Genomic DNA, 245,594 nt, shown 5'->3' with positions numbered 1-245,594 from the left:
CAGACGTGTCCGGAGTTTCCTCTCTCTGGTGGGTGCACGGTCTCGTTGACTCCCGGAGTGAAGCTGCAGATTTTCACTGCGAGTGTTACAGTTCATAAAAGCAGTGCATCCAGAGTTGTTTGTTTCTCCTGGTGGGCTCGTGGTCTTGCTGACTTCAGGATTGAAGCTGCAGACCTGCTTGGTAAGTGCTACAGCTCCTAAAAGTGGTGTGAACCCAAAAAGTGAGCAGCAGCAAGATTTATTGGGAAGAGCAAAAGAACAAACTCCCCACATTGCAGAAGATGACCCAAGCAGGTTGCCGCTGCTGGCTCGAGTTGCCTGGTTTTATTCCCTTATTTGGCCCCACCCACATCCTACTGATTGGTCCATTTTACAGAGAGCTGATTGGTCCATTTTACCGCGTGCCGATTGGTCCATTTTACAGAGAGCTGACTGGTCCATTTTATCGAGTGCTGATTGGTCCGTATTACAGAGTGCTGATTGGTGCATTTACAAACCTTTAGCTAGACACAGAGTACTGATTGGTGCATTTACAATCCTTTAGCTAGACAGAAAAGTTCTCCAAGTCCCCTACCTGATTAGCTAGACACAGAGCCCTGATTCATGTGTTTACAAATCTTTAGCTAGACACAGAGCACTGATTGGTGCATTTACAATCCTTTAGCTAGACAGAAAAGTTCTCCAAGTTCCCACCCAACCCAGAAGCCCAGCCGGCTTCACCTCTCAATGCGACCTACACTTCTAAAATCCAGTGAAAATCTAGTTGAAAAGGGATAATAACTCCTTGCCTTTCACTCTAGAATAAAAGTCCTGTCTGGGTGTTGCTAAAATAGTTTAGTGATATGCTGCTAATACAGAGCGATTGAAATGTTCTCATTTAAAAATATCTAACCTCGAGTAATCCATTAGTGGAAAAATCTATTTTTTTCATTCATCAAAAACTGATACTCTGGAAAGAAGGAAAAAGAAACAAAGGATGAGGATAGTCACTGCATGAATTTCTTTCCAGATTTTTAAACTTGATTTCTGGTCTTTAATTAGTCTCTCATCCTCTTTTCTGAACTTGTAGACATCTGTTTACTGGTATACACTGATAATAATAAGAGAAAATTTATGTAAGTAAAATTTATATAAGCTCCTGAAGGTTCTGCTTTAGATGTATAGATGGTGAGAGGTCTAGAATCTTATGGAATATAGAAGATTGGCCTTGATGAGAAAATGCTGGAAGTCAGAGAAGCACCTGCCCAGAGAACAGCAAATGGATCTAGGTACAGGGGACATCAGGAAGCTTGAAGCAGAGAAACCTAATGAATCCCAAGACAGACATACTGAGACAATTACAGTTAATCCATATCTTGAAGGCATTCCTTTGACATACAATCTGCAATCTGCCCTACTAACAACTATTTTCCCACATCTGCTAAGTTTATACAGTTATGCATGGGTTATCCCTAAGAGAGCATGATAAATGATATAGATAAATAATTATAACAGCAGTTTACTTTATTGTTTTATAACAAGGAGACATATTGGGAATAATTTGTTAATTCCTGGTTATCAATTGCTCAAGCTGTTTATGATTATTTTAGGGTTTTGAAATAAACTATGAATTCTTCTCTATTTGAAAATTGATAAGAAATGGAGTTTGAAAAGAAAGAGTATTTTAATTTTTCCTCCCACACTGATCACTTTCTAGTTTACCATGGTTTCTGAATTCTGTTTATTAGCCATTCTGTTGACTACATTAACTAACCTAGTAAATTTAGTAGATTAAGAAACTGAAATATAAATTAATGAGTATAATCCATCAATGTCTGCAGTTTCAATCATAATATTTATACAGTGTGAAAAAGATGTCAGATGACTGCAAGGATTATCTTCTTTGAAGAGATTTATTAAATTTGCAATTATTTTGCCTGGAATGCCAACATTAAATTAATGTATTCCAAAATGTTAGACACACTTGTGAAGATATCATGTTACCATTTTTGTTTCTAGGCATGCATAATAGATACCCATTCCACCAAAGGAAAAGTACTTCAGGCAAATAATTAGTTCAAGCTGTAATACAGTATTTCCACCTGATTTTCATTTGTTTATTCATTCATTTACTCAACAAATGGTAAATTTTGTGAGATCCAACTATGTGTCACTCACTGTTCTAGACACCGGTGATATAGGAGACAACACAAACCCTACACTAACACTAGAGCTCACATTTCAGTTGGGGGAAGGGAGGGAAACAGGCAATATACAACAACAAAAAATAATTAACATCTCGGTGCGGTGGCTCAGGCCTGTCATCCCAGCACTTTCGGAGGCCAAGGCGGGTGGAATCACCTGAGGTCAGGAGTATGAGACCAGCCTGGCCAACATGGTGAAACCCTGTCCCTACTAAAAATATAAAAATTAGCCAGGCATGGTGGCATGCACCTGTAATCCCAGCTACCCAGCAGGCTGAGGCAGGAGAATCGCTGGAGCCCGGGTGGTGGACACTGCAGTGAGCTGAGATTGCGCCACTGCACTCCAGCCTGGGTGACAGAGCAAGACTCCATCTCAAAAAAAAAAAAAGGAAAAAAAGAAAAATAAAACAACTTAACATCTCAGGTGCTGTCAAAATGTAAAATGCCATGAAAAAGTGTGAAGCAGGGTAAGAGGATGGTGAAATAGGATGGTAGCTTTGCTTCAGAGACTTGGAAGAGTAAGGGAGCCATGGGCAGAAGTGGACTCATTGTGAAACAAATGAAGCTTAAAATTCAGGAACTTTCACTTGCTTGGGTCTCTGTGAGTGGTGGGACTTGCGGGACACTGCAGAGCATTCTTAGTGGGGAGTGGAGGCCAGGTTGCTTTCAGGAAATATTTCTCTGTAAGTGCATTCGTCATAACACTGAAACTCCAAAGAAAATGAAAGATGACTTCAAAGACATCTCCAGAGCTCCAGTAATTTGCTGTAATTTCTGTTCTCATTCTACATAAATATTAACCTAATTTTGTGTTTGTGATCTTATTTCTTTTTCTAAAACAGCATCCTTGACTATAATTATATATACTTCAGGTCAGTATATGTCATTTCTAGGTATTGCAATTATACATATGAGTAAGATATGACCCCAGCCTTCAGCTCACTTCATGATCTTAATAACTTTTGATATATTAAGGTGTAGAAGAAACAGAACTCAGCCAAGTTGATATCAAGTTGATAACTTGATATTTCCTTGAGTCTAACCATCAGTTGTAAAAAACAGAATTCATAATAACTTTATGAGAAAAAAGAAAATGCTACTAAAATTAACATTTTCAGTTTTAAGACTGGTTGATTTTTAGATACAGAATATAAAGAAATATATATTAGAATTTTAAAAATTAACATTAATTAAAATTTATTGGGCTCTGATTTTCTAACGTCTTGGTATGCTTAACTCATTTAATCATCAAAACAAAACTTTGGGATAGCTACTAATAGTATTCTAATTTTTCAGATGAGGAAACAGGCATACAAAGGTTAAGGGAAGTGGTAAAGCTAGAGACCAAACTGAAGCTATCTGACTAAAAGCTGGCATTTAATCGTTTTGCTAAACTTACTTCAAAAGTCATGGGATTCCATTTTTGAATTTCTAGTCCAGATTCTACTTCTAAATTTTGGGGTATCTGTCCTTAGATTTTAGCATCATCATCAGTAAAGTTGGATTAAAAAATCTTGACATTTTTCACAATCTATTAAGGTTGTAACAACAGTCAATACATTTTTTTATTATGAGATATAGCTCTCAATTTTTTTTTAGACAGAGTCTCTGTCATCCAGGCTGGAGTGCAGTGGTGTGATCTGGGCTCACTGCAACCTCCACCTCCTGGGTTCTGGGGATTCTCCTGCCTCAGTCTCCCGAGTAGCTAGGACTACAGGCATGCGCCACCACCCCTGGCTAATTTTTGTATTTTTTAGTAGAGACCGGGTTTCACCATATTGGCCAGGCTGGTCTCGAACTCCTGACCTCGTGATCTGCCCGTCTCGACCTCCCAAAGTGCTGAGATTACAAGCATGAGCCACCACGCCCGGCCACAGTTCTCAATTTTAAAGTGGCTTAGATTATAAATATATTATTTGTTTGATACCCACAATGTGCAATGTGCTTTATATGGGTTATGTAATTGAATAGTCACAATAGCTCTGCAGGATCAGGATTAGTATTACTGTGTTATTGTTGAAGAAACAAATTAGTCAATTTGCTGAAGGTCAAACAGTTGTAAAGTTTGGAACTGGATCTGACCCAGTTCTGAATCCAAATTCCACGTTCTTTCCACCAGGTTAGTGATTCTCCAGAAAAGTAGAGCTTATTCTAAGGCAAAACTCCTAAAAAAAGTCAACTCTCAGGAAAAAAAAAACAAGACATTTTTGGGTATACCAGACTAGTTAGCAGAAGAGGGTGTTAGAATGCTGAAGCTGTTTGCTACAACTTCAGCCTAGTCAGTGAATTTCAAATAATGCTTCAGTTTGGCAAGCTTTTTCTAGAGAAGAACCTGCCAAGATCTACCCATTAGTAGACATTTAAGATTTCCTTAGGAAGCTCTGCTGTCATTAATATCATATTATGTAAAGTATCCTATAGACATTGAAATGTTTAGGAAAATAGAACCATTCTGAGCCTTCTTGGAAGTCTACATTACAATGACGATTATTTATATGGCTGCTTTGGGCATGAAGTATACTGATAATTGTGTTTATTGGAATCCTTAATTTAATTTAATTAATTATTTTTTTTTGTTTTTTGAGACAGAGTCTTGGGTCTGTCACCCAGGCTGGAATGCAGTGGCACGATCTCGGCTCACTGCAACCTCCACCTCCCGGGTTCAAGCAATTCTCCTGCTTCAGCCTCAAGAGTAGTTGAGACTATAGGAATGTGCCACCACACCCAGCTAATTTTTGTATTTTTAATAGAGACGGGGTTTCACCATGTTGCCCGGGCTGGTCTCAAACTCCTGACTTCAGGTGATCCTCCTGCTTCAGCCTTCCAAAGTGCTAGGATTACAGGCGTGAACCACCAGCCTGGCCAGTATCCTTAACTTTAAACATAAACAAATGTAGAAGGAATAGAATAAGATCCCCATAATCCATTACCCAGCTTCAACAATTATCAATATTTTGCCAATATTATTTCACCTATAACTCCTCTACTGCCTACTCCTTGCTGTTGTTTTCCCTTGTAGCTTTATTGAGGCACAATTTACATTCCACAAATTAATCCATTTTAAGTATACAATTCAATGATTTGTAGTAAATTTACAAAGTTGTGCAACCATCACAACAATCCTGTTTTAGAAGTTTCATTACTCCAGAATATTCTCTCATGTCCATGTGCAGTTATCCCTCTCATACCCAGGCCCAGGAAACTATTTGCTTTCTGAATTTATAGATTTGCTTTTTCTGGACATTTTATATAAATATAATCATACAATAGTTTTTCTTTTGCGTCTGGTTTCTTTCACTTAGCAAAAAGCTGTTAAGGTTCATTCATGTTTTAACATGTATCAGTAGTTTGATGATTTTTATTGCCGAATAGTATGCATTGTATGTATATACCACATTTTGTTTATTCACAACTTAATGAACATTTGGATTGTTTTTGGCTTTACTGTATAATGCTGCTATAAATATTCACATACAAGTCTTTGTGTAGACATATGATATTTACTCTTTGGAAGATTTCTATGCATGAATTGCCAGGTTTATGTTTATGTTTAGTGAGTTTAACTTTTTAAGTAACTGCCAAGCTCTTTTCAAAAAGGCTTCACTATTTCCCATTTTTACCAGCAGTGAATAGGATTATAGGTTTTCCACATCCACACCAAAACTTATCTGTTCTTTAAAATTATAGCCATCCTAGTGGGTGCATAATGGTATCACGTGGTGGTATTGATTCCCTAATTGTTACTGAAATGCCAGGGGTTTGATCTAGGTCCCATTGTTCTTTGCATAGAAAGCCAATCAGTAAGGCAACAATTATTGCCAGGGAAGAAGGCTTTAATCAGGTGCTGCAGCCAAGGAGAACAGAAAGTCAGTCTCAAATTCATCTCCCTCACCAACTAAAATCAGGCATTGATATAGCAGGGAAGAAACTAAAACAGGAATTAGAGAAGGTTAAGGAAGAGCTGTTGGTCAACAGAAAGCAGGCAGCTAGATAGGCAATCATGATGGGTGAGGGGTCTTATGTCTTACTGTCCAGATGCAATGATCTGGTAAGTTTTAGTTCCTTAATACTGTCTGGGAGAACTGATAGTTGGTTTCCTCAGAAAGGAACTCAGATAAGACATTTTTAACTTTCATAACTTATAAGACTAGGAGGGTCCATTTCTATGTTTATTTAAAAGAAACCATAAACATCAGTTCTATGGGACAATTGGGCTGGCTTCATAATGACTAATGATGTTGAACATTTTGCATGCACTTATGAGCCTTTTATAAATCTTCAGTGAAATGTTGATTGAAATATTTTGCTTATTTTAAATTTGGGTTGTTTGTCTTTCTGTTCTTGAGTTTTAATGTTTCTTCATGTACATTAGATACAAGGTCTTTATTAATTATATAATTTGCAGTATTTTCTCCCAGTCTCTGTTTTTCATTTTCTTAGTGATGACTTTTGACATGAGAAAGTTTTTAATCGTGATGAAGCCCAATACATCATTTTTTCTCTCTCATGGGTTATATATTTGTTATAATATCTAAGAATTCTTTGCTTGAACCAGGGACACAAAGATTTTTCTCCTTGTTTCTTTCTAGAAGTTTTCTAGCTTTAGCTCTTACATTTAGGTCTATGATACATTTTGAGTTAATTTTTGTACAGTACACTGTGAGGTAATAACTGAAACCAGTGATTCTCATCTGGAGGCAGTTTTGTTCCTGAGAGCACATGTAACAATGTCAGGAAACAGTTTTGGTTCTCACAACTTCATAAGAGTTGCTGCTGGTATCTAGTGGGTAGAGGTCAGAGATATTACAGAATATCATCCTATTAATACAATGCACAGAACAACCCCTTGCCACAAAGAATTAATTACTGGCCTCAAATCAATAGTGCCAAGGCTGAGAAATCCTGGAGTAGTAAAATAAGAAGGTAGCATTAATAATACATCAGATAGGCTGGGCGCGGTGACTCATGTCTGTAATCCTAGCACTTTGGGAGGCTGAGGTGGGCAGATCACAAGGTCAGGAGTTCAAGACCAGTCTGGCCAGCATTTTGAAATCCTGTCTCTACTAAAAATACAAAAATTTGCCGGGCATGGTGGGGGGCCTGTAGCCCTAGCCACTTGGGAGGCTGAGGCAGGAGAATCACTTGAACCCCAGAAGTGGAGGTTGCAGTGAGCCAACATTGTGCCATTGCACTCCAGCCTGGCTACAGAGCAAGACTCTGTCTTAAGGAAAAAAATAAAAATAAAAATAAAAATAATACATGGGATATAGACCCAGACATACCCCTCTGAAAGTGAAACTGTTGATTTTTTGCTGCTTTCCCTGCCCTGGTAGAGTGACCATGGAGCAGCTCCAGGCCAGAACACCAGAGACATCCACTGTTCTTACTTAAAGTTGAGTGGTTTTTCCATCAATAACCACTTCTTAATTTTTTGTATGCCTTTCATCAATTTCCAGAACCCTGAAATGATTGCTTTTGAAAATTTTGCCCTGTTTGTCATTGGTTTTCAGGAGTATTTGCTGCCATATGGAAGTTCCCCAAGTTTTGAAAGAAACAAAAAAGTCTGTGAACAAAGAAAACATTAAGTGTATATTTGAAAATATAGTTATTTATTGATTCAGCAAATATTTATTCAACATTTATAATATAGCAGCTAGTGATGTGGCAAGGGTATACAAAATACCATCCTGACTCTTAAGATGCTTATGATTAAGTGGAGGAGATGGAAAAGTAAATGAGCATGATGCCTAGAGGCTCAGGGGGTGGGTCTGCCTTCAACTCTTGATGTTCTTACTTACTGCTGTGTGATGTTGGGCAAGTTGTTCAAGCTGTCTAAGCCTCAGTTCCCTCATCTGGGAAGTAGGGTAATTAAGAGCATCTACCTCATGTGATTTCTGTGAAGCTGTTTTCATATATGTAAACAGTTTAGCACAGTGCCTAGCATCTAGTAAACACTAAAAAAGGTTCACTTTTCATTTTATAATGTGGTCAATGTTATGCTAAGAGTAAGCATGTGATACTGATACAAAGAGGAGACAGGGTAATACTGGGTAGAAGAGGGCAATTCCCTGTTAAAGGCCCCACCCACAAGCCTGGAAACCCACAGCCCTAAATGAGAACAGGCATTCCTGTTTTCAAGCCCAGCTGTTTTCAAGCCCAAAAGTTGTCTTTGGCCCACCAAGCCCCCCCCATCCTGTACCCATATAAACCTCAGATCTCAGGGTCCAGAAGCTAGATGACAAGGAGATGAGCAGACGAACGGCAGAGTGGCTCAGTGGAGAAGGAGCATCTGAATGCCCAGAGGAGTTCAGCTGGGGACGACTGTAGAGGAGATCAGCTGCTGGATGGCCAAACTCCAGCAGGAAGATCATCCTCCCATTCCATTCCCCCTTCCGGATCCTCATCCATCCCACTGAGAGCCACCTCCACCACTCAGTAAAATCCCTGCATTCATCCTTCAAGTCCATGTGTGACCTGATTCTTCCTGGATGCTGAACAAGGACTTGGGTCCCAAGGGGGTCCACTGAGCTGTTTAACACTTAAGCTATCTGCGAATGGCAGAGCTAAAAAAGCACAGTAACACTGGGGCTTCGGGAGTCACAGGCAACCACCCCTAGATGCTGCCGTGGGGCCGGAGCCCAAAAGTGCTCACCTTGGTTCCCCACACTTGCCCATCTCTGTGCTCCCCCATCTCGTAAGGGATTTGAGCTTGTGGTGGCCCAGCCCAAACAGAGAGCCACACCCCTGTCCCATATCCTGTGAGGAGGGCCAGGGAACTCTCCCATCTCAATACTATTATCCAGAAGAAATGATTTTAAAACCGAGATTGGAAGGACAATTAGGAATTATCAGTGAGTAAGTGGAGAAAATATGCAGGGAAGAGATTTCCAGAAGAGGCCCAGAAGGAAGAGGAACATGACCCAATATGAAGACAGATAAGTGAACAGATTGCACAGGCACTGGAAGCCTTAGAACGATATGCAAAATAGTTCTTACATTTCATTAGAGCTCAGTCTTTATGATGTATATAAGGGTGAGAAATTGAGTTTGCTCGTTTGTTTTTTGTTCTTACTCCCTTTTATATTCCCAGTTGCCATATCAAACCTGGACCACCCAGAAGCCACAGTTATACACTCTATATTTAATTCCCTCCCTGCATATCTTAACTAATTGCAGTACAAATTAAGAAAGATGTAATCTCAGCACTTTGGGAGGCCAAGGCTAGAGGATCACTTTAGTCCAGGAGTTTGAGACCAGCCTGGGCAATATATCAAGACTCTATCTCAACAAAAAATAAAAAGTTAGCTGGGCATGGTGGTAGATGCCTGTAGTCCCAGCTACTTGGAAAGTTGAGGTGAGAGGATCGCTTGAGCCTGGGAGATTGAGGCTACATCAAGCTATGATGGTGCCACTGTACTCAGCCTGGGTGACAGAGCAAGACCCTGTCTCAAAAAAAAATTAAGAAAGAAATTGTGTCATATAGATTAGAAATATTGATTACAACCATTCTGCTTTCTCAAAGTAAGATTTTTGTGCCCTTTTCAGTGTGCAGTCCAACAATCACCTCTCATTAGAAACTCATACATATAAGCTTATAAACAACAGAAATTTATTTCTCACAGTTCTGAAGCTTGGGAAATCTATAATCAAGGTGGATTTGGTGTCTGGTGAGGGCCTGCTTTTTGGTTCACAGATGGCCCCTCCTAATGGTTTCACATGGTAGAAGGGGGAGAAAGTTAATTTTGGAAGATGATGTGTGTCCCTCAAAATAAGGGAACTCCAAAATGCATCTATTGAGGAAAGTAATAGAGAAATAAAGCCACAATAGGAAGCGTGTGGCTTTGTTTTTGGCAGCAGCTTTGTTGTGATATCATTCATATACCATATAATTTACTCATTGAAAGTGTACAGTTCCATGGTTTTTAGTATATTCACAGGGTTATGCAACAATTTTAGAACATTTTCATCATCCCACAGAGAAATCCTTTATCCCTTAGCAGTCATCCTCATTTTCTCCATCCTCCCCAGCCCTAGGCAACTACTAATCTACTTTGTGTCTCTCTAGGTTTGCCTATTCTGGACATTTCCTATAAATGGCATTATATAATATGTGGTCTTTTGTGACTGCTTTCTTTCACTTAGCTTGTTTTCAAAGGTCTTCCATGTTGCAGCACCTAACATTCCATTATATGGATATACTACATTTTATTCATTCATTCATCAGTTGATTGACATTTAGATTGTTTTCATTTACCAGTTATTATAAATAATGCTGCTGTGAACAGTTATGTACAAGCTTTTTTTGTGGACATATTCCTTCATTTCTTTTTGGTGTATAGGAGCGGAATTGCTGGGTCATATTCTAACTCTATGTTTAACCTTTTGAGGAACTGTCAGACAAGATTGGCATATGCGTGTTGTTTTCCAAAGCGGCTGCACCATTTTGTATTCCCACCAGAAAGGTAGAGTTCCAATTTCTCTACATCCTTGATAACACTTGTTATTATCTATCTTTTTGACCATGGCCATCCTAGTGGGTGTGAAGTGGTATCTCATGGGTGTATGTTTTTGTAAATTGTATGATTCCATTTATAGGAAACATCTAGAGTCAGCATCTGTAGAGACAGGAAGTAAATGAATGGTTTCCTAAGTGTTTCCCCTTCCCCCCTTTCCTAGGGAAACCTAGGAAACCATTCATCATCCTGGGGGAACTGGGGAGCCATGACCAGAGACTGCTAATGTGGCATTTCCTTTTGAGGTGATGAAACGTTCTAAGATTGATTATCACATCTGCGAATATACTAAAAGTTACTGAATTGCATGCTTTATGTGGGTGAATTGCCATATTTGTGTGGGTTTATTTCTGGGCTCTCTTTTTTTCTGTTGATCTGTGTGCATATCTCCTTACCAATACAAACTGTCTTAGATGAGTGTCACTCTTCCACCTTTTTTCTTATTTTTCAAAATGATTTTCGCTATTCTACTTTTTTCCATTTCCATATAATCTTAGAATCAGCTTGTATATATCTACAAAATTTCCTGCATGGATTTTTGATTGAAATCCGTTAAATCTGTGGGTCATTTTGGGAAGAATTGACATGTTAACTATGTTGAATCTTCTACTTCCTGAACACATTATGTCTCTCCATTTATTTTAGTCTTTTTTGATTTCTTTTTTATCAGTTTTACGATTTTTTGATTTCTTTTATCAACATTTTACAGTACAGATTCTTTACATGTCTTGTTAGACTTATACCGAAGTATTTCACTTTAGGGGGCAGCTATCGTAGATAGCATCACTTTTAGAATTCTTGTTTTCAATTGTTTATTGCTAGTATATAGAAACAGTATTGAATTTTTAGTTTTGACTTTGTATCCTATAACCTTAGTTAACTCACTTACTGGTACTTGGACATTTATTTTTGTGGAATTATTGGGATTTTCTGCATGAACTTTCATGTCATCCATGAGTAGGGTCAGTTTTCTTTTTTTCTTTTTAATGTGCACATCTTTTATTTTATTTTATATTGTTATTGCCTTGGCTAAGACTGCCAGAATTATGTTGAATAGGAGTGAATGGAATGAAAACCTTTGCCTTCTTGCTGATCTTAGAGCAAAGCACTCAGTGCTTCATTATTATTATTATAGCCTTTTTGATTTTGTCGATTTTTTTATTAGATTGAGTAAATTACCTTTTACTTCTGGTTTGTTGAGAGTGTTTTTCGTAGATGGATTTTGACTGGGGCTGCGATCGCATTGCCTAGGGACTGGTGAAGCAGAACCAGGGACCATGCAAGATTGGCATATGCATCGTTGTGCTGGGGGTTGATGTGTGTTTCCTGCTGGTGCAGTGCTGTGTGGCCATGTGGGTGGGTTATTAGGTGTGCTCAACCAAGCTTGGCTATGGCATCATCCTCTCTTAGGTCATTTTGACTTTAATTTCCCTAATGACTAATTATATTGGGCATCTTTTTATGTGCTTATAGGCTATTTGCATATCTTCTTTGGAGAAATCTCTACTTAGATCTCTTACCCATTTTTAAATTGGGTTGTCACTTTATTATTGCATTATAAGTGTGCTTTATATGGTCTGCAGTAAGTTTTTTAACAGATATTTGATTTATACATATTTTCCCATTTTGTAGGTTTTATTTTTACCTTCTTGATGGTGTCTTTTGAATCACCATTTAAAATTTTCATTATAGTTCAATTTATTTTTTCTTTTTTTGTTTGGGTTTTTGGTGTCCTATTAAAGAAACCACTGCATCATCCAAGGTCATAAAGATTTACCCATTTTTTTTAATAAGACAGTTTCATAGTTTTATATTTTAGTTGAAGACCCATTTTGAGTTAATTTTTGCTTATGGTGTTATGTAGGGGTCCAACTTCATTTTTTTTGCATGTGAAAATCCAGTTGTCCTAGAATCATTTGTTGAAAAGACTATTCTTCCTCCCACTGAATTATCTTGGCACCCTTGTCAAAAATCAACAGGTTATAAATGTGAAGGTTTATTTCTTGACTCTCAATCTGATTCCATTGATCTCCATGTTTACCACCCTTCCAGTACCACAGTCTTGATTATTGTAGCTTTGTAGTAAGTCTTAAAATGGAAAAATGTGAGTCCTCTAACTCTGTTCTCTTTCAAAATCATTTTGGGGGGGAAAGTGTTTTTACTGTATGATAGTGCATGTTTAAGAGGCACTTTAAGGTTAAAGAAATGGCAGGCCTAAATATTTTAATCGTACATTCTTTTTTCTATCCTGGGGCCTTCCAATCAAACAAATCTGACTCAAATGCTGCTCATGCTGTTAAAGATGTGTTCTTCCAGGCCCGGCGCTGTAGCTCACGCCTGTAATCCCAGCACTCTGGGAGGCCGAGGAGGGTGGATCACGAGGTCAGGAGATCGAGACCATCCTGGCTATCACAGTGAAACCCCGTCTCTACTACATAAAATACAAAAATTAGCCAGGCATGGTGGCGGGCGCCTGTAGTCCCAGCTACTCGGGAGGCGGAGGCATGAGAATGGCGGGAACCCGGGAGGCGGAGCTTGCAGTGAGCCGAGATCACGCCACTGCACTCCGGCCTGGGCGACAGAGGGAGACTCCATCTCAAACAAACAAACAAACAAACAAACAAACAAAAAAAAAGTCTGTTCGTCCAGTTGCATGTGCTGTAGCAATTTTGCGTTCACCTAGCTTATTCTCATCTGCTAATCTTCATTATTAAACCTGCCCAACACTTCATCTTTGGATTTATGTTCTATTCCGGCCAGCCCCAGATTAACTTTTGAGCTTGAGATTTTCTGTATCCATATTTTCCAGTTGAGTTTGCTGAAACACTTGCACTCTATATTCTTCTTTGTGCTCTGTGTATACTTCTTTTGGAATAAGATCATGCTCCACCTTGAGACATGCCCTGGCATCACAGTATTGGACAGTATTCTAAGCTATGTATTGGTATTTTTCTTGTGGCTTGGTTCCTAAGTACATTTCTGATATTAATTGGAAGTTTAACTCTTTTCAACCAGCGGAGAAGAGTTCTGATGTTGAGATAGCACAACCGTGTATTTGTCTATGCAGAAATGCTGCATCTAGTGTTTCTTTTTGGTTTAAATGGATAGGTTAATGTAGTGCAACAGGCCTGCCAGTTCTTTAACCTTCAAGTGTCTCTTAAACATGTACTATCCTACAGTAAAAACATTTTCCCCCCAAAATGATTTTGAAAGAGAACAGAGTTAGAGGACTCTGGTTTAAACTCAACAGTTATGTCCTTTACATGAAGCAGTCAATATGCCTTTCAATTCTCTGGATCTTTATTTTGACTTTGGTTTTGAGGTTAACAATGTTCAATCAAGTTTTATCCCATTTTTAACGAATTTTTTTCTGAAATGGTAAAAAATGATGGAAAACAGGTAATGTATGTCAGTACACTCAGAACCTTATGTGTAGACTTGGGCTAAATGATGGCCCCTTACTCTGAAAACAAAAAGGCAATTGGTTCCCTCTACTGATATAACATATTTGTAGGAGGCAGTCTAACCACTGGAGAGAATACGAGTGTTTATAGAGCCACAGCAATTGGAACTTACTGCTTTGTAGATAAGAGCCTGTGGGACTTGGAGGGATTTAATCAACATTCCAACTATAAACATTCTCTGTGCCAATTCCAGGTTATATTTAAGTTTCAGGTTCATTTCCCAAGAAGCAAGAGGTTCAGCACTTGTACCAGGATGTTTCGATGTTTCTTTTTAAACCTGGAATCCCAGTTGTTTATTGTTTATAGAAATCAATGGCATTGTTTTGGAAATGGGAATGGAAAATTCTCCAGAGTCCTGATAAGGTCGAGTCAGGCTCTCCCTGAAGGTTGTTTGAGAGCCCAAGTTTGAATCAGTTGCATGAATAACAATTTTTACTGTGCCAGGGTCAGGATGATTTTTATTCAGCCCAATGCCTCATCAATCGGCTAGCCTGGCTAAATATAATGAATCTTTTTAAAGGGGCTTACCTACTTGCCCTTGAATTCTTGACTGGGCTGATAAATGGCCCCAGCTGAGGCTCAGTTACCCTGTTTCCAATATTTATGGAGAGAGAAACGTTACAGTTTAGCAAGGCTGTCTTTAGAGGTTAACACGCCTGGCTCTTTCTTCTTTCATTTGATTGAGTTCTGTAGATTTTTCAGTGCTTTCTGGAGTGAGCCTCTTTGCAGGCTGTACTAGCTATTCTTTGCCTCCTTCTCCCTTTATCATTCTTGTACATAAAAGAAATGAGGTTTTATCCTTTGAATAGAATAATCCACACAGTTTCTGGAACTCTGGTCCCTTAATTTCCACTCTGATTCTTGTTTGACAAATGGCAATCTGTTTTTTACTCCTTCACATCTTTCCTGGCCATTTTAGAAACACTGAAGTGATTACAAACACAGAGGAAGCCTCCTTAGGAGAAATGACTCAGCAGCCCTCTGCTGAGAGACAAGCCTATCTCCTTTTCATCCTTCTTTGTGACCAGGGCCACTCAAATTATCTGTCTTCAGGAAATGCCTTGGCTTGCTGGGAGCACTAATGGGCATGACAATCAATATTGCTTCTACCGATACATCACACTCTTGGTAAGGGATTTCACCAGTAAATTTTCTTTCTCTGGGGATTCAGTCAACAATATTTATACAACACTCACAGCATGTAAAGCATGCATGGTACTAGACAGGACAAAGAAGCAAGAGAATCACAACGAATGGTTCCTGCTCTTTAGGGCCATCTTAAATAGTTAAGAGATTGATAAGTATATTAGACAGGGTTCTCCAGAGAAAGAGAGGAAGCAAGTGAGAGAGAGAGAGAGAGAGAGAGAGAGAGATGAGAGAGGCAGATGAGAGAAAGAGACGAGAAAGAGACAGGGAGAGAGAGGGAGAGAGAGAGAGAGAGAGAAACTGATGGATTTATTACGAGGAATTGTCTCGCGTGACTGTGCAGGCTAAGTACCAAGATCAGCAGTCAGCAAGCTAGGGACCCAGGAGAGCCAACGGAATCAATTCCAGTCTGTGAGCAGAAAAAGACCAGTGTCCCAAGCAGTCAGGTCAGAGACGTTCCCTCTTGTCCTGTCTTTTGTTCTATTTAGGCCTTCAACTGATTAGAGTGGGCCACCCACATCAGGGAGGACAATCTGCTTTACTCAGTCTACTGATTCGAATATTAATCTCATTCAAAAACATCCTCACCGAGACACCCAGAATACTGTTTAAATAATATTTGGGTCCTTTGTGGCCCAATTAACCAGACACATAAAATTAACCGATACAATAAGTACATGCAGACAAGAACATGAAAAACACCAAGTAACTTATATACAGTTGGCCCTTTGTATCTGTGGATTCTGTATATGTAGATTTAACCAACCTCAGATCAAAAATAATTGAAAAAAAAAGAAAGAGTCTGTATTGAAGATGTACAGACTTTTTTTTCTTGTCACTGTCTGCTGAACAATACATATAACAATTATTTACATAGGATTTACATTGTGTTAGGTATTATAAGTAATCTAGAGATGATTAAAAATATACAGGAAGATGTGAATGGGTTATATGCAAATACTATGGCATTTTATATAAAGGAGTTAAGCAGTCACGGATTTTGGTATCTGAGGGGAGTCTGGAATCAATCCCCCATGGATACCAAGGGACAACGCTTTTGATGTGCATTGTTTGAGCTTGTGTTTAAATGCTGAGTGAGATTAAGCAGCTCTGTGCCCCTTCTCAGGGATATGATGGAGCTCAAAGAGGACAGGACAACATGGCAGCAAGAGCCACTTCCAGTTGAATCATGTAGGCATGAGTGGGGACCACCAGTGAATTCGCCCGGTTGTGGGGATCTAAGGGAGACCTGAGGCCCGGTACTAAGCTGATTTGGAGAATAAAGGGAACAAAGATGTGATCAGCCCACATATCTGACGTTCAGGAGAATCAGAGGGAAGAGGCTACAGCTGCACTGGGGCCTTTGGTAATAGGATGGCACCGAAGGACAGTTGTATCCAACCAAAGCCTTTATTTACAAAACTGTCCAGGTCTGTCAAGGTTTATGTATCTGGTAACCAAGGCCAAGTGTCTGCTTCCCCTTTAAGAATCTTCTGAATTTTCTGCCGGTTGCAGTGGCTCACGTCTGTAATCCCAGCACTTTGGGAGTCCAAGGCAGGCGGATCACGAGGTCAGGAGATCGAGACCATCCTGGCTAACAAGGTGAAACCCCGTCTCTATTAAAAATACAAAAAATTATCCAGGCATGGTGGTGGGCACCTGTAGTTCCAGCTACTCGGGAGGCTGAAGCAGGAGAATGGCGTGAACCCAGGAGGTGGAGCTTGCAGTGAGCCAAGATCACGCCACTGCACTCCAGGCTGGGCGACAGAGCGAGAATCCATCTCAAAGAAAAAAAAAAGAATCCTCTGAATTTTCTATGCCAGGCATGGTGGCTCACACCTGTAATCCCAGCACTTTGGGAGGCCGAGGCAGGTGGATCACCTGAGGTCAGAAGTTCGAGACCAGCCTGGCCAACGTGGTGAAACCCTGTCTCTACTAAAAATACAAAAATTAGGCAGGTGTGGTGGTGGCTGCCTGTAATCCCAGCTACTCAGGGGACTGAGGCAGGAGAATAGCTTGAACCTGGAAGGCAGAGATTACAGTGAGTGGAGATCACGCCAACTGTACTCCCTCCTGGGCGATAACAGCAAAACTCTGTCTCAAAATAAAGTAAAATAAAATAATCCTCTGAATTTTCCTCAAAGAGATAATTATGATTTCAAGGAAAAAGGAGAACTCAATGACAGCCAGATGCAAATTGGCCCCAGTGAAGACTTGGTCTTTTGCCCTGTGATTCTGTACTTGATTGAGCCTGAGATGAGGCATAGTTTGGATTTGAATACTTTGCACAGGGTTGTGGATAGGGTCTTCAGGGGACAGAGATACAGGTGGCAGGGCAGGGGTGTCATAAGGCAGCTATTGAGAGAAACAGTGTTGTGCTGAGAGTGTATAGACTGAAGAGGGAGGAGCCGAGGGAAGCTCACAGAAAGCAGACATGTGCAGGTTCCAGAATCGGGAATCCATACAAGCTGAGTATGAGTTACTAACATGCAGTTTCTCGAGGCTAAGATTATAAAGAAATCAAGACTCCAGGTAGTCGAGATCTAATCAGAGAAGTTAAGATGGCGAAAGAAAAAAGGTCTTGGCAAGTCAGCAAGAGGAGACAAAGTTTGCATTCCTTTTTTGTTCTGTGTAACAACTAACCACACATTTCGTAGCTTAAAACAATACACATTTATTATCTCACAGTTTCTGTGGGTTGGAGGTCTGGGAACAGTTTAGTTGGGTCCTCTTTTCAGGTTATCACAGGCTGTGGTCAAGGTATTGGCTAGACATACAATTTCATCTGAGGTTCACAGTCCTATTCCTAGGTCAATGGTTGCTGGTAGAATTTAATTTTTTGGCCCTGTAGGGCTGAAGTCCTCTGCTCCTACAGACTGCCTACCATTCCTTGCCCCCTGCGCAGCATACTGCTTTCCTTCTTCAAGGCCAGTGGAAGAGCATTTGCTGATGCTTCCTGTCTCTTACCTCTAGATGCTCTTTTAAAGGGCTGACCTAATTAGATCAAGCCCACCTAGGATAATGTACATTTTGATTAACTCACAGTCAATTTATTAGGGACATAAATGACACCTGGAAAGTCCTTTCACCTTTGCCACATAAAGTAATCTAATCACAGAGTGATACTGGTCATATTCACAGATCCCAGCCACACTCGAGGGGATGGGATTACACAGGGCATGTATACCATGGGCTGATAATCTTGGGGGCCATCTTGGAATTCTGCCTACCACAAAGAGTAATCAATCAAACTAATGTAATCATCTTGACCTTGAGTTTAAGAAACAATTTGGCTCTTCAAGTGCCTTGTATATATATTTCCTGTGAGGTCAATGCTAATTCCAATCACTAGAGTCTGCAGAAAGAGTAGATAACAGACTATACCTATGGGGCCAGAGTGCGTTCAGAGAATGGGAATGCAATAAGTAGGTCTGTTTTTGGGAGGTTGGGAGTGATGTGATGAAAACTGATCTGTTGAAGATGATTTCATCTTCTCTAAGATCAATTTTGGGGATGGAACAGGGGGTCTGAAATGTAATTTAGAAGTTGTTAGAACAGCCTAGCTCAGAAGATAATTATGTCTATACTTTGTAAAAAATCTCTGGGAAGAGAAGTATAAGTTGAAACATACAATATATATTTTTGAATTAAATTTATACACATTGGGTATGGATTGCGTTTTGGGGGGTGTGTGGAAAGGAAAGGAGAAATTGGAAAGGCCTCTGAGGCTTAAAATTAAAGTACTAGGATGGAGATATCAATTTTTTTTCATTTAACATATCTTTTGAGGCCTCTTATGAGCAAAATAATATTAGAAGGAATATAAGGATATTTAGGATATAGTTTCCCTCTTCATGAGCTTGGAGTGTTGTAAAAAAAGAGAGGGTAGGTAAGGAGTCCCTGGTATCAAATGCAATAGAAAGATGGAGAAGATATAGGTCATGAACAGCAGTATTCTCAACGAAGTGGGTAGAAGTGCAAGTCACATCTCAAAAGACAGTAAAAAGAACTACAGGATATCCATTTGAAAAGCAGGACTGAAAAATGAATTGAAAGGAAAGCAGCATTATATACAGGGCAGTAAAGCAAATGATTTCCTTTGGAGTTTGGAAAGAGTACAACAGTACTTAAATGACACTTATTATTATTTTTAATAATAAGGCTCCAGAGTAATTTGAACTTGTATTTGTCAAAAGAAAAACTTTAGACAAATTAAATTTAACAGAGTTCAATTGAGCAAAGAACGATTTGAGAATCAGGTAGCCCCCGACCAGAATAAGTTCAGAGAGACTCCAGTGCTACCAAGTGGTTAAAGGAGATTTATGAACAGAAAAAGGAAAATCATGGACAGAAAACAGAAACAAGGTATGGGAACAGCCAGAATGGTTGCACTTGGGTGTTTGTCTTATGTGATGGTAAAATTAAGTGTTAACTTGATTGGATTGAATAATGCCTATATGGCTTTGGTAAAGTATCCTTTCTGGTGTGTCTGTGGGGGTGTTGCCGGAGGAGACTGACATTTGAGTCAGTGGACTGGGAGAGGAAGACCCACCCTCAATGTGGGTGAGCACCATCCAATCAGCTGCCAGCGCAGCTAGAACAAAGCAGGTGGAGGAAGGTGGGATCAGCTGGCTTGCTGAGTCTTCCTGCTTTCGTCTTTCTCCCGTGCTGGATGCTTCCTTCTGTTCCTCCTGCCCTTGACATAAAACTTAAGGTTCTTCAGCCTTTGGACTTACAGTGGTTTGCTGGAGGCTCTCAGGCCTTCAGCCACAGACTGAAGGCAACACTGCTGGCTTTCCTACTTTTGAGGCTTTGGACTCAGACTGAGCCACTACGGGCTTCCTTGCTCCCCAGCTTGCAGATGGCCTATCATGGGACTTCGCCTTGTGATCATGTGAGCCAATTGTCCTTAATAAACTCTTTCATATACACATATATCCTATGAGTTCTGTCCCTCTGGAGAACCCTAATACACCTTATTTGAACCCAGTTTGAACAGTTTTAATTGTTTGAAACTTGGTGAGTCTGGTCAAACATCCAGTTTGGTTACAGTTCATGATGTATGAAGAAACCTTTAAAATATGTAAATAGGCAGCTTTAGGCTAAACTTTTAACAGATTCAAACAGATACCCACAGTAGGACTCTTATCACTGTAAAGAGTGCAGATATTCATCCATATTCTCGAAATGGCTGTTTGGGATGCCATTCTAAGCTAGTCCATCACTCATGTAGGACTCCATTTTAAGCATCTGAATAGTCAAATGCCTCTAGAGAAAGGAAGCTCACAATTTTCTATTTAGATAATTTTGTTGTTGAACGGTTTTATTAAGTTTTCATTTCCCACTTAAGAGACTTACTTTTACAATAAAAAAATTTCTTGTTGAGCATACCTGCACTAAACTAGAAAAAAGGCTCCCAGGTACTTGTCTTCGGGAAAAATGCCCATCAGAGCACTCTTCACTGGGAGAAAAAAACTGAAGGTCACTTTTTCCAAGGATAGTGGCTCCTCCAAACCGAGGATTGTATAGTAAATGCACCTGTTAGCAGTAACATACACTTATGCTGAGAATTACCCTGTATGGCAGATGTACCTGAATGTGAGTTCTGAGCTAGGTAATCTGGGACTGGCTAACCAAGAGATTTGTTCTTTGTCTATGAGGAACATCTGAGCCCTCATCCCATAATGGAGGTTCTGAGTTTTGGGTTGAAGATTGCCAGGTAGAGGTTATTAGGGAAAGGGTGCTAAGTGAAAATGACACACAAACTACATGCCTTTTGCAAGTGGCTGTGGTTCTCCTGTGCAGCCTGCTGCCACTGGACTGTATGTAAGGTGGTTCTCTTGTCCAGCCTGCCACCACTGGACTCTCTCCCCTCCATATAAGCCTTCAGTAAAATGCCATGTCTTGTTTTGTGGCTCTGGGTCTCTTCCTTGGCCTCTTGAACCTGGTGCCATCCCCACTGGAGTTGATAGGAATTTGGCATAACCAGGATTTCTGCTCCCTCCGATATGGTGTAATCAAGCAAGGATCTTCTTCAGGATGCTGATCTCTTTGCTTTTATCCCTAGCCTGTTGCACTGTGATATGATTTGGCTCTGTGTCCCCACCCAAATCTTATCTCAAATTGTAATCCCCAGGTGTTGAGGGAGGGAAGTAATTGGATCATGAAGGCGGTTTTCCCCATGCTGTTCTCGTGATAGTGAGTGAGTTCTCATGAGATCTGATGGTTGTAAAGTGTCTTGGCATTTCCCCTGCTTGCACTCACTCCCTTCTGCCACCTTGTGAAGAAAGTGCCTGCTTCCATTTTGCCTTCTGCCATGCAGAAGGCAACACTATAAAATAGTGTTAGTCACAAAGCCTCAAAGGAGGAGGGAACTGGGTAGTATATAATGGGGTGTGGGTGCCTGTGTGTGTGTGTGTGTGTGTGTGTGTGTGTGCGTGTGTAAGTTTCCTGAGGCCTCCCCAGGCATGCAGAACTGTGACCTAATTAAACCTCTTTCCTTTATAAATTACTCAGTCTCGGTTATTTCTTTATAGCAATGCAAAAATGGACTAATAAAGACACCATCTCTCAATGGCCACCATTGGTGACATTTTCTAAATGTAGACTATAACTACAGGAATTATATAGTCTATATTCCCTCACAGTCTAACCCTCTCTTTCTCTCTCCATATAACCCACATGTAATATTAGCCTTATCTTTTTTTTTTGAAATGGAGTCTTGCTCTGTTCCCCAGGCTGGAGTGCAGTGGCACGATCTCGGTCCACTGCAAGCTCTGCCTCCTGGGTTCACGCCGTTCTCCTGCCTCAGCCTCCCGAGTAGCTGGGACTGTAGGTGCCTGCCACCACGCCTGGGTAATTTTTTTGTATTTTTAAGTAGAGACGGGGTTTCACCGTGTTAGCCAGGATGGTCTCGATATCCTGACCTCATGATCCTCCTGCCTCGGCCTCCCAGTGTGCTGGGATTACAGGCGTGAGCCACCACTCCTGGCCCAATATTAGCCTTATCTTGAACAATACAAACTCGGCCGGGTGTGGTGGCTCATGCCTGTAATCCCAGCACTTTGGGAGGCTGAGGTGGGTGGATCACCTGAGGTCGGGATTTCAAGACTAGCCTGACCAACATGGAGAAACGACCTGTATACTAAAAATACAAAATTAGCCAGATGTGGTGGCACATGTCTGTAATCCCAGCTACTCGGGAGGCTGAGGCAGGAGAATCACTTGAACCCAGGAGGCAGAGGTTGCAGTGAGCCGAGATCATGCCATTGCACTCCAGCTTGGGCAACAAGAGTGAAACTCCATTTCAAAAAAAGAAAAAAACCTCATTTTAGATGTCTGTTTTAATTGTAGTCTTGCTTGAAAAATAATGTTGTGTTAGCTAGTTAATTCAGTCTCATCTGATATCAAAAATTTGAAATTAGTCTGAGAAATCTGCTTTCAAACTACAAGTGCCCTATTTTATTTTGTAGATGTTTCCAGATTTACTGAGTAGTTTATCTTTAATTAATGTCAGTAATGAATTTAAAATTGGGAAAAATCAAGCAAAAATGACAGGCAATAAAAATATAACTCTGAAGTATCATTTATTATAACTATTATGGAGAGATATTTTGACAAAGTTTGCATGCAATAAAATGTGAATCTTGTATAGCAGATACCAGAACACCAGTGAAATTTTGGGATTTCAAGAGGGGATTAATTAATGATGACTTGAAAATGTATTCTAGCAAGTACCAATGTGCCTTATGACAAACTGATTAGTATGAAGTAGTGATTATTATGTTCCACAACTCCGGAGCCTACTAAACTAACAAATGTAACTTTCTCCCACAGAACCCAGAACAGCAAGATTTTAGGAATTATTGAAAAAGCATTTCTTGAACTGTGTGTTCATCTTAAAAGCCAAATTCTCCCTCCCTTCAAAGGACAGCATGAGGTAAACTATTATATCAGGCTGGAAGAAGACATAATGCTTTTCTCAAAGTGTAAAGTGGGTCTACTGAGGTCTGGTGAACCAAAGCAATATAAAAACTTTCCTGCTTCAACTCAGAGAAATCTAACTCAGGTATTCTTTGCCAAAAGGTAATAAAATAGTGTTAGTCACCAAGCCTCAAAGGAGGAGGGAACTGGGTAGTATATAATGGGGTGTAGGTGCCTGTGTGTGTGTGTGTGTGTGTGTGTACGTGCATATATGGTGTTATAACTAAATGAAAATAGGTAACTCTTGGTCTAGAGAGTAGGAATTTCCTAAATAGTAGTGCTATCTTGTAACTTTTTTTTTTTTTTTGAGACAGAATCTCACTCTGTTGCCCAGACTGGAGTGCAGTGGTGTGATCTTGGCTCACTGCAACCTCTACCTCCTGGGTTCATGCCATTGTCCTGCCTCAGCCTCTCCAGTAGGTGGGACTACAATCGCCCGCCACCACGCCCAGCTAATGTTTTGTATTTTTAGTAGAGACGGGGTTTCACCGTGTTGGCCAGGATGGTCTCAATCTCCTGACCTCGTGATCCGCCTGCCTTGGCTTCCCAAAGTGCTGGGATTACAGACGTGAGCCACTGCAACCGGCAGAAAAGTACCTATTTTTGTAATGATTCTTTATATTTTGTAACTCAGAGATTTCACTAAGTTAGAGTATCTTTCCTCTTTAGTCAAGGTTTATTAATGAGAATGTTGTTAAACTATAAGATTAGTTCAACAGGAATGGCTTTTAACTTGGTCAGACACATACTCATTGTATTTCATATGTAGTATTCAGATAAGAACGAGTGTACAGATATTTGTATGTGCCACAAAATTAGATTATGAGTTATCTGCTATATGAAACAGAAGTGTATATCAGTGATTACTGGCTTTATCTGGACAAATTAATCCTGCCTGGAGTTTTTCTAACAATAAGATCTGTTAATTAGCTCAGCTCCACACAGCTTGGTTAAGCTTGCAAATAATAGACTTATTGCCCATTGACTCCGTCCTGTTCTAATTCAGAAAGAGAGCTGTCTCAGACCCTAGAATCAGAAAATCATTACCTAAAGAGACTTATTTTGACTTTCAATCCAAAGAGTTTGATGGATTCCAAACATTTTTGCCAGTGTTCTTAACTTACCTGGCCAGAATGGAAAAGGGTTTGGATGATGCAGGCAGCCCATCATCACCCTTGAGAAAATCTTTGGAGTCCTTCTGGTTAAGAGGAGAAAGCCAAGATTTTTCAGGCTGTGGATGAGTTAAGAAGCATTATCCCATGGTCTCCTGTGGTCATCTCCCAAATCCTATTTTGTGTCTCACAGAGCCCTTGGAAAGATTTCTGTGCTGGCTCTCCCCCTTCCACATTTGTGTGCTGTAGTCATCCTACCTTCCCTGGTTGCAAGCAGTTGGAATTTTGTTCTCCCTACTGTATGGGGACTGGCATAGCTCTGCTTCCATGAGGAAGAGGCCCAGGGTCTCTCCTGCAGCTACTGCATGCCTGGAACATAGACTCCAGCCCAGGCTCACTGACCTCCTAAGTGTGTGTGTGTCTGTGTCTGTGGTAATTCTCTACCTCTATTCTATAGGGATATGACATCAGTGCTTAGGACCTAACACAGTGTCTTAGGCTGAAGGAAAACATCTACAATTCATTATTATGTGGAATGGTAGATCATCTGAAATCCACATGCAGCCATTGCTCCTATAGCTCCAGCTTTCATAATGCAAATTGATTATAACAGGATTGAATCATCAAAGGGCACAATTTGTATTCTGAGGACCAGCATATGTTATAACTTGAACATACCTGGAAATGAACATTATTGCTGGAGGAAGGGGATATGGTAGAGGTGTCAAGTGCTTCCTTTGAATAGGTCTTTGCTTTGTTTTTCACAATGACTGGACAATGAGAAAATGAGAAAGTAGAGAAAGCTTGTGCTGATGGGTAGCTCACAGTTGGGAAAAGGAATGACTTTCATGTGGCCCTCAGCTAGATGTAGTCAAGGGCAGCAACATGCACTCAGCTATTTGGATTATATAAGCTGTGAAAAAACACTCCTGCTAGAAAAGTGAAGCTTATATTAATAGCTTGAAGCCCTCTATCCCCTAGTCTTGCTGATGTTCATTTAAAAACAGAATGCACTCAGGCCAGGTGCAGTGGCTCACACCTGTAATCCTAGCACTTTGGGAGGCTGAGGTGGGTGGTTTGCCTGAGCTCAGGAGTTCAAGACCAGCCTGGGCAACACAGTGAAAAACCCCATCTCTACTAAAATACAAAAACTTATCCAGACGTGGTGGTGTGCACCTGTAGTCCCAGCTACTGGGGAGGCTGAGGCACAATAATCACTTGACCCAGGGAGACAGAGGTTGCAGTGAGCCAAGATTGTACCACTGCACTCCAGCATGGGCAACAGAGTGAGACTTGGTCTCCACAAAAACAAACAAACAAACAAAACAAAAACCAAAAACAAAACCAGAATGCATTTACTTCCTACTATGTGCCACGCCCCAGGGACATACTGTTGAGCAAAATTAATTGTATTCAAATACAATTTTTGTTAATGCATGCCATTTTAGGAATTTAAGTATATTTAGGAACAGGAGGTTGTTTGGAGGTCACCATTCTCTCACAAGAGCAAAACAGACTATGTTTCGAATTTGGAAACTCCCCAAATGCACTTTGGATCTCCTGTATTTTCTTTTTTTTCCCTTTCTCTACTTTTAATGGACGCAGCTTGACAAGCATTAACTGAGTACTCACCATGGTCTGGAACCCTTAAAAAATCTGGGGAGAAGGAGATAAAGATGGTCCAGTTCTTAGTTTTATGGAGCTCACAGTCTATCAGGCATTATTTAATGAAGAAATAATGAATTGGGCTGGGAGCAGTAGGGTCACAATCTATCAGACTTTAATTGATAAATAAATAATGATGGGCTCACACTTGTAATCCCAGCACTTTGGGAGGCTGAGGCAGGTGGATCATGAGGTCAGGAGTTCAAGACAAGCCTGGCCAACATGATGAAACCCCATCTCTACTAAAAATACAAAAATTATCCAGGCATGGTGGCATGCACCTGTAATCCCAGCTGCTTGGGAGGCTGAGGCAGGAGAATCGCTTGAAACCGGATGGTGGAGGTTGCAGTGAGCTGAGATCGTGCCACTGTACTCCAGCCTGGGCGAAAGAATAAAACTCTGTCACAAAAAAAAGAAAAGAAAAAAAAGAAATAATGAATTGCACCATGATGAGATAAAGGCAGGAACAGAGATCTCCATAAAGCCCTTCAGAGAGTAAGCTACATGTTACAGAGCCAGGAAAGTTTGAAGAAGTCTCACCAAAGCAAATGAGACAATAATATCTAACTTACGGGTTTGTTTTCGGAATCGAGTGAGATACTCTATAACACTCAGCCCATGATAATCCTACATTTATGCTAGTTACTACGATGATGACAGGTTAACCTTGTTTCTTGTTATTCTTGGACTAAATACATTTTATCTTAAAACTATTTCAATACTCTTAGACTATTGAACTACTGTCTAATTTCTTCTTAATCTCTCTCTAAAACTTCCTCCTTCTCTATTTTTTTCTCCCACTCTAGAATACTTCTCTATCAACTTGACTAAATTAAAGCAAAAGACTCAAGGCAGGGCTGAAGTGGAAAGTGGAATTGGGAAAACGAAGGCAAATGGAAATTAGAATATTACAATTCTACATGCATCTTTGATTATCCACAGAAATTGGAAATCATATAAGGAAATTGAGATGTTTCTCTTCTGCTGTATCTGACAATAATATCTGCCACTGGGGACTGGACTGCGTTTTCCAGTCCACAAATGGAACACTTGGGACACATGATTCTCAGCATGTTCATAGTATTTGAGTGGGAAGGCTACAGCTAGATTTAGAATAATAGAATTAATTTGTACTTAAAAGAGTTTTGTAGAAAGGTACTTAGTATAATTTCCAAATGTAATACATAAAATATATTTTTCTGGAGGTAAACAATCTAGGGATAGTGATGCACTGTGTGCATGTAAGTAAATACCATCTTTGGAAAGTATTTAGGGCATTAATAAACTGCATGAAAATAAGCAAATATAGTTACAGTCTTACTCTATGACATTTAGTATCATTTTTCTAAAACATTGAAAATAAGTAAGAGGCAATGTTGTATAAATGTTAAGAGAACAAAGTCTATCACTAGTTATGTGACCTTGAAGCATCAGATTCTTAAACCCTAAAAGTGAGAGGTCAAGCCAGCTGGACTTCCTGGGTTGAGTGGGGACTTGGAGAACTTTTCTCTTACAAGAGGATTGTAAAATGCACCAGTCAGCACTCTGCAAAATGCATCAATCAGCGCTCTGTAAAACGTACCAATCAACACTCTGCAAAACGCACCAATCGGGGCTCTGTAAAACGCACCAATCAGCGCTCTGTAAAACGCACCAATCAGCACTCTGTAAAATGCACCAATCAGCAGGAGTCTAAAGGTAGCCAATTGTGGGAAGGATTGAATAAAGGGCACTCTGATAGGACAGAAACAGAACATGGGGGGGGGCCAAATAAGGGAATAAAACTGGCCACCCCAGCCGGCAGTGGCAACCCACTTGGGTGCCGTGAAAGCTTTGTTCTTTCGGTCTTCACAGTAGATCTTGCTGCTGCTCACTCTTTGGGTCTGTGCCATCTTTAAGAGTTGTAACACTCACCTCAAAGGTCTGCAGCTCCATCCTTGAAGTCAACGAGACCACGGACCCCCCAGAAGGAACCAACTCCAGACACAAAAGGAAAGGAATAGCAGTTATGTCTCAGGGTTTTTTGAGGATCAAACTGGAAAATGCTCTCAACTATAGTTATTAGTATACAGTAAGTGCTCAGCAGATTTTAGTTGTCATCAAATTATGTAGCATCTATCATTATCAAGTAACATCTGAACATGATGATGTGGACCATTCATATCCTAAAGACATAGGTGTTACCTTGTTATAATAATGCTCTGTTTCACTTTTCAGTGTTTTTGAGAGTAAGGAAAATAACTATGGTAATGTTTCTGTATGACTTTTTAGTTTAAGAAACCCTTTGCTTTATGGATTTCTGGATGTGTTCCAGGACCTGGGGACTGGGGACGTGGCTTTTCCCATTACTTCTGCCACAAAAGTCTTACCTGGCACTCAACCTAATTTAAATGTACTAAGTGGGTCCCGGCCCTGTAGCTCATTTGGGTCTGTTATAAAATCAACACTCCCTCTGCAACTCAGGCAGTCTGCCTCAGAGGAGACGAAGCCAGCAGAAATGCATGCTGCCTGCCAATGTGGGGCTTGTCTTGGAGTCTGAACAGAAGGAAACTTCTCTATGTTTGTACCAGGTTTTAGTGGTAGCATGTTGGGTCATGTTGTACAAACGTGACACTTAGGATCTGAGTTGGAAATCCATGCTCTTAGACTCTGCCACACCTGCCTGCCTTCCCAGGTGGTTGGAGGAGTTGAGAGACCTGGTTAGTCTTATTCTTTATATATGAGTTTGTATTCTACAGGAAAGAAGCTTCTAGAAGTGCCACTTTCAGAAGTAAGCAGCCAGAAGCGTAGGAGGAAAAGGAATAAATCTTGCTCAATGTATTGAAAATTATTGATCTCTGAGGACTTTGTTGTTATTGTTTCAGATTGGCCTGGCGAAATGTGCAGAATGCCTTAAAGCTTCTGTTCATCTTTCATCTGTTAATTAGCTGTTACCCTGCCTGCATGTATTATGATCAGTGCTATCATCCTCTGTTTCACAAGGACATGGAGTGACTAATGTTAGCGGCCCTAAGTGCTCATAAGAGTGGAGCTCTAGCCTATACTGTGTGATGAGATGGAGCAGCTGGTGAGATGTGGTGAAAGTTTAAGCAGCATTTTTCCAACACAGGCCCTCTGACATTTTAATTTGTCTACGTGCAGATTCTGAATCAGTAATTTTGACTAAATTGACTTATCAAGTCATTAAAAAATCAGTTACACATAGTTTTTGTTTATTTTCATGGCTCTCTGAATCAGCTAAGTCGATTGTCTTATTACAAAAGTAAATGGGCTGGGCGCGGTGGCTCACACATGTAATCCCAACACTTTGGGAGGCCGAGGCGGGTGGATCACAAGGTCAGGAGATCAAGACCATCCTGGCTAACACGGTGAAACCCCATCTCTACTAAAAATACAAAAAAATTAGCCGGGCGTGGTGGCGGGCGCCTGTAGTCCCAGCTACTTGGGAGGCTAAGGCAGGAGAATGGCGTGAACCTGGGAGGCGGAGCTTGCAGTGAGCCAGGATGGCACCACTGCACTCCAGCCTGGGCGACAGAGTGAGACTCCATCTCAAAACAAAGGAAAACAAAACAAAAAAAGGCAAAATGGCAGTTTTTTTTTTTTTTTACAACAGTCAAATGGAAAGAGAACAGAACAGAATCCAAGCCTCAGTTTCTTCATTAGTCAAATATGGGATTTATGCTTGAATCCGGGAGGCGGAGGTTTCAGTGAGCTGAGATTGCGCCACTGCGCTCCAGCCTGGGTGACAGAGTGAGACTCCATTTCAAAAAAAAAAAAAAAAAAAAGAAAGAAAAAAGAAAATAAAAGGGATTTAATACGAATGTCACAGGTCTTAATAAGATAATGTTAACAAGGAAATAAGTGAAAGTGCTTTATAAACTATACAGCCCAGTATGAAAGTAAGGTGTTAGATTTAACAATACGTCATTAGGCTCATTAGGTTATTTTCTTGAGGCTTTTCCTGCTTCATTTCCATTAAATATTCCAATTCATTTGGAGCTTTCAGCACATGCATATGTTACATTTATTACTAAAGCTATGTTTTCTTTTTTTTCTTTTTTTTGAGTCAGGGTCTTGTTCTATCACTCAGGCTGGAGTACAGTGGTTGACCACAGCTCACTGCAGCCTTGAACTCCTGGGCTCAAGTGATCTACGATCTACCTGCCTTAGCCTCTTGAGTAGCTGGGACCACAGGTACGTGCCAACACATGTGACTAATTTATTTTTCATTTGTGGAGATGAGTTCTCACTATGTTACCCAGGCTGCTTCTGGACTCTTCAGATATATATCCACAATTACAATTTAACAAAAGAGAGTGAGACAGTAAGACACTTTTTATGTTGTGGGATGGAACCCAGCTGCCAGTTACCTTGACCATCAAATTCTCATTCTCATCCCCATCTCCATCCCTATCTCCAAAGCGAAGCTATGTCTCCTTAAAGCTGATATTTTTGGAGCTTTCTTATTCCCCATCCCTATGAATGTGATTTTAAAAAACATTTAGAAAAATTATATGAGCTGTAGTGCCAAAAAGAAGTCCAGAAATGTAAGACTACTGAACCGACACTATGAATATGTTTATTTCCTTGTGATAATTTTGCTTCATGTTCATAGCTGATAGCAACAGATACGTGCAAGTAAGGGTGTGGGACTTGTTTTCAGCTGGCATTCATTCTTAGTGGTTGGTGCCAATGGTACCAATTGTTACAATGTTACACATGTCATTTGTATCTATATTTAGACTAATAACCTCCCACTCCCCTTGCCTTCCCTGTCATCTAAACAAGCCACCTTCTCTTAGCTTCTCCCAGGCCCCTTCTAATAATACCAGGTCCCCATCACCAAGGGTGACACGAATGTGTCAAAGACATCTTTATGCCCTAAAATAAATTCTGAGAAGTTCAAGTTTATTGTTTCACTAAAGAATGCAAACCCAGACAACTTCCATGGGAAAATAAACTTTTTTTTCTGCTTTTCAAAATAAACCTTCAAGTTGAAAAATCAAACCCTGCCTGTGAGTTAATGTTGAAAATTTATAAAGACAATTATTTTGCAATTAGTGTCTGTAGAACTTGTTGGAATTACAAAGGACAATGACAACTGACTTCTTTATTTTGCAAAACTAAGGAGGCTAGCGTTTACCAACATTTTTTATGTGTACATCTTGTCTAACTGAAGTCTTTTAGTTAATTTTGTCTTAGAGTTCTTTGGTGTCCTTTGTAGTTACTGAGAAGCTTGGCTTTAAGCTGCATCCTACTCTTCTGTTCTGCATGTGAATGGCCAGATCCAGAAATATACCTATGTTCAGATCCAGAAAATATACCTGTGTCAGAGGTGTATTAACCAGAGCAACTCCATCTTAAATAGGGGCTGGGTAAAATGAGGCTGAGACCTACTGGGCTGCATTCCCAGATAGTTAAAGCATTCTAAGTCAGGAAGAGACAGGAGGTCGGCACAAGGTACAGGTCATAAAGAACTTGCTGATGAAACAGGTTGCAATAGGCTGGGTGCAGTGGCTCACGCCTGTAATTTCAGCACTTCGGGAGGCCGAGGTGGGTGGATCACCTGAGGTCAGGAGTTCAAGACCAGCTGGCCAACATGGTGAAACCTTGTCTCTACTAAAAATACAAAAATTAGCTGGGCATGGTGGGCGTCTGTAATCCCAGCTACTCAGGAGGCTGAGACAGGAGAAATCACTTGAACCCAGGAGGCAAAGGTTGCAGTGAGCCAAGATTGCGCCATTGCACTCCAGCGTGGGTAAGAAGAGTGAAACTCCATCTCAAACAAAACAAAACAAAACAAAACAGGTTGCAGTAAAGAAGCCAGCCAAAACCCACCAAAACCAAGATGGCGATGAGAGTGACCTCTGGTTGTCCTCACTGCTACACTCCCACTAGCACCATGACAGTTTACAAATACCTTGGCAATGTCAGGAAGTTACCCTATAGGGTCTAAAAGGGGAGGCATGAATAATCCACCCCTTATTTAGCATATAATCAAGAAATACCCATAAAAATGGGCAACCAGCTGGGCGCGGTGGCTCACACCTATAATCCGAGCACTTTGGGAGGCTGAGGTGGGCGGATCACGAGGTCAGGAGATCGAGACCATCCTGGCTAAAGCAGTGAAACACCGTCTCTACTAAAAATACAAAAAATTAGCCAGGCGTAGTGGCAGGCACCTGTAGTCCCAGCTACTTGGGAGGCTGAGGCAGGAGAATGGCGTGAACCCCGGAGGCAGAGCTTGCAGTGAGCCGAGATTGTGCCACTGCACTCCAGCCTGGGCGACAGAGCAAGACTCCATCTCAAAAAAAAAAAAAAAAAAAAAAGCAAGCAGCAGCCCTCGGGGCTGCTCTGTCATTGGAGTAGTCATTCTTTTATTCCTCTACTTTCTTAATAAACTTGCTTTCACTTTATTGACTCACACTGAATTTGTTCTTGTGCAAGATCCGAGAACCCTCTCTTCCAGTCTGGATCCAGAACCCTTTCCAGTAATACCTGTGGTCATTTTGTTTTTCCTGAAAAGGTTACTGTAAAGGGCTGAATAATGGCTCCCAAAGATGTCCAGATACTAATTTCTGGAACCTGTCAATGTTTTTGATACCAAAGGGACCTTCAAGATATAATTTAGTTCAGGATCTCAAGATGGAGGAATTATCCTGGAGCATTTGAGTGGCTCTAAAGGTAATCATATGTGTCCTTATAAGAGGATAATGGAAGGAGATGTTACTCAGAAGAAAAGTAGGAGATGTGACAATGGAAGCGAGAGATTGGAGTGACTCATGGAAAGGGACATGAGTCAAGGAATGTAGGAGGCCCCCAAAAGCTAGAAAAGCAAGTAAATAAATTCTCCTCTAGAGTCTACAGAAGGAACCAGCCCTGCCAGCCGTTAGACTTCTGACTTCCAGATCTGTGAGAGAATGCATTTGTATTATTCTAAGCCACCAAAAGTGTGATAATTTGTTACAACAGCCATGGGACACTGATACAGGCAACTTTTCCCTGCCCTTTGGAATCAGTTTCACCACCAGGACCAAGAGATTTATGTGGGAAATTACGGCACACAGGTAGGCCATTTCCTTGGAGAATGGAGCCTGCCTAGGGAGAGAAAAGAGTCCACATTTGTTATTTTCCTTATGTTCTTTTCTTTCCTCTCATGCAAATTGAGTGCTCAAGGTTTTAGGGTTCCATCGTGGACAGTGCTTTTACCCTTGGAGGACCAAATAGGATCAGAGTGGTGTCTGGAACAATGCCAGAACTGAAGGCCTGCTTGGGGTTTCTTACCTGTAGCATTTGAGCATCTGGTAAGATGAAGGCTAAAAAGGCTGGGTGCCTGACTCATGCCTGTAATCCCAGCACTTTGGGAAGCCGAGGTGGGAGGATTGCTTGAGCTTGAGTTCGAGACCAGCCTGGGCAACATAGTGAGACCCCCATCTCTACAAAAAATTAAAAAAGGTAGCTGGGCCTGGTGACACATGCCTATAGTCCTAGCTACTAGGGAAGAGGGAGGATTGCTTCAACCCAGACAGGGGAGGATGCAGTGATCTGTGTTTGGAGCACTGCACTCCAACCTGAGCAAAAGAGCGAGAACCTGTCCCAAAAAACAAAAGACAAAAAGATGAAGGCTAAAAACCTGTGAGGATATTAAGAAGTGAAAAAGCCACTTACAGGAACAGCTGACAATTGACAAAAGTTGGAAATGCTGTGTTTGAGGGGAAGCTCTCTTCTGCCTTGCCCCTGCTGGGCACAATTTTATTAGGACAAAAGCCACAAAGAAAACCAAATCAACATAAAACTCATTAAATCAGTTTTTTTGACCTTAATCTTTGTAGTGGACTGATTAGTGTCCCCTAAATTCATGTCCACAGGAATCTATAAGAGTTGAACTCACAGAATCCGAGAGTAGAATGGTGTTACTAGGGACCTAGGGACAGGGGAAAGGTAGTGGAGGAGATGTTGGTCTAAGGATACAAAATTTCAGCTAAACAAGAATCAGTTCAAGAGATCTATTGTGCATCACGGTGACTATAGTTAATAACAGTGTATTCTTAAAAATCACTGAGAGTTGATTTTTGTTTTTTTTGAGACAGAGTCTCACTCTGTTGCCCAGGCTGGAGTGCAGTGGCGCGATCTCGGCTCACTGCAAGCTCTGCCTCCCCCGGGTTCACGCCATTCTCCTGCCTCAGCCTCCCGAGTAGCTGGGACTACAGGCACCCGCCACCACGCTTGGCTAATTTTTTGTATTTTTAGTAGAAACAGGGTTTCACTGTGTTAGCCAGTATGGTCTCCGTCTCCTGAACTCGTGATCCGCCCACGTTGGCCTCCCAAAGTGCTGGGGTTACAGGTGTGAGCCACTGCGCCCGGCCAAAGTAACTTTTTTTTCTTTGAATTTCATAGATCTGTGGTTTGCCATCTGTCATTAATTTTGAGAAGTTGTTTCTCATTGTTACATAAAATATTCCTTCTGCCCTATTACCTTTTTCTTCTCCTGATATTCTAATTACATGTACATTACTCTTTTTAATGTTGTCTCACAGTTCTTGGATGTTCTGTTCCTTTTTTTTTCTTCATTCCTTTTTCTTTTGTAATTTCAGTTTGGGAAGTTTCAGAGGACATGTCTTCAAGTTCACTGATTGTTTCCTCAGCAGTATTGAGTCTAATGAAGGACCCATTGAAGACATTCTTTACTTTTCTTACTCTGTTTTGATTTCTAGCGTTTCCTTTTGGTTTGTTTTTAAAATTTCTCTCTCTCTGCAGACAGTACCAATCTAGCCAGTTATCTATCTTTTCCCTTGTAGCCTTTAACATATTAATTTTAGCTATTTTTTTTTTTTTGAGACAGAGTCTCGCTCTGTCACCCAGGCTGGAGTACAGTGGTATGATCTTGGTCCACTGCAACTTCCACCTGCCAGGTTCAAGCAATTCTCCTGCCTCAGCCTCCTGAGTAGCTGGGACTACAGGCATGCACCACCATGCCTGGCTAATTTTTTTTTTTTTTGTATTTTTACTAGAGATGGGGTTTCACCATGCTGGCCAGGCTGGTCTGGAACTCCTGACTTAATGATATGCCTGCCTCAGCCTCCCAAAGTGCTGGGATTACAGGCGTGAGCCATTGCGCCCAGCCCCAATTTTAGCTATTTTTAATTCCTTGTTTGATAATTCTAACATTTGTGTCATAGTTGAGTTTGGTTCTGATGATTGCTTTGTGTCTTCAGAGTGTGTCTTGTCTTTGGCATAGTTTGTATTTTTTCTGAAAGCTGGATGTGTTTTATGGGTAACAGATACTGAGAGAAATAGGTATTTATTACAAGAATTTGTGTTAAAATATGGTGAGGAGATAGAAAGTTATTTAATGTTTGTTGTAGTGACAGCTATCAGAGGCATCAAATTCCAGTAATACCTTGTTTCTTTTCATTTCTTGGCTTTGGGACTTTTCTCTGTATTGCTCTCAAGGAAGAGTATGTCTTGCAGTTCTTTTAACTTTAATCCACCATTATTATACTGGGACTTGCTAGTGTCATGGTGGATGTTGGGAAGAAAGAGCATGCTTTAATTTTCTGATTAAGTCTCAGTCTATCACTAGGCCTGTGTCTTGGGGTATGTCTTTTACAAGTGTTTCTGTCCCTCCTCTAGGGCTATAGCATTTCTCCCTTCCTCCCTGCCCCCTACAGCATTCTTTGCTACAGCATTCCAGATCTGTTTTTACTTTTGTGGCCCTGTCTCTGGTTGAATATGGCTCCCCATCCTCCTCTTGGGGTGAGAAAGGAGGGTTGGCATGGGCTGCAGTGGGCAAGAGCCATCTTCTCCCAGGAAGAATAAAATTGCAATATTTCCCCCCCGGTGAAGTCTTTTCCTCTGGAGTGTTGGCTTTTGTTTTGAGCTGGTGAGGTTATGGTGGGGTGGAACTTTGGGGGCTGGGGAAGGAGAGAATGATCCATAACTTGAGTGCCTGCAAAGGAGAACTGGAAGAGAGGCAGTATGAGGAAAGAAAGTCAGCAAGGTCTACTGGCTTGTCTCAATCCAAGGAATTGGGAAATGTGGTAGAACCAGGAAAGGGAACTTTAAAAAGAGGAAGTCACCAAAGTTGACAAACCTTGCCCACTGTCTTCAAAGAGGAAATGCCTGGGAATGGTATTGTGTCCAGAATTGGTGGGTTCTTGCTCTCAGTGACTTCAAGAATGAAGCCGCGGACCCTCGCAGTGAGTGTTACGGTTCTTAAAGGCGGCGTGTCGGGAGTTTGTTCCTTCTGATGTTGGGATGTGTTTGGCCTTCTGGTGGTTCGTGGTCTCGTGAGTGAAGCTCACAGTGGCGTGGGGAGGCTCAGGCATGGGGGGCTGCAGGACCCAAGCCCTGCCCTGCAGGGAGGCAGCTAAGGCCTGGCGAGAAATCGAGCACAGCAGCTGCTGGCCCAGGTGCTAAGCCCCTCACTGCCCTGGGCTTGCGGGCCGGCCGCTCCGAGTGTGGGGCCCACCGAGCCCATGCCCACCTGGAACTCGTGCTGGCCCACAAGCGCCGTGTGCAGCCCCAGTTCCCGCCCACGCCTCTTCCTCCACACCTCCCCACAAGCCCAGGAAGCTGGCTCCGGCCTTTGCCAGCCCAGGAAGGGGCTCCCACAGTGCAGCGGCAGGCTGAAGGGCTCCTCAAGTGCCACCAGAGTGGGCACCCAGGCAGAGGAGGCGCCGAGAGCGAGCGAGGGCTGTGAGGGCTGCCAGCATGCTGTCACCTCTCAATCCCTCCTCTAAACAGGACACCCCAACTGCTGTTGGGAATTTGGCTGATGACCACTCTAGCTACTTCCTGCTGGATAGGGGCAAAGAAGGGGCCCTGCAGTTGTAGTGTCCTCCAGAGGGGAACTCTCTAGGCCAGTGGAAGTGCCAGCAGGTCAGTCCAGGGGTCCTCGGTAGAAGTTGTTAGTTGAACTCATTTGGGGTTCCGTTTGTAAGACCATCTGTAGCTTAATGGCCTCGATTCTAGAGGAAACAAATTTGGCAAGAAGGTTAAAAATACAGGTTCCAAAGGTGAGTAACAGTAAGATGGCTGCCACAGGACCTAGAAGGGGAGAAGGCATGTTGCCCAACTCCAGAGGTTGGTATAAGAATTTGAAAGGTGTTGTCTGATTTCAGAAGCCTTTTCCTGTAAATGCCGGGTGGCATCTCATACTATCCCTGACTGGTTAGTGTAAAAACAACACTCTTCCCCTAAGAAGGTGCAGAGTCCTCCTTTCTCGACAGTGAGGAGGTTTAGGCCTTGGCGGTTTTGGAGAGTCACTGCTGCCAAAGAGTCTATTTGGGATTGTAGAGTAAGGATAGATTTCGTTATTTCTTGCAAACTGTCTGAGAGGCAGATATGGGTTGAAGATCCACATAAGTAGAATATGCCTTGGCTGGGTAGACAGAAATTTACCCTGGCTTTTAAAGGAATAGGGTACACTGCTTTTTTCTTTACTATTTCTTTCTCTCTCTTTCTCTCTTCGACTTCTTCTTTGTCTCTTCCTCTCTTCCTAACTCTCTCTTTGACTTTCTGTGTCTGTCCCTCTTTCTCTCTGACTCCTTCTCTGTCTCTCTGTTTCTTCCTCTCTCTGTCTTTCTCTGACTGTATGGCATAACTTGCTTATAAAATAACTTTCATTTTTGGAATTTGTTTAATAAATTGCTATGTGGGCAAAAATTCTTTTTTCTTCACCGGTATACTAGCAAATAGTTTATTTTGTCTTCTCATATTTTTCCAGAAAATATATTTTTTATTTATCATTTGTTCCCAAAGTTACAAATCTAACAAAAAGGTATATGAATGAACATTGTTGGCTCTGCAATCCTGCATTGACCACAAATCGTTTGATCGTGAACAAATTATTTAACTTCTTTAATTTTCAGTTATTTATCTGTAAAATCTGAATAACACATCTCTCATGGAGTTATTGTAAGTTTTCAGTGAGATAATATAGGTAATGTGCTTGTTTAGTGCTAGGCACTGCCCTGGTAAAGAGTAAATACTAAATAATGAATAGTTATCATTCTTATAACTTCTATTGCTAAACATATATAATATATATTAAATGTTATGTAAATATGAAATAATATATAATATAATATACGTGATATAAATATGTTTAATATAAATATACATATAATTAATGAAGAATTACAATATACTTATAATTATATATAATTAGTATGATATATTTATATAGTAAATTTAGATATAGATAATATAAATATTAGATATGTTTAGCATACATAATATATGTTCAGCAATAGAATACACACACACACACAATTTTTTTTGAGATGGAGTTTCGCTCGTCGCCCAGGCTGGAGTGCAATGGCGCAATCTTAGCTCACTGCAACCTCCACCTCCTGGGGTTCAAGCAATTCTTCTCCCTCAGACTCCTGAGTAGCTGGGATTACAGGTGCCCGCCACTAAATCTGGCTAATTTTTTTGTGTTTTTAGTAGAGACGGGGTTTCACCATGTTGTCCAGTCTGGTCTCGAAGTCCTGACCTCAGGTGATCCATCTGTCATGGCCACCCAAAGTGCTGGGATTACAGGCATGAGCCATAGTGCCCAGCCACATATTTTTTTCCTATGGGAAAATACAGCTATGTAAAATGGCAAGATTTTATTTCTGAGTTCCCTGCCAAAAATCTGGTTTATATGATTGGCTTCTAGCATAATTATCAGCACCAGTTAATAAAGAAAGATATATGTAGTATATATACCTAAACACACACAGGGGCTGTGTGTGTATGTGTGTATATATGCATGCTTATATATACACATATATTTTTATACACACGCACTTGTTTTCTTGGAAAAAAATTCTGGAAGGAAAAAACTTTTTGTTATTTCTGGAGAGTTAAAATGGAAAATGGGGAGAAGAATAAAAAAGTTAAAGTTTTACATTTTATTGTATATTTTTCTATGTGATTTAATGTTTTATATTGATTTGTTTTATTTATTTATTTTTATTTTATTTCTATTTTTTTGAGACAGAGTCATTTATTTATTTTTATTTTATTTATTTATTTTTTTTGAGACAGTCTTGCTCTGTTGCCCAGGCTGGAGTGCAGTGGTGCCATCTTAGCTCACTGCAAGCTCCATCTCCCAGGTTCAAGCCATTTCCCTGCCTCAGCCTCCAGAGTAGCTGGGACTACAGGTGCCCGCCACCACGCCTGGCTAATTTTTTGTATTTTTAGTGGAGATGGGGTTTCATCGTGTTTAGCCAGGGTGGTCTCTATCTCCTGACCTCATGATCCATCTGCCTTGGCCTCCCAAAATGCTGGGATTACAGGCATGAGCCACCGCTCTCGGCCTTTATTTATTTATTTATTTATTTATTTATTTATTTATTTATGAGATGGAGTCTCGCTGTCACCCAGGCTGGAGTGCAGTGGCGTGAACTTGGTTCACTGCAAGCTCCACCTCCCAGGTTCGTGCCATTCTTCTGCCTCAGCCTCCCAAATAGCTGGGATTACATGCACCCGCCACCATGCCCAGGTAATTTTTTTGTATTTTTAGTAGAGACTGGGTTTCACCGTGTTAGCCAGGATGGTCTCAATCTCCTGAGCTCGTGATCCACCCACCTTGGCTTCCCAAAGTGTTAGGATTACAGGCGTGAGCCACTGCGCCAGGCCTTAATGTTTTATTTTATGATTTATATTATGAACAATATTATTTTCTATAATGAAAATCACTTAGATGCGTGACAGATATCTATGTATAGATATCTCTAACTGTAGACTCTCTTTAGATATCTCTAGACTTATATGTATATACAGAGAGAGACAGTTTTCATCCCAATGAATTTTTTTCTTGCTTTACAGTCGTTCAAAAGCACGAGTCCATTAAATGGTATTAATTTCTTAAAAGCAGAGATAAAACCTCCGTGTTTATAATTAATAACTGTTGAAGCATACAAATATATGGAAAACAATTACACAAATATTTCAGTATTTAAATTAAATGTTGTTTCTATAATTGTGGTATAAAATGGGTTTTATTTCATGGTAAGATGAGTGGGAAAACATTCTTCACATCAGAGTGATTTTTTTAAAAGTACACAAGAGAGATTGGAGAGATATTAGTTAAAGGATATAAAATTTTACTCAGACGGGAGGAATAAGTTCAAAGATGTACATTATGGTGACTATAGTTAATGACAATATATTTTATTCTTGAAAATTCTAAGAAAGTAGATTTTAAATGTTTTTACCACAAAAAAAGTATGAGGTAGTACATATGCTAAGTACCTCAAGTTTGCCATTTCATGATGTATACACATTCAAAACATCATGTACACCATAAATATTTATAATTTTTATTTGTCAGTTAACAAAGAAAAAGTGCACAAAATAAATATTAAGAATTGTTTTGGACATGCTATTGGAAGCTTCAGCAATAGGAAGGTGTTAGGGACCCAAATGTGCTTTTTCATGTTGTCAGACTCTTGACTGGAAATCACATCAAGAGAATACTGTGGAGATTTCTGCAGGGCGTAGAACACAATTCTGGGTTTTATCAGAAGGACACATATCCTTGCGGTTGTCTGACCAAATGCTTCATATGCAAGTTCAAACCTTTCAAGAAAAAAAATTACCCACTTAACACCCTCATCTTTTAAAAAGAGAAAAACACATCCTTCAGGCTATTTTAGTGAACATGCACAGCAAATCCAGCCCTTCTCTTTTGTTGTGCACTCAGGATCCAGATGTAAGCACCCATAAAGCCTCTGTAAGCCTTTCCCAGGAACTGAGGCTCTTTGCATGCTCCGCTGGGACCAGACACAATATAAATCTCGAATAGTACTTGGAATTTAGCTCATATAGGGGTGGGCTAAGTTATTTCAAACAGGTTTTCTGGTGCAATGATGATGATCTGAGCCATGAAAAATGTGTTATTAGCACTGTCAGTTTACATTCCCCACCAGAGAATGAACACAAGCCCCAGAGTTATATGCTAATATTACCCTTCAATCCCTAGCTTTAGAAGAGGTTGAATTACTGAGATATTAAAGTACTGGGGGTGTTTTGAAGACATAAACTTTGTCTGATTTCATTGATCCAGACTGTACTGCTAACTGTAGGTGGCTGACCTGTAAGCGTGTGCAACTGATCAAAAGGCAGGGGCAGTGGGGGTCAGGTAGGAGAGAGGATTCTTACTAGACCCTGAGAGCTAGAAATGCCTTTACGATAAGGTATGTCAGCTTCCCCTTTTTACACGTGAGGGACCTGAGGCATAGACATATGATGTGAGTTACCTAAAGGAACAACATTTACTTAAAAATAAATTACGTTATTTGGTATTCAGATGATTACTAAATATTTATTACCAGATAATTTATTTAGTTTTTTAAATATTCCACATTCATAAATGCCACATCTATAAAGACAAATCTATTGGCCAGAGTTGAAAAGCCTCCTTCTAATTTATTTGTGTGATAGTTGATTTAGTCTTGCCACTAAATTGTATGTTCTACATGGTGCTGACAAACCATTTTGGCTTCTTAATTGGTTATTCAGTTGCCTTCATATTGACAAATACATTCAGTGATCAGTGGGATGCAAACAGGTGATTCGCTGAGGCGCTGATCATAGTAGGTTTTAGTAGGTTTCACAATGACCTTTGGGCACCTTCTGTGATACTCTGCATAAAAAGAGAGAGAAAGAGAGATCAAGATCAATGATCTCTGGCATTATCTTCCTCTTTACTTTGGAAGTCACTAGTCCTGCTTGATTAGGGCCATACTGTATAGGTTTCATTTAACCTTAATTACCTCCTTAAAGGACTTATCTCAAAATCCAGTCACATTAGGGGTTAGGGTTTCAACATATGATTTTTTTTGGGGGGGGGGGGTCGCAATTCAGTCAGTAACAGAGATGGAAGACCTGATGTGACTCTGAGTCTGACTTAGAAACTCATCCTTATTCTTTGGTGCCTGTTGCTTCTTAGTGTATGACGTGGCAATAGTGGTATTTTTCCCTATCAAATTAATGTATATTTTTGTACCATAGCTCAGAATTAACTGTATTGCACTCCCCTCCAATCCCCATCTTGTGGTAGGTAGGAATGGCCAACGATTCTAACTAAATGATACAAAATAAAATACTTTGATGTTACTGGTATACTTTATCTCCAGAAAGGAGATTCCTTCTGCAACTGTGAGTGTTTGTGTGCTGACCTCTGATGTCAGATTCAAGCTCCAACTATCAGAGCTTGGAAAATGGGTTACACCCTTAACTCATTCCAAGCCAGGATAGTCATTTAACATTTACTTGATCCACACAAATATATATTGAGTGCTATGTGCTAGGAGCCCTAATGGCTGGGAGTATGGCTGTGGAAAAGGCTGATAAAGTTCTTGCTGTCATGGAGAAGACGGGAAGGTAAGCAAAGAATAAGAATTCCATACAAGATTGCTACTCTGAAGAAATGAAGTAAGATAGTGAAATGGATGGGATCAGGACGTGGAGTAGTATAGTTTGGTGGTCAAGAAACCCTCTTTGCTATAGTGGCATTTGAGCTAAAACGTAAATGGCAAGAAAGGGTTAGTCATGGAAAGATTTGGGAATTAAATGGTCCAGGCCAAGGAATAAGAAGAGAAAAGGCTCTGAATGGGAAAATATGATTTTCTTGAGCAACAAAGAAAGAGGCCAGTGATTGATGTTGGGTGGGGTTGGCCCAAGATGAGACGGAGAAGTCGACTGTAGCCAGGTCAGAAAGGGAAACTATGGAAAGGAGGTTGGCCTTTATTCCCAGTGCAATGTGACTCTCTTGCAGGGTGTTGTGCAAGAGAGTGACATGGTCTGATTGGCATTTGTAAATAATCATGTTGGCAGCAACACATACCGCTTTCAACAGTTGGGATTCTGTGTCTCTCTCTGACTTGAGTATCTTCCTGAGGCAGAAGGAAACAACGTATTCTGTAGAAGGGTCAATTTAAAATTTGTTTTGGAAGAGCTGCTCTGTCAGATAATCAGAATAGAATGGCAATACAAATTTAAGCTTTGCTTGTAGCTAACCCGTGTCTAGTCAGTGAAGAAACTCAGCCACTTGTTGGTGATTGCCCATCTTTTTTCTCTGTTGTTCAGATAATATTGATGATGTCTTAATGAGAAGTGACTTGCAGCTTCCTTTCTTCCTTCCTCTCTCCCTTCCTTCCTTGTAACAACCCTTCTAATGAGGGAGGAATTCTGTTGTCTGTGAGTACGTGCTCTTTTCGCTATGCAGATTCATCCTGTTCTAGGTTTATTTTCTGGGCACTGATTTCTTTTCTTTTGGCACTGATTTTATTGTCTGCTTATGAAGTCCTCCAGCTGTCAGAGACCAGCCTGGCCAACATGGCGAAACCCTGTCTCTACTAAAAGTACAAAAATTAGCCAGGTGTTTGTGACACATGCCTGTAATCCCAGCTACTTGGGAGGCCAAGGCAGGAGAATCGCTTGAATCCAGGAGGTGGAGGTAGCAGTGAGCTGAGATCACACCATTGCACTCCAGCTGGGCAACAGAGCAAGACCCTATCTCAAAATAAAATAAAATAAAATTTAATTTCTTCCAGTTAGCAGAATTCGAAGACTATAATGGGAGGAGATCTGAATCTGAACCTGGGAAATACTTGTTGCGGGCTTGCGTAGTAGCTGTGAGCCAGACTTACTCACCAGGGAATTCCCAGACGGGAAGCTGTGCTGCCTCCACCTATGGGCACTCCTCCTCTCTGTGCTCTGATGGTACCTGTTATAGGACAGCTGGTGTGGTTTGGGGACATCTGAAACTGTTAAAGTCACATGCTCCCAGAGAGCAGCTGGTGGCTATAAGAGTCATCCATGGTGGAGGCAGGGAGCATAATAAATATATATATATAGTAAAAAATATATATATAGTAAATATATATATATTATACATTATATATAGTAATATATATAATATATATTATATATAGTAATATATATAATATATATTATATATAGTAATATATATAATATATATTATATATAGTAATATATATAATATATATTAATATATATTAATATATATTATTATATGTATTATATATATATATATCAGAGGTACAAGGAAGGAAGCCTAGCAGATCAACATTGAGAAATAGGGATAGGACGGGGAAAAATGAAATTGAGAGGACACAGAAGAGATCATTCTAATTTCATGTGAAGAAATAGGAAATGAATGATGGAGTAGGGACTGGGGAGAGGGACAGGATATGCACATCTGTGCCCGTTCACTGTGTCTGTAACACTTAGAGTCCAAGTCTTTGCCACAGCCCTCTCAGGAAGTGGGCTTGTGCATGTGGAGGCACAGCTTTCAAACAGGGCTGTCCTCTGGTGGTTCCTGATTAGCAGTGTAACATTAATCAAGTGCAATGTTATGTGGCCTTATTTCTCCTGCAGGGCCATATACTATCCTGTGCAAACAACCCCCACATCAGCCCTGAATAATGCCTCTGAACTTCTCTCTCTTTCTTTTTTTTCTTCCAGTTTTTTGGTACCCTGTACCCCCTTGTACCATGTTTACCTTGGAGGCCAGGTGAAGTAAAAATTAAAATAACTAGGGCTACAAAGGAACCCAATTATATTACAAATTCTCTCTCTCTATATATAATTATATTGAAATATATCATCATATTAAAAAACAAACATGTGATATAGCAATACATATGCATTTTGTTAACATGTTAAATAACAAGATCTGATGTGCCTAGTAACTTCCATTATATTGCAACAGGATGAGCATATTTTGAGATATCTGGACCAGTAGTAATATGGTATAAAAATATCTGTGATTTCCATTGGTGACAAAGTAACAGGTACCATTGATTCCACTATAGTTTTTTTTGCTTATTCATAGTTAAATAACATGCTAAACTTCAGCTAGTTGTTAGTAAAAATAAAATAAAAATATATATAACCTCCCATCAAATTCATAGACCCCCTGTATTTATCCATGGACCTTGGGTTAAGAGTTAAGAATCTCTGCCCTAGGAGGTCTCTGAGGTAGAAAAATTAGGTGGCCAGCCTATCCATCCTTAAATTGGTAGAATGTACTCTGGTTCTGGGTTCTTTCTCTAGGGTTAAAGGATCCCTGAGAATATGGAAGAATTTTGATAATACCTGGAAGCTTAATGTTTTCTGAGCATGTGCTGGGTAATCAATGCTGAAGGATATCACCAGAATCAGCTGGACTAAAGTTTACAATCCACAGACTTTTCCAACTGACCTGCTTCCCCAGTGACCCATAATCTTGGCCCTAGAAGAGGCCCCTAGGGGATAACTGTGGGCTGACGTAATTCCTACATGTACATCAAAATGGCCCCATGGTGGCTACAATCACAGCCTCCAAGCCACAGAAATATTTGTTCACATATCAAAGTGTTTCCTTCAAGAAGAAATGAAATTGATTTTCTTCGCTACCTATTGAGATGATTACCTCTACACCAGTTTTGATTTGTAAATATCAGGACAAGGTAACCCACATGATATTAGACATGAAGCCACAAATTCTCATGGTTGGGGAAATGATTAATGATGATTCTTTCACCTGAAGTGCAGAGGTATTGCCAGAACCAGTGACCTGCCTCCTGCCCAGGACATCAGACACTTCCTACTGGTGGAGTACAAACTTTTGTAGTCTTCTCTTGTTTTCCTGTTCTCTTGTCTTACCAACTTACTGCTCTGCCCAATATATAATTTTGCTATGTGCTTCATTGCAAAGAAAATGATAAGTATGAATATTCTGGACGCTGCTCGTATGGATCTCACATGGTGCACTCAGGAGAAAATAAGATTATTGGAGGGTTCACATAGATTGTGTGACTGTGTGTGTGGGATGTTGTATAGGAGACAGAAGGTTTGGACACATGTTTGGACATGATCATCTTTTTGGCCGCTATCAACTATAAAAGTCATGATTCAGTGATTCTGTGAAATGCTCTGAACTGCTATGATAAAAGATGCCATGGACACAAAGAGCATTATTATTAGCTCCATTTTTTGAAGTGATGTTATAATCTTTGTTCATTTTCAGTTTTATTATTCATTTGAGCTCACTGAATTTTCTCACCAGCTCTTCTTTTGTATTATCACAATATCTAACAGCTTTAATCAGCCAATTTGTCTTGACAAAAATTGCATGCATGGCTGTCCCTATTCATAGCACTGTTTTGTTTTTTAAATCTCCATTCAGCCATAGCTTCCCTCTCAAAGGATACCCCATATGTATATTCAGTCCTAGTGTTTTGATTTTGCCAAAAGGCCCCTTATCTGTTTTCCACAAGCAGAACCTGCTTTAATACTCATTGTCTGAGAGTATTGTTTTTAATCACTCCATATTCATGTGGAACTCATAGGTAGCTCCAATATCAGATTCAAAGTGAACCAGTATTACTTAATAGAGTCTTTAAATAGATTATATTAGAAGCAATTTTATTCCCTTGTGCTATTTAGTTCCATGCTCCTATTTTATCAAGAATATTTCCTTTTACCTGGCCTTGTCAGACTTTATTAGAGAGGGAGTGCATTAATAAGTTAAAAGTCTTAGTCAATATGAGAATCTTACATGAAGCTTCATGTTTTGCCTACCTTGGAATTATCTGGAATACTGGGCATGTATTCAGTTTTAAATTCGTTACATTGCTTTTTTGTTGGTCAAACCTTCAGCTCTTTTGCTACAAAGCTCAAATTCTCTGGACTTCTAATGAATCATCTTAAGAGAATTTATAGTACGTATTTGTCACCTTGAACTGGTATTTTAGACTTTGATTTGGGAGATGATAATGCTTGCACAAATTTCGAAGCCACTTTGACCATTGCCGAGACCAGCTCAGTTGGGGAGACCCTAACCCAGCAGTGCTAGAGGAACTGAAGACACACACACACAGAAATACAGAGGTGTGAAGTGGGAAATCAGGGGTCTCACAGCCTTCAGAGCTGAGAGCCTCGAACAGAGGTTTGCCCACGTATTTATTAACAGCAAGCCAGTGATAAGCATTGTTTCTATAGATTATAGATGAACTAAAAGCATTCCTTATGGGAAACGGAGGGATGGGCCAAAATAAAAGGATGGGTTTGGCTAGTTATCTGCAGCAGGAGCATGTCCTTAAGGCACAGATTGCTCATGCTATTGTTTGTGGTTTAAGAATGCCTTTAAGCATTCTTTTCTGCCCTGGGTGGGCCAGGTGTTCCTTGCCCTCATTCCGGTAAACCCACAACCTTCCAGTGTGGGTGTTATGGCCATCATGAACATGTCACAGTGCTGCAGAGATTTTGTTTATGGCCAGTTTTGGGGCCAATTTATGGCTAGATTTGGGGGAGGGGGTTGTTCCCAACATGTCCCCCTTCTTTGATTTGCAAATCGATAAAAGGAAAGGCAGCTTTGTCATGGTGAGCTACTTCTCGCAGGAGTCAGGATCTGCATCTGCAGACTATACAGTGACAAACAACACAGATTAAAAGCACAGTCATCGTTTAAATCACAGAGCTTCCAAGTATTTTTATTCGTTTTAATGGGTTACTAGCTGCTAATCTGTTTGCAGCTCCTTCAGGCACTCCATTTCCTGGCATTAAGGTCAGGTGTGCCTGGGATGCTTCAAATATTGGTTCTTTTAATTTTGCAACATCCAAAAACAAGTTTGTAGAATGTGCTTCTAGTTGCTTTTTTATTCTTTCCCAAATTTTGATCTTACTAAGAGCTATTAATAGTTTCCATAAATCCTTATGTTTAGCTCCTACAGCGGGCCATATCATTTGAGGTTGAGGTGCCACTATACCACCATGGTTCCAGATAATAGGAACTCTGGCCGTACTTCTTGCCATTTCTACCATCTGACCGTTTTGTTTGGATCAGCTGAACATAGTGTGGCCATGGCATGCAGGCTGAGAGGTGCAACTTAAGCTAAACATCCCCTTAGGGGACCAATTAATAATGATTCCATAGGAATCGTTGTGCAGCTCCTCTGCCTGTTCTGCAATGCAATCTTCCTAAACAAGTTTGTTCATTTTTTCTGACTGGGTCCAATCCTGTTTACAAAAAGGTTTTTGAGGGTGATATACTTCAATTATAGGAGCAGATTTATTATGGTAAATACTGAGATCAGAAAGCATGTGTAACTGTGTTATAGAGTGATTACATCCAGGCACTATTGCCAGCCAAGATTGATAAATATGCCCAATGAGTATAATTGTTCTCTGTGTCAGCCCTTATTGAAGGAATACTCACGGCAGTGGTGATCACCGTTATCATAGCTACCGTTAAATTACTTATTGTGACTGGTTGTCCCGCCTTCCTTAGGTTTTCTTTTGCCATCTGTGACAGCTTTTTGATCTGTCCCCAGGTGGGTGTCTGTGTTCAATGGGTGTTGCTCGTGACAGTTGGGGTCCTCCTCAGTGTCAGTATCAACATGGCTGCAACTGGGGGGTCCTCGGGATCCTCCCCAGAATCTCTTCCTTGGCATCTGGCTTGTGATAACTTTTCAGATGTCTTGATGGTATCCAAATTGGCTGTTGATTTTGGCCTGGAGAAACACAAGCATAATCTCTACCCCAAGTTTATTATTTTACATATTTTCCAACTTTTTGTTATCGGATATCTCCACCAAACCAATTGTTTTGCTTCTGTCTTTGCAGCTGGTTTTTGTAGATGCTGTTCAGCTGCTGATAACATCTGGCCTTTGGGCAGGCTCAAAAAATTTAAAGTTAATAATGCTAGATTCAATTGTGTATGGGCTGTCCCGTAATCCCTATTTCTCCCCCTTTTTTGTTTTTGTCATCAGTTGTTTATCTGTATGAAATCATAACTGAGCATTTTTAATTAACTGTGTGGAATGAACCACATATGAAGAATCAGAAATTATATTAATAGGCATATCAAAAGCAGTCAATACCTCAATTACAGCTACAAGCTCCGCTTTTTGAGCTGAAGTGTAGGGCATCTGTAAAACTTTACTTTTTGAGCCAGAATAGGAAGCTTTACCATTATTAGACCTATCTGTAAAACAATGAAAACACTTAGCAGGCTGCAGGTTGTTTACCGCAGGAATTGTAAATGCAAACCATTCAGTCTTGCTCAGCTAAGGGGATAATAAAGAAACAGTCTTTTAAATCTATGACTATTAAAGACCAGTTTTTTGGAATTATAGCAGGAGAAGGCAATCCTGGCTGTAACGCTCTGATAGGTTGTATAACTGAATTGATGGCTCTTAAGTCAGTTAAGATTCTCCATTTACCTGATTTTTTCTTAATTATGAAAACTAGAGAATTCCAAGGGGAAAATGCTGGAGCTATGTGCCCATTTTTTAATTGTTCAGTAACTAATTTCTCTAAAGCCTCCAGTTTCTCTTTACTTAGTGGCCATTGTTCTATCCAAATGGGCTTATCTGTTAACCATTTTAAAGGTATAGCTTCTGGAGGCTTAACAATGGCCACCATCAAAAATGATATACTAATCTTTGGCAGGAACTTTGTCCTTCTGCTTGAAGTGGTTCTTTGAAAACTTGCACATTTTTTCCCAGTCCCATACTAGGGATGTACCCCATTTCATGCATCATATGTTGACTTTGAGGGCTGTATAATTGTTCTGGAATTAAAACTTGTGCTCCCCATTGCTGTAATAAATCTCTCCCCTATAAATTTATAGGTACAGAAGTTATACTTGGTTGAATAGTCCCAGGTTGTCCATTGGGCCCTTCACAATACAAAATGTAACTACTTTGATATACTTCAGGGGCATTACCAACTCCAACTATGTTAAGTTGAGCTGGTTGAATTGGCCACGTGGATGGCCAGTGCTGTAGAGAAATGATTGAAATGTCCACTCCTGTATCTACCAAACCTTTAAATTTCTTTCCCTGAATAGTTATTTCACAGGTAGGACGTTTATCAGTAATTTGATTTACCCAATAAGCTGCTTTGCCTTGTTTATTTGTGCTTCCAAATCCTCCTGTTCATTTAATTTTACTTTTCCCCATTCCCACATATGGCACAATAAGGAGCTGTGCTATGAACTCTCCTGGCTCTGATTTCCAGGGAACAGAAGTAGATAAAACAATTTGAATTTCCCCACTGTAATCTGAATCAATGACTCCTGTATGTATTTGTACCCCTTTTAAATTTAAACCAAACCTGCCTAGAAGTAATCCTATTGTCTCCGCTGGCAAGGGTCCACAGACTCCTGTTGGGACCTTTTGTGGGGGTTCCCCAGGCAGAAGGCTCACAGCTCTTGTGCAGCATAAATCTACTGTGGCACAACCAGCTGTGGCAGGGGACAGACATTGTACAGGGGTGAGGGAATGGCCTGAGCTGGAAATGCCCCTGTTTGGAATGGGGCCTGGGGCGGGCCCCTCATGTTGTTTCCTGAAATCGGGTTCCTGTCTTTATCAAACTTAGAGTGACACTGATTAGCCCAACGTTTTCCTTTTTTACATTTTGGACATATTTCAGACTCAGCAGTTTTCTTTTTTCCCCTATCTGGTGGCCTGACTCGCTGAGTTTTTCTACATTCTTTTTTAGTATAACCGTGCTTCCCACGGTTAAAACAAGCTCCAGGAAACGGAGTATTTCCTTTATCCATTCTCAGTCCTGCCATTCCCTGTGCTAGCAGAATAGCCTTATGCAAATTACCTCCAATACCATCACAGGCCTTGAAAGAATCAACTAAATGTGCTTTCCCTCTGATAGGTCACAGAGCAGCCTGGCAATCAGGATTAGCATTGTCAAAAGCTAATAACTGCAACACTATATCCTGAGCAGCTGAATCTGCAATCACCTTTTTAAGAGACTCCTGTAAACGAGCTATAAAATCCACATATGGTTCTTTTGGTCCCTGTTTCATAGCAATAAAGGAAGGATATTGTTCTCCACTTGAAGTGATTTTTTCCCAAGCTCTAATACACACTCCTCTAAGCTGTTCTATGGCATCATCCTGCATGACCACTTGTGCATCTCAACCAGCCCAGCTGCCAATCCCCAAAAGTTGGTCTGCAGTTATATTAATTTGAGGTTGGGCCTGGGCGTTGCAAGCAGCCTGAATGGAAGCTTCATCTGCCCACCAAGTTTTAAATTGTAAGAACTGAGCAGGAGTTAGACAAGCTAGAGTAAGAGCATCCCAGTCAGTAGGAATCATCCGACTGGAAACAGCAACATTCTTTAACAGTCCCATTACAAAAGGAGAACCTGGTCCATACTGATTAATAGCTTCTTTAAATCCTTTGACTAATTTAAAAGGAAAAGGCTCAAATGTAGCTATAATATTTCCCTGTTGATCTGGGGGGTATATTCTAACAGGGAACTGCCAAGCCTCTAAATCACCGTCTCATCTAGCTTGCTGAATTCCTGCTTGAATAGAACTAAGAGCGGTCACTTGAGGTGCTGCTCAAATAGTCACTGGGGCAACTACTTTTTGCCCAGTGTCCTCCAGAAAAGAAAGATCTGGAGGGTCAGGCCACTCTTTTTCTTCAAAATAATAACAAGGGGGGTGCAGAAGGGAAGGGATGAACCTCTCTCTCCTTTGCTGCTTTAGCTTTAGCTGGCAAATAAACCTGCTCTGTAACCTCTTCTGCTACTTTGTTATACTCTCCTTCCTCCTCATTATCAGTGTGAACAAGTTCCAAGGTAGAATGAACCAGAGCCCATACTTGTCCCATTGTTACCCTGACGCTTCTGAGCTCCCCTTCTTACTCACCACGGGGATTGCTTTAAGAGTACTCAGGTGTCCTCCAGCTAGTTCCACATTCTCCAACCATCATTCCGGTGACCCTTCAACCTGGATTCGAGCCCCCACGATGGACGCCACTTGCTGAGACCAGCTCGGTCAGGGAGACCCTAACCCAGTAGTGCTAGAGAAATTAAAGACACACACACAGAAATATAGAGGTATGAAGTGGGAAATCAGGGGTCTCACAGCCTTCAGAGCTGAAAGCCTCGAACAGAGATTTACCCACATATTTATTAACAGCAAGCCAGTGATAAGCATTATTTCTATAGATTATAGATTATCTAAAAGTATTCCTTATGGGAAATGAAGGGATGGGCCAAAATAAAAGGATGGGTTTGACTAGTTATCTGCAGCAGGAGCATGTCCTTAAGGCACAGATCGCTCATTCTATTGTTCGTGGTTTAAGAATGCCTTTAAGTGGTTTTCTGCCCTGGGTGGTGGGCCAGGTGTTTCTTGCCCTCATTCCGGTAAACCCACAACCTTCCAGTGTGGGCATTATGGCCATCATAAACATGCCACAGTGCTGCAGAGATTTTGTTTATGGCCAGTTTTGGGGCCAGTTTATGGCCAGATTTTGGGGAGCCTGTTCCCAAAAGACTGTGGTCTCTAGAGTGTTACAGAGTACTTGGCTGGGGCCTTATACTTTAGAGAGAGCAGGTCTGTTGCCATGTTTTGCTTCCAAAAGTAAAAATGCAAGCTGGCCAATGAATTCATCTTTTGTCTTTTAAAAAGTCAGTCCCAGGTTGGTCAAAGGAATGCTGAAGGTACAGATATTTTGAAGGGGTTTCACTTTTAAATGCAATTTGTTTGAAAAGCATCAGTATGTAATACTCTGCCCCTGAAATCTTTTACTTTGCTTTTATTCTTTGATCAGTTAAAATCAGAGGACTTGCCGTTTGTCACACTCGATGATATTTTATTAAGAACTACCCTCAAATTACAGCACTTGTTGGGATTCTATTCCTGGGTCTACTTCTCATAGAAATTCTGCTTAGTATTATTCAACTTCAATTCATGCACATGGAAAATTGTATTTCAAATGCCAATCTTTGGATTATTGAATTATTTTGGGTACACATCTAAAGCAAATAAGAAATATAGCCAAAAGTTAAAATGAAATTATTTTGTTGCTACTCACTATTTAATGTCATGTTTCTCTGCTCTTTCCATGATCATGAATAATTTTTTTCTCTTTTGTTTTTTTGAGACAGGGTCTTACTGTGTCACCCAGGCTGGAGTGCAGTGGTGCCATCTTGGCTTACTGCAAGCTCCGCCTCCCGGGTTCACGCTATTCTCCTGCCTCAGCCTCCTGAGTAGCTGGGACTACAGGTGCCCGCCACCATGCCTGGCTAATTTTTTTGTATTTTTAGTAGAGACAGGGTTTCACAGTGTTAGCCAGGATGGTCTCGATCTCCTGACCTTGTGATCCGCCCGCCTGGGCCTCCCAAAGTGCTGGGATTACAGGCGTGAGCCACTGCGCCTGGCCGATCATGAATAATTTATGTCTATTTGTGTATCAGTATTACAGAAGATAGATATTTTATAGATAAGAGAGTAGGAGAATTTAATTATAAATATTAATCTGAGAGTGACTACTGAATTCCTGAGATCTTCAATTTTCCTATTTACCCACAGGAACAAAGACACAAAGACAGGCATATTCAGTTCTAACAGTAGCTTGTGTTTCCCTGAATTTGTATTTAATTAATTGCTAGCAAATCAAATGATATTTTTAGTACCTGGAGGTGGGATGTTGCGTTGGCATGCTATTTAAAGAAATATTTTAATGAATTTAACAAATAACCCCCTAATACATCTGTTTTTATAAGTTTGGATTTTTAAATAATGGGTTTTGGTAGAAGAATGATTCAAGTTTCATAAATGATGTCATATTTTACATGCTCTAGGGGTGCACTCTTATTAAAATTCAACCTTATATTGAACACTTCTATAAATAATGTTTTCTGATTCATTTCATAATTTATATTTTTGATAAATTCTATTTTTATAAATCAGTTTTTCTTAAAGTAGAGCACAGCTGGACTACTCTTCTTTTTCCTACAGATGCATAGTGTAGGGTAATTAGTTAATCTCTACAGTGTCCTGAAAAGATGAATAAAACATGGAGTGCTATTCCTACCAATCTCCTCTCTCACCTTTTCTCCTCCTCACCCTCAGGTGGGTTTGTAGTGGTTGAATAGATGTCAAAGAAATGGTTACTGGCTAATTTACTCTACCTCAAGGCTTGCCAGTGCTCTCTTGGAGAAACATTTTTATTTTATGAAAAGAAAAATAAATAAAAATAATCTAGAAGTAAAAGAAAACAAGGAAAATAGGAGCTTGAAAATTGCAGGTGTATTACAGATAAAAGAACGAACAGAGGACAAAATAATTCTTGAATTTTATGTAATTATTGAATTTGTTTTAAAGCCTAGAGTGCAGTAGGGAGAACAAAGATGTAACTTACAGTCTTCCATCTCGTGTACGCCTCCTCTTCAGGCGTAAGGAAATTCTGTATCATCTCTGCTGTGTTCTAGAAAACTCTTAAAATACTCTAGGTTATGATGTTCAGCCTTAGCTCTCCCAGAAACCTTTGCACCCAAGCTACCAGCACACATAGGCCACACACACACACACACGCGCGCGCACACACGTTTGCTGTTTTTTCTTACTTGGGCTTTTTTTTCGGGTAGGTGGTGTTCACTTTCTCCATTGTACAAATGAGGATACCATTGGTGTCTGAGGCATTTTGTCTCTTCTGATTTTAAAATAAGATGCTTGAAGGTTCTGGAAATATTGCAGCTGAGATGAGGCTCTTTCTTTCCTTTCTGGCTTCTCAAAGCTTTGTGTGGGCTTAAAAGTGGCTCTTGAAGGAAATGGATGTTCTCTATTGGGAAAAGGCATTAACTTTAAGAGCAGAAGTCAAAGAACTGACCCTCTGTACCCTGGTTTCTGTCCTGCTTAACCTGTAGGCGTTATTAAAGACTGGGAAATATGGATTTGGGGTCCTTACTTCTATAGACAGATCATCACCTGTTTCTATAATTTTCTCAGGCCTAAAAACCATGCATGTTTCCATCTAATACTCTTTTCAGGGAACTATTTAGACCATACCCAGGTTTTGTAACTTACTATTGTCCAGGGAAATAGACTTCTGTAGGTTGATATTGCCTACTTCCTTTAGGTTATCATGTCTTCCGTTTATATCATCTTAAAGAAATGTTTCTGGGCAAATATGTCAGTAAGACTACCATCACTGAGGGAAAAAGACACCAACAGAAAAATAAAAAATAAATTTGAATCATAAAGGGTTAAGAAATTTGCCAGTGTTACTGGAGTCTAGGGAATCACCTGGAAGCAGAAATCTTAGGGATCTTGTTTCATTACTGGCTCAAAGTGGGGCCTAGGACAAGTTGCTTCTCCCCTTTTGGACCCGTATTCTGAGAATACAGTAATTTTTGTCCCTAGGGAAGCACCCAATATCCAATGCTGTTTTTATTTGTGTTTGATTTTTTCAAAAAGAGCTTTGAATTTATTGACAGAGAATTCACATCATACAACTCATCCATTTAAAGTGTACAATTGTATGTTTTCTTAGCATATTTGCAGGGTTGCACAACCATCATCATAATCTAGTTTTAGCACATTTTCATCCCCCTTCAAGGAAACCCTGTACCCATTATCAATCAATCCCCATTTCTCTCCTGTGTCCTTCCCTCAGCCCTAAACAACCCCTAACCTAGTGTCTGTCTCTGTAAATTAGTTTATTCTGGACATGTACCCTAAATAGAATCATACAATATGTGGCCTTTTGTGACTGGATTCCTTCACTTTTCATAATGTTTTCAAGAGTCAAACACGTAGTGAGTGTCAGTACTTCATTCCTTTTTATGGCTGATTAATACTTTACTGGATGGATATACCACATTTTCTTTATCCACTTATCAGTTGACCAGCATTTGGGTTCTTTTTATTTTTTGGCTATTTCTATTGAGATACAAATCCTTTATCACTTATATGATTCGCAAATATTTTCTTGTGTTTCGTGGGTCATCTTTTAGCTTTCTTGATGATCTCATTTGCAACACAAAAGTTTTTAATTTTCATGTAGTCCAATGTCCAATATATATATATTTTTTGAGATGAGGTCTCACTCTGTCACCAGACTGGAGTGCAGTGGTGCAATCTTGGCTCACTGCAATTTTCACGTGTGGTGTTCAAGTGATTCCCCTGCCTCAGCCTCCCGAGTAGCTGGGACTATAAACATGTGCCACCAGGCCCGGCTAATTTTTAGTTTTTTTTTTTTTTTTTTTTTTTTTTGAGATGGAGACTCACTCTGTCACCCAGGCTGGAGAGAAGTGGCGTGATCTCGGCTCACTGCAAGCTCCGCCCCCCGGGTTCACGCCATTCTCCTGCCTCAGCCTCCCGAGTAGCTGGGACTACAGGCGCCCGCCACCACGCCCAGCTAATTTTTTGTGTGTTTAGTAGAGACGGGGTTTCACTGTAGCCAGGATGGTCTTGATTTCCTGACCTCTTGATCCGCCCACCTCGGCCTCCCAAAGTGCTGGGATTACAGGTGTAAGCCACCACGCCTGGCCAATTTTTTGGATTTTTAGTAGAGACGGGGTTTCACCATGTTGGCGAGGATGGTCTCCTGACCTCATGATCCGCCCAGCTCGGCCTCCCAAAGTGCTGGGATTATAAGCATGAGCCACCACGCCCAGCCTAAGTGTTTTCTTTTGTCACCTATCTTTTGGTGCCAGATCCAGGAAACCATTGTGTAACCCAAGGTTACAAAGACTTATTCCTTATGTTTTCTTATGAGAGTTTTATAGTTTTAGCTCTATGATTGTTTATCTCTTTTCATTGTAGAGTTCATCCAAACACTGAATACTTTAAAAAAAAAATGGTCAAAATGATCCAACTCCTGGTAGCTTCAAATAATGGAAAAGCTGGCAAGAATTGAGGCTTGTGTTGAATATTTCATTTCAGGCAGTTGTATCACGATTCCATGCTCCCATCCATATTTCCTTTGCTATAATAAGTTTTAACTTTAATTTGTTCTGCCCACATTGCTGGGCAATTTAAGAAATAGTTTCCTTAGTAAAGTCTGAAACTGATAGCTATTATATTTTTCTGTGAAATGTTTTGCTCTTTATGTGTTGCCTATACTGCGGTCTATCCTCTAAAATCACTTTTAGTTTTTCCTTTTCACGTGCTTTTTTTTCAATCTCTTTTTAATTTCTCACTTTTATTATTATGTCCTGGGAGATTTTTAAAAACCCTTCATTTTTTGACAAGGCTTTTTTTTTAAGATAATAATGTTTTGCCTAATTATCTTGCAGTATCTACAGCCCTTAATATGTGGTGAGAATTTAATACACATTAAACAGCAAAAGATTTATGCTTGACCTTTTCAGATGGATATCAGTTGTATTAGATTTCCTAATTAGCCATTGGTCTAACCTCACTGGTGCTTCAGAATTTAGATGGTGGCCCCTCAACATGTAAAGCTCTAGTGTTAATCTCAGTAAGAGAATAACAAGAATGTAAACTTGTGAAGACTTTTAGTGATGGTAGTGGCCAGGCTTCATAGCATTAGCCATCACTTGCAAAACCTTGACCTCCATGTTTCTTACTAGATATGGTCACACACTATTACGGGAGCCCTTGGCTTCTCCCCTTCACCTCTAGGGAAGCAATTATTTCTATTCTACTTAGAAAAACTGTATCCTATATAGTGGTTGTCTTCCTGCTCCCCAGGAAATAATCTGCTGGAATTCAAAATACAATTACCACGCTTGACCACTTTCCTATATCCTGGAGCTGACCATTATTAATGGCATCCAATTATTCATAGCAATCAAGCAGCTGACCTTGCTAAACAGATCACAGCAGTGGGCATCTGACAGTCAGTCTGCTGGCTGGGCATAATAGAAGGAGACAATGTCATATCCTGGTCCATCTTTGGTGAAAACAACATGTCACTTGCAGACTTACTGGAATGCTATAATGACTTGATTGCTAGATTTAGCCTGTCATTATTTTAAAAGCGTGTGTTTATATATGCTGGCAGGAGCAGGAAAAAGAAGTTGGTTTAGGTAAGCTTCGTGTCTGAGAATGTCTTTGGCTTGCTCTGTATCACTGCAAATTAACAGAGTGACCTTTGATTAATCATTTAGGTTTCCAAGCTTGAATTTTTTCTCAATTCTAAAATGAGGGCATTTTGCCTACTTTCAAGGGTGGACATGAGAGTTAAATGATATAATCATGATGAAACAATCAGGTAAGCAGCAGTTGCTCCATCACTGTCAGTTTCCTGTCCATTGAGTCAATCTGCGCCTTGGCTCCAACAGAGATAAAAGGAATAACATACAGGCTTTTTTATTCCTCCCTAAGGTGCAGGATAGGTTTCGACTCCCACATGAATGCTGCTTTTTCATTTTTCTTTTTCCACAAGCCCACAAGTCAAAGGTTTTTCTTTATTGTGCTGTGGCATTAGAGTGCGATATTTGTTTGCAGTGAAGGATCTTAAGCTTAAAAACTGACATAAATTTCCAGGTGGTTGGCTTTTGACCCTTCCATTTCCTTGACTCTATTTTCCCTTTGAGTTGGCATGATCTATAACAGCTCTGCTCCAACTGCAGAAAGGAGCAAATTGTTTACCTTTGAAAGTACATTAATTCTCTCATGCCACCAGGAGGGGGGTTTTCACAAGGAACCAACTTTATTTGAATTTTAAGCCAAGCAGTTTGAAGGGGGATGGAAAAATGCACACAGTTAATATTCACTAGAGTGTCACTGACAGGTCTAATTCAAAGTGACCACATAAAAACTCCTTTATTAGTCCTTTCTCCTTGTTACTATGAGTTATGCTCTAGTGTCATTTGCATCCCATTTAAAAATCCATACTTTTATAAGTTTGCTAGATTGAAATGAAGATGAAATATTCTCTTTAGAATTTCTTATCTACATTGCTTACCAGTGGTGAATATGCAATGCATTTAACTTGCCATGAACCTTATGAAGCATCAAGCAGAACTTACTAAGAGAAATGGGAACTTAATTTTAAAGAAGGTGGCTGAGAGTGTCTGATTAGCCCTGAGGGCAATTGGGAATTTCCTGCTGACCTGTGAAATAGCCTGTATTTCTGCACTCCTGGTGGGCCATATGGCTATACAAATAGGTGAAGGAGGGCGCACAGAGGGACCTTGTGGTGGCTTAGGGCTCTGGTATATTCAGCCTGTAGGCTGGGCAATTTAGAAAGTGGCCCTGTCTGCTTTGTTGGTAGTAAAATGCCATAGCGGCTAAAGGAATAGACTTAAATCCTGACAGATCGAGGTTTTTTTAAATTTTTTTTTTGAGATGGAGTCTCGCTCTGTCGCCCAGGCTGGAGTGCAGTGGCGCAATCTTGGCTCACTGAAAGCTCTGCCTCCCCATTTCATGCCATTCTCCTGCCTCAGCCTCCCAAGTAGATGGGACTACAGGCGCCCACCACCACGCCCAGCTAATTTTTTGTATTTTTAGTAGAGACGGGGTTTCACTGTGTTAGCCAGGATGTTCTCGATATCCTGACCTCGTGATCCGCCTGTCTTGGCCTCCCAAAGCGCTGGGATTACAGGCGTGAGCCACTGCACCCGGCTGACAGACAGAGTTTTAAATGTTAGGTTTTCACTTTTATCACTACGGTTTTCTTATGTGAGAAATAACAGTAACTGTCAAGGCTCTTGAAGACTTGGATGAGATGATACATGCGCTAGTATTCTCTTGCTACATGCAGTATATTGAATAGTGCCCCCTAAAAGATATGTCCAGGTATAAATTCCCAGAACCGTGAATATGATCTCATTTGCAAAAATGGTCTTTGCAGGTATAATGAAGAATCTTGAGGTCATCCTGGATTACCAAAGTGGGCCCTAAATCCAGTGGCAGAAGACACAGACACAGAGAGGAGACCAGGTGAAGACAAAAGAAGAGGCTGGAGTGATTCAACCATCAGGTAAGGAAAACCAACAACTATCAGGAGCCGGAAGAGGCAAGAAACGGAATCTCTTCTAGAGGATCTGGAGGAGTGTGGTTCTGTGAACACCTTGATTTCAGACTTCTGACCTGCAATTCTGTGCAATAAAATGCTGATGCTTAAAATCACTTTTGGCCGGGTGCGGTAGCTCACGCCTGTAATCCCAGCACTCTGGGAGGCCAAGGTGGGCAGATGACGAGGTCAAGAGATCGAGACCATCCTGGCCAACATGGTGAGACCCCGTCTCTACTAAAAATACAAAAATTAGCTGGGCATGGTGGCCCGCGCCTGTAATCCCAGCTACTCGGGAGGCTGAGGCAGGAGAAACTCTTGAACCCGGGAGGCAGAGATTGCAGTGAGCCGAGATCGTGCCATTGCACTCCAGCCTGGCGACAGAGCAAGACGCCGTCTCAAAAAAAAAAAAAAAATTGGGATTCAAATGACACTTGAACATCTCTCATAGTGACAAGGAAATAGGACTAATAAAGGACTTTTTATGTGGTCACTTTGAGTCAGATGTGTCAATGACAGACTAGTAAATATAAACTGTGTGTGTTTCCCCATCCTCCCTCAAATTGCTTGGCTTAAAATTCAAATGTTAGTTCCTTGTGAAACTCTCCTTCCTACTGGCATGAGAGAATTAATGTATTTCTGAAAGTAAACAATTTGCTTCTTTCTGCAGACACAGACAAATAGAAAACAAATCTTCACTGCAGGATTAAATGCTATGACGAAATCTAGTTGGGTTTGGGACAAAGAACAGAAGGATTACTTAAATGGTAGAATCAGTGTGGTGGGCTCCTGGCAAAGATGGGAACAGGGACAGAAGTAGAGACATTGGTTTTAAGCAAATGACTAAGCATGGATAACAGGCAGAAGTCTTAGGGAAAAATAAGTATTTTTGTAGAGGACTTCTGTTATTAAAGCAAAGTGTTGACTTCAAAATTTGACATTGCCATCAGGCATGAGAAGCAGAAGACTTTTGCTGGGTCGAATATTGTTGTTCTGTGTACGGCACAGCAAGGGAACTTCCTGGATGTTCTAGGGAAGGGATGGGCAATCTTTGACCCTAAAGAGCCAGGTGGTAAAGAGCTTATGGGCTATATGGTCTCTTACAACTTGCTGACTTTACATTATAGCATGAAAGCATTGATAGACAATATGTAAACAAACGAGTCTGAGACAGTTCCAAACTTTATTTATTGGACACTGAAATCTGGGTTTCATATAGTTTCCACATGTCTTGATACATATTTTTTGTCAACCATTTAAAAATGTAATAACCATTCTTAGCTTGAAAGTTGTACCAGAACAGGCAGTGAGCTATATGTGGCCCTTTCACTGTTTGCCAAGCCCTGTTATATAGAGTGCAGCTTCTGTTCCTACAAGGAAAGGAGCAAGCTTTTATGTCTAGATATTCTTCTGCAAGCAGCAACAAGCAGGCAGAGTGGAGAGTTATATGGGGAAGAGAAGTTTCCTTGGGGGAAGCCGTGTGATCTCTGCAGAATTCTCAGCTCCCGCTGGCCCAATAATCATGGGCCTGAGCTTGACTAAAAAATATTATTTTTTGCTTCATGAATCAACATTTAATGATAATGTTTCTACTTGATGTTTCAGTGACAAAAGTGCAAATTGTGCGTGAAATCGATGTACATTATTCCATAATGAAGTAATCTGAATAGAAAAACACATTAGGTATTTATGTTGACAACAAGCCATTTAAAACTATTAGGACATTTTGAAAAGGAGAACCATATCCCTGAAAACATGAATGACTGGAAATTGGAGCTATTTAGTTGTGACCAGGGAGATGGATCATTCTGTTCCAGCACTGCCCAGTTGCCTTTATGGTCATAGATTTTAAAATGATGAAAGACAGTTTGTATCTCTTGTTCTGTGACATCATTTTCTCAATGATAATAAATAGTGCATTCCTCTATAACTTCATTTACAACCTTCACCACACTTTGGGGCTCTGGAAATATGCTGATAAACAAATGGTTATGAATTTGAATGTGAATTTGTCAAATACTCTGTGGATTTAAGTTTCTTATTATTCAGACCTTGTGGGTACTCCACAAATTATTAAGCTTAAGTTATGCCATGTCAATTCTGAAGTATCTGCCTTCCACCTTCTTTTAAAACTTTGCATTTTATACTCACCGATTCCATATCAGTTTCCACAAAAGTACATCCTCTTGTCAATAAGCTTTTTTAGGTTTAACATTAAATGTCAGTGTAAGTGGCGCTACTCTGTACAGATAATAGATTTTTAGAGCTTAAGGTGGCCTCAGAGATGACCTAACCCAACTTCCTGATTTTACACCTGAAGGAAATGACAGCGAAGTGACCTTGTAATTCATTAGTTTCACCATTGGCCATAGGTGGTTTCTATTTCACCTTATACTGAAACTTGGTCCTCCACTATACAGTCTGAAATACTTGGTCAGCGGTTTGTAAGAGAGACAAATTATTCTCAGCGTCTTTTCTATAGCCTCTATTTTTCTCATAAATATATCTGAAAGATCAGGAAATCACAAGCGGGTTGGATTAGGAACTTTCTTTTCACTTAGCCCATGGCTTTGGATCTTGATGCTAGAAACTATTCCATTAATATTGTTACTTTTTAAAAAAAATTAAAATTTGATTTTTAGATTTGGAGGTACATGTATGTGTTTATTCCATAGGTATATTGCATACTGGTGGGGATTGGGATGTTACCTTTACTAAGAGAGTAAATTGGGCCTGGCGCAGTGGCTCACGCCCGTAATCCCAACACTTTGGGAGGCCAAGGTGGGAGGATCATGAGGTCAGGAGATGGAGACCATCCTGGCTAACACGGTGAAACCCCATCTCTACTAAAAATACAAAAATTAGCCTGGCGTGGTGGCAGGTGCCTGTAGTCGCAGCTACTCGGGATGCTGAGGTAGGAAAATGGTGTGAACCTGGGAGGCGGAGCTTGCGGTGAGCTGAGATCGTGCCACTGCACTCCAGCCTGGGTGACAGAGCGAGACTCTGTCTCAAACAAACAAACAAACAAATAATCAAACAAAAAGACTAGTGATGGGGTAGAGGTCAATGGGTACAGGAAGCAACAGTTAGTATAAAGGCATCTAGTTGGGGCAACTGTGTCACAGAGAGAATGGTCAGTTAGTATAAAGGCATCTAGTTGGGGCAACTGTGTCACAGAGAGAATGGTCAATATTTGTCTTTGGGCAGGCAGCAAAACTGTGCGAAACTGCAGAACTAATCCCTGGATTTGGGGCAGGATCCAACTTTTGGGAAGAACTCTGGCAAGACATATCCACATCCTCAGCTGGGGTTTAGAGGGCTAGGAATGAGAATTTTCTAGAACTCATTCTAGGGGAGAGGAACCTAGAGAGAAGCCCAGAAACCTTGTAATGGAAAAAAGGCAATGAGAAAGGGGAGGAAAAGAAGCTGAGTAATTAAACATTTAAGCTCATATTTCCTCTGTTTGGCCTTAGGGAGTGAGTTCTCAATGAAGTCACTCAAACAGATATGCAGAGGTAGCAAAGGCAGGGTTGAGGGCAGTGGCCTGGTCTGCCCCTGTCACTCCAATGTAGATTATCCTTAATCATTGTGTATGAGCCCTGTCTGTTTTTTACATGGTCTGTTGAGTCTAGCAATGCTTACTTTCTCTGCAGAGATTTTCAATTTGGAAAGTTTTGTGATTCTGTGAAAACCAATTCTTCATGAAATCTGGAGACAACATTTTTTAACTGCTTTTATTGCAGAGGAAAGAATAGACAATAGCATTCCATATCATAAATTCCTATTACTAATATGGTAGAGCTATAGAAAATGAAATGGCCTTTTATGTATTTAAGTTTGCACTCATAGGGTTATCAGAGTATCAGCCAGTGGGTTTTGCTTCAGCAATTCTTGTGTCGGCATTTGATTATTAGCACTATTGCTATGTATAAATACCTAAATCATAAAAAGTATTTAAAAAATGTAACGTTTCCTTAAAACTCATTGAAAAACCCAGTCTCGGAGGTGGAAGTGATCTGGTCCTTTCTTGACTCACCTTTGCTCCCAGTAGATGAGCCTGCTTACCAGAGTGCTTTCTTTTGCTTGGTCTCAGTTCTGCTTTTGGGCAGTTCCACAAGATCATGAGCAGGATCTTGGGTAAGCTTCATGCCCATCTTGCTGCTCTTTTTCCTGTTAACCAGGATGTCCATATGTGGATCTGGGTGAAGCTTCACATGCCTAACAATGGCATATCCTTATCGGTGCAATGATTATATTTACATCCCCAAGGTGGGAACTCAATAATTCCATTCTATAGGATCTCAGCTGATCTAATTTCTGGGAGTGCTGCTTGCTGAGATGTAGTTACTTTGGGTGGGTTTTTGAACCCTGACTCATGTATAACTCTGGGCCTTTCTGAGCTGTCATCCGAGGTTCCTTCCTGAATACCTGAAACCTACATTCTATGTTTTGATCTCTAGTTCTATGCAAATTATGGGTGTGGAGCTTGATCTGCACAACTTATTTTCTTCACCTGTTTTCTACTTCTTTGCATTCTGTCGTGATCATTAAACTTCTCTTACTTGTTATACGAGTAAGAAGCCTCTTCTAGGATCTGATTCAGTCTTAGCGTACTTACTGCTCCCAAATCATTTCCTAGCCTCTATACAGATGCCAGTGTCTTGATTCCTTCACCCCTCCTGGCTTTTCTCTGGTTCTCTGGGTCCCTTAACAATCTCATCTCAATTATCTTGCTAACCAATACCTTTTCAATACCTCTTGAACATCTAAAACTATCCTCATTCTTTCCTATCTCAATCCAAGACTAAATGTCAATGCCAGAAGCCTTCTACATTCAAATAAAAACAAGAACCAAACCAAACCAAACCATACATACTTAAGAAACATTTAGAAGCACCCTACCATCATTGGATTAGTGAAAAAACAGGGTCGTATACGTAGATAGCCTTATATGCATTTATGTCACAGCCTGACCAGGTTTATTTTGATAGATTGCTGTCTACCTTAAACGGAAATACTTTCTGCAGAGCTCCATGTACAACATGAAAAACTACCTTGAGTTGTATTCATAAATAATATTTGAAGTAGAAAACAGTTTGCCTTACCAGAACCCTTCTTTACTTTGAAATGACTGATAAAATTTCCTTAAAATATTTCAATGATATGAAAAATATGTTAGGACATTTTATTATTTATTGCTTTTGATATAACATGAACACAATGCCTGCAACTGGTTTTCAGAGAATTTGAGTTTTGATCATTTATCTTTTGATTTATTGGTTGGAAACATTTCCCTCACTGAGAGGCTTCTTTCATAAATTGTGGGATATCACACAGTTTGTAAAATAACCTGTAAAAGGAAAAGAAAGTAATAATTTTAAAAATCCATTTGATAATTTTAGCTGGATTTCGTCTTCTGATGTAAGCTTTCTTAAGCCTATTGAGAGAGGCTTCTTTCAAAACTATTTTCTTTTTAATAAGAAGGAAAATTAACATAAACTTTATTTTTTAAATACATTTTTAATTTAAGGCCCAGCATATGGACTGTCTTGGTTAATATGCCATCTGTGTTTTAAAAGAATGGTATGCTACTGTTGGGGTATTCTTTGAATGTCAAATTATAGTTTTGTCAAATTATATTTATTTGTACTCCATAAAATCTGTAGTTTTTAATTTATTTTTAAGTTCTATTTTTAGGTGCGCTCACATTTAGGGTTTTTATGCCTTCTTGATGAACTCCTTTATCATTATGATTCTTTTATCTTTATCCTTGGTAATATATCTTCATTTAAAATCTACTTTATCTAGTATTAATGTAACCACACCAGCTTTATGATTAATATTTGCCTGGCACATATATTTCCACAAACTTATTTTCAACATGTCTATATATGTCTTTATATTTGTAGCCTGCCTGCCTTCTTCCCTTCTTTCTCACCTCCCCTTCCCTCCCCTCCCCTCCCTCCCTGCCTCCCTCAGTTCTGCTTTTGGGCAATTCCACAAGATCATGAGCAGGATCTTGGGTCAGCTTCATGCCCATCTTGCTGCTCTTTTGCCTGTTAACAAGGATGCCCTATGTGTATCTGGGTGAAGTTTGCATTTACAACCTTCACCACACTTTGGGGCTCTGGAAATATGCTGGAAATATCCCTCCCTCCCTCCCTCCCTCCCTTTCTTCCTTCCTTCCTTCCTTCTGACAGTATATAGTTGGGTCTTATATTTTATACAGTCTGACATGTCTACCTTTTAATTGGAATGTTTGGACTATTTATATTTTAGGAAAACATTTATTTAAGATTGGAGGATTGTAGTTACTTCTTCCTCAAATGTTTGATGATATTTACCAGTGAATTTCAGTTTCATTGATTTTTCTCTTTTGTTTGTCCACTTTATATTTCATTGATTTCCACATTTAGTTTTTTATTTTCTGCTTTCTACTTACTTTGGGCTTATTTTGCTCTTATTTTACTAGCTTCTTTTTTTAAATTTTATTATTATTATACTTTAAGTTTTTGGGTACATGTGCACAACATGCAGGTTTGTTACATATGTATACGTGTGCCATTTTGGTGTGCTGCACCCATTAACTCGTCATTTAGCATTAGCTATATCTCCTAATGCTATCCCTCCCCCCTCCCCCCACCCCATTATTTTACTAGTTTCTTAAAATGAACCTGGATTATTAATTTTAACTTTGCTTTTTCTCTAATGTAAGCATCTCAAGATATATATTTTCCTTTAAGGATTGCTTTAGTTGTAACACACAAAGTTTATTTTAAAAATTAATTTATATTTTATGGTATTTTTCTTTATATTAAAATTAACATAATTGTACATATTTATAGGGTACATAGTGGTGTTTTGATATATATATATAATGTATAGCAATCAGATCAGGGTAATTGGCATATTCATTATCTCGATCATTTATGATTTCTTCATGTTGGGAACATGCAATATCTTCCTTCTAGCTATTTGAATTTATGAATTATTAACTTTGGTCGTCCTACAGTGCTATAGAACACTATAACTTATTCTTTCTATCTAGCTGTAATTTTGTATCCTCTAACAAATCTCTCCCTATAACCCCCTTACCTCTACTCTTCCCAGCCTCTGGTATCTTCTGTTCTACTTTTCACTTCTATGACATGAACATTTTTTAGCTTTCACATATGAGTGAGAATATGCGGTGTTTAACCTTCTGTTCCTGGCTCATTTCACTGAACATAATGTCCTCCAGTTTCAACCATGTTCCGTGAATGACAGGATTTATTTTTTTTTAATGTCCAAATAGTATTCCATTGTGTGTATATACCACATTTAAAAAACTCATTCATCTGTTGTTAGACACCTAAGTTGATTTCACATATTGGCTGTTGTGAACAGTGCTGCAACAAACATGGGAATGCAGATGTGTCATCTAGATACTGATTTTCCTATTCTTTGGATAAATGGCCAGCAGTGGTACTGCTGGATCTTATGGAAGTTCTATTGGCAGTATTTTGATGAGCCTCTGTACTGTTCTCCATTGTAACCATACTACTTTACATTCCTACCGAGAGTGTATGAGTTCCCTTTTCAGCATTTGTTATTTTTTGTCTTTTTGATAATAGCCATCCTAACTGGGGTGAGATGATACCTCATTGTGGTTTTGATTTGCATTTCCCTGGTGATTAATGATATTGAGCATTTTTTTTCATATATTTGTTGGCTATTTTTATGTCTTTTTTTTTGGAGAAATGTCTATTCATATTATTTACCCGTTTAAAAATCAGATTGTTTTTTGCTGTTGAGATGTTTGAATTTCTTATATATTCTGGATATTAATCACCTATTTGATGGAGAGTTTGCAAATATTTTCTCCCATTCTGTAGGTTGCCTCTTCACTCTGATTGTTTCTTTTGTTGTGCAAAAGCTTTTTAGTTTGATATAATCTCATTTGTTTGTTGTTGCTTTTGTTGCCTGTGACTTTGTGGTCTTCTTTATAAAATCTTTTCTCAGACCAATGTCCTGAAGCATTTCCCCTATGTTTTCTTCTGGTAGTTTATAGTATGGGGTCTTAAGTTCAGGTCTTTGATCCATTTTGAGTTGATTTTTCTATAGGGGAAGAGGTGGGGAGTCTAGTTTCATTCTTTTGCATGTATATATTTAGTTTTTTCAGAACCATTTATTGAAGAGACTGTCCTTTCCCCATTGTGTGTTCTTGATTCTTTTGGCAAAAATCAGTTGGCTATAGTTATAGGGACTAATTTCTGGCCACCCACGAAGTTTAATTTGTTGTATTTCCATTATTCAGGTAAAAATATTTCTATTTGCTTTGGTAATGTTTTCCTTTTACTCATGTTTTACTTAGAATTATGTTGTTTAATTTTCAAATATTTGGGGATATTCCAGATATAATTTTGTTACTGATTTCTAATATAATTCTATTTTAGTTAGAAAATGTATTCTGTATGTTTTCAATCATTTGAAATTAAGGTATGTTTTCTGACCCAACATATGGTCTATCTTGTGCACATCAAAAGAATGCAATTGCTTTGAGTAGTGGTCTATATAATTTCAATTAATTTCATTTAGTATTTTAAAATTGTTTAACAGTGCATTTCACATCATCAAGATCCTTTGATTTTTTAAAACATTGTGATATGCTCCTCTTTGTTTTTACTATTATTCCTTTTCTTGAAGCACTTTTTGTCTAATTTTTAAATATAATCAGTCTGTTTATAAAAAGATGTCCATCTGCAAGTTAGAAAGAGAGCCCTCCCTAGAGACTGAGTTGGCCAGCACATTTTTCTTGGACTTTCCAGACTCCAGAATTGTGAGAAATAAATGTCTGTTATCTTAGTTACCCAGTGTATGGTATCTGTAATAGCAGCCTTAAGTGACTAAGACGTACCTCTTTGTGTACGATGTAAGACTCTTTGATATGGTGTGCCTGTGTCTCCACCCAAATCTCTTCTGGAACCGTAGTTCCCATAATCCCACTGTGTTGTGAGAGCGACCCAGTGGGAGGTAACTGAGTCATGGGTGGTTACTTCCATGCTGTTCTTGTGATAGTGAGTGAGTTCTCATGAGACCTGATAGTTTTATAAGTGGTATCCCTCTACCCCCGGCCTCTGCATTTCTCCTTGCTGCCACCATGTGAAGAAGGACATGCTTGCTTCCCCTTCTGCCATGATTGTGAGTTTCCTGAGGCCTCACCAGCCATGCTGAACTGTGAGTCAATTAAGCCTCTTTCCTTTATGAATTACACAGTCTCGGGTATGTCTTTATTAGCAGCATGAGAACAGACTAATACACCCTTACACTGCAGTGATTCCATTTACTTCTTTCCTATAATTGCTCCTGTAGTTGTCACATATTTACTTCTACGTATGTTTAAAACCCACAATTCACTGCCATTATTTTTGTTTTAAACAGTCTTTCAAACAAATTTTAAAAATGAGAAAAGATTTTTAAAATGTTTTCTCATATATTCACCATTTTCAGTGCTCTTTATTCTACCCACTTTTTTTTTTTTTAATACCAGTTAATAAGTATTTTAGGCTTTGCGGGCAGTACAATCTGTGTCATAATGACTCATCTATGCTCATGTGAGTAAAATAAGCCATAGATAATTTATAAACAATTGAGCATGGCTGAGTTCCAATAAAACTTTATTTGTAGATACCAAACTTTAAATTTCATATATTTTCACTAAACTTTGAAATTTACATAATTTTCAAAATATTATTCTTTTGATTTTTCTAATTATTTCAATATGTTAAAACTATCTTACCTTATGGACCACATAAAAGATGGCTGGATTTGGCTTATAGTTTATAATTTGCTAACTTCTGCTATAGATCCATGTTTATTTCTGGTACTATTAAGCCTCAACTTAAAGGCTTAATAGTAATATTCTGTAATATTCTTTAGTAATCTGTAATATTCTTTAGTGCAGATTTACTAATGACAGTTTTTTGGTTGTTATTTGTCTGAAAATCAACTTATTTCTTCCTCAGTTTTGAACAATATTTTCATGGGCTATAGGATTCTAGGTTGACAGATTTTTGTTTGTCAGCACTTAAAAGATGTTGTTCTGTTGTTTCCTGGTTAGTCATATCTCTATGCTCTGTTTCCTCTGCCACAAAGTGAAGTCTTTGGTTTCCACAGCTGCATCTTGGAAAGGTAGAATACTTTTTGCAAATGCAAAAATCACCTCATATGTTTCTCTTCTCCTATGAGCAGCCTACATTGCCTATTTTCTAGTATCTAAAAACAGTTACTTTACATAGTTTGTTTAGTTATCTATTTATTTTTACCATGAGAATACATCCTATACCTGTGATTTTTGTCATGGACAGATCCAGAAATCTTTTGTATGTGTTTAAAATAGAAGTGGTGATTAGCTTACATTGTATTCATACAAAATCATATTTGAATCCCAAGAAATGTTTAATATTTAAATTTCACTTTGTCTTTTCAAAACCTTTAAAAATGTAAGTCCTAGACCATTGGATTATGAGGCTGTAGCAAAGGGTTACCTTAGGCCATGAAACTTGAGTGTTATAACATCAACCAATCAACATTTATTGAGCATCACCTATGTACCAGATGCTGGTGGATCTCAGAATTGTTGCTCTTGCAAGTTCAATATTATATAATAAATCTTGATATTCTAATACCACTTTTTGAAGAAAAGTTGAATAATGTCACAAAAACAAACAAGATTCCATAATTCTAAAGCATTGGGAGCTGGGCTCTCTGCAAAAAATGAATTAAATAATTACTGAGAATTACTGAGAAAAAAATAATTACTGAGAATTAAATAATTACTGAGAATTTTAGTCCTAACTCTGTTGGAATGATACTACGAAGTTCACATAATCCTTTTAAGCATTACTTTCCTTTTCCATAGCATGAAGCTGTTATGCTCAATGATCTTTAAAGTTCCCTTTCATATCTAAAATTTGTGATTTTCTGTATGTCCTTGTGTGACTTGTACTTTCTTCTGCCTTATTCAATTAGGACATAAATAGAAAAGCATAATATTTTTGAGATTCTGCATTCTGAAGGCGGTCTTGATTATTTAAAATAGGAAATGTTAGAGTGCATTTAAGTTGCAAAAAAAGATTTTCTAAACATAATAGCTAGTTACTTACATATATGCTTTTATGTGTCTTCTGAGTCATATCCACTCTCAGTAGCTGCTGACAAAACAAGATTTTACTGCTGAAAGAGCAGCAGATCTCATATTGCTGCAAAACAGCAGGCTGAATTTTATTTTGCCTTGGGTCATCAATAAAATTCTAGTCATTCTCTGATCCTACACTCTTTATTGTTCCCCATGACACATCATAGGTAAAAGAAAGCTTCGCTTTTGCAGGAATTGCAAAACTTTAAATGAATAACTGGAAAACACCTAAAATGTCACATGTAAGTCTTAGAGAGCTTGGAAAACATTCTCCTGGACTTAGGGGCACATGCAAATGGGTGTGTCTTTCTTGGGTAATGCTGACAGCTGTAACATATAGACCTACATATAAGATGGCTTGCAGTAATAGGAATTTGTTTCTTGTGCTTGTAGCTCTCTCTGACAGGTGAGCATGTCACCAGCGAGGTTTCCTTCTTGTGGTCATTCAGGAATGCCCATCGATGGAGGCTCTGCCATTATTCAGGGCCTTCAGCAGATCAGGACTGTGCCAATATAACACCTCGTTTCCATGGCTGCTGCAGGTATATCCATCCCACTGAATTAGAAGGGGAAAAGAGCATGGATACATTTTTGAGATATTTTTATGAGCCGGTCTTTAACCCTGTTGACTTCATCTATCTGAAAGCAAAATGGAGACATCTTAGAACCAGGAAAAAAGCCAAGTCTGTATGACTCCAGAACTCATGTTCTTAGCTATTTTTTTACCTTTTTTTGTGTGATCTTGAAGTATTTGTCCAACTCTGGAACTCTACAAAATAATCTCTTATTATAACTCAATCTTGAAATGAACTTGAACTGATGGAGAGCAATAAAATTTTATTTGTATGTTTCCTATAATTTTCCTGATTTTTCCACAGAGACCCCATTTCTGTCTTTCCACTCAGCTCTAGAAACCAGATGTGAGAGCAGAGTTCCTCATTTTGCTGACTTGGAGATCTATGCTTGCCCTGGGAAATGAAAGGAACATGGATGGGCACGCAATCCAATATCAGCAGCTGCTTCTTTCTTGGGGCCACAAGTTTCATATATGTCAAGGAAGATGGGTTTTAAAACTCTCTAAGTTAATCCATAGCCCTTTTATATGAAAGGGGTCTTTCACCTCTTTTTCTTCTGGATCAAAGAGGCTGAAAAGATTTCTTTATTTACAATAGTATTTACTAGCCAATAACCTTAAGTTTTATCTAAAAATTCACTTTGCACAGGTGTCTGCTTTAAGGTAAAAAAAAAATCTCAATAATTGTTAGTGTTCAATTTTTAAGTCCCCAGAAGTATTTCTGTATTCTTCAATGCATGCAACTCAATTTCCAGATGTGCCCCTTGAGGCTCTTCTGCTTTTTGTTATTTTTCTGGGCAGCCATCTCATAAGTCTCATCAAGAGAACACATAATTTCAACTGTCCAGAGACTATACTACATTTATATGGTATTGCTAAGATGAAAGACACTTTCCATCTGTCCAAAAATTGAGGCAGACTTGCCAAATGTCTTGCTTCTTTTAAAAACATATTCATCTGATATTGTTTGGATATTTGTCCCCTCAGAATATCATGTTGAAATTTGATTCCCAATGTTGGAGGTTGGGGGTCTAATGGAAGGAGTTTGGGTTATGGGGGTGGATCCGTCATGAATGTCTTGGTGCCATCCTCGTGGTAATGAGTAAGTTCTTGCTATATTAGTTCCCTAGAAAAATGATTGTTAAAAAGGGTCTAGAACTACCCGCCCCCTGCTTCTGCTGTCTCATCGTGTGACTTCTGAACATGCCAGCTCCCCTTTGCCTTCCACCAGGAATGGCAGCAGTCTGAAATCCTTCCCAGAAGCAGCTGCCGGTACTGTGCTTCTTGCACAGCCTGCAGAACTGTAAACGAAATAAACTCCTTTTCTTTATAAATTACCCAGCCTCAGATATATACATATATACATATATACATATATATATGTATATGTATGTATGTGTGTGTATATATATATATATATATATATATATTGAGATGGAGTCTCACTCTCTCATCCAGGCTGCAGTGCAATGGTGCAATCTCAGCTCACTGCCACCTCTGCCTCCTGCGTTCAAGCAATCCTCCTGCCTCCAAGCAATCCTCCTGCCTCAGCCTCCTGAGTAGCTGGGATTACAGGCGCCCACCACCACGCCTGGCTACTTTTTTGTATTTTTAGTAGAGATGGGGCTTCATCATGTTCTCCAGGATAGTCTTGAACTCCTGACCTCAAGTGATCCGCCTGCCCTGGCCTCCCAAAGTGCTGGGATTACAGGTGTGAGCCACCGCACCCTGCCTAGATATTTCTTCATAGCAACACGAATGGACTAACACAGAAAATTGGTACTGAGGAGTAGAGTGCAGCTATAATCCCAGCACTTTGGGAGGCCAAGGCAACTGAATTGCTTGAGCCCAGGAGTTCAAGACCAGCCTGGGCAACATGGTGAAACCCTGTCTCCACCAAAAAAACAAAAATTAGCTGGGCGTGGTGGTGCATGTGCCTGTAGTCCCATCTGCTCAGGAGGCTGAGGTGGGAGGATTGCTTGAGCCTAGGTCCGAAGGTCAAGGCTGTAGTAAGCCATGATTGCACCACTGCACTCCAGCCTGGGCAACAGAGTGAGACTCTGCTTCAAAACAAACAAACAAAACAACAACAACAACAACAAAAACTCACTAGTTTTGTTTGTGATGAATCATATTTATTCATTTGTATATGTTGAATCAACCTTGTATTCCAGGGATAAAGCCTACTTGATTGTGATGGATAAGCTTTTTTTTTTTTTTTTTTTTTTTTTTTTTGAGACGGAGTCTCACTCTGTCGCCAGGCTGGAGTGTAGTGGCATGATCTCAGCTCACTGCAACCCCTGCCTCCCAGGTTGAAGCAATTTTCCTGTCTCAGCCTCCTAACTGGGACTACAGGTGCGTGCCACCACACTCAGCTAATTTTTGTATTTTTAGTAGAGACGGGGTGTCACCATGTTGGCCAGAATGGTCTCAATCTCTTTACCTTGTGATAAGCCCGCCTCAGCCTCCCAGAGTGCTGGGATTACAGGTGAGATCCACTGCACCTGGCCTAGATAAGCTTTTTGATGTGCTGCTGGATTTCCTTAAGACAGAAATACCATTTGACCCAGCAATCCCATTATTGTGTATATATTCAAAGGAATAGAAATTGTTCCATTATGAAGACACATGCACGCATATATTCATTGCAGCACTATTCACACTAGCAAAGACATGGAATCAACCTAAGTGCCCATTTATGATAGACTGGATAAAGAAAATGTGGTACATATACCCCATGGAATACTATGCAGCCATAAAAAAGAACTAGATCCTGTTCTTTGTAGGGACATGGATGGAGCAGGAAGCAAACTAATGCAGGAACAGAAAACCAAATACCACATGTTCTCACTTATAACTGAGAGCTAAATGATGAGAACACATGGACATATAGAGGGGAACAATAGACACTGGGGCCTGTCAGAGGGTGGAGGGTGGGAGAGAACAGAGAGGATCAGGAAAAATAACTGATGGGTACTAGGCTTAATACCTGGGTGATGAAATAATCTGTACAACAAACTCCCATGACACAAGTTTACCTCTGTAACAAATCTGCATATGTACCCCTGAACTTAAAATAAAAGTTAAAAAAAACACATCCTTTCTCCTGATTCTGCACACATATGCATACAAGTGCACACGTGTAAACACCCTATGCACACACACTTTGTAATTGAGCAAATATTTCTCTATAAGGCTTACCATTTGTGATACCCACAGAGTTTCAGTAAAAGTTAATGTCTATGATAATAATCTCATGGAAATGAGCTCCATTTTATATCATTAGCATAGGAATATCAACAGAAAAATCTTGTCTTTGTACAGGTGTACTTGTTAGCCAGAAGTGTGCTATGCCACAATTTATTCCTTCTGAGGACAATATATAAGGCTCAGGGAGTTGTATACAGCCACTAAATTTTACTTAGATGAATCCAAGGGGCCCTGTTACTTAACATCTTTGTAAACCAGTGTGAGTTCCTAATGACTCTGAGCTTTAATTGCTACTTTACAAAATTGGGAGAATAGGATTAAATAACATCTAGGTGCTTTTGCAGACTCTGAAATCTCTGATTTTAGGATCTGTAAAATCAGATCAGATTAGACCAACCATAGAGTTGGTCTGATTGTAAACTCATGTCAGTGCCCTTGAAATTAGGTAATAGATTACGTCCAAAACAACCCACTGCAAGAATAAATTAACAGAACTAGAAATAATTTCTACCAATCTGAGTGAATTTTTAAAACTGCAATAAGAAGATGACTGTGATTGTATGAGATCTGAAAAAGTTTGTAGTCTTTCAAGGAAAAAATATATAAAAAGCGAAATGTCATGCTTATTAGTGTATGATTAATACAAATAAAGTAGTGCTTAGAGCACCTCTGTCCAGTAGAATATCTGCAGTGGAAATAAGGAAATGTTGTATAACTGCACCATCCAGTGTGGCAGCAGTAGCCGGTATGAGGTCATTAAGAACTTGCAATGTGACTAGTGGGACAAAATAACTGAGAGTTTTTAATGTTATTTGTTTACTAAAATAGCCACATGTGGGTGGTGGCTACCTTTCTAGACAGCACAGTTGTGGAGAATGTGGTATGTTCATTGAATTATAATCTTCTTTAGTGCAGGAAATCTGTCTTATTTATCTTCGTATGCACTTAGGAAAATCAACAGAGGACATGTAGTAGTAGCTCAAGAAATAATTGTTGTGACAATAAAGAACATTCCTTGAAAAAAATGATCCGTGCTCAAGTATATTTGGAAAACACTACCTCCTGTATCACTTTTTTGGAGATTCATAATGCATATTAACATATATGCTTTGAGATATCATCTAATAAATAGAACTATTTTAAGTCTACATCTTTCAAGCTTATTTCATTATAAACTCCTTTGTGTGTGTGTGTGTGTTTGTATAAAAGAGAGGAAGAGAGAAAAGAAGGAAGTGGGGAGACAGATAGGGAGACTAGAGGGAGAGAAAACATCCCATAGAATACAAGTCTGTAGAACACAATATGGAAAACAGCTTATTTATTGAGAGACTGGTTTGGTTGGTAGACGACATGACCACCTATTAGATGTATGAGCTCATCCCTGTCAGGAGCCTGGATTCTGCTCTCAAATTTAATACAGATGAAAAATATTGATGGAATGAAGGGCTTTGGAGCAGAAACCAGAAGGTAAGCATCCAGGTAACTTGGATGTATGATACTTAAAGACTGAGAACCCTCTGTGGAATTGAGAAAGGAGGCTTGTAATCTGGGACTCCACATGAGGACTCTTCATGAGGTGAGTGATTCTCCCTTGAGAAATACTCACTGTTTCTGGATATTGAATGCAATGTTTGTCGATATTTTTAAAAGTCTTTTAGGGATCATTTATTTAGAAGTCCTCTGTGTTTCTTTTTGGAAGGACATCAACTTTGAATCTGAATTTGCTGTTTAAGGTACTAGGACTTCCCCCCATAAAGACTTGAAATTTACATTAAAACAAAATTTAAAAAAGCTTCAAGCCTTTACCCCTAGGTTATCCATGATTGAAATTTTGGTTGGAGCTGAATAACGTTTAACAAGAAATTAGAAATGGTTAATGTCTAATTCAAGGAGCAAGAAGAAAAAGATCAACGCTTCTTGTTTATCTAGCTTTGTGTCTTCTTGCAAGTCAATGCATAAAAGTGTGAGTGAGAAGTGGAGCTGTTGGAAACTACCTAGTATAACACATTTTTTTTTTTTTTCCCAGAGAGTGAAAATACTCAGTTACCTCTTGGTTTATGAGGCAATGAAGTATTCCAGCACATAAATATTGACGGTGAGACCCATGGGATGCAGGGGTGCTGAGCACATTTGCAAGACATAAAGACCGAAGGTAAATGAAGTTACATCTCTTCCTATAAAATGCAATCTGTCCCTCAATGGATTTTACCATCCTGTTGTTTTTATTTCCTCTGTCTTTATAATTGGAGACATCCTGCCGGCCTGTTGAAAACACCACTAGTATTTCTTTCTGAAAGTTAGCCAACCTACTAATTCTCCTTAAAATTCTGATTAGGTGTTTGCAGCTAAAATGAACACATCAGAGAAATGACAGAATTTTTGAGCGAAAAACTGAGAACAAGAAAATAACTAAATAAAGGCATTTAAAAAATAATCTGTAGGAAGAATATTCTGAAATGAAATACATTTTTTTAAAATGGAAAATATTTTGTTGCTTTTTACTTGCCTTGGAGCAGGAATAATCATAATTTTGCATATTGAATACAGCTGCTCTAACAGTTACTTAGTTTTTATTTAGATGGATTGGGGTGGGGGAGAGATATCATATTCAATATTCTGTTATAATTTTCTTTTCTTTTCTTTTTTGAGATGGAGTCTCGCTCTGTCGCCCAGACTGGAGTGTAGTGGCGCAATCTTGGCTCACTGCAAGCCCTGCCTCCCGGGTTCACGCCATTCTCCTGCCTCAGCCTCCCGAGTAGCCAGGACTACAGGCGCTTGCCACTACGCCTGGCTAATTTTTTGTATTTTTTAGTAGAGATGGTGTTTCACTGTGTTAGTCAGGATGGTCTCGATCTCCTGACCTCGTGATCTGCCCGCCTCGGCCTCCCAAAGTGCTGCAATTACAGGCGTGAGCCACCACGCCTAGCCTATAATTTTCTTTAGAAAGTTGCATAAAACAAGTTCTGGACACAATGCATTGAATCTCTAGGATTCCTGGGGTAAACATGCATTTCCTGATTAGACCCTGCTTTTCAACACAAGAATTCCCTGGTGAGCTATGAAGCTTTAGAAATCTTATTTTACAGCTGGGTGCAGTGGCTCATGCCTGTAATCCCAGCACTTTGGGAGTCCAAGGTGGGCAGATCACGAGGTCAGGAGATCGAGACCATCCTGGCTAACATAGTGAAACCCCGTCTCCACTAAAAAATAAAAAAAATTAGATGGTTGTGGTGGTGGGCACCTGTAGTCCCAGCTACTCGGGAGGTTGAGGCAGGAGAATAGCATGAACCCAGGCGGTGGAGGTTGCAGTGAGCAGAGATTGTGCCACTGCACTCCAGCCTGGGCAACAGAGTAAGACTCCATCTCAAAAAAAAAAAAAAAAGAAATTTTATTTTACTTGCATGTATCTCTAATTCCCCAGCCAGATCATAATATCTTTAAGAAAAAAAATCATAATTAATATATTCAGTTAAGAAACAGTTATCTTTGTCCTGATCCATCCCAGGTGTTGTTCTAGGCATTGAATCCACCAATGAACATTACAGTTGTAGTCTTTGCTCTGAGAGCTTACATTCTACTATTAGGGAAGAGACAGATAGTGAGCAAATGAAGGGCTGAGTATGTTTTAGATACTCATGAGTGCTAAAAATAAATGAAGAAGGTGATATGATAAGAACGAAGGTAGTCTAGGAAGGTGCTTCTGGGAATAGAACTTTAGAGCTGAGACCCAGGATTAGGAAAGATTCTGAGTCAGAGGAAGACAGATTGAAGTAAGAGAAATAATAAGCACAAAGGCCTTAGAGTGGGAGAGTGTGTGCTTTTGAGAACAGAAAGATGACCAGTCCAATGTGGCTGGAGTGGAGTAGATAATCCACTCGGAGAGTTGATCCAGATCACTTAGGACCTCACAGACCAGGTAAACACTGCCATGACCTCACCGACCTTGTTCTACTTGGCGAAACCACAACTCTGACTTAAATTCCAACTCTGTTTACTCAACCATACCAGCTGACCTCAAATCAAATTCATGACATGGATCCTAAACTGGCTTTTAATGCTGCCTGGCAGTCATGGCAGTCATGCTACATTTCTTTAGTCCAATTACTCTCTCATTCCTTTAGATAAGGGTTTCACTTCTATCACCCAGGCTGGAGTGCATGCAGTAACATGATCTCAGCTCACTGCAACCTCCGCCTCCTGGGCTCAAGCTATTCTCTTGCTTCAGCCCCCCATCAGCTGGAATTACAGCTGTGTGCCACCATGCCCAGCTAATTTTTGTATTTTTAGTAGCGACAATGTTTCGCTATGTTATCCAGGCTGGTCTCAAACTCCTGGCCTCAGGTGATCCACCTGCCTCGGCCTCCCAAAGTGCTGGGATTACAGGCATGAGCCACCATGCCTGGCCCCTTTAGATACTATTTCATACCTTTCCTTCTCTTCTCAAACCTAGCACATCTTCATTCTGATTAAGACCTTGCTCTTACTTTACTGGGAAAATTGAACTGAAGCAATCAGAAGAGAACATCTCACACTCCATAACTACATCTACTCATCTACCAGCATCTACATGGACATATACTAATTTCTGCATCGTTACTGTGAATGTAGTGTCCACACTCTTATAGAAAACCACTCCTGGCTGGGCGTGGTGGCTCATGCCTGTAATCCCAACACTTTGGGAGGCCAAGGCAGGTGGATCACGAGGTCAGGAGATCGAGACCATCCTGGCTAACATGGTGAAACCCCGTCTCTACTAAAAAATACAAAAAAAAAATTAGCCGGGCATGTTGGCAGGTGCCTGTAGTCCCAGCTATTTGGGAGGGTGAGGCAGGAGAATGGTGTGAACCCGGGAGGTGGAGCTTGCAGTGAGCCAAATTCACACCACTGCACTCCAGCCTGGGCGAAAGAGCGAGACTCTGCCTCAAAAAAAAAAAAAAAAAAGAAGAAAACCACTCTTTCCATATGTACACTAGATGTCAGCTTCTCCCACCTTCTCAAGGACTCTCCTATAATTTTTTCTTTCTTAATTTATAATTATTTCCTCTTTACCAGATCATTTCCAATAGTATACAAAAATGCAGATTTTTTCTCACTTAAAAAAAGCAGGCTGAGCATGGTGGCTCACGCCTGTAATCCCAGCACCGTGGGAGGCCAAAGTGGGCAGATCACCTGAGGCCAGGAGTTCAAGACCAGCCTGGTCAATATGGTGAAACCCTGTCTCTACAAAAATACAAAAATCAGCTGGGCATGATGGCAGGTGCCTGTAATCCCAGCTACTTGGGAGGCTGAGGCAGGAGAATCGCTTGAACCCAGGAGGTGGAGGTTGCAGTGAGCCAAGATTGCGCCATTGCACTCCAGCCTGGGAGACAGAACAAGATTCTGTCTCAAAAAAAAAAAAAAAAAAAAAGAAAAAGAAAATGCAACAACACTTCCTTCACCCTATTTCTTTGGCTTACCTTTTCAACAAAATTCTAAAAGACTCATCTATCTGCCTTTGTTGACTCAATTCCTTTATTTGTAATCTAAAAACCTATACCAATCAAGCTTTTGTGCTCACCACTCTACCAAACTACTCTTATGAAAGTTGCTAATGACCTACGCTGCTAAATCCAATGGCTATTTGTCAGCCTTCATGTTAATCCACAACATCTGGCAGTAGATGACTCCCTTATCTTTATTCCACTTTCTTTTCTTGGCTTATAGTGTACAAGAATCTTGTTTTTTTCTCTCACCTTATTGATAACTCTTTTTAGTTTTGTTTGCTGAGCCATCCTTTTCTGATTCTTGTTTGTTTTCTTGAGGGATTACTTACATACAGCAGAGTGTATATATCTTTCTTTTTTTTTTTTTTTTGAGACGGAGTCTCACTCTGTCGCCCAGGCTGGAGTGCAGTGGTGCAATCTCGGCTCACTGCAAGCTCCGCCTCCCGGGTTCATGCCATTCTCCTGCCTCAGCCTCCTGAGTAGCTGGGACTACAGGCGCCCGTCACCACGCCAGGCTAATTTTTTTGTATTTTTAGTAGAGACGGGATTTCACCGTGTTAGCCAGGATGGTCTCGATCTCCTGACCTCGTGATCCACCCGTCTCAGCCTCCCAAAGTGCTGGGATTACAGGCGTGAGCCACCGCGCCTGGCCATAGCAGAGTGTATATAGCTTAAGTATTAAGATGCTACTTATGTAATCACCACCTACATTAAGATGTAGAACATTTACAACATTCCGGGCGTCTCTCTCGTGTTCCTTCCTAGGCAGTACAAAGTTTACCTGCTATTCTTACCACTGTCATTATGGCCTAATTTTGCCTGTTCTTGAACACAATACTAAGAGAACAATATAGCATGTGTTCCGGTTTGTCTGATTTCCTTCACTCAACATTATGTCTGTGAGATTTATACTTGTTGTTTCATGCATCAATAGTTCTTCCTTGTTCATTGCTGGGTAGTATTCCATTGTATGAATATACTGTGATTCACATATCCATTCTACTGTTGATAGATATTTGTGGATTTTTCTTTTCAATTTTTGGATAATGCAAATAAAAATGCTATAAACATTCTTATAGATGTCTTTTGTTGAATACAGCATTTATTAATGTTGGATTTTTTTACCTAGGAGTGGAATAGTGGGGTCATAAATTAAATATATATTCAGGTTTTATAGTTGCTGTCTAACATTTTTCCAAAGTGGCTGTACTAATGTGTTCTCCTATCAACAATTTAAGAGAGTTCCAATTGTTCCATATGCTCACAAATGTTTGATATTTCTATTCATTTAAATTATAGATATTTTGATTTTTAATTCCCAAGTACTCCTAGGCTCCTGTCCTATTCTCTATCTAAACTTACTGTTGTGATGATCTCATCTGCCTCATGACTTAAAAACTGTGCATGAACGTGTAGTTAACTCACAGATTAACATTGAAATCAGTCTGAACTCCAGATGACTGTCTACCTGACATCTCTGCTTGGATGTTAAATAAATGTCAAACTTAACATACTCAAAACTCCTAATGTTCCTTCCCACATGTGTTCTGTCTTCAGCCTTCCTCATTTCAGTTGATTGCCACTCCATTCATCCACTTGCTTGAGCCAAAAGCTTTGGGAGTATTCTCAATGTTTGTCTTTGGTACTGTGCAAACAATTGCTTAGGAAATAATTTGGATTTACCTTCAAAATATATCCAGATTGTGTGTATTTCTCAATACCTGCACCTGCTACCACCCCAAACACAGCAGCCAGAGTTATCCTCTTTATTCACAAGTCAGATCATATCATTCCTGTTCTCAACATTTTCCTCAAAGTAAAAGCCAAAGTTCTTACAGTGAGGTGGGTGTGGTGGCTAGTGCCTATAGTCCCAGCTTCTCAGGAGGCTCAGGCAGGAGGATCACTGGAGCCCACGAGTTAGAAGCCGTAGTAAGCTATGATTGAGCGTCACTGCACTTCAACCTGGGTGACAGAGCAAGACCCCATCTCCAAATACCACCACCACCAACAAAAAACAAAGTTGTTATGATGATTTGCAAGGTCCTACATCATCTATTTCTCATTCTCCTTCCCGATTACCTTTCTGCTCTCATGTCGTATGTTGTTCATGCTCACTCTCATGCCAATCAAGTGACCTTATTGTTTCTTGAACATGCCAAGTATATTCCTCATTAGAGGATTTGCCCTGCTTGGAATGCTTTCTCTGCATAGCTAACTCCCTCAGTTCCTTCAAATATCAACTTTCCAGTGAGGTGTACTCTAACCATCTTATTTCAAATTTTAACCCCCTCACACACCCACCAAGATTCCCAATCTCTCTCATTTTGCTTTTTTTTTTTTTTTTTGCTCATAGAATTTATCGCCTTCTAATATAAATTATATTATAGGCTGGGCGCGGTGGCTCACGCCTGTAATCCCAGCACTTTGGGAGGCCGAGGCGAGTAGACCACGAGGTCAGTAGATGGAGACCATCCTGGCTAACACGGTGAAATCCCGTCTCTACTAAAAATACAAAAAATTAGCCGGGCATGGTGGTGAGCACCTGTAGTCCCAGCTACTGGGAGGCTGAGGCAGGAGAATGGTGCGAACCTGGGAGGCAGAGCAAGACATATATATATATATATCGATATATAAATAAATAATAAAATATATATATTTATCTTGATTACTGAGTGTTTTGTTATCCCTTTATTCTTGATCCTGGAATCATATTATTTGTTTTATGGGTGAAGAACCTGAATTTTGGAGAGGGTGGATCACTAGCACAGGTTTACATCATTAATAAGATTAGAAACCCAGAGAATGGCTTAGTTCCAAAGGTTTTGTTCTTAGCCACTATGCTATATTACCTAGATTCTTGTTAACTTTTGTGTCTTGTTTAAGTTTCAACCTGACATTCAATCCAGAGCTCCTTTGATCTATACACTTAAGGAGCACTTGTTAAATTTGCCTGAATTTTTATTCCAGATAACACTTTGTTATTCTCCTGGAGATATTGTTTAGCATATGAGAGATTTGCACCCATCATTCACACAACAACACGTTTCTGATTAGTCAGAATTATATGTCCATGATAACCATTATTTTGAACTATAATGGGATCACTCATTCTTATCTAACAGCTTTCTGATACCCACAGTCTACAGGTAATAGTCTTTTAAGATTATTTTTGAACTTTCCTGGTAAATCAATATTTGTCCCATCCTGCAACTTCCATTTTTCCAAAAGGAGTGAACAAGCTTTGGATAGCTGTTTCTAATCTGGCCATGTTCTACGTGGTTTTCATTTTCTTATCACATTTCCCACCCACATCCAAATTCATAAGACATACTCCTTTTGCTTGGCTGAGGCTAGAAGGCCAGTGTATTAGTCTGTTTTCATGCTACTGATAAAGACATATCTGAGACTGGGTAATTTATAAAGAAAAAGAGATTTAATGGACTTACAGTTCCACATGGCTGGGGAGGCCTCACAGTCATGGCAGAGGACGAAAAGCACATCTTACATGGTGGCAGGCAAGAGAAAATGAGAGCCGAGAGAAAATGAGAGCCAAATGAAAAGGGAAACCCTTTATAAAACCATCAGACTTATTCATAAGCATGAGAACAGTATGGGGGAAACCACCTCCATAATTCAATTATCTCCCGCCAGGTCCTTCCCACAACGCATGGTAATTATGGGAGCTACAGTTCAACATGAGATTAGGGTGGGGACACAGCCAAACTATATCAGCCAGTCTCCTTCAGTGGTATTGAAGTAGCTTGGCATTTGCCTCCAAGTGGATCCAGTGGCTTCATTGTGGCTGGTTAGTGCTAAGACCAAGCGTGACTAGCTGATGCATTACACTGTGACTTTAGACAATGTAGTGCTTATTTTAGTTTTAAAATCTTAATAATATCAATTGTCACAAAAATTTAGTCACCAAACTTAGGACAGTCACCAATTTTGGTCACACTATTCTCAGACAGCAAATGATATATCTTTCTTTTTTTGAGACAGAGTCTCGCTCTATCACCAGGCTGGAGTGCAGTGGTGTGATCTCGGCTCGCTGCAACCTCCACCTCCTGGGTTCAAGCAATTATCCTGCCTCAGCCTCCCAGGTAGCTGGGACAACAGGCGTGTAACACCATGCCCAGCTAATTTTTTGTGTTTTTAATAGAGATCGGGTTTCACCATGTTGGCCAAGATGGTCTCTATCTCTTGACCTCGTGATCCGCCCACCTCAGCCTCCCAAAGTGCTGGGCTTACAGGCGTGAGCCACTGTGCCCGGCCGTCATTTTATTTTATATATAACTTACCTGATTCTTCACAAGTCCATATGTGTAAGTCAGAAATTAAAAGAGAACTGATAATTTAATTTGGTAGTATGGTATATTTTTAATTTACTTCAGAAGTAGGTTGATTATATTCTGTAATTCATGATACATTTAAATGATTAGTTAGTATAGATCCTTATTTATTTTGTTATTATTATTTCTCCTTCTCACTCTCCAACCTATAGGCACTCTCTCCTGAATTTAAAGTTTATACTCCCAGTCCAACTTCCACAATTTGTAATCTCTTAAAAATGTAGAGTAATGTTGACAAAAGGCTCCTGGCCTCACTGTTCTATTGAGTTTATTTAATATCATTTCCACCAAGGGTCAAGGCCCAGGAAGAGAGGTCAAGGCACGCTGCCTCCCTCCCCATCTCTTCCACCAGTCTCTCTTTTCTTCTTCCCACAGGCCATTGGTTCAGGAAAAGGTAGCTTTTCTCCCTTCTTCCTCCTGTCTTCAATAGACTTCTCTACAGGAAACCTCTGTGCTCCAGTTGGCCAATTCTACCTATTGATGTGTTTAAGAATGAGCAGCACTCAGTGGGGGCAGGGTGTGGAGAGTGGTGTTGGATTATTATTATTATTATTATTATTTTCTGTATTTATTTATTTTTGAAATGGAGACTCGCTCTGTCACCCAGGCTGGAGTGCACTGGCGCGATCTCGGCTCACTGCAACCTCCGCCGCCCAGGTTCAACCGATTCTCCTGCCTCAGCTTCCTGAGTAGCTGGGACTACAGGTGCGCGCCACCATGCCCAGCTAATTTTTGTATTTTTAGTAGAGACGGGGTTTCACCATGTTGGCCAGGATGGTCTTGATCTCTTGACCTCGTGATCTGCCTGCCTCGGCCTCCCAAAGTGGGAGTTGGATTATTTTATTAAGACATTTTCCCTCCCTTCATAAGCCCTCTTTTTCATGAGATTATTTGTGGTAAAGTATATGTGGCATAAAGTTTAGTATTTCAAATGTTTTCTCATGTACACTTTGGTGGTATTAAGTGCATTCACATTGTTGTGCAACCGTTACCACTGTCCATCTTGAGAACCATTTCATTATCCCAAACTGAAATTGTGTATTGATGAAAACACTAGCTCTCTATGGCCTTTTCCCCCAGCCCCTGATAACCACCATTCTACTTTCTATTTCTATGAATTTGACTATTCCAGGTACCTTGTACAAGTGGAATCATTACAATATTTGTGCTTCTGTGTCTGGCTTAATAGCCGCATTTTTTCACAACAGCTGAAAGATATTCATCAACAGATGAATGGAGAAACAAAAATGTGGAATATGCACACAATGGGATATTATTCAAAGGGAATTAATTCTGATACATGCTGCGCATGAATGAAACTAGAACACAAAGCCTCTATTTTCAAGACCATTGTCTCACCAAAGGGGTCAAGAAAACCAACTTTGAGACTCAAAGGAGATCAGTGGCCTCATTGTTTACTCTTTCTTTCACTGGGACAAATAAAACTTAATGACTTAAATTCAGAGAGAGAAGAAAATCAATATGGTGCATTTTAATATTTATAAAATATTATTTTTATTGCCTCAATTTAATTCATTAGATAAGCAGAGTTTTAAAATGGATGTTAATGAAACCTCTTACAGAGCACATTAAAAAGTGTGTGTGTTGGCCAGGCATGGTGGCTCATGCTTGTAATACCAGCACTTTGGGAGGCTGAGGCAGGAGGATCGCTCAAGTCCAGGAGTTTAAGACCAGCCTGAGCAACAAAGTGAGACCCCATCTCTACTTTAAAAATAAAGTGTGTGTGCCAAGAAAAATATTTTCCTTGTTTAATCATCTGACCACTATTTGAAGATTTTTGCATCTGGTTTATTAGATCCATACTCCTGGTGGACATTTCACCATTTAGTCCTATGGTCACACCCTAGATCTGGCCATTACCAGTGGTGGCACCACCAGGCTCCAAGGGCATGTCATATTTTTGCCACTTACTCCTTCTGATCCCCTGCTCCCTCACTCCATAACTCTTTGATCCTGTCCATTTTTAAAAATCACATATCATCCACTACCTGGTCCCATTTATCTCCCCACCCCAGGTTAGGGTCAATGACTTGTCATTATAGTTATGTCTTTTATACATCTTTAATTCCTTTGCTCATCTCTATTCTATAGTCCTGTAAGATTTCAGACTCTATGAAAACAAACTGTGTACCAACTCTAGGCCCAAAGTAGAGCAGCTGGACCTGGCTGGAGAAAAACATACAACTGTTTGGATTGCTCTTATTTTAAATTCATATTTGCACATCTTAAGAGATTGGAAGCAACCTAAGTGCCTATCAACAGATATCCATTGATAAAGAAAATGTGGTACTTATATACATGATAAAGCACTATTCAGCCATGAAGAATGAGATTCAGTCATTTGCAACAACATGGGTGGAACTGGAGGTCATTACGTTAAGTGAAATAAGCCAGCCACAGAACAACAAACATGGTATGTCCTCACTTATTTGTGGGATCTAAAAATCAAAACAATTGAACCCATGTACATAGAGAGAAGAAGGATGGTTATCAGAGAGATGGGAAAGGTAGTGGAAGGGAGCTGAGGATGGTTAATGGGTATAAAAAGTGGTTTGAATGAATGAATAAGGGCTAATATTTGATAGCACTACAGAATGACTATAGTCAATAATTTAACTGTATGTTTAAAAATAAAAGATTATAATTGGATAGTTTGTAACACAAAGGATAAATGCTTGAGGGGACGAATATCCACTTTTCCATGATGGAATTATTACAAAAATAAAAAAAATAATAATAAAGAGAGCCCTCAGCAGTGCCTGGCAACCCTTCCTCATCAAAGTGCATCCACTCTCCTGCTCTTCAAGTTATTGTTTCATACCTTCTCGCTCCTCACATTCGAATCCTCGTCTCCTACTTATGTCGGCTGATGCTGTCAGGTCTTTCCTCTGATGATACAATCAGAGGAAACAGAAAAGGACCTCCTCATGCTCTCGCCTTCTTCCCTTTGTCTGCTCCTGCCTTCCCTGCGGTTGTGGTGCCAGGACCTTTGTCAGTACTTATCTCAAGCAAGTCCATCCCTCTCACCTGCTGAAGGACGTTCCTTCTCCAATCCCATCTATAGCATAATTTGTCTTTCTACTCTGCCCACTAGATTACTCCATTCAGGATATAAACATAATATTCATTTTTTTCTATTAAAGTTCTTGGACCTTGTGCCCCTTTTTAGCTCCTGCTTTAATATCTGCTTCTTTTCTGGCAAAACTCCCCAAAATAATGATCCTGTTTGCTGTCTCCCTTTCCTCATATCTATTTCCCCTTTAGCCTACTCTGATTAAGCTCTTAGCTTACCGCTTTACTCAAACTGGACTAAAATGACCACCACCTTGACAAATCTAATGGTTAACCTTAATCTTCATATTTGATTTGACATGATCAGTCCCTTTTTCTTCTAGTACATTTTTTTTTTCTGATTGGCATGTAGGACATTAGCCTCTGATTTTTCTCTTTCCTTGCCTTCTCTTTCCTCCCTGGAAATATTGAGCTGCCTTGGGATTCAGTCCTTGGCCTCTTTATCTACACTCTCACCCAGTACCTCAGCTTTTATTACAGATTTATGTCCTCTCTGCCACATATATCTGACCACAGCTTGATATTTCTACTTGTAATTCTAATGTGAATCTAGGAATTTACACAACTAAAACACATATCTGGATTTTCCTCATCCCCAAATATCCAAACTTGCTTCTCCCCAACCCATCCCCATTTCAGTAAGGGCATCCTCATTCACCCAAGGGCTCAGGCTGCAAATCAAGGCGCTGGCAGTGCCTCTGTGTTTCTTCACTTCTCATCTAATACCTCAATACATCTCATCAGTTCTACCTTGGTAACATATCCTAGATCAGGTCCTCCTTTATAGAATTCCAGTGCAAGCCATCATTACCCCTCAACTGGAAAACCGCAGTCACCTCCTGCTTCCATTGCTGCTCCCTGTTGCTTATTCTCTACACAACAACCATATCAATTATTTTAAGGTCACACATTTAGTTGTTGGAGGCATTCTTTCAGAAACCTCCAACCTCTTGCTGTTGTCTGGACCAGTTCATCCCTAAGCCTGTTGTACAAGTGTCACCTTAAGACTTCCTTATACCATAATCCTTTGAATTCTTTTGATTCCTATATTGAATCCCACGTTTTGGGATTATCCCATGTCTTTTCCTTATTTCTGTCCTCTATTTTTGCCAAAGCAATTCTTTAGTCACTAGCTGAGAAAAACAGCATGGGAGAGAAATCATGAGACCTTGCATGCCTGATTATGTCTATATTCTACCTTCTCATATAATTGATATTTGGTTATATATAAATTCTAGGTTTCTCCCCTAATGTAGAAGGCATTCCTTTATTGTCTTCTAGCTTCCAGTATTTTTTTCTTGATAAATTTGATCATTCTAACCCCAGATTCTTTGAATGTATCTAGCTTTATTCTCTTTGAAAACCTTTAGGATCTTTTCATAATTGATTGTACTTCAGACTTCCACTATAATGTGCCTTATATGACTCTTCTTACATTCACAGTGCAGAGCACTCAGTGGAGTCTTTCAATTCGGAAAATTGCAACTTTATGCTCTAGAAAATTTTTTGAATGTTTTCTTCCTTAGTTATATTTTTCTCCCATTTCTTTGTCCTTTTTTTTTTCTGAAAAGCCTTCTTAATGTGATATTCGACTTTCTGTGTTGAATTCCTAGATTCTGTATTCTTTCTCGCCTATTTTCTCTTTCTCTTTATATTTTCTGTAAGATTTCCTCAATGTTATCTTTCCATACTTCTATTGATATTTTTGTTATCTTACTTTTAATATCCAAGGGCTCTTTCTCTTTCTCCAGTTGTTTTCTTAGGATAGCAATTATCATTGTCCTATTTCATGAATACAATAACTTTTCTTGTCGTTTTGAGAATATTAATAGTCTTTACATCATTTGTATTTTTTTATGTTTTCTTGCCAGAGCGGGCCTTCTCATATTTGAGACTAATATACTAATGAAGCTTATTGGAAGCTCTGTGTTCATGGATGAAGTTTGTAGTTGGCACGGTGGCTCACGCCTGTAATCCCAGCACTTTGGGAGGCTGAGGCGGGTGGATCACGAGGTCAGGAGATCGAGACCATCCTGGCTAACACAGTGAAACCCCGTCTCTACTAAAAATACAAAAAATTAGCCGGGTGCAGTGGCGGGCACCTGTAGTCCCAGCTACTCGGGAGGCTGAGGCAGGAGAATGGCATGAACCCGGGAGATGGAGTTTGCAGTGAGCCAATATAGCACCACTGCACTCCAGCCTGGGCGATAGAGCGAGACTCCATCTCAAAAAAAAAAAAAAAAAAAAAAAAAAGGTTTGTAGTTAATGGATTTAACAGGTGAAAATTGAGTTTCATTCATCTTTCTCTCTTTTGGTGTACTCCTTTTCAATTGAGGATTCTTTCCTCTACAGCTCAATTCTTTTATTTTATTTTTGAGACGGAATCTCGCACTGTCACCCAGGCTGGAGTGCAGTGGTGCAATCTCGGCTCACTGCAACTTCCGCCTCCTGGCTTTAAGGAGCCTGTAATCCCAGCCACCTGGGAGGCTGAGGCAGGAGAATCCTAGCTTCCCAGATTCTCCTGCCTCAGCCTCCCAGGTAGCTGGGATTACAGGCGCCTGCCACCATGCCCAGCTAATTTTTAGTAGAGATGGGGTTTCACGATGTTGCCAAGCTGGTCTCAAACTCAGGACCTCGTGATCTGCCTGTCTCAGCCTCCCAAAGTGCTGGGATTACAGGTGTAAGCCACTGTGCCCGGCCTCAATTCTTTTATTCACATAAGACTCATATGTAAAAGGCTAGGAGTTGCAGTCTTTGTTGAGACCTTGCCTCCTACCATGTGGACATTATTTTCCTATATGCTAATGGAAGACACACACACACACACACACACACACACACACACACACACACTCACTTCTCTGGAGAACCCTGAACCCTAATACAAAATCTGATGAGTGGAATGGGCAGGATTCAAATTAAGATTTGTTTGACTCCAAAGCCTCTCCTCTGTCCTTAGTCCTCCTACTGTAAGTAGTGAATCTTTATCAACAATATCCCAAAGAAGTTGACGTTTTCCAATAAGTATGTGTTATTGAGTACCCTGAGAGTGGGTCAGTTATGTAGTTCTACATTGAATGTTTCTATGCTTTAATTAGCTTAAACAATTAATTTTCTTTGTGTTTTTCTACATTCAGTGTTGAGAGAGAGAGAGAGTGTGTGTGTGTGTGAGAGAGAGAGAGAGAAAGAAAGAGAAGATTCAAACTCAATAAATGGCATCTTGGGGCAAGTTCACTAGACACAAACCTTGAGAGGATTCGTGTGCAGGCAATCTATTAAGGAAGTGTTCCCAAGAGTAACCAGTAAGGGAATGAGAAAAGTAGGACAAAGGAGAAGCAGTGCTGCAAATGTGTGATTTCAGATGAAGTCCCAGCCTGCTGGAGCAGGAAGCTCTGAGGTGTAAATTATACTTTACAGTCTGTTCCAACTGGAGGCAAAGGAGCTAGGCTTTAATCAGTCATTGGCTAAGGGCCACTCCAGAGGGATGTAAATTTCCAGGCACTTCCAGTTCTGTGTGAGCTGTCAAAACGGCTCTCGTAACCGAAGAGCAATTCTTCGAGAGTCTGTGATACAAACCATTAGAAGAAAAAGTCCACACACCTGGGAGAGGGCAGTAGAAGGATTTGAGATGATTTGGGCAGAGCACAAATAAATGATGAAAGGATCATGGGAATTATGGTCATAAAGCTAAAAAGCCCAAAGAATAGAGCTGTGAAATTCTTACTACAGGAATAAGAAAACGTTTATTACCATTGCAGATGGCTTGATTTTTAAGCATATGTTAGTTTACAAATGCTGTTTATCTGTCTGAGAAGAACTTGAGAGTGCTGCTAAAAAAGACATATAAAATATGTGTGTTAAAATAGAAATAAAATTCAGACCATATAGCTATTTGGAAACACAAATTTAACAAAAGCCTAGGCTCCTATAGTTACTTTTTGTTGTTGTTGTTGTTTGTTTGAAACAGTGTCTTACTCCTCCCAAAGTTCTGGGATTACAGGCATGAGCCACCGCACCTGGTCATTATTGAATTTTTTAAAAACAAATTTATACTTGAGTTTTCTGAGAGTCATTGCAAAAAAGGTGGGTGAAGAAGAAGTAGAGGAGGAAGAAAAAAGAAGAGGAAGAAGCCACGGCTAAGTTTTCAGAGGAGATACATTTTTATAAATCCCAATTTATTAATACTAGTTTTCCCATGGAGATTTATACTAGGAAAGGTGAACAATCAAATAGACAATATTATTTAATAGTCATCTATTGATAGAAACAGAAATGTTCATTACATGACCAGTCCTCATTTTGATCCTCCAATCATTAAAAAGATAATCCATGAACACGTATTTCTTTGGAGGGGGTTAAAGTAATGCAGCTGAGAAACACAGCTTTCTGCTTTCAGCATTAATGAGGACAAGGGAGCTAAGTCTCATCCCTTCTTTCTGAGACGGTTTAATTCAGTCACAAAAAACATATTGAAAATGGCACCAAGGTCATCGATTGATCCAGACTGCCTGAGTGTTTGTGCTATCTGCTTTGTGTTACTGAACATAAGCACATTCTTCCCAGTCCTTTTCAAACTAATTCTCTAAAACAAACACTTTAAACATCTTAATTTGTGAATACAAGACATTAACAGGCAGCCTGGTTATGACTGGTTGACATATAAAGAAGTATAGGCAAATAAACTTCTAGGCAAGCCTGCCTGCTGCTACCAGTTTTGTTAAGAGCCTATGTTATCTTTTAAGTAGGGTAGGAATATACAGCTCTCCTTAAGACACTGTTTTCATGTGGCATTTTACAACTGCATTATTACATCTCATTTCAGTGACACTGCAAATGGTGATAACCTGCAATTGGCAGTAGCGATGAAAAAAAGGGAAAAACCAGAGCGATTAAGGATTTTCTTCCCTCAGAATCCCTTCTCAAAATCCATCCCCATGTTTTGACCTCCTTATCAAATTAGGAAATCCAAGTAGATATCTCATTCAGCACAAATTTATATCATCTGGTTCTGAAGCCCACTCATCAGTGGCTATCTGTCTGTCTCTGTATTATACACAGTATAAGATATATAGTATATATATATGTGTGTGTTTGTGTGCATGTGTGGGGATATATATGGCCTACCCTGCAGACTTTGAACTTGAACTTGCCATGTATGGGAAGACCCAGAGAAGAGTTGCAGTTTGAGTCCATAGGCAATTTGCTGGCAGAATTGCCTGTTTTAAATATATAACCTACCCTGCAGATTTTAATCATGCTTAAGTTAGCTTCCTAGCAAATTTTAGATAGCTCTTATTCCACATATGGATTCAGTCATTTCTAAACAACAACAAAACTTTTAGCGCTTTTATAATTTATTACACATATAAAGTCTTAAAAATATCAGTTTGATTAGCTATGTGTGGGCTGTGAGATCCTTCGCAGATCACTAAAGTCAATATCCTGTAGTCTGAAATAGGTACATCAAGTAACCAGCAACTTACAAGAACATGATCTCAGCCAGGCCAACTTATGTCTGGACATGCCACTAGTTATAAAATAACTCTAAAAATGAGTGCTTAGGTCGATTTAGCTGTTTCAAACAATAGAACATTTATTGCTTTAAATCAGGTTGAAGAAAAGGTACTAAATTTTTAAAAAAATGTTGCCAAAGGAATCTGAAATGTCCAAGTTTTCTCATTTATTTATAAGTGGAGTGATTGTTGAAAAGGAGAATGGGCATTAGTTATAAAACTAAAAAGTCCAGGCCGGGCGTGGTGGCTGGCGCCTGTAATCCCAGCACTTTGGGAGGCCGAGGCGGGCGGATCACGATGTCAGGAGATGGAGACCATCCTGGTTAACACGGTGAAACCTCATCTCTGCTAAAAATAAAGAAAATCAGCGCGGCATGGTGGCTGGGGCCTGTAGTCCCAGCTACTCCGGAGGCTGAGGCAGGAAAATGGAGTGAACCTGCGATGAACTTGCAGTGAGCCGAGATCGCCCCACTGCACTCCAGCCTGGGCAACAGAGTGAGACTCCATCTCAAGACAAAACAAAACGGAAAAACTAAGAAGTCCAGTGAGTGAAGCCGTGAAATTATCACTACAGGGGAAAAAAAGCTTTGTTAGAAACACTTCTGAGGACAGTTTAGCTACGGAGGTGGAGTAAAATAATGGTGAATCAGGCTCTGGACATAGTTAATAGGAAAGATATTGACACCCCACCCCCCTCCTAAGGGAAAGAGATGATTCTACAGGGAAGTTATAGTTCTGGAAAAAAATAATGGGAAGACATCATTTAAGACAGAGACTGGAGAAGGAGACCACGATCAAATTTCTGTCCCATCATTTCATTTAGTTCATGGGTTATAGCAACATCCTTTGACTGTGTGGTTGCTGTGAAATTTTAGAAAAGGCTTATGGTAATGTGTCCAGTCGAAAAGAATGGTCATTCATTTCTTCTTATACATTTTGTAAAAATTAACAGATCAAAACGTATTTATGTGATTCAGTTCTTATAGTTAAAGAATAGCAAAGAGACAGCCTCTGCATATTTGTGTGGATTAAGCACCAGTTGTAGTTTGACTAAGCCAGCCAAGGATTGCACTCCTGCATGACGCGATCATTCTATTGGGAGATGTTTTCTTGAATCTTTGCTAATTGCACTAAAAATTAATATAATAACCACAGTTCCCTTTGGAACACGTTTATCCAAAGTTTTCTTTAAGGAGAAGGAAGAGAAAGATCATACCCAGAGTAGGAAAGAATAAAAATAATAATGAGTGATGGTTTAGTACACCTCATTTTTGAACTAATTATGACACCGAAGGTATCAAAGTATGTTTTGGAAATCACGCATTAGAATGTCAACATGGACAACTAGGGGTAAATAGTTTAAAGTTGTCCTAGTTGAGAACAGATTCAGTTAAAGAAAGGGAAAGGTCTCTGGATCTCATTATTTCCGTAAGAAGGAAGAGCATTTACTTCTTTTTTTTTTTTTTGAGATGGAGTTTCCCTCTTGTCACCCAGGCTGGAGTTCAGTGGTGCGATCTCAGCTCACTGCAACCTCTGCCTCCCAGGTTCAAGTGATTCTCCTGTCTCAGCCTCCCAGGTAGCTGGGATTACAGGTGCCCGCCACCATACCCAGCTAATTTTTTTTTTTTTTTGTATTTTTAGCAGAGATGGGGTTTCACCATTTTGGCTAGGCTGGTCTCGAACTCCTGGCCTCAGGTGATCCACTCACCTCGGCCCCCCAAAGTGCTGGGATTACAGGCATAAGCCACCGTACCTGGCTGAGCATTTACTTCTAATATGCAATATGAGATTAGCCATCATGCATATAATTGTGGGTATCATATGAAATTAACTTTCTTTAATTATGTGTATTTCAGTTCTCATTAAGAATAAGAATTCTATGTTTCTCCATGCAAATGTATTTATAATTTCATATCAGTTAATGTAAAAAGTGATCCCCTAATTGGATTTCAGAATATTGAGTATTATTACTAGGGAACTTGACCTGAGTTTGAATGAATATAAAGAAACTGCTTTTAAATTAAACATGTGAAAACTTTTAGTTTTTTGCTTTCCTTTTGGAAATGCTTATACTGTGGAATGCAAACATTCACCTAGTTAGAGAGAAAGCATCCCTAATCCCCATAAATTCTGTTTTGAAGCACATCAGCTTATATTGTACATCCTTTCCAGAGTAAAACTATTAATATTGTACCACCGTGAACTCATGTGTGTGCTGAAATGGAGTTTCTGTAAGAGCTAGTAGTTTTGTAGTTGTACTGTAAAAAATATTGATTATACCTTACAAAGAATCAGCAATAAAACAAATAAACATATTCTGATTGAGATAAAAAGAGATTGAAATCCTTAATTTGACACTAGATTTGTGAGCACGAAGCAAATGGAAGTTGGGCCATATTTGGCATTTCTTCAATAAATAATGATCAATGTTTAATATCCTTGTGATGAAACTAATTCATCTTCTGGTTATTGACCTGTTCAGATTTTCTGTTCATATAGTATCTTCCAGGGTAAGACACTTCTTCACTTTAAACTGGCACTTAAAAAAAATCAGGTGAAGGTTTCTCTGTGGACAGAGGCAGATCAGTGATTAAATTTTCTCAAGTCAGTAGAGAAATTACAAAAAATAAAGTCAATGTTGTAAGTTTTTCATAAAGGTAAACTCATTCCATTAAAAAGGTCTTTATGATTGCCTTCTATTTACTTACCTGGTTTTAAATTTGTCTTTTATGAAATGATGGTAACAGAAGGCAGTACTTACATTTTTGCCTTTTTAAATATTCTCACTTGACAAAAGAAAAGTTGATACCATATATTGTAAAAAAAAATCACTAATTAAAAAAAAAATCACCCAGTTAAAAAAAATCACTAATTGGTATATTCTAGGACTTGTAAATGCTAAGCATCTACAGCTGTACTGGCCATGAAACTACTGAAATAAAGTTATTATTAAATAACTATGCCTTAATTGCCTGCCTTCACACCCACTCTGGCCACCCAATCCCCTTTCTTGGGACCCTAGACCTCCTCAAAATTAAGTATCTACAGGGTTAGTCCCTGTCATAGCTGGGGTCACCAGGATACTTTCTGACTGCTCATACTTTACCAGCTGGTAAATATATATATATATATATATATATATATATATATATTTTTTTTTTTTTTTTTTTTTTTCTGAGACAGAGTCTGTCTGTGACACCAGCCAGGCTGAAGTGCTGTGGCACCATCTCGGCTCACTGCAACCTTCAGCTCCCTGGTTCAAGTGGTTCTCCTGCCTCAGCCTCCTGAGTAGCTGGGATTACAGGCACGTGCCACCATGCCCAGCTAATTTTTGTATGTTTAGTAGAGATGGGGGTTTCACCATGTTGACCAGGATGGTCTCGATCTCCTGACCTCGTGATCTGCCTGCTTCGGCCTCCCAAAGTGCTGGGATTACAGGCGTAAGCCACCGCACCTGGCCTGTTAAATATTTTAAATAGGGTCCATGGTAAATTCCCAATGCTTGGGAACCACTGGTGTCATATGAGTGTTGTTATCTGTTTCTTTAAAAAAGTCAAAAACACTACAGGCTGTCAGGCCATGTAATTAAAATAAAAAATACGATTAAGTTACTATTGACAATAGTCACCCTGTTGTACCATCAAATAGTAGGTCTTGTTCATTCTTTCTATTTTTTGTACCCATTAGCCATCCTCACCTCCCTCCAGCCCCCCACTACCCTTCCCAGCCTCTGGTAACCATCTTCTACTTTCTATGTCCATAGGCCATGTAATCTTTTAAAAACCACATACAAGATAATTTGGCAACTCCTACTTTGATAAATGTAAGGATAGGGTTGTTTTCGTCCCTTCCTAGAGAATTGATACTGTTAGGCTTTGTGTCCCCAGCTAAATCTCATCTTGAATTGTAATCCCCACAATCCCCACGTGTCAAGGGAGAGACCAGGTGGAGGTAATGGCCTAAATGCAGCCACCAATTAAGAAGGCATTTCAGTTCTTTAATTGAATCATGGAGCTGATTTCCCCCATGCTGTTATCGTGATAGTGAGTTCGTTCTTACGTTATCACGGGATCTGATGGTTTTATAAAGGGCTCTTCCTCCTTTGCTTAGCACGTCTTCCTGTTTCCTTGTGAGGAAGGTGTCTTGCTTTCCCCTTCACCTTCCACCATGATTGTAAGTTTCCTGGGTGCTCCCAACCACGCTGAACTGTGAGTGAACTAAATGTCTTTCTTTTATAAATTCCCCAGTCTGGGGCAGTTCTTTATAGCAGTATGAAAATGGACTAATACAGTAAATTGGTTATATAGGGAGTGGTGTTCTTCTTTAAAGATACCCGAAAATGTGAAAGCAACTTTGGAACTTGGTAACAGGCAGAGGATGGAAAAAGAATACAGTGTAAAAGGTTCATAAATAAAAACACAGGGCTTTATGCTTCCTAGGAATAATAGTTCTATGATGAGAAAGAGTAAGTAGCAGGACAGAGATGGACATCCTGTGTCTTTTTCTCTCCTCAGAATTTGTCCTTCAGTGAGAGAAATTTGATCTGTACAACTAGGAAGAAAAAAAATATATTGCTAAAAAACCCTTGCAGATTTGACAGCACATTTCTGACCCCCCAAAAGAGGAAAAATACCTAAAAAGACTTTAAAATGCATTAAAGAGAGTAAAAGAAGTTTAGAATCTTGTCTGAAATCTGTTAAAGCACATTAAAAAAATAGTTCGTATATACTTGTCTTCAAAGCAAAAGATAGGAGCAGAAGAATGTGTGGTCAACTTGGCTTGACCTTTGAGCAGGTGCTGTATTAAACTTCAGAGCACATCCCATTGCTGCAATCAAGTGGCTACAGCTGGTACTGCCCCTGAGCATTTAAGGTGCAGAAATGCTTTAAAGAGGTAGCTAACCTCCTTTAGCATCTGAATCGCCAAAATGTATGACGCTTTCACGTGAATGATATTGCCATTTACAATGGCAATATTTGAAAAAAATAAAGGTAGTCACTTTGATTTTGCTTTAATTTCTTGAAGGTCTGATATTTCTGCAGAGAGTTGTGTTGAAGGTTCTCTATTATAAGATACATGAACAAAACATTTTGATGCCACATAGAGGTTTGAAAGTATTGAAAATATTATTTGGTTATGATTTAAGGTTTCACATTACTTGTCCTTAGAAGGAGTTTGGGATAGAAAGAGTTCATGGGTACACTAAAAATGAGCAGAGGTAATGTCTCCACAGGTGTTTGCTTTAATGGGGCTTTGATGGAAAGACAGGGGCATATAAATGGGGAAATATGTGAAAGAAGGTATTGAAATAGCTATTATAAAACAGGAGTCTGTGACAATGTAAAACTTTAATTCTTAAAATTGCTTTGGCTTTTCTTGAGAATGCTGCTTTTTTTTTTTTGCCAGCTTCTTAATAATCTCAATTAGCTTCTTGTTATCCAGAGAGAACAGGACAATTCGAGTAAAATTTTCAGAAAAAGAATTATTTAATCACACATAAGAAGCTACAGATTCCTCACGTTCATTGCCCAAACTTAAGTAAAATGAGTTACTTATCTAGGTTTTCTTTATTTATAAAGACTTTATATATTAGGAAATTTACAACATATACATTAGTAGAAAGAACAGTATAATGAACTATTTATCCAGCCTCAACAATTATTAACTTCCCCTGCAAGTTCCTGGCTTCTAACCCCCAGGTTATTTTGTAGCAAGTCCCAGAGATTCTATCAATATATATTGACTATTACTAATATTGCAATATAATCTAAATAACAAATATTCATTACAAACATACCTTCAAGATTATCACAGCAAAGAAGCCCCGCGTTATATTTATTGTGCCATAAATAATATAACAATAAAATACCCAGTGTTCAAATTTTTGTCTCTGTTTATTTTTGGTTTATGTGACATAGGACATAAGTAACGTCTATACTTTGCAATTGGTTAATATGTCTCAGGTCTCTCTCTCAGGGGTGTGTGTGTCTGTCTGTCTGTCTTCTAGTGGGAACCTTACCTCCCTCTTTATTATTTTTTTAAAAATTGATGGCCAGGCACTGTGGCTCACACCCATAATCCCAGCATTTTGGGAGGCCGAGGTGGGTGGATCGCCTGAGGTCAGGAGTTCAAGACCAGACTGGCCAACATGGTGAAACCCCGTCTCTACTAAAAATACAAAAATTAGCAGGGCATGGTGGCGGGTGCCTGTAATCCTAGCTACTCGGGAAGCTGAAGCAGGAGAATGGCTTGAGCCCGGGAGGCAGAGTTTGCAGTGAGCCAGCCTGGGCGACTGAGCGTGACTCTGTCACAAAAAAAAAGAAACAAAACTTCACAAAATTTGCACATATTTATGGTATACAACACGATGTTGTATACATCGTGCAATGTATGTACAATATATGTGTATTGTGCAATATATGTATACATTGCACAATAGCTAAATAAAGCTAATTAGCATATGCTCAAGCCTGCTAAAGGATTCCTTTTTCTGTGTGATTTTTATCTTTCTTTCTTTTCTTTCTTTTTTCTTCTTTCTTTTTTTTCTTTTTGGAGATGGAGTCTTGCTCTGTCACCCAGGCTAGAGTGCAGTGGTGTGATCTCGTCTCACTGCAAGCTCCGCCTCCCAGGTTCACACCATTCTCCCGCCTCGCCTCCTGAGTACCTGGGACTACAGGCACCCGCTACCACGCCTGGCTAATTTTTTGTATTTTCAGTAGAGAGGAGGTCTCACCGTGTTAGCCAGGGTGGTCTCAATCTCCTGGCCTTGTGATCCACCCGCCTTGGCCTCCCAAAGTGCTGGGATTACAGGCGTGAGCCACTGTGCCCGGCCTTGCATTTCTTTCTTTTTGGGTTGTTTTTGAAGCAACTGGGCAGTTTGTATATAGAGTGGGTTTTGTTGATTGCATCCCTAAGGTGGTGGTTACATGTTGCTCTGATTCCTGAATCTTTTGTAAATTGTTGGTTAGATCTAGAGACTTAATTAAATTTAGGTTTGATGTTTTTTAGTAACACTACTTCATAGGTGGTGTTTTAGTCTTTTATTGCTGCTGTAACAAAATACCCAAGGTGGGGTAATTTATAAAGTACAGAAATTTAATGCTCATGGTTCTGGAGGTTAGAAGTCCAAGATAGAGGCTCTGTCAGGATTGGTGTTCAATAGGAACCCAGCCTCCTCTTCCAAGATAGTACCTTGTTGCTGCATCCTCCAGTGGGGATAAATGTTGCATCTTCATATGGCAGAAGGGATTGAAGGGTGAGAAGGGTCTACCTAGTTTCCTTTAGTCCTTTTATAGCATTACTAACCCCATTTATGCAGGCTCTGCCTTCTTGACTTAATCATCCTCTAAAGGCCCTGCCTCCTTTTACTATCACAATGGGATTTAAGTTCTAAAAAATGAGTTTGGGGGAACACATTCAGCCCATAGCAGGTACTGTTGTTTACTTTCTTCAGATGTACAAAATATGTCTTTTTACTTCTTTTTTTTATGTGTAGGATATTAGCAGCCATTGAAGATCTTTACCTAGATCTTTTTCTGTCATTTCTTCTTATCAAATATTTGGCTACTCTGAAATACAGTCATCAAGTCAAGGCAGAATAATTGCTTGATTTCCTCTTTCTAGTTACCAGTGTTCCAAATAATGAACCAGTTCATAGCTTCCTCTAAAGAAGAAAAGTGATATTTTAAAGTTATATTTTTGTATCATTATAAACTCATTGATTTAAATACACTTGATCCATTTTGATCACAGGTACTTTGTTTTCTTTTTTCCCCTGTGATTGGAAATGGAATCCTCCATTGTATCCTTCACCTATTTTTGAAAGTATAGACAGATACTATTTTTTGTAAATTAATTTAATTACCTGCTACCTTATTAATTTTTAAAATTGTTTATTGTAGTTTTTGTTGATTCTGTAGGGTTTTCTAAATGTATATTATACTATCTGCACAGAAATAGTTTTACTATTTTAATTTTTATCTCCTCAATATTTTTCTTGTCAATGTTCATTGGCTAATACTTGCAACATAATACTAAATAGCAATGGAAATATCAGTGCTCCTTGGCTTATGATGGGGTTACATCTCAGTAAACCCATTGTGAGTTGAGAATGCATTTAATTCATCTGCTCTACTGAATATCATAACTTAGTCTAGCCTACCTTAAGTGTGCTCACAACATTTACATTAGCCTACAGTTAGGCAAAATCACCAAACACAAAGCCTGTTTTATAATAAAGTGTTGAACATCTCTTGTAATTTATTGAATACCATACAGGCATACCTCATAAATATTGTGGGTTCAGTTCTGGACCATTGCAATAAAGCGAATATCACAATAAAATGAGACTCACACAGTTTTTGATTTACCAGCACATATAAAAGTTATGTGTACATGGTACTGTAGTGTAGTAAGTGTACAATAACATGTCTAAAAAAAGTACGTACCTTAATTCTGAAAGAGCGTGAAGCGAGCACCTGCTGTTGGGGAAATGGCACTGATAGACTTGCTCAACTCAGGTTACCACAAACCTTGGATTTATAAAAACTTGCAATATCTGTAAGCACAATACAGTGAGGCACAATAAACTAAGGTATGCCTATACTGTAGCCTATACTGGAAATGAGAAACAGAATGGATGTATGGGGACTCAAAGTACGGTTTCTACTGAGTGCATATCACTTTTGCATCATCAAAAAGTTGAAAAATGATAAGTGCAACCGTTGCAAGTTGAGGATTGTCTGTAGTGGGCTTTCTTTTCTTGTTTCTGATTTTATTGTGAAAATCTCTAACGCTTCTCCATGAAGAAAAATCACTGGCTTTGGGCTAGGAATTATATATCCTATTTTATTGAGCATTCTTTTAATATGGGTAAATGTTGAATTTTGTTAAATATCTAATTTTTGATATGTATGGAGATTTAATATGATTTTTCTCATTAGCTCTATTAATGTTATGAATCAGCAGTGTATTTCCTAATATAAACTGCCTTGCACTCTGGGACTAAATTATACTTCATGATGTATTAATTTTTAATATGCTCTTGGATTCTGCTGACCAATTTAAGATTTTTTTGCATGGATATTCACAAATGAAATTCTTCTGCAGTTGTATTTTGGGATGAATTTTTTTTCAGATTTGTGGGTTGATGTTATATTTACTCTATAAAGCCAATATTTTAAGTATTTTTTGAGTCCTGCTTTCATTTGCTTTACTTTTCTGGGTTTTCTTTCACTAGCTTTCTGAACTGATTATGCAATACATTTTCTTTCCATTTTTATTTTTTGTCAAATAGACATTTAATGCTAGAAAATTTCTTTCATTGCCTGTCTTAGTTGTTTTCATAATTTCTCACATGCATTGCTTTCATTGTTATTTTGAAGAAATTCTGCAATTTTATTTTGTATTTCTCCTGGGATCCGAGTTACGGTGTTTTTGTTTAGTTTTATTTTTTAACATCAGGTGGAAGGGCCTTTAAAAGTTTTTGTTATTTGCCTGCAGGTCCACTGCATTATGGACAGAGAATTTTATTTGTATTATTTCTATTCTTTGTGACTTATTCTCTTGAGACTGTCTTTGTAGCCTATGTATAATAATAAACTCTCTTAAAGATTTTGGGAGCGCTTGAAAACATATCAGGTCTACACAGACAATGGATTCAGGTGCTTTATTCAGGTATGACATAGATTGCATCCAAGAAGCTGAGGGAAAAGACAGACCTCTTATTGGGCAAAGCAAAATTATTTACTATACACTGTCATTTAATAGCAAAAGGTAATCAGTGAGTTTCTTCTATTTTTCGTGTGTTTTTTTCTCACTAATTTCTCATAGTATATGACATCCACACTTATGTCAGTTTTATATTCCAGAAATAAAATAGATAATGCAGTGTATATACTACTTTAGTTGCTTTCATGTACTTGCTATATCATCTGTGTATCTCTGTCTACATCCACACCTGTCTATTTATATGTTTAAATTGGGCTTTATAATTTTGTTATACTCCTTTCCGTCTCTCGGGAGGAGATAGGTTATGGACTGAATATTTATGCACCACCTGCCCCTTCCCCCCAAATTCATGTTGAAATCCTAACTCCCAATGTGATATTAGAAAGTGGGACCTTTTGGAGATGATTAGGTCATGAGGGCAGAGCCCATTTAAAAGGGACTCCAGAGAGCTCACTCACCTCTTCCATCATGTAAGGACATAGCGAGAAGTTAGCTGTCTATGGACCAGAAAGGAGGCTCTTACCAGACACCAAGTCTGCTAGTGCCTTGATCTTGGAATTCCCAGTATCCAGAACTGTTAGAAACAAATGTTTGATGTTTAAGACATGCAATCCCTGGTATTTCTATTACAGCAGCCTGAACGGATTAGGACAAAGCCTATTGTCTTTTGGTTATATACTATACCATTTGGTTATACATATACCATATATATAGTATATACCATGTTTGTATATACTATACAAAATATTGAAATTAGCTTGTCAGCTTGTGCATTGTGCATTAATAAATGTTGTAACTTATAAAACTTATACAATGATCAAATTAAAGTAGCATTAAATAAAACATACAAATAAACATTCAAATTCGTTAGCGTATCATCCTTGCAGACTCATTCAAATATGCGTACCTTGCTTTAGATAATGGAAGTTCAGAAACAATTTTTTTTTTTTTTTTGAGAGGGAGTCTAGCTCTGTCTCCAGGCTGGAGTGCAGTGGTGCAATCTTGGCTCACTACAATCTCCGCCTCCCAGATTCAAGATATTTTCCTCCCTCAGCCTCCCGAGGAGTTGGGATTACAGGCATGTGTTGCTATGCTCAGCTAATTTTTGTGTTTTTAGTAGAGATGGGGTTTCACCGTGTTCGCCAGTATGGTCTCAATCTCCTGACCTCGTGATCCACCTACCTCAGCCTCCCAAAGTGCTGGGATAACAGGGATGAACCACTGTGCCCGGCCCAGAAATGATTTTTTAGCAAAGAAATGTTGTTGCGGGAGGTCAGGGACCCCCAACGGAGGGACCAGCTGAAGCCATGGCAGAAGAACGTAAATTGTGAAGATTTCATGGACATTTATTAGTTCCCCAAATCAATACTTTTATAATTTCTTATGCCTGTCTTTACTGCAGTCTCTGAACATAAATCGTGAAGATTTCATGGACACTTATCATTTCCCAAATCAATACCCTGTGATTTCCTATGCCTGTCTTTACTTTAATCTCTTAATCCGTCATCTTTGTAAGCTGAGGATGAATGTCGCCTTAGGACCCTGTGATGATTGCGTTAACTGGACAAATTGTTTAAACAATATGAAATCTGGGCACCTTGAAAAAAGAATAGGATAACAGCAATGTTCAGGGAACAAGGGAGATAACCTTAAAGTCTGGCTGCCTGTGGGCTGGGTGGAGCAGAGCCATATTTCTCTTCTTTCAAAAGCAAATAGGGGAAATATCGCTGAATTCTTTTTCTCAGCAAGGAACATCCCTGAGAAAGAGAATGCATCCCTAAGGGGAAACCTCTGAAATGGCCGCTTTGGGGACATCTGTCTTTTACGGCTGTAGATAAGGGATGAAATAAGCCCCGGTGTCCCGTAGTGCTCCCAGGCTTATTAGGACGAGGAAATTCCTGCGTAATAAATTTTGGTCAGATCAGTTGTCTGCTCTCAAACTCTGTCTCCTGATAAGACGTTATCAATGACAATGCGTGGCTGAAACTTCATTGGCAATTTTAATTTCACCCCGGTCCTGTGGTCCTGTGATCTTGCTCTGCCTCCATTTGCCTTGTGATATTTTATTACCTTGTGAAGCACGTGATCTCTGTGATCCATGCCCTATTCATACACTCCCTCCCCTTTTGAAAATCGCTAATAAAAACTTGCTGGTTTTATGGCTCGGGGCATCACAGAACCTGCTGACGTGTGCTGTCTCCCCTGGACACCCAGCTTTAAAATTTCTCTCTTTTGTACTCTTTCCCTTTATTTCTTAGACCAGCTGACACTTAGGGAAAATAGAAAAGAACCTACGTGAAATATTGGGGGCTGAATTTCCCCTGATAGAATGTTGTGATGAAATCAGTGCTTCAGTGAGATCATTCTGGGTGTGGCGAGAAGAGGTTGGATTACAGCAGAATTTCTCACCCTTAACTGCCCATTAAGATTAGGATTGCATTGAAAGCTTTAATAAAATGTTGATCCTGGAAAGATTTAATTTAATACTTAAAAAAAAAAAAAAACAATTCCAGGAGATCCTGTTGTCAAGACAGTGTTCAGAACCACTTAGCCAAGGCAGTTTAAATGGGGGTGAATATTTACATTTAAGAGATAATTGCAAAATAGAGTTGCATGACCTGATGGCCACAGCTGGACATGGGATAGTGAAAAATAAAAGACAACTCTGAGAATTATAACTTAGATGGCTGAACAAATGTATGATAGGCCAACAGTTGTGTCACTATGTATCAGGCTAAGTGGCAGCTATCTGGCAAATATCTGTTAATTTAATCTTACCTGTTTACCAAACTCATTTTCCTTTCCTCCTGTGCACAGAGGTAGGCTATATTTTCCAGCATGTTTTGCAATCAGGCCATGTGACCAATTTTTTTTTTCCCCGGAAGAAATGTTGGCTGAAGTAATATAAACTATGACCAGGTCTAGCACATAAAAACAAGAGCTTTTAGGAAATCCTCTTTCTTTTAATTTTTTGTCTGACATTTGAGACTGATGCCTAGATGTGTTATAGACAGCATATTTTTCTTCTTTCCTGAGTCCCTGAATAAATGGATAAAGAAGGGCAGAGCATTACATTTTTTCCCTCCTGCCATTGAAATTAAAGGGAGTGAGAGATAAATTCTTGTTTTGTGAAGTCACTGAGATTTCTGGGTTTATCTGTTATAGCAGCTAGTATTGCCTTAATAATTCTACAAAATAAGTACAGGTATTAGCCTTATTTTGAAGATTAATATAGCAGAGAGAATAGTTTTTGGTGGAAAGATATTAAGCTGCCTGTATTACTTTTAGGTAGAGGGACTTATAAATATAGGTCTGAAGCTCAGGATGAGGCCAGTGTGATAATCACTTTGTGAGTCATCAGTGTACAGGTGATTGTTGAAGTCATGGGAGTGAAAGTGATCCCTTGAGGAGACAAAGCAGGGAATAAAGGAAGTGGACTCATTATAGAATTTTAGTACAAGCAGTATTTCAGAAGAGGATACCATGTTGGAGACCAAGAAAAAAAGTCAGCGAGGTTTAAAAAAAACAAACAAACCCAGGATGGAGGATTGTCAAGAAAAGCAAGAGAAGAGATACTTTTAAATGGAAGGCCTATCAGTAGTGCCAAAAGCGACAGAGTTATGTGAACTAAAGACCAAAGCAAAGGCCACTTATCCAATTAGGTGGTGAATGCTGACCTTTCAGAAAGCCCTTGCAGAAAGTTGGTAAGATTGCAAGCCACGCTGAAGTGGTTTGACATGTGACTGAGACTGAAATGTGTGGGCAGTTCATGCAGAGCACCTTTTCAAAAGAATTGGCAGCAAGAAAGAAAAGGTGTTCTATAAAATAAGCACTGCGATCCCTCTATCAGCTGAACACTAGAATAAGTGAGATTTGGGACATTAGGGAATGTGTCAGACCATTTCCTATCCCTTGAAAAATGTCTGTGTTTATGGGAAAATATATGAATAGTAATTATGATTTACTTCATAATATTTCCAAGTTAATAGTTGATGTAAATGGGACTATGTTTGAAAAAGTTAGTACCTTGTAAGGCAGGATGGTGATTTAAAAGTTATTTTGTAAAGTTGCAGAGTTAGGCTGAAACAAAGTGACATTGTAAGCATCGAGTTTTGAAATTAAAAGAATAAGGACCATATTGTGTGATCAGAAAATGGAGAATAAGTATGTTCCAGGAAAACAGGAAAGAAATGATCCTGGAGATGGATTAGGCATGATGATGAGTTGCTAATGTAGTACTAGTATTGTACAAATGTTATTAATAGTTAATGGACAGGGAGGGAAATCCATGTTCCTTTTTGTATTTAACTCTTCTCAGGCAGGAACACTGTATTCATATTGAAGTGTCACAAAGTAAGGATACTGCAGAGACACTGAAGAGGCTCATGAGGAATAATATACTTAGAGAATTGTTCATATACGGTATGGAAAGGGAATGGAGATATTTAACATAAGATCAAGTTATGATGAGTAATTTCAATTTCAACTTTTCAGTAAAGTTTTGCAATTAGATGTGGCTTAAAAAAAGAAAACACAGGAGCACAATATTGGAAGTGGAATAGGATACAGGAAGATATTAGAGGGGCCAGTGTGATAACATGGTATCTGTATGCCAGATGGGACCAACGTGGGATCCACTAACAGGAAAGCCATCATGAGACTGGGGGAGAGAAGCACAAATATCAGGGGGCACATGTAGCATGCTGAGTTATTACAAGGCTAACTCGGAGGAGAACAAGGCACAGGCGAAAGCTAGGCAATTATTCTAGGTCCAGAAGGATGGAGTGTTGAGAGGTTAAGTAGACTGGGCTCCATTGTACAGGGGGAGGTGGGTTAGTCACAGACTAAACAGCAAATGCAGTATCTGAGCCAGAGGAGAATTTGCCTTGAGCTGAAGGAAGCTGAACCTTCAGAGCATCTTCTCAAGCTCTGGGGTAGGGTGGGGGTGGGGTCCTAGCAATGTGTTCTTGTGATTGTATATATCTGTAAAGTTTGCAAAAGTAAGATTGTTCTGAAATTTTTTTGGTAAAATCCCCATTTCTTCTAAAATTATGTGTTGAGCCTCACTAAATCTGTGCTCGTCTAAACATCAGTTCTGGGGCACAAATATCAAGAAAAATAGTTGTCCCTTTGCTTCAGACTTGGGGCTTCCGTGTTTCCTTCACTGACAAAATAATTAGAGATAAACTTAGCCAGATAATAATTGAAAGCAGCTGAAGGGAGCAGCTATGAAGGTCAGTTTCTAGGAGCGGGCTGGAATTACGGGGTTAAGGAGAGATCAGGCCATGGCCATCTTTAAGCAGATGTGTCTGTCTTTCAGATTTAGTTTTTGTGAAATTATCTATTGTTATTCTCTTTTTTTATTGAGTTATTTCTCTGTTTCTCTTAAAATATTTATATTTTCTGAATATGCTATTTGGTCCTACGGATATGAACTCAGTTTTGTACCTCCCTTCCTAGATTAGGAGCTCCTTCAGGGAAGGATTATTTCTTATTAGAATCTGGCTACCTTACTGAAGCCTAGTTGGTGCACAATACATGAAATTCCTAGGCTTTCTAATTGTTCTTCACTGAATTGGGAATGGTGTAGGTAAGAAAATGTTTCCTGGAAAACTGAGGCACATGCTTGCAAAAATGTAAAATTTTAAATAATCTGAGCAAATTTTATACAACCCCTCTATGTCCTCATCCCACATTGTGCATATATATATATATATATACACACACACACACACATACATTTTTTTTTTTTTTTTGAGATGGAGTCTCACTCTGTCGCCCAGGCTGGAATGCAGTGGTGCGATCTTGACTCACTGCAACCTCTGCCTTCCGGGTTTGAACGATTCTCCTGCCTCACCCTCCTGAGTAGCTGGGACTACAGGCACATGCCATCACGCCCAGCTAATTTTTGTATTTTTAGTAGAGACAGGGTTTCACCATGTTGGCCAAGACAGTCTCGATCTCTCGACCTCGTGATCTGCTAGCCTTGGCCTCCCAAAGTGCTGGGATTATTGGCGTGAGCCACTGCGCCTGGCCATCGCTTATATTTTAAACTCAGTTCTAAGCTTATTGAAATAATTCTGAATGTATTCTATTCTTACAGGATAATTGATCAAGAATAAAAAGAGACATCACCTAAATCAATCTTCTTAAATTCCCATGATGTGGGAAAAATTGTTTGAAAATAAATATTTGATTTTAATATGTTGTTTGTAGGTCTCGTTCATTCATTTATTCATTCATCCAACAGATATTTTTAAGTATCAAATACATATCCAGTTATTTAATAATGTCTAGGACGACACTGGTAAGCAAGGACAAGATCTGTGCTCTATTTGACTTATAGTCCAAGTGTGGATTAATCAAAGGCACATGCCATTTGAAATGATATAGAGTAAGATAGAAATAAATGTATCTGGAAGCCATACAACAATAGAAGCTGATCAACACCTATGGTTGCATGTATTTGGGTAGAGGGGATATTCAGAAAAGGCTTCCTAGAGGATACGATACTAGAAGTGAGGTTTGAAGGATGTCGAGGAGATCCTGGTGGAAAGGGAGTATGGAAGGTGATGAAGGGGCTGGTGATAAATGTTCCATGTAGAGGAAACACAGTAGCCAAAGAGTCTGTTGCCAGAAGGTGCAAAGACTGATAGAAAACTGTGCTTAAAGTGAGAAGAAAGATAAGATTGATGCAAGGTGAAGATGGAGATGGAGGCAGAGGTCTGTGTCCTACATGGTCTATGTAGGACATTCCGAACCATGATAAGGATTTGGCTTTTTCATAAGAACAGGGAAAAGCCATCAGATAATTTAATGTAGGACTTGATGTGATCACATTTGTGTTTTTGCAAAGATCACTCTGGCTCCATTGTATGGAAAATATTAGAGGGGCCTAGTGTGTATGCAGGAAGTACAGTTAGGAAGTTACTGCATTGGTCAAGGTAGAGATGGCAGCTCGAGCTGTCGTGATGGAGACAGAAAGAAGTGGAAAAATGTGTAAGATATTTAGAAGTTAAGTGGACAATATTTTGTAATGGGTTACACCTAGGTAGGGTGAGGGAGAAAGTGGTGTCAAGATGACTTCTAGATTCCAGCTTATGCAACTGGCTGGATGATAAAGTATTCACAGAAGCTGCAGCTAGTGGTAGAAGATGGGGTTTGGTGTGAGAGATCACAAGTTTGATTATGGATATGTTAGATATGCGGTGCCTATAACATAACCAAGTGCTATATTAAGTAGGTGGTTGGATATGTGAGTCTGGAACTCAAAGGATAGGTTGACCCTACAGATGTGAATTTGTCTCAGAATATTTGGTTGTTTATGATATTTCTTATAAGAGTAGAGAAGGGACCGGGTGCGGTGGCTCACGCCTGTAATCCCAGCACTTTGGGAGGCTGAGGCGGGTGGATCATGAGGCCAGGAGATTGAGACCATCCTGGCTAACATGGTGAAACCCCGTCTCTACTAAAAATACAAAAAAAATTAGCCAGGTGTGGTTGCAGGCACCTGTAGTTCCGGCTACTCGGGAGGCTGAGGCGGGAGAATGGTGTGAACCCGGGAGGCGAAGCTTGCAGTGAGCTGAGATCGCGCCACTGCACTCCGGCCTGGGCGACAGAGCGAGACTCCGTCTCAAAAAAAAAAAAAAAAAAAAAGCATGAGAAGGGAAGAACATCTAGGAGTGAACCTTAAGAATGACAGTCTTTAATGGTGGTTAAAAAAGGATGAATCTGCAGAGGAAGCCTACGATGTAGAGAGAAAACACCAGGTGAGTGTTTCCCTTGGGAGCCAAGGAAAAGTAGTGCTTCTAGGCTGATGTAATAACTGACATTGCCAAATGCTGTTAGCAGGCGAGGTAATATGAACAATACAAACATTAATGGATTTTAGGTTTTAGCAATATGGAGGTCATTGGTGATTCAACAGAAAGCTGTTTTAGGGAGGTAACTATTTAGAGAGAAGTAAACCAGGAAGTTCGTGGGAAAAGCGGGGAGTCAAGTCAGTTGTTTGAAGATAGTTGGCTACAGAAGGAAGGAGAGAACTAAGATAGCAGAAGGTAAACACAATAGAATATAATGCTGGGAAGCCTTTTGGATGACTGTCCATTGAAATCTCTTGTGTAATCAATGGTTCAGAAGTTTATGCTCTTTAGGTAGGACTTGAATAATTTTGGTACTTAGAAATGTATAGTCATGGCTTATATGATACATTGTTGGTAATAGCTGTTATTTGTTTATGGAAATGTCTTTCCATTAGAATATTTCTTTACCATGAAAATATATGATCTACTTAACAATGAAGCCATTGACTTTATGAGACCATTTCAAGTAAACAGAGGGTGGTGAAAACCAGGGGCTATTCCTTCCTGTTTTCTTGCACTGTAATAAAATTTTGTGTACTGGAACTGGCTGGGTTTATACCCCATGGAAATGGACAGTGCTGGAGCATGCACATATATAAGAGGAATAAATATAAAATACCATAAAATACAGGGGGATGTCTGGCGAAGAATGCTCTATTATAGTTTTGTGCTTTGAGATGGTAGCTAAGATGTGATAGAAGGGGAAATATTTTGAGAACTGCTTTATGGAAGTACCTGTTTGTTGCAGAAATTCACCTTTTCTACTAGTTGCAAGATCCTAGGAAAACTGGTCAATCACTTTTGGTCTGCTTTGTTATTTGCAAAATTGGGTTACTAATCCCTTTTATCCCACTTTTTTCTGAGCCCTCTAGTGCATTTCAGCAGTGAAATACCATATACATTTTATTTATCATGATGGCCAATGAGTACTATAGTATTTATACAGTGGGGGCATAAAACTCATGGCAGATATTTATTCACATCAATATTTTGTATGTGTTGCTGGCTAAAATATACCCTCAAAAACTAAAATGTACACTTTGAATTGAAACTATAAGCCATACCCATGAGAAAGACAGTGAGATATTAAAAGGTGTGAAGACCATAGACTTTGGAATAAGACTTGGTGACTTTGCCACTAGTGGTTACTTTGGGCAAGTTGTTCTACATTTTCAGCCTCAGTTTCTTTATTATAGGATGGTATTAAAAATAGTAAATAATAGTACCTTCTTCATAAGGTAGTTGTGAGAATTAAGAGGTGATGGTTTTAATGTAGGAAGCACTGTTCGATGGTAATGATTATTATGAGGGCTTTGAAATCTCTTTATCATCTAAAGCACTGCTTCTCAAATGAGTACAACTGGGATTAGGTGGAGGTGGCTGGAGAGGTTACTGGAAGTCACAAGAGAAATGGGTATCTCCCAGAAGTGTTCATTTTGTTGATATTTGCTACATTTTTATAGTTTTACATGGAATATTTTTAAAATGCTTTTTTAATTTTTTAGAGAAAGAGCAGGCTTCAGAGCAATATGCTGTTCTTGGAAGAGAGGGGGTGAAGGTTCAGACTACAGTTCTGGAGGCTGGGGATGTGTATCCATTCATTCCTCAGTGACAATGGCTAAGAATTACTGGTCAGAAGGCTGAGCTATTGTTGAAAGACATAGAAGTAAAGACACTTCCCCTTCTACCACTGATTTGGGCAGATTAAATGTCAAGAGGATTATATGGATTTGCTTGTGCAAATCCTAAAGTGATTTTCTGGATCTGGGAAAAATCTTGGCATGTTTTAACTTAGCACTTTAACTGAGAAATGTTCCCAGCATCTTGCTGTTTTAAGTAATTGAAAACACTGCCAACTCAGATTGCTTCCGAAAAAGGCAAACTAAGATGTTTTCAGAGACACTGCATAATATGCCTTGCATTTATTTTGGTAAATATCTTGATTTCCTTATTTACTGTGTCTAAAAGAATTTGGCAAATTATCAATTCTGGAATACATAATTGGAGAACACACTGTTTTTTTTTTTTCCAATTCGATAGATTTGCTAAATATATACTTCCTTATTAACATTTGGGTGTTTTTTTTTAAGTCTACATTTAATTAAAACATAGGCACAAGGACAAAATAGATACATACAAACAGCAGATTTTATGTCAGATTTTTCACATGTGTAGCTTTTGTATTTGGAGTTTTGAGTTTAACTTTTTAATTCTTTTGAGAGGAAATTTGGGGCCGTAAGTGAAGAGGCTGGAAGAGGAGTTTGATTCTCGTTTTCTTAGGGAAAACATTCCTTTTTCTTATTTGGAAGGATCTCTTCCTTTATCTTCTAGGCTAATACAAAGCCCACTGTGGATATTGTTTCTCCTGTGAAGTCTATCAGATCGTCTTACCCATGAGAATTGATTATGTCTTCATCTGTGTAACTTTCTGTACTCACTAAAATAGGGAGCAATTATTTTCTTGCATATCTGTATTTCCCATAATTTGAGCATCGTTGCTTATATTACAGGGACAGGTATTTATTTAGTAAGTGCTTAATACCTGTCAATTAATTGGAGTTGACTCTAGTGGCAGGTGGAATTAAAAGTAGAGAGGAGGTTCACAGAGACCTTAAGGAGGTATCAAAAGAGCCACTCATTAACAGAGTGTCTCACAGAAGTACTCCTGAAGCAAAAACAGGCCTTCAGGTGGTAGAAGAGTACAGACTTATTCCAGAATATATTGGGTGTTTCTCAACAACTCAGTAAGGAAAGGATTGGTGTCTGGGAGTATAGGCAGGGCAACTTGGGAATGAATTTAGTCAACTTTCATTAACTTTCAAGTTACGAATCTATACTATGGAAGGTAATTACATATTTATTACTCAAGAAATTTGTTAATCAGGTAATTTATTAATCAAGTAACCTATAAGCCCTACAACCTGTGAAAATAATATGACAAGTAATTACATATTTATTAATCAAGTAATTTGCACCCAGCTTTGTGGTAGTTGCTCAGAGTAGATTGGGGATGCAGAAGAGTTAGAAAGCCTGTCCTCTGACATGAAGCAGCTTACATTCAGTGGGAAGCAAGCAAAGCTAGAGTTCATGGAATAAGAGGACATGACAGAAACTCGTATAACAATGCAGAAGGGGAGGTATCCTGTTGGTAGGAATTGATCAGTTCTCAAAGCTGAGGATATCAGGTGATAAGTGTGCTCAGGTTCTAAACGAGAACTGCTAAACAAATTTCCATAGATTTAAAAAGATGCAGCCAAAGTGGACAATCAACTTTCTACTCCTGTCTCTCACTTGGGTCCACAAGAGCAAGCTGACAGGAGATGCTCTGCAGAAATACCACAGTATTGGGAAGCTTTGTAACCCTTCACCAGATGTGTAGAATCAACTAGGGGGAGATAATTTCTAAAAAAAAAAAAAAGTCAGTGAGATGCGGGAGAACACTTGGAAAGATTAAGGGGTATTTTCTAGAAGTGGAATGTGGCATACAAACATTGCCAGATGTTTGCTGAATTGCTGAAGTGCAATAAGGATTTTTTTTTTTTTTTTGCCATAAAACTGACTGGGTTTATATCCCACCGAAGACAGTTTGGGGAAGGGACACATGGAAGAGAAATGACAAATGGAAGAGGCCCTGAAATGCAGGGGAATGTCTGAAGAAGGGAAAGTGATACATTTTTTTTTTGGGAGAACTGGAGATTGACCCCTTTAGTTTGCAGGGAGATCAACTGGTGCTGGACTCTGGCCTGAGGACATCTGAAGTCAGGAAATGGCTGGAGCTTCCCCTTTCTGCAGGCAAGAAGGAAGGGATGATTCCTGAGCCCATAAGCTATATTCAGAAAATACCCTGGACAAGAGTGGGTAAGTTTCCATGGGAGGAGTAGATGCTAGGGATAGTAGTTATGTTAGGTCCTGCCCAAAAGGCTGTCTGAAAAAGGGAGACCCAAGCAGAAAGAGAGTATGTAGGGAATACTACTGAAGGTTGCAGCTGAGTGGCTGCCAAGAAATGTTAGGCAGAGAGTACATAAGACATGTCAAGGTTCTTAGCAGAATTAGCTTCACAGAAGGCACAAAACTGTGCCCCTGAAGAAAGAATGAGCATTACACACCTGTGTCACTGTGTTAGACCATTCTTGCATTGTTGTAAATAAATGCTTGAGGCTGGGTAATTTATAAAGAAAAGAGATTTAATCGGCTCATGCTTCTGCAGGCTTTACAGGAAGCGTGGTGCCAGCATATGCTTCTGATGAGGCCTCAGGAAGCTTGTAATCATGGTGTAAGGTGATGGGGAGCCAGCATGTCAATTGATGACAGTGGGAGAAAGAGTGGGAGGTGTCACAACTTTTTAAACAACCAGATCTCATGAGGCTCAACTATCATGAGGACAGCATCAAGACATTCATGAGGAATCCACTCCCATGACCCAAACACCTCCTATCAGGCCCCACCTCCAACACTGGGGATTACATTTCACTATGAGATTTTGTGGGGACAGACAATCAAACTATATCATGCTGCCTCTGGCCCCTCAAATTGAATGCCCTTCTCACATTGCAAAATATAATTATCCTCTGCCAATAGTCCCCAAAATTCTTAACTCATTTTAGTCTCAAGTCCAAAGTCCTAAGTCTCATCTGAGACTCATCTCCTTCCACCTATGAGCCTGTAAAATCAGAACAAGTTATTTATTCCCAAGATAAAATGGTAGTACAGGCATTGGGTAAACATTACTATTCAGAAAGGGAGAAATTGGCCAAAAGAAAAGGTCATTAGTCCCCACACAAGTCTGAAACTCAGCACGGCAGTCATTAAATCTTAAAGCTCCAAAATAATCTCCTTCAACTCCATGTCCCACATCTAGGGGACACTGGTGCAAAGTGTGGGCTCCTAAGGCCTTGAGCAGCTCTGCCTCTCTGGCTTTGCTTGGTATTCTGATGGTCTAGAGTTGAGTGTCTGTTTTCCAGGTGTAGGGTTCAAGCTGCTGATGAATCTACCATTCTGGGGTCTGGAGGGTGGCACTCACCTTCTTCAGCTCCATTAGGCAGTTCCCCAGTGGTGACTGTGTGGCAGCCCCGACACCATACTTCCTCTTGTCATTGCCCTAGTAGAGATTATCTGTGAGGGCTCTATCTTTGCAGCAGGCTTCTACTTGGGCACCCAGGCTTTCTCATACAGCCTCTGAAATCTAGATGGAAGCCACCAAACCTCCTTCACCCTTGCATTCTGTGTGTTTTACACCATGTGGAAGCCACCAAAGGCTTATGGCTTGTGCCTTCTGGAGGGGTGACCTGAGCTGTACCTGGGGCTCTTTAAGCCACAGCTGTAGCTAGAGCAGCCAGGATGTGGGGAGCAATGTCCCAAGGCTGAGCAGGACAGGGGTTTCCTAGTCCTGTTCCCCAAAACCATTCTTTCCTTCTAGCCTTCTGGGCCTGTGATGGGAGGGGCTGTCTCTAAGATCTCTGAAATGCTTTTGAGGGCTTTTTCCCATTGTTTTGGACATTAGCACTTTGTTCCCTTTTTAGTAATGCTAATCTCTCTAGCAATTGGTAATTCTGCAGCCTGCTTGGATTCTGTCTGTGCCACATGGCCAGGCTGCAAATTTTCCAAATTTTTATGCTCTGCTTTGCCGTTAATTATAAGTTTCAAATTTCAGTCATTTCTTTGCTTCTCTGATTCTATGCTGTTAGAAGTAGCCAAGCCACATCATGAATGCTTTGCTGCTTAGGAATTTCTTCCATCAGATACCATAAGTGATTACCTTTAAGTTCAAACTTCTCTGATCCCTAGGGCATGAACACAATGCAGCCAAGTTCTTTGCTAGGGCATAACATGGGTGACCCTTATTCCAGTTCTCAATGACTTCTTCGTTTCTATCTGAGACCTGGTCAACCAGGCTTTTACTATCTGTATTTCTATCAGTATTTTGGTCACAATCATTTAACCAGTCTCTAAGAAGTTCCAAACTTTCCCTCATCTTCCTGTCTTCTTCTGAGCCCTCCAAACTCTTCCAACCTTTTCCTCTTACCCATTTCCAAGGTCACTTCCACATTTTCAGGTATCTTTAGAGGAACACCCCACTCCTCAGTACCAATTTTCTGTATTAGACCATTCTTGTATTGCTATGAAGAAATACCTAAGGCTGAATAATTTATAAAAGATGTTTAATTGACATGGGCAAAGACTTCATGACTAAAACAACAAAAGCAATGGCAACAAAAGCCAAAATAGACAAAAAGAGTCTAATTAAACTAAAGAGCTTCTGCACAGCAAAAAAAAACTATCATCAGAGTGAACAGGCAACCTACAGAATGGGAGAAAATCTTTGTAATCTACCCATCTGACAAAGGGCTAATATCCAGAATCTACAAAGAACTTAAACAAATTCACAAGAAAACATCAAAAAGCGTGCAAAGGATATGAACAGACACATCTCAAAAGAAGACATTTATGCAGTCAACAGATGTACGGAAAAAATGCTGATTATCAGTGGTCATTAGAGAAATGCAAATCAAAACCACAATGAGATACCATCTCACGCCAGTTAGAATGATGATCATTAAAAAGTCAGGAAACAACAGATCTTGGAGAGGATGTGCAGAAATAGGAACGCTTTTACACTGTTGGTGGGGGTGTAAATTACTTCAACCAAGGTGGAAGACAGTGTGGCAATTCCTCAGATCTAGAACTAGAAATACCATTTGACCCAGCAATCCTATTACTGGGTATATACCCAAAGGATTATAAATCATGCTGCTATAAAGACACATGCACACGTTTATTGTGGCACTATTCACAATAGCAAAGACTTGGAACCAACCCAAATGTCCATCAGTGATAGACTGGATTAAGAAAATGTGGCACATATACACCATGGAATACTATGCAGCCATAAAAAAGGATGAGTTCATGTCCTTTACAGGGACATGGATGAAGCTAGAAACCATCATTCTAAGCAAACTGTCACAAGGACAGAAAACCAAACACCACATGTTCTCATTCATAGGTAGGAGTTGAACGATGAGAACACATGGACACAAGGTGGGGAACATCACACACCAAGGCCTGTTGGGGGCTGGGGGGCTGGGGGTGGGATAGCATTAGGAGAAATACCTAATGTAAATGATGGGTTGATGGGTGCAGCAAACCACCATGGCACATGTATACCTATGTAACAAACCTGCATGTTGTGCACATGTACCCTAGAACTTAGGGTATAATAATAATAATAAAGATGTTTAATTGCCTCGTGGTTCTTCAGGCTGTGCAGGAAGCATGGTGCTGGCATCTGCTTCTAGTGAGGCCTAGGAAGCTTACAATCATGGCAGAATATGATAGAGCACCAGTATGTCACATGAGATGAGCAGCAAGAGAGAGGGGAGGAGGTGTCACACATTTTTAAACAACCAGATCTCATGAGAACGCACTCGCTATCTTGAAGACAGCACCAAGATGTTCATGAGGGATCCACTCCATTACCCAAACACCTCCCACCAGGCTCCACCCTCAACATTGAGGATTACATTTCAACATGAGATTTGGAGCTGACAAATACACCCAAACTGTAACAACCACAGAGGACTCTAAAGAACAACAGTATTTATCAAAGAAGTGGTTGACTTAATCATCTTCTTCCTGCCCCTGCCTCTGAGTGGTAAGAAACAGCAGAATAATTGAGGATGATGTGGGGCAATGTGGGGAAAAGGAAGAAACCCAGTGTTTGAAAGTGGCCTGGGGAGCTGTAGGATTTCCCAGGGTACTGTATAAGAGCATAGCAGGGACAGCCAGAAAAGAATGTTAGAAATCAATGGTAGGAAAATAAGGTATTTTCTTGATTTTATCATATTGAATTGAGCCCACTCAAAGAAGTGTTGTATACCTTTAATTAAATTGTGAGTAGTTTTGGAATGACTTAAGTATCATAGATGAAATTCATCCCAGGTGAATGGCAGGGAAAGCCTCAGGGAGGGGCTGCATCTTTACCTAGCTCCTTAAGTGATGACTGAGAGGAGCAAGAAAAGCATTTTATTAATACTTTCTCCATATAAACATTTTTCCTACTTTTACACAAATAGCATATTGGATACACTGTTCTAGGTTTGCTTTTTTTTTTTTGCACTTAACAATGAATGTCAAAGTTTATTTCTTATCAGTATTTTTAAAACCTTTACCATTTTGTTGTGACAGGGTCTCACTCTGTCCTCCAGCCTGTAGTTCAGTAACATGATCATGGCTCACCACAGCCTTGGCCTCCTTGACTCAAGCAACCCTCCTGCCTCAGCTTGCTGAATGGCTGGGACTATAGGGGTACGCTACCATGCCTGGCTAATTTAAAATATATATATTTTTTTGTAGAGATGGGGTCTTGGTATGTTGTTAAGGCTTGTCTTGAACTCCTGGGTTCAAGAGATCTTCCCTCCTTGGCCTCCTAAAGTGCTGGGATTACAGGTGTGAGCCACAACACCTGGCTATTCTTGTTTTTTGGCGGGGGTGGGGGTGGGGTGGCGGGCGGGCGGTAGGAGGGAGTCTCACTCTGTCACCCAGGCTGGAGTGCAGTGGTGCAATCTCGGCTCACTGCAACCTCTGCCTCCTAGGTTCAAGGGATTCTTTTGCCTCAGCCTCCTGAGTAGTTGGGACTACAGGCGTGTACCACCACGCCTGGCTAATTTTTGTATTTTTAGTAAAGACGGGATTTCACCATATTGGCCAGGCCGGTCTCCAACTCCTGACCTCGTGATCCATCCGCCTCGGCCTCCCAAAGTGCTGGGATTACAGGCATGAGCCACCACACTTGGCTGCTGCTATTCTTTTTTATGCCTACATCTTATTCCGTGGTAGGACTATATTAAAATTTATTTAACCAATAAACTTTGAGTGTTTTGGTTATTTCCTTTTTTTTTTTTTTGCTGTCACTAACAGTGCTGCAAAGGATAACCTGTGCACGTGTATCAGTGTAGAATAAATTATTTAACATGGAATTGCTGCATTTTAAAAATAGATATTGCCAGATTACCCCATATGAAGAATGCATTGGATTTCCGCTTGTACCAGCAATGTGTGAGAGTCACTGTTCCCCTTTCCCTTAAAAGCATGGAGTGTTATCAAACATTTTAATCTTTATCAATCTGATAGTTGCAAAATAGTATACCAGTACAGTTATCTTTAATTATAACTAAGAGATATTGGTATTTCCTTTGCTGAGTATTGTCTATTCATATTCATTTTTTTTTTTTTGAGATAGTCTCACTCCATCACCCAGGCTGGAATGCAGTGGCATGATCTTGGCTCACTGCAATCCCCGCCTCCCGGGTTCAAGTGATTCTTGTCCCTCAGTCTCCTGAGCAGCTGAAATTACAGGTGTACGTCACCACACCCAGCTAATCTTTGTATTTTTAATAGAGATGAGGTTTTGCCATGTTGACCAGGCTGGTTTCAAAGTTGATCTCAAGTGATCCACCTGCCTCAGCCTCCTGAAGTGCTGGGATTACAGGTGTGAGCAACCATGCCTGGCCTATCTGTTCATATTCTTGGCACGTGTTTCTATTGGCCTTTTTTTTTCTGATTGGTTTCTAGAAACTCTTTGTATACTGAGGAATTTAGCTACTTTTTTGTGGCATATGTTGCAATTTCCCTTAAATGTTTTGCTTGCTTTTAGACTTTACTAATGGTATTTTTGGCATGCTGAAATTGTTGTTTGGATTTATTAATCTCCTGTTTTAAAATATATGTGTTTTGTAAAAAGGACAGGCTCTTCAATAAAGATCAACTGAAAATAGATTAAACACTTAAATGTAAGACCCCAAACTGTAAAGCTACTAGAAGAAAACTTAGGGAAAAAGCCTCATGACATTGGTCTGAACAATTATTCTTTTGGATATGACCCTAAAAGCACAGGCAACCAAAGCAAAAGTAGACAAACAGAATTATATCAAATAAAATGCTTCTGCACAGCAAAGGAAACAACAGAATGAAGAGACAGCATATAGAATGAGAGAAAATGTTTACAAACTTTAATAAGGGGTTAATACCCAAATGTAAGAAACTCAAACAACTCCATAGCAAGAAAACAACCAGATTTTAAAATGAGCAAAGGACCTGAATAGACATTCCTCAAAAGAAGACATACAAATGGCCAATCAGTATATCAAAAAATGCTCAACATTACTAATCATCAGGAAAATGCAAATTAAAACCACAGTGAGACATGACCTCACACCTGTTGATTGACAATTATCAAAAAGCCACAATAAATGTTAGTAAGAATGTAGAGAATAGGGAACACTTGAACTCTGTTGGTAGCAATATAATTTAGTTCAGCCATTATGGAAAACAATATGGAGATTCTTCAAATATTAAGAATAGAATTCCCTACAGCTAACAAGGGAAAGAAAATATCTCTGCAAGAACTAAAAACCACTAAGATATCAGAGATGACGCAAACAAATGGAAGAATATTCGTTGCTCATGGATGGGAAGAATCAATACCATTAAAATGTCCATACTGCCCAAAGCAATTTACAGATTCAAAGCTATTCCCTTAAACTACCACTGACATTCTTCACAGAACTAGAAAAATCCATTTTAAAATTCATATAGAACTAAAAGAGAGCCTGCATAGCCAAGGCAACCCTGAGCAAAAAGAACAAAGCTGGAGGCATCATGTTACCTGACTTCAAACTATACTACAAGGCTACAGTAACCAAAACAGCACGGTACTGGTACAAGAACAGGCACATAGACAATGTAATAGAACAAAGAACCAAGGAATAAGACCACACACCAACAAGTATCTGATCTTTGACAAACCTGACAAAAACAAGCAATAAGGAAAGGGTTTCATATTCAATAAATATTGCTGGGATGACTGGCTAGCCCTATGCAGAAGATTGAAACTGGACCCCTTCCTTATACCATATACAAAAATTAAGATGGATTAAAGAGTTAAATGTAAAACCTAAAACTATAAAAACCCCAGAAGACACCATAGGCAATACCATTCAGGGCATAGGCACAGGCAGAGTTTCCATGAAGAAAACACCAAAAGCAGTCTCAACAAATGCACAAATTGACAAATATGACATAAGTAAATGATAGAGCTTCTGCAAAGCAAAAGAAACTATCAACAGAGTAAACAACTGACAGAATAGGAGAAAATTTTTGCAATCTGTCCATCTGGCAAAGGTCTAATATCTAGCATTTATAACGAACTTTACAAGAAAAAAAAAAACCCCATTTAAAAAGTGAGCAAAGGACATGAACAGATACTTCTCCAAAGAAGACATGCATGTGGCCAACAATCGTATAAAAAATTCAACATCACTGATCATAGAGAAATGCAAATCGAAACTACAATGAGATACCACCTCACACCAGCCAGAATGACTATAATTAAAAAGTCAAAAAATAACAGATGCTGGTGAGGTTGTAGAGAAAAAGGAACACTTTTATATCATTTGTGGGAGTGTAAATTAGTTCACCCATAGTGGGAAACACTGTGGCAATTCCTCAAAGACCTAAAGACAGAAACCATTCAACTCTGCAATCTCATTACTGGGTATATACCCAAAGGAATATAAATCATTCTATTACAAAGACGTATGCATGCATATGTTCATTGCAGCACTATTCACAGTAGTAAAGACATAGAATCAACCCAAATCCCCATCAATGATAGATTGGATGAAGAAAATATAGTACATATACAGCATGGAATACCATGTAGCCTTGAAATTAGATCATGTCCTTTGCAGGGGCAGGATAGAGATGGAAGTCGTTGTCTTCAGGAATCTAATGCAAGAAAACCAAATACCACGTTTCCACTTATAAGTGGGAGCTAAATGATGAGAAAATATGTACACGCAGAGGGGAACAACACACACTGGGGCCTGTTGGAGGGTGGAGGTTGGAAGGAGGGAGAAAAGCAGGAAAAATAACCAATGGATACTAGGATTAACACCTGGGTGATGAAATAATCTGTACAGCCAACTCCCTTTTTTACCTATGTAACAAATCCGCACGTCCTGCACATGTATCCCTGATCTTAAAATAAAAATTAAAAAAAAATTACCATATGATCTAGCAATTTGTTGAAAAGCCTGTCTTTTTCCTATTTTGTGTTTTTGGTACCTTTGTTTAAAATCAGTTGATTGTAAATGCATAGATTTATTTCTGAGCTCTCTATTCTGTTTCATTGGTCTGTGTCTGTGCTGCTTTGATTACTATACCGTTGTAGCATATTTTGAAGTCAAGTAATGTAATGCCTCCGGTTGTGTTCTTTTTAATCAAGATTGTTTTGGCTAATTGGAGTCTTTTGTGGTTTCATACATATTTTAGGATGGTTATTTCTATTTCTGTGGAAAATATTGATATTTTGATAGGAATTATATTGAATCTGTAGACAATTTCAGGTAGTATGAAGTTTAATGATATTCTTCTAATTCATGAACATAGGATGTCTTTGTTTTCATTTGTATCTTGTTCAATTTTGCAATCAATGTTTTATAGTTTTCAGTGTAGAGATCTTTTACTTTTTCGGTTGAATTTATTTCTAAGTATTTTTCTTAGCCATTGTAAATAGGATTGCTTTATTGATTTCTTTTTCACATAGTTCACTGTTATATAGAAACATGCTTTTTTTTGTATGTTGATTTTGTATCCTGCAACTTTTCTGAATGGATTTATTGGTTTTAACAGATGTTTTGGTAGAGTCTGTAGTGTTTTCTATATGTTATTTGCAAACAAGGATAATCTAACTTCTTCCTTTCCAATTTGTGTGTATTTTCTTTTATTTAATTACTCTGGCTTGGACTTCGAGTACTATGTTGAATAAACATGGCAAGGGTAAAAATTCTTGTCTTAATCTTAGATGAAAGCTTTTAATTTTCTTCATTGAGTATTAGCTGTGGGTTTCTCATGCATGACCTTTTTATGTTAAGGTACATTTCCATACCTAATTTGTTGAGAGTTTTTATCATGAAACAATGTTGAATTTTGTCAAATGCTTTTTCTGCTTCTGTTGAAATGATTACATGACTTTTACCCTTCATTCTGTTAATATGGTGTATCATATTTATTGATTTGAGTATGTTGAGTCATGCATGCATCCCTGGAATGAATCCAACATGGATCATAGTGAACGAACTTTCTAATGTGTGGCTGAGTTTAATTTACTAGTACTTTATTGAGGATTTTTGTGTCTGTGCTTATCAGGGATACTGGCTTGTATTTTTCCTTTCTCGTTTTTGGTAGTATTCTTGTCTGGTTTTGGTATTGGATTAATGCTGGCCTCATAAAATGAGTTTGTAAATAGTCCCTCTTCAATTTTGTGGAAGAGTTATAGAAAGACTGAATTAGTTCCTTAAATGTTCGGTAGAATTTAGTATGAAGCCATTGGGATCTGCACTTTTCTTTAATTGGAGACTTTTTTTATTACTAATTAAATCTCCTTATTTGTTGGTACATTCAGATTTTTTTTCTTCGTAATTCAGTCTTTGTAGGTTGTGTGTGTATAGGAATGTATCAGTATTGTCTAGATTATAGATTTTTTTTTGTCTGGGCATGGTGTCTCATGCCTGTAATCCTAGCACTTTGGGAGGCCAAGGCGCGTGGATCATCTGAGGTCAGGAGTTCAAGATTAGGCTGGACAACATCTGTACTAAAAATACAAATATTAGTATTTTTACTATCGGTACTAAAAATACAGATAGTAAAATATTAGCTGGGCACGGTGGCAGGTACCTATAATCCCAGCTACTCGGGAGGCTGAGGCAGAATCGCTTGAACCCGGGGGGTGGAGGTTGCAGTGAGCCAAATTGCACCTCTGCACTCCAGCCTGGGTGAAAGAGTGAAACTCCATCTCAAAAAAAAAAAAAAAAAAAAAAAGAAAAGAAAAGAAAATTTGTCATGTAATTGCTCATAACGGTCTCTGATGATTCTTTGTATTTTTCTTGTATCGGATGTAATGCCTCTTTTTCATTTCTGATTTTGTCTTCTCTCCTTTTTTCTTAGTCTAACTAAAGGTTTGTTAATTTTGTTTATCTCTCAAAAAACAAACTTGTCATTTTGTTCATCTTTTCTCTTATTTTTCTATTTTCTATTGCATTAATTTTTGTAATCTTATTTCTTCTTCCAACATTGGACTTTGTTCTTTCTCTAATTCCTTGAGATGCAATTTTAAATTGCTTATTTAAGATTTTTCTTTCCTGTCTTGAAGTGGTCTTGTTTAGATTGAATCTTATTGAAGTCCCTTGCCCTTTCTCTACCTGGATATTTATAATTCTCCAGGTTTATAAAGATTTCTGCCATTTTTTCTATAAATACATTTTCTACTCCTTTATCATTCTCTTCCCTTTCTTATATTCATATGGCTCAAAAATTTGCTTTTTTTTTGATGCTTTCCCATAAATCCTGTAAGCTTTCTTCATTTTTATTCTTTTTTTCTTGACTGTATATTTTCAAATAACCTTTCTTCAAGTTCACAGATTCCTTCTTCCACTTAATTATGCTGTTAATACTCTCTATTATATTTTTCACTTTATTTACTGTATTTTTCAACTCCAGAATTTCCATTTATGTTTTTAATAATAATTTCCATTATTAAAATTAATTTCTATTAATTTAATTTTGGTCATTGTTTTTCTCATTTTATTGAATTGTTTATTTTCTCAGTTTGCTGAGCTTCATTAAAACAGTTATTTTGAATTATTTGTCATACTGTTCATACATCTCTATATCTTTAGGGCTATTCACTGGCACTTTGTTTTTTCCCTTTGGTCAGGTCTTGTTTCTCATTGTTTTTAATCCTTGTAGCTGTGGATTGGTATCTGTACATTTGAAGGCATAGGTACCTATTTCAGTCCTCACAGACTGGCTTAATCTGGGAAAGCCCTTCAACAGTTAGCTTGTCAAGAGATTCTGAAAAGGTCATTTGGCATGGTCCACAGATGGACTTCTTGCTACTGGAGTCCTTGGCCTGGATAATCTGGTGCCTGGGTCAGCAGGAGGGTGAGCCTGGACGTATTGGGTGGACATATTGATTGCATCTGCTGAGGTGGGCCTGGAGCCTGTATCCATGGGGATTGGCCTAAAACCTGTGTCCTCGTGGGCTGGCCTGGTGTTGGAGTGGGCCTAATCCCCAGGGCTGCTGGGGCTGGCCTGGCATTGGGGAAGTCCTGAAGCCTAGTGTCATTGGGCCAGCCTGCTTCTGAGGGATATTTGTAGCCTGGAAACAGTGAATTTGATCTGGTGGCAGTGTGGACTGGAGATCAAGTCTGCCATGTAGGTCTGAAGCCTGAGGCTGTGGAGTCCACCTTACTGCCAGGTTAGGCTTACAGGCTCAGTGTGAGGATATTGGGCTGGAATCTGTTGCTGTGGGGGCCTCTACAATGCTGGGTTTTACTGTGGCAGGTCTGTTGCTGGGATCCAGGACAATGTCTTGTGTTCGCTTCTTCTGTTTTTCCAAGTGGAGGGTTATCTATCTCTCTCTATGATGTGCTGCCTAGGTATGGGGGAGGGGTGATGCAGGTAACATAAAGCTGTTCTTCCTACCCTCTTCAGTGCATATGTTTTCTGTGTTACACTCAGGTACTGTGATCTCTCACCTAGCTTACTTATCTCTTGTGAAGGTATTTTTATGCGTGGATAGTTGCTGTCTTCATGGTTTCTCATCTTGTCCATTGTCACTTATGAATTGAGAAATGACTTGAGGTAGACAGTATAGAATTTTTGGTTTGCTGAAATCATTTTTTCCTTTGATCACAAATCTTGTTACCTCTTCAATGGCTTAAAGCAGATTTTATTAAAAAATATTTTATCTTTATATTCCAGTTGTTCTCATTAAGAAGTAGAATTCTCCCAGTCTTTATTTGTTTTTTGTGCACTTGTTTTGTTGTGCTCTCTCTTTTGTCACTGAATTATTTTTGTTCTTAATTTTGTTGTTTTTCTCTAAAAAAACTAGCTCTGTAATTTTTAATTAGTACTCATTTTTCTAATTTACCCAATGCAGCGTTTTTAAATTAATCTTTTCTTTTGCTCTACTTAGATTTATTTTGTTGTTCATCTTGTTTTGTTTCTGGAGTTAGATGTGTATATATGCGTATATATCTATATATTGTATTTGTAGTAAGATAATATGTATATATCATTTATGTATAGCAAATTGATATATATTTAGGACTATAAATATTTCTCTAAGAATGAATTTAGACATAGCCTACAAATTTTGGTATGATGTATTTTTATTATAATGTATAAAGGTAATATGCAATTTCAATTTTGACTTTCTTGACAAAATTTAATTAAAAGGGTTTTTTTTCATTTTCAGATTTGATGCACTTTTTGATTTTGGTTTTGTTTATAATTTTACTACATTATGATCAGAGAGTTTGTCTGGACCATTTCTTTTTTTTTGAGTTTACTGACTTTTTTTGTGGCCTAATAATTTTAATTTTTTAATGGACTCTTGAAAGAAAGCCTACTCTATATTTTCATGGTAGATTTTAAAATGTATGTCCTTTAGATGTACTTCATTATGTTGTATAGATTGCTTCTAATATGCTTCTATTTTTTTCTTTGAATATTCTCAGGTTTATTTATGAATATTGATACCATTTTTCATAATATATAGATATTTCTACTATTACAGTTTCACTGATATTGTGCCCATTATTTTTTATGTTTTATTTTTATTTTTTGAGGTGGAGTCTCACTCTGTCACCCAGGCTGGAGTGCAATGGTATGGTCTCGGCTCACTGCAACCTCTGCCTCCTGGGTTCAAGCGATTCTCCCGCCTCAGCCTCCTGAATAGCTGAGACTACAGGTGTGTGTCACCACACCTGGCTAATTTTTGTATTTTTAGTAGAGATGAGGTTTCACTATGTTGGCCAGGCTGGTCTCAAACTCCTTACCTCGTGATCCACCCGCCTCGGCCTCCCAAAGTGCTGGATTACAGGCGTGAGCCACTGTGCCTGGCCTGTGCCCATTATTATTATTGTTTTAGAGAAACAGATTTTGCTCTGTCATCCAGGCTAGAGTGCAGTGGTGTGGTCATTAACTTGCTGTAACCTCAAACTCCTGAGCTCGAGTTCCTCTCACCTCAGCCTCCTAAATAGCTAGGGCTACAGGCTCGTACCACCATGCCTAGCTAATTTTTTAAACATTTTTTTCCAGAGATGGTGGTCTTTCTGTGTTGCTTAGGTTGGTGTCGAGTTCCTGACTTCAAGTGATTCTCCTGCCTCAGCCTCTCAGAGGTATGATATGTATGATAGCTGGGATTAAAGTGTGAGCCAGTGTCTGGGTGGTACCCTTTATTATTTTACAGATTTTTTTTTTACTTTATTTTTTTGTTATTAATCATGTGATACTATGATTTCTCCCTCTCTGTCTCTTTAATAAGCAAATAATTTAACTTGCTTAAATTCGTTTTCAAGTTTTCTGAGTTAATGTTTTAGGTTTTACTTATATTTATAGTATTTATTTGGTTTTGCTTTGTAATTGAATGTGGAAGACTTTTAATGGACAAGTTTAATCTTCTATTCTTATGGAAATGGCAAATGTGTTTGGTCTTAGTTTTGTCATATTGTTGTATTTCATGCTTATGTTTTTATAGCTTTACAAATATTTCATGGCCTGCTCTGCTTTCTCTGATTTATGCTTGTGCTGCTTTTGATAATTAGAAAGGTTTATACTTTTGTTGTAGTTGTTTCCTGTAATTTTATATGATATCCTTCTTTCCTTGGACAGTATTTATTAATTGTCTACTCTGATTAATGATGAAAACAGTACACTTTCTTCTTTTTTCCTTTCCTTGCTTCTCTTCCTTCCTTGCCTGTACCTCCTAAGTTTAGTTAATTACAGTTTAGTCTTCCCTTGGCATTACGGGTTCTTAGAAACTGCAACTTAAGGTAAAACAATACATAACAAAACCAATTTCTTTTATTTTAAAAAATATCTTCTTTTTTTTCCAATTTTGTTAATACTTTTAAGTTCAGGGGTCCATGTGCAGGTTTGTTACAGAGGTAAACATGTGTCATGGGGGTTGGTTGTACAGATTATTTCATCACCCAGTTACTAAGCCTAGTAGTTGTTATTTGTCCTGATCCTCCCTCTCCTCTCACCCTCCAACCTCTGATAGGTCCCAGTGTATGTTGTTCTCCTCTGTGTTCATGTGTTCTCAATCATTTAGCTCTCACTTATAAGTGAGAACGTGGTATTTGGCTGTTTCTACATTAGTTTGCTAAGGATAATGGCCTTCAGCCCCATCTATAGCCCTACAAACAACATGATTTTGTTCTTTTTTATAGCTGCATAATATTCCATGGTGTGTAAGTACTACATTTTCTTTATCCAGTCTGTCATTGACAGGCATTTGGGTTGATTCTGTGTCTTTGCTATTGTGAATAGTGTTGCAGTGAACATATGCATGCATGCGTCTTTATAATAGAACAATTTATATTCCTTTGGGTATATACCCAGTAATGGTTCTGCCTTTAGGTTTTTGAGGAATCACCACACTGTCTCCCACTATGGTTGAACTATGATAATCTACAATTCCATCAATAGTGTATAAGCATCCTTTTTTCTCCACAACTTCACCAGCATCTGTTATTTTTTATTTTGTGGCTTTTCGTAATAGCCTTTCTGACTGGTGTGAGATGGCATCTCACTGTGGTTTTGATATGGACAGGAGACAGGGAAATACTGGGTAGAAGAGGGCAGTTCCCCCGCAAAGACCCCACCCTCAAGCCTGGAAACCTGGGGCCTTAAATGAGAACAGGCATTCCTGTTTTCACAACCAAAAGTTGCCTTTCAGCCTGCCACGTCCCCTTTTGCTGTACCCATATAAACCCTAAACCCTCAGATCCACCAGAAAATGAGCATACAAGCAGACAAATAGAAGAACGGTGCAGCAGAGAAGGATAGAAGAGATGGAGCATCTGAACGTTGGGAGGAGTTTGGCTGGGGATATTTGGAGAATTGGTCACTGGATAGCAAAACTCCAGGGGAAGATCATCTTCCAACTCTGTCCTGTGTCTAGCTCCTTGTCCATCCTGCTGAGAGCCACCTCCACCACCCAATAAAACCCGCATTTACCATCCTTCAAGTACCCATGTGACCTGATTCTTCTGGGACGCTGAACAAGAGCTTGGGATACAGAAAGCTGTCAAACTGCCCTCTGCCCTTGCAAAAAGGCAGAGGGTCCATTGAGCTGGTTAACACTTAAGCCATCAGCAGATGGCAAGGCTAAAAGAGTACACTGTAGCCTATGCCCCCTTAGGCTCCTGCACCTGTTTGTCTGCATGCTCCACCTTCCATAAGGGGGTTGAGCAGCAGCAGTGACCAAACAGATGAGCCACACCCCTGTCAGATGCCCTGAGAGTGGGGTCAGGAAACTCTCCTTTTTCAGTTTTGATTTGCATTTTTCTATGATCAGTGACACTGAACTTTTAAAAATATGATTCTTGGCCACATGTATGTCTTCTTTTGAGAAGTGTCTGTTCATGTCCTTTGCCCACCTTTTTAATGGGGTTGTTTGTTTTTTTCTTGTAAATTTGCATATGTTCCTTATATATGCTGGATATTAGACCTTTGTCAGATGGACAGATTGCAAAATTTTTCTCTCATTCTGTAGGTTGTCTGTTTACTCTGCTGATGGTTTCCTTTTCTGTGCAGAAGCTCTTTAGTTTACTTAGATACCATGTGTCAATTTTTGCTTTTATTCCAATTACTTTTGGCATTTTCATCATAAAATCTTTGCCTGTGCCTACATCCTGAATGGTATTGCCTAGCTTGTCTTCCAGGGTTTTTATAGTTTTGAGTTTTACATTTAAGTCTTTAATCCATCTTGAGTTAACTTTTATATATAGCGTAAGAAAGGAGTCCAGTTTCAATCTTCTGCATATGGCTAGCCAATTATCCCAGCACCATTTATTAAATAGGGAATCCTTTCCCCGTTGCTTGTGTTTGTGGGGTTTGTTGAAGATCAGATAGTTGAAGGTGTGTAGTCTTATTTCTGGGTTCTCTATGCTGTTCCATTGGTCTATGTGTCTGTTGTTGTATCAGCACCATGCTGTTTTGCAAAACCAATTTTATTTTTCTAATCAATGTTATAACAGAACTACTTGAAAGAAACAATGTTATTTGAGGCCTGCCATATGTCATTTCACTTAAAGTCACAGTTTCCAAGAATCTATTGATGAAGTTAAGTGAGGACTTGCTGTTAAATAATATTTCTTAGTATTTGCTTTTGTTATATCAAGTAAGTTTTTTTCTCTGGTACTGATTTTTCAGATTTGACTATTTTAACCCCCAACTACGAAAAGCGATGAAGTTGGGGCACACATTACTTGTCATCCTTATGTCACCTTCCCTCCTAACATTTTGGTTATGTACATTAAGAGTTACAACATCTGTTGCCAGCCAAACTCCCCAAAGTTGTTTAGTCTTAGTACCACAGTTACAAAGATGCAACGCTCACTGATATTTCTGCCATTCTCTCTCCAGTCATCCTTTGGTGGGTATACAGGAGATTCATACAGAAACCTTCATGGGAGCAATATTCTTCATGTTTTTGCTGTTCTCCATATATTATCAGGTTTAATTTTTATGTTTTTGAATAGAGACATGTTAAAATATCAGTGAGGATAGATAAATGCTTTTTGGATAGTGAATACTTTTTGTCCTTCTGTCCTTTTGTCCTTCTGTTCTTGCTCCTCCCTGCCTCTTGCTGTCTACCTGGTTATAGAGGCAGGGATCTCAGCAGGTTTGCTTTTACGAGATGACTGTATATCCTTTGGCCACAGTTGATTGGTCTAAGGTAGGCACCAGATCTAAGTTTTGACAATGAGAGTCCCAACTGTGGAGACTTGAGGGGAGGAGTGAGAGCAAAAGAAAGAAAGAAAGAAGAAAGAGAAATTGAGAGAAAGACCAGTCATTCTGTGGGTGGCTGGACCTGTAAATAAGGCTGTTTATGGCCATGTTTTTAGACAGTAATTAGGAAAAGCAGAGAGAAAAAAATAAATAGGGCAGAGGCACAGAGAGATGCAGAACTAAATAAGAAAGAAGATCTTGTACGTTTCCTCTAGCTTCCAGTTTATTCCAGAGGCCTGGCTGTTTCTCTTGTTTCCGTGTGACATTCTTGTAACTGTATAATAAATTCACTTATTTTACTTAAATAGGTTTCTGCTATTTGCAACTATAGGAAACCAACTTATACGCTGTATGATAGCATAGGATAGGAGTCTTCTTAATGAAAAAGAGTGAGAAAAATCAGATTAGATTGATCTTTCTTATCCTATAGGATTTTTTCAACTACAGAGTTACCAAGTGAATTCAAACACAGACTCTTTATTAGCTGGCTTAATTAGCAGATTAGATCTGGTTTCAGTATCGGACACACTGGCTGTGTCAATATAATACAACAGTGCAAAATTAAAAGCAACTGAGGGATTCAGTCATTTCGATTTGCAGTGGCTCATTAAGTCAGCCCAGGAGCTGCAGGCAGGTACATTTGGATTGCCACAGCTGGCTAATCTTTCCCTCCAGTTCTCTTGTGGTTGTCTATACTTGTAGCCCAGCCATTGGCTGCCCTTCTTAAAAGCCTTCTGATCAAAAAGCACACTTCCCCAAATAGTGCTGTTTCAAAAGTGCTCACACCCTAAAAGCCAATGCTTACCAACAGGGTCAAAGTGTCTCCAGACAACTGAATATTATCTTGGTACCTTGAAGAAGAACCTGAATTTCTCAAACTTCTGTTTTTTGTCGTTGCTGTTGTTATTTTGTTTTGTTTTATTGCGGGAAGGTATTGGGTGGCTGAAGGGAGAAACTGTAGTGCTGGGAATCAATACCCAGTGTCAGGCATCTTGGGAGCTTTTCAGGCCAGCCCAAATACAGCTTATATATATACAATAATGTAAAGTTTAATTAGTCTTTAGCTTACAACTTGCCTTAAAACTCGATTAAAATTGTATTTTTCATTAAAAATGAGATGTTTTATAAAACATTTAAAAGTAAAATAGAACAAAGAAATAAAGTCACTCTCCCACCAACCAAAGAAACACTGTTACATTCTAACATTTTCAGATTTTGTTTTTAACTTGACAATGTCTTTGCTTATTTCATTTATGTGGTACATGTTGTATACCACATGTATCATATATATGGTCAATATACATGTATATTGACCATTCTGTATCTCCTTTTTAATCCAAGAATTTTCTATATAGTTATAAACTAAATGTTATCAAAGTCTTCATGCGACAGATATCAGTTTATTAGTCATAATTTGGGGGCATTCATGTTTCTAATTTTTTGATATTTTATTGTTGCAATAAGTATCTTTTGCATAAAACTTGTGTGTGTAGGATCCCTTGTAGGTTAGATCCTCATAAGTCTCTGCTTCCATTTTGAATGTTTTCATTCTGGCAGTACAAGTTCACCTGCCACTTCTTCCCAGTTTCCGTTTAGATTTGCAGGCACTAGTCCTGGGTCTGTGGAGTGATGAGGAGGCCCAAGATAGGTTTGGGAACACTCAATGTGAACTGCAAATTTGAAAGAATCTGAAATCCGTGTTAATCCCTTTGTTTTCATCTCACTGAGCCCCAAAGATGAAAACTGGCTGAGAATGTGCCAGGATTTGCTTGGCCAGCTGGCGAGGCATCCCCGAATAATGGGAGATTATTAGAATCCTGCCCTTTTCCAGCAAGCCTTTATCCACATTCATTTTTGTGTTGTGCCAATTAGGGATGGCACAGTGGTTTGCTTTGTGTGCATTCTGGCAGCCCCACCCACACATATTTGGGAGGAAAATCTCACAGAACGTGTATGTCACTTTGGCTTTCTGTAACAAGGCATGACAGGGATCTCGGGTCCCTCATCCTAAGTGCATAAGTAGCTGTATGCCTGAAGAGATTATCTGTGAACCTTTTAGTGCTCTGGCATCTTAAGGCACGAAATGTCTCTTATAGAGGACTAGTAATCACACTGAGTATGGAGTGGAAATCGTTCTCTGAAGTTTATTTTTCAGTGATGACATTATATCAATCCAAACTGGAGCCACAGTGGGACACAGCAATAAAATATAATTTGATGCAAGGTGGAGTTCGTTGACCCCATTCAATTGTATTTAGTGATTAAAATATTTAAAGTAACTCACTATAAGCGTTTTTATCTATGTTCCACAGCTCAGCCCCATGGTCAGTACTATAATGAATCTTCAGCATATAAAGAGCCAGACTCCAGTGTACTGACCCAGGGCCCTTAAGGGGATCCGTATTCAAACCCAAGTTCTTCTTCATATCCAACTGCTAGGGTTTATCCTCTTTTCACTTCTTAGGCACCTGCTTTCCTCTTTATGGGTTTTATAGATGCAAAAGTAATACCCCAGCTACCTCTTACTAATGCATAACGGACTTTGTTAATTTTAGCCAAAAGATACTTGTTATGGCAGCGCAGCTGTGTCAGCTGCAAGTAAGAGCCCAACTGCTACGATGCCTGCGTGGAACTCCACAGATACCCATTTCTCTCATAGCCATACAGTCTTGTTGAGGTTAGCAATTGATGTAAAACCAGAAGAACCAGAGATGGGGCTTCTCTGTGGGATGACCTGATGGATTCAGTTCTTTCTTTAGGTGTCTTTGTGTGGCTCTGCTTAAATCCTTTGTGCAGAACTAGGGGGGGTGCACCTCCTCTGTTAGTGAACTCAACACTTCCAGTATTAGCAATTAACGAGGGATTGATGGAGCCCAGACAGGGGTTAACTGCTTTCCTTCTGGTTACGGTCATCAGTGGGCATGGGGACATACTCAGGTGGTGTGTAGGAGCTGTGATTCCATATAAGAAGCAACCCCTTCATCTCGACAGTATCTCTCCCTTTGTTCCTGGGCCTAGGATGTGGGGTTATTTCTCTTCTGATATTCAGAAGAGAAATGCCAATATATTCCCATGGGGTGTGTGTGTGTGTGTGTGTGTGTGTAATGAATGAACTTTACTGCCAGAGGGGAGCTTATAGTATTTCATTGAATACTATAATTTGAGCACTAGAAGACACCATACAGATCCTTTAATCCAACCACCATAATTTACACATCAGGAGAGAGATATAGAGTGATTTTAGGGATTTTCTCAAAGTAGGAGAGGATTGACACAGCCAGGTCTACAACCTGGGTGTCCTGATCTCAGCCAAATGACTTTTAATCACACAATGTCTAATTTTAAAAGACAAGAGAACACTTATTTCTGTAAAAATACTTTGCTGAGGCAGAAGAGAAACACCAAAGTGTTTATCATTATTGTTCTTATTACTATTACTAATTAGCATAGTACTTTGTGCTTTTTCTTTTTTTAACCACTTTAAGTATGATTGACCTACAAAAAGCTGTACATGTATAATGTATACAACTTGATGAGTTTGAAGATAAATATATACCTGTGAAACCATCACTACAATCAATGCCATAGATGTATCCATCACCTTCAAAAGTTTCCACCCATCCTCTGTTTGTTTATTTGTTTGTTAGGAATATTTAACGTAAGATCTACCCTCTTAGCAGATTTTAAAGTATGAAATACAGTATTGTTAACTTTAGGCACTATGCTGTACAGTAGATCTGTTGGACTTACTCATCTTGTATAACTGAAACTTTGTACCCTTTAACCAATACCTGCCCCATTTTCTTCTTCTCCTAGCACTTGGCAACCACCATTGTACTCTCTACTTCTGTAGGTTTGACTATTTTAGATTCCTCATATAAATGGAATTATGTAGTATTTGTCCATCAATGTCTGGCTTATTTCTCTTATTTCTGAACCTCTAGGTTCATTCACGATGTCACAGTAACAGAATTTCTTTTTTTTTTAAGGCTGAATTCCATTTATTCCATTGTATTTCATTCCGTTGTGCATATAGAGGAAATTTAGAAATGTGTTAGTTTCCAAATACTTGGGGATTTTCTAGAGATATTTCTGTTATTCATTTCTAATTTAACTCCATTGTGATTAATGAACATACTGTGTCTGACTGGAATCTTTTTACATTTATTAAGACTTGTTAGTGGCCTAGAATATAATCCATATGGGTAAATGTCTCGTGTGCATTTGAATATGTATTCTGCCTTTGGTGGAGTTTTGTTTTTCCATAATTCGGAGTGTTCTATTAATGTCAGTTAGGTCAAGTTGGCTGATGGCATTATTCAAATCTAAATCCTTACCAATTTTGTGTTTACTTTTTCTGGAAACAATTGGAAGAGAGGTGTTAAATTTTCTAACTGTAATTGTGGATTTTTCTGTTTCTCTTGGCAGTTCTATCAGTTTCTGCACCATATATTTTGAAGCTCTCTCATTAGGGGCGTAAACATTTATTAATACTATGCTTATTGTTCAATTGACCCCCTTACAATTATAAAATGATCTTCTTCATTCCTACTAATCATCTTTATTCTGAAATATACTTTGTATGATAGTAATACTATCATTCCAACTTTCTTTTCATTCATGTTAGCATGGCTTATATTTTTCAGTACTTTTTCTTTTCACTTATTTGTTTCTTTATATTTAATATATATTTCTTGTATTAGTATAGGATTGTGCTTTAAAAGAAAAATCTGTCTGACAGAGCTGGGTGTACTGGCTCATTCTTGTAATCCCAGCACTTAGGGAGGCTGAGGCAGGAGGATCACTTAAGCCCAGAAGTTTGAGACAGCCTAGGCAACATAGTGAGACCCATCTCTACAATTTTTATTTTTATTTTTAATTAGCCAGATGTAGTGACACGCATTTATGATCCCATTTACTTCGGAGGCTGAGGTGGAAGAACTGCTTGAGCCCAGAAGGTTGAGGCTGGAGTAAGCCATGATCATGCCATTATACTTCAGCCTGGGCAACAGAGCAAGACCATGCCTCAAAAAAATAAAATTTATTTGACGATCTCTGCTTTTTCAGATGTTTAAAATATTTACATTTAATGTGATTACTGACATGGTTGCATTTCAATTGATCATCTTTCTATTTGCTATTTGTCCTATCTCTTTTTGTTCAAGCTTTTCCTCTTTATTCTTTTTCAGATTAATATTTTTTATAATTCCATTTTATCTATATTGTTGGTTTATAAGTTATAACTATTTTAGTCACTGCTTTATGCTTTGTATTATACGTATTTAACTTACCACATTCTACCTTCAGATAAAATTACACCACTTCATGAGAATTACAAGAAATGTTCAACAGTATATTTTTTTCTCCCCTCCCCACTTTTGTAGTATTGTTATGTATTTTATTTTGACATATGTTATAAACCATGCACCCTTATTTTTGCTTAGATAGTTAATTATCTTTTAAAAGAGACTTTGATAGGCCGGGTGCAGTGGCTCATGCCTGTAATCCCAGCACTTTGGGAGGCCGAGGCGGGCGGATCACAAGGTTAGGAGATCGAGACCATCCTGGCTAACACGGTGAAACCCCTTCTGTACTAAAAATACAAAAAATTAGTGGGGCGTGGTGGCGGGCGCCTGTAGTCCCAGCTACTCGGGAGGCTGAGGCAGGAGAATGGCGTGAACCCAGGAGGCGGAGCTTGCAGTGAGCTGAGATCCCGCCACCGCACTTGAGCCTGGGCGACAGAGTGAGACTCTGTCTCTAAAAAAAAAAAAAAACAAAAAAAAACCACAAAACAAAAAAAAGAGAGACTTTGATAATAGGATATATATTTTCCCATGTTGTTACCATTTTTGGCGTTCTTTTTATCTTCCATAGATCTTTATTTCCATTTGCTGTTGTTTTCTTTCTGCCTGAAGGACTTTCTTGACATTTATTGTATAGATCTGGTGATAAGTTCTTTCAGTTTTTGTATATCTACCGAAGCCTTTGTTTCATCTTCATCGTTGTTTATTTATATTTTTAGAGACAGGTCTTGCTATGTTGCTCAGGCTGGGCTCAAGCTCCTGTCCTCAAGTGATTATCCCGCCTCAAGTCTCTCAAGTAGCTGCGATTACAGGTGCAGCCAGCTTGCTTGGCTCATCTTCATTTTCGAAAGGTGTTTTTCCAGGGCACAGAATTTTATATTGATAGATGTTGTTCTGTCTTTTAGTTTGCATTGTTTCTGACAAGAAATAAGCCGTAATCCTCATTTTTGTTTCTTTGTATGTGATATGACTTTTTTCCTCTGGCTACTTTTAATACGTTCTCTTTATCATTGATTTTGAGCCATTTGAAAAGATGTGCCATGGCCTATTTTCTTCAGTTGCTAGTGTTTGGGGTTTGTTTGGCTTCTTGCATATACAAGTTTAGTTTTGATCAAATTTTGAAAAATTTTGACTATGATTTTTTCAGATATTCTTTTATGCCACCTCCATTCTCTCCCAACCCAGTGATTGCAGTTACACATAATTGGGCTGCTTGATATTGTTCCACATTTTATGATGTTCTGTTCATTTTTTAAAAAAAACTCTTTTTGATCTTTTCATTTTGGAGAGTTCTATTGCTATGTATTCAAGTTCATTAATTTTTTTTGAAGTGTCTAAACTGCTCTTTATCAGGTCTTTTTCCAACTCACACATTGTACTTTCATCTCTAAAAGTTTGATTTAGGTCTCTCAAAAAATGTATCCTCCTCTCTATACTTTAATTTTTGAAGGTATGATTATATAGTGGTAATGTCCTTGTCCTCTACTTCTGACATCTGCTTTTATTCCGAGTCAATTTTGATTGATTGTATTCTTTCTTTATTATAAGTTGTATTTTCCTTCTCATCTGTTTGTCTAGTAATTTGCTATTGGATTTTAAATGTTGTGAATTTTAACTTCTTTGCTTTTGTGTACTTTTTTATTTAGATAACTATTGGCCTTTGTTCTGGAATGCATTTAAGTTATTCAGAAAAATTTGGCTTCTTTAGATTTTTACCTTTAAGATTTGCTAGGTGGAAGTATAGAAGTGCTCAGTCTAAGGAGAATTATTTCTCTCTACTGAGGCAAGATCCTTCTGTATAATCTACCCAATGCTAAGTGGTTCATGAGGATTTCTATTTTCCCCAGTGGGAACAGGCATTATTCTATGCCTGTCTTGCATGAATGTTGGGCGCAGTTAACCGCTAATCATTTTGGGGGCTTCTTTCCTTAGCCTCAATGCATTTGCTGATCATTACTCAGCTGAACACTGAGGAGGTCTCTTTCCAAATGTTAGGAGTTCTTCCTCTGTCCAGTTTTCTCCTTTCTTGTGCGTTGTCTTAAGAACTGTAGTCACCTTCACAGACTTTTATCTCCATCTCCTCAAGTCAGATAGTTCATTGTGCTTTGCTTAGCTTTCTCCTACCTGCACCATAATTTAAAACCTTTTAAGGACATAAGCTGAGTAATTATAGGGATCACCTTATTTGCTTTCTGTTTTTTCAGGGATCACTTTCCTTCATTTCCTGACATATGACATTGTGAAAATAATTTTTAAAGAATATTTTGCCTTTTGTTGTTCAGACTAGAGCATGAATTTGGCCAGATTAGAAGTCCTCAAGTGAACTGAAGTCAGATTTCAATATTGTATACATTTTTCAACTTCTTTGTTTATATCTAATCACCTCTCAGGAAGGGGATTCATCTTAAACTTGTGCATATTCCCTGTGATACTGTATTTGCTGTAAATTTAGAAATGTCCTGATATAAGAAATAATGATAGCATAGGAATGACTTGCGATTAAAAAATGTGTGTCTATCATATGATGTTTAGTACTGTTCTCTTGGGTTTACTGTATTTTTATCTAGATTCCTGTAATATAAGAAGAAGGGCTGGACCAGTCTGACTTTGAGTGGAAGGTGGGAGTCCGAGGGCCTGGAATCCTGGGGTTTAAACTAAGTCAATAATCAGGTAGAAAAGTTAAAGTCCAAATGGTAAAAGGAAAGTCATGAGAAAGAGATAGAAGAGAGTTCAGTGACTGGGATTCAAATCTCGGTGAGAAATCGAGTGTGGAAGCTGGGAACAAGGAGAGAGTGGAGAAAAGCAATACTGTGAATATCCTGAGAGATATACTGGGTGTAGATGGCCCTCCCCTTGAAACTTAAAAAAAAAAAATCTGCACTTTGGGAGGCTGAGGCAGGTGGATCACTAGGTCAGGAGTTCGAGACCAGCCTGGCCAATATGGTGAAACCCCATCTCTACTAAAAATACAAAAGTTAGCTGGGCATGGTGGGCCTGTAGTTCCAGCTACTCGGGAGGCTGAGGCAGGAGAAATAGCTTGAACCTGGGAGGCAGAGGTTGCAGTGAGCCGAGATGGCACCACTGTATTCTGTCTCAAAGCAAGACTCTGTCTCAAAAAAAAAAAAAAAAATCATCTGGCATGGATATGGTGAAAGGATGAGTGAACCTGACATAAAGAGATAGAAGTATGATGGAAAATCATTTACAGCACATAACTACAACAAATTCCTCTCTCAAATCTGTTAGTGTGGCTCTAATTACTACATTAGGTCTATAAACTCCGCCATCCTGCTTATTCACAGTGGTTTCCTGGCTTTGTTGCTTTATAACTAAGATATATGTAAACATAATAAACACTCACACAAAACATCTGTCTCAAATTGGTTCTGTTTCTTTGTAAAGAAGCCAGAAACTTTGATATGATCACAGTAAAAAGATCATACTGTTTGTTATACTTAGGGCTTTTAATTACCTTAGCAAGTGTTTTAAATGAATAATAAGTTTACAATTCAAACAGAATACATGAGGTTGTAATTTCTTAAAACATATTTCATGTTGATTTGCTCTTTGTACAGATACAGCTTCTAAATATAGTAGCATCTTGATAGGCCTTAATATAATTATAAATTTTTATTATTTCTGCCATCTGTCACATTCCATAAAAGCCAGATAAAAACTTCTGAAAACCGTTTAAAGTAATGATAGTGCTATGTTCTGGCACTTTACTGAAGGTCATGCAATGCATAATCTAATTTAATACTCACAATAATGCTATGAGCTAGTTATTACCATTTTCTAGAAGAAACTCCAGTTTGGAGAGTGTAAATATCTTGTCCAAAGTTGCAGTTATCAGGGAGAGCAAAGTCAGGTCTGTTTGACTTCAAAATTCTTAATCACTACTTTGCTCTTATTTCTCCCTCTCATTTTCTCTTTCTATTTTGTTTGTAGAGGACTGAGCTGCAAACTCAACAGGCTTCTCAGTGTCCCACCTTACTATCATCTTACTTAGTCACAACACCATCCTAGAATCTGTTGTTGGAATTCATCAAACGGGCTTGCCAGCTTTGTAAAGAGTTTGGATGAATTAGGAGGTTCTCTGTCACTCCCTGTAATGCCTTAGAAACATACTTCAGGATAATATTGCACAGGCAACCCATAAAAATTAACATAACACAATATGTTTTCTTTATCTCTGCTATTGTAAAGTTCAGATTAAATTTCCTTTTAATACAACCCAGTAGAAACCAAATTTTCATTGTTTATTGGACAGGAGAGAAGCTTGAGTCTGTGGGCGCTGCCTCACCATGACTGATGGGGGCAGCAGAGGGCTTTCCAAGTGAGCTTGCACAAGGCCAAGTGAGAGAAGCATCCCTTGGCTATGTTGGAAGTAGCGGCGGGGAGAAGGGTGAGTTGTGGCAGGAAAGGTTATCAGGAGTCATGGAAAGAAAGAGAAAGAGAGATCAAGTCATGATTGTAGCTAGGCCAGGTATGAGAGACTTGGAGAAATTGGTAAGATTAGAGTTGAGGATAATAACCAGTTGAATAGACAAAAACCCCATTTGTAGATACAAGGCTATCTGGCCCTATCCAGCTTCAAGCTCTAAAGTGCCATATTTATGGCTTTTCAAAATCCTTCATGGTGTCTCTTAGGATGTTATAAATTTTGTGTTTATTATGGTTATTATGTTCATTTAATATATCTGTTTATATTATTTAATTTTCATACATTCTAGTAAAAATCTCACAAATTCTCATAAAAATCCTATGGTGGATATTTATCCAAATGTTACATAGAAAGAAACTGAATAAGGTCAGAACATTTGGGGTTAGATCTCAGGTCGAATCCAATCTCAGATCCCAAATTCTCCCTCAATTTCTCATACCTTGACAATTTTCTTCTACCTAAAGATTATTTTTGTAACTAGAAAATGTGAAGAAAATCAATGCAGTGATATTTCAAAAGCCCAAATTCTCTAAATCTATTTTCGTTTACTCAGTGTTCTTTAGAATGCATTTATTGGAATGAAAATCTTTTCCTTGAAGATTGAGTTCTTTGATGCACAATTTAAATCATTTTATTATTGAATTATCTGAGGGTAATATGAGAATAGTAGATGTTATAAGACTAGGGATTCCCTAATAGTCTCATTTGCAGAAATGTAAATGACCCTGAGAGCTTCAATTACTCATGGAATTGTCACCTCATTTTAGGAGCTGATGCGTGTTACCATATAAACATGACATATTAAACCGAGATGAAAAATTGAAACAGCCATTTATACATGCTCAAAGTGTTTATGAAGTTGCATAATATATTGGTTGGTATATACAAATTTTAAAACAGTTTGAACATATTTAAAAGTTTATTTTCCAGTACAATTCTAGAGGAAGGGCTGGCATTTGTGGAACCCTGATTTTCTCAGGGTTTGATTGAAATATTGAATTCAGCAAAACTTGAAAAGGTTAAAAGTCAAAAGTGGTTTTAGTGCTGGGGTAGCCATAGACCACACATTAGGATGCTCTGCCTAATCTCAACATAGCCTTTAGGAAAATAAAAATATATAAATAAAAAGAATGTGTGTGTGTGAAACAACTAGTTTTCAAATGGTTTAATTGTATACGGGGAAACCAACAATAGAATTTTCCCTCAAGTTACCCAGATATGGCAGTTTTATGCATATACTGTAGGACTCTGCTTAGATTGATACATTTTGCTTAGATTAAGCCTATGTAAAATTAATGGATGGAATCTTTAAACGTAATCCTTGGGTTAATTCTGTTAATTTTAAAATGTTAAATTAGGCAAATGCTTTGCATGTCTGTATGTGTATCTGTGTGTGTATGAGCACATGAGTTTAATGTGTCCTGTTCACCTTTGCACCCCTTGCCTAGCAAAACTCTCAGCGGGCTGCTTTCACTTAATGTTTCTGAACAAAACTACAGTTGTAGGAAAATTACATCGATTTTTGCTTTGTAACAATGACAACATCAGCTGATAAAATTGAAGAGTCAGATGAAGATCAGCAAATCCAAATTCTAGTGTACCATTTATTAACCATGTGACTTTGGGAGAGCCATGCAACTTCTGCTTTTTCATTTCTACAGTGGAATAATTATAATTCTTTACTCTAAGGATGGTTTAGTGCAGCAGTACCCAACCTTTTTGGTACCAGGAACCAGTTTGTGGAAGACAGTTTTTCCATGGACCAGGGTAGATTGGGGTGTGGTTTCAGGATGATTGAAGTGCATTACATTTATTGTGTACTTTATATTATTATTACATTATAATATATAATGAAATAGTTGTATAACTCAACATAATGTAGAATCAGTGGAAGCCCTGAGCTTGTTTTCTGGCAACTAGATGGTCCCTTCTGGGAATGATGGGAGACAGTGACAGATCATCAGACATTATAAGAGATACATCTTAAGGTATTAAAAGCCATCTATGACAAATCCACAGCCAACATTATACTGGGGAAAAGTTGAAAGCATTTCTCTTGAGAACTGGAACAAGACAAGGATGCCCACTTTAATCACTTCTATTCAACATAGTACTGGAAGTCCTAGCCAGAGCAATCAGGCAAGATAAATAAATACAGGGCATCCAAATTAGTAAACGGGAAGTCAAACTGTCACTTTTTGCTGATGATATGATTGTATACCTAGAAAACCCTAAAGACTTAGCCAAAAAGCTCCTAGATCTGATAAATGAATTCAGTAAAGTTTCAGGATACAAAATCAATGTACACAAATCAGTAGCTCTGCTATACACCAACAGCGACCAATCTGAGAATCAAATAACACAACCCCTTTTACAATAGTTGCCAAAAAATGTAAATACTTAGGAAGATACCTAACCAAGGGAGTAAAAGACCTCTACAAGGAATACTACAAAACACTGCTGAAAGAAATTATAGATGACACAAACAAATGGAAACATATCCCATGTCTATGGATGGGTAGAATCAACATTGTGAAAATGACCATACTCCCAAAAGCAATCTACAAATTCAGTGCAATTCCCATCAAAATACCATCATTCTTGACAGAACTAGAAAAACAATCCTAAAATTCATATGGAACCCTAAAAGAGGCCACATAGCCAAAGCAAGACTAAGCAACAAGATCAAATCTGGAGGCATCATATTAACTGACTTCAAACTATACCACAAAGCTATAGTTACCAAAACAGCATGGTACCGGTATAAAAATACGCATGTAGACCAATGGAACAGCATAGAGAATCTAGAAATAAAGCCAAATATTTACAGCCAACTGATCTTCGACAAAGCAAACAAAAACAAAGTCGGGGAAAGGACACCCTATTCAACAAGTGGTGCTGGGATAATTGGCAAGCCACATATACAAGAATGAAACTGGATCCTCATCTCTCACCTTATACAAAAATCAATTTGAGATGGATCAAAGACTTAAATTTAAGGCCTGAAACCATAAAAATTCTAGAAGACAACATTGGAAAAACTCCTCTGGACATTGGCTTAGGCAAAGAGTTTATGATCAAGAACCCAAAAACAAATGCAACAAAAATGAAGTTAAATACATGAGACTAATTAAACTGAAAAGCTTCTGCACAGCAAAATAAATAATCAGCAGAGTTAACAGACAACCCACAGAGTAGAAGAAAATACTCACAAACTATGCAGTCAACAAAGGACTAATACCCAGAATCTATAAGGTACTCAAACAAATCAGCAAGGAAAAAACAAATAATACCATCAAAAAGTGGGCAAAGGACATGAATAGACAATTTTTTTTTTTTTTTTGAGATGGAGTTTCACTCTTGTCGCCCAGGCTGGATGGAGTGCAATGGCATGATCTCGGCTCATCACAGCCTCTGCCTACCGGGTTCAAGCAATTCTCCTGCCTCAGCCTCTTGAGTAGCTGGGATTACTGGTTCCCACCATCATGCCTGACTAATTTTTGTATTTTTAGTAGAGACAGGCTTTCACCACATTGGCCAGGCTGGTCTTGAACTCCTGACCTCAGGTAATCGGCCTGCCTTGGCCTGCCAAAGTGCTGGGATTACAGGCATGAGCCACCGTGCCTGGCCATGAATAGGCAATTTTCAAAAGATATACAAATGGCCAATAAGCATATTTAAAAATGTTCAATATCACTAATTATCAGGGAAATGCAAAGCAAAACCATAATGTGATACCACTGTACCCCTACAAGAATGGCCATGATTAAAAAATCATAAATAGATGTTGGGTGTGGTGAAAAGGGAACACTTTTACATTGCCAGTGGGAATGTAAACTAGTACAACTACTATGGAAAACAGTATGGAGATTCCTTACAGAACTAAAAGTGGATCTACTATTTAATCTAGCAATCCCACTACTGGGTTCCCAGAGGAAAAGAAGTCATTATATGAAAAAGACACTTGCACATGCATGTTTATAGCAGTATAATTCACAATTGCAAAAATATGGAACCAGCCCGAATGCCCATTAATCAATGAGAGGATAAAGAAAATATACTATTATATGTACATATATATGCTATTATATATATGAGATATATATACAATATATATATAATATTATATATATATCTCATATGTATGGAGTTGTAGATCATTATTCTAAGTGAAGTAACTCAGGAATGGAAAACCAAACATCCTGTGTTCTCACTTATAAGTGAGAGCTAAGCTATGAGCATGCAAAGACATAAGAATGATACAATGGACTTTGGGATGCAGGGAAAACACTGGATCAGGAGTGAGGGATAAAAAACTACACATTGGGTAGCGTGTACACAGTTCAGGTGATGGGTGCACCAAAATGTCAGAAATCTCTAAAAAACTTATCCATGTAACAAAACATCACCTGTTCCCCAAAAACTATTGAAATTTTAAAAGATTTTCATAAGGAATGAGCAACCTAGATCCCTTGCATGTGCATTTCACAATAGGGTTTGCACTCCTATGAGAATCTAATGCTGCCACTGATCTGACAGGAGATGGAGCTCAGGCGATAATGTGAGTGATGGGGAGTGGCTATAAATACAGATAAAGCTTCACTGGGTTGCAGCTGCTCACCTTTTGCTGTGTGGCCCAGTTCCTAACAGGCCACGGACTGGTACTAGATTGGCCTGAGGGTTGGGGGTCTCTGGTTTAGTGGAACTGAATTAATGTGTAACTAACATGTGTATAAGCTGTAAATTCTATGTAGATCGAAGTATCTATTTTGTTGCTTTGAGATCAGATTTTTATTTCCAGACTTCATAATGGACACCAGCTCTGTTTTATATAGGCTTGGTACTGTTCCCACATGCCCACATTCTGGGGAGAAGGTCACACTGCTCTTTGGGCTGAATGTGGATTTCTCCTACTGCTAATGACTAACTCACAAACTCTTGTGCCTCTTACAGGACATAGGCACAAAGAATGACTAGGAAAGTCTGGCCGAGTTCAGTGGCTCACGCCTGTAATCCCGGCACTTTGGGAGGCTGAGGTGGGCAGATCACGAGGTCAGGAGTTTGAGACCATCCTGGCTAACACGGTGAAACCCCATGTCTACTAAAAATACAAAAATTAGCTAGTTGTGGTAGTGGGCACCTGTAGTCCCAGCTACTCAGGAGGCTGAGGCAGGAGAATGGCGTGAACCCGGGAGGCAGAGCTTGCAGTGAGTAGAGATCAAGCCACTGTACTCCAGCCTGGGCAACAGAGCGAGACTCTGTGAAAACAAAAACAAAAACAAAAAAAAACCTACTAGGAAAGTCTTGGAGTGAGCTTTCCTTTCTATTGTTAATACGATAGCAAAATGCTGAAGTGTTTTTAATCTGATAAAGAAAAGACATTACCGGAATGTTCATATTACAGCCCATTTAAAAGCATCTTGGAAGTGCATCCGGTGGTGATTGAGAGACAGATTAGATGGAGAGAAACTAATGAAGTGAGTGAGAAAATGATGTTGGGGAAGATTCTTGTCTCTATTCTTTCTTGAGATACTAGAGCCACCTGAAACCCTGATAAATATGGGTTTTTTTATTTTTAAGGCCTCACAGATATCAGGAAGGTAGCAAAGCAGAATTAAATTGCATGATTTTCATTTTCACTGGGCTTCAATGTTTTACGTGGATGTTGTTTATGGCTCTCCTGGTTTTACCACTTAGACACATCATTCTTGCCTAGGGTCAACATAGAAGCAACAGAAGGTGTTTTATCTGAATTTATTTTTGTAGATTTCATGGCCAGAAAGTAATAAAAAAAAATAACATTAGATTTTCATTCAACATGAAGCACAGTGCCTGGCCATAGTGGGCAACATAATACGTGTTGGCTGAATGAAAGAATCAAAATAAGCTTAGAATGAAATGTCAGCTGATCACTGGGAAGTTGTGGTGCTTACTTATGTGTGATCTGGCTCCTGCTCAATTCTCTAATCTTTTCGTGATGAACTTGCACTGTTTCCCACCTGCTCCCCACCTGCTCTTCTGTATTCCAGCCATCCAGGCCTCCTTTCCATTGCCCTACCTGTCTGAGCTCTTTCCCACTTCAGGGGCTTTGCATGTGCAGTTCCCTCCATCTATCACACCCTCCCTTGGGTCTTTCCATCTCTGGCTTCTTCAAGCCACTGCTCTCACCTCCTTTAAAGTCCTCTGTGACACGCTCTGGTGTGCAGACTCTACGGTGACCTCCATGATCCCCGCCTGCAGTGTTCATGCCTTTGGATAATCCCCTTCTTTGAGTGTTGATGGATCTGTGACTTGTTTCTAACCAAAAGAATATGGTAAAGGCAATCAGATATGCCCGTGATTATGTTACATTATGTAAGACTGTCTTGCTAGAGACTTTCTTTGCTGACTCGATGAAGTAATCAGCAATGTTGGGAAAGCCCCTGTGTCAAAGAACTATGGACAGCTACTAGGAGCTGAGGGCCACTTTCCACCAATGGCGAGCAAGAAGCCCAACCCTCATTTTTATAGCTGCAAATACATACGTACATACATACATACATACATACATACATACATACATACTTCTGCCAGTAACTTGAGTGAGTTTGAAAGTAGATTTTTTCCCCATTCAAGCCTACAGGTGAAAATACAGCCAAGTTGACACCTTGATTGCTGTCTTTTAAGACCCTAAAGAGGACCCAGCTAAGCTGTGCCTAGACTCTTGGCCTGTAGAAAACATGAGATAATGTGTGTTGTTTTAAGCTGCTAAGTTTGTGGTAATTTGTTGTGCACTAATATATAACTAATAGACACTGCATCTAGCTAATATTACTCCCAATTACTCCCTAATATCACCTTGTTTAAATTTTAAAATCTAGTGGCATATTCGTTTACTTTTAGTTATTTAATATCCCTTCTCCTGAATATATTACTAATTTTATAACCTCTGAAACATCACTTGAATTCTCTGAAGTTGTTTCCTCATCTATAAACTGGGGTTTTGGAAGGTTATGGAAGTAACTAAGCTTGTGTTTGGGAGGATCCCTTGTGATCTTTTAATTCCTGCCTTTTCTGACTTCTGCATAGCTTTAACTGGATGATTCATCCTTTATGCCCTAGATTTTGATGTATACAGGGCCCTAAAATCTTGTGTTACTCCCTGGATTCTTGACTTTTCTACCTGGCTTTCCAGGTGGAAAACAACACTGTTTATCTCTGTCCGCTTTATTACAATCCATGGGCTGAGCTTATTAAACAAGAAGGATAGTGATGGCTACCAGCCTGTAGCAAATGAGAATTTTGAGTCTGGTATTTTTCTAAGTACTGTGATGGTCATGGAAAAGAGTGGTCTCACCAGGCCAATTCCGTGGCCCTTTTCCCACTAGATAAACAGAATGTGTAGATTATCCTTCTAGTAGCATTGACTGGGAACTTCATGAACAGATTGTGCTCCCAATTAGCTGGCGAATGAGTACTGAGCCTGGACTATTTAAAAGAGTTAGGAGCAGATCCTCAAGACCTGAAAAATGGTAACAGAGTTCTTGGATAATTGTCATACTTCATCTGAACTTGTGTTTCGTAGGGTCCCAAAGATCTACCTCTGCCTTCATGGCCTCCACAAATAATCACCCAGCTTATTTGTATCTTTTGATATAAATCTTATTATATGTTACCCTAGCCCTTTAACAAAATGTATGTGGATGAAATGCCACAGAATTATAGAAAGTTGATGTAGAAAGGGACTTAGCAACAGTAAAATACTAATGATGGGTAGCATTTTTTAATACTCCGTGTCATGGACTGTGCAGAGTGCTTAATACGCAGTGTCTCATTTAATGTGATCCAACTCACTCATTTTACAGATGGAAAAATCTAGCCATTTGGTTTATTGGTAACTTTCACTTATAGTGTGGACTCTACTTCATCATAGTGCTTAAATATGAACAATTGAGTGTATAAACTGCATTTGTATGACAGCTTAAAAGTGGACAATGTAGCACAGTAGTTAGCAGCTCTAGTCTTTGGGTAATACAAATCTTGATTTGAATCCTGGCTCTGCTAGTTACCAGCTGTGTAACATTGAGTCAGTTACTTAACCTCTATGAAACACTATTTCTCCATTGGTATCATGGAGATTATAATGCTACACTGGGTTGTGGTAAGAATGAAATAACATCTAGAATGTAAAATTAATACTACCAAGTGATTGTGCATAGATGATAGCTATTATTATAAAGTGATTTCATATCAATTAAACTTCATGTAATATCTTTACTGTTGTAACCCATATTTTATTTTAATATCTTATTTTACACATTTCACAGATGAGGAAATGAAGTCACAGAAGGAAGGGTCATTTCCTTAGTAATATTAGGCAAGAGCTAGGCCGGGCGCAGTGGCTCACGCCTGTAATCCCAGCACTTTGGAGGCCGAGGCAGGCAGATCATGAGGTCAGAAGATAGAGACCATCCTGGCTAACACAGTGAAACCCCGTCTCCACTAAAAATACAAAAAATTAGCCGGGTGTGGTGGTGGGCGCCTGTAGTCCCAGCTACTCAGGAGGCTGAGGCAGGAGAATGGCGTTGAACCTAAGAGGCAGAGCTTGCAGTGAGCTGAGATCGTGCCACTGCACTCCAGCCTGGGCCACATAGCGAGACTCCGTCTCAAAAAAAAAAAAAAAAAAATTAGGCAAGAGTTGAAACTCAAATTGAGATGATCAGGTTTCTCTATTTGCTGGAAACTTAGCTCTTTGCCTTAGGCTTTAACTCCTTGAGTAGGGGAACTTTGCTTCTCCAGGGAAACCAGCACATTAGGTCTTCGATAGATATGTATTTATTTTTTAACAACAAGTTAACACATAATTCGAAAGACATATGTCAAGTCACTTATCCCTTAAACCAAATCTTTTTTTTTTTTTTTTTTTTTTTTTTTTTTTTGAGGCGAAGTCTCGCTCTGTGGCCCAGGCGGGAGTGCAGTGGCGCAATCTCGGCTCACTGCAAGCTCCGCCTCCCGGGTTCACGCCATTCTCCTGCCTCAGCCTCCCGAGTAGCTGGGACTACAGGCGCCCGCCATCACGCCCGGCTAATTTTTTTGTATTTTTAGTAGAGACGGGGTTTCACCGTGTTAGCCAGGATGGTCTCGAGCTCCTGACCTCGTGATCCGCCCGCCTCGGCCTCCCAAAGTGCTGGGATTACAAGCGTGAGCCACCGCGCCCGGCCTAAACCAAATCTTAAATGTAACAGAGGTATCACAGGAGGGCAAGTGTAGCATGACATATCCAGGGACCTGGTAAAGGACACCACAGCAGTTACTTGGACCTGTTCTGGAGGAGTTAATTATATAAGCCAATTATACATATATTAGTCTGAGGATCAATACATGTATATATGCCATACTTTTCCTCCATGCTTTCTGTCTGCCTGAGCACAGTTCCAGAATTTTATTCTCATAGGAAAATTGGGCTTAACTAATTAATTCACTTAATGGGTATTTATTGAGATCCTCACATGTGTCAGGCACTGTATTAGACCCTGAGTCTACAATAATGAGTGAAAGCTATTTCCTTATGAAATTCATAGGAGGGAAGAAAAATGAAATGTTGACTAGAAAAACATAATTGTAATAAGTACTATTGAGATTGAGATAAGCTTAAATTGCTCTTAGAACACATAGTGGGGATACCTGATCAGGATTAGGAGGATCAGAGGAGACTTCTTGAAAGAAATGATAGTGAATTAAGTCCAAAGGAGTTAACCAGGCAGATAATAGAAAACAGAGGTATTAAGTGCTACATGCTCAAAGACATGGAAATTTGAATTATCAGAGACCATTCTGGAACCTATAGGTAATGCAATATAGCTGAAATTCACAGAGGAAGAGGGTCAGGGCAATGAATATAAGTGGTGAAGCAATCATGGGCAGATCTTGAAGACCTTATAATCCACAAGAAGGATATTGGACTAAAACCTATGAGAAACGTTGAAGGGTTTTAAGCAAGAGGATGGCATAGTTATGTTTACAAAGATGACTGATCATCTGTGAAGAATAAGACTCAAGGGTTAGTGCTGGTGGCAGAGGAAACTTCAAGAGGCTGGTGTCATAAACCAAGTAGAAATTGTAACAATGACTTTGTAATCAAAAACAAAGGATTGAAGATAAAGAAGAAGCTGAAGATGATTCCTAGATATTTGACTTGGGTGACTAGGAAATGGTGGTATAATTCACTGAACTAAGAAATAAGGAGAAGCAGATTTTAATGGAAAATGTGATTCTGTTTTGGAGCTATTACATGTGAAGAACTTAAAGGGCTCTCGTATGGAGATTTCTAGCAGGCAGTTTTTCAGGTTGGAAGAGGAATCAAAGGTAGGGATGTAGATTTGGGAGTCATTGAGGTACAAATAATTAGTGAAGCCAAGTGAAAGGATAACTTAAGGAGAGCTTTCATGGGTGCATGTAGTGAGAAGAAGGGAGAGGAGAAAGAATGGATCAGGATTTTGGAGGGAAGCAATGGTGTCACTGAAATTAAAGTTGGAGAAAAGGATGAGGTTAGGGAATAATTTATAGTAGCAAATGTTGTAGAGAGAGACGGAGCAGGAAGAATAAGGACTGAAAAGTGTTAATTGAATTTAACCACACATAGGTCACTAGTGACCATGGTAAGAGCAGTTTCAAAGAAGAGCCAGAAACCAAGATGGTTATATGAAGGATAAAGTAATGGCAGCAAATGGAGACAATTCTTTTAAGAAGCCTGCATATGAAAAGGATAGAAAAGAGGGACAGAGCTTTGAAGGAGTTTTTTGGGGCTCTTTGTGTATTTGTTTGTGTTTGTGTGCACATGCATAGGTTTTAAAGATGGAAAAAAAACTTGTATATATTTATATTTGGAAGGTAAAGAACCGATGGGTGGTGTGGGATTCATACTCAATTTTTCTACCCTCTGGGCACATAGCAGATAAGATTTCACTTTCTCACACCCTTTGAAGTTAGAGCTATGTGACTTGGTATTGCTAGTGAAGTGTAAGCAGATGTGACATTGTCAGTTGGGGTGGAAACTAGAGCCAGTGTACAATTTTCTACCTTTCCTTTTCCTGTTTCCGTGTTCTAGAAACCATGTGTCAAGATAAATCTCCCACTAGCCTGAGTCCCTGAAAGAATGCAGTGAAATGAACACAGCTTCCCAGGTGACCTGAATTGAGTATGTAACATGAGCTAAAAGTCAGGAACTTAGTTAATGCTGATTTCTCTTATCTCGCATTCTGCATTGCATCTCGGCTCTGTGTCTACCATTTCCTTTTTTTCTCTTCAGAATTATTTATTCTGTGCAATGTACAACATTTCCTATATGACCACCCCATTCATTTCAGGCCTTTGGACTCAAACCTGGATTTACACCATTGTACCCCTGTACCCCATCCTTTCCCTGGCCTTTGGACTTAGACTGAATGACAACCCTGGCTTTCTCGGGTCTCCAGCTTGCAGGTAGCAGATTGTAGAACTCTCAGTCTTCATAATTATATGAGCCTTTTCCTACGGTAAATGTCTCTCTCTTTCCTCTCCTTTCTTCTCATCTCCTATTGATCCTGTTTCTCTGGAGAGCCCTGACTAATACACTATTCACGTGGTCTTTCTAGACATACAATATTTAGGTGATTAAGATAATTTCTTATTAAAACTTCATTTTACAGATAAGAAAATTAAGACCCAGAGTGGAGTGAAATGAAAACCCAGGTTTCTTTCTCATCTCAGTCTTCTTTTTCCCATGCCCTGACTTCCAGTTTCTTTATGATGCCTGGTCACATATCTAGCTTTGATTCATGACTTACATTTGGCCCAGGGTAGAATCCCTGACTTTCTCTGACTTACTCTTTTCCTTTGAACCTGGCCTTTACCTTACTTCACCTGCTCCAATTTTTAGCTATTTTCTTCTCTGCTGTGCCCTGAGTTTAGTGTGACACTGGGGACTTGCCTATATCCAAAAGCTGTTATTTTAGAGCACGCACATTGTGAGGCCTTAAAACACAAAGAATCAGAAGGGCTGCTGAGCGAGGTCAGAAGTGTCTTGCACCTGCTCGGGGTTGAGCAGGTGGAATAGTGGCCAGTAAGGCCGCAAGGCTCAGGGGTGCACCAGGCCCTGAGGCTTCCTGTGAAGAGTTACAACTTAAAAAAGCATTAGAGGCCCTGAGGCCAGCTCTGTGTTCTTAAAGTACTCCAGGGATGCTTTTAGTATTTTAGAAGAAAGAGAGCTTTCTAGAAGGAAATAAGTTTGCCACTCAGAGATGGAAGCAATTCTCTAAACCAAACGTTGAGAAAAATTCTGATGATTTATAAGCTTAATACTAGCTTCTATCTATCAGCAAAATTTTGAAAAGCTAGATGAGACTTTACTAGTTTACAGAATATGTACAATGACTATTTTTGGTTAAATAAAAAAAGCTATACATTATTATTATTCATTGAAAAGTATTTGAAGAATAGTTGTGAGTTGTACAAGACTAACATTTCAAAGCAAGAGGGACCAAGTAATTTGAATTCAAAACTGACCTTATTTTATCCCTGGGTTGCCTTTAGTATCCATTTTCCAAAATGCAAAGCAGCAACTTCCCTAAAAAGCATTCATCTCTGTCAGATTTGTTTATCAGATTAGCTAGCAGAGAGCTAGTTTGGCCTACTTCCTGCTGCTCAGGGCTGCCTGGAGGCAAAACTGAGACAGGGAGAAGACTAGATGGGCTTGATTAAAGGTAGAGTTTATTGAAGTTTCTTTGGTTGGGAAGGAGGAAAGGAAGCCTTCTCTAAAAGAAAAAAGGCAGTGGGCCCTGCTTGACCCAGGGCCTGAACTAACTTGACCAGTTTGGGCGATTCAATTAAAATAAATATTCAAATGCATCAAACAGGTTTTAAATAATTAGGAAATAGATGCAAAATAGTTTAAAATTTGTGTTTTTTGTGGTTATCTGAAACAACTGATCTTGAAGCCTAATTCTATCAAAATAACAAAATGTAATTCATAGAATTAGGAATAGAACTCATCTATCTGCATGTGTTGGTGTCCTTTTTCATTCTGGCGGTTACCATTTCTTGTTTACATTGAGGTGGTCGTCGGTCGTGGTGAGGAGGGAGGAAGCATCAACTTGCAATTGCAAAATGCATACTGGAATGCCAAAAAGCCATGCCTATTAAATTCTCTCCATCTTCTCTCCCTATTCAATAACTTTTTATCTTAATCTCATGGGTCAGATATTAGGATGAGCCAGAATTGCAGGTTCTGCCAAGAAGGAAATGGCTAAGAGAAAAATATTTTTTACTGCTTAATATTTATTGAATCCATCTATACCTAATTACAATATTGTGTTTCATCTCCTACAAGATTGCTTTTGTGCATGGAGTGAGATGACCTGTAACGTATGCTACCATTATTATCTGGGCCTCCTTATAGTTATCATTGTTGATTTAAAATCTTAGCCAACCACAGTGTGCAGAAATCTGAAGCAAAATGAGCATCCTGTGACTGTACATTTCTACTCGATTAAAAAAGGTCCTTATGAAACCCAGTATAATTCCTTCCTGCACATACCTTCATTTGCTGCTAAGTGGGCTGATACACACAAAAATACAATATAGAACATTTTGAATGGTGGGAGTGTGAACTTTTTTAGCATGTACTTTTTTGCATATGTTTGTGCACATAATATATTCAAAACTACTACTCTATTCATTAAGCAGATTTTTACTGCTAAATTAGGAAGGAAGAGTGGGAAGGATAGTGCACATACTACATGTAGTGGGCACTCAGTATAGGTTTGCTGAATTGGATCAGATGCTCTGTATGCCTGAGACAGTGTTGGAGTGATGGTGAGACAACAGAGGCTACGCGTTCCTTGGGAGAAGTCTCAGAGGTTGGTTGACTCCTCAGTTCTCACATTCCCAGTCTTTAACAATGGGGGTACTTTTGTTCTTCTTAAGTTCTCTAAGTCCTTATTTATTTTTTGATAAAGACAGTCTCACTGTGTTGCCCAGGTGGGTCTTAAACTCTTGGGCTCAAGTGATCCTCCCGCTTCAGCCTCTCAAAGTGCTGAAATTACAGGCATGAGCCATGGTCCCTGGCCTAAGTCTTTAATTTTGTTCCTTCTTGTCTGTTGACTTGAGAAGGCCACCTGCAAAGGGAGGGTGAACCATGAATTGGTACAGAGATACATTTCTCAAAAAGAAAATTAGGGAAGAGAAGAAAAGGGACTAAATAAGATACATATTTTTCTTTAATTTAACTCACAAACACAGAGAAAAATTTATCTGGAAAGGTTTTCTTTTTTAACTTAAAAATCTGAGCTTTCTAAACCAATAAAAACACATAACAAATTCTTTTTTGTCTTCCTTTATGGAAAACTACCTGAATCCTTATAAAGGAGACATAATGACTGAAAATGAATTTTTTATTTTGGAAAAATACACTAACTGTATGTATCTGATGATGTGTAACCCACTCATTTATTGAAATAAAAATGGTAAAAAGTAATGTAATGCTTATATCTTTGGTTGACCTTTTAACTTCTGTTTTCCTATTTTTGTGCGACTGATTTCTTTGAGACCAGAAGACATTCATTTTAGTCCTTACACACACACACACACACACACACACACACACACACAAACTCTTTCATTATTATCTGAAAGGTAAGTTATTTTTTGTGTGAAATGATTGGAATCCAGGAAGGCTAATCTAGTCATTTTGTACCTTCTAGAATAAATTAAAGAAATTGAAATTGAGCTTTCTAAATGAAAGGTCAAAGTGACCCAGTATTCCTTTTGCATCCATTAAAGTATTAAAAAAAAGACCCAATATTACTTTTAGAGTTAATGTCAATGATATCTAACATGAAAAATATTGCCCTAGCCACTTGTGTGTTGTGATTCCATGGTAAAAGATATTGTGGAATCAGTAGTATTGTATTCGCTTGTAAGTTTGTATTTTGTTAATCTATCACCTAAAATGTGATGGAACCCAAATTTAAATTTCTAGTCCTAACATTTTTCTAAGTTCAAGGGAGTTACTTTCAAATGCCAACTGTACATTTCTAACTGCTATAGGTAGACTTTTAGGATGGCCCCACGACTTTTGCCCTGGGTGTTGCTCTGGTGATATACTAAATTACATGGCAAAGATTAGTCCTCAGTTGGCTTTAAGATAGGGATATTATCTGGGTTGGTCTAATCAAATCATGTGAGTACTTTAAAAACAGAAAGTTTTCTCTGGTTGGTAGCAGATAGGAAAATCAGATAAATTTGAAGCATGGGGAAGATTTGATGCTCTGTTGCTGAATTGAAGATGGAGAAAGCCAAGAAGCAGGAACCTAAGAGTGACAACCTGGATGAACTTGGATGTGGATTCTTCCTTCTGGCTTCAGATAAGAAAAAGCCCAGCCTTGACAGACACTTTGATTTTTCTCAGCAGAAAACCCAGTTAATCCTGCCTGGACTTCTGATCTACAGAACTGTTGCTCTCTGCCCCAGGTCAGGGACTGGCTGTGGGTGTGGCAGGGCTCAATTCAGCCCCTGGGCCCACCAAACCTTGGATGGAGCAAGGCAGTACTTATCCATCTAGACGTGGAACATCACAGCACATTTAAGTGACTCAGCAGAGTCTGCTTGCCAACCCCTGATCCAGGTAGTGAGAGAGTATCCTGGCATGGAGGTGCCAACACCTTGGGGGTCTCCTATCCACCATTTTTTGTGGCAGTGGGCCATAGAAGATATTAACTACATTCATAATTTTTTGCTAAACAGGCTTCCTTCTATTCAACTACTTTTACAACTGAAATTCAAATCAATCCTTTGGTATACAGTACCAGTCACCAAGAAAAAAGTGTCAGTCATCATTTGCGTATCCATAAATCACTACTGTTTGCCTATAATTCATTTTTGTCACGTAGTCTTCATGACCTTTGCATTTGGGTACTCAACTATCCTTTCATGGATTGTATTGTGTTGTGTTTGAGTAGGTTTCAACTCAGTAATTCCTGGATTGGCTCTATGTTCAGTGCCCATCCTTGTGTTCCGTCATGTGGTCATGAAAGGAAACAAAGGGATTGTGCAAGGGTCTTGGAGCTTCAGTTTGCATTGAGAAGCAAGATGACATGTAGCATAAAAGAGTAGGTAATATTGGCTGGGCATGGTGGCTCATGCCTGTAATCCCAGCACTTTGGAAGGCTGAGGCAGGCGGATCACCTAAGGTCAGGAGTTCAAGACCAGCCTGACCAATGTGGAGAAACCTTGTCTCTACTAAAAATAAAAAATTAGCCGGGTGTGGTGGCGCATGCCTGTAATCCCAATTACTTGGGAGGCTGAGGCAGGAGAATCGCTTCAACCTGGGAGGTGGAGGTTGCAGTGAGCCGAGATCTCACCATTGCACTCCAGCCTGGGTAACAAGAGTGAAACTCCATTTCCAAAAAAAAAAAAAAAAAAAGTAGGTAATATCTGCAAATATGTATTCTGTAGTAAGAAGGCTAGAAAAACGACTAACCTCATGGGTGGGGTACTTGAGTATACCTCCATCTCCACCATGAATATGCTGTGTTGGCTTTTTTGGAGCCAGCTTCCTGGAGTCTCAGTTTTTCCATCTGTAAAATGTTTGTTCTGAATAGGTCAGTAGGTGTGGGAATGGAAATAAGGTCATCCCTCAAGAGCTCCATCCATATACCCTCATACTTCTCATGCAAATACCTTAGAATGGAAATCGGAGCTTTTAAATCAACAAGCAAATATGGAAGGCCTAATTATGTGATACACAGAGAACAGCCAATTTAAGGATGCCCTCCCCTCTTTGGGGGTAATTTAACGATCCCACAGCTATATATTTGATTGTGCTTTCACACTTGATAGCAGATTAAATATTTTTGAACTGGAGAAGTATAACACTTATGTGTTTGTGCTTAACAGTAGTGCAAACTCCATTAAGTTACCCTAAGCATTGGATTTTCTTAAAAAAAAAAAAAAATCCAGAGATGGTTTTGGCTAGATAATCTTACTTTAGCAGCTCATCCTTAGATAATCATAGTTTGACAATTATCTATACACCAAGACTTGTTTATCAATATTGTACAGTGTGGGATTATACTATAGTAGTCCTGACAGTATCATTGCCTTATATAAAAAATTTCTGTCTTATTTATGGAGAATAAATAATAAACTGGCCAGTTTCTGCATCTGACCAATTAGTGAGTTTGGAAGTAGAATTTTTAGGACAATAATACAGAATTTCAAAGGCAGGGCCTTTTAACAGGGCAGTGGCCCTTTGAACAGTCATGTGGTTGCGTTCATTGCAAGGGCATCTACATCGAGGAGGCAAGGACACATGTCCCCAGCCTTTATACAAATGTGTTCTTTTTTTCTTTTCATTTAACATGACATTTCTGCCTTGATTCCTTCTGACCTGAATTTTGAACTCTTGCCCACAAAAAAGATGTAAAGTCTTCAAAACACACAAAAAACCTACTGCATTAGGCTATTTCATATTGCACCCAGTTTTAGACTTGATTTGCAGAAGGTTGTTCCTTTAAAATCCTTTTTGTTCTTTTTGAAATTAATATACTGCAACACCTGTTAATATGGCTGGACCATTCACAGTTCTAATTTGAATCATTTAGCTGTTTAAAAAATGATAGGGAGTAGCTTTCATCCCTTTGGTGGTATGCTAAGATTAAATGCTGACTTTCTCAAGCCTTAGCAGGCAGTCTAAGTGAGGACACTTCAGAAGAGATGCTGAACAGACCTGAGAAGCTGCAAACATCTATGACACTCTCAAGGTGAAATTCAGCAGGCTCCTGCTGTTACAGTTTCTAAAAGTGAATACAGGATTTGGCATTGCTGAGACTTACCTCTACCCAAAGAACTCAAAGATTTGAGGGAGAGGAGAAGGCAGAGAGTTGGAACAGATGCCAAGGCAGCTGGAGACAGCCCCTGAAATACATAATTGTAATCAATTTAGTTACTAAACATGGGGTGCTTCCATGCACCATGTTTTTAAAGAAGTAATAGACTTTTTATTGCTACTAAGCCTGAAATAAACAAGTGATTTGATCATTTTGTCTAGATTGATTGGTAATGAATCAATTAGCAGCCATTAAATTCAGTCAATAGCCTAGTTACTGATTGGTTTACAAATCTACCACTCCAGTAAAATGGGTCAAATGTCTACATAAAGGCTTGGAAACTCAGTGTCCTGGAGAAAAGAGTATTTAAACATGTATTTATCATATGCTTAAGTCAAGTGTATGAAACCTTTTATATCTTGATCCATATTGGGACAAATTGATTGAGTAACTGAAGGCCAGTTTTTGCAGAAAAGACTACCTGAAAAGGAAGGATTGTTATGTCTAGCCAAAAGGAAATGCCATGTTCCTACAATTCTCAAGGCTATAATAGTATAAGCACTTTTAAAGTTCTAATTTACACTTTTTTTTTTTTTCCCAAATACAATGTACCAAGCCTTGTAGTTTACTTCTGGATATGTGAAGAATGGTGTATGTAACAGCCCATGTTTGGTACCTTATGCAGTGCCACAAACTGCCTGGAGGCCACGACCAGAGATCTAAATATAGGTTGGAAATTTGGCTGGGAAATTCCTCTGCAGCCCAGGAATGAGACATGAGGCCTAGAGCATAAGCACAGCAGCTTATACATCTTTTCTGCAGCCTCTAGGCTATGATTGTTAAGTAGCCAGCACAAAAGAGGCTATCTTCTCCCCTCGTTAAATTTAACAAATACTGAAACATTCTGTATAAAAACACAAGCCCAGGTGCTTTTGGTAATGCCAGCAAACATATTTTAAAAGTGGACTATTAAAAGCTTCCAATTAAATTCAAGTCAACTTTAAAAAATGCTACAGGAACAAATAAATCTTGCTATTTCAGTGGCTTAACATATAAAAATGTATTCCTTGTCCAAGCAAAATCTTCTGCAGGCTCAGTGGGTCTCACCTTTACCTACCTTCCAAGTGGTGATTCAGGGCTCCCGATTGCTTCCGTCTTGTAGCCCCTCCACTTTTCCACACAGGAGTCCTGGGTTGCTGCAGCTGAAAAAGAGAATTTAAAGGGTTATTTGCAGACTTTTCACTGTTTCAGCTCTCAGGTGATAGATATCATGTCCCAGCCATGGATGAAGCTGGAAACCATCATTCTCAGCAAACTATCGCAAGGACAAAAAACCAAACACTGCATGTTCTCACTCATAGGTGGGAATTGAACAATGAGAACACTTGGTCACAGGAAGGGGAACATCACACACCGGGGCCTGTTGTGGGGTGGGGGAAGTGGGGAGGGATAGCATTAGGAGATATACCTAATGTAAATGACGAGTTAATGGGTGCAGCACACCAACATGGCACATATATACATATGTAACAAACCTGCACATTGTATACATGTACCCTAGAACTTAAAGTATAATAAAAAATATATATAAAAAAATCATGTCCCAGCATAGTTTACTGGCCTGAACTAATCACTTGGCCCACCTAACTGCAAGGTCTCTGAGAAGGAGGATCTGTCTTAGGTCTCAGGTACTCAGCAAATCCAGCTATCAGTGTTTCAAATCCACCTACAATGTGCTGCTTGTTTTACTAGGTGGTGAGGGTAACAAAGATGAATGTGATAGAGTTTTTCCATATAAGAAACTTAAAATCCATTGGCTCAAGATCAGTCATTCAAAAATGTGAATATTACAGTATAAATAATGGCCTTCAAAATTCAAAGCTTAATGCCAAATTCGACATTTATTGAGACTTTAAATTGTACATTGGCTACCTGTACAACTTTGGCTTCCTGTAATTTAGTCGTATTGGAAATGTAAAATTTAAATAACCCCATTTGTTAGTATGCACTGCTTCTAATTATAAGGAAGAAGTAAGTCAACATATAGAAGAATTGTGCAGGATTTGAGACCAAAATTCAGAACTGTTCCTAAAGGAGGGTGGGCAGATAGGGATCCCCAAGAAGAAATTAGAACTCCTTAGAATTAGAGAACTTTCACCAACTGGAAAGAGGCCAATTATCATCTCACTTTGTCAGCTGAATACATTATAAAAAGGAAAGACCTTTGCCCCTTTTGAGTCACGTGGTGTTCAGAATTCCAAGTCCCTCAGGAACTGTTTTCTTTCTTACCATTTTTAGAGTTGTTTTTTTCTAGAATGTAAGAGCAAAATATGATCATTGAAGAACATTTAGGAAGTACAAGAAAGGTTTTAAAAAAAGAAATCACTCTTAATGCCTTTACTCAAAGACAACTTCCATTAACATCTTGGTATACTTTATTTTGAACGTTTTATATACATTTTATTTTATGTAATTAAAACCAAGTCTTACAGACAATTTTATATTTACTTTGTTTATATAGATATCACCTCATTCTTAAGTTTCATAAGCATATTTTTAAAAATGTGGGAAAACAGTTTATGAAAATTCCAAATGTTACTTAGCTATTCCCTAATATTAGTCACATAGGTTGGTTCTAAGCTTAAGCTATTTAAATAACACTATGATGAAATTAGCAATTAGTAGATAAGGCATTGAAAGGATGCAATAGCCTTCCTCATGTAGACTTCAGTCCTTTTTGTTGATACAAGTGTTTCATAGAACATCCTCCAAAAGATAAAACTTAATACCGTATTAGCTTCAAGGGACCGTGAGGAAATGAGATAATACATTCACCTCCCACATGTTACAAGGCTTCTTAAAAGAGTAGATTTTGATTTAATTTGGAAAAAGATGTCAAGGATGAAAGCACAACCTTGTGTGAAAAGCAAGTGTATTAGTTATCCTTGGCCATAATAAGGCTAAATGAAAACCAACTGAAAAATTACAGCAGCATAAAAAATAAACATTTATCTAGCTTATTCATCTGCAGATTGGCCAGACTCATCTGCCCTAGGACGGGCTTCCCCAGGCAGTTCTGCCTTAGGTTGCAGGAGGTGAGAGGCTCTGCTTCTCACTTCAGGTCTGACAGTTGGCTGAGGCAACTCTGAAGTGTCATGTATCCTCCTCAGACCAGCAAGAAATTGAGACATGAACTTCTCATATCCATGGCAGAGCCATTTCAGTCTCTTAAGTCTTGTCAAGCCCTTTGTCATGTCTTATCTGCCGACATTTCACTGGTCAAAATAAAATAGATAGCTAAGCCTGAAGTCAAGACAGAGAGAAGTAAACTCGGGCTGTGGAGGTGCTAGAGAGAAAGAGTGGATATCTCCTAAGAATCGACCACAGCAGACAGAAAAATCACAGTGTCCTATGATGCTTCGTCTTTATTAAGGAACCTCTACCTTGCAGAAATAGGTAAAGGACCTCTTGAGGTCTGGGATAGTTAATTTTACATGTTAACTTGACTGGATTAAGGGACACCCAGATAATTGGTAAAACAATATTTCTGGTGTATCTGAGGATGTTTCTGGAAGAGATTACCATTGGAATCGTTAGACTGAGTAGAGAAGATCTGCCCTTACCAATGTGCATAAGCATCATCCTATCCATTGAGGGCCTGTATAGAACATAAAGGAAGAAGAAGGGTGATTTTCTTTCTCTTTCCTTGAGATGGAACATTCGTCTTCTCCTGCCCTTGGATATTGGAGCTCCTGGTTTCTGGGCCTTTGAACTGGACTTATACCAGTGTCCAACTTCCCCGTCCCCTGGTTTGCAGGCCTTTGGCTTCTGAGTGGACGCTATACCATCAGGTCTGCTGGTTCTCAGGCCTTCAGACTTAGACTGAATTATACTACCAAACTTTTCTGGTTCTTCAGCTTGCACGCAGCATATCGTGGGACTTCTAGGCTTCTGTAATTGTGTGAGCCAATTCCTATATTAATCTCCTCCTCCTCCTCTCTCTCTGTTTCTCTGGAGAACCCTAATACAAAGTCTCCTTGTTTTTTTCTTTTTCATACATGCACCTAATTATGAACAGGATGCTTCTGTGGGCAGCCTAGACAACCTGTGAGCAAATTGAGATAATGGGGCCCTGACTTGAACACGAAATCCCTTAAACTAACAACATTCTGTTGGACACAACCTCCTCATTCTCTGTTCTTTAAGGAATTAGCATTCATAGAAGAATCTGTTTCATTTGACAACCCAGTGTCAGGCAACACTCACCTTATTTTTTCTCTAGGGCAGGGATTCGCAATCTAGCTGTGCATTAGAGTCAGCCAGGGAGCTTTTTAAAACTACATGATGCCCTAGTCCTACACAAACCAATTAACTCATAATCTGTGGGAGTGGAGGCCCTCGCATAGATATATTTTAGGTGCCCAATGATACCACTGTGTATTCAGCATTGAGAACCACTGCTCTGGCACAGTCATTTTTTTCTTTTCTCTTCTTTCAATCTACTTTCTGTTTTCCAAGACCCCACATTTGATTCATAGTCATATTTAATTCCACTCTTATCTGTCATAGAATACTAAAAACCTGCACAACCAGTTGAATTTTTATCAAAATTTCTCAGAAGAGCCAACTTAGCCAACCTATCCATTCTTCTACATTAAGAAATTGATTACCTGTGCTGTATCTTACCCATTATAGACTCAGTCTTGGCTGCACTTTGGAATTACTTGGGGAGCTTAAAACCAAAACCCAAACCCCGAGAGAACACTTGCCTAGCAGCAAACCCCTGAGACTCTGGTTCAACTATTATGGGGTGCAGCCCTAGCCAGTGTTTTTAAAGCCCCTTGGATAATTATAATATGTAGTCAGTTTTGAGAACCACTGAGCCCCAGTAGGGCTAGGAAATCGGCCATGAAAACATAACCCTAAGGCACAACCAATGAGTGACTGTATCTTCCCTGGTCCTGAGGATTCTTTGAATAGTGAGAAGTATTTGTTTGGATGTGGCAGAATGGAAAATTGAATACAACTAATGACAGTGATACAAGTAGTTTGCTTGGCTGTGCCAAAGGCTGTGCATGTGGGAATGATGGGAAATAGACTTGTCAGGGACAGATGTGGACACAAGGGGTCATGTAGTAAAATCTCAAATACAAGGCCAAGGGGTAGAAACATAACTTACTAGACAGTGAGAAGCTCTCATAAGTCCCCAAGCAATACAAAGCTTAGACATCAAGTGTTTCTTAAATTGTCTTCTGCTTTGAAATCACAATGTTTAATTCTATTTTGACTATTTGTGTGGGTGAACCTTTCCATTCTTGCTTCTGCATATATGTTGCATATTTGATATATTGAATAAGCGTGCCACTTGAAATAGAATCATTAATTTTTCTTCTGTCCCTTTAAAAATATTCATTGGAACTAGTTCCCTTGCCTCTGGGCAAGAATCTGGGTGGTCTATAACTTCTCTAGCAAGTTCCCCATAATTGGCATATCAAAAGCTGGCTTTTCCCTCTGGCCATGGCAGGTGTTTAAGGCTGACTCTTCTCATGAGACATTCAAGTGTTCTTTGGAGGAAAACTTCGCTCATACCTCCAAATTTTGAGGGATCTCTAACTTGTAGCTCCATTGATAATAGAAAATATTTATCTATTCTGTCTGGCAACTTAGTCTTTCCACAGCCACTAGAAATAAGGTATTGCCTACAACTTTCCTCTTCTCAAGTCTGTTCTTCCTTTGGATAGATCTAATAGCACTCTCTTTATCCTGCCTAACCCACATCTGGTCCATGGGAAATGCTTATGCATCTTTTGTGCCAAAGATGCCAGTAAACTCTGGGAGTACTGTCTGAACCCAACTCAGTCACCATTCCTTTGACTTGTCAGTAGTGGCTAGTCACCTTGTCTCTGGACCATTAAGTTTGCAGGAGGTAGTTAGATACCAGGCTCCAAAGGTCTTGTAACTAGGAGGGACAAGCTCTTGGAGTGGTCTGTTGAATCCTCTTTTACCGGTATGAAGCGAGGGCTAGCATTTCCCTACTCTGACTTGGAATTGGGAGTTAGACTCGTTGCACATTAAAGACTTTCTCCAAAAATGCCTCTCCAGAGCTGATGAATTTAAAAAAAATATTAATTACCGTTAATTACATAAGTCATTGATGCTACTTAACCTGAACAGTTTTACCTATAGTTATCCAGGCAAGGAGTGGCTAGATTGCAAACCATACCTGTGTTTTTAATGATCAGTTTGGGACTCATATTTAAAACTACCAATTGTTTTCTCTGTCCTTGGCATGTTAATGCAAAATCCTCATACTTATGGCTCATTACTCCCTTTGGCAGTCTTATGGGCCTCTTATTTCACCTCCGATTCTGCTTCTCTAGTAAATGACTGCCTGCTTCCCCCCAAGAGGACCCCAAAGCAAATTTTAGGTATGCCACATAGCCTATATTTAAAACCATGTTGCTCAAAACACACTCTCCAAATTTGATAAAAATCTATCAGGTTGATTTTGCTTGATGTAGTAACAGAGACATATAAAAACATATACAAACATTTTTGTTTAGCTATACATAGATGCAGTTAAAAAGAAATAAATACTAGGCAGTAAATTCAACTGGCTAAGGAAAAGAGTATTTTGATTGTGTTGTTAGAATAGATGGGAATTTGAGTGGCATTGTTTCTCAGGCCTGCTGGAGGCTGGGGGATAGTAAATTTTCTCAAATACCATTTAAGTCTTTGTGCCCTTGCTATTTGTCTTGCCAGGGCTATCATAGGTCTTGATGGATTTGGTATGTGCAGTCATGCTTGGCTGATGGTTTCACCTCTCTAATTGTCCCACTAGGAATTCCGTTATGGCGCCATCCATTGAACTCTGCTGTTTGCTAGAGCCTGTTGCGTTGCCGTGTTCCCTGTGGCTTTAGTCTGGTAAACAGTTCTCCCTGTTTGTTTACTCTATAGATGTGAGTTAGAATAAAATACTTAATTTTGACCTTCTCAAATTTCTAAATATAATTGCATCTTATTATGCATCTTTGCTACACTGGAGATATTGCTGGACACAGCTAATCCTTTCAGAAGAGAGAAATAAGTTCTTTGACTTCATGGAAGGTATACATTCATCTTCATTTTTGCTCTTGTAGCTGTCATCTGAAAATAAATGATAAATGAGCTCCCTCTGCATTTTACTGGAGAACTTAGCTCCTCCCAACACAAACGACTGGGAATTTGAATTTTCATTTATTTTATTTATTTATTTTTATTTTAAAAATACTTAATCACCAGCAGATTTGGGAGCTCACCAGGAGGTCCTAGAGTTTGTTATGCAGAAGTAACAGCTTATAAACAAGCTGTGATTTCTAAAATTAAGATGACTTGTCTAGTGATGTTGAGGGCTGTCTTACATTTAGTGACTGTGTTGGGGGAGATCAGAGGGGAGTTAGCTTAACGTTTACCTTTTGTAAATACCTTTTGTCACTCACTCCTCCATCATTTGGACTCCTTAGAAGGACCTCTTGCTCTTGGTGGCAAATATTTATTCTTTACAAAGAGGTTTTCAGGGAATGAGGAATGCTCAATCCTTACTGAAGTCCTGGCCTCTGAATATTTTCTGGTAACAAATGGTTGGAAGTTTTTGTACTTAATGCAGAGAAGTGTTGCTTAACTCTAAATTTTTTAAATTAAGTGTTCTTAAAGAAAAAGGTACAAACCATATGATTGTTTAGTATATTGCAAGCAAGATATTTCTTTCTTTCTTTTTTTTTTTTTTGAGGCAGAGTGTCGGTCTGTCGCCAGGCTGAAGTGCAGTGGCACGATCTCGGCTCACTGCAACCTCCACCTCCTGTGTTCAAGCGATTCTCCTGCCTCAACCTCCCGAGTAGTTGGGACTACAGGCGCGTGCCACCATGCCCAGCTAATTTTTGTATTTTTAACAGAGATGGGGTTTCACCATGTTGGCCAGGATGGTCTCGATCTCTTGACATTGTGATTCACACACCTTGCCCTCCAAAAGTGCTGGGATTACAGGCGTGAGCCACAACGCCTGGCCAAGATACTTCTTTGATATCTTTATTTTTGAAAGTCCTATAATGTTGACATTCAAATCTATGTTATATTTGTAACATTTATCTATGTTTAATGTAAACAATTTACATTTAAAATTAAATATTTTTTCTCATAGTCAATATTTGAGTAAAATTAATAACTAATTATTCTTACTGTAGGTAGAAATTAAATGTAGTCTGGTTTCTTGATTCCTCCCATTTTACTCTTTCCTGGGTAATTATTCTCCTCTTGGCTTTCCTTTCAGTGCATGTTCTATATGATGAAGGGTATTGTCTCTCTCCTCCACTGCAGTAAGCTTCAAGCTGTACTTGCCCATGCTATCTATGACTCTATATATCCCTCAAGTTAGCCCTCTTTAAATTAGGAGCTGCCTAATTTATTGCATGTATAGCTGCTGCCCCTGGCCAATGTAAAATTCTGCAGTAAAGGACAATACCCTGCATGGTCATCATTTGTTTATTTTTTTTTAATACAACCTCCTTCCCCCTCCTTCTTCCCTCTCTTCCAGCGCATTTTAAGTTCACTTCGAAGGCTATTTGCTACAAATTCCTTTCAACAATTTTATCTTATTCCCCACCTACTTCTTCTAGAAATACATTGTTCATTTCTTAAAGATCTGCATATTTTTCTCAGATAAAGTATTCAAATCACAGAAAATGTATCCCTGGGTTCCTTTCTGAGTGAACTATTAATGCTCCTAATAGAGCTACGCATGTGTGTGCACACAGTGGATAGCAGTCAAAATATTACTGTCACTAATAATTCTGATAATTGGGGATTCCACAGGTGGTGTGTCAGTTCTCCTTTTGCTAAGCAGTCCTTCATGGTTCTTCCCCAACACCCATTTTTTTGTGTGTTTGTTGTACTAGCTTGGAATCTCTTTAAAAAAGCAAAGATGGGCCAGGCACGGTGGCTCACACCTGTTATCCCAACACTTTGGGAGGCCGAGGCCGACAGATCATGAGGTCAGGTGTTCGAGACCAGCCTGATCAACATGGTGAAGCCCCATCTGTACTAAAAATACAAAAATTAGCCAGGTGTGGTGGCATGTGCCTGTAGTCCCAACTACTCGGGAGGCTGAGGTGGGAGAATTGCTTGAACCTGAGAAGCGGAGGTTGCAGTGAGCCAAGACTGCGCCGTTGCACTCCAGCCTGGGCTACAGAACAAAAAACAAACAAACAAAAAAACAAAACAAAAAAGAAAAAGAAAAGAAAAAGCAAAGATGATGCCAAGATGCCAATAGGAACAGGGCCCTTTTTTCTTCCTGGATATTCTACTTCCTCTCTTATCTTTTATTCTGCCTATTTCTGGACTACGCATATCTTCTAATAGTTCTCTGTTAAAAATCAACAGTAACACATTAATATTTGTGAAGGTGGTATGCAAAAGAAAATTTAATTGCATTATTTATACTTGGAAACTGAGAACAGAAATGGGTTAAATTGTTCTAGATGAGAAACCAGGGTTTGAACTTACTGCCATTGACTCACGGCTATTTCTCCCTCCCTCCCTTGCAATAGCACTTCAAAGTAGACCATAGCATAGATTTCCAGACATAAATAGAATCCTTAAATTAGAGCTGTGACCTACCTTTAATAATTAACCAATAATGAGGCACTAGAAATTCATCTAATTACCTAACATATGTAAAATTTCTGCTAAGCTGCTTTGATTTGAAGGGACAAATTAATTTAGGTTAGAATCAAATCCATTTAGTTGAAATTGTGCCTTAGCTGTAGATGATCCTGAAGCAATACATACATAAGTAACTGTGTATCTCAGAATGCTGGTTAGTACTTGGAACTTCCAATTCAGAAATTTCTAGTCAGATTTTACAGAATGTAGTTGGAGTTATTATAATAGTTTTTGGTTCTCACTGTTAAGCTGTAGTTTTCTTGCATTCATACATTCAAGCGATACATACTGACGGCCTAATAAGTGTCAGGTACTGTTCTCGGTGATGCGAGAATTATTCCCTGAGTGACAATGTTTACAATTTAACAAATCAACCATCATTGCAAGGTGGATCTAGAAGCAAAGACAAATAAGGATAGTATGAAGACATAGATTCAGTATCTCTTGACTGCAAATTACAGTCTCCCCTCTCCATTGGTTGTTTAAATGTGGAATCATAGAATGTTTGGGCTGCGTGAAATCTATTCCATTCTTCTCCATGTAGAGAAAACTGAATCTGAGCAGATGAAGTGATATGCTCAGGATCACAAAGCAAATTATTGGCAGGTGGGTTCAACTCAAGATTGCTGAGTATTAGGCCAATGTTTGTTACAAGAGAATGTTAGGAATGACAGGTGCATCTTAGCAAGACCAAAGAAGCCCCTTAGGCTTTGTGAAGTCTCTGATGACCCTTGATGGGAAATGCAAAATAGGTATTTTACGTTGTGGTCAGGGTCCTCACATTCAGGTTGGATGGTACAGTCATTGGTGCTGATTAATGTATTAAATATAATCAAATAAATAAATGTTTTTATACAGAAAAGAAGCAGCTGGCATCTCTGAGGATTGCTCCAACTTAGGTGAAGCTGATTTCTCCCTGCATGGCCTTTGTACTGATCTCATTACTATTGAACACAGGTTCATGGACATCATAGAAACTTAGAGTTGGATGGAACATTAGAGTCTATAACACATTCTTTTCACTTACCAGTTGGGATAACAGACTGATTAAAGAAAGTGACTTGCCTAGTGATGTGCTAATAGCTAGAGACAGAGCAAAGCATCTTGATTCTTAATTCAGTGTTCTCCTGTCTCCCTATCTCGTGTTCTGATGTAATTTGGTAGAATATCAGAGCCTTGTTTCACAGGTGGTAATCAAAGGATTTACCCTTCTTTGGCAAGCAAACTCTCTGATAGCATTATAAGATGATTCTGGGTCTGTTTGCATCTGCTCTTGGATTTCTGCCATCTTTTCTTCCAGTGTGCTAAGGTATAATAATCTCTTGTTTCACAGAACATGACCACATTTCAGGAAAGGTTGTTTTGGATGGACCTTGGCCTTATTCCTTTAAGAATAAAAAAGTCATGTACATTACAGTGACTATAGTTAATTATACCATATTGTATACTTGAAATTTGCTAAGAGAGTAGAGCTTAAGTGTTCTAATCACACACAAAACAAAAGGTAACTATGTGAGGTGATGGATGTGTTTATTAAACTGTGGTGATCACTTCACTATATATATAGATATATATATCAATTTATCACATCGTATACCTTTAATATATATAATTTTTATTTGTCAATTATGCCTCAATAAATCCGGGAAGAGAACCAGTGCCCAGAAAATACATGTTTGATAAATAATACAAAAAAGAAAAGGAAAGGTGATAATTGGAGTAGAGATGAAAATTTTCTATACCCCAAAAAGAAGTTATTTAAGAAAAATCCCTACTCCCTTTATGGTTACTTCTGTCTCTAGATATAGTTCATTCTCTCAAGCATCTTATTTTACAATGATATGAGAGATGTATGCATATGTATCTGGAAAGCTATACAGATGTTTAAGCAGAAGAAGCATGAAAATTATGTTGATTCCCAACACCTCTAATAATCATGCTTTAAAAAACTAAATTGTGGCTGAAGAATAACCATGACTTTCACTGTAAACGATGGAAGTCCATTAGAAATCTGAGGCACAAGGTTGGTGGACCATTGCCGGCAAGCAGCAATGCTTACATGTTAGTGGTGATTTGAAAGCCTTCAAAAGTTCAATCTGGAACAAGGGGTTTGCATAAAGCCCTTTCTATATAAGCTGATGAAAGTTCAGAGATTGGCTACTGCTGTTTGCTGGGGATGATCACAACAGAATTGCTTATGGTCTCCACACCTTCACTCTGTTGCTCTCACATTCTTTCTTCTCAGACCACATTTCCAAAATTGGCCATGTCCTGGTTACGCAGAAGTCATTATACAACTTCACAGAAAAAGGGATGCATTCCTGTTGGTCTATATGAGCTAACAAATCCCTGATCTCAATCAGGGAAAAGTTCAACCTCATTAAATTTTCTTATTTTCTAAGCTCCTTCTATATATCCACAAATATGCTAGCTATTTATATAATTTTATGGCATGACCTGCCATGTCATATAATGTGTGCTTGTATTCTGACCTCTGACCTTCACCCTTTTTCTTTTCTTTCTTTCTTTTTTTTTTTTTTTAAAGGAGTCTCCTCTGTCACCCAGGCTGGAGTGCAGTGGCGAGATCTCGGCTCACTGCAAGCTCCGCCTCCTGGGTTCACGCCATTCTCCTGCCTCAGCCTCCCGAGTAGCTGGGACTACAGGCGCCCGCCACCATGCCTGGCTAATTTTTTGCATTTTTAGTAGAGATGAGGTTTCACCGTGTTAGCCAGAATGGTCTTGATCTCCTGACCTCATGATCCGCCTGCCTTGGCCTCCCAAAGTGATTGGATTACAGGCGTGAGCCACCACTCCCGGCCCTTTTTTTTTTTTTTGAGACGGAGTCTCGCTCTGTCACCAAGGCTGGAGTGCAGTGGCACAATCTTGGCTCACTGCAAGTTCCGCCTCCCAGGTTCATGTCATTCTCCTGCCTCAGCCTCCCAAGTAGCTGAGACTACAGGCATCTGCCACCACGCCCAGCTAATTTTTTGTATATTTAATAGAGATGGGGTTTCACCATATTAGCCAGGATGGTCTCGATCTTCTGACCTTGTGATCAGCCCACCTCGGCCTCCCAAAGTGCTGGGATTACAAGCGTGGGCCACCGTGCCTGGCCCACCCTTTTTCTTAGTACTCTCTTGTACCTGTTGTACTAAGATCTAACTCCTTCCCTCTTACTGCTTCCCTGGTCTCGCTCTACTTTTCCACTTTGACGTCTTCATTCTCATCATGAGAAAAACCTCAGAGTCACCAATGATATGCCTAGAAAATCTTCTCTCTCTCTTTTTTTTTTTTTAACGTGTTTACTGATAAAACAATTGCACAGAGTAGCAGGAAGATTTCTGTGGTCCTACTACTCTCACTACCTTATAATTGTGAAGAGTTCCAGATTTCTATATTTTACTGGATTTTTATAACACTGTGAGTTAACAAACGTTTCAATCATGTTGTTTAGGTAGGAAATTGAGTCTCAAAAGATAAAGTAACAGTAAAAGTCATAGAGCCAGTTGGTAATAAAAGCAAGACTGGAGAAAGGATCTCATTTTTGTTTTAGAACATTTCCCTAAAGTATCCCAGTTTTTCATATTTTCTTATCTGTAAATTCACAGTTTGTTTCCACATAAGTAGCAGAGTCCTCAGCCTATGAACCAAGTCAATACATGATACAAGCCTGATCTACCTGACCTATGAATGTTGCTGCTGGTAAAGCTGACAGTGATTGCCATTGAAAAGGTAGAAGATTCAGTGAAGTCCAGAAAGTCTCTATGCAATATAAGTGTAATCTATTCATAACTTCAGGTTGTAGAGGGAAGGAAAAGGAATGCAATGAGCACTTGTTGTCTATTGGGTACGAATGCTGTGCAGGTGCTTTACTTGTGAGTGCAGCAATCCTGTGACAGTGTTGAGTATTTTCTGCATTTTCAAAATGAGGAATGTGATGCTTTGAGAGGTTAAAGAACCAAGATTATGGCCGGGCGTGGTGGCTCACGCCTGTAATCCCAGCACTTTGGAAGGCCGAGGTGGGCAGCTCATGAGGTCAGGAGATAGAGACCATCCTGGCTAAAATGGTGAAACCCCGTCTCTAGTAAAAGAAATACAAAAAATTAGCTGGGCGTGGTGGTGGCCATCTTTAGTCCCAGCTACTCGGGAGGCTGAGGCAGGAGAATGGTGTGAACCCGGGAGGCGGGGCTTGCAGTGAGCCGAGATTGCACCACTGCACTCCAGCCTGGGTGACAGAGAGAGACTCCATCTCAAAAACAAACAAACAAACAAACAAACAAAAACCCAAGATTATGCAGCCAGAGAGTAGCACATTTGTGTCAATGCGTTGCTGTGGACCATAGACTTCTTCCTTAAGTAAAATTTGACTTCTCTGTCAGAGCAAATGCATTCACTTTCTCACTAAAGAGAATTAGATGCTCTCCTATACTGCAGCAGTTGAGGTATGACAGTGAAAGACATGACTTTCACTGTCTACGATGGAAGTCCATTAGAAATCTGAGGCACAAGGTCGGTGGACCAACAGTGGAGAACTGTTGAGGTAGTGAGTTAACAAAAGAAACAGGCCATGATTGGAATTTTAATTCAATAAATTATACTATATTATTATCATTGTCAGACTCAATAAACTTCCATGTTTCTTATCTTCTTTATTCTTTTCCTAAGAAAAAATAACAATCTTTCTTCCACTTAAACTGGTGTTTTCTTTCAGTCATGCAGTCTTCAACTGTGTATTTGTGAGGTGTCATACTCATAAATTTGCATATTCTAGTACCCAAAGGAGTCCTGGGAATTTCAAGTTTAATGTAAAATAAATTTTGGAATAGAGACTATCTAGTACTTATGCTTCCAGACATTCTCTGGAGACTTCTAATTAAAAAATAAATAAAAAGCTTTTCCAAAGCTACCAAACACATCTAAGAAGTAAAATCCCATTGACAAATATTTTGGCTGAATGCCATCAACTAAAACTTCTGCTAACAAATTTCATTGAGGCTTTATTGGGGAAAAAAGCAATTCCATTAAAACAACAACTGAATCAACTCCAGGTTGTTGCTAAAGACTGTGCTTCGGAGAGATGGTTCGGATCATTTAATTTTTTTTAATGGAAATGTGTGCATAATGAAATTTCCTCACATTCAGCCTCTTTTCTTGGCAGCAAAACATCTCTGTGGATACACTTGTCAACATAACAACTAACACAGTTTTTCTTTCATCCAAGAGATAGCATTTGCAATTACTGATGAGATCTGGAAAGATCTACTAGATGGGTGGTTAGCCAAACAACGTCGTAACAGTAGAAGCTTTTCCGGAGATGCTGGTGGAACACTGTCACCAAATGTTGGTTTATTCAGCCCTCTAATGAACATTTATTGAGTTTCTGGGCGAAGTGATTGAAAGAAAGGAATTCATCTAAAGTAGTTTTGCAATTATAAAGCTCTATCTAGCTTAAGGGATAATAATCCATTTCCTGATTTTTTTCTTGTTACCTAAGACTGTGCTTAAGATAGTATCCTGTTTGGGGTTGGGTTAAAGGATGGTTGGAGAAAGGATGGCACTAACATTTCAAAAATCTTTCTGGTAATGAATCGAATTCACAGACTCCAAAGAGTAAATGAAAATCTGTTGGTGTAAATTAAGTGTACCCTAAGATACCTGTCAGTTGCTTCTCTAGTTTATTTTAAAAATGGAATAAGCAGGCTTAAGTACTAAAATTTGAGGAATTTTTTACAAGGTGAGTTGTGGGATTCTCTTACACACAGTATATGGTTATTTTCTCTAACATTATTTCTTGATTGAACCACGTTGGATATTTCTTTTTTTGTTGTTTTGAGACGGTGTTTCACTCTGTCGCTCAGGCTGGAGTGCAGTGGTGCAATCTCGGCTCACTGCAACCTCTCCCTCCTGGGTTCAAGCAGTTCTCTGCCTCAGCCTCCCGAGTAGCTGGGATTACAGGCACCCACCATCACACCCAGCTAATTTTTGTATTTTTAGTAGAGATGGGGTTTCACCATCTTGGCCAGGCTGGTCTTGAACTCCTGACCTCGTGATCCACCTGCCTCGGCCTCCCAAAGTGCTGGGATTACAGGTGTGAGCCACTGCGCCTGGCCCACATTGGATATTTCTAATGATCTTCAAAATGCTTGAGCTTGTAGGAATATATCAATACAAGACCCAGAAATTGAAGGAGCACCTTTAGAGATAAATTCTGGCTGTAATACAGAGGCTGAGTGATGCATTTTCTAAACGGTATAAGGAGACAGAGGAAACCAGCACTTCTGTATCTGTATGTTGGGCTCAGGCATGAAGTGTTACACTCATGGTCTGCTTATAGGTTTAAAAATTCATTATAGCTGGGCGCGGTGGCTCACGCCTGTAATCCTAGCACTTTGGGAGGCCAACATGGTCGGATCACCTGAGGTCAGGAGTTCAAGACCAGCCTGGTCAACATGGTGAAACCACGTCTCTACTAAAATACAAAAAAATTTAGCCACGCATGATGGCGGGTGCCTGTAATCCCAGCTACTCAGGAGGCTGAGAGAGAAGAATCACTTGAACTGGGAAGACGGTGGTTGCAGCGAGCCGAGATCGCGCCACTGCACTCCAGCCTGGGCAGCTGAGCGAGACTCCATCTCAAAAAAAAAAAAAATTTCATTATAAAGGTACCAAAGGAAAGTCCTGCTTGAGAGACAACATTAGGCTGATCACTCACCTGGCATGGAGTGATCTCCATCATCTACATGGCAGGGAAGTGTGGGAGCTGCCTCTATTCAACATCTGTCCCAAGATGCCTCAGCATGCTCTACCATGTCTTAATGTATGTATTAATGAGAGAGAGCAAAAACTGGAAGGAGATTATGCTTTTAAGTTATAAAGACGCTTTCTACAATTTTCTCACTGGGCCCTTTGAATCTTCCCCAGAATGTTCTGGAATCTCATTAATAGACTTCCCTATCACCTCTAATTCCATCCCACGCCAACATCTGTCAGTTAATAAACATGGGCCTCTATAGCAGAGTTTCTCAGACTTTAATATGCATAAAAATAGGTATACAGATTCCCTCAAGGTCTTGATAAAATGCAGATTTTGATTCAATAGGTTTGGGGTGGGGCTGGAAGCTTTGTATTTTGAACAAGAACCTGGGAGATGCAGATGCTTCTGGTCCATGAACCATCCTTTGAGTAGCAAAGCTCTGGATCTGCTTTCAAGGGAATAAAATTGAATTAACATTTGTGAGTCAAAACTCAAAAAAGCTATAGGCTACATACAAGGCAATGTACAGGTAATGTTTCATCTCTTTTTCTCAAGTACGTGCAAGGTGCATATTATGTCTGTTTAACAGATGAGAAAACTGGGGCTTGGAAATGTTAACTTTCCCCCAAATCATAGCAAAGCTAACACTAGATCCTAGTTTCTCTGACCTGAAAGCTCAATATCCTTTTGCCAGACTAGTGCTTCCCAGTGTTGATGCTTCTCAGAGTATGCTGACCTGCCAGCGTTTTCTAGTTTGTCAAAGAACATTCCAGGGAATAAGGAGACTGGCTTTCCACCCAAACACCGCTAATATAATTGCAGTGTGCTTTTTTTTTTTCTTCCAAAAGCCATAAATGCAGAGGAGCAATAAGAATAGAATAAAAAAATCTTTGGCATGCAAAAGAGCAGATAGGCAAGTGGCGCCTGTACTAAGAAGCCCGGAGAATGCTGAGCCGAGGTAGGTGGTGGGAGGAGAGGGAAGTCAGCTGACAGCACATTAGTAATCCTCTGCCTCAAAGGCCATCTTGAGAGTTTGCATCGTCCACCAGTAGAATAAAGTTCTAGAACTTTTAGAGTAGCTCAGGATAGAGCTTAACCTTAAGCTCTACATATGGAGGACAGTAGTGAAGCCCTGAGAAGGAAAAGGCAGAAATAATGAAAAGGACAAAGAAAGCAAGGATGATCAACATTATTGCCACCAATGCTTATTGTAAATGTCATAAAAATACAGGCCCAAGGGAATCCCTGCCTTTAAGAGACATTAGCATAAAGCAATGTCTGATGGAGCTGAGTAAAAGTGACTTTTTGTCTATTTATTAAAAAGCAGAAGGGGGTCTTGTTGAAGAGGTGGCACTCTAACTGGGCTGGGGAAAAATGTTGAACGTATATGGAAGAGAAAGAGCTCTTTCTAATCCGTGTGGATCTGGAGAAGAAAAGAAACTAATACTAAATTCTTTTTAGTTCTGTAATAGAAATCAGCAACCTAAAGTACTAAAACTTGAGGACTTCTTACAAGGTGAGTTGTGGGATCCCCTTTTATACAGTGCATCGTTTTTTTCTCTAACATTGACCTGTTTAAAACTAACCTTAAAACTAACCTGTTTATAGTATATAATTCAGTAGTTTTTTGTATGCTCATAGAGTGTGCAACCATCACCACTGTCTAATTCCAGAATATTTTCATCACCTCCCACGGAAACAAAAAACACATGCCCGGCTGGGTGCAGTGGTTCACGCCTGTAATCCCAGCACTTTGGAAGGCTGAGGCGGGAGGATCACAAGGTCAGGAGATTGAGACCATCCTGGCTAACATGGTGAAACCCCATCTCTACAAAAAATAAAAAAAATTAGCCGGGCGTGGTGGTGGGCACCTGTAGTCCCAGCTACTCGGGAGGCTGAGGCAGGAGAGTGGCATGAACCGGGGAGACGGAGCTTACAGTGAGCCGAGATTGCCCGCTGCACTCCAGCCTGGGTGACAGAGCGAGAGTTTTGTCTCAAAAAATAAAACAAAACAAAACAAAAAATGCCCATTAGGTGTTACTTCCCACTGTATTTCATTCTTTTTTATAGCAAATAATAGTCCATTGTTTAGCCATGCCATATCTTCATCAGTTTATAGAGTCTCGGATTGTTTCCATGTTTCCTCTATTATGAATAATGCTTCCATGGACATTTGTGTACAAATTTTTGTGTGAACATAGGTTTGCAGTTCTTGTGGGTGTATACCTAGGAGCAGCCTATGGTAAGTCTATATTTGACTTTTTGAGAAACTGTCAAACTGTTTTCCAAAGTGACTGTTCCATTTTGCATTCCTACTAACAATTGTATGAGGGTTTTAATTTCTCCATATCGTCTCTGACATTTATTATTGTGTGTGTTTTTCATTTTAGTCATCCTAGTGAAAGAGAAGTTGTAGCTCAGTGTAGATTTTATTTGCATTTCTCTAACAATTAATGAAGTTCTAGAATGATGTTGAGCATCTTTCCATGTGCTTATGTTCATTCAAATCCTTTGCCTATTTCCCCTCAGGTTTTTCACTTTATTTGGCATTATGGTGGGCAGTTTACCTGGGTCTGGAGGCTACGTTCTTTTTTTTTTTTTTTTTTTTAGACAGAGTCTTGCTCTGTCACCCAGACTGGAGTGCGATGGCACAGTCTTGGCTCACTGCAACCTCCGCCTTCCAGGTTCAAGCGATTCTCCTGCCTTAGCCTCCCGAGTAGCTGGGACTACAGGCGTGCACCACCATGCCCGGCTAATTTGTTTGTATTTTTAGTACAGATGGGGTTTCACTGTGACCTCATGATCCGTCTGCCTTGGCCTCCCAAAGTGCTGGGATTACAGGCATGAGCCACTGTGCCTGGCCATGGAGGCTACATTCTTGACCCAATTGTCTGCAACCATCTCGAGAGCACATTCTGCTGCAAACCACAATGACAAAACTGTTTCTTGGCTCACTGGAGAATAAAGTGTGAGTTACTGAATCATTGACAGCATTGTGCTCTACTTCTAACAGGCTTCTTTTAGGAGGTTTGGCTAAGGAGATGTATGAACCCTGTGGTTACGGGGCACCCAAATGCATAGTTGTTCTATCTGCAAGATGACCAACAATCGTATTAGTTGTTTCTTTTTATTTTAATCCCCATAAGAAGAGTCATTAAAATAATGATTTGTGTATATTTTCTGCAGTATCTTTGCATAATGTTTATTATATTCCAATGCTTTATAAATATTGTCACATTTGCTTGGAAGAAGGGTATTGAGTAGGTCATTTAAAAGGTCAAGAGATAAGAAAAGATCATTATAACCTAACAACATGATTATTATTCTTTTATTATTTTTGATCATATGATACTAATATTTCTCAAACTGATACGTAAAGAAGAGCTTTTTTGCTCAAATTAATTTGAGGTATGCTATATAAAGTATATCTCTCAGACGTTCACAGTGCATATCAGTCTCTGGGAAGTTTAAATGGAAACTTTGATTTTATTTATGTTTTCATGTATTATTTGACCACAGAATTCTTATCACACAATACATTTTAATCCTTGGCAGAGCTAGTGTCCCTTAAGAAGTGCTTTGGGAAATCATGGTGTCATACTCTAGATAAGATATTACAGCTCTGGGAATTTGAAGGCCAGAACAATTATTTTTAACTGTGTAGGTGGGAAGGGAATCAAAAAATCTTCATGCAACGGTGACAGCTAATGAAATATGAAAATATTGTGAATCTTACTTAGAGCATAGAGCTGCTATGGTCATCATAGGAGAGGGTCCTACAAAGTACAGCTGATCTTTGAACAGCATGAGTTTGAACTGCATGGGTCCATTTAGATGCCAATTTTCTTTTCTTTTCTTTTTTTTGGGGGGGGGGTAGGGGGACGGAGTCTCACGCTGTGGCCCAGGCTGGAGTGCAATGGCGCAATCTCAGCTCACTGCAAGCTCTGCCTCCCAGATTCACGCCATTTTCCTGCCTCAGCCTCCCGAGTAGCTGGGACCACAGGCGCCCACCACCACGCCCCGCTAATTTTTTGTATTTTTAGTAGAGACGGGGTTTCACCATGTTAGCCAGGATGGTCTTGATCTCCTGACCACCTGATCCACCCGCCTCAGCCTCCCAAAGTGCTGGGATTACAGGTGTGAGCCACTGCACCCGGCCTAGATGCCAATTTTCTTCCATCTCTGCCACCTTTGAGACAGCAAGACCAACTCCCCCTCCTCCTCAGCCTACCCAACATGAAACCAACAAGGATGAAGACTTTTATGATGATCCACTTTCACTTAATGAATACTAAATATATTTTGTCTTCCATGTGATTTCTTAGTATTTTCTTTTCTCTAGCTTATTTCAAAGAATGTAGTATATAATACATATATCATGCAAATTATGTGTTAATAGACTGTTTATGTTATTGGTAAGGCTTCTGGTCAATAGTAGTTTATTAGTCATTAAGTTTTGGGGGAGTCAAAAGTTACACATAAATTTTCAACTGCACAGAGGATCAGAGTCCTTAGCCCCCACATTGTTCAAGGGTCAACTGGACTCGAAAAATTTTAGTAATTTTGGCCTTAAAAAAATGAATATTATTTCAGCAGTAAGAGACGCAGAGCTATTAGGATCCAGACCTCTCAATTTTACATCTTATCTCTGTCACTTGTTAGGTGTTTCTCGACCTCTTTTGCAAGTTGCTTAACTTCTCTATGACTTGTATAACTCCCCAGTTAAATGAGAGTAACCTAGGGTTAAATTATCTAATATACATAGAATGTGTATAATAATGTCTTCGGAGAGTTTTTCAACTTTGACATGATTGACTTTTTTGGCCAGTTAATTCTTTGTTTTAGGGGGTTGTCCTAGGACCCATGGCATCTGCCTACTTGATGCCACTAGCAGCTGCCAACTCCCCAAGTTGTGACAATCAAAAATGTCTTCAGACATTGCCAAATGTCCCATAGGGGGCAAAATTGCCTCTGGTTGAGAACTGCTGCCATAGAATAGTAATAATAATATAAAGGATGTAGTAAGACTTTAATATTCTTTTTGTTTACAGGAGAATTAATTGAATATCCATTTTTCCCTGAGCTAAGTATCAGTTCCACATATTTGACATCTTTGGTCCATCCCCTATTCTCTGTTAGCCTTTAATCCTGTGTTGAACAGGAATTAATTGGCACAAATTGAAAGATAGACTGATGATAAAGGGAAATTGTCCCTGCTGGAGAGAGCAGGAAAAGATAGTTATACAGTTTTTATGGAAGATGAATAGAGAATAAATTAGGCACATCTATGTGTATATATTTTACTAAGACAATAAAATAACTTAATGATTCCAGAGAGGAAAATTACGTAGGTATAAATGAGAGGGAAGCATTAAAAAATTGATACTCAGGCTTCATGACTGAGTTCAAGTTGTGACGAATGGATAGAGTCTCAGTGTCTTGTATAGAACTCCCATCTTTTGCTTAGTCTGGCTAAAGATTTGTCAGTTTTTATCTTTTCAAAAAACCAACTTTTATTTTCATTGATATTTTTTATTGTTTGCCTTGTTTCAATTTCATTTATTTCTGCTCTGATCTTTACTATTTATATTCCTCTACTAATTTTGGGTTTGGTTTGCGCTTTTCTTGTTTCAGAAGATGCATCACTATGTTGTTTATTTGAAGTTTTTTTTTTTTTTACTTTTTTGATGTAGGCACTTATAGCTATAAACTTTCCTCTTTGTATTGCTTTCACTGTATCCTACAGGCTTGGGTATGTTGTGTTTCCATTTGTTTAAAGGAATTTTTCAATTTCCTTCTTAATTTCTTCATTGACCCACTGGTCATTCAGGAGCATATTGTTTAATTTCCATGTGTTTGCATAGTTCCTAAAATTCATCTTGTTATCGAATTATAGCTTTATTCCATTATGGTCAGAAAAAAATGCTTGGTATTATTTCAGTTTTTTAAAATATTTGAAGACTTATTTTGTGTCCTAACACATGGTCTATCCTTGAGAATAATCCATTAATGAGGAGTTGACTGTATTTTTCAGCCATAGGATGAAATATTCTGTAAATATGCGTAGGTAATTTAGTCTATAGTGCAAAGTCCAATGTTTCCATGTTGATTTTCTGCCTGGAAGATCTGTTCAATGCCGAAAGTGGGGTGTTGAAGTCTCCATCTGTTATTGTATTGGTGTCTATCTCTTTAATTCTATTATTTGTTTTGTATATCTGGGTGCTTCAGTTTTGGGTGCATATGTATTTACAATTGTTGTATTCTCTTGCTGAATTGACCCCTTTATCATTACATAATGACCTTCTTTGTCTTTTTTCAATAGTTATGTCTTGAAATCTATTTTGTCGGTATAGGTGAAGTGTGTTTCTTGTAGGCAGTAGTTCACTGGGTCTTGTTTTTAATGTATTCAGTCATACTCTATGTATTTTGATCAGAGAGTTAGTCTGTTTGCATTCAATGTTATTATTGATAAGTAAGGACTTACTTTTGCCATTTTGTTATTTGTTTTCTTGTTGTCTTGTGGTCTTCGCTTCCTTCTTTCCTTCCTTTCTATTTTCATTTTAGTGAAGGTGATTTTCTCTGGTGGTCTGTTTTAATTTCTTGCTTTTTATATTTTTGTGTGTATCCATTGTATGATTTTCGATTGAGGTTACCATGAGGATTGTACATACTATGTTCTTGCCCATATTATAAATTGATGACAGTTTAACACTACATAAACTAACAAGCAAAGATAAAACTAATAAAAACGCTACACTTTTACTTTTTCCCCTTGCTTTTTAACATTTTGTTGTTCCAATTATATTTTATTGTACTATGTCTTGAAAAGTTTTCATTATTACATCACTATTTTGGATTGGGTCATTATTTAATCTTTCTACTCTATATATGAATAGTTTACACACCACAATTACAGTGTTATAACATTCTGTGTTTTTCTGTGTATTTACTGTTACCAGTGAGTTTTGTGCCTTCCGATAATTTTTTATTGCTCATTAACATCCTTTTCTTTCAGAGTGAAGAATTCCCTTTAGTATTTCATGTGGGGCAGGTCTGGTGTTGATGAAATTCCTCAGATTTTGTCTGAGAAAGTCTTCATTTCTTCTTCATATTTAAAGGATATTTTTGCCAAATCTACTATTCTAGGGTAAATTTTATTTTCCTTCAGCCTTTAAATATGCCATGCCAGTGTCCCCTGACTTGTAAGGTTTCCACTGAAAAGTCTGCTGCCAGACATATTGGAGATCCATTGTATGTTGTTATTTGTTTCTTTTCTCTTGCTTCTTTTAGAATTCTTTCTTCATCCTGGGCATTTGAGAGTTTGATTATTAAATAGATTGAGGTAGACTTATTTGGGTTAAATCTGCTTGCTGTTCTATAACCTTGTACTTGAATATTGATACTTTCTCTAGGTTTCAGAAGCTCTGTGTTGTTATTCTTTGAATACGCTTTCTACCCAGATCTATCTCTTTCTACATCCTCTTTAGGGCCTCCTTAGATTTGCCTATTTGAGTCTATTTTCTAGGTCTTGTAGGTCTGCTTTAATTCTTTTTTATTATTTTTTCTTTTGTCCCCTCTGTGTGTTTTCAAATAGCCTGTCTTGAAGCTCACTAATTCTTTCTTTTGTTTGATCAATTCTGTTATTAAGAGACTCCAAAGCATTTTTCAGTATATCACTTGCATTTTTCAACTCCAGAGTTTCTACTTGATTCTTTTTAACTATTTCAATCTATTTGTTAAGTTTATCAGATAGAATTCTGAATTTCTTCTCTGTGCTATCTTGGATTTTGTTGTGTTTCCTCAAAACAGCTATTTTGAATTCTCCATCTAAAAGGTTACATGTCTCAGTTTCTGCAGGATTGGTTCCAGGTGCCTTATTTAGTTTGCATAGCAAGGCCATGTTTTCCTGGAAGCTGTTGATGCTTGTGGATGTTTGTTGGTTTCTGGGCACTGAAGAGTTAGGTACTTATTGTAGTCTTCACAGTTTAGTTTGTTTGTACGCATCCTTCTTGGGTATGATTTCCAGGTATTCGAAGGGACTTGGGTGTTGTGATCTGTCTTTGGTCACTGTAGCCATATCTGCATTAGGAGGCACCCCAAGCCTCAGACTCATGGATATACCATCTTGGTGGTCTTGGGTAAGATTTGGAATTCCCTGGATTACCAGTCAGAGACTCTTGTTCTCTTCCTTTACTTTTTCCCAATCAGCGAAAGTACCTGTCTGTGCTGAGCTGCCTGGAGCTTGGGAAGGGGTGACACAGGCACCCCTGTGACTACCACCCTTAGGACTGTGCTAGATCAGAGCTGAAGCCAGCACAGCACTGGGGTCTTACCCATGGCCTGTGGTAACCACTGCCTGGCTACTGCTTATGTTTTGCTCAAGGCCCTCGAGCTCCTTAATCAGTAGGTGGTGAAGCCAGCCAGGCTTGTGTCCTTCCCTTTAGGGTGGTAAAATTTCCACAGGCCTGGGGTGTCTAAAGATGCCATCCACAGGCAGGGCCTGGAGTCAGAAACCTTAGGAATCTATTTTGTGCTCTATTCTACTGCAGCTGATTGGCATCCCAGGCACAAGACAAAGTCCTTTCCACTCTTCCCTCTCCTTTCCTCAAGCAGAGAAGTCTTTCCCTGTGGCCACCGCCACCCCAGGCCTGCCGTAAGTACTGCCTGGCTACCACTGATATTTATTCAAGGCCCAAGGGCTCTTCAGTCAGCTTGTGGTAAACGCTGCTAGGCCTGGGACTCACTCTTCAGGGTAGTGGGCTCCCCTCCAGCCTAGGGCATGTCAAGAAATGCCATCCAAGAGCCAAGGCCTAGAACTGGGAGCCCAAGAGTTTGCTTGGTGCTCTTCTTTACTATGGCTGAGCTGGTACCTAAGCTGCAAGACAACATCCCCTTACTCTTCCCTCTCTTTTTCTCAAGCAGGAAAAGGCCCTCCTCTTAGCCAACACAGCTGAGAATGTGTGGGTTCACTCCTGATGCAGACATGTCTGTGAATTTTATCTAAGGTCCTTGGCAAGTATTGTCCGGGCACCACTGCTGATTATTCAGGGCCCAAGGGCTCTTTATTTAGCAAGTGATGAATCCTGCCAGAATTTGGTCCTTCTCTTCAAGGCAGTGTGTTCCTTTCTGGCCCAGATTGTGTCTAGAAATTTCATCTGGAAACTAGGATCTGGAATGGGGACCTCAGAATTCTGCCTGGTGCCCTATCCTACGGTGACTGAGCTGACAAGTTGCAAGACAAAGTCCTCTTTACTCTTCCTCTCCTCTCTTTAAGCAGAGGGAAGGACCCTCTCCCAGATCCGTGAGCTTTACTGCTTGAGGTTGTGGGAGTGGTGGCCTAAGGACCCCCTTGGCCACCCTAGCTGGTATCTTCTTAGGTCACGTGCTCCCCAAGTCCACCGGCTCTGAGCCGAGCATAACACTGGGACTTGCCCAGGAATTTCAGTCTTTGTGGCCTAGACTGCTTTTCAAGTTTATTTAGGACCCCAGAGCACTTTAGTCGACGGTGGCAAGGCTTGGTGGAACTCAGGTTCCAACCACTGAAATGGGCAGTTTCTCTCTGGCTAGGGCTGGTCTAAATGCTTTCTCTGTGTGTGCTGGCTGAGTTCTGCCCTCTGTTGCTTTCCACTGTAACAGGGCAACACTGAGTTTCAGTGCAAAGTCCCACAATCATGGCACTCTTCCTCCCCCAAGGGCACAGATTCTGTCTCAGCACCATGCAGCCACTGCTGGGGGATGGCAGAGGGGTAGCATCAGCAATTCAAGAGTGTCTTTCCTACCTTCTTCAGTGCCTCTTTCCTTGATATGAAATTAAAACCAGGTACTGTGATAACCTGCCTGGTTTTTGCCTCGCAGGAAGGTGCTTTTATATATGGACAGCTGTTCAATTTGGCATTCCTGCAGGGAGGGCTGTCAGTGGAGGCTTCTATTCAGTCGTCTTGCTCTGCCTCCGTTTGTATAGAACTCAGATAGGTTATAACTAAAGCTGTTGGGACATTAAAAACATAATTGACATATTTTAGCCCTGGATATTCATCCTTCAGTTTTAGGTGTTGGCAAGTGGCTGGAGAATATTGGCGATTAGTCCTTCTTCAACTGTCATAATAAAAAATACTTATGAGAGCTCTAGGAAGTTTACTTCCCAGGAATAAATAGTGTGTTTAATTATATCTAATATTTACTTTGTTTTTCATGATTTATTTTAATTTAGTTTCAAAACTTTCCCAGAGTCAATACCTTAGCTTTTTATTTTTTGTAGAGAATAAGATGCTTTGTGTAACAAACAAAAATGAGCAAGCAAAAATGACTTCAGTGTAGCTTGGCTAAATAGCATGGGGAAAAATGGCTTAAATTTTTGGATTTGAAACACTGTAATTTCCATTTTCTGTTTCAAACTGTGCAGCAGAGGAATAAACAGGGTCCCAAATTTCTTATGATGTGGCTGCCAATAACCTGGATGATCTTGGGTATGTCATTATCTTTCTGAGTCTCAACGACTTGAAATATAAAAGGAAAAGGCTAAATTAAGTCATCTCTGTGGTCCTGCGAGTTCAAACATTCTGTGATTCTGAAGATGAAATCTCTCTTTTATAGATCTACATTTATGTCAAGGAAAATGTCATTGTGAATTTTTCATCATCACAGCAAAAAATGTGAAGTAGATGATTGAGCAATACATGTGTGTATCATGATGCAACCAGTCATCCCTTATTTATACAAATCTTGCAAGATACACGACAGTCAAAAGCCTTTCTATATTCAAGTATAAAAAAATCTATAAAATTATATTCGACTGGTTAGCAGCTTGTGCCTGGGGTTTTTATAGAGTTATATTTCTTTTCTGTGTTCAGAGAAGGGTTTTCTAAATGAACATAAGATATGGGACACTTTACTTGGCAGTATCTTTTAAACTGAGGGCTAAAATTATTAAAATATAGCTCATGATTTATTCCCTTTATTTGTTTCATTAAGCCTGGTTTTTATTTTCTCAGAAAATAATATATATTTTGTCATCATAGAAATGAGTTTCAAATAGGAACAAGGAATGAGATTACAGATTTAGCCCACATGCAACAAATCTGACGTATGAAAACCTAAATTATTCATTTTTGCCCAAATATTTATAAATATGAATTTATTCCTCAAGAATCATATTACTATAGACCATTTAACCTGATATGCATTCATTCATTTATAATTAAAACAAATTCAATTTATACACAATTTTTAGGATTTCATTTATTGCTTAAAGTCAACTTAATGTATTTAAGCAACTTTTGATTTTTTAAATGAAACTGCAAGTAAAATTTCCATTTGATGAGGTGAGAGAATTGCTTCAGCCCAGGAGATCAAAGTTGCAGTGAGCTATGATCGTGCTGCACTCCAGCCATATGTGACAGAGCAAAACCTTGTCTTAAATATATGTGTATATTTAAGACAAAAACCTTAAATATATATATATATTTAAGACAAAAACCTATATGTAAGACAAAACCTTGTCTCAAATATATATATTTGAGAGTTGTAATTGCATTGAACTTGAAAAATAATGCAAAATGAGGGGACAAATAAAAGTTAAAAAAATTAGGTTAATATGAAACAATAAAAGAACTACTGTTTCCATCTAAAACTTTGAAGCTGAATAGACTAAGAAAAAATAAATACAAAATCAAAATGGTGGCCTGATTTTGGAATTTAAGGATTAAGAAAGGGATCCCCTTGCTCAACGTGCCCCTCTTTTTCTGTCTCCTACCCACCACACGTTTATAATTGGGAGCAATAGGTTTATTTACATTTTGTTTCCCACATGGGAGAAACTGAAATCTGGAAGTTCTGTGAAGATTTTGCTACACTAGGGATTCAGATAGGATTGCTCAGCTGATAATGCTGAGTTTCCAGAATGGTAAACTTCATATTGGCCTACATCTCCATAAAAATGTATTTAAGAAATTGAACATTCTTTGTGTTTGGGGTCATGAGGGTTCTAAAGATGAAAAAGAAGAACTGATTCATTTTACACCTACCTTGAGCTTAACACTGTGTTAGTCACTTTATGTGTAAGGCTGATAATATTTTCTGTATTTCACTGAATCAGACATTAAAACCCCTTTATATGCCTAGTGTTCCATTATAGGAACGCTAAGCATGTGGGAGTTATTTATATCCAACTGCTCAAAGTCATCAGCAAGGTCTGATTGCAAAAATTCAAAAAATTGCAACCTCAGGCATAAACGGGTTAATGCCTGGCAAGTATAGCAACCTGGCCTCAAACCCAACCATCAGATTTAATACATCATCTCTTGTCATATACTAACTCCCTAAAATATAGTCATAGTCTACAGGTTGCTTATCTGCTGGTGTTTTCTTATGATTGCAGAAAAATTAACACTTGTGGGTGTGGTAATTAACATTAGGGAAATATAAAATGGTGTTGGAGGAGATCAGGGTAGGAAATGATTGTATTTAATGGAGCAACTGAAAAGTCTTCGTGGGAAAAATAGTATTTGAGACCAGTTCTCAAGAAATGAGAGAATTTTAACAAGTGGAGATAGGCTCGGGGGGATTCTAGAAGAAAGGAAGGACTCAGCTAAAATTACATAGGCAAGAAAGTACAAAAGTAATCAAGAAAAAGAAATCAGAGTTTTATGGAGGTTTTAAAGTAAAAAAAAACCCAAGGAGTTATTAAATACTAAGAAAGTGTTTAGTTTAAAAGACATTTAAAGAGGATATCGGATTGAAGTATTATTTTAAAGGACTTTGAGGAAAGTTGTGACTAGTGAAGAAAGATTAATGTTGCCTCACAAAGAGACCAAAAGTACAGAGCTCAATTAGGAAATAATTATAATAGACCAAATAGATGTGGGTCTTGGCAACTGATTGTATGTGACAGCATAAGAGAGGTGTTAGAGACACTTTTCTTGTGTTGTTTTCTGTTCTTTTCTTTTTAACTACTAAAATACTACTTCCTTTTCTACTAGTTAGTAGTTTCTTATATTAAAGTTTCCCTGATCAAATTACTGGTGTGGTTTCTGTCTCTGACAGGATTCTCGCAGACACATTATTGTTCTACATATAATAGATATCACATAGATGTAGCATTGGGTAAATTCAGAGTGTGCCTTCTAAATGTTGGTATATTTTCTTTTCCAAGCACTAGCAATTTATCGTCATGCAGCAGAATCTACCTCCAAATTTAGTCCAAGAACCCGTTACCCAAGTATATGCTGAAATAAAAACAAACACCATAAAATTCCTCTAGTGAAATGAATTTGAAAAATGTATAAAAATATTTTTTCTCTCCTGCAACAGGCATATTAAAGAAACAAATATTTGAATAAGAACAAGATAGAATAAAAAGAACTTAAGATTTAACTGTGATTTGTTGAAATTGTATGATCTAAGATAGATAAATCATCAGATGAAGAAATCAAACAGAAAATATGTTTTGTCAATCCTCTATGTCCACACTAGTGAAGAGAAATAAAAATATTGGTTAGTTCTTGGAGAAATTATTGTTTTTTTCTAGAGACATCGCCCAGGGACATTCTAAGATCTAGACCAGAGGTAAGAAATTATGGCTACAGGTTAACCTCCTGTTTTGTAAATAGAACTCTAAAGACAATTTACATGTTGTTTATACCTGCTTTTGCTTCACAGTGCAGAACAGAGTAGTTGTGACAGGGACCACATTATCCCCAAAGTCTCAAATATTTACTCTCTGTTCCTTCAGGGAAGTTTACCAACCCTGGAGAACATCAGCTCTCCCTTTCTTCCCTCTTTGCAATTGAAGCTTGAAAGAAGCTAAACAAATGGACATGGATGTGTTTCAATAAAACTTTATTTACAAAAACCAGCTGCAGGCTAGATTCGGCTTAGAGGCTTTAGTTTGCTGACTCTTCTAGAGCAGAGTATGTAGGTAATAAATATTTACTGAACAAATGAAAAAAATGGATTGTTTTTACATTCTAAAATTGCCTGCACGTTCTCTTCTTTTTTCAGTGTGTGTGGTATCTAGACGAGATGCATGGTGATGACTGGAGACTGGGAATGATGAATGACTTAGGAAACCTCTGGAGGGTGCCTGCTTTGTGGCCATAAACCACTGTGCCCATGTGGAAAACATTGCAGTCCTGGGGCAGAAGATAAACTTCATGCTTGATAAAAAAAAACAACCAGAAGGTAAGGTTTTCTTCTGGTGTGCTGTAGTCTTTAGTCTTCTTCTGTTTTCCATTCCCATTGGCAGTTCAAAGATGTCCTTAATCCATCATATGCCTCTTGAATGTGTGCCGTGGGTTTACTGTCATGATGAAAAACTACTTCATGAACTTAGTGAAGGAACTCGGGATTGAGTCCGAGCTGCTTACATAGCTTCTGGGGAAAATTCACCCAAATGTGGGGGAAGCAATCCAAGAGGCACTTCAAGTATTTGTTTTGAAATAAAAATATTGACAGTGGTACATATTTTTTTTTCCAAAGGTGTTTGTTATTCCATAAATCCAGATAGGTGAATTTCATTAGCGAACTTCAGATCACTAATTTGATGATGCTACCTCTGTTATGTCTCAAATCTGCCCCTGCACCTCTATCCTACTGCTGCTAGTATAATTCAGACCCTCTCCCCTGAACTGTTACCTTAGACTCCTCATGTCTCTAATTGTTTTACCTTTCTCAGCTAGATTAATCTTCCTGAAGCACAAATCCAATCATGTCAATATTTTTCTCAGAAACAAAATAATATCCCTTTGCCTGGAGAATAAAGTCTAATCTTAGCCGGTTAACTCACCTCCGGCTCCATTTATCTCCACCATTCATTACCTCTCCTGCTTATAACCAATTACTGTCATACCTCAGAGACATGATGGGTTCAGTTCCAAACCACCACAATAAGGTGAATATCTCAATAAAGCAAGTCACACAATTGTTTTGGTTTCTCAGTGCATATAAAAGTTATATGTACATTGTAGCTTATTAGGGTACAATTGAATTATGTCTAAAAAAATCTATATACCTTAATTTAATAAAAACTAGCATATTACTAAAAAATGCTAACAATCATTTGAACCTTCAGCAAAGTATAAACTTTTTGCCAGTCTTGCCTTAATGTTGATGGCTGCTGACTAGTCAGAGAAAATGATTGCTGAGGGTTGGAGTGGCTGTGGCAATTTCTTAAAATAAAACAATGAAATTTGCTGCATCAATTGACTCTTCCTTTCACAAAAGATTTCCCTGTAGCACGTGATGCTGTGTGATAGCATTTTACCCACAGAAGAACTTCTTTGAAAATTGGAGTCAGTCTTCTCAAACCCTTATGCTTCAACTTAAAGTCACTAGCTGCATTAACCCTTGCTAATAAGAGAGTCAGCCTGTCTTTGAAGTTTGAAGCCAGGCATTGACTTCGCTCTAGCTATCAAAGTCATAGACGGCATGTTCTTCCATTTTAAGGTGGTTTCAGTTGCATGAAAAAACTTGTTTAGTGTAGCCAGCTTCATCAATGATCTTAGCGAGATCTGGATAACTTGCTGTAGCTTCTACATCTGCATCGTCTGCCTCATCTTGAATTTTTATGTTATGAACAGGGCTTCTTTTCTTAAACCTCATAAACCAACTTCTGTTAGTGTCGGACTTTTTTTCTGCAGCTTTCTTCCCTCTTTCAATCTTCAGAGAACTGAAGAGAGTTAGGGTCTTGCTTTTGATTAGGCTTTGGCTTAAGGGAATGTTGTGGCTGGTTTGAACTTCTATCGACATGGCGAGTGACCATGGCCCGTGACACAGACCTCAGGAAGTCCTCAGAACATGTGCCCAGGGTGGTCGGGGTGCAGCTTAGTTTTATACATTTTAGAGAGGCATGAGACACCAATCAAATACATTTAAGAAACACATTGGTTTGGTCCAGAAAGGCAGGACACCTCAAAGTAGGGAGGGGTGGGAGGAAGGGGGTGGCTTCCAGGCTATCGGTAAATTTAAACATTTTCTGGTTGGCAATTGGTTGCGTTTGTCTAAAGACCTGGAATCCATAGAAAGGGAAAGTTCAGGTTAAGATAAAAGATTTGGAGACCAAAGTTCTTTCGAAGTCTTATAATGGCTGCCCTTAGAGACAATAGATGACAAAGTTTCCTATTCAGATCTTAGTTAATCTCTTTAGGATTGGGAGAGTCTGGAAGAAAAAGAACTAGCTATGTTAATAGAGATTCTTTATAGATGCAAATTTTCCCCCCAAAGAACACCTTTGCAGGGCCATTTCAAAATAAGGCAAATAAACATGTTTTGGGGTGAACTATTTTGATTTTTTTCCTTGTCTCATAATGTTATGCCAGAGTCGGGTTGGAAAGTAAGTCACGATATATAAGGTTCAATAAAACCTATCTGATGAGAATTTATGATTTGTAGGGCATGATTCCCCAGACCCCTTAGACAGGCATTTGGGCAAGATAAAAAAAAAAATCAGAGTTGGCTGGGCATGGTGGCTCACACCTGTAATCCCAGCACTTTGGGAGGTCTAGTTGGGTGGATCACAAGGTCAGGAGTTGGAGACCAGCCTGGCCCACATAGTGAAACCCTGTCTCTACTAAAAATACAAAAATTAGCCGGGCGTGGTGTCTTGCACTTGTAGTGCCAGCTACGTGGGAGGCTGAGGCAGGAGAATTGCTTGAACGCAGGAGGCGGAGGTTGCAGTGAGCTGAGATCGTGCCACTACACTCCAGCTTGGGCAACAGAGTGAGACTTCATCTCAAAAAAAAAAAAAAAAAAAAAAAAATCAGAGTTTAGTCCTCACAGACCACTAAAACTTCTTTCATATCAGCAAGAAGGCTGTTTTACTTTCTTACCATGTATATTCATTGGAATAGCGCTTTTAATTTCCTTCAAGAACTTTACCTTTGCATTTACAACTTGGCTGTTTGGCACAAAAGGCCAACCTTTGGGCCTACTATGGCTTTAGAAATGCCTTCCTCACTAAGATTAATTATTTCTAGCTTTTGATTTAAAGTGAGAGACCTGCGACTTTTCTTTTCACTTGAGAACTTAGAGACCATGTAGTTATTAATTGGCCTAATTTAAATATTTTTATGACTCAGGGAACAGGGAGGTCCAAAAGAGAAAGAGAGATGGGGGAGCAGCCTGTTGGTGGAGCAGTCAGAACACACACAACATTTACTACATTTACCATGTTGCTTGGGCATGGTTTGTATCACCCCAAACCAATTATTATAATAACTTCAAAAATCATTGATCACAGAGCACCATAAAGGACATAAAACAATGAAAAAGTTTAAAATTTTGCAAGAATTAGCAAAATGTGATGCAGAGACACAAAGTGAACATATGCTGTTGTAAAAATGGTGCCGATAGACTTTCTTGATGCAAGGTTGGCACAAACCCTTAATTTGTTAAAAAAACAAAACAAGAAACTATTATCGAAAGTGCAGTAAAGTGAAGCACAATAAAAGGAGATGCTCCTGTACTTCCTTTCATGGAAGGTGGCCAGATAAAATACAGGAAATCCACTTAATTTGAATTTTATGTAATAAATGGGTAATTTTTTAGGATAAATATATCTCAAATATTGTGTGAGAAATATTCAGAGGAAAAAAGTATTCATTATTTATCTGAAATTTAAACTCAGCTGGGTGTCCTGTATATTTATTTGCTAAATCTGACAACCCTACTTTCATGTCTACCATGTTTACCGGATTAAAATAATCTTTGTTCTTGGCTGGGCATGTTGGATCACACCTGTAATCCTAACATTTTGGGAGGCTGAGGCAGGTGGATCACTTGAGGTCAGGAGTTGGAGACCAGCCCGGCCAACATGGTGAAACCTCTTCTCTACTAAAAATACAAAAAATTATCTTGGTGGAGTGGTGCCCATCTGTAATCCCAGCTACTGGGGAGGCTGAGGCAGGAGAATCGCTTGAGCAATTGAGGTAGCAGTGAACGGAGATGACGCCACTGCCTTCCAGCCTGGGTGAAAGGGTGAGACTACCTCTCAACCAACAACAAAAAAAAAATTCTTTGTTCTCTTGTTCTCTATATGTACCTCATGATTTTCAGCTGTTCTGATTTGGCCAGAATTACCCCCTAACTACCTAGATGCCATAAATAAAAGTATAGGGCATAGTGCATCAACACCCCTTTTGCAAAGTTGACGTGATGTAGAGGAAAGGATATAGATGGGAGAGCAGGAGATATACTTTGATTATCGTCATGACTTCAAGTTGGCCAGCTCGGTGACTTTAGAACAAATGACTTAGTTCATCTAGCCTTCAGTTTCTTCATCTGCACAGTGAGGATAATAACACCAACTTCACATGATTGTTTTTAGAATTAAGCGTGAAACTTTAAAAAATCTTTATAAAAACATATAGCTCAATGAAGCACTTCAATAAATGACAGCACGTTATTGATTTTATCCTCATATCAGCGCTTCACAAACTTGAGAACCCTCAATGTACCCACCCCCAAAACATATCTGTGGATTCCAATGTAAGAAGTACTTCATTAAATAGTTCAATATAAAAGTGGTTACTGTAGATGATCATTTCATATCTTATAACCGTAAATGCTAATCAGACTTAAGCAATGAAACTCGGTGGCAAAACAAGGTCACTAGGTATTTATCTAGATAATCCAGAATAGAATTTTATTTTTAGATTCTCAACAAAAACAAAATATTTTAAAACTGTCATAAAAAAACTTTATGGAGTCACAAGAATATACCAACAGATCCTCATTACAGAAACACTGTAGTGTATCATACTTGTACACGTGCTTTATTCTCTACTAGACAGATTGTCTTTGGAAAGGCTACATTTTTGGGGTCTCTGTTTCTTCTCCATGGATTCTTCTGCAGAGTGGAATGTTATACTGAGGACAGGAGGGCTAATTAACTAAACAGATAAATACTGACCTTTTGATGAATTCAGAAGTATAGGCTTTAAGTGGTGACTTATGTGTATGTTCAGCCAATTTACCACTGCATTAAAAGCCCCTTCTTGATATTTTATTCATTTCATCTCTGCTAGGTAGGAAACGTGTTATGTGGCTTTGGTCGTGGTATACTGGACATCTCACCTGGCTGGCGCGTACTGAGTCAACCACATTTTCTCTCGCAGGATACAGAAATTGTTGTTAGTCTCTGGTGGGTGCTTAAAATGAAAGTTGTTCTCTGGCTCCCACAGGGCATCTGAATTCTGCTGGGAAAAGCAGAGAAAACTGTCTGCAGAGGGTGATAGTAATGCAGTAGTTACTGAATATAAGTATGGAGAAATTGCAAAGTAACATTATGACCTGGCTTTCTGCTTTTTGATAGAGTCCCTTATGGGAATAAAGTGGTCATAACTTCTATTTTTGTTTAAGGGAATTTGAAGCAATTTTTTATTACAACCAAATAATCAAATGAAGACACCTGGGTCAAAATTGGAACTGGACTATACCTGTCAAGAGAGTTGCATGGAATAGTGAGGAACACCTGTGGGCAGTGTAAATTTTAGAGCAGGTGGTATGCATAGTGCTGCATCTTCACGGAGGAAGCTAATGGAGAGTGAGTGGGAATGGTAGATGGGTAAGAGAAAGGACCACTGATTGGCTGAGTGGCCATCAAAACACTTGGAGAAATTGTCTAATGAAATTTTTACTCGGTCGTAGTATACAGTCTGTACCCTCACTTTCCTTTTCCCATGAAATGCTTGGAAAAGTTATAATATTTACTAAATTTTGAAATGTCTTATATTTTTAAAATAATGAATATGCAGGACAAATAAGTTAGAGGGTGAGGTTGAAGCCTGGTTTGACTAAATGTAGCAATGGGGCCCAGAGTTGGGTTTCAAATATCGTAGGCTGTTGCTTCAGTTTTCATTTGAAGAAAGGGTTTTGCTGATGACATTTTTTTCATGAAACCAGTATAGAAAGAGCCTTGGATGAGGAATTAAAAGATATGGATTAACATCCACGATCCCTCACTTTTTTGTTGCATCTCAGGTTATGTTACTGATAGAGTAATCCTGAAAAATATTAGAGGGTTTTTATAAAGCCTGAATATTATTTTTAAAAAGATGAAAGCAGTTTGTAAACTGTAAAAGACTAAAGAGGGAAATGATGACATTATTTCATTATTGCCTCATTGTTTATTTCATCATTACCTCTTATTGTTTAAGAAGTAAAAGATAACATCAGCAGTTTATTTCCATTAGGGATTCAATCAAAAAGTAGAAAGCCAGGGCACAATGTTACTTTGCAATTTCTCTACATTCAAAGACTAAAGAGGTAAAAGATGACAATGTTTAGGCTTACAATTTAGATTTGAGCTGTTTTGTTTATTTTTACAATGCATATCTCAGTAACATAGGAGGAGTCTATAAGTTGTTGAATGAGTGAATCTAGGCTTCAAGGTCACATATATGTTATTACATACAGTCTGCCCTCTATATCTGTGGGTTCTGCATCTGTAGATTTAACCAAGATTGAAAATACTTGGAAAAAAAGAACAGTAAAAAATAACAATACAATAATAAAGTATAACAACTACTTACGTCGCATTTAGATTGTATTAGGTATTATAAGTAATATAGATGTAATTTAAAGAGTACAGGATACAATAAATTAGCCAGGTGTGGTGGTGTGTGCCTGTAATCCCAGCTACTTGGGAGGCTGGGGCAGGAGAATCATGTGAACCCGGGAGATGGAGGTTGCAGTGAGCCAATTTGGTGTCATTGCACTTCAGCCCAGGCAACAGTGCAAGACTCCATCTCAAAAAAAAAAAAAAAAAAGTACACAAAAATGTGTGTAGGTTCCATGCAAATCCTATGCCATTTTATACAAGGTACCTAGCATCTGTGAGTTTTGGTATCCATAGTGGTCCTGGAGCCAGTTCCCAGGGGATACAGAGGGACAACTAGACATATAAGTCAATCTCAAGGTATTCATTGACAAAGAGTATACAAACTGTCCTTGTCTACTGTGGAACAAAGGACAGAAAATAGCAACAGAAATGATATAGGTTAGAGTCACATCTGAGAGTTCAAATGATACTCGACAGTAGAATGGTAGCAGAGAAACAAGGGATATCCTTTCTCTAGAAGAGATTCTGTTCTCCTTGGAGCAATTTAAGGCTAATCTTGATGTGCTTGAAAATCTCTCAACATGTTTTTTTCTATCCCTTTAATTTTAGGATTGAAAGGAACCCAAAATCTTTTTTACTGCTGGGATAGACATTGATGTCTTCTGTATGGGTTTAGATAACACTGATGCAGTAGAAAGTGTCCAACAAACACAGTGCAGTATATGGGTAGTTTGGTTGGTTTCTCAATGGGCTACTGTAAGTAAATTTATTGAAGCATTTTTGATGTATAATTCTATAAGGTGTAAAACAATTTATGGGCTTTTTTACCTCCAATGAATCACCCTGAGGGCATATGGCAGGGTTCCTCTGGGCCTTTTGATGTGAGTAACAAAGGGAGATTGTGACTTACTGCCCTTGTGACTGATTTCATGTAGGTTGCTTATGTTTATGGACCAACATAAATGAATCACCACATACATTTCAATGGCTTTACTGAAATATATAAACAATACATTTCAGTTTCTGACTGTGACAGCTTCCAAAATGATGATAACATACAGACTGGAAGATATGGCAACTCTACAACTTTCTTTCATAGTCTTCCTGGCCAGACGATTCTTACTCTTAGAATTACCTTTAGACTGGGGCAAGGCAGACCCCTGTTCCAGGTCCTGCACTTTATGAGGCCTCATGTATCACACAAAAACACAGAGATTACATTTGTTAAATAACGTGATATTATATCACCTTGTACCTGTTAGACTATTACAATGAAGATGAAAGATAACAAATGTTGGAGAGGATGTGAAGAGAACCCTTGGATACTGTTGATGGAAATGCAAATTAGTAGAGTCATTATGGAAAATGATATTGAGGTTCCTAAAATTATTAAAAATAGAATTACCATATGATCTGGCAATTCCACTACTGGGTATATATCCAAAAGATGTGACATAAGTGTGTCAAAGATATATCTACACTCCTGTGTTTATTGCAGCATTATTCACAATTGCCAAGATACGGAATCAACCTAAGAGTGCATCAGTGAATGAATGCATAAAGAAAATGTGATATGCATACACAATGGAATACTATTCAGCCTTAAAAAAGAAGACAATCCTGTTATTTGCAACAATGTGGAGGAACCTGGAAAACATCACATTAAGCACAGAAAGACAACTACTGTATGATCTCACTTACCTGTGGAGTCTCAAAAGGTTTATCTCATAGAAGTAGAGAATAGAATGGTGGTTACCAGGAACTATGGGTTAGGGAGCTTGAAGAGATATTTGTCAAAAGAGACAAAATTTCAGTTAGATAGGAGGAAGAGTTTCAAGATACCTGTTGTATAGCGTGGTCACTATACCTAATAACAGCATGTTATATTCTTGAGAATGACTAAGAGTAGATTTCATATTCTCACCACAAAAAATAAGTATGTGAAGTAATGCATTAATTAATTAGCTTGACTTCATTATTCCACTATGTACGTTTCAAAACATGTTGGACATGATAAATATATACAATTTTTATTAACGTTTTTAAAGAACGTGTGTTTACTTCTGTCACTTGGGATCCAGAACTTAGCACTGGCACGGTATAATCTGAAACCATGAACATTCTTTCTCATGATTAACACTGTTCAGGCCTCAGAGAAAGCACTTCTCTATGTCTTGCCCTGTGTTTTCAAAACAAAAGGCAATTATGTCCAAATGCTATAAAAGTTTGTGAGTTGTGCTGCTGCCAATGTCACAGATGGATAGTGCTTTGAAATGAGAGAGGATCTGAGTGGCAAAAGCACATAGATTTTTTAAGAGGCAAATAATTTTTATCAATGTAGGTTTGGTTAGAACCACTTTAGGTATTATGAAAAAAGGACATTTATTAAAGGAATTAGAGTTATCACAATAGGGGGAAGAGCTGAGATAGTGAACACTGGAAAATCTTCCACTGGAGGGTCAGGGAAATGGTCACTAATAGTTACCCTGAAGCATTAAAACACATGATTTCTAAAAGGTTATTAGGAAACTTCTGCAGTATCAGTATCTCTGGGAATCTTCCTACCAACTGTCAGGCTACCGCAGAAATGTGAGTGCCTCTGAATTGCCTGGGAAGCCACAGTGCATCCTCATCTGCCCATAATTCTAGACACCATGAACTCCTAAGAATAATGATCTCCCCTCCATTCTGCCTGCAAAGTACCACAGGAGTTTTTCTATTTGAAAAACTATAACTCAGAACTATACAAAGTTGTGGATCCTGGAAAATGTAGTTCCTGACTACTCTGCAAGATGAGGAAGAGAGAAGGGGTGATGGTGAGTTGACAGCAGAGAACTGAACACAATGCACTCCTTTGTCAACTCAGCAACCGTGCTTGACACTTCTCCCTATATTTAATTTTGGAATAAAGGCAAATACAACATCTTGCTTCCAACTAATACTATGCAATTAACCTTAATTCAAGTGTACACATTCTTTTTCCCAAAAGGGAAAATGCCAAAGCTCAGATGTCACTTTATTCATCTCAGATAGTTCATGATTTCAATATTAAAATATAGAGTTGACTACTTTGAGCATATTTTATACTTGGTGGTATGAGGATGGAGGTGGAGGTTAATTTATGCAAATATGTACCTATCAAAGAATAAAGAAAATTACTAGCTTTTTTTTTTTTTTACTAGCAATTTGTCACATGGCCATTGTTGGTATTTATGGTATGAAAATACCAAATTGTCTTCCATGAAATGGGTCCTTGGTGCCAAAAAGGTTGGGGACCGTTGGCCTAGGGCAAAAAGATTCTGGATACCCTCTCCCATTACCCAGTGCATAATTTTTCTTTGCCCTAAACCAGTGGTCCTCAACCTTTTTGGCACCAAGGACGGGTTTTGTGGAAAACATTTTTTCCATGAACTTGTGGGGCAGGGGAAGGGATGGTTTCTGGATGGAACTGTTCCACCTCAGATCATCAGGCATTAGATTCTCATTAGGAGCACACAACCTAGTTCCCTCACGTGCAGTTCACAATAGGGTTCCCACTTCTATGAGAATCTAATGCTACTGCAGATTTGACAGGAGACAGAACTCAGGTAGTAAAGCTTGCCCAGCTTCCACTTACCTCCTGCTGTGCACCCCAGCTCCTAACAGCCACTGACTCAATACTGGTCTATGGCCTGGGGATTGGGGATCCCCGCCCTCTGCAAGTACATCAGATAGTCATAGTTTGCCTAGTGGGAACTCAGACTTGGTGCCTATATTGCTAACAAGTTGCTCTCTCAGCAATGCTTGTAGCCATATCAGCCATGGTGAATGAAAATGCATGTTTCTGAGCCTACACTTACTGTCCACAACTCTGGCCATGGTTGATACACACAGAATAGAATATTTTGTCCATCTCATTGAGGAGCCTGTTCTGCTGTGTTTACCCTGCTAGAGTTACATGAGACACAAATATCTCTCACATTTTGTGCTCATTCTGATTCATCCACATCTTTTCACAGTTTTTCCAATTTTTCGATGTAGCTTTTTAAAAATCCCCAGCCATTCAGCTAAGTTGTTAACAACTGCCCACAAATAAGTGGAGATTCATCGCTCATCTTCACTCTTCTTTCAGACAAAGCAGATAGCTGCTCAAAGGTCTACCGGCAAGAAGGATATCCTTTAAAAAGTTCCCCTTCAAGACTCCTGCTACCATCCATTTGAGTGGTTTTACATTACCTTCTAGAACCGTTTATAAGCCATGCCCAACTGTTTTTCCCCTTCCAGTGAAGAGAAGATTCCCTGAAGCCATAATTTGAGGTGAGGAAGAAGAGGTATTGCAATAGGAGTAGACAACAGAGGAGTTTAAGTCACTTGCTCATGCAACTGAGGTTATCTTCAGGACCCAGTCTCAAATACAGCACTTCTGCTTGCTAATCTATTGCTGTCACCCACTTCAATCTTTATGGCTTTGTAGTTCAGAGAGTGCTCAACTTATGATGAGCAGTTCAGGTTACACAGTAACTCTGTGGCTTATGCCATGTATTCTGGGCCCAGTGTATAGCAGAAGCTGTAATTCAAAAGGAGAATGGGTTTTTGCAGAAAAAGGTATGATTTACTCCAGAATCCCAGGGGTCTGCATGGTAATTTATCTTTAGGGTCTTGCCAAAGGCTCATACACATCTCTATCAGATACCTCTTGTACTGGAGCACTGTATCATATGGCACAAATGGCTGAGCAGCTTGCAGAGCAATGTGGACCTGTCACAGAGCCTTTTCTTTCCTTACTCTGGATTAAAAACTAGAAATCTTACAAGTTGTTTGATAAATGTATCCCAGAAGCCTTCATGCCCAACTCTGACATATGTTGCCTTCAAAACTGAAAGAGGCCACAGGCATTGTGCTTCTTTCTTGGTGGTGGTGGGTACCAGATGTCTCTTCACCTCTGAGCTGATACATTGACATGCCTAAAACACTAAAAGGATGGAAACTTTATCGAAGCTACAGTATCCTGATTTATTGAGGGGTTTATTTCATATGCTTTGTCATACATGTGTGCAATCAAAGTGTCTAGCAAGGGGTTGGATAAATTTTTCTGTAAAGGGCCATTTAGTAAATATTTTAGGCTTTATAGATCACTAACAATCTCTGTCTCTTCTTTTTCACCTTCCTCCTCCTCTTGTGCCCTCTCTCCTTCTCCTTTTCCTCCCTTTCTTCTTCCAACCCTTTAAAAATGTAAAAATCATTCTTAGCTAATGAGCTGTGCAAAATTAGGGTAGTTTGTAGAGCTTTACTTTGGGGCAATATTTTTCAAATTATCTGTGGTATATAATTTTTAAAAAATTTTAAAATTTTCAACCCATCCAGACTGCCACTTTTGTAAAATACAATGAAAATGAGGAAAAATAAAATTATAAAGATGTACAAAATACAAGTTTAAATTTTAGAATATTAACAAGTGGGGCAGGGTGGCTTATGCCTGTAATCCCAGCACTTTGGAAGGCCAAAGTGGGCAGATCATGAGGTCAGGAGATCAAGACCATCCTGGCTAACACGGTGAAACCTCGTCTACTAAAAATACAAAAAATTAGCTGGGCGTGGTGGTGGGCGCCTGTGGTCCCAACTGCTTGGGAGGCTGAGGCAGGAGAATGGTGTGAACCCAGGAGGCAGAGCTTGCAGTGAGCTGAGATTGCGCCACTGCACTCCAGCCTGGGCGACAGAGCGAGACTCTGTCTCAAAAAAAAAAAAAAATTATTTATATATATGTATATATAAACAAAATTTTAACAGACAAAGTTATGCTGTCAAATTGCTGTAAAATTTCTAAATGCTTAGTCTGAATTTCAGTACTTAATTCATTGCAGATTAGTGACAAATAATCTTTAAATCCCCACCAGTATGCAGATTACACTTTGCCTAATACTGATCTAGAGTATTTGTTACTTTCTGCTCACCAAGGCAATCAACATTTAATGGACTGCTGTCATGGTCAGTGGAATGGCCAGATTATTGAGATCCTTATACCCTAGTTAAAACAATAGTCTGGAAAGTTAATATATTCCTGAAAGAAGGGAGAAGAGGCGTATTGCTGCCCCTTCCTTTGTTTAAAAAAAGAAAAGATACAGAGGTGGAAAGGGAGAAGGGAGAAAGATAATTCACAGATCAGCAGTTGCGTATCAGGTACTAGAGTTTTTGTTGATTTTCTGGAGTAGCAGCTGTTAATTGGAGTCACTCCTCAGTTAATTTATGGCATTTTCCTGTAATTCTCCAAGATTTGTCTGGCTGAATAGGTGAGTTCAATGGGTATGTGAAACAAATTTAACTGTTGCCCTGTCTTGTAAATCCTTGTTGGTGGCCATAATCTCTATGGTCCCTTTGGCAACACAGTTTTCCTTTTTGTTTTGCCACTGCTTGTCATGGACTGTGAGTGCCAATGGGGTCTTTGTAAGATAGAGTTACCATTATCTTACAGCTGTACTGGGACACATCTGTTCTTATCTCTGGGAAATCTGGAAGTCTTGTATTGACACCTAAGCAAGATAATGATAGGTAGAGTAGTAATGTTGAAAGTGCTATTAAAAGTTCAAAATTTCCTTGATGGAAGCCAGAACCGACTTTTTTACATTTTTAAGGGTGTGCAAATTAATGAGTTACACCTGATTTAGCCAGTTACACAGGCTTGTTTTGGCTATGTGGTGAGTGGGGCACAGAAGACCCCAGGGGAAGCCTTTGCCCGAGCTCTCCTGAAACTAAGAATCCTCACACATATCTTGATGGCTTATAAGCCTGAAGTAAGGCTCGTCCTGTGCAATTGAGGAAGGAACCTGGAGAGCTCTGCCTGGAAGTCCTTCGAGCCTCTGGATCTTCCTGTGCTGGCTTTCTTCCCATCTACCATTCACTTTGCTTATATATACATTTGTGTGAATGTATTCAGAGGAATTTTGTGAGACCTTTCAATTCTCTGACCATGTGTAATCATTGTAAGGTTCTTATTTATTTATTTATTTAGAGGTGGAGTCTCGCTCTGTTGCCCAGGCTGGAGTGCAATGGCCTGATCTTGGCTCACTGCAACCTCCGCCTCCCAGGTTCAAGCAATTCTCCCACCTTGGCCACCTGAGTAGCTGAGATTACAGGCACCTGCCATCATGCCCGGCTAATTTTTTTTGTATTTTTGTAGAGACGGGATTTCACCATGTTGGCCAGGTGGTGTTGAACTCCTGACCTCAGGTGATCTGCCTGCCTCTGCCTCCCAAAGTGCTGGGATTATAGGCGTGAGTCAGGACGCCCAGCTGGTCATTACTCTCTTCAAATTTAATCAATCAGAGAACCAATTCCAGATTCTTATTCTTAAGACTGTTATCCCTAGAACACTTTCCATACCAACAAGGCATATCAGTTTGAGTTTTGTCAGGAATATGGGAATAAAAGGGTTTAATAGGAGTTAGGGCTTCATAAATGCAGAAAGATTTTTGGGAATGAGGGTTGGAGAGGCTGTAGGCAGGAGGTCACAGTCACTGACCACCATTGATGTGGGTGATATTAAAAATGACTGCCATTTTCAGCATTTGTTGTGAAAATTCCCACTAGTAAGGAAAAAAGTAGCTATTTTTAATAATTTTGACTTAAGATGTTAATTGTTAACTCTTAAATATTCAGACATGAAGTATATGGGCCTGCAATCATATTCTTGCCTGGTCCCTGTAAGTACAAGGGGCAAGCCTGAGTTTTCTCATGTTTCCTTGACAGAGCCTTTGCTTTGCGGAAATCTTGGGTTCATTTACTATGTATCCCCTGATGATCATATTTGACCAACTCAGATTTTTCCTTCACTATTGTGGCGATCGACTTTTGTGCTTGTAGATGGTCTCCAGGGCTTTATGTCACCTCTAACATTGAGTCTTGAAGCCAGTATTATTAAGTTTGTAAGACCTTAATAGACTGTCATGTAGTAAGTTTATTGTAGTATATTTGCAATTAGTGAAATAATTTCTTGGTAAATATGGAGAAGATTTTAGAGCTTATTTACCCCTATGGTTAAAATAAGAATAATATATAATAATAAATGTTGTATGGCATTTTCTGGGGGTAGATGTTGAGCATTGTTAGACAAAGGGAGTGATTTGGGGCTCTCCCCTTTTACCCGTACTGTTTAACCAAAACCAAAGATGATTTGCTTTTATTTTATTTGTTTATATTTCTTGGTAATATTTTGTTTTAAAGTAGCTGTTTGGAAGTTAAAAAATGTTTAAAATACACTAAACTAATGCAAGTCCTTATTTTATATTTGAGGAGATTGAGGTCCGGAAAAATAAATGAACTTCCTTAAGTTTACATAATGAAATAATGATCGATCTGGGAGTAACGCCTAGGTGCCTGCAACCTGACTATGCCCTTTCCAGTTTTCTTACAAGTGCTCAGATTGCAGAGATCAAAGAACTCTTGGGGCTCTTTAAAAAGAAACATGAAATGCCCTGATAACTTGCTTTACTTAAATGCAAATAAAATTTCATGTCAATTAAATAATTTGTTACATTCTAGAATGTATGAACATAAGCTGATGTTAGAAACACACACACACACACACACACACAGAGAAAAATAACTTGAAATTTAAAACATCAATATTTTCCCACATGCTTGTTTCCTTCAAGTTGGGAAAATGCTGTGTTAATGGTAGAGTACCTAAGTGTAACTGGAGAAGTACCACTATTATCTGAATGCAGATGCAGAATTTGAGAACCTTATCCCACTTCATGCCATTTTTCACCCACAATTCCTAAGGCTCTGATTAAACAAAATTATAGCTAGTGTTTTATATATTTAAAATTGGCATTTATTTCGTGCAATTGAAAAACAATTTCCTTAATCTCTCTCAGAAAGCTTAAGGAAATTAAATTCTGGTCTCTGGTAAGAGATTTAAAATGCATTCCAAAAACGTGTTCTTTAATGTCTCTGAGTTTGGTCTTCGGTTGAAAGGTGTAAAGATTCAGAGAACAGTATTCAAGTGATCTGAAAACGTCTTATGATTTTTTAAGCATGTTCTAATATAAGTCTAAATTTTCTCTTTGATAAATCACTTTTTGCTAATCTAAAAAGATTAATGCATCACAAATAGTTCAATTATATGTTATGGAGTTGAGTGTCATAAACATTAATAGAAAATTATCCAAAGTATGAAGATAAAAAATGAACTCTTAGGTAAGCTGAATCAGGTGCTCTTAGATCAAATTGGACTCTAAAAAATCTTATTTAACCCCTCAAGGGCTGTTTACCAGATATTTCCTTTACAGTTGGGATGTTATATGACAAATACATCCAATAGGGTGACAATCCATGAGGCGATTTGAAAGTTTGAGCATGTCTTTTCATTCTGCCTCTATAGTTGCTGAAATCTGTCTTTTGAATATTTCTGCTTTGAGGTTAAACAGTTTTAAAATATGGCAAAGCTGGTGAATAAAAATGTGGTTTGTGATCATTGAGTATGGTGACAGTGTAGTCAGTCACCAATAAATGTTGAATATATTTATTCTATGTGCCAGATATCCAGGTGGTGATTCTGGAGGTGGAGATGTGAAAGGATATGGTTTTAGCTTGGGGTCCTCAGAATATGTGATGCAATGGATGAGGATGTGGGAGGTAATACTCATGATTATAGAGTTGCCCTAGGTGTTGCCAGACTAGAAATTGTTAATTGACTGGAATACAGTAGGTGGCTAAGAAAGATTTTAAAGTGACCGGCAGCTAAAAAGGAACCTTTCCAGGCAGAGAAAAGCAATGCATTAAGAGACAGTGAAGAAAGTGGTTCTTAGAAGAATCTTTAGAGGTCTTTAAATCGGGACTTGAGATACTGTGGAGAGTAATTAAGTAGAACTGTTTGGACCTGGGATTGGGACAAAAAGAACTTCATTTTCTTAGGGACCAAGGATCCTGAGGAAACTAATTCTGGTTTCAACAATGGGGAGGGTTAACTGTGGAGAATGAGAATGAAGAGTAATGCTAGATGTTGATCTACTGGAAGATAAAATGCAAACAACCCCTAAGATTTAGATTAATTTCCTAAAATAAAGAAGATGAACATTTGGCCTAGACACTCAGAATTTCTCACCTAACTGTTTACAATTCTATTCTGAGTACATACTATGCCTTTTCTTACTATGACTGTTACATTTTTTGACACTCTCAATATGTCTCTCTCCCTTCCCTAAATCTTTATTCTAAGTAAATTCTTATACAGCTTTACTGAGTATAAATAGGTCATAAAAATGAACTCAAAAGTTTATATAAACATATAAAAAAGAGACTGAATATGGTAGTGAAGGAAAAGATAAATTGTAGTAACACATAGAATTGTCAGATTAAGCGAGTAAAAATATAGGAAACCAGTTACATTTGAATTTTAAATAAACTAAATATATTTTAATCTAGGTATTTCCCATGCAGCATTTGGAAGATACTTATACTAAAAATGTATTTGTTCTTCATCTCAAATTTCTAATTAACTAGGTGTCTCATATTTTATCTGACAACCTAGTCCCAACTTCTTTCTGCAACTAAATTTCTTTCCATATCTTAATCCATTAGCTCCTTTATTCTTATTTCTTGGAAGATGTATAATTTTTTTGTAGAACTGATCCATTTGTCTGTACTCTTGATTCCACTCTTTCCTATCTTTTCTGGGACCTTACTGTATCAGTCATTTTTTCCATTTTAAATTTTGTCTCCTCTCTCATGATACCCTCTTGTTTCCCTCCTACTGTCTTCATTAGCTCCTTTCTTGCTATAAAGTGTCTTCATTCAACACAATTTTCCTTCAAGGTTTTTCTTTCTCAAGCTACTTCCCTTACCTGCTAAGCAGTGGATCTCTACCTACTGATTTTTCTTCTTCACAATACTCTTGTATTTTAATTTTGTATTAATGTCTCAGTGTCTAAGCAGTAATAAGTCTCAAGAGTGGAAAAAAGGTAGTCAGGAGTCAGGGTGGGGCGTGAGGATCAGTGTGTTATCTAGAAGCTTACTTCTAAGAATGGCAATTTGAGAAAAGGCTAAATGACAGCCAAAGGAAGAAGTAAAATTTAAAGTGAAAAACAATCATCCAAATAATAAAAACAGGTTTCAATAACATTTCTTAACATTTACTGAAACCTTCTTTGGTCCAGGTGCTCTGCTAAGTATTTATATTCATAGTCCATTTAATCCTTTCAACAGCTATATGCAATTTTATCACTGGTTCTTAGATTAAACAACTGAGGTTTTGTGGGGTTAAAAAAGAATACTTGCTCAAGATCACACAACTACTGAGTGATGAAGCAGGCATTTGAATATATAGGTTTTCTCTAAAACCAGTGAGGTGGGTTCATAAATAACCATCACTTAAGCAGTTGAAATAAAAAAATGCCTACCCAATTGCTTATATCAGTTTTAGTTAGCTCTTGAACTCTATGTTGTGTCAATATTTTAATTAATATTTACTCAGTTATTGGATGAAACATAAGTACTTAATTTTTAATGATATGATTGTTTTATTGTTTGGGGAAAGGCAGTCTGGATCGATGAAGACTAAAATTTCCATGTTACTCATTTTCCAGATGACATTTTTAATTGATACTAAAACAGTAACTTGGCCTACTGCAAATACTTACGAGTCTCCTTTAATTAACCAAGTTTCTGATATACCTTGAAATTTAACATATCTCAGGCATTAAGTGATGGAAACATAGGTTGTAAAATGTGGACCTGAGTCTTAGTGACTATACAGTGTATTGTTTACGTTTTCAGTATTTTTATTTTCAAATTTAGTTTGATTAATTTCAAAACCTCTCTCACTCCAATTCAGTAAACACTTACTCAACGCTTGCTATGTGCATAGACTATATGGGTCTACAGTTAATAAAATAACAGCAAAGTCTTTGATTTTATGGAGGTCATTGGGGAAATGAAACTCACACATGTTATACAGGATGATTAAAGTGATGCTGAGATCCTGGGCTGTGATGGCAACAGTAAGGCTCAAATGGAAGGCACCCATGTGGGGGGCATCATTAAAAATCGGTGACTGACGGAATATGTCAGTCAAGAGAGAGCTAAAATGGCAATTTGGAAAGCAAAAAAGAGAAGGAAAAGAATGAAACAACATCAGCTATATCAAGAAGTTTGGACAAGCAATTATTGACCAAGTTCAAAATTGTATTTCCTTGAAGTATTTCAACTTTAAAGGCTTCTTGTTCCAAAACTAAAATTTAAAATAGAATTTATCCTCTCTAATCCTCCTCCCATTCCGGTTTTATCATCATCTCCTGTTCTGATTCTTCTCCATCATTTTCACATCAGTTTGACTATAAGAGAAAAATATTCAATATTGACATAACAATTATAGAATTTAGGTAGGATATCCTTATTTTATTTTAAAATGCAATGGGAAGTTGGTACTTTGACCTTATTTAAAGCAAATACACAATTTTTGGAAAAGAAATAATAGAATTTTTACTTGCATGTAAGGGGACCAGAATTTTCAATGCAAGGGGCCCATGATTAAATACAACACAGGGTATTTAGAACTCAAAATAATTACATGGCAGTTCCAATTCCAGATGCGTAATGTTTAGTCCTGACTTGACAGAAGACAGTGAGTTTTGATAAACAAGTATAAAAATTTCCTTGTTTTTAATTGGTTTTTACAATCTCATTCTTTTCCAGTTGAGCAAATACTCATTAAGCACCTTCTATGTGTATAGCCTAATTGGTCCTGCGGCAGATAAAATAATAGCAATAATCCCAGTGTTTGTGAGACTTCCCTGTCACCCAATTACAAACGCATCTGTTCTTTGGATGCCTTTGTAATTCATAGCTAGTATTAGGAAGGTCATTTTACTCATACTCATCTTGGAAACCAATCTCTTTAATTAAGAAATGCAAAGCTTTTCCAGGCTGAGGAAACATAGGACAAAATTTTATTTTTTCCCCTTTAAGTTCCTTATTCATTCCTTTGAGATACAGAGTTGACTAAATAAGTTTGCTTTGTGATTTTCTCGCTCAAGGTTATTAATTTGATTTCCAGATGGGTTACAGACACATATGATTTGCCCAATTGTAGTTTCAGTGCACAAACATAGACACTGACTCATGCAAATTTTGCAGTTAGCTTCACAATTCTCTAACTAGCCAATCTTTAACTTGTAATTATAGGGCAGAGATGATAGGTAACGTCTGATTATCGTGTAGTTACATGAACAGTGGTTTGTTTAAGGGTATGGTAAGGACAGTGCTCAGACCAACAGGGCTATTATTAGATTTCTCTCCATGTACAGCATAGGTTCCTCCTTGAGAGATCAGAGTATTTCTAGCCCTGTGCATTTTCCTTTCTTTTCTGTCTTTCTTTCTGGTAACAGTTTTATTGAGGTGTAGTTCATACATCATGTATACAATTTACCCATTTAAAATATAGAATTCAATAGTTTTTAGTATATTCACAGAGTTGTGCATCTATAACCAGGATCAATTTTATGACATTTTCAACACCCGCCAAAAAGAAACCCTGCACCCTTCAGCCATCAACTCCTAATTCCTCCATCCATTTCAGCTTTAGGCAACCACTAAGTTACTCTGTCTCTATAGATGTTTCTATTCTGGACATTTTATATGAACGGAATCTTACGTAGTCTTTTGTAACTGTCATCTTTCACTTTGCGTGATATTTTCAGGGTTCATCAACGTTGCTGTATATATCAGTACTTTATCACTTTTTGTGGCCAAATAACATTCCATTGTATAGATATGTCACGTTTTGTTTATCTATTAGTTGATTTTTATCACTTTATATGTACATTGTTTCCATCTTTTGGCAATCATGAACAATGCTGCTATAGATACTAATTTACAAGTTTTCATATGGACATGTGTTTTCATTTCTCTTAGTTATATACCTAGGAGTGGAGTTGCTAAGTCAAATGGAACCTTTATGTTTAATTTTATGAGGAACGGCCCAGATGTTTTCCAAAGTGGCAGCACTTTACATTCTCATCAGCAGTGTATGAGGATTCTGATTTCTCCACATCCTCACCAACATTTGTTGTTATTTGTCTTTTCAGTTACAACCACCTTAGTGGGTAGAAAATAGTATCTCATGCTGTATGTGTGTATGTGTGTGTGTGTGTGTTTGCATTTTCCTGATAACTAATGATGATGAGCACCTTTTCATGTGATTATTGACCATTTGTATATATTCTTTGGAGAAGTGTCTATTCATATCCTTTGCTAATTTTTAAATAGTTGTTAGTCTTTTTATTATTTAGTTATAATTGTTCTTATATTTTAGATACAAGACCTTATTAGATATATAATTCTAAATGATAGTATCTCCCATTTTGAGGGTTGTGTTTTCACTTTCTTAATAGTTGCCTTTGAAGTACAAGAGTTTTTAATGTTGATGAAGTCTGAATTATCTTTTTTTTTTTGTTACTTGTGCTTTTGGTATCATATTTAAGAAAATATTGCCAAATCCATGGTTCTGAATATTTATGCCTATGTTTTCTTAAAATTTATAGTTTTATCTTTTACATTTAGATCAGTAATCCATTTTAAGTTAAGTTTTTCATATGGTATAAGGTGAGGGTTTAACTTTATTCACTAGCAGTGGGGATATCCTGATTGCTGGTCCTGACACCATTTTAATATGATAAGTTTTTATTGTGGTTACCTCTCAGAATTTCATTAACTTCCTTATTGTCAATGTAACTGAATAATTGACCAGATGAATTGGTCTAGAATATATTTGGCAGATATTCTATGATTCAGCCAGTTTTTCTAATTTCCCATAGGACAAAATTTGAGGATAGAAGAATATTCAGAAATTTTCTTCAAATATCAGATGTGGGTGATCTATTCTGAAACGTTTTACTCACTCTCTATTATTTAGGGCATGTATTTTCTGGGGTGGTTTCTTAGTCTATTTGGGCTGCTTTTACCAAATACCTTAGAATGAGTAATTTATAAGTAAGAAGAATTTATTGCTTATGGTTCTGGAGGATGAGAAGTTTATTTTATTATACTTTAAGTTTTAGGGTACATGTGCACAACGTGCAGGTTTGTTACATATGTATACATGTGCCATGTTGGTGTGCTGCACCCATTAACTCGTCATTTACATTAGATATGTCTCCTAATGCTATCCCTCCCCCCTCGCCCCACCCTACAACAGGCCCCGGTGTGTGCTGTTCCCCATCCTGTGTCCAAGTGTTCTCATTGTTCAATTCCCACCTATGAGTGAGAACATGTGGTGTTTGGTTTCCAGCTTCATCCATGTCCCTACAAACGACATGAACTCATCCTTTTTTATGGCTGCATGGTATTCCGTGGTGTATATGTGCCACATTTTCTTAATCCAGTCTATCATTGATGGACATTTGGGTTAGTTCCAAGTCCTTGCTATTGTGAATAGTGCCGCAATAAGCATACGTATGCATGTGTCTTTATAGTAGCATGATTTATAATCCTTTGGGTATATACCCAATAATGGGATGGCTGGGTCAAATGGTATTTCTAGTTCTAGATCCTTGAGGAATCGCCACACTGTCTTCCACAATGGTTGAACTAGTTTACAGTCTGGAGGATGATAAGTTTAAGGTTAAGGTGTAGAGTCATTGTTGGTAAGGGCTTGCTCTCTGCTTCATAGATAATGCCTTGCTGTGTCTTCACGTGGGAGAAGGAAGAAGGGAGGTTTTTTTGTGCCTTTTTAAGAAGGGCATTAATTCTATTCACGAGGGTGGAGCCTCATGACTTAATAACTTCGCAAAAGTCCAACCTCTTAATACTATTACAGCAGGTCTTAGGTTTTAAATATGAATTTTTTGATAGCAAGGAGGAACAGCATTGAGTAGCAGTGAGTAGATCCCTTATTATTCATAAACAGCATGATCTAAGTGAGGTAATATGAACTTGTATTTGTATTATGCTCTAGCTTCATTAATCCAGAATAAAGATTGATTGATTTTCCATAGTTTGTATCTTGTTGGGGGAGAGAGGCATGTTTGTGTGGAGTTATTAGGAGTCGTGGTTATTGAACCGTTGTGGGGGATTCAATGTGGAAAAATTTTCTCTGGATAAAAGCAACCTGTGTTTTAAGGCACAGATGATAGGTGTTATAGATACTATGGTTACAAAATCTTTGATCCATAGGAGTTTCCTGAGTAGACTGACTTTCTAAGCAGAATATCCTTGGCTTGGTTTAATTGAGGAGCCTTCTTTTTAATTGTTTTTCAAATTTATTATTTTTTAAATGATATTGTATTTATTTATCATGTGTAACACATTTTGAAGTATATATACATGTGGAATGGTTAAATCTAACTAATTAACAAATTAACTTACATGGTTATCATTTTTGTGGTAAGGACACTTATTCACTCTCAGCATTTTTCAAGAATTCAATATATCATCATTAGCTATAGTCACCATGCTGTACAGTGTGTACAGTAGATCCCTTGAACATATTCCTCTTGTGTAACTGTAAATATGTATCCTTTTACTAACATCTCCCTATAGCCAACCCTGCATAATCATTCTAGCCTCTGGTAGCCACCATTCAACTCTTTATCAATGAAATATAAACATTTTTAGGTTCTACCTATGAATGAGATCAGTCATATTTGTCTTTCTGTGCCTGAAATTTCATTTAACATAATGTCTCTACGTTTATCCATGTTGTTGCATAAAAACAGAATTTTCTTCTTTTTCATGGCCCAATAGTATTCCATTGTGTGTTATACACCACATTTTCTTTATCCAGTCATCCACTGATGGACCATAGTTTGATTCTGTATCTTGGCCATTGTGAATAGTGCTGCAATAAACATAGGGAGTGTGGATATCTCTCTGCCATACTAATTTCAATTTCTTTGGATAAATACCCAGTAGAAGGATTCCTGGATCATATGATAGTTATATTTTAATTTTTACCCCATACTGTTTCCCATATTAGATGTACTAATTTGCCTTCCCTCCAACAGTGTGGAAGGGTTTCCTTTTCTCCACACTCTCATCAACACTTGTTATCTTTTGTCTTTTTGGTAATATTCATTTTAATTGCAATGAGGTGATTTCGTATTTGATTTGCATTAATTTCCTGATGATTAGTGTTGTTGAGTATTTTTATATATCTGTTGACTATGTGTATATCTTCTTTTGAGAAATGTCTGTTTGGGTCTTTTGCCCATTTTTAAAGTTATCTGTTTTATTGAGATGGAGTTGAGTTCCTTATATGTTTTGAATATTAGCACCGTATCAGATATAAACGTTGTAAATATTTTTTTCATTCTGTAGCTTCTTTCTTTACTTTGTTGTTTCTTTGCCATGCAGAAGCTTTTTAGTTTGAAATATAACCATTTGTTTATTTTTGATTTTGGTGCTTGTGTTTGTGAGATTATACCCAGAAAATCATTGCCCAGACCAATGTGATTGGGCTTTTCCTGTATGTTTTTTTCTAGTAGTTTCATAGTTTTGGGTCTTATATTTAAGACTAATACATTTTGAGCTGGTTTTCTGTATAGGTTGGTAGGTAAGGGTCTAATTTTACTTTTCTAAATGTGGATATTCAGTTTTTCCAACACTATTTATTGACAAGACTTTTCTTTTCTCATTGTTGGTCAAAAATCAGTTGGCTGTAAATGCATGAATTTATTTGTGTTCCGTTGGTCTTTGTGTTTGTATATACCAGTACCATGCTGTTTTGGTTACTATAACTTTGTTGTATGTTTCGAAGTTAGGTAGTGCAGTGCCACCGGATTTGCTCTTTTTGTTCAAGATTGCTTTAGCTACTTGGGATCTTTTTCTGGAAACCATCATTCTCAGCAAACTATCACAAGGACAAAAAACCAAACACCACATGTTCTCACTCATAGGTGGGAATTGAACAATGAGATCACTTGGACACAAGAAGGGGAACATCACACACTGGGGCCTGTCATGGGGTGGGGGGAGGGGAGAGGGATAGCATTAGGAGATATACCTAATATAAATGATGAGTTAATGGGTGCAGCACACCAACATGGCACATGTATACATATGTAACAAACCTGCACATTGTGCACATGTACCCTAGAAGTTAAAGTATAATATAAAAAAAAATTGAGGATTTTTTTTCTATATCTGTGAAGAATATCATTAGAATTTTGATAGGAATTGCATTGAATATGTGGATGACTTTGAGTAGTATAGACATTTTAACAATATTCATTGATATCTATTTGTGTCATCTTCAGTTTCTTTCATCAATGCTTGATAGTTCTCAGTGTAGATTTTTTACCTTTTTGGTTAAATTTATTTCTAAGTATTTTATTTTTTGCAGCTGTTCTAAATGGGATTGTTTTCTTGGTTTCTTTTTGAGGTAGTTTGCTCTTAGTATATAGAAATGCTACTTTTTTTTTTTTTGAACACTTGAGTGCAAAGACATTTACTGTAGTAGCATTTGTAATACCAGAAAACTTTCAGTTACCTAAATGTATGTCCAAATCCAACCACACAATAGAGTAGCTGCTAAACAATAACGCAGGTCAGTATATACTAACAAGATGACTGATGACTTTAATATAATTTTACAAAGGAAGTGGATGAACTGGCCAGGCGTCGTGGCTCACGCCTGTAATTCCAGCACTTCGGGAGGCCGAGGCGGGCAGATCGCGAGGTCAGGAGATCGAGACCATCCTGGCTAACACGGTGAAACCCTGTCTCTACTAAAAATACAAAAAAATGAGCTGGGTGTGGTGGCAGGCACCTGTAATCCCAGCTACTCAGGAGACTGAGGCAGGAGAATGGTGTGAACCCGGGAGGCAGAGCTTGGAGTGAGCCGAGATGGCACCACTGCACTCCAGCCTGGGCGACAGAGCGAGATTCTGTCTCAAAAAAAAAAAAAAAAAATGGACGAACTGTTAAGGTGCAATTTTCTAAGCCTTAAAAAATGAGAAGTATTTTGCATAGATGTAATTGATTATGCACAAAATGGGAAATTGGACACAGGCTAATTTCATGTTCAGATTTATCTAGAATTGTATTCTTTCCATTTTTAACAAAGAATATATGTTATGCTATTTTGTTTTTTTTTTAACTTTTAAGTTGGGGGAACATGTGCAGGTTGGATATATAGGTAAACTTGTATCATGGGGGTTTGTTGTACATATTATTTCATCACCCAATTATTAAGCCTAATACCCATTAGGTGTGTTTCCTGAACCTCTCCTTCCTCCCAACCTCCACCTTCCAACACCCTCAAGTGTCCATTGATCCCCTCTTTGTGTCCATGTCTTCTCATCATTTAGCTCCCACTTATAAGTAGGAACACGTGGTATTTGGTTCTCTGTCCCTGCATTAATTTGCTAAGGATAATGGATTCCAGCTCCATCCATGTTCTTGCAAAGGACATGATTTTGTTCTTTTTTATGGCTGAGAAGTATCCTATGGTGTATATGTACCACATTTTCTTTATCCAGTCTACGATTGATGGGCGTTTAAGTTGATTCCACATCTTTGCTATTGTGAATAGGGCTGCAGTGAACACAAACACACATGTGTCTTTGTAATAGAATGATTTACATTCCTTTGGGTATATACCCCACATTGGAATTTTGGGAGGAATTGCAGGGTCTAATGGTAATTCTGGTTTGAGGTCTTTGAAGAGTTGTCACCGTTTTCCATAATGATTGAACTAATTTACACTCCCTCCAGCAGTGTATAAGCATCCCTTTTTCTCCACAACCTCACCAGCACTTGTTGTTTTTTAACTTTTTAATAGTAGCCATTCTGACTTTTATGAGATGGTATTTCATTGTGATTTTGACTGCATAGAAATGCTACTGATTTTTGTATCTTGATTTTGTATGCTGCAACTTTACTAAATTTGTTTGTAAGTCCTAACAAGTTTGTTGGTGGAGTCTTTAGAGAAACTCTTTTAGTCTTTATAATATCATGTTGTCTCACAAAATTTGATAATTATTAAATGTAACATTTTATTAACAATGCATCTCTTAATGAGATGAATATACATTTTTAAAAAGTGTTGTTTACATGGGCAAGCGTTGTTTATTACCAGAATGGGAGAAGGTTTAGTACCAAATTTATTCCTAAATTAATAATTTGTTTGTTTTTCATAGTTTAAAGACTAAGGACATGTATTTATATTAAAAAGCAGATGGGAATAGCAGAAGGATGGTTATATTAATTTTGTCCAATTACATGAACTTCAGCATTATATATCTGAATCACATCATCTATGATTTAAAATAAATAATTTTAAATTATCAACTTATTTTTGAAAGTAGTGAACTGGGAGGAAACTGACTTGCCAAATGTTTTTATCAATTGGGTACTGCTAACAATTGCATGAATACTAAATCCAGGAAAAAAATAGCATAAATTTACAAAAATTAATTTATATACATATTCTTGTTGCAGAAATGTAAATAGGATGTTAAATCAAAGACTTTCAAACAGAAACATGTCACTCAGATAAAATTCTGTGGGAGAAGTGAAATGGAAATACAAATTAAGGTTAAAAACGAGTCATGTGAAATATTAATCATTTAAAGAGGAACTTATTCACGTATTTTTATAATGGATGGCACATATTAAATTCCTATAGTAAGTATATTAAATATATTACATTGTTAAAGTGATATATCAGTTTTAAATTTTCAATATTTACAACATGGTGAAAATTATATTCTTAGCATTTACTTGATCTTCCAGTGAGAAATTAGATGTTAATCTAAAATTTTCTTTACTCTTTTTTTTCTTTGAGACGGAGTCTCGCTCTTTCACCCAAGCTGGAGTGCAGTGGCACAATCTCGGCTCACTGCAAGCTCCGCCTCCTGGGTTCATGCCATTCTCCTGCCTCAGCCTCCGGAGTAGCTGGTACTACAGGTGCCTGCCACCACGCCCAGCTAATTTTTTTGTATTTTTAGTAGAGATGGGGTTTCACCGTGTTAGCCAGGATGGTCTTGATCTGACCTCGTGAACCGCCCACCTCGGCCTCTCAAAGTGCTAAGATTACAGGCGTGAGCCAACATGCCCGGACTAAAATTTTCTTTACTCTTAGCTACACTCTTTCCAAAACCTTGTACTATTATTTTTAACTTTGCTGTTTATTCCTTCCAGGCATTGGGCTCCAATACTGTTTTCATATAATCAGGTTCCATAGTCCATTGTTCATATGTTTCCATTACCTTAAGGCCTGTTCATCTCTTCCTTCCTTCCTTATTCATTTCTTGCTTATGCCCTTAGTATTTTGCACCATTCACAATTAATCATACTTCTTGGAAAAGTTTCAATTTTGAAACCGGATAAAAATTATTTTTTCAGATAAGTCTGCATTTCTCAGTTGATGATAGTTAAAAAAAAAAGCAAATATTGACTGGTCTCACTGTATGTTAAATAGTTTTAGTAAATGTTTATGTACTAAATATTTTAAATAAAAGCAGAGGTTATTAGAGTGTATAAATATCAAGATTTAATTGTATACTGTCTACAAGAAAACCACTTTTTATTTATTTATTTAGAGACATAGTTTCACTCCGTCACCCAGGCTGGAACGCAGTGGCGTGATCTGCAACCTCTGCCTCCTGGGTTCAAACAATTCTTGTGCCTTTGGCCTCCTGAATAGCTGGGATTATAGGTGCACCCCACCACACCCAGCTAATTTTTTTGTATTATTAGTAGAGATGGGGTTTCACCATGTTAGCCAGGCTGGTCTCAAACTTCTGGCCTCAAGTGATCTGCCTGCCTTGGCCTCCCAAAGTTTTGGGATTACAGGCGTGAGCCACTGCGCCTGGTCGAAAACCACCTGTAACATAAAAATACAGACGGGATACAAAAGAAATGATAGGGAAAGATATTCCATACCAACACTACTCATAATAAAGTTATATAAAAAATTAATCAACAATACATAAGAATACAATATTATGTACACAATAACCTATAAAAATGCATGAAGGAAAAACTGATAGAACTGAAAGGAGAATTAGGCAATTTCAGAATTACAGTTGGAGATTTCAAAACTCCTTTCTCAGTAATTGATAAAGCAAGTAAACAGAAAATTAGTGAAGATATAGTAGATTTAAATGACACTATCAAATGAGTTAAATCGATTCACATTTATTGATTTTTCTGTCCTCAAATAACAGAATACTTTGTTTTTAATTTTCTGAACTATACGTGTAATGCTCATTAAGATAGGAGACATTTTGGCCATAAAACAAGTCTCAGTCAATTTAGAAGTATTAAAATAAAACAGCATGTTCTCTAACCATAATATAATTGAAGTTACTTTATTCTATGTAAAGTTCTAAATGCCACTAACAAAAGGATATATAGAAAACCTCAAAATTTTAAAAATTAAGGTAGATGGTTTTAAATAACCAACGGATCTAAGAAAAATTGAAAATGAAATTTTTTGTTAATGGAAAGGAAAACACAACACATCAACATTTGTGGAATGCACCTAAAGCAGTATTTATTATTTTAGAAAATAATAAAGGCCTAAAATCAATTATTTAAGTTTTCAATTTAAGAGAAAAAGAAAAACACCAGACCCAAAATAAGTACAAGAAAGTAAATAATGAAGTACTAAAATTATTAAAAAGGGATGAGAGAAATCAATGAAGCCAATACCTGGTTTCTCAAAATAGCAATAAAATTGAGAAATGTCCAGTTAGATTGAGCAAGAAAAAAGAGATGATGTAAGTTACCATATCTGAAATAAAACAGGCAGCTACTTATCCTACATACATTAAAAATAATAAAAGAGGCTGGGCGTGGTGGCTCACACCTGTAATCCCAGCACTTTGGGAGGCCAAAGTGGGCGGATCACCCGAGGTCAGGAGTTTGAGACCCAGCCTGGCCAACATGGTGAAACCCCATCTCTACTGAAAATCCAAAAAAATTAGCCAGGCATGGTGGCGGGCGCCTGTAATCCCAGCTACTCGGGAGGCTGAGGCAGGAGAAGAATTGCTTGAACCCAGGAGGCGGAGGTTGCAGTGAGCCAAGATTGTGCCACCACACTCCAGCCTGGTCGACTGAGTGAAACTCCATCTCAGAAAAAAATAAATAATAATAATAAAAGAATATTGATACAAATGTATTCATTATATTTAAAAACATATACAATTGGTAAGTACCTTGAAAGGAACAGGCTGCCAAAATTAATGCAAGTAAAAAATTAAATGTGTTTATATTTTAGAAACATCTGTAGGGCCAAATGCTTCATAGGTGAGTGGTATAAAACACTTAAGGCATGAATTATACTCATTTTATATAAACTCTTTCAGAAAATTAAAAAGGGCAAGCTTCTTATCTTATGATACTAATACATTAGTCTCCGCCTTATCTGCAGGGGTATGTTCCAAGACCCCCAGTGGATGCCCAAAACTGTGGGTATTACCAACCCATGTGGTTACTGTAATATGATTGTTCACATACATGCATACCTATGATAAAGTTTAATTTGCAAATTAGACATAGTAAGAGATTAACAACGATAATAATGGAACAGTATAACAATATTTTGTAATAAAAATTATGTGACTGTAGTCTCTCTTTCTCAAAATATCTTATTATACTGTACTCACCCTTCTTGGAATGATGTGAGTTGATAAAATGCCTACATGATGAGATGAAGTGAGGTGAATGACATAGGCATTGTGATGTAACATTAGGCTGCTGTCATCTGCTTTGGGTGATCCTGGGTCATCAAGCCATGATGATGTTGATGGTTGGATGTCAGAAGCAGATGTTGATGTCTAACAGGTGGGCAGTTTCTACAGCATGGATCTGCTGGACAAAGGGATGCTTCCTGTCCCTGGTGGAACAGAGTGGGATAGTGAGAAGTTTCATCACATTACTCAGAATGGCATTTAAATGCAATTTAAAAGTATGCATTTTTTATTTACGGAATTTCTGATTTAATATTTTCAGACCACAGTCTACCTCCCGTAACGGAAACTGCTGAAAGCAACACCATGGATAAGGGGGTACTACTGTATTATCCTAATGAAAAACCAGAAGGTAGACATTATGGGAAAAGAAAACTACATAATCATATCCCTCACAAACATTACTGTTAATATCTTTGGTATAATAGCAAAATAAATCCAGCAATATATAAAAATGATAATATGCTAAAACTAAGTGGAGTTTATCCAAGGAATGTAAAATAAGATTAATATTTAAAAATTAAGATTCTAGTTTTATCCAAGACTGAATAAGTTCACTACAGTCGAGCTCTGTATCCCACTCACTGAAATGAAAAAATTCTGGAAGGAAAACACACACACACAAACACACACACACACACACACACACACACACACACACACACACACACACACCCATCTCTAGCTGGGAAGTAAACAATAGTAGACAGATGGGGAGGGAGCAAAAATTAATGAGTGACCATAAATAGGGTAAGGCTAAACCTCAGATATATCTGTTTTCCTGGACAATAAAGGATACTATAAGCAATTCTATGTTCATAAATTTTATAACTTCAATTGAAGGGTTAGCAAACTGTGGCCTTTGGGCCAGTTTAACTGGTTGTGTTTTTGTAATTAAAATTTTGTTAGAAAACAACTATGTGTTAGTTAATTTATTGTCTATGGCTGCTTTCATGGTACAACATCAGAGCTGAATGCTTGTGATAGAGACAGTATGATCTGTAAGCCTGAAATATTTACTGTATGGTCCTCTATCAGGAAGATTAGTTCACCTCTTTCTTTCAGGGTCAATCTTAAGTCAGATATTATGGAATTATTCTTGACTTTGTATCAAATCTATCAGCAAATATATCGGTTCTACCTTCAAACAGAATCCAGAACTCAAATATTCCTCTTTATCCTTACAGCTAATCTTCTGTTCCAGACCACAGTTTGCTCTCACCTGAATTATTGCTGTGCATTTCTCTATGGTTTATGTTGGTTGGTTTGCTTTCTTCACTACACCTCTGCACTCCTTATTAACCACTGAGAAGAAAAACTGATTTGTTTGAAATGGAATGCTGCTCATAACCTTCATGTGTCTTCCCAGTTTGCTTAGAGTAAAAACCAAAGTCCTTACAATGTCCAAAAGACCCAACATAATATTCCCATCTACTTAGCATCTCTACATCCAGCATTTGATATATCTTATTTCCTGCTCCAACTCATTTCCTGATACTCTTCCTGATTGACCCACTTTAGCTGCATTGGACTCTCAGCAGTTCCTTGAAAATGTCAGACCCTCTTCTGGTCAGGGTTTCAGCACTGTGCTTCAGATTTCTACTCAAATGTCATATGATCAGTGATATCTTTTGTGAGTACTCACAGTTACAGTGTTATCCTCCAAATCCCCACTCTCCCTTCACTTTACCTTGTTATATATTTTTTTCAGTATTCATCACCATCTAACAATAAAAAATATTTACTGATGAATATAGAAGCATATATAATACTTGCTCGAGAAAAACATTTAATATCGAGAAATTTTTCAATATATTTTCGGAGAAATACATGCTCCCCTGAATAGTCCCCAATTTTGTAAGTAAATTATATATATATATGTGTGTGTGTGTGTGTGTGTGGAAAAGGATGTATAGGTTTACCAAGATTTTACTTCTTTGAGGAAGAATGAGTGGTTTTGCTTTTCTTCTTCAACTTTCTACAATTAGTTTATTATTTTATAAATGGACCCAAATATTATAAAAATGCAAATGTATTAACTGAAAAAGGTGGTTAATTGAGAGAACTCTTTATCTTAGTCCTTCTATTTGGCATTAGGAACAGATATTTATAGGGCCCTGAGTTCAGGGACTTCAAACAGCAGATATGTTTCCAGACAAGCTATTCTGGAATGTGTACTGCTGAGGAGGTACTTATTTTAAGGGGCTGGAATGTGGGTTGAGGACACCAAATTATGTGCAATTTTCTCTTTTTTTTTTTTTTTTTGAGACAGAGTTTCACTCTTGTTGCCCTGGCTGGAGTGCAATGGCACGATCTCAGCTGACTGCAACCTCTGCTTCCTGGGTTCAAGGGATTCTTCTGCCTCAGCCTCCCAAGTAGCTGGGATTATAGGCGTGAGCCACCACGCTCGGCCAGTTGTCTCCTCTTTTTTAACCTATGTTTAGGTGTCTAATCATTCAAACTATCTTTCAGAGGGACGTAATTTTAATAATTTAGATCATTCAAATGTAGCAATTCACACTCTACATTAATTTGATAATTACTTTTGACAACATTACAAATTTAATTATTTAAATACATGACTAGACTTTTGACATGTGTAAAGTGTGGATATATTATTCATGCCTCAAGTCGTCTTCCTGTTTTCATCAGGGCTTCAAATAAACCAAAGCCTTAACACCACGTGGATTGCTTTCACTTCTAAATATATCTATGTGAAAACTTCACCGACCACAGCTAAACTAGGTGTTATCAGCTAATTGTACTGTCAATTTTAGATTAACAGATTCCAGGAGAAGGTGGGAAAGTCTAATAACCCATGGCTGAGAAATTTGTTTACATTTTTTCACCTTCTGAAGAATTAGTGAGCATTGTCTTCAGAGATGTTCCAAGTTGAAACAGCACGTATGTCCTAAATAGAATAACAACTTTTTAAACAAAGTGAGTTTACTTCAAAGAAATGTACCTTGGTGAAAAAATACATGGAATTGTACAATTTTAAAGTTCACTAGCCACTAAAATTACTTGTCACTGTATAGAGTTAGACATTTTATTTTTGTTATAGAAGAGTCATGTAGACCTCTCGCTCATTTGGTTCCATAAGATCTGATATGAAAATACATCGCCAACTCTTGTTTGAATTCGAACAAATGGGTATTTATTTACTACACTACCAGCCACAGAATTTGATGACCGTAGTGTTATGGGAAGTAGAATTTCTAAAGTTTTCCTTGGAAAACTCTTTCTTGGTCTAATTTTTGCAGACACATACATTTCTTGGAAGTTTTCTGGCCGCTTCCTCTAATAAACTGATAACTGCTATAATCTCTCTATCTCTATAGCCTCGTGGAATCTAATATCTGTTAACTCTTGTTGTTGAATAGTCTACAAATTCAGATGTTTTCTCCACAAAACTCCTATGTCCTGCCACAAGTCTCCCTTCCTCCATTGATTTTTGTGTTCATGGTAAAGGGGAATCTCCTGACTAGAAGTGTAAAGTTAGCCAATTGTTAGAAGTAATGAAAATAAGTAGAATAGATTCCTTGTCCAGTGTTGACTGGGAACCTAATGATGCTTTTGAAAGCCTGCAGGAAATAAGGGATAAGCCCTTGGCCAACAGACCTTGGAAGGGAGAAATAACTTCCATTGGCAGTTGGAACAGATGGCATCTTTTATATATATATATATATATATATATATATATATTTTATTATACTTTAAGTTCTAGGGTACATGTGCGCAACGTGCAGGTTTGTTACATATGTATACATGTGCCATGTTGGTGTGCTGCATCCATTAACTCATCATTTAGGTATATTTCCTAATGCTATCCCTCCCCCTCCCCCCACCCCATGACAGGCCCCAATGTGGTGTTCCCCTTTCTGTGTCCAAGTGTTCTCATTGTTCAATTCCCACCTATAAGTGAGAACATGTGGTGTTTGGTTTTTTGTCCTTGCAATAGTTTGCTGAGAATGATGGTTTCCAGCTTCATCCATGTCCCTACAAAGGACATGAACTCATCCTTTTTTATGGCTGCATAGTATTCCATGGTGTATATGTGCCACATTTTCTTAATCCAGTTTATCATTGTTGGACATTTGGGTTGGTTCCAAGTCTTTGCTATTGTGAGTAGTGCTGCAATGATGGCATCTTAAGCATGACAGATTTCCCACCATTCCAACTAGGATCAATACCCAGTAGCATGAAATAAATTAGCTAGCAGTTGGGTGAGAATTCTGCCTATTAGTTTGATTTAGGTATTGGTTGATTTGCATAGTTTTGCCATGATACTTTGTTTCAGTTCATTACTTGTGAGTGGATTCAATAGCAACCATCCCAAGGATTGTGTGAAGACCAGCTCATTGACATAAAGTTGAAACTGGAAAGATTTGAAAAGAAAGAGCAAGTGAATTGAAGGGGCTAAACTACATCTCTATGTTGGCTTTCTTCCTCTGTGGATATTCAGATAAAGCAATTTCATAGGCAGCACTTTTCTGAAACAAAGAGAGTAAGTGAAGGGAATTGGCAATGTATATGGAAAAGAGACCAATATTTATCATGAGTTTACTTTATACCTAGTGTTTTTCAACTGGAATTCTTTTAATTCTTACTGCAGTTCACACAGTAGGTGACAAAACCTGGCTTCAAATCCGTGTTTGAATCTGAAAGCCATTCTTTTTATCTTTCAATTACATCCTGGATGGTCAGTCTTCCATTAGCCTTTAGCTCTTTTCTTCCTCAAAACATTATGCCTGAGCCCATTCTTAAAGGTTTTTCTCCTCGGGAAATTCTTGTGTTCTCAACCTGGAATACTGGTATATTATATTCATTGACTATAAGAGTTAATTGCATTTTAACTAAAAACCCAATAACAATGCAAAGAGATAAATTTCTAATGATGAGTTATCAGATAATTTATTTACCTACTCATGCAACAACGAGCTATCACCAAGCATCTATTATATGCCAAGTACACTGTGCTAAGTACTGAGAAAACAATAGTGAGCAAAAAAATGACAGTTCTTGTTTCAAGGAGCATAGAGCTTCATGGGAACAAAGACACTGATCAAAGAACACATCAGTTTATATTAAATTATGATTGCTAAGACTGATACAAAAAAAGTTAAAGGATGCTTATAATGTTAGAGACTTGGGTTGCAGGTTGGGTTCCCTGGAAGCAGACTTCTAAGATGAAAATTAATGCCTAGGATGTTTATCAGGGAGTATCGTTGAGATCCACACTAGTAGGAGGAAGAAGAAGAAACAATTGGGCTAAGGTGGAAGTTGGGTTGTGTTGTGATGCAGGCTCCATGAAGGCCTCAGCTGACCTACTGGGAACCATGATACTTAGATGAGCCTTTAGAGTTGCCTCAAGTTGGGATGAGGGTCCAGGTCTTTATATTCCACATCAGTTAGTCATTGGACTTGTGCTGGTTCAGAAGGGCAGTATTTTGATGACAGGGTAGAATGTATGGAAGTGGACACAACTCTTTCCTAAACATTTGGCTTAGGTACGGAGGAGAAAGAGAATGGCCGCTAGAGGGCAGTGTAGACCACAGTGAACTTTTATTTTCAATAGAAGTATTTGAGGCATGGTTGTATTGAAGAGGAGAGGCTGCATGTAATATTACTGGGGGAGATGTTTCTAGGTAGGCATTTTAAACAAATATCTCACCATAAAACAATCTTTGTGTATATCCCACTTTGTTCTTGACCTGGGTATAAATAAGTATGGTACACATAGACTTAAAACTTTACACTCTTAAATATTGTACTTCCTACCTTTTTCAAGATATTTACTGGTAGACCTACCTCAGTAAAGGAGGAAGATGAAGGTTAAACATGGTAGCATGAGTCATAGTCTGTATATGGGATAAAAGAGAAATGTATTTGGCATAGAATATTGGGAACAATAATTTTAGGATCTCGAATCGTTCTTCACAATAATACCAGAAGACGTGACTATTGATTAATCCAGAAATATAATTTTGTGCCTTTGCTCTAAGTATTAGAAATTTATCTGGTATAATTTGAACCAGCAGCTATGACTAGTCCCAAAAAGAGGAGGTCTGAAGATGCAACAGCTACTGGGTATGGTGATAGGAAATTACATCAGATATTAAGACTCAGGGTTAAGCTTATCAGTAATCTGGATGTATTTGGAATTGAAAGTAGAGAAATATGAATTTTAAACTTTATGACACTAATATTCTAAACATGTTGCTGTACCATTTAATTATAAGGTGCATTAGTCAGAATTCTCTAAAGGGACAGGACCAATAGGACAGGTGAATATATGAAGGGGAGTTTATTAGGGGAATTGACTCACACGATCACAAGGTGAAGTCCCACAACAGGCTGCCTGCAAGTTGAGGGGGCAGGAAGCCAGTCCGAGTCCCAAAACCTCAAAAGTAGGGAAGCTGATAGTGCAGCCTTCAGTCTGTGGCTGAAGGCCCAAGAGCCCTTGGCAAATCACTGGTGTAAGTCCAAGAGTCCAAAAGCTGAAGAATTTGGAGTTTGATGTTTGAGGGCAGGAAGCATCCAGCATGGGAGAAAAATGGAGGCCAGAAGACTTAGCCAGTCTTGTACTTCCACGTTCCTTTGCCCGCTTTCATCCTAGCTGTGCTGGCAGCTGATTAGATGGTGCCCACTCAGATTCAGAGTGGGTTTGCCTCTCCTAGTCCACTGACTCAAATGTTAATCTACTTTGGCAACACCCTCACAGACACCCAGGAACAAGACTTTGCATCCTTCAATCAAGTCGACACTCAATATTAACCATCACAGGAGGAATTTGACTGTATCCACTTTCTCTCTGGGTATTCTGTTGTTTTCACCAAAACATTCATGGAGAAGGGCCGTAGTATGTTTATTCATTCAACAAATTTTTTTTTCAATGTGTATTGTGAGATTGGCGCTGTGCTAGTAGCAGAACATAGGTTAGTAGGGGACAAAAGGATATAGAACTGTCTTGTGTGGGAATACAGACAATGGCATATAAAAGTATCAAGCTGTACTGATTGCTACACATGCTTTAAAGTGAATTAAGTGCCATGGTAGAGAATAATAGAGCAGGAATGACATGGTAGGTGAAGGAACCCACTTTAGACACAGTGATCAGAAAAGATTTTTCCAAGCAGTTGACTCTTATGCTAAGACCTCAGGGTGAGATTGAGCCAGCTACAGGAAGTAGAAAAAGCATCCCACGGAGAGGGAACTGCATGCATGAAGACCCACAGGCAGGAGAGGCCTCGGAGGTAAAAGGAACCGAAAGATGTCCAGGAAGACTTAAAAGATTGCAGAGTAAAGAAGGAGTCACATCACAAGAATCCACTGGGAGCCACATATCAGAAGCAGAAGTTTTATTTTCAGTGCAATGGGAAGCCATCACAGGGTTTAAGAAGAAGGACCTCATGATCTGATCCACACATTAAAATGATCTTTCTGGCTGATTCGTGGAGAATAGTTGTGGTAGCAGAAAGAATAGAAGCAATAGTCTATGTAAGAAATGATGATGGTATGGGAAGAGAAATGATTGGATTGAGTTATAGTTTGGAGGAAAAAAGTGGCAGAAAATATTTATCAATTGAGTGCGGGATGTTAATGGAGAGAAATAAATCCTGAATGACTCCCAGATTTCTAGAGTGAGCACTTGGATGGACTACAACACAATTTACTGGAAAGGAAAAAACTTAGGAGAAAAAGATTCGAGGAGAGATGGGCTACTAAGTATTCAACTGTGGGCACGTTATGCTTCAGATACCTATAAGCCATCAAAGTGGATATTTCAGGTAGGTAATGGGACATGTGTATGTTTAAAGATGAGAACAATGATCTGTGTGTGAGAAATAAATTTTGGAGTTGATGACACATAAATGATATATAGTCAGAGTAAAGCATAAGATCATTTAGAAATGAAAATGACCAGGGGAAAAAATGAAAATCCATCACAGAGCTCTGAGGAACTCCAAAATTTAGATTTCAGGTGGATGAAATAGAGATCTTGGTGCTGAAGTGAGAATTGTCCTGGTATGACAACATGATATCTGGTTACATTTTCAAAATGACAGGAATGCAAAATAACAGTTTCCATTTATGAAGCACTTACTGTGGCAGCCGCTCCTCCAAGTGCTCTGCCTACATTGACGTATTTTATCCTCACTACAATCTTATGTAGCAGGTACTACTGTTATCACCCTCATTATAGAGTTGAGGAATCCAAAACCTGGAAAGAATAATTGCTATATTCTGAATGTTTGCATCCCTCCCTTGCATATTGTTATGTTGAAATCCTAAAGCCCAAGACAATACTATTAGGCCATAGGGGATTTGGGAGGTGATTAGGGTCATGAGGCAAAGCCTTCATGAATGGGATTAGTGCCTTTATAAAGAGAACCAACAGAGACCTCTCACCCACTTCCAGCATGTGAGGAAACAGCAAGAGGGCACTATCTATGAACAAGGAAGGGGCCCCTTACCAGACTCTGAATTTACTTGTACCTTGATCTTGAACTTCCCAGTCTGCAGAATTGTGAGAAATAAGTTTCTGTTGTTTATACGCCATGCAGTTTATAAGATTTTGTTGTAGTAACCTGAACAGGCTGAGACAATGACTAACTTGCTTAAGGTTACAAATGGAATCAAGATTTGGATGCAAGCAGCCAGGCTCTAGAGTCTGCTCACTATTTTGCCTCATAAAATGCTCTTTACACATTGTATAGTATATTATCCCAGGTAGCAGAGGTTTTGAATCCAGGCTAAATCTAAGGATGCTCATAACTAGTAGCATCTTGGCATGGTTTGCTTTAAACAATTAGATAATTCACCGTAAGGGGAAAGAAAGCCAGAGTGCACAAGTATTAACCAAGGATAAAGTCTCATAATAGCGTCTGTTTCTTGGTAATTCTCTGACAAGTACAATGAATTCTGGTCCTAGTGATAGAAAGCTGCAAGCAAAAATGGGTTAGTGTTTCCATGCTCTCTGAGACAGTGGGAGCACGAGGCAAACTCTGCAACCAAGTGTAACACAGAAGTAGGTGTCTGTTCCTTCATTTCAGCTGAATCCACAGAGTGGTTTCTGGGTCTGGAGGGCTCAGGCATAGTGTCTGGGGCTTTCAGCCCTTGGATTCTTTGGGAATTTAGTGGTAGCAGATCAAGGAGACAGCAGCTTTGGTTATGGCAGCGTGTGTTCTACAGCAGCTTCATGGACTCTGTGTGAGCTTCATATCATGTGGGAGAAACTTTATTGTGGATTTTCAGGTATCAGAAAGTTTAGAAGACATTCTGGGAGACAGAATAAGGGATAGAAAAAATAATATAAACCCTGTGTGTCAGCTACTAAATTATTTTTTCTTGGCTCCACATTCACCCTTGTAAATTCACCTCGAGTTGCTGGAGAGCAACTCTGAAACCATGTCTACTTCCAGCTGGGTCCATGTTAGGCTCTGCCAACAGGAGATACCAGAGGGAGACTTCAGAGCTGTAGGAGAAATGAGATTTTCTCCTTCATCTTTGCTTCCTGTGAACTTCCTGTCTGCTTGCTGTTCTTGGGGGTGTCGCTTCAGCCTTACTTTTTTTTGCCCCAGCTACAGCAGCACATTCCTATAGAAGCAGCTGAACCCAGATTGAAGTTTCCAGCACCTGAAGAAAAAGCTTCTTTGTCTTCTTCTTAGAAATCTGTGTCCAAGTTCTATGGTGCCCTCCTCCAAGCTCAGAGACACCAGCAGGCCAGCAGTCTTTCCTCAGATGGCTGAGTTTCAGCTTCACAGGATCCCTTGTAGGTTTTAATACTTCCAATCTCTTCCTTTTGTTCCCTGGCTTTTGGAGTGATAGTTGCCTCTTGCAGGTACTATTCTCATTATACCTTAGAGATCTCTTTTTATTCTAGTTATTAACTACTTATCTAGTTAAGGCATCTTTGTATTAAATTTTGCCTGTTCAAATAACTGATGTGGTTTCTGTCTCTTGCCTGGGCCCTGATGGATACATCATGTGTGTTTATGAGAATGCATTAAACCCATGGACAGGAAGGATACTGCCAGAAATGGTTGTGAAAAGAATTTACCTGCCATCTGGTGCTCTCCATAACATGACTATTTGCTTTCCTAAGGCTGTCAGGAGAATCTCTGTGGGTTCAAAGCTCTTTCTTCCAGAAGGGTCCAGTCCCTTTTATGGGATCACCTGGTTAGGTCAGGTTTACCTAGGATAATCTCCCTTTTGATTAACTCAATGTTGATTTACTTGGCACTTTACTTAAATCTGCAAAATCCCTTCAGCTTTGTCAGCTAATTTAACCTAATCATGGGAGTAAGATCCCTCATATTCACGGACCTACTCATATTCAGGGAGAGAAGATTATACAGAGCATGTGCAGTGGGGGTGGGAATCTTGAGAACTACCTTACGATTCTGCCTACCAGAAAGACGGTAATTACCTACCAAGGTGAGTTGGCTTCAACCTCCTGAATCCTGAACATACTTGGGATCGTCTGGGCATGGTTAATTTGTATGTTTCTCATTTAAGTATGTAGATTGGAAGCTACTTCAATCCAAGTGATCTCATTTACCCTTCCTCCAGAGTAGACCACAGCTGCTCTAGAACTGAACCGCGAGAGCACATACTGAGTGAGTTGATTTGGCAACGGATGCATACTCCATTCTATTTGAACGCTAGTTGAAATGGTTTTTGCAATGGCATTGCTAAGCAGAGTTGAAACTAAAATGTTGCAGCGTGTCGAAATCCCAGAGGTGGCAGAAGCTCAGAGTGAATGATTACCTGAAAAGCCAGCATAACCTTTTGCACCATACATAAGTTCACAATATAGATTCATTATAATTTTTCGTCCAAAGTAATGCATATCTTCTATTACCATTATTAGTTTACTAACTAGTACCTTTTATATAGCAAGTATGCAGCAGATATTTGTTAAACCAAATTGCCTTTTCAGAATGGTTACTTATATGTATCTGAACCAGCACATACACAATTAGAATTTCCATGACCTTGAGCTCTCCCAAACCTGCTTTTAAACTATTAAAAGTATAAAAACATCAAATCGCTTTTGTCTAGATAATTATATTTCTGACTAAAGTGACCATTGTACCTTTAGAAATCATGCTCATTTGTCAATAGCAAGTACTGTAATTATTCACTGTATTGTTCACAAGAATGAACAACTTGCTTTTTGTCATCCAAAGGCTAAACAAAATAAAATTACCCAATAGCTCTGCAGTGAGTTGCTGAAGGTATTTCATTCCCGTGGTGCTTATGAGTAATCCCATGCATAGAAACAATACCAAAAAAGCATTCTTATCTTTTGAGACAACAATAATTGCCCACAGTTCTCAGGACTCATTTGGTCTTGCCACATTGTTTTCCAAAAAACATTGTTAGTTCCTTGGGTTATTAATAGGAGTTTCTGACAAGAAGGTTTCTGTATTAGTTCATTCTTACACTGCTATAAAGAAATACCCGAGACTGGTTAATTTATAAAGAAAAGAGGTTTAATTGGCTCATGGTTCCACAAGGTGTACAGGAAGCATGGCAGCATCTGCTTCTGGGGAGGTCTCAGGGAGTTTTACTCATGACAGAAGGCAAAGCAGGATCAGGCATCTTACATGGCAGGTGCAGGACTGGGGGTGGTGGAAGTACTAACACATTTTTAAACAACCAGATCTCATGAGAACTTTATCACTATATAGTACCAAGAAGGGAGTGGTGCTAAACCATTCATGAGAACTCCACCCCCATGATCCAGTCACCTCCCACCAGGCCCTGCCTCCAACAGTAGGGAATTATGATTTGACATGAGATTTGGTGGGGACACAGATCCAAACCATACCAGTTTCTGTTGCATAGAATGTTGGGAAAGGTAGCATGCTTTGCACTGTCCCTACACCCCACCAAAGGATCACAATTTAAATTAGCAATTAAAAAACTCTAAACATTCATAAAAACAGGTATTTCTCAGCTAACTTGGCCATAGACACTACTTTTACCCTCCTCAGTGGCTCTGTGGACATCTAATTGTAATCCAAGAAAATAAAGTTGCTGAAATACACTTTGAGGAATGCTAGATAGATTAGCAAGGCATTTAATAACAAGGGTTGTAATTATTTGTTCTAGGCAGAGTTCTTCTAATTGGGGTGGGTGAATTGGGAGAATAAACATTGATTGAGCACTTGTTACAAATGGAACAGTGTGCAACATCTCTTCTTAATGTTTAGCTGTTCCTAGAAAAGAGATAATCTGACTCCTATTTTGCAAATGCAGATGCTGGGGTTCAAGAGAATAAAACGTCTACAGGCAGTCATGTAGCCTATCACATACAAGGTCTGGGCCCTTGGCACTACTTAATGTGCACTCTCATGTATAGAAACCTCAAAAACAAAATTGCTGACAGCACATTTTCACTTTCGATATGAAAACATAGCTCTCAAGAAAGGGCCCTGTAGAAGTTCTTGGAGAAAAATTAAGAGCCTATTCAAGTCTTCAAGTGAAGCTTTGAATATTGTAGGTTAGGCAGGGACACATCAATACTTTTATTAACTAGGGCCACTGAGGTTGAGAATGATGAGTGCTAGCTGAGCTGGATGTCAGAACAGAATACCCTCTGCCTTTTGAGATGAAATGACCACCTCCGGCTCCTAAAAAGAAACTGTTCCCAAGCTTTATTAATGTTCTGACTCCATCATTTGGATCCTGACTGGATATGTGCCGCCTTGTGAGATTTTGATTAAAATTGTGCCTTCTGGAATTTTCTCCTTAAAGAAAAAGTAAGTACTCAACCAATCTCTGAAACATGCGTCAGCAATAGTTGATAAATACTTTAAAGATTTTATTTCCCTGAGATATACTGTAAGCAGAACAATTTAGGGAAATAATTTCTTAGGGGAAAAAGCTTATAGCTAGTTTACTGAGGACTCTGATGTATAATGGTAGTCTATATTTTGAGGACTGTCTTCTCTGTATTATATTTTAGGCCTTTTTTTGGAAAAATTGCTCTTGTGCTATAACCTGCTGGAGTGATTTTGAATAATAGTGTTAATAAAAGGCAGTTTGTTGAGGTTCAGGGTTTTATTTGTTTCAGTTAGAAGGGAGAGCAGTATTAATATGTATTACAATGGCACAGTAAGAAAAACAGGATGTGTTTATTTTTTCCATGAGTATGATATATGATGTGGTTTCAAATCTCAAATGTTACTCAATTTCATATATATGGGCATTTAATCCAGATGGACTTTAAAATATCACATATGGTATTACCAATTACTGTTACCATGAAAGGTGAGGAAGATTTCTTTAGTTGAATTATTTATAACCAAAATGGCCCAGATACAGGCTTGCCGCATGCTTTCTCCAGGAAAATGCCTCAGTCACCTTGTCATTGAATGACTGAGCCTTATTTCCCCTGTAATTCATTGTACTCCAACCAGCTCAGCCAAGCACAAAAGTGAAACCCCACAGACAACAGTTCATTGCACTTGGCAAGTCTTCCCATTAAGCAGGAATGTTTACCATATTTATATTTGTGTATGTACTGTACTCATAAACATGCAAGCTGTACTCATTTCTGTTATGATTTGTGGCTTCTGAAATCAATCAGTCACCTAGATAACAGGCTACCTGGTTTCTTCCCATGCTATGATGAGGTATGAGTATATCTGTCTATGTGTATAGCTCAATGAGATTATTCTTATTTACTGCTACTCATTAGAATTCCTTAGCAATCTTAAAAAAGAACAAAAGCGGGATATTAACAGAACAATTACATCAGAATATCTGGCAGTGGGATGAGGGTATAATTATTTACTTAAGTACTTGTTTTAGACTTTTTATTTTGGAATATCTTTAACATATATGTGGAAGTGAAAAAAATAAAATAATGAATCTACAGGATGATGTAACCATTGCTCAGCATCAACAATGACTGATTCATTGTTAGACTTGTTTTATATATAGCCAACCCCACTTTCACTACCCCTTCCTTTGGGCTATTTGGATAGAAGTCCTAGCTATGACTTCATCTGAAAAATATCTTAGTGTGGATGTATGTGTAGTTAAAAGAGGATAATTCATTGGAAACTTGTAATACCATTAGGACACCAAAAGTTTAACTTACTTCTTTTGTATAATCAAATATCCTGTCAATGTTCGCGCTTCCCAGATTGTCCCATATATTTATAATTTGTTGGCTCAAATCAGAATTCAAAGAAGTTATATTTATTGAGATCGGTTAATGTGTTTCTCACATCTTTTAAAATCTGTAGCCTACGTCTCCATCTCTTTTTCTTTTTTCTTGCAAAAAAGAGAGTGAGTCATTTGTTTGCAGTTTTCCAAAGGGTTAGGAATAATTGAATTTCTGTTACATCATTTCATGTGTTCCTCTGTTCTCTTTATTTCCTGTAAATTGATAGTTAGAGCTAAAAGCTTGGTAGAATTTAAACTGGATCACTTTGGAAAGATTGTTTTGTAAATGTTATTGGGCACACCCATCATTAGGCAAAATATTTCTGGTTGTTTCTCTTTTTGAGATATTAACAGCCTCTGATGATCAACGCCCAGACCCATTTTTGAATTAGTTTACAAAATGATGCTATTTTAATTCAATTATTCCTTCTACTTACTAGCTGCAATAGTTCATTCTATAATGAAGTTTTCCATCATCAACTATCTAATTACCCTGAGATTATATAGTTTATACAGTAAAGAAAGGAAAACTCCTTGATTCTTTTCTCTTATTTGCTAGTTTTCAAATGAGACCACATACCAGTTTCTTCCAATGAGGTTTAAAATTTGATATTATGAATGCATGAATTCTTAAATATTTGATATATTTTAATACTTGCAAACATTTTTCTTATTTGTGCTTAAATTGTCTCAACAATGGCCAGGGTATCCTCTTCATTTTGGATTCTGAGCCCTTTGGACACAATCCTAATAGTCACTGCTTTCTTGCTTTCTGGTATGAAACATCTTAAACATTCCTAAAAACAGCCATTTCTCTAAGAAGCCCTAGTTCCTTTTATGAGGAAATGTAATTAGAGACACAGATCTGATTGCTTGACATGCTCATTGTTACTAGATTGCTCATTTTAGAGCAGTTCACAGTAATATTGAGCAGAAGATACAGAGATTTCCCATGTACCTCCTTCCCCAACACGTGCACAGCCTCTCTTGTTACCAGCATTCTCCACCAGAGTAGTGCATTTGTTACAATCTATGAACCTACCTTGACACATCATTATCACCCAAAGTCCATAGTTTACATTAGGGTTCACTTTTGGCATATAGTCTACAGGTTTGGACAAATGTATGATGACATTATCCACCATTATAGTATTATACAGCATAGTTTCATTGCCCTAAAAATTCTCTGTGTTCTGCCTATGTGTCCATCTTCCCACTCAAACCCTGGCAACCACCAGTCTTTTAATTGGCTCTTTAGTTTTGACTTTTCCAGAATGTCCTGAGGTTGGAATCCTACAGTATGTAGTCTTTTCAGATTGGCTTTTTTTCACTTGGTAATACGCATTTAAGTTTCCTGTATGTCTTTTCATGGCTTGATAGCTCTTTTCATTTTAGTGTTGCATAATATTTTACCGTCTGGATATATTACAGTTTATTCACCTACTGAAGACATCTTGGTTGCTTCCAAGTTTTGACAATTATAAATCAAACTGCTATAAACACTCATGTGCAGGTTTTTTGTGGACATGTTTTCCACTCCTTTTGTTAAGTACCAAGGAGCTTGATTGCTAGATTCTATGGTAAGAATCTATTTAGTTTTGTAAGAAACTGCTAAGCTGTCCTCCAAAGTGGCTGTACCGTTTTGCATTCCTACCAGCAATGAATGAGTGAGTTTCTGTTGTTCCACATTCTTGCTGGCATGTGGTGTTGTTGTTTCTGGATGTTTACCATTCTAGTGGTTGTTGTATTGGTATATCATTGTTGTTTTAATCTGCATTTCCCAGATGACCTATGACATGGAGCATCTTTTCATATGCTTCTTTGTTTTCTGTATATCTTCTTTGATGAGGTGTCTGCTAAGGCCTTTGGCACATTTTTTAATCAAGTTGTTTGTTTTCTTACTGTTGAGGTTTAAGATTTCTTTATATATTTTGAATAATAGTCCTTTATTAAATATATCTTTGCTTTTTACAAATGTTTTCTCCCAACCTGTGGCTTATGTTTTCATTCTATGACGGTGTCTTTTGCTGAACAGAAGTTTTTAATTTTAATGAAGTCCAGCTTATTATTTCTTTGATAGTTGTCGCTCTTGGTATTGTATCTGAAATGTCATTGCCAAACCCAAGGTCACCTAGATTTTCTCCTATGTTATGGGATTTTTATAGTTTTGTGGAAAATAGAAACATATTTTAGAACTCAGGAATATGGTGTTTTTCTTTAATTTTATTACTCTTACTTGTGAATCTTCTTTCTTTCATGCAAAAAATGTCAGTTTCTAATTACATTAATATAGGGACTCACTTATTTGTCCCATATGGCACATTGAATTTTCTAAAAATTGTCACAAAAGTGTTTCCAATCCTGTGTGTGCATCCAGAATCTTGTTGCTTCTGCTTCCGGATGTGGAGTCAGTTTTCTTCCCTTGAAATTGGATATGACATTCTGTCTGCCTCAGTGAATAAAAAGAGACAAAAACAACATTGTATGATGTCTGCATGGTAGGCAGGAGGTGATTCAGCTTCTTTTGGACTTTCTCTCAGAATGCTTACTCTTGGAAATAGCCACATGTTTTAAGGAAGTCCAGGTTCCAGAGAAGTCACCTGCAGACATTCTGGCCAACAGTCCCACCTATGATCTCAGCTGACAGGATCAACCACCAGAGTTGAAAGTGAGGAAAATTTTAGATGATTCCATTTCCTCAGGTGATGTGGACTGGAACAGAAATAAGCTATTTCCACTAAGAGCTGCCCAAGTATTTTTTTCAAGAGCAAAATTAATGTCATTTTGTTGGTATTAAATTACTCATGCTTTGTTGCTTTTAAGTATAGCCCTCTCTCTTACCTTTTTAATTATACAGCTTTAGTGAGATATAATTTGACATAAAAAACTGTGGAATTTAAAGCACATAATTCAGTAAGTTTTGACTTGTACATACACTATGAACCCATCAGGGCAATCAAGATAGTGAAACAACAAATCAGTCCAAGAGTTTCCTTCCTCTCCTTTGTATTCTGTGTAATCCTTACTTGCTGCCCCTCCCTGGTTCTCACCCCTCTTTGTCTCCAGGCAACTATTGACTGGCTGTTATTATACATTAGTTGCATTTTATAGAATTTTATATTAATTGAATCATACATTATGTACTCTTTTTGGCCTGGCTTATTTCATTTAGCATTATTATTTTGAGATTCATCCATGTTATAGAGTTATCAATAGTTCATTTCTTATTATTATTGGATAGTATTCCATTGTGTGGCTATACTATAATTTGTTTACCCATTCATCTCTTGATGAGCATTCAGATTGCCTCTAGTTTTTGTTTGTTTGTTTATTTTTAACAAATAAGGTTGGTATGTGTGTTCATGTGCAGGTGTTTGTCTGAACATCTGTTTTCATTTTTCTTGGGTAACTAGGGGTGAAATGGCTGGATTATATGGTATGTGTGTGCTTAACATTTTATAAGCTACCATACTGTTTTAAAAACGGTTTATCAATATTTTATATTGCTACAGGGAATGTTTAAGAATTCTAGGTAATCCAGGCCAGGCGCTGTGGCTGACGCCTGTAATCCCAGCACTTTGGGAGGCCGAGGTGGGTGGATCACGAGGTCAGGAGATCGAGACCATCCTGGCCAACATAGTGAAACCCTGTCTCTACAAAAAAATACAAAAAATTAGCCGCCTGTAGTCCCAGCTACTGGGGAGGCTGAGGCAGGAGAATGGCGTGAACCTGGGAGGCAGAGCTTGCAGTGAGCCGAGATCGCGCCACTGCACTCCAACTTGGGCGACAGAGCAAGACTCCGTCTCAAAAAAAAAAAAAAAAAAAAAAAAATTCTAGGTAGTCCAAAGCATCACCAACACTCGTATATTGAGTTGTTTTTAAATTTTAGCCATTCCGTTTGATGTGTCATGATAGCTCATGTTGGCTTTAATAGGCATTTCCCTAATATCTAAAGATGAACATATCTTCATGTGCTCATTTGTCATTTGTATATCTTTTGTGGTGTAGTGTCTGTTATAATCTAGTGCACATTTATTAAAATTGAAGTTTTTGCTTCTTATTGATTTTTGAGTTGTTTGTATCCAGATATAAGCCCTTTATCAATGTCATCATATTTTAAAACCATGCATTTTGAAGTAATATATGATCCAACCATAGGAATCAGGATATCCCTTACCACACACACAACTGCCTAAAAGTAACAATGCGAACGCTATCACCAAAAGCATGATTGCTTTGTTTGCCAATGTGAATGTTTTTCCTTTTATAAATTAATCTCATTTTATATTTACTGATATGATCTGTGTGTTTGACCTCTGGTTCTGTAATATTGGTTTTCTAATGATTATGTAAACATACCCTTTCACTGTGTATTCTATTTTATGTACTTGTGTTCTCTCTCTCTCTCTTTCCTCCTCTCTCTGGCTATTTTTTATTTGTTCCCTCCTGCCAGAATTTTTGAAATTTACTAGTGCTAACTTCTTTTCTGTTCCCCCCGCCCACCCCCAGCATCTACAGGCACACCTCCTTTTATCGCATTTCACTTTATTGTGCTTCCCATATGTTGTGTTTTTTTTTTTTTTTTTACCAGATTGAAGGTTTGTGGCAACAATGCACGGAGCAAGTTTATTAGCACCATTTTTCCAACAGCGTGTGCTCACTTTGTGTCTCTGTGTCACATTTTTTAAAATTTTTGCAATATTTCAAACTTATTATTATATGTGTTACGGTGATCTGTGGCCAGTGATCATTGATGTTACTATTGTATTTGTTTTGGGATGCCACAAGCCTTGCTCATATAGAAGGTGAACTTAATGGATAAAGGTGTGTGTTCTGACTGCTCCACCAACCAGCCATTCCTTTACTTCTCTCCCTCTCCTTGGGCCTCCCTATTCCTTAAGACAAAACAACATTGTCGTTAGGCCAACTAATAACCCTACAGTGGTCTCGAAGTGTTCATGTGACAGGAAGAGTCATGTGTCTCTTACTTTAAATCAAAAGCTATAAACGATTAAGCTTAGTGAGAAAGGTATGTCCAAAAAGCTGAGATAGGCCCAAAGCTAGGCCTCTTGTGCTAAACAATTAGCCAAGTTGTGAAGGCAAAGGAAAAGTTTAAAGTGCTGCATGTAAATGATGAGAAAGCAAAACAGCCTTTTTGCTGATATGGAGAAAGTTTGAGTGGTCTGGATAGAAGAGCAAACCAGCCACAACATTCACTTAAGCAAAAGCCTAATCAAAAGCAAGGCCCTAACTCTCTTCAATTCTATGAAGATTGAGAAAGGTGAGGAAGCTACAGAAGAAAAATCAAAGCTGCAGAGGTTGGCTCATGAGACTTAAGGAAAGAAGCCATCTCCATAAGATGAAAGAGGTGAAACAGCAAGTGCCGACATAGAAGCTGCATGTAGCAAGTTATCCAGAAGATCCAGCAAAGATCGCTGATGAAGATGGCTACATTATAGAGTAGATTTTCTATGTATTAATCGATTAAATAGCCTTCTGTTGGAAGAAGAAGGCATCGAAGACTTTCAAAGCTGGAGGGAAGTCAGTGAATTCAAACCTCAAAGTACAGGCTGACTCTTGTTAGGGGCTAATGCAGTTGGTGGCATTAAGTCGAAGCCAGTACTCATTTACCATTGTGAAATTCTTCAAACCCTTAAGAATTGTGCTAAATCTACTCTAGCTGTGCTCTATAAATGGAACAACAAAACCTGGATGACAGCACCATCTGTTTACATCATGGTTTGCAGCAATATTTTAAACCCACTATTAAGAACTACTGCTCAGAAAAAAAAAAGTTTCCTTTCAAAATATTACTGCTCATTGACAATGCACCTGTTCACCCAAGAGCTCTGATGGAGGGGTATAAAGAGATTAATGTTGTCTTTCTGTCTGCTAACACAACATCCATTCTGCAGCCCATGGATCAAGGAGTCAACTTTCAAGTCTTATTATTTAAGAAATACACTTCATAAGGCTATACCTCCCATAGATAATCATTTCTCTGATGGATCTGGGCAAAGTAGATTGAAAAGCTTCTGGAAAGGATTCAGCATTGTAGATGCCATTAAGAACATATGACATTAACAGGAGTTTGGAAAACGTTGACTTCAGTCCTCATGGATGACTTGGAGGAATTCAAGACTTCAGTGGAGGAAGTCACTGCAGATGTGGTGGAAATAGCAAAAGAACTAGGATTAGAAAGGGAGCCAAAAGCTGTGACTGAATGGCTGCAATCTCATGATCAGTTTTGAAGGGATGAGTGAGAAGTTGTTTCTTATGGATGAGCAAAGTAGTTTCTTGGGATGGAAACTTTTCCTGGTGAAGATGCTGTGAACATTGTTGAAATGAAAACAAAGGATTTAGAATGTTATGTCAACTTAGTAGATAAAACAGTGGCAGGGTTTGAGAGGATTGACACCAATTTTGAAAGGCTTTCTACTGTGGGTAACATGTTGTCAAGTAGCATGGAATATGACAGAGAAATCTTTCATGAAAGGAAGAACCAACTGATGTGGCAAACTTCACTGTTTTATTTTAAGAAATTTCCACAGTCACCCCATCCTTCCGCAACCACCACCCTAATCAGTCAGCAGCCATCGACATCAAGACTTATCACCAAAAAAAAAATTACAACTGGCTCAGATGATTATTATTTTTTAGCAATAAATTTTTTAAATTATATACATTGCTTTTTTATTCATAATGCTATTGCCCACTTAACAGATTACAACATAGTGTAAATGTAACTTTTATATGCACTGAGAGACAAAAAAAAAAATCCAGTGTGTCTCATTTAATTTGGATATTTACTTTATTGCAATGGTCTGGAACCAAACCTGCAATATCTCCAAGGTATGCCTGTATTTGAACTGTCCTTTACTCCCAGAAGGCAATTTATGCAGAAAACTTCATTGCAGAAGGCAATTAGTAAGTTCCTTCTCTTTTCATGTCTGTTCCTGTTTCTCTGTCCCTGTTTTATTATACCGTCAAAGTGTAGCCATCATAAACTTTAGTTTTTCCACTATAGCCATCATTTTATCTTAGTTCTATAGATAAATATATAGTTAATATTCACTGTCAGAAATTATGCCAGTTTTTTTTCTAGACATTTGGTTATCTGAAACTTTCTTTAGAGAAATAGTGCTTTCTCTTTTTTGCGAGGGTTGTGGCTGTAGTGGTTTGCTTACTTGGTAAATTAATAACTGTGCCCTTTTTACTTGGAGTTATGTTTGGCTGGATGATACACTAGTTCACATTTTCTTATGTGTGTTGCCTCATTTTGTTTTTGATATAATGCTGAAATATCTGATGACAACCTGATTTTCATAGAAGTGACTTGGAGGCAGGAGTGCTAGACATTTTTTCTTTTTATTTAAAGTCTGATGATTTTATCAGAATATGCCACGGCTGTGCTATGATGATTTTCCCACGTATGTGCTATGATGATTTTCCCACGTATGTGGTATACCTTTTCCATGTGAAGTTTCAAGTCTTCTTATTTTTATATCTTTAAACTTCATGGAAGTTTTCTTGATTGATAATCTTCGTATTTGTTCTCTGCCTTTGCTTTGGTTTTCTCTGGGGATTCTTAGTACAATGTCCAATCTTTTTTGCTTATCCTCGATAGCTATATCTTTCTCAAGAATAGTTTAGATCTTTTTCAGTGTTTCTTTTTGATGTTAAAACATTTCTTCCTTTCACTTTCTATGTTTCTTAAGGCGTTATTCTTTATGTTCATTTACTTTTGAGTGACTTCAAGTTCAGACTTCATTTCTAAAACAGTTTTTTCTTTTATGCTCTTTCTTAAATTTTGTCACCCTATCTTTTCATGCTTCCCGTTTTCTACTCACCTCATTTCCAGGTGTTTCTACTTCTGTTTCATGCTGTTATTTAATAGTTTCTATTACTTTATTATAAATCCTTTCACTTTTTTAGAAATATTAGATTCTGCTCCTTATTGATTAAAAAATACCTTTGTATGGGATTTAATCACATTCCTTTTCTTTTGCTCATGCTTAAAACAAATAAGTTTCTCTATATTTTAGACAGAAAGGGTGGTCCAGGATAGCTTTTCTAGATTCAGGGCTTTAGCACTATCTTATCTGTTGTTTCCATGCAGTGACTACTAGTAGTAATCATAATGGCTTCAGTGAATTCTGAGATCTAACTCCGGTGCACCCTTTCTCCACTTTCATCTGAATTTTCTTTCCCTTTGCTTTATTGTACCTGTCCTATTCAAATGGCATTCTCCTCAGAGTGGGATTTTGTCTTGGGAGGTAGCTTTCCTTTATTCATTTTGAAAATTCACAGGGCTTAGCTTGCCGGTGCCACATCTAATCTTACACTGGTCTCTGTCCCGCACAGTTGTATGGGGCTAGTGAAAGCTGCGCTTGCTTCTGCAAAGGTTTCCAGATTGGAATACACTTTTTATTTATTATTTTTAAAATTTTAAGTTCTAGGGTACATGTGCACAACGTGCAGTTTTATTACATGTGCCATGTATATGTATACATATATGTATACATGTGCCATGTTGGTGTGCTGCACCCGTTAACTCGTCATTTACATTAGGTATATCTCCTAATGCTATCCCTCCCCCCTCCCCCCACCCCATGACAGGCCCCGGTGTGTGATGTTCCCCTTCCTGTGTCCAAGGGTTCTCGTTGTTCAATTCCCACCTATGAGTGACAACATGTGGTGTTTGGTTTTTTGTCCTTGTGATAGTTTGCTGAGAATGATGGTTTCCAGCTTCATCCATGTCCCTGCAAAGGATATGAACTCATCCTTTTTTATGGTGGCATAGTATTCCATGGTGTATATGTGCCACATTTCCTTAATCCAGTCTATCATTGATGGACATTTGGGTTGGTTCCAAGTCTTTGCTATTGTGAATAGTGCCGCAATAAACATATGTGTGCATGTGTCTTTATAGCAGCATGATTTATAATCCTTTGGGTATATACCCAGTAATGGGATGGCTGGGTCAAATGGTATTTCTAGTTCTAGATCCTTGAGGAATTGCCACACTGTCTTCCACAATGGTTGAACTAGTTCACTGTCCCACCAACAGTGTGGAATACACTTTTAAAATAAGTGTTTGTTAGCACTTTGAGGGCTCTCCAGTTCTCAGAGCCATTAGGAGTTGCTTTGCTTTCTTGCCGTTTCTCTCGTGTGGTGTGGACAACGCATGGTTTTTGCTACTGGTGGTTGTATCCACTTTTTTGTGTATATTTTGGGGTTCTTATATACTCCTGGTTTTGTTGTAGCTGTTGCCTGTGGGTGTTTGCATCTATTCGCCCAGTTGTTCTGTTAGATTTAGTTGGATGGGGGAGGAGGGACTTTGGGTGTTTAAAAATCAGGGAGCCACTGCTACCATTTTCCCCACATCCTTGGCATTTCTCTTTCACAAGTGTCCCTGGTGATTATAAAGTGTAGCCAAAGTTGAAAAATGAAAAGATCTGAACCCTTGCTCTATCTCTATTGCTTTGTGGCAACGTTAATTTTTTAAAGCCACTTAAATTTTCTTATCAATAAAATGAGCACAGTCATACCTGTACTGTCTTCCTCATAGGGTTGCTGTGCTATACAAGATTCATGCATGTGAAATTCTTTGAAAATGTAAAATTAGATCAAATCTATAGTGTTAGCAGTTTATTCTTAAATAAACACTGGATATCGATAGCTCCAGTAAACACACCTTTGATCCCCATCATCCAACATGCTTATACACTTATTGCAGAGGGAAGGGGAGGGGGTGCTTATGTTTCTTACTAAAGAAACTTAAGCTCTAGTATTACTTTGAGACACTGGTCTCTGTTTGTCCAGAAAGGTGTTTCTTAATGTCTGTTCTTGAAGGAGAGGGCTGGAGGTTGAGCTGCTGGGTTGTGATTCATCCAGAACTGCCTTCCCCTTTTTCTGTTTGACATGTATTCTCTTACAGACAATTGTGTTTATAAAAGAGTTCCTCAACAACAATGACAAGAACAACAACAGTAATATACTAGTTTAGAAATGTGCTGGATACAGGTAATCCCTAGTTTATGTAGAGACGATGAAGCAGATTTTTATTTCCTCTTTGGTTGTTGGGAATGCTATGCATTTTCTATCAAACACACATATTACATGCTAGCTAATCCCCAAGCTACCCTTCAAATGATATTGAACCCACAATGTAGCCAAACTACATGCTTGTAACATCAATCTAAGTATACTCTGTGGTATTCCCTGATGGCAAGGAATAATATGAAGCCGAAGATAAAATGGAATTTTTTTTTTCTTAACAATTCCTGGTACTCTGATGATTTTAGAACAAATTTTAAATAGTAAAGTTTTAATTTTCCATCAATTTACCTTTCTCTCTGTACTCCTCTTCAATACCCTAGGCCCCTCTCCTCCCGGCCTCTAATGACTTCGGGCTACACCTGTGCAGCATTTTAATAGAGGGCAGAACAAAGGTTTGGGCCTCTAAAATGATTTACTGACCTCCTCTGGCCCCAAACTACAGTCTCTTTCCCACAAAGCAGCTGATCTTTGTCAGCCATTAGAAAATTAATGTAATTAATCCATTCACACTCATGAATGACTGATGGCCCATAACCATTCTGCAGCTATTAATATTTTAAAAAGATGATGCTTGGATTGCTAATTGGGGAATGTTGAACACTGTTGCTAAAAAATGCAAAGGAAAAAACCCCACCAAAAACCAAAACATCAGGCCATAAAAGGGATGAAGTTTGCACAGATGAGCTAATAGGTGGGTCCCTGGGTTAGGACCACTGTTAAGCATGCAAGCTGTGCTCTGCCGATTTCCAGAAAGTGCTTCCATTACGAAATGTGCCCTGAAGAGCTGAGTCATTCAGTGGCCTTATTAGAGTAAAAGTCCATCACACATGTTATTGCTTTTTTCTGTTTTATTGCATAGTTTCTTCTATTCTATTTCATCTTCACATTACGTTTCTCCCCAAATAGTAGAGCCAGGTCACTTGTAAATACAGGTTTACACACCAGATGTTTTGAATTGGGGGCTGTCTGTAGGCCTTCTTGGACTCTCAAGTAGGTCCTGTGTCAGAAGCTGCCAGTTGTCTTCCCCAACATCCATTCTCTCATTTTCTTTCTTTCTTTCTTTCTTTCTTTCTTTTTTGTTTTTTTTTGAGATGGAGTCTAGCTCTGTTGTCCAGGCTGGAGTGCAGTGGTGCAACCTCGGCTCACTGCAAGCTCGGCCTCCCGGGTTCACGCCATTCTCCTGCCTCAGCCTCCCTGGTAGCTGGGAATACAGGTGCCCACCACCATGCCCAGCTAATTTTGGTTTTGTATTTTTAGTAGAGATGGGGTTTCACCGTGTTAGCCAGGATGGTCTCTATCTCCTGACCTCGTGATCTGCCCACCTCGGCCTCCCAAAGTGCTGGGATTACGGGTGTGAGCCACATGTGCCCGGCCTCATTTTCTTTAATTAATAGAATGCTGATATGTTGGGGGTACAGGCAG

The 245,594-nt window shown here is 38.7% G+C and overlaps 1 long non-coding RNA gene across 2 annotated transcripts; it reads left to right on the top strand.

The window, feature by feature from the left end:
• Positions 1 to 27,830: 27,830 nt before the first annotated feature.
• On the top strand, positions 27,831 to 189,878 carry LOC129531810 (uncharacterized). 2 transcript variants are annotated; one of them, XR_008677233.2, is made up of 4 exons: positions 27,831 to 28,137; positions 59,651 to 59,779; positions 76,799 to 76,924; positions 189,699 to 189,878. It is a non-coding gene; the product is annotated as an uncharacterized lncRNA (long non-coding RNA). The 2 variants fall into 2 exon arrangements; XR_008677234.1 differs by lacking the exon at positions 27,831 to 28,137 and adding an exon at positions 30,156 to 30,260 and having other exon boundaries at positions 189,699 to 189,872.
• The last annotated feature ends 55,716 nt before the right edge of the window (positions 189,879 to 245,594 follow it).

This window comes from Gorilla gorilla, chromosome 12 (genome assembly GCF_029281585.2).
Source record: "Gorilla gorilla gorilla isolate KB3781 chromosome 12, NHGRI_mGorGor1-v2.1_pri, whole genome shotgun sequence".
NCBI classification, from domain to species: domain Eukaryota; kingdom Metazoa; phylum Chordata; class Mammalia; order Primates; family Hominidae; genus Gorilla; species Gorilla gorilla.
This window is presented reverse-complemented; position numbering and strand designations above follow the sequence as displayed.